The sequence below is a fragment of the Pecten maximus genome, chromosome 10, assembly GCF_902652985.1.
Source record: "Pecten maximus chromosome 10, xPecMax1.1, whole genome shotgun sequence".
Lineage (NCBI taxonomy): Eukaryota > Metazoa > Mollusca > Bivalvia > Pectinida > Pectinidae > Pecten > Pecten maximus.
Genome location: NC_047024.1, coordinates 22,770,628 through 23,058,985, shown reverse-complemented (window position 1 = coordinate 23,058,985; position 288,358 = coordinate 22,770,628). Strand labels below are relative to the sequence as shown.

Genomic DNA, 288,358 nt, shown 5'->3' with positions numbered 1-288,358 from the left:
CTATTGCCCGAGTGCCACCGCACATAGTCAGATAGCCTTAGTCCAAATACCATGTTCCAAACCAGTGTCCGCCCAAGTCGGAGCCGGTCAGACTATCAGGCAGTCAGTTCAGTCACAAATCCTCGGGTCACCAGCTGACCAGTATGCCAAGTTATATCTTGTCTCCTCCAGTCAGTCTGGCCGACTAATGCCATCCATGTCCGACTGATCAAATGTCCACCCCGGCACCTCTTGACTCCGTCAGTCTGGTCCATTCCAGGGTGTTACAACAGTATGTTACTAAGTAGTCAACATTTCTGTCTTCTCATGCGGTTTGTCAATGGTAATGTAGAGATAAGTTTGTTGACAAGTTGTGACAAGTCTTGTGGCTGTAAACAAATTTGAACAGGAATTTGATTGTTCATCATGTTTGCTCTAAATAATTCATCCTACAATGTATGTATTAAAGTAGTAGTTTGATTATATAAATATAACTTTGGATGCATGTGGCTTTAATGGGAAAAAGATATAGGGTAATCTTTTAAAAGTATTACCAAAAACATATTGATGTTTAGATCTCTCTCTCTGACTCTAATTATCCAGGATGCTATTAAGTATGAGAATGGACGGGATATCTTGGGTTCCAGTATCATTGTAGAACAGGCAAAGGGAAACTCCAGACGACCCATGATGAACAGGGTAAGTTCCAAGGTAAGATATCGTTTTTATTTCTTTTAAATTTAGATGTGCTTTTGGTGTTGGGTTAGATTGATTTTTGTGTAAAGGCAGATGCAATATTTATTTACTTCAGATTGTATAGTTTTTCCAAATCTGCACTCTACAATATTGAATATGAAAGTATGATGGTCTGTTCTGCAGGGTTACGATGAGTGTTATCGCTGTCACCGTTCGGGACATTGGGCCAGGGATTGTCCTGATGACCGGTACAGTGGTGGTTTCCGACGAGGGGGCAGAGGAGGAGGAGGAGGTGGAGGCGGAGGAAGGTACAGATCACCCTCTCCAAGGAGGAGACGAAGGTTTGTAATACGTACATATTGGTTAATTAAATTAATAAAACATTAGAATTATGACAGGCTTGATAATATAAGTAAAGAACATGGTAGGCACACATGGGGATGTCATATTGAATTTATTGTTCAAATGCAAACAAATTGTATATTAATTCTTTGGTCTGTAAGATTCTTTTTACGAAATCTTTCATAATTGTAAAAATAAACGGCAAATAGCCATATAATAATTTCCCTATAAATAGGCAATTTTTAATGTCAGGATGCCTTTGGCACCTGCCGTTATAGTCGTGGGTAAATGTTGTTAATCACACTTTTGTTTCCGGCTAACAACTTCTCTTTTCTGTAATACAAATGATATTCATCCGCAGCCACATATAGTTCCTATTTTAACACAGTAATTATTGACACGATTTAACTGATGGTTCCCGTGTTTACTGCAATTACTTAAAATGAAATATGAATTTTCGGTGTTCTAAACTATTTTAGACTATAAATATAAACATTTTCCTCATCAGTATATGCAATTTTGTTGGTGTAGGATTACATAGTTCTGTCTCAATCCTGCCTTGAAAACGAAAGTAAAAAAAATCAGTTTGATCGTCGTGGAAATTTACATGCGTCCACAGAGAAGCTGTCCACATGTCTTAGACTCATATGTTCATCCTGAGATCATATGCAGGAACATTTCATATAAGCCTAAAACCAACCGTGTTTACGTAGTCAAATGTTTACAAATCTATAAATAATTCTGCAGCGAAACAGGGATAACTTCAGCTGTCATGTGACTAATCACGTGATGATCAGCCAAAATGGCGGTTATGTCTAACGTAACTAAACCAGCGACCGTTCGCAGTTTCATATTTATTTGTCTGTCGCTAGAATACGCAAGAAATGTCAACAGGAATTGAAGGCAAGTTGTAACAAACTACAATGTCGTTTTTCATGAGGATTTTGTTAAATAAGATTATTATTTGTTTATTTGAAAAGAATCTAACGATTATGATCTGTGACTGATGTACCACAGTACTAGCATCTTGTTTGTCAAAACTGTAGGCCTATATATGTCTCGCCGGACAGCGCGACGGTAGTTTTATATCAGAGGTGAAATATTTGAATTTTCGATGTTACTAGGGGTAATAAAATAGGTGTTTGCTAGGCCTAATTAACATCTTATGGTATAGATAAAAAAACTTAAGGTGTGTACATCTTGGATTATATCTCTGGTTGTACAGTACATGTAACTGGTAATAAACCGATTTGTCCTTCAGTAATTTGTTTTCAAAGTTTACAAGCAGCTTTACTGATTCAGAAGTATATCAATAATCTTCCACAAACATTAAATAATTAGGTCAGAGAAAGAACTATACTCGGCTATTGGAAAGTTTTCAGCAGATAAATTTGTTAATCATACATGTTTTGTTGAATATATATACACTGTATAATAGGAATAACCAGATAAGACATTTCATCTGATACAAATGTAGCTGTCTGACTATAAATTCAATTTTAAATTTCTTATTTTATGACCTCAGACCCTGACGTTTCTCAGGGCCTTTGGCCCTTTGATTTATTTTAAATTCACACCATAAATTCACAATTTTACAAGGCTGTATTGCATAGCAGAAAAAGGGATATCGTTCTGCATACATATATGTAAATAGTAAGCAGTTTGAAATGGATATAAAGGAGGTACTACTGCAGTAAAATTCGTTAATGTGGTAACAACATACAGTAAAATTCTTGGCACTGATACAAAAAGAAATTATTTGTCGGAAAATATCTCGGAGCCTATATTGGTCATAACCTAATGATATATTGTCTGTCTCAGGTCAAGGAGTGGATCCAGGGACAGGCGGAGGAGGAGATCTAGGTCAAGGTCACGATCCAGGAGCAGGAGTCACAGCAGGGACAGGAGGAGGAGGTCAAGGTCATACAGCAACGAAAGAAAACGAAGCAGCAGAAGGAGAAGTCATTCCAACAGCAGATCCAAGTCTCGAAGTCCCTCAAAGAGCAAGAGTAGGTCTCCAGCATCAAAGTCCAGAAGTCGGTCAAAGAGTGGAAGCCCTGTCGCAGCAAATGGTCGAAACAGATCTAAGTCGATGTCTCGTTCAAGGTCAAGGTCGAAGAGTGCTTCAGACTGAACCTTGAATGAATTTTACCTGGAAACTGGTCGTACTTGGCATAGTAATATGGTGATATAAGTGATGGTTTTTGCTCCCAAAACATCTCTCATCTTTTACTGAAACCTAGTGTTTTAATTGCCAGTTTTGACAAAAGATTTTAAAAACTATTCAGATTCACTTTGAATGCATGGTCATTTCATTTTTTTCGTTGTCATTGTAAATTGTGTCATGAACATAATAATTAAAATACAATTAATCATGTCTATATGTATTCTTTTGTGTTTTGTTTAATATTACAGAGAAAATCCTTTATAATTGGTAAAAAAAATCATTGAAAATGCTGTACACAGTATAACGGAAAAACCAATTCAATGGTTGAGTTATTCTTCATTTCATAATTTTCATTTGTGCTAGGTGCCAGAATTTTAGTTGTTTTTTTCTGTCAAACCTTATTGTACACACCATCTTCATAACAGATTAAGAGAATCTTGGTATAGACTCAGCATCAGTTATTTCTTATTCTGATCACATCTTCCTTGTTCATCACATCTACATACTTTGGTACAAATCCATCTGCCGAGAAGAAAATTGCACACTAGAATTACCAGAGTTGTTGCCCTTTGTTCATCCTCTGGAACAAAAGGCGTTGTGTTCTGAAATTCAGTTCCAATCTATATGACTGAATAACACTATCGTTGACGCATTATTGCAGCTAAACACTATTGATGAAAAAGACGTAAAAGAGTTCCGAAGCAAACCTTTCCTGGCACTGTAGATCTTTGTTCGGTATGCCGGTGTGTCAAATTTCAAGGAAAGGGATCTCCAGTATAACCTTTACACATTTCACAACAAGTTATCGAATAAAGATTATCCTCGCAAAAAGTTAACATATTGCCATTAAATTCGTCCTGGGCAAAGTCCCTGCAGAAAGCTTCACTCAAATGGTTCTGACAAATGGAGGGGCTCTGGTAGTTACCTACAATAAATTATATGTTTATGCTACCAATGTATAATAATTGCAAATCGGTGTTTTTCTTAACCTCATATATGACAGTCAAGCCTATTGTTTTACAATATTAACCGTTGACAATGTATCTGACAGTTTGATAATTTCTTGACCGACCCTGTATTGGGCTTTTTTCTGACTGGCAGACCAATGTACACAGGGATTTGACACATTCTCAACCCAGTTTATATAGGTTGAGAATTGGTGCCAAGTCCCTGTAATACTGCCGATCAATAATGTTTGTCAAAACAATGAATTAATGTAGTATCCATTCTTTTAAACTAACCATTATCGAAGAGTATGAAATTTATAAAATGGTCGGGTCAATATATTATTCCAAAGGTTCATAAGATTATCAGATTTTTAAAAGGTGGATAAAACATCAGGAATCTCCGAATTAGGTCAAGATTAGTCCCATACTCTTAAATTTGTTGAAAAAGTCGATTGAGATTTGCTAGATTTTCAAACAAATCCTAGAAGAGCGAAGCAGCTGCTTGAGTTTTAAATGTTTTAAATCAGTATTCGTCATATACTGTAGTATATAAACGATTAATTAAATATGTCTCTAGAAGACACCATCCATTGCCACACTTCAGACAACCACTTACCCCTGCTTTCGGTATCGGTGACGAGGACGGACAAAGCGAGTAGGGTATACATAGTTCTCATAACGTCACTATCGCGTGGGTTTCTGTACTGTCCGTGGGTTTGTCGCTAAGTACTGGGACTGTTTCCGGGAGTTACATAGACGAAGTTTCCGGGAATGCATGGAAAAGCTACTGAGGCATACGAGTGGTTTATATAGGTTATTTGGCATTTGAGTGCGAGTCAATTGTGATAGCATTTGTAACGTGAAGAGGCTGGTGTCTGTCATGGATATTACACCGTGGATTTCCTGTAGGCTACAATCGATTTTATATGGTATCGACGGCTTTAATCTACCCAATACCTAATGTAGACTGTCTTTTGTAGGAATGAGAATATAGAAATTTGACACTTAGGTATACATACAGTTCGACCAATGGGAGCTCTATGTATGTACATGTATCGGAGAAACGCTGAAAACCATAATTTCACAGCGAGTCTGTTTTAGAATATTTCTGTGAATCGATATCAATGTTCATACATTAGGCTATACTGTAAAAATGAATCTATTTCATACGACTAGCTTTTTATATACTGCCCTGATCAGTATTATGACTATTTCAAACTGCTACCGATATAATGATCAACATGTTCTCAGCAGGCTGTTAACCCCTATAGGGCATCACGGGTAACACGCTTTGGCAACAATAAATGACGTCACGTCGACAATTCAATCACGTCACGTCAACATTTTATTGTAATATTTTTAGGTGCTGTGCCACATATAGCGGTCATCGGCGAAAACGAAACCATTCGAAACTCGTGGGGAAATCAATGTTGTTTATTTTTACGATAAATATCCGAGTTCAGGATTGGGCCGAATATAATTTCCTTTCACACGCACAATAAATAAATTAATAAATAAACAGACAGCACATTGTATCTCCTTCCGCGAAGCATTTGTTTGTTATATGGTTGGACACGCCTGTATGAGATAAATGAATTGTAGAAAAATGTTAAAATCATAGCCAATGATCTGCAATTCCTAACTACTTTCAACAATGTACAAAGGGAGTATACTCGTCAACTCTCGTTGATGCGTTTGTTGCGATATTGGAAAGTCACCTCGACCGTGGGTTGATAAAATTAATGGCCCTCGCCCGCCGAATACTATTTCTAGATTTGCATTTTTCAATTAGCAATAGATAAGTGAAATGTCCTATTGTATCTGTATTTGATACATAAAATGGAAGTAGAATACCTCTGATTGGTTCTGCCGTCATTTCCAAGAAATACAAAAATGGCCCTGCTGGTTGAGCGTGACAAATTGATTATAAGGTAAAACCTAGCTCGTTTCCGCAACGGAGATTCCGATAGCAATAAAGAGGGGACATGGTTTAAAGAAATCGCTATGGAAAAGCTTGTGAAGTTATGTTACATGAATGTGCTTGTCAAATCACCGAAACGGATAAGGTAGGTCCATTCGTCGGTAACAAACACTTTTCTGAGACGAGTTTCTTCATGTAACCATGATCCGGATCTATCAATATAGGCAGAAAATGATGCAGTCAATTCATTGAGCGACTTTATAAACGTAGCAACAATAATATATGATATAGTAATTTACAAAAAATATTGCAGGGAATTGTGTGATGTGGTTTATAAAGAAACGTGACAGACGTAGATCGTAAATACCAAGATCAAACTATCCAAGAAGTAAACTTAATCACAGTATGCAAATCCACGTGAGCTTTAAAAAGGTTATCTGCATCTTTCAGCAAAACTTTTCATCATCCTACCTGTATGATACATACTTATAATAATTAGATATATTTCATATATTATAATTAAATGTATTAATTAAATTTGTATAATGCCATCATCAGTTAAACATCCAGGAATGCATATGCCATTTTGTATCTATAAACGACTTGCTTTTATCCTGCGAGTGGCCATGTTTGTATATATATAAAATGGTATGATGGGAGAATGATAGCCACTGTCTACCTTGAGGATGTGACGGAAATCTGGGCATTCAGGGTAATATTCTTGATTGTCTTACCCTCGGCAGTTTATTCGGGTAAGACAACCAAGGCTATCACCCCTTGCGTTGGTGACTTCCGTCACACCCTCGATGTAGACGAAGATTTTATTAATCCTGCATATGATGCCATATTTGCATTTGAAAATGTAAATGTTAAAGCATAGGGATGTGTTGCTATGGGAACGCTGACGGAACATATACCAAAGGGTGGTAAACCAGTAAATAACCTAAAACCTATAAAATTGCTATGGTATTTGTAGTTGTTATGAATGTCGGAGCTTAATTATACACAAGCATCATATATCATTGCGATGCATTTCAAAGCTTCCCTAAATGTTTGCTGTCTTGTATAGATCCCAGTTATTACTGACAGCGTGGTCCTCTAGTCTAAATAGCCAATTTGACGCTGTCAGTGTCTACAGTTCTGGCATGATGTGGATGTACACTCTAATGAGTTTGCAGTCAAATTTCTTTCTTTTCTGTTGATTTATATCCAGGCGTTGTCATGGAAACGGAAATATCAATGAAACAGGAATTCATTAAACACAACTTTTTTATTTTCAACTATATCAAATATTTTTGGGTCAGTTATATGAATCTGATAAAAGTCAGACTAAATACGTATTACTAAGGACAAACTCATGTATAAAGTTCCATCAAATTGTGCAATATTAAAACCATCAAAATGATTTTTATTAAACCTTCTTACTAAAATCGTTATCAAAGATATATCCTTCTACAGACTGATATTCAGTTGTCTAATACTCGTTTTTCCAACAGACATTTGAAAGAAAAAAAATTGAACGACTATGTTATGTCGTAAAACTAGTCACTTTCCGTTTACACATTACCGTTATCCTTAATAACTCGGATCCTCGTTTTGTGCGAACCACAAATTGACTGCACCTCCATGGGGATAGGCCTTTTGTCGACGGGAGGAGAATAAGGCACAAGATTCAGTGGTGCTGGAATATCAGCCGCTAGCGTTTCAAGTGTTGACGTTTTGCTTGTTTTCTTGTCTCCCTGTCCTTTAAACCTGCAGTCCTCAGATACCACGTCGTTTTTCTTCTGAGCGGGCCTGCTAATTGTGCCATGTTTGGGATCTCTCGTCTGCGTTTGAATGGTTGGCACACCTCTTTGTGGTTTCAAGCGATCTTGAACATGGCCTTTCGTCACATTCTGATTTGACTTTCCGTCTGTACGTGGCTTTTTCCCTTTAACGACTACCGGCGAATGCTGTTGGGATTGTTTATCCAAAACTGGAGACAGCGTAGGAAGTGTTTGCTTGTGTGTGTTGTTGTGTAAAGGTTGGACAGACTTCACAGTTGAAACCTTGGTTTGAGTCGCATGTCGTCCACATTTGCTTTGCGGCGTTTTTTGTAAAGTGCGAACTGATTGAACCGAAGGTCGCCTGTTGATAGGAGTTGAAACTTGGCCGCTTTCTTTCTTTGTCGGATCTAATGATTGGTATCCCGTCACTTTTCTTGAAAAGCTTGTAGGTTCTGTCTGTTTGGGATTCTGTTTTGTTCTTTCAGTTTTAGATTGGTTTTTACATACAGTGCGTTTATCCTTCTGAGGGCGGTGTTCTTGTGGCATGTTCGCAACCTTTACTTCCTTTTCTAACACTGACGCGGTCGGTTGGCCAACTTCCGTGAAACGTTCCATCTTTGTTGGGATGATGTGCGAGCTACTGGATCCTTTGTTGATTCTCGGAAGAACTGCATTTGGGTTGATATTTTGTTTACTTATACTTCCGGTTCCTGAATGCTGTGTTTCAACCGATTCACTTTTTTCAATTTCTTCGGCAAATGCGCCTCCCACAGGATTACCATTCATTACGTCCATCTGGGAGAGACTGCTTGCAATATTCAGCAAAATATTGTGAACAAAATCAGCAATTTTTTCTGATGAAACGGAAGAAACGCTTCCACTCCTTTCTGCCACATCCTTGTCCTTTACTTGTATTCCAAGTAAGCGATCTGTAGCATTTGCGATACTTATCGAGTCCAACCCATTCTCTTCTATTTCGCGTTTCTTTTCTTCTAGCATCACGACGATGAAATCTTCTATTGACGCGTCAACTGAAGCAGTTGAGAGGACGTTCTCAGCCCCGCCATCTAACATGGTCTGAGAGAGAGCCGTGGCCAGAGTTACGATTTCATTGTCGGATAGTTTGCCTTCTTTCACATTTTCGATTGTCGTATGAATCGAGTGGCTAAGAGCGCTCGCAATATTCAGGAGAGCATGACTTCTATGAATAACAGACAAATCAGCACTGAGAAATAAAGTACCGTGGTTTCTTTGTGTTTCCTCTTCGTGGAATTTAAGCATCTTGTTTGTCACATCGATCATCTTTTGAAGACTAACGGATGGTCGGTCTAAGCCTCCACTCCTTTCTTCACAAGAACTAGGAGAATATGCGCCTACTGTAGATGGGACGACGATATTACCTTTGTCACCTGCCTCTTCTAGTGGTTCTAATTGGTATAAATCTGACGCCTTTATGTTGTCAACTTCAATGTTGCTGATAATTGAATTTATTGTATTTTCAACGAAGTCGGTTTCTGGTTCATTTGGACCAGGTTTCACCGAAGATTTTATGATACGCAACACTTCTTCCTTCAAAACGGTGTCCTGGCCTTCCACCACATCTCGTTTTATCTGCACCAAAGTATCCAATGTTTTCCTTTTTGTAATCTCTTGTTTTATTTTCTGTGAGAACTCTCGTTCGGTATCGGTGAAGTCATCAACAATATCTTGAAGTGTTGCTACAACAATATTTTCCACCTCCAAAGTCAAGGTTGATGTTTGTGCATCGACAATGCCGTCCTTACTGTATTGACGTGGGGCAGCTGAAACTTCTGAAGACATATCGTGTACGACGTCTTGCAAGATCTCAGCTACAAAACAGGTAGCTTGTTTGTCATTCATATCCAGGAAAGATGCAACTTTCGACTTGGAATCCTGCGTCCCCAGCTCCCCTGATCCATTGTATTGCCATTGCTGGCCCAGTGTCATCTGATCTTGCATGCCTTCAACAATGCCTTGGAGTTTTTCCAAAACAAAATCGTGCAAAATGTCAGACGATACCTTTTCGACTGACGGTGACATTGACCTTTCGAGACGAAAGTTGGAAACAATATTATTGAGTGTATCAAGGATCAGTCCTCCGATCTCATTCGGGGAGTAAGATACGCACGTGTCTGGTTCGTTTTCGTAAAGGCTGTATATGTAGTCATAATCGTTCGAGTTAAGCGTGACTGGTAGAAGCTCGTCATCCGACGATAACTTTCCTTGCACTACAAGCGTGTGATCGATCCTGGCCATCAAGTTTCTTACCACGTTGTGAGCTATAAGTGACGTCACAGACTGCAGGTGTGCATCCGATCTGACACACATCTGTTGTTGAGGTTTACCGTTTCTGTCTGTGCTACCAATGTCTGACAAAACTCTCTGGAGAGTGACACGAATGAAATTTGTCAAAATGTTGGAATCAATTACCTGTAGTAGACCTTGTAAGACAGCCACTGGTCCCGTATTTGAATCTTTTTTGCTGGTGGCGATACATTTGAGGACGTCTTTTATATAAACACTTCTTCCTCCATATCGAGCAATATCCCTTGTGGCTTCTTGGCACTTACTCTTTGCTATTTCCATCGTTAGGTCTTCTGGTTTTGTTTGCTTCTGTGATTTGAAGAGAGACAGGAAGTTTGACAGAGCCTCGAGCGATATTGTTTCTGATTCTATAGATTGTCGTATTTCTTGGATAGTAGCAGATATCAGGTTGACAATATCATCAGCAGCTGCAGGGTCTTCATCGTCGCATATGCTCCCCATTAATGACAGTAGTTCGGCGTCAGTATATGCTCCACTCCGTATATCTCGTTTGATTTTTTTCAGCGTTGCACGAATTATAGATTCTGCTATTTGAGATGAAGATGACATGACTGACACATCTTGGACCTGTGGCATTGTGCTCCAGTTAGTTTTGTACTGATCCAGTATCGTGATAAACATTCTCTTTGCTTCTTCTCTGTCAATGGTGTCTTCACGGAGACAGTCCAATATTTTGTTCATTGTATGATCCAGTCTGTCCAAATCTTCAGCTTTAACAAATCCAATAGCCATGGATGATATTACCGACGAAGCTAATGACGTTATTCTGTCGGGATACAGTTTGCCTTCATTCAAGTCATTGACAATGCTGTCAATCGTTGCAAAGACGACATCTTCTGCCAGTCTGGACTCACAGGGGGACGGATGAGTATGACTGGAGCGCACTGCCTTTACTAAGCATTCATCACTGTCTATATCCAGCTTGTCCTTGGACGTTCTCGTCCTGAGTATGCACACTGCGAGCTCTTTAAGGGATTCCGTGTTCATCACGTCTCTATCAATGTCATTTTGAATGGAAGACAATACATGGGAGACAACATTCTCTGCCACAGCAGTACTAGTAAAGGAAGCCACACGACTCGTCTTTTCTCCGATAGGTGACGAACCTAAGAGTCGCTCTCCGCAAGATCTGAGATGATTTCCTAGTTCTTGCATTTCCTCCGCACTCAATCGGCCCTTCTCCACGTCATCAAGTATAGAAGCCAATGTATTGACAAGAAGAACTTTCTTGTCCGGTTCTGGCGTAGGGGCTAATGAATTGCCTCGACTTACGTGTTGAAGAAGCTCCGTCATTTCCTGTATATCAGTCTCGGTAAAGTTGCCTCTATCAATACTTCTTGATACCAACTTCAGGATGTCGACTACAAAGTTGGTAACGTCCTCCAGGAAAACTTGTTTGTTTTCCCCTTCTATTTTCTCTTCCTCTGCTTCCACTGTATCAACGATACTTTGACACGAATCTAAAATGACGCGAGCTATTCTTAAAAGACTACCAACACCGGCTCTGCGTATAAGACCTCTCGACAGCTGTATAATGTTATCTACATCCACGTTCTGCCCATTGGTCTGAATCTGAAGAATGTTTGCGATGCTAGTTGCCAACTCGCAAACTTGTTGTGAGGATAATGCCGTTGGACATATTTTGATTGCAATGCCACATAATGTTTCGAAGTTGATATCTGAATCATTGGCCTCTCCTGTATTCAGATAAATAGAGATACGTCCGCATGTGTCAGCCACCAACTCCGAAAGCGCTTGTGTTGATGATTCTCTGTATGTGTGATATGACGTAATGATGACGTTAACGACTTTATATAGCGTGTCGCTGCATTCAGACAAGACATCTTCAGTCACCCGTACCAACAAACGCCTGAACATATCAGGTTTGTCGTCGGCGTCACCAACAGGAATATCGTCCACCACCTCCGACATCTGCTCAAGAATCTGTGATATCACACCCATTGGCAAATTTCCAGACTGGAGATCGTTGCTCACTTCATTCAGCGTCTTCACAATAAACTCATCTAGCATGAAGTCGTGGACGGAGGAAATCCTGTCGAAACTCTTGTCAGATATGATTTGTTGTATAGTGTCATCTATAAGCGTGTCCACGACCCCGTCCTCTGTAGAAGACGGGTAACACATATCCCAAGCCGACAGTGCCAATCCCGTCAACTCCTCGCTACTCACCTGACCTGATTTCACTTCGTCTGCGATCTTGCTGATTGTAAAATGTACCAGATCGTCGGCAACAGCGCTTTCGTACAATTCTCCAGTCTCTAGTTCAGCTAGATCATCATTTGGCGAAGATTGATCTGTCGAGCTGAGTATTTGCAACGAGTACGATGTCAATTTAACAAGCTCCTCTTTGGAAAGCTTTTTGTCGTTTAGGTCGACAAGAAGGCGATTTAAGATTTTTGCTACGATCACGTGGTCCGAATCTTCGTTGCCTCCGAGTGATGGCGAAATCAAATTCGTGGAGGGCACAGGTGTCAGAACATGTTCCTCGACAGGACGAAGATTATCTGCGTCGACGGATGGACGTGGGTAGGTGGTTATAATTCGCTCACATCCAAACTTGACGGCTTTTCCCTGTGATTTCCCACCTGCGTTTACACAAATCGAGATGATATTGTTTATTTTTCATTTATTTTTATTGCAATTACGTTAATATAAAATTCTAGTACATAAAAAATATTTATTCAGAAACAATCAAAATATATTCAAAAATGTATAAGATGAAGAATTCACGTTTCTATGAAATACAATAAGATGTGACCTGCTCATTTCATTCAAGGGGGTACATGTGGCACAAAAGTATAACTAAGGAGGGGGGGGGGGGGGGGGGCTCTCAAAGTAAAAGACTCTAAATGGAATGTCATTATGAATTTATTTTTCATCAATGACAGATAATTCAGCTTTACAAGTGTATGACAAATGATGTAACTATGCATTAATTACCTCCCTGTGTTTCTTGTTCCATTGAGCGCAGATATTCGGGATAAAGCTCCTAAAATACATAAAGTAGTTCATTAAATTAAGTCCTTTGCAAAGACAAGTTCTGTGTCAATGATTCTAGTTGTTGAAATAACTGTGACATCTTTTTTTTCGAGATGTCAATGTTTCTGTGACCCAAGAATGTTACCAAAAGAAAATGATACCTGATGGCTTTTCCAGATAGTTAAGTGCCTGTTTTGAAAAGACAATGAAGAGAGGCAACACATTCCAATGGAACTAACAATAGTTTACAACAGATTACGCCCTCAAACCAACAAAGGTTGACAACAGATTACACCCTCAAACCAACAAAAGTTGACAACAGATTACACCCTCAAACCAACAAAAGTTTACAACAAATTACACCCTCAAACAAACAATAGTTTACAACAGATTACGCCCTCAAACCAACAATAGTTTACAACAGATTACGCCCTCAATCCAAAAAAGGTGACAACAGATTACACCCTCAAACTAACAATAGTTTTCAACAGATTACACCCTCAGACCAACAATAGTTTACAACAGATTACACCCTCAAACCAACAATAGTTTACAACAGATTACGCCCTCAAACAAACATGGTTTACAACATATTACGCCCTCAAACTAATAATAGTTTACAACAGATTACGCACCAAACAAACATGATTTACAGCAGATTACGCCCTCAAAGTATGGATTTCTATTGCAATGTCATCCTTACCGTGGTAACTTTGGTGATGACCGAATCCACTATTTGCCTCGCCTGTTCCCTGATGAGGAAATCGTCCTCTTCCCTGGCTCCTTTCGATTCTTTTCCGAATAACTGATTTTATCAGTTAAGGACAATACAAATCAAGTGTTCAGAATTATGATAATATAATAAGAATGATTTTAGGGGTTAGTCATTTGTTTATTTGGTCTGCACTGATTTGAATTTTAACGTAGATAGTGGCGATGTCAACATAATAACCACATACACTCTATAGGTGATGCATGCATTTTTGTCCTTTTCAAAATAAATGTTCCTTCAACGATTTAAATTTTACGGTCCACATTTGCTGGAAAAGTTGCAGTGATCCCTAGGTCAAAGTTCAGTGATCCCTAGATTAAAGTTACAGTAATTCCTTAGTCAAAATCATGGTAACCCTACGTCATTGTCACGATGATCCCCAGGTCAACGTCACAGTGACTCCTGGGTAAAAGTTACGGTTTCCCATAGGTAAACGTAACGGTGAATCCTAGGTCAACGTAACGGTAACTCTTACGTCAAAGTCACGGTGACCCCTAGGTCACAGTCATTGTAAATCTTACGTCAAAGTCACGGTTGTCCTTAGGTCAACGTCACGCTGAATCCTTAGGTCAAAAATACGGTGATCCTTAGGTCAACGTCACGCTGAATCCTTAGGTCAAAAATACGGTGATCCTTAGGTCAACGTCACAGTGACTCCTAGGTCAAAGTCACGATGATCCTTCGGTCAAAGTAATGGTGAATCTGAGGTCAAAGTGACGGTGAATCCCATGTCAAAATTATGGTGACCTCAATAGAGTACCACGAAATCACGTAACATTACGTCACTATCTATAGTAACAAAATGTAGGAAAATGTAATAAAAATAAACTATTTAGATCTCAATGTATATTATCAAACAACAAAGACTTATTTTTTCATATTTTTTTTCAGATAATTTAGCTCACTGACGGGTTCTTAAATTATTGATCGTGCAGTGTATCAAAATAAGTTTGAGCTTAAAAAAGCTTCCGAAATGTAAAAGGAAGTGTGATTATCAGCCCACTCACCTCTTCCGGAGATTCGTGCAGATCGTCCACAGCCTCGTTGAGCATCTGCAGGAAACTAGAGGCGGATGTTCTATCTACAATCATCACACAACAACTTATCGGATCTGGACAGGTCCTGATATGATGTATAGTATTACATACACGACAGAAAAATATTGCAGCAACTACACTATACGCGAGGTTATTGTACAGAAAAATCCCACAATACGTTTCGATTGCTACACACATTGTGAATCGTACGGTAAGGATCAGACAGTGAAATAAACTGTTTTGACAAGGCCGAAGCCTCGCGACCATCCTCGCTCAAGAAACAAACACGTTCCGTTGCTGAGATGGGCTCACTTGAATCAAGTAGTACAGATTAGAATGCCTTGTATCATCTCTCTCTTTACTGAACATGGTCCAGTGCTTAAAGATCACATTATGATTAATTTCCACTGGGATATTTCGTTAATTACAGTTAAGTTTCCACGCGTAAGATTAAGATAAGACGATACCTTGGAGAAGGTCGTTATCATCATCACCTAAGATAAGTCTGTTCATGGTATCTCCCAAGTTCCACATACTTCTGAATCTGGTTCGTCGTGCTCGCCTTCTCTTGCCTAGAACGGCAAAACATAATCGTACCTAGAAGCTTACAATTGTCATTGGAATGTTAATATAAGTATAACGTCGCATTGATATTGAATGAGATTGGTAAAGGCTTAAATTCAAAACATGCAAAATGAATGCCTTGTCACGCAATTTGTAATAACGACGCAATTTGTAATAAAAAAATTCAGTCTTTTTTAACGGATAAATTTGTCATCAGATGGAAAGATAATCTTCACTGGGTACATGTTTCGACCTAATTATATTGGAAAAAACACTTATTTATTACTTATAATGACATTTGAAAAGTTATTACAAATTGCGTCGTGTTGCATGTGCACATCAACGCAATTTGTAATAAAAAATTCAAAGTCTTTTTTACCGGATAATTGTCATCAGATGGAAAGATAACCTACATTTGGTACATGTTTCGACCTTATTATATTGGGAAAATACTTATTTATTACTTATAATGACATTGGAAAAGTTATTACAAATTGCGTCGTGTTGCATTTCCACATCAACGCAATTTGTAATAAAAAAATTCAGTCTTTTTTACCGGATAAATTGTCATCAGATGGAAAGATAATCTTCACTTGGTACATGTTTCGACCTAATTCTATTCTTACGAACGGTACTCAGACGTAAGTCAGACCGTCGATTGGAAATCTTTTGATGAGTGTTTTAGATCCCATTAAACAAACTGTTCTCCAACAAATTGTGGTACACTTAAAACAATTTTTAGAGATCATATTAACATGTGTAGGTCAATATGTATACATGTTAAGCTCAGTATTAACGGAGCAACATAGATTCGGATTCACTACATTTCTAATGTGTGTTGAACAGACATATGTACATCGTCCTTTTTGTGAGGCCTTGAAAGGGTGACATATAGGTATTACTACATGTATGTCGTCGTCGGCGTCGTCCGCACAATGGTTTCCGTCCAATAACTTGAGTTCCCTTTGGCCAATCAAACTCAAACTTCATACAGTGCTTCCTTACCAAAAGTGCTTGCGTGGGATTGCTTTTCATGTTCAAAGGTTTAAGGTCAAGGTCACTGTTTCTATCAATAGAAAATTGGTTTCCATGCAATAACTCGAGTTACCTCGGCCAATCAAACTCACACTTCACACTGTGCTTCCTTACCAAAAGTGTTTGCTTGGGATTGCTTTTCAGGTTCAAAGGTCAAAGTCACTGTTATTATTAATAGAAAATTGGTTTCCATGCAATAACTCAAGTTCCCTTCAGCCAATCAAACTCAAACTTCACGGTCACAGTATACTTCCAACGTATCATACGTATTAAGGGGAACAAAGATATATCATATGTATTAAGGAGAACAAATATATATCATACGTATTAAGGGGAACAAAGATATATCATACGTATTAAGGAGAACAAATATATATCATACGTATTAAGGGGAACAAATGTAAATCATATGGATTAAGGAGACCAAATATATACCATACGTATTAAGTGGAACAAATGTAAATCATATGGATTAAGGAGACCAAATCATATATAATATCAAGGGGAATAATAATATTTTATAGGAACCAGTTAATAGCTATTATTAACGATGTTTTCTTGTGATAGCTGCCAAGTGTGAATTAGGTTCCTAAGCCTAATCCGTGTCAGGGAATGTCCTTTCATTGAATCGAAATGACGTAAACTTTTATCGGAAATTTGGAAATGTATTTTCATATATGAAAGGTTTACAATAAAACATAATAAAGCTTACATTTATAATGACTAGTCATAATAATCACTATTATTTCAGCGAAGTTTGTTTCGTTTACGACATACCGTATGTTAGTACACACTATAAATAAATTGCGCCGTCAAAGGGAAGTTGTTGGCAAATCTTTACTTGAACGGCTTCGTCATAGACTGGCCACCAGACCCTAAGTTTTTTTGCCCAGCTAAATTCTAACACTGGATCATCTGCCCCTAGTTTGAAACTAAGGGTCTGGTCAAATCTGGAAAAACACTCCCCGGAATATTGTTGAGTACAGAAAGGTCAAGCTAATATACATTACCGTAACTCTATTGTTTTGATCCAGTGTGGTTAGAGTGTGCGGTTAGATTGGGACCTGGAACAACTTTTATTACCCTGGACTCCCAGCTGGAGTGGAGGGAGAGGGACAGGGGGTTCTGTTTTCATGTGTACACGGAGCTTTTGACTAGACACCTTCAACATTAGTTATGTTATATCTGAATTTAACATGGATGAAGCTATCACCAATTCTCTGTGAAGGCTGAAACCTAATGAAGGAAAAGTTGTTAAAGCATACATGTGTGTAAAAGATGTTTTATTTTGTTCACCCGCTGGGAGTGGCAAAAGTGAAATACCAAGCCGAGAGTATTTCTAAGAAGAACATTAAAGCAGTTGATAACAAGATATATCTGATGGTGTAACGGTGCAAGATATTCACGACAGAAAGTGTTTCCAGGGTCACTCCTTGAATTCATCGGTCATTATAAACAGACGAGCTGTGTAGACGAGGCACATTGCATTCACAAAAATCCCAATTGTCCGCCTGTCGGCCATTTTGTTTATCCGATCAGACCTCCACAAAATTGAATGGGCGTAACTAGAGACCACAAGGAGCCAACATATGAAGTTTGAGAATTATCCTTGGAGCCCTTTTCAAGAAATAGCGACAACAAATTCCAATTGTCAAAATCCTAGATGGTTGTCTGTCAGCCATTTTCTTTTTCCAAGCAGACTACCACAAAATTGAATGAGCACATTGAAATACACATATCCAAGGGACCAAAATCAGAAAGCTAAATTTTATTTATAGTTTTAATATTCTAGAGACAAGAGGTCAGTCTAGGCTTCGCCAATGCACCTGCGTTAATGTGTCTGTAACATGACACACGAATGAAGATGCAATGGGATATATTTACAGCAGTGTTAAGCTTGGATAGAAGAAACGATAGCAAAATTGTCTTGAAATTTTGTCAGGAAGAGTGATTGAGTGAGTACAGTAACGTTACCACGTGATCCGTGTTACTGTAGCGGAACTGGACTGGGTCGTCACGGCGACCAGGTAGCTCAGCGGTAGAGTGTCCGTCTAGAGTTCGAACCCCGGTCTCTCCGACCTAGTCCAGATCTGCAGTAACAGGAGAAAATGTAGCAGCCAGATGATGTAGATGATCTGGCTGCTATATTTTCTCCTTCTCCTGTTACATAATTGGAGAGCTCACCTACATTTGTTTAAAGCATTAGGAGTATGCTTAGCAAGGTGATATCCGCACTTGTGGTCTTCGGAGGTGAAGACTTGAAAAAGGAGGGATGAATGTAGCGGAACTAGACTAGTTCGATCATTGGCGACCAGGTAGCTCAGTGGTAGAGTGTCCGTTTAACGTTGGGAGGGTCCCGGGTTCGAATCCCGGTCTAGCTGCTATATTTTCTCCTTCTCCTGTTACATAATTGGAGGTCTCACCTACATTTGTTTAAAGCATTAGGAGTATGCTTAGCAAGGGGATATCCAAACTTGTGGTCTTTGGGGGTGAAGAATTGAAAAAGGAGGGATGAATGTAGCGGAACTAGACAAGGTCGATCATTGGCGACCAGGTAGCTCAGTGGTAGAATGTCCGTTTAGAGTTCTGCGCCACCCAAGGTGTACGGCATGATGAATAAACCTCACATTGAAAGTAAAATAATTGTGATATATATATATACATTTTTGATCAATATTGCTGGTAGATTCGAGAGGTTCAATATTTGGACGACGGCAGGTGTTTGGCAGTCTGCTGTTACCTGTGTATACATGTACAAGCAAAATCTCCCTAATGTCAGTGTCATATTTGGAGAATGGAGATATCAACACATTCGCCTTTTTAGCAATAATTCAGGTAACATGATAAATCAGCTTTTCTACTCCCCCAACCCATCACTTAAGTTCTTTTTGTTAGGGTTTACAGCACATCAGCATGTCTTGCACGTATATTCAAAGGAACATTATGTTGGACAGGAACATGTAACTGATCTCTTAGTTTGAAACATCAAAATCATATCACGAGCTTCACCTGTAGTGTTACTTCTATATCATAAAGTAACTTAGTTCTATACATATTCGAGTGTAAATCTAAGTATGTGTCAATTCAATTCTTTTATTACCTTAGGCCTTTCGGTCCATCGGTTTTTAACAAACATATATATACATATACATGATACAGTCACACAAAATCTCACACTCTACAGTGTACATGTTACATAATACTAAAGCGGTACACATTTTCCACCTAGAGTAATGATATGAAATTTCATACATATAATCCTTAGATAATACTTTGAATTAATATGTAGTTATACGTACTAAGGTATATCGAAATTGAACGGTTAATCCTTACACCTGTACAGGTATCAAAATAATGGAACAGGCGGACGAACGGACAGATTGAAGAACATACAAATATCGGACAGAGAGCAGCACTTTGAAAAATACATTGCAGTAATAATGTAGTTACACAATTCTACGTTTATAGGCTTCTGAAATAAATCTTCCTAACAAATTCAATTTAATTTGAATTTAGTTACTATAGATTAGTTATATAAACAGGGTTTCTGTAGTACACGTGTAATATTCCCATGCTGGCTGGACTAAATGTCGTTAAAACTTACATGTAAAATCTAATCAATATACTATATTATATGTCATAGAATCTTGATACTGATAGAAGTCACTCAAACTGTTTGCACTACCATGTATTATGGTATAATATCGGATCTTAGAAGATATATCAAAACAATATCCTGCACGATACAACTGTAGGCTTACTTTATCCGATTATACCGTTTATTTTAAATGTTTGCTGGTGTGTTGTTTTTTTTACAAAATCATGAAAGGAGTAAAGGACTTAAATATGATAATCTCCAATAATAAGGTTATTCCCACCTGTAGAAAGAAATTTGATAATGGGGACAACAAATGAGATGCCTATCATTGCAGGACAAAACTATGGAACGCCGACAGGGTCAAAATTCTAACTGCTTATTTTCTTATTCTTATTTGCTATTCTTCATTCCCAATGCTTTATTTCAATTCAATTTCTAATTTCCTATTTTTACTTGCTATTCCTAATTCCTAATGCTTATATTTAATTCTAATTTATAATTATTCTAGCATGATATTTGTTGTAAGCGATACTGTTTCATTTTATGTATCTACTTTGTATTTCAGTTTGCCCTAGTCAATATACTTGCCTAAGATACAACGTTTCTTTCTTTGTTGCAATCTGAATATTCTAACTTGCAGTCGGCAAGAAATCGCTGTTGTCATGACAACATGAATGAAACATAGCACTGGGCCAAAGGAAAGTTTCAATATGTAGTTACTTATTATGACAAAACGAGTCGCTGTACAGCCAGCAAACTTGTAACTTTTATTACAAATTGCGTTGATGTGCACATGCAACACGACGCAATTTGTAATAACTTTTCCAATGTCATTATAAGTAATAAATAAGTATTTTTTTCCAATATCATTAGGTCGAAACATGTACCAAATGAAGATTGTCTTTCCATCTGATGACAATTTATCCGGTAAAAAAGACTTTGAAATTTTTATTACAAATTGCGTCGTTATAACAAATTGCGTGGTGACAAAAGCCTTCTCTAGAGGTTAACTTACAGTTAAAATTGTGTTAATGAACATATTAATAACACTCGTCCTCGTATGTCCATGATATTTGCGAGGATGTTAAACTCCGTGAAAACAGACAAACACATTTAACTATACTGCTGTCATTCAACAGCGTACTAAAACCAATGTATATTGTACCAACCCTGGTGCCGCGCCCAAGCTCTGAGCTCAGCCAGAGCAAGTTTCTTTTCAAGGCGGCGGGCACACCGTTCCTCGCGTTCCGCCTTTTGTCTCCGCATTGTATCCTTCATGGAATTTAGTTGTGCTGCAATGTACATAAAAGTCAAAGTCAACCAACAATTATGCATGTATACGTCTATAGGTTCAAGTTTCCTGATTAATTGAATTAAAAGTCCATTCCCTTGTCACATTTTCTTCATTCGGAGGCTTTCTGGAAAATGTTTACGGGGACTCCTGTGACACGATACAAGCTATTGAAGCAGACGACAACATTGGCGCGAATCATTCTGAATCAGCATAGTAAAATGCTTAACGGTAAAATGCAAAAATAATTTGTGTTCTCCTACAATAAAGGCAATGCCTGCAATTTGAGTACTTTTAGCTAGTATTCATATACATTTTGTATATCTATGTACATGTCTATCTATGATACATTGCAATATAAAATATCGGATTTAACTATTTTTAAAGAAACACGAATCCTATAATGTCATAACCCAACAGGATACATTGATTTAATTTTTTTTTACAATTTTAGATTTACAGACTCATCACCTGCAATTCGATTACGTTGTTCCGCGAGCAGACGTTCCCTCAAAGAAATATTTCTATCCCGACGTTCATTCTCACGTCGAAGGATTTCTGCCTCTCGCTCAATACGTTCCCTCTGTATTTGTTTGCGGGTTTCCCACATTTCGAAGCTCTGGAATAAAAAAAACATACACTTGAGTAGATAATAGTCTTGGCAATATACATATCAGCATCACAGCAGCCATTTGTTGACATTCAAAAGTTAAAATAGATGAATGAATGAATGAATGAATGAATGAATGAATGAATGAATGAAAACCTGTCATTTCGAAACCACTTTCTATGACGTTGTGGTGGATTAAAACAATTCGTATGGAACAACCTCATTACCTTCTTTTTCTGGTCGAACACTCGTTGCTTCTTCTTTTCGTCCATGCGTGTTGTATGTTGTCGCTCACGTAGTTTCCATCGCTGCATTAGTCTTCGAGTGCGTTTCTTCTCCTTGAAAAAAAATGTACCCCACTTTAAATATTCAGAACTGCTTCTGTGATGATTTAATATATTCACATTTGATCCGCATTTTCCCATTCACACAATGTTGTGGGGGAGTTGCATCCATACGCCTATAACACCCAGTGTCTCAGGCTTTTAAAAATCTGTGGGTCATGTGACATTAAAAAAGGCGCATTTTTTTGTTGGTTCAGTTTTTGAAGTTGACGAAAATGGTAAGACAATGTAAATTTTTTTAATAAGTATTGAACAATGGCTTTAATGTTGTTATAGTCGATATGACAGCAATATGTGTGTCGGGCAAATGCCATTGGAACCCTAACGGTTTCCATGGCATTTGTCCACCATATACAGAAATGTAACTTGCTTTCATATCGACTTAACAACATTGAAACCAATACTCATTGCTTATTCGGTGAAGATCTACATCTTATTATAACAGGTTTCCCATAGCTTTCTGTTGTTTACAATATGTTTTTAATAAACAAAACTTTCCACAGAAATCACTGATGTCATACCTCTAAGTGATGTTCTGCGATGGCTGCCTGACGTTTGCTCTCGTCCTGTTGACGCATTAGATCTCGCCTCGTGTTCGCTTCTTGCATTTCTCCCAGGCGGCGCTGCAATCGGTTTGCCTTATCTTGTAACAACTGCTCGATCCTTTAGGTACGAAAACATGACAGTTAGAACATTTAGACATGATATTGGATGTTGAACGTTTATTTAATGTATTGGAGAATAGTATATTCGGTCAGGTCTGATGGGAGTTTAAAGCAAGCGATATGAATCAGCAAACACAGTCCTTTGACCTAGCGGTGAAGGTCTACGTGGCCGTTGCGTGTTGAACACTTTCTTTGTGGGATCAGTTTACCATTCTAAAATATTCTTACATTTATTTGGCATGGTCAACAAGATGAATGACACCGATATTTCTTTTAATACAGTACAGTTTGCAGTTTCTGTGGTTGATTCAAGTAGTTAAGATTCTTCTGTATATGTATTTAATTGTTTAAAATGCATATTTCATATTTCAATGAGCATTTTGACCTCTGACCTAGATGTGACGGCCACAGTGACCTAGTTAGTTATAAAACCTTGCCTCTGTCTTGTCATTGTTCTTTGCTTTTCTAGATTCTCCTGAACCTGCCGGACACGTATGTCGGTCGGCGTCTCCTCGGTGCTATCGGTGGTGTCCTTTTGAGAGTTTAGATAGTTTTCATTCTGTCAAGAAGAAATTCGAATCGTTAACAGATTACTGAATGGTTCCAAACGTAAAAGTTATCTTTAGGCTCGTGATAATCACTTCATAAATCAATTTTCTGTTACCGTTTTTGAAAGGTTCCAACACTAGTCAAGATGACACTCCAGAACCCAGTGTCAACAATACTCTCCTATTTAATTAACGGAAATTCCTTTGCTTAAAATTTCCAAAGAAAATCGTTACTGGAAATAACGAAAGCTATTGGATAAGATGTTTTCCTCAAATCGAATAATGTTTTCTCTGGAAATTTTACAGTTTAGAATTTAAGGAATTCTCTTGAGTTGAGAAACGTTGATAAGTGGTCAGTTAAAATTGTCATGAGTGAAACTTTGATTGGAAGTTCGAAATAGCCCGATATCCATGTCATGAGTTGCCATGGTATTAATTGTTTTTGTTTTTTTGTTTTTTGTTTGTTTTTTTTCAATTTGGAAATCAGAACAAAATGGGTCAAATAGTACAAACTCGTGACTTCTCTTTCGACTTCCGGTATACTAAGTTACATATCGCCACTTTAAATCTTCTTAACATTTCTTCCTAAGTGATTAGTTCAAAAAATATTGATAGAGGCAATGGTAACGATATTGGGTCGGCGCCTACAATGAAGATATCACAATCGGAGATATCACTGCGGTTTTATTTACTGTCCACTCGAGCACTAATCCTCCCCAAACCACACTGACAGTTTCATTCGGGAATGGATAATCTTACAACATTCGTATATTGTGAAGGTTGATATTTTTTTATGAATTTTACTTCTTGCAATTTTCGAGATAAGAATACCACGAGAGCCAAGCAAAAAACTTCACAGAAAATTAATGTCTGTTTTATAATGTCCGCGAAAGATATATAATCCTTTTAGTTCCTTTTTAAAAGGAATGTATTTAAAATTGAATAATTGAAAAAATTATCTTTACATTTAGTAATACTATCAAAACCAAATGGAATACCTCTATTTTCTGCTCCCTGGCCAGTTCCATGAGACAGACCCTCCGGAGGTATTGTCGGTACCTGTTGAATTCCTTTAGGGTACACACGACCTTGTTGTCATCCGTTAGGAAATCGTTCTTCAGCAAATGACGCCGCATCTGGGGCTGGCTGAAGTGGTTCCGGAGGTGGCGATCATGAAGTGGATGGTAGTCGTTAGAGAACACGTGACAGTAGGGGTCACTGAGGTCAAAGTCATAGTGGCGCGAGGATTTGTGTTTCTGTGACAATGAAGAAAACAAATCAAGTGACATTTATGTACCATAGATCATCCACGATACTTCATAATTCCAATTTGATTACATTTTTACCTCTTTTTAATATTTTTTATTTGATTTTCTACTTCGTTTTACAAGTGAATTCAAATTTTGATAGGGTAAATTTCGGTAGGGTGGTCGAATGGCGCAGTACAATGTGAGTGCCTATGGCAATTTATTACTAATGAGTACTTGTCCAATAGTTTGAATGTTGGGTAAAATCAATTGTCACATACACTTGTGGCGCTGTAGAAATTGCATTCGCCCTTCATCAAGATCAAGGCGACTAGACCTCAATTCCTCGATAGGACAAGCTGATTCGGGTCAAAAGTCTTTCCGCACAACCTATTTCTGCTATAATTTCTTTGTATATTCAATCACTGGTCCTGCTTTCATACATGATCGTATTTTATTGAAATCTTATGCATTGAAAAAGAAAAAAGCTAGACATTCTTCATGTAAAATTTGTATGCGTAATACCTCCTATGTACGTAGAAATTCAAAGTAACGACACAACTAAATTTCCCGTGGCACCGTCGTCATTCATAAGCCTAACTAACCAAAGTATCATCAAAATGGCGTTGCAAAAATTCATATTGTAAAATAAATTTGAATTTCTTAAATAATAATGAAAATATTATCAAATGAAATGTAAATAAATAATTAAATAATATTATTATATTTCCTTTGTATTTTTGACTTTTTTCAATCATTCGCCCTGACTTCTTTCATGGTTGTATATATATTGATGTTTGGCATGTGGATAAAGTTCCTCCTGTAAAATACCAAAGCGCAATACCCCGTATCTTAGATGAAATAAAATTAGTAACAAAATTAAATTACCCGTGGCACCGTCATCATTCATACACTTACTAAAATACCATCAAAAATGATGTTGCGAAAATCCGTGCAGTTAAGAACTTTTGAATTTATGTAAACGGCAACGGAAATAAATTTTGATTATAATGAAAATGAACTTGACACCAATATTTTCATCGTGCAAACATTTGCTAAAATCGGCCAATCAACAAATTCAGGGAATTTCTTTGAAAAAACACGTTTAAATAGCAGAATTATATTGTGCGGAAAGCTTTTGACCCAGCAGTTTATTTAAAACGCCTTTTTACTGTCGAACAGATGGCATCTTCGGTGTCTACTGTGTTAAAACGTCAATTTTTGGTATTTCGCTCTTTCCTAGCGACAAAGCGACAGACGAGCGGTACCCAGTATCGCTACAACTCATAATCTATCTTTGTAAAAGGAAGTGACTTGAGTTAATATGTTCGTCGGCAATAAATACTATAGTCGTCGACTATCCATGCCTAGCTAATCCCTTATGCCTATCTAACAATACAGTATAGGTCGGTCTAGGGAAAATTGTAGATCTCAAAACAAATACGGCACCCAACCAAAACTTCCAACACAGCTCATATAGTTTGTTATAAATTTCCCCGTCATTGAACGAACAACAAACTTCACAGATTCCTTACCGTTTCACATAGATTGGTGGAGCAAAACACCATCGACCCTTTTGGATTTGGGACCATCGGAAACTTGGCATCGAGCGGTAGAGTTGTCCATGATGGTAGTCCATCCCCTGCCGGTAGACATTTCTCCTTCTCTGCTATTTTTGGACGTCTTGATAACGACAATCGGTCCATGGCGAATTCTGATCTTTACGTAAGGTCCATAATCATTTCAGATGAAAAGATTTCATTGACCAAACAGCAATCCATTTGGCTCTCTTGAGATACCGTTGAATTATGACGTCATAATTACAATGACGTCACGATGAAGGAAGAGGGGCGAGTTAGCACGGTGAAAAAAGAACGTAACCTTTGATTATCTGGATAATTCGTCTACTCATGTTTATAAAGTTGATACTTTGAATTATCAAATAGCATTAAAATTCCGACTTTCGTCGAACCTGATGTATAGGGGAGATAGTCAACTCGTACCCATTCCAAGTCGTACCCACCAACCCGTACCCAAATATTGGCGAAGTCGTACCCACATAAACTGGCGAACTCGTACCCAAGTATGGCTAACTCGTACCCTTCTTTTTCCATTAAAATAAATATTAAAAATAATAAAGAATATTAAAGATTTTCAACAATCAAAATGTTTTTATTGTTATCTTTTTAGCATGTATCACGTCAACTTTGGGTACGAGTTCGCCAATTTTGGGTACGAGTTGGTTTGGGTACGAGTTGGTTTGGGTACGAGTTAGCCATAATTCATGTATAGTATGTCTGGAAGATTATTGGTTTATTTTGGTTTATTATTGTTTGACGTCTTATCGACAGCTAGGGTCATTTAAGGACGGTATCCCGTGCATGCGACATGCATGCGTGTGTTAAATTTGTTTGTGTGTTTTGGGAGGCTGCGGTATGTTCGTGTTAGGTCTCCTTGTGATAGTCCGGAACTTTTGCCTATTTTATAGTGCTACCTCACTGAAGCATACCGTCGAAGACAATCAGCAGGACATCTCACCCGATCACATTATAATGGCAATGGGCGAACCATACAAGGGCTTATATAATATATAACATATCTCATACAATATATAAGATATCTTATATATTTTATGGGATATCTTAAATATTATATAAGATATCTTATAAAGAAAAGTATATAAGATATATCATTTATTATAAAAGATATCTTTGAAGTTTATACGATATCTTATATAATTATATATCATATAAGATATCTTCTATGATTATGTAAAATCCTGGATCAACGTTGCTCCGTGAATAAAGCTTGCCATACAGCAGGGGCAGATGATTACAATAACATCGCAATCCCTGCAAACATTGTGTCTTATTTATCTCGCTACTTCTGTATTCCCGTCTCATTTCTTTTCCTTGATCTCATTTCCATCGCTCATCGTCTCTTACAATCATTCTCGTGGTGGCTGATATTTGCCATTTCGTTACTTCGTTATTACTCCCCGAAAAATAAGTATGTTGTAATTATCGTCTTTTCGTCCCGGTCTTTTCGCAGCACCGAACCGATATCACCATGTAACATATGCTCTCACCAAAACCCGTCCACGAACCCTGGCAGGGGCTGGGTACGAATTCCAAACTCAACAGTCTAGAACTCTATGCACAAACCGTACTCACAATTGGGAATTTGTGTCAGTTTCCTGTGATTCCGAGTCGTCAATCAGCACTGATATAAAATAATTTAACGACTATGGCGTACAGTCACGTTTAAATATATGCGATTTATAATAAGCTGTTCAAATAAGCTTAATGAGTTATTCTTCAAAGTTGAAATACATTGAACGACCGTATATTGGAGTATAGTGATGCGATTTACCTATAATGTGATTATCTATTGTAATAACCGTAATCATGCAAAAATAAGCTGATGAATATTTTATCATCTTAATGACGTATTCTTTAAAGCTGAAGCACATCAAACGGCTATATGTTGGAGTATTTAGCTATAATGTGACTACGAAATGTAATAATGTGTGTGGGGTATATGAGTTAACACTATTCTTATGTATGTTTTGAAGCATTTTAGTGTCTCCTTAATTTATATTTGGATATTTATCCCATTTTATGCTTATTCCAAACGTGCTACATGTATATGAATACAATTATTTTCATTATATTGTCATCGATACGCAGCCTATCAAAATCAAAAGTGAAATTATGTTTTAGTTGCACAGTAAAAACACCTTGTAATAATGCCTATCATCTTTGTTTGTGTTAGGAAAATATACATTCGATATTTTTACTTGTGGTCCCAAGAGCGAATGATAAAGCCAATATCTTGTAAATCAGACGAAATCCTCCAGTCTAGAGCATAGCGTCTAATTTTGAAATACATATAATAATTCATATTTCTTCATTTCAGCCAAAATTATACATATCAGTATTTTTGTTCAGTAGATCGGTTTCTATCCGGTTGACAGCTCAGCCTCAATACAATGTAAGAGTTATCTCCCTTCGTCCAATTATTCCGGATATGTGAATAACGTGCGGCAGCTGTGTGCTGACAGTTATTGAAAAACAAGATGGCGACTGTGTAATGGAATCGGGAAGCCACGAAGCGATTTCCCGGTACTTAGTGCGATGTCTCGCTTGGCCGACTACTTTGTCGTGGTAGGATATGACCATGAGAAAGAAAGTAAGTTAATTGTTCATAAATTGCATTTATTGATACATTTATAAATATGCATGCATATAATTTGACGAGGGAGGAAACGGGGGGGATGACGAACTCTGATCACATTGATTGATGTCGATTACAAATGAAGTATATATGTCATGAGTCTACCTATATAAGACATACAGTCATTTATATGTCTATTGCTTTTTGTAGTTTTTATGTGCAGTATCTAAGCATAGATAAATAACAATGTTTGGTCGAACTTTGGTATATGCTATCGTTATCCTAACCAGACGAGCTTCATCTTCAAACTATGTAAACAAACTTCAGACTCAAGACAGCGGTCGGTGAATTTTCGGATTATTTACATAACCTAAAGGAGTCTACCCATATCAGATGGCAAAGAGTCTGGACTGATATAAAGTTGAACTGCAGCTTTTGCATTACAATGTGTTTCAATGACCTTAGATTCACATATTAATATTTGTGACCCATCCCCAAAAGTGGATTTCATTTAAAGTGACGCCAACGGAAAGACATATCTTTTTTTTTCATGTATGCATACCACATTATTTCTTTCCATTATTTGCATCAATTATATTAAGAACATTCACTAATTACATACACTTAAATGTTGATGGCACAACCAGGAAAGGAGGCTAATATACATGTACCACTACCAGAAGTTGAAAACTTAATCAGTTTTAATATCATTTAACAAATTAATATAACAGAAAAGGGAACCAGCTGTTCCTGATCAGGATTCAGACCTGAGACCTCCATACACTATCATATATAGATATTTGGACACTGAATTATGCCACATGCACCTGGTGACCTGCGACCAATTGTGGCAATGAAAATCAATATGATTTATTTCATTAAGAAAGTTTATTTATATTTTCCATTACTGACTACCAAATTTCCAAGAATGTTTTTATTATCAACTTAATTCCAAGGCATGTAAGCCCATCTAAGATTTTAAAAAGATATATTTAATGAAATTTAAATGTGTCCTGGTAGTGGTAGTTTTATCCCACTTATTAGCTGTCAGAGTACAGTATGTATGCACAAACCATTTCAAAATTTCATAAATGATGTCAAATGATTGGCAGCTGCCAAAAGATATATATGAATTAATTGTTGATTTTATGTAGAAACTTTTTAAACTCATCTCCTTTAAATGTGGTATGCCTTCTTGTTAAATTTCATATAAAAAAATTCTCTGGAGTCAGACTCCAGAGGGGGTGTGTGTATGTGTGAAAAGAACAGTTCGCAGTCCGTGCTGGTGTGGTTTTATCCTTGGGCAAAATACGCTACCCTAATTGCTCTGAATGGCATGCAGCAGGTGTCCTGTATTTTATTCAGTGAGGTAGTCACCAACTACTACAATGAGACACTGCCTCAAAATGACCTTGGCTGTTCACAGGGTGATAAACCCAGCAAACAAAAAAAAACTAATTATTGATCAAATTACAGGAAATCACCCATGAGGTAATCAATCCGTGTAAGTTATTTTGTGATGTTATGTTTTTAGTAACTTACTAGAGAACAGTTATAGCACTATACAAGTATAATGTATTACTAATTGAATATAATGTTTCCATTATAATGGGGAAAATTTAGCCGTTTAAATAATTGTGAAATTTGCCAGTTTCTGAAAATTGATATCACTGGCTACTGGCAAATTTATATAATCAAGGACTAAGATACATTGTAGCTACCAATATCCAAAATACTGGTCAGTTTGAGTTTTCTTGGGAAAGCTTGTGATAAATTTAAACTTAACCTGCACTGGAAATATATAGCAGCATCGGAGCCAGAGACCATATTATGATAACACAAAATTTCATTGCAACCAAGAAATATGTAGATGCATCATAAATCAAGTGTTCACAGGAAAAATTGTTTTGTTCGTAATTGAATTTAACACAAACATGTTTTCATGTGTATTAGAGAAGCCTGAAGGCTATACTTGTGCAAAATACAAGTTACTATATCAGTGAATGATTACTGGCTCATAATTAAGATTTAAAAGCAGATAATTCATCTGATTAATAGTCCTAGAGTTACAGTTTAGAGAATTTTAATATATATATGCAAAAAAATCAGATATTTACTGAATCCAGTTGACCCTTGATTTTCAGGCATTTCAGAAGTTACATTCTATCATAGGTCAAATACACGTGTACAGTCCCTTCAAACCCAACTTCATATCACATTTGAGAGTCAAAAACACACTCTCAATTCAAGGCTCTACATTCTAGAAGACCAGGTACAAATGTACATGTATCAATATGTTAAATGTAAAAGAAATCTTCAATTTATGCTAATGATTGAGGTTTTGTTGGAAAACTGCTGATACATTGACATGGTTGATGAGCAAATTGTAAAATTTTATTTCCTTTTATTTTACGCTTCAGTAGGTCACAGCAACAAATCATATTCAAAATGTTCAATTATTTGATTAAGCAAAGGATTTCCGGGTTATTGTGTATTTAATTTCTGTGAAAACTGTTATTGTTAATAAAGGTTCAACTGTTTAAAAATAGTACAGATTGAACTTGGTATTGACATTTTGTCGTTATTTTAAAAGGAAATAGTAATTTCTGTACATGTTTTCATGTAGTTTGTACCTGTACAGGACTAAGACTGCCTCAGAAACCAAGCTATCACAATTGCACCGATTCGCGCGATTCGCGCGATAAGCCCAATTAGTCGAGGCGTGTTATCATGCATAGTGGCACTGCGACATAATTAAGTCATTGCAATTGAAGTACATGTATCCCAAGTTCCCGACCAACAACCATGAAACAATTAGCCACAGCTTGCCAGTACAATGTACAAGTACATTTCATGTATTAATCCGACACTCTGTGAGAATATAATATCGCCCGCCCTGTATGTATACAGACTGCATTGTTTCATTTATAATCGAGCAAATTATTTACTTTATTGTCATTGTATATATGCTATAAAAAATATCAATAGAAGTGATGGAGTTTAATGAATTGCTCATAAATTGTCGGTAAAATCCTTTATACTAAATATATAGAGATACACCTTATTGGCAGTCTGTGTGGAGCAAAAAACTATAGTTATACATGTTTTTTATATGGAGTCATAACATGTATACTAAGGAAAGTTTAGATATCTTTTGATGTCATGTAGATTTAACAGAGGAAAAAAAATCAAAATGACATATTACGTCATTAATTATTACAAATTGAGTTGTAGCGATTCAGTCTTGCATGACACAGCACATGCTAACAGGTTTAAGAATTTCCAGATAAAAGTCTGATTTCAGACTTTCTTCTCATGTTGGCTGTATTGTTAATTTTAATATTTCATCACAGAAAACACACAAGTTGGGATTTCAGACTTTTTTACATTCATCTGCTCTCATCCCTGTGTTAAGTTATATAGCGCTACATATACCTGTTTTAGAAAATAAGTATACATTGCATTTGCCCTTTATCTGTAAATTACAATGATTGTGAAATAAGTCATAGCAACTAGTATCAATCACTGGTGTTGGTCCTGATGGAAGCATGAGAGGGGTCTTATATAATTACTGTGGGAGGAAACTGGAGAACACGCGAGAGGTGACCCAATACCTTTTAACGTCCAATCGGGGCATCAAACCCTGGCCACCTAGGTGAAAGGCAAGTGTGTTACCACTGTGCCACCCAACCACCTGCAAATTACACCAGGAGTCAAAACCGATTAAAAATAATCAATTTGTAAAAAGTATAAAGCAACTTTCATCATATCCCGAGACTTATGTACAATTTAAAGTTATCATAAATAACTCAAAATATTTCAAATGTTGAAGAAATTTGACACATTTTTCATTCAATCTTTTTTATGATCCAGACAGATCTTAACATTTATGTATCATCCTGCACCTCTCTTTTTGTCAAGTTTTTCAGAGCCTCTAGATCTGGTGCTAATTGTAGAAAATACAGTAAGAGGTTTCAACAAGTACCGGTACATGTTTTTGATTTGAAGCCTATACAACTGTTGGTCAAATCTGTTGGGTGTCCACATACATGTATACATGGGAATTCGAATAACTACCAGTTTAGGAAGCATGTTATATTAACTAATTTAGACTGAATTTGGAATGTAAGAGACATAGACATTTTAAGGAGGTGTTTTTATAAAGAAATATCTGGTTACATCAGTGAAGGGTTAGACATACCAGTGTGTGGTAATATCATGATCTTTGGTACCCCCGGTCCTTCCGGCTGTTAAACATCAAATCTGGCACACAGGTATTAGATTTATGTATAAACAACTTGGGGTAGTTAAAACCATCATGTCAGTATTGTATAAAACATTACACCGGGTCTGGTTTGTTTGTATTGTTTAACATCCTATCAACAAATATATAAGGTCATTTAAGGACAGTCTTCCCAACATGTGTACAAGGTGCATGTGTGTCTTTTGGGAGACTGCAGTATATTGGATCGGTATATTTGTGTTTGTCGCCTTGTGATAGTGTGGAACTAGTGCAGACTTTATAGTGATACCAGTACCTCGATGAAGCGTATCTATATATACAGTCTTTAAAGACACCCAACAGGACACACACCTGGTCACATTACATGTATATTGGCAACAGACAAACCAGTCCTCCCACCCCCAAAAATATGCTATGAGCGATATGCAGGCATATATATATATAGCAACTACCGTTTTTTGGAGACTCTGGTATATATGTCGCAGAATAGTTGGTTTGTTTGCTGTATCTATCGCCCCATGAACAGCAAGGGTCATTTTGAGGTGGGGGTTTTCCTTGTATTGTAGTAGTTGGTGGCTACCTAACTGAACAACATACAGGAGACCTGTCAAATGCCGTCAAGAGCAATTGCCCAATGACATACCATGGCGGCACAGACCAGCCCGTTTCTCAGCTTCCTGGGATGGGAAACACAAACTAACACAGGCAGGGAATGCTTGTGACCCATGATGCCCATTTGTTCGTAAAAACAATCAATAATTTTTGGGAATCGCTTCAAAAATCATGTACCGGTATATGGTCAATCAACATTCTCAGAAAATGATAAAAGTTTGATCCTCATCAATTGAAAGGCAAGTATATTGATTATAAATAGACACATTACCAAAATAAATAAAATGTTCAAATGTAATATATTTTTGATACCTAGCTAGATTTATAGAAAAAGGTATAGCTTCATTGAGTGAAGTCTGCTCCAAATCTAAGTATCAAAATCAGAAAAGATTTCTTCAAAGTCAAGTCATGAATGATTATAGAAAATCAAGATTGCATGACTAGATAACTAAACATCAATCTAAATAAATAATAAGGATATTTATTTGGAACAACATTATCTGCAATGCACTGCAGAATTTAAAGAAAATGAAATAAGTCGAGGAGGAGGAGGGGGGGGGGGGGGGGGGGGGGGGGACCCAAAGACCACAAACCATATGGCAACTATCTGCTTCCTGAATACTGAGCATAATTAAAGACTTGTTTTAGTAGATTACAGAGGAATTTGTACATGTAAGATACCAGTAAACTGCAGTTAAAGTTCATCTCTACAAGAAATAAAACCCTAGACCTTCTGACATGTCACAATTATAGCCCCTAAAAATAGCCCTCAAGTCAGACTAGTGGATGGAGGTTGTGTTCCAGGAGGCTGTTAATTGAGGGATGGCTGTACTTCTAGAAGGAGAGGCATTGATTTGGGATAATTGTGCTCCAGCATGTCTCAAGCCTCCTCTCAGACCAGGGGGCGGTTTACATGGTGCATCTGGGGATGTACATGTCTATAAGCCCAGCGTTTGCAACTTTTAACAAAAGTCGGATCAGTTCTGGGTATATATTGTTGGCAGCTGTATATGTGTGGATTCAAATAACATCTTTATGTGTTTCAATTAAACGGGGCGTTGATTCTTAAATAAAGGGTGTATGACTTGATTAGACTTTATTTAAAGGCAACTAAATGTGTTTAATATATGGTCCTGTCAGTTGTACAAACTTTCCTTTTCTCCAGGAATTAACAGAAATCTAAATTAAGAATTTCTGTGGAAGTGTGTGTTATTGGAGTCTAGGGAAAGTAGGCCTATTATAGGATCGGAGAATTTTACCTTACATTAAAATGCTTATGGTTTACTCTATAGGAATTCGAACTCCCATATCTCATATTTCATTGAAAAAAGATGTGCCATCTTATATATGATTAGTAGATTTAGCTCCATGGAATGCATACATTCATTGGGATGTACTTATAACTATGTGAAGGAAGATCATGACAGTATATATTACACACTAACTATGGGTCTGTATTGTGTTGAATGTCAAGGTCACATTAAGGTTTATGTAAAGGTTAAATTCACTGTTTGGGGTTATGTAAAGGTCAAATTCAATGCCTGTGTGAAAACTTACTGCTTATTGAAGAAAGGTGGATGAATGAAATTTTATATGAATATGATATGTTTTACGGCGATCTACAGCAATGTCTTGCGAGTTTCGGATCTATACGCCCAAAGGTCAAAGTTGCAGGTTAAAGGTCAAATTTATTGTTCAGGCCGTGTATACGTACTATCTTATTAACTTAAGGTAGCTAGGTCATTGAAATTCTGTGTTAAAATATATTTAGGATGGCAAAGTATTGTATCCCTCGCAAACCACATAATGTATTGTATCCCTCGCAAACCACATAATGTATTGTATCCCTCACAAACCACATATATGTATTGTATCCCTCGCAAACCACATAATGTATTGTATCCCTCATAAACCACATAATGTATTGTATTCCTCGCAAACCATATAATGTATTGTATCCCTCGCAAACCACATAATCTTGTAACCTATATATATGTGTAAGGTGAAGTGTTGACGATACCTGTACCTGTGTGTAAGGTGAAGTGTTGACGATACCTGTACCTATGTGTAAGGTGAAGTGTTGACGATACCTGTACCTGTGTGTAAGGTGAAGTGTTGACGATACCTGTACCTATGTGTAAGGTGAAGTGTTGACGATACCTGTACCTATGTGTAAGGTGAAGTGTTGACGATACCTGTACCTATGTGTAAGGTGAAGTGTTGAGAATACCTGTACCTATGTGTAAGGTGAAGTGTTGCCGATACCTGTACTTATGTGTAAGGTGAAGTGTTGCCGATACCTGTACCTATGTGTAAGGTGAAGTGTTGCCGATACCTGTACCTGTGTGTAAGGTGAAGTGTTGACCTGTGTAAGGTGAAGTGTTGACGATACCTGTACCTATGTGTAAGGTGAAGTGTTGACGATACCTGTACCTGTGTGTAAGGTGAAGTGTTGACGATACCTGTACTTATGTGTAAGGTGAAGTGTTGACGATACCTGTACTTATGTGTAAGGTGAAGTGTTGACGATACCAAATGTCATAGCTAGTATGTGGCAGGGTTTGAGAAAAACCTCAAACCACAAAATTATGATCTTCAGTGGAGCAGAACTTTCAGACTTTCAGACTAATAATTGTAGTTTCATGACATGTCAAGTCTGTCGGGGGTCGACGTAATTGACATTAGTTGACAAACAGCTTCCTTACTTTTTGTATGAATGAAGTAAATGCTATATGCAATGCAAAATTTTCACCAGATAGAGATATTTGAGATCGGTTGATGATACTTAAATGAAATTAGATTTAAAAAAAATAATAAACATGTTAAAAGCCATTTGATGGATAATTTTAAACAGAAAATAAAGTATAAATTAAACCAAAGAAAATAAACCATGTTATAAGCCCTTTAATAGATCATTTTAAACAGAGAATACATTGTTTGGGATAAAACTTTTATAAGGTCACCTGGTGACCTATTCCAATCGCCTTTAGTCCATTGTGATGTGACATGTATATTGCGAGTCTATAAACAATTTACATTTTCAACTTCTTCTCAGAAACTCTGGAACCAATTTCAACAAAATATTGCAAAAACCTCCCATGGCCAAATGTTAACCAATAGTTTAAATATTAATATGGTGCAGCCCCCAGGGGCAGGGGCAGGCCAAAAAGGGATCAAATTAGCTGAAAGTTCAAAAAACTTCTTCTAAAGATCCAAATAAGGTAAGAATGAAATACTCTTCATAGATCTATGGAAATGTCTTAAGGTGCTATACCAAAATTGTGAATTTCATGACCCTTGGGTCTCACATTTGTCAATGGAGAGAGGATAAACTTGTAAACTATAGTTATTATTGGGAAATCACATTTTTGATTACAAGTATCATTTGGTATAATTTCTGTTGGTATTCATTCTAATTTGGTTAACATTATCAGCATGGGATGACAGTTTGATAGTATACACATGTTGGATCTGACTGACCCCCAGGGGCTGAATGGTGCGGCCATAAAGGGTCAAATTGGCTGAAATATTTCAGAACTCCTGTTACTGTAATTAAGGCCCATATAGGCCTCTTGTTATTTAAGAGCTGAGCAAGGCCTATGTTCATTTTGATGACTTTGCATTGTGGATGAAAGATGACCTAATTCTGATAAATTGCTGGTCGTGTGTAACTGATTTTTTAAGCTACAAAAGGTCAAAAAGGTATTAAATTTACTTTATGTTTATATAATTAGGTCATGTTTTACCTATAAGCTCCAGGTCAATTTTCACCGCCTGTGCACACGAACTTTTGTTAGACATTGCTACAGAAGATACAGGGTATTTGAATACAGTTTTTTTTTTTCATTACAAGGGATTTTTTATATCTTTTCCAGTGTGTTTAAGTATGATAACCATGGATGGATTTGTATAGAAATGGGAATATAAGAATGGGCTTAAAATCAAATACCCCAAAAAATTGAAACGTCAGGAAGATAAATGATGGCAGAAATACCTGTTTGTACAGTAGCTACAGCTGTAACTCAAAATACCCATTTAATGGATTATAACTGAATCATTGAGAACCACTATGAGATATGGGGGGTAGATCGTACAGACAGGCATTAATATTTTGGTTCCTCTTCTCAGGGTCTAAAAACAGAGTTCCCCCAGTAGGTCTCCTGGCTTCCTCCACCAGGTGTGAGACTCCCACATGTGTGCAACATACACAAACTACATGCTTACCATTAATCTGTGTATTTGTTAAGATGTAGCCCAAAAAGTGAAGAAGATGCAGGACCACAATATAGGATTATCTTGCATCTGATCACAAGAGAAATTACGGAGCATCAATTAGCTGCTATTAACAAGCTAATTATTTCATGTTTTTGATTCTAAGGAAAGAGATGTTTATCAACCCACTTTGGTCAAACTAGGTCAGGAACCATAGTAAGGCAGCCTCCAGAATGTCAAGAATGTAGAGAATGTGTAATCTGATTTCCAGAACTCTTACCACTGTATGGGACATGGTACTGATGAAGGATTAGATTATGAAGATATTGAGTAGTTATAAGAGAGATGAGAGTACCATGATTATCACTGCATGGAATATGGTACTGATGTAGAGTTAGATTATAAATGTAGGTGTAGATGGAAAGAAATAAGTATTAGGATGACCACTGTATGGGACATGGTACTGATGTAGTTAGATTATAAATGTAGGTGTAGATGGAAAGAAATAAGTATTAGGATGACCACTCTATGGGACATGGTACTGATGAAGAGGTAGATTATGAAGATATTGAGTAGTTATAAGAGAGACGAGAGTACAATGATTATCACTGCATGGAATATGGTACTGATGTAGAGTTAGATTAGAAAAATATCAGTATTAGGATTAATTACCACTGTATGGGACATGGTACTGATGAAGAGGTAGATTATCAATTTAGGAGTAGATATAAAGAAATCAGTATTAGGATGACCACTGTATGGGACATGGTACTGATGAAGGGTTATACAATTGAGCTTACTTGATTTTTATACCACTCCTGAGAATTCTATAGCTAGATTGTTGGCCTGTATATATGATTATAGGAATATTGGACAATTACTACTTTGTTAGGCATGTAATGTATATGATTATCCTTGATACAGCTAATCTTATGCATAAATTATACCAGTATTGGCAAAATCAGTCATACATGTATGTAAAGGGCCATTATTGGCACAAAAAATAATGTTATATTGGCACATCGCATTTCAGAGGACTTGGTAAAATATCTAGATATCATTTGTTATCTACTAAAATGTTTATATTATGTAACTCGAACCCATTTCGAAACAAACAAAAATGATTGAAATTAAAGTAGAAAGTTTGAGTTCTCTGAAATTCTGAAGGAAAAGTCTCGACCAATCAGATGCTGGTAAGGTGGCAATATATTAAACATATATGATAAGTGGATAAATCTCCTATCTTAATGTACATGTTGGATCATCAGAAATTCTTCATGCGTGACGTGTTACGACATGTATATATATGATGTCATTCTTCACAAAACAACCACTGATTTTGTCACCTAAAAGCTGATGAACTCAATATCTTATCTGGCAATTAAATATTATTTGGTGCAAAATATTAAATTGGCAACTGCTGGCAAGAACCCTGTGATAGGCATATGTATCATATCTAGAGAATTTCATTATCGGTAATGTCTTCTTGTTAAACATGTTTTCCCTGAGTGCAGCAGCAGCAGCAGATTTTCATATTTAAATATTTTAATATATATTTCAATAAGTACATTGGCAAGAGAATGAAAATGTTGGAGTACTCTGCCACCAGATCAAATTAAAGTAATTTTCATTGGAAAATTGAATTTCTCAGGGTATTTTGTTTAGAAAACCGTTCAAAATGGACGGAATAATCCTTCGATAGCAAGCTTAATATGATATGAAACTACCTCCTGAGAAAAAGGTTTTCCAATCGAATGTCAGACCTATGTTTGAGTACACTTCGTTAGAGTTATCCCCCCGTGAATAGTGATGCATATATATATGTCAATGTAGTCATGATCAGCAGCCATGTTAGTCTGTGACACCAGGAAACATGACAGAATAAGAAGATGGAAAAAAAAGGGGAGATAACTTTTCTTTAGGTCTCACACAACTAAGTATTTCACTATATATTATAACCAATGACTGGTAATAGTGTAAAGTATGTAACTTTTGGAGGGTGGTAATAGTGTAAAGTATGTAACTTTTTGAGGGTGGTAATAGTTAACAAATATTGCATGGCACTGAGGGCAATATGGGAGTTTATGGACTGGTCAGTCACCCAAATATATGTATATGGACCGAAGCGAAGCTGAGGTCCATATACATATATTTGGGTGACTGACCAGTCCATAAACTCCCATATTGCCCGAAGTGACATGCAATATTTGTTATATTATACCGAATATGACCAACAAATCTATCACTGCCAGACGCCATTTCGCTCAGTGTCTGAAATGATGACGTCATAATATGACGATGTCAACTTGGTATTATGACGTCATTTTCATATAGCGTCGGCCCGGAGTCAAGGACTTCGGCCCTTGACTCCGGGCCATATACTATATATGGACCGGAGCAACTACTAGACTCAAATAGGCACTTAAATGAATGAGGTATAATATTGTAAAGTATGTAACTTTTGGAGGGTGGTAATGGTGTAAAGTTAAGTATGTAACTTTTGGAGGGTGGTAATGGTGTAAAGTATGTAACTTTTGGAGGGCAGTAATGGTGTAAAGTATGTAACTTTTTGAGGGCGGTAATGGTGTTAAGTATGTAACTTTTTGAGGGCGGTAATGGTGTAAAGTATGTAATGTTTGGAGGGCGGTAATGGTGTAAAGTATATGTAACTTTTGGAGGGCGGTAATGGTGTAAAGTATGTAATGTTTGGAGGGCGGTAATGGTGTAAAGTATGTAATGTTTGGAGGGCGGTAATGGTGTAAAGTATGTAATGTTTGGAGGGCGGTAATGGTGTAAAGTATGTAATGTTTGGAGGGCGGTAATGGTGTAAAGTATATGTAACTTTTGGACGGCGGTAAAGTGTAAAGTATATAACTTTTGTTATTGTATAAACAGCCAAATCTTGTACATGGTATTCCCACAATAATTACTCTTATTGACTATGTATATATGTAGTGTCTTTAAATTCTGATACGTTAAGATATATCTTAAAAAAATGTAGATGATTTTCCTGAAGTTGAAGACTGGGGGGTAGATGTATGTATGTACAAGTGTATACAGGTATAAGTATCTACTGTAACTGGTTTTCCTTTGTTCCCCTTACCTATGTATATCACCTCCTTTATACTTTTCTAACATATTGACATGGAGCTGGAGTCTATTGTCCTGCTACAATGTCTATAGTTGTAAATTGTTTGTATTTCTGGAGTACAACAGCATTTGTTACAAACCAGATGTTTACAACTAAAGGAAACGGGATATGCCTTTACAAATGGGTCAGTTATTCTGGAACTAAAGACTCCATACTTAAAAGCATACCATTACAGTTATTTCTCAAGAGCCGTTCTAGAGCTCGAAGCTGTTGTCCTGGCACTGCCATGCAGCTTTAGTCCTGAAATATGAAATACATTACATTCCATATGACTGCAACACAATGTATCTGTCGGTATTGTTCAGGACATAGAGTTCGAGGTGTCACATCAACCCGAATGTCAGTTTAATGAAGTACTCAACTGATAGCCCAAGAGGATGTTCTTTGTATTTAACGAGCACCCTCTTATGATTGTCGTCTTGTAACCCATACTTGAATATGTCAACGACTTATATTATCACTTAACATTGTCCGTGACAAGTCTTTTAGTGCTTTTTTGACGTACAATGTAAATTGTATTTACAATGCCATAAATGTATACATACTGTATCAGAGATTTCATTGAAGCAATCCCTATGAATATACTTATTTCAAGAAAGTCCATTCAAACTATAGCTACTATATATAGAAAGATACCATTTAATTAGAAAAAGGAGTCCGAGCCTTATTAATGAATCAAAATATATTGTCTATGCTTTTCCATGGATGTCCATGGTATATAATATACATATTATGTAAAATACCATATATGTACATCATACACATAATAATATAATGGTATAACGATATATGTCCCCGGGGAGTTTCAAGGCCCAATAATGAAGATGGTATTTTGTGAACCGGGGTGAGACGTCTACCGACATGTTGTGGTGATATAATGGTACATTTGTATATAAAACTCGAGTCTCCAAATTATTATTATTTATTATTTTCATATCTCTAGATCTTCGTATTTTAATTCTGGTTTTACTATTTCAGGAGGCGGCACCAGCTGTGGAAAAATAATCCAGAGATTTCCGGACACAGACTGGGAACACTGTCCATTTACACAAGGGATAGAACTGGTGAGTACAGGATTTCCTGTAACCTCAGACACAGTCTGGGAAAACTGTCCTGTAATACAGGGGAGAGAACTGGTGAGTACAGGATTTCCTGTAACCTCAGACACAGTCTGGGAAAACTGTCCTGTAATACAGGGGAGAGAACTGGTGAGTACAGGATTTCCTGTAACCTCAGACACAGTCTGGGAAAACTGTCCTATAACACAAGGGATAGAACTGGTGAGTACAGGTTTTCCTGTAACCTCAGACACAGTCTTGGAAAACTGTCCTGTAATACAGGGCAGAGAACTGGTTAGTACAGGACTTCCTGTATCCTCAGACACAGTCTGGAAAAACTGTCCTGTAACCTCAGACACAGTAACTGGTGAGTACAGGATTTCCTGTAACCTCAGACACAGACTGGAAAAAATGTCCTGTAATACAGGGCAGAGAACTGGTGAGTACAGGATTTCCTGTAACCTCAGACACAGTCTGGGAAAACTGTCCTGTAATACAGGGGAGAGAACTGGTAAGTACAGGATTTCCTGTAACCTCAGACACAGTCTGGGAAAACTGTCCTATAATACAAGGGATAAAACTGGTGAGTACAGGATTTCCTGTAACCTCAGACACAGACTGGGAAAACTGTCCTGTAATACAGGGGATAGAACTGGTGAGTACAGGATTTCCTGTAACCTCAGACACAGTCTGGGAAAACTGTCCTGTAATACAGGGGATAGAACTGGTGAGTACAGGATTTCCTGTAACCTCAGACACAGACTGGGAAAACTGTCCTGTAATACAGGGGAGAGAACTGGTGAGTACAGGATTTCCTGTAACCTGATCAGACACCGACTGGGAAAACTGTCCTGTAATACAGGGGAGAGAACTGGTGATTACAGGATTTCCTGTAACCTCAGACACAGTCTGGGAAAACTGTCCTGTAATACAGGGGATAGAACTGGTGAGTACAGGATTTCCTGTAACCTCAGACACAGTCTGGGAAACCTGTCCTGTAATACAGGGGATAGAACTGGTGAGTACAGGATTTCCTGTAACCTCAGACACAGACTGGGAAAACTGTCCTGTAATACAGGGGATAGAACTGGTGAGTACAGGATTTCCTGTAACCTGATCAGACACCGACTGGGAAAACTGTCCTGTAATACAGGGGAGAGAAACTGGTGAGTACAGGATTTCCTGTAACCTCAGACACAGTCTGGGAAAACTGTCCTGTAACACAACGGATAGAACTGGTGAGTACAGGATTTCCTGTAACCTCAGACACAGACTGGGAAAACTGTCCTGTAACACAATGGATAGAACTGGTGAGTACAGGATTTCCTGTAACCTCAGACACAGTCTGGGAAAACTGTCCTGTAATACAGGGGATAGAACTGGTGAGTACAGGATTTCCTGTAACCTCAGACACAGACTGGTAAAACTGTCCTATAACACAGGGGATAGAACTGGTAAGTACAGGATTTCCTGTAACCTGATCAGACACAGTCTGGGAAAACTGTCCTGTAATACAGGGGAGAGAACTGGTGAGTACAGGATTTCCTGTAACCTGATCAGACACCGACTGGGAAAACTGTCCTGTAATACAGGGGAGAGAACTGGTTAGTACAGGGTTTCCTGTAACCTCAGACACAGTCTAGGAAAACTGTCAATTTACACAAGGGATAGAACTGGTGAGTACAGGATTTCCTGTAACCTGATCAGACACCGACTTGGAAAACTGTCCTGTAATACAGGGGAGAGAACTGGTTAGTACAGGATTTCCTGTAACCTAAGACACAGACTGGGAAAACTGTCCTATAATACAGGGGATAGAACTGGTGAGTACAGAATTTCCTGTAAATTCAGACACAGATTGGAAGTGGTTTCCTCATGTTTAACTTGACACACAGGAGTATTTGTTGCATGTGAAACAAACAGAGAATATATTAGTTTTGCATAAGGCTTGTTGAGTTTAAAACGAGACATCATTTGACAATTTTTACATAATTATGATAAACCGTACACATTTTGTGCAGCATTTGATGTACTAGAATAGCTGTAATTTGGAAATAAGTAAACTCTGACTAAGCTGCAGTTGTTTATTGATTAATATTACATGTAATTTATTGTCTCATTTATTATAGTCAAACATAATATACACACTGAAAACAAAATCAGACAATATTGTTTTTATGCAAAATTGTTGAAGCTTTTGTTCAAGGAATTGGAAATAATTTTGATAACTCACCATTAGATATATATATAACATTCATGGAAGCTTGGCAGAAAATACGAACAATATAATATTCATGGAAGCTTGGCAGAAAATACGAACAATATAATATTCATGGAAGCATGGCAGAAAATACGAACAATATAATATTCATGGAAGCTTGGCAGAAAATACGAACAATATAATATTCATGGAAGCATGGCAGAAAATATGAACAATATAATATTCATGGAAGCTTGGCAGAAAATACAAACAATGTAGTGTTGTATTCCATGTAAAATATAAAAAGTCAGAACACTGTTTCATTAATCAGGAATCAACATAATCAATTACATTTGTCCTCAGTTTTGTCGGCCAGTAGGATGGACGCTGTCAAGCCGCCGGGAGCCGCCAGAATTTTTCGTGGCAGTGTTGACGGACATCGATGCAGATCGGCACTACTGCACATGTCTCACATTCAGCGAGACCATTGCTATCACCAGCACCAAGGGAGATGACCCTGATGGAGACGAGCCTTCGGGAATCCATAGCTCTCTCATGTTCTCCCCGAAGTCCCTCGTCCTTGTCTCGCGGCTCGACTACTTTGATGTGTTCAGGGTGAGTTTATCCTTATTTTCGGCTGTTTTATACAGTAAAGTGTTTGATTCCGGTAATCCTCACTTCCCAAGGGTGATATCATAGGCCCTTAAGCTACTTGTAAGTGGTCATCCATCTGATAAAGATCAGGTTTAGCTAGCTTTGTATTTGAAACTATAGTACTGGCAACCTATACATTTTGGTGTGCTCAAATTTTGGAGCACTGCTGAATTTAAAGAGATGAACATGATGATGAATTGACACACCTACAATACTTGCTGCTTAAACAATATACATAAACTACAATCAGCATGGTCATAATTTAGTAGGTGATTTACGATGCGAAAACCACTAAAATAAGATTACCACTAAAATTTCTATGTTTACAGTATTTACATATCTAGTTTGTGTTGTTCTTTCCATGTAGTAGTTTTGCTCTTTTGTAAATTTTGTAAAACTAGAAAGTGAAACACCAAAAAATCTGGCAGCATTTAATACTGTTAACATACATATTTAAGTGGTATCTTCTTTTAGCGGTAACTTATTTTAGCTTTTTTTTTTTACGCTGGAAGCATTCTGATAAATTATGATTGCACTAATTGTAGCTTATCTACATTGTTTTCATTCCGCTTATAAATTTTAATTTGGTTTTGTACTAAAATTGGAATGTGCCAAGGTAAGTATGTTTACAGTTAAGTAAACCATTTTACGTTTATGGTTAGGATACCTAAATGTATTTCATTAGAAATATAACATATGCACCAGGCAATTGTTTCATTTCCTATAGCAGCTCACTAAATTTTTACTTCTTTTATAGAACTGCCTAGGAATCATATACTCCACGTATGTTGACAAACTTGACTACCAGTTGGAGTCTCTGGTGGGCAATATACTAGGCTGTATTCAAGTACCTCCTATAGGTAGGTATCCTCTGTAGGTACAAGTCTCTACTACACTTCGCTGGTATACATGTATTCCTGTTTTAGTAAAGAAAAGATAAATCTGCCTTTATTTCAATACTGATACTACCGAAACTACAACTTTATTCTGAAAAAATCATGAAGCAGGAAAGGATCACATCGTCACTTTATGCTTCATAACCATATCATAATAGAAAAATGTCATCACTTTATTTGCACTGGTATATATGGACAGTGGTCGATACATATTTGGTTCGCCACTTTATCTTCCTGTATTAAGTATCCTGAAAGGAAGTGTAGTGAAAAATTGTGTGAAATAGACAAAGCCTGATGTTAAACTTTTTAAACTTTTATCGTCAGGTTGAGTTATTTCTGTCTACATCACACAGGAGTGATACATTCTAAATATCTGGGTATTTCCTATAATTAGATATTAATTATAGGATTTGGTGCAATAATATGTAAATATAACGGACTCCTAGAGATGGGATAAGTTTATAATCAGTAATTATTGGTAAGTGGAAAAAAAAACAATGTTAATATTGATTTGATAATCTAGAAAGCCGGCTGTGTTGATGATATTACTGTGACCATGTGTTGGTCTCTCTAGATCTGTGGTTACGTTTAATGGAAGTAACCATTTTGTTTTAGGTTTCTATGTAGGCTTTTGTTTTGATATGTGGATGAAATCAGACTGAGCACTGGTACATGGTAGATGTGTTTTATTTGTAGGTGGGCCCCAGGTACGGTTCTCAATTGGCGCTGGTGATCGCCAAGCACTACAACCCCCACTCAGCTCCAGCCTCCCTGTTTCTGGTTACACTGTGGCCCTCCTCTTCAAACAGCTAGGTAAGTGTTGTCACATATTAAATAGTAAATATTAACCCCTTTGTGAGCAACATAATACTCAATGACAATTATTCTCCTCTCCATAAACAATACTGCTCAAGAGACCAAAATTATTAAGAGACCACCTGTGCTGACAGACCACCAGTATTAATGTGATTACCTGTGTATGAAGACCGCTTGTATTAAGTAACTACCTGTTAACTGTCACCCTTGTATTGACACCACCCAAGAATCTACCTGTATCTAGAGACCACCTGTATTAATTTGACTACCTGTATAAGAAGACCGCTTGTATTAAGTAACTACCTGTTAGCTGTCACCCTTGTATTGACACCACCCAAGAATCTACCTGTATCTAGAAACCACCTGTATTAAAAGACCACAATATAGACTTCTGAAGGAGGTCTGAATACATGTTTGAGGACTGTTTTGCAATTAATCTAATTCCATGTGGTTTTGTCTTCCAGGTATTCAGAATACCTTGGTGCTTTTCTGTGCAGCATTGACGGACCACAAGATTTTGTTTCACTCACAAAGTAACTCTCGTCTGACAGATGCCTGTCGGGGCCTCACTGTTCTGTTTTATCCCTTCAAGTACAGGTACAGTAACTTAAAATAACTTCATCTTTAGAAAATAGAATATAAAATCAATATGTTTATAAGGGCAGGACTTTTCTGGGGACTTTCTGGGAGATAATCGATATATAGCTGGATCGATTTACAGTTTAAATTCGGTAATATTCATGCATGATTTTCAAAATATAAAAAGATCCCTGATGGAGAATTTCTAGTTATATCGATAAGTGATTTCACACAAGTGGCTTGATCAGGACATTGCATCAGAAATGATGAACATTTGAAATGACTGAAATCTCATCAGAAATAATGAACATTTGAACTGGCTGAAATCTCATCAGAAATGTTGAACATTTGAACTGACTGAAATCTCATCAGAAATGTTGAACATTTGAACTGACTGAAATCTTATCAGAAATAGTGAACAGTTGAACTGGCTGAAATCTCATCAGAAATGTTGAACAGTTGAACCTGACTGAAATCCATTGATAAGTTAGGATATTGGTCAGTTTGAAGTTGTTGTATTGACCGAATACCTTTTTTTTCTGTTATAGCTATGTATATATTCCTATCCTACCTGCACCATTGATAGAAGTGCTCAACACTCCAACCCCATTCCTGGCTGGTATCCATTCCTCACTTATGGATGAGGCCTCTGATCTCGTAAGTATTGTATAGATACTCACGTCTAAAAAGACGGTAAATGATTATTAGTGAAGGAGTTGTCCTGCTACCCAGTAGAAATTGTATAGATATTCTAATTAATTAGAAAATGATAAAGTTTTCAATTCAAATCGTATATGAACACTTATTTATTATTTAGCAAATTTTTCAATGAAAATAAATTAAAATCTTTAGTTTGTGAAATGTGACTGATTAAAAAAATATGTTCTGTGATGTCATATGAACATTTTAAAAACTTTTTCATAATTAAAACTTTGGTAAAAGATATTCAAAAATTGCCCTTAGTTTAGACATGATTTTTAGTTAAAAATCTTCACTTTCAGACTCTATCTCTTGTAACAGTGACAGAGTTGTCTGCCCTTAGCATTCTGGAATGGTGTCTGTATATCATCTGATGTTTTTTTCTTCATCTGTCTCTAACAAAGCTTTTCATTGGTTTTCAGTTAGATGTTATCGTTGTTGACTTAGACGGAGGAAGTATATTTATTCCTGAATGTGTAAACCTTCCCATGATTCCTGAACCAATTCTCACACGGACAAAGACATGCCTGAAGATGGTAAACAATAAACAATATATATTTGTAATAATGTGCTGTAAAAGTTGTTTGCTTCTGATTCAGTGTTTTATATTTCAAGTTTTGCCAGAATGTACAAAAAAAAATCTTCAAATTATTAGTTAAATAAGTACATTTTCCCCCCCAATATCCTTGGTTATGGAAAAAAAATTCATCTTCTTGAAAATAATAACCTTTACCGATTTTGTATTGCTTATGAAGTGTTGATACATAATAAAGTAATTCATGTTTAAGGCTGTGGGCACAAAATGTTTCAAACAAGATTTTATCAATATTTATCGGTGAAATGACTGGTCTTGTTATGTATTAAGGTACTGATGGTGTTTTATGTTGAATTTCTGTTTTGTGGGATCTAGTAAGACAAGTGGAAAGAGACATACTAGAAATGTTTTATGGAAAAGAGGTGGAGTTTCATCCAAATGTATTTTAGCTATAGCTATATTCTGCTGAATATTTCAAACTCCATTAACAAGATACATACATAATCATTGTAACCAATTATCATACGGAGTTTTTGTTTACATTTGTAAACAATAAGTATTGTTCAATAACTATTTCGTATCTATGAACAACAGGTATTGAACCCTGACCTCATCATTGCTGACCATGCATTTCCCGCCCCGTCTCCTAAGAAACCAGCCTCATTGGAACAGAAGGTGAGTTAACGCCATCTCTCTACCAAATATCATTGTCCATGTTGTTACAAATTGGAATTAGAGATTGCTTAAATATTCATCCGATTCTTTGTAATAATTAATGCTTTGTATCGTATCCCAATTTTAAAAAGAATATTTGTGTGATTGGGTTTGTGTTGTACCTTTCGGTTGCCCGTCATGTAATAATAATCAATCTACTCGAGTCAACCTCTCAGAAACTGCTCTACTGATTTCAGTAATTATAGGAACCATCTGTGGTCAATTTATATATTTCATGTTATATAATTCACAAGTTGTCATGTTCTGTAATTTTAGACAATTCCAGGTGTTTTCTGTGCCCATGATTTACACCATATGTTAATCAATTAAATATCTAAGACTAGATGATGGCATTGTTTTAAGTTGAAGTAGGATGCCGATAGCTCCAACCATGATATAAAATGTTTGAATATAACGTATATGGTCTGCTGTTAAGATATAAATTTGAAATTAAGAGAATTCATTTATTTTCAGGACAAAGAAATCCGTGCCATATTTATTCGTATGTTTGCTGAAGTTTTTGCTGGATACAGAACATGTCTCACGCTGATTCGTATTCATCCTGAACCCTTCATCACTTTTCATAAGGTACATTATTCTGTCAGAAAACATTCAGTAAACATTCAGTATACAGCCAGTATACATTCAGTATACATTCTGTATATGTTCAGTACACAGCCAGTATACAGTCAGTATACATTCAGTATACAGTCAGTTTACTTTAGTTTTAACATCTGATATTTTTTTTTTATTCCTAATGCATACTAAAAAGCTTGTTTGGTTAAGTTTTTTTTTCAATGATTCAAATCCATGCCAATTTATCGAAGATTGGGGCAAAAAGTAAGCTTTTTCCGAAATCATGAAATGGATAATTACTGGGGGTATTTCTTCATTTAAATCTATTTTCAACTATTATTTTTTGCAATTTCATAAACATTTTCAACTTTAATAAAAAGCAAGAGAAGAACCCGTATAAACAACAACGGCTTTCTGAAAAATTTCTTTGAACAATCATTATCTTAAAATTTTGTGTAAACCAATAATTCAGTTATAAACTTGAATTTCTTCTTTCAGGCAAACTTCCTTGGTCACAAAGGAATGGTAGAAGATGATTTCCTCATACGTGTGCTGGATGCAATGGCCTTCGGAGGATTTGTGGCAGAACGCGGACCACCGTATCGAGTCTGTGACATATTTGATGAGGTCAGTCATGACTAATTTCTTCGAGATATGCTTTCTTTTTTTTGTGGACTTATTTTTTTGGTAATATTCATTAAGGGTTATTATATTACATAGGTTCAGGACACCCTTGGTTGTGATTTTGTAATACAATGATGTATATAAATTTGAGTTGCTAGTGACATCAGAATCGTAGAGCCATGCAGCCTCAATATTGGTGAGACATGAGTGATATTTTTCTGTCAATTTCGTCAGATTGGTTCTTGTTGATAATCGGAAACAAAAAATTGATAAGCACAAGTTTACATTTCTGTCTGTTTAATATTACTCATGTTTGTTTTTCTAGTAATGTTATTCTTACTTTGACAAATTATGTCTTTATTACTAAAAATAAACTGTCTGCTTGACAGATGTACATGTATGCCGAAACTTCAATAAAATGCATGAGTAGAAGTAAAATAGGTTCGGGATTAGTTGAATCTTTATTTGGAAATGTAAACCCAGTTTTGCGGTAGAGAAGCCCACACTGTTCAGGTGAAGCCGGTAGGAGTTTCCAAGTAAAGAAGTTAAAAATGAGCCTGTTGTGATTATTTCCTACTGTTAGTTTCGCCCCCTTCTGTAATCGTCCTGGATTCTGAGAGGTTATAGGCAAGAGTATAGAGAGCCAACCTAACTCCAATCCAAGTAAAAACTCTACTCCTGAATCACAACGATTAAAAACTGACAAGAGTATGTGATTATTCAGCTAAGAGTTGACCGTATATTGAGGTGTCTTTTCTGTCTTGTAGGTGTATGCCGTTCTGCAGGAACAGCTGAAGGACGAGGTAAACAACCCTGAAAAAACCATGAGTAACATCAAGGAGATCGCCAAACAGCTACATACAATTGTAAGAACCAGTGGTTAGGGGAAACAAATTCTCTCTTTTTGACAAACGTTAGACACATTTAAGAATTTAACTAGATAATAAATTGACCTGTTGATATGTTGATAGAAAACTGAAGTGCACTCTAGATATATAGCAATGTTTATAAGGTCACAAATTATCGTCTTTATAGTAAATATGGATGTTTATTGGCCGTAAGGTTAAAGCATTAAGCTCTGCTTCACAATCGGTTAATATCACAATATTTGGGTTAATAAATATCCATATCCACCTCGGCTAAATACATGATTATATGCTATTGACCAGAAAGAAATATTCTATCATTGAGTATTGATCATCATATAAATAGAAATCTAATAATGTAAGAAATGAAAAAAACAAAAAACAAAAAAGAACAATGACCTTGCAATTTACAGTGTTATTGTAACAAGATGATCTTGTGTTACAGGAATGTCCCAATCCACAGCCTTATGTACAGAAGGTACCCAAACCAACAGAGGGGGCATACTCACGTATTCATCAGCCTCCCTTCCCCTACCTCGACTGGCAACATGTACAGAAGATAATAGACGAGGGGGTGCACAAACAACCAGTCAAGACCAAGTATGTGTCTGCTTAGATATATATCCATATCCGATGTTATAGACGGTCAGGCTCTCCTCTCGCTCAGTTGATCATATAGTATTATCAATATTCTGGCTATTGATAGAAAGTTTTTTATCTGTTGATTGAAAAGATAATGATTTATTTGATAAAAAGTCATTGCAATATCTATCTAACATTGGATAGCTAAACATTTTTTTTATCTGATTCTATGAAAATCTGGAATGAAATTTTTATGTGTACTTGGTTTGATAACACCCCCTACCCACCCTTACTCTTATTCCCAAACAAACCTCATCCCATCCCATCCAGCTATAGTTAATGTTTTTCCAAATTTCGCAGGTTCAATAACCTTCGACCCCCACAGCTGAGAATTGTGCCAATTGGTCCAACCATAACACTCATCACAGACAGATTAAGAATTGTCGACAACAACGCTCGTCGTCTGGAAGTTCTACGCAATTGTGTCACCTTCATCTTTGAGAACAAAATCACAGATGCAAGAATTGTAAGTTGGTCAAATAAGAAAAAAAATCTTTTTCATGCCGTATAGGTTCAGCATTTTGTTCTGTAAATTACTGTACTTCTTGAGAAGGATGAAAGGAGCCATGATGGCTCGGTCAGTAGAGTGTATGACTGTTAAGGCCTCGGTGGCCGAGTGGTTAAAGTGTCCAGACATTTTATCACTAGCCCTCCACCTCTGGGTCGCAAGTTCGGAACCCATGTGGGGCAGTTGCCTGGTACTGACCATAGGTCGGTGGTTTTTCTCCGGGTTATTCGGCTTTCCTCCACCTCTAAAACCTGACACATCCTTAAATAACCCTGGCTGTTAATAGGACATTAAACAAAGTAAACCAAATTGTACGACTGATGTCACATCAAGTGAAGATATGTTATGTGTGGTTTGATCCCCCACCTGGATTGGTTTACGTTTCCACCAGGAAACTTTAGTCACGAACAATCTTTTGTTTTTGTTGTTGTGTCTTGGAATAAGATCCTTATCTCCAATTTTTTTCCCTGGATAGCATAGACAGGCCTCCCTAGATATTGTCTACTGAGGTAGCCATCAGCTACTACAAGGTGGCCCACCTCAAATGACCCTTGCTGTTGACTGAGCAATAAACCTAGTAAAAACAATATTGAAATGTCAATCAAATCACACTAATGGGACTCAAGTTTATATTTTTGCAGAGAATGTAATAAAAGGGATCATCATCACTAATGATTTGGCCGTTAGGTACTTTAGCTGGTTGATGTAGATATCAGTAAAATTCGTCTCTAAAATTTAACTTGTTTATTCTAAATACTGGAAGTTGAAATTAAAGACAAAGAAGACTATTAACCATTTTGATATGTTTGTAGATTTTCCCGGCAGTACTGCGAGCCCTGAAGAGTCGGGTGGCACGTCTTAGTTTAACACAGGAACTGAGTTATCATATACGCAGCAACAGGGCCATGCTGGAACATCAACAGTTTGACCTAGTCGTAAAACTCCTCAACTGTGCACTACAGGTATAGTATACATAGTTGTCACTAAAACTGTTAACCTGTAAGGTATGTATCTTAATAATGGAACAGTCATATTTCAGCAGAAAAAAAAAAAGAAAAAAATGATGAACATGTTAAAAACTGATTAACATGTTATTGTGGTAAAATATAACCTTGTTTGCCAACATAGGAAACTTTTATTATAAGGAATGTTCTATATATGCATTAAGATTACGCCTATTGATATCTTAATTACTTTTTGGTCACCAGAATGACTCCAGTATGGACGAGAACGGAATAGCAGCAGCCATCCTTCCACTGGCCACATCCTTTTGTCGAGTAGGTACCCCCCACCGACACCCTCACCCCCCCCCACCCCCCACCCCTACCCCATCCGTTAATTACAGCTGTTCAACTTGTTTTGTCTGTCTTTAGATTATGTTAAGATTGATCTTTAGTTGTAAATTCATTATACTTACAAAACCTGTACAATCCAACACCTGAAGATTCTGACATCCTGTATAATCCAACATACTGCCTTATCTGACAGTAAATTGTAATCCACAAGTTGCTGGATTTCACTGAAGTAATACTTAAATTCCATAGATTTTTAATGAAACCAATCATAAAACTGAAGAAGTAAGAATTTGAAAAAATAGATGATTTTGTTGAAAATTAGGAGACCAGTTGCTGTTCATTTGTTAAATTGTTATCAATGCTCAGTCTTTAATCAAAATTGCTCCTACTTTATCAAATATTTACAGTTAACTATTTCAACCATCCTAAAGATTTGTTAATCAAATTTTCTCAACAAGGTCCAACATTACATTATGTTAATGAAATGGTATATTTAAACAAATTTTTGTGCCTATATTAGTATAGTTATAAGAAGTGTACCCATGTTGTAACACACATTCCCTTTCCTCTACAGAAACTGTGTACTGGAGTGATCCAGTTTGCCTACACCCTGGTACAGGAACACCCAGTGTGGTCCAATCAGCAGTTCTGGGAAGCCTCCTTCTACCAGGACGTCCAGAAACAGATCAAACAGCTATACCTACCGCAGTATGAGGAGCACATGATAATGGAGAAAAAACGGGACAGCTCCTACAGTCCTCCGCAGTACAGGAATGTATGTATACACTTAAGTAATAAACCTATGTCTGGTATAAAACCCATGTCTGGTAATAAACCCATGTCTGGTAATAAGTCCATATCTGGTAATAAGTCCATATCTGGTAATAAGTCCATGTCTGGTAATAAGTCCATGTCTGGTGATAAGTCCATGTCTGGTGATAAGTCCATGTCTGGTAATAAGTCCATGTCTGGTGATAAGTCCATGTCTGGTGATAAGTCCATGTCTGGTAATAAGTCCATATCTGGTGATAAGTCCATGTCTGGTGATAAGTCCATGTCTGGTAATTAGCCCATGTCTGGTAATAAACCCATGTCTGGTAATAAACCCATGTATGGTAATTAGCCCACGTATGGTAATAAGCCCATGTCTAGTAATAAACCCATGTATGGTAATTAGCCCACGTATGGTAATTAGCCCACGTATGGTAATAAGCCCATGTCTAGTAATAAACCCATGTCTGGTAATAAACCCATGTATGGTAATTAGCCCACGTATGGTAATAAGCCCATGTCTAGTAATAAGCCCATGTCTAGTAATAAGCCCATGTCTAGTAATAAGCCCATGTCTAGTAATAAGCCCTTGTCTAGTAATAAGCCCTTGTCTGGTAATTAACCCATGTCTGGTAGGCCATGTGGTAATATGCCCACCCTTTTATAAAGCAGTTCAGTAGAAATGTGAACTAGTTATATTTCCTTGTCCTGCAATAAGCCTACCCCATACTTTTATTGAATGATTCTGTATTGCCCCTTGGCCTATTACAAGATACGTAACCCTTGACAAAGTATGTACAATTAGAATAAAACCGATGTCATTATTAAGTCGTAGAAGTCTTTCAAGGGAATTAGTCACACATTCCATTGGACGATAATATACGCCTCATATTTACACTGAAGACAAAAGGATACTGTATACAATACTAAATGTTTTTCATTTAATTTTCAGGAAGATGAGCTGCATGTGCCCTCATATCGTGGCTCCTCTACGACACCAGATGCACAGCGACGGCTGTCAGGCTTCAAACCCAGACAGATTGGGGCACTGGAAATAGCTGCTGAACAGGTGAATTAACCAGATATTACACATTATTTATATGTGTGAACTTTTGAAATGGGATCGAGTTGGCTTCAATAACTTCAAACACCTTTAAATCTGATACCAGACCAAACGTTACATTAGTTGATGAGTAAAGCCGTGTTGTTATACAGTAAGGCCACATAAAATCAGTTTTTAATTTCTCTAGCAGTACCAAATTAATTCAGAATTGAATGTCAGCTTTAATCATTGGATTGTGAAAATATCTGAAAAAAATGTGATCAAATATATTTCCAGAGTTGTTTTTAATTTTGGATTTCAAAGTCTTAGGGTTCTTTTGTTTTGTAAGCTTCCACTAAGTAGACGAAAACAAAACATTACAATTGGTATGTGCTGATCCAAAATCAAAGTAATCTCTGAAACAACTTAATAATTTAATAGCTTATTCTACTTCAGACTGGGTTTAAATCTGTCTCTGTGGAAAACAGCCAAAATGGGATTTATGCAACTTTAACAAAATCAGGAAGAAATTTGAAAGAATTAGCAGTATTTTTTCACAGAATAAATAAAAATGAAAAAAAATTATTTGTTAGTGCATTTCATACTCTAAAAAGTGAAAATCTAAACATTAATTTTTTTTTGGTATATTTAACGAGATAAACAGTTTGAGATTTCCTTGAGTGGATAGGAACAAAAGTTTGACAGTAGTTGCGTGTGAGATGCAGACAATCTTGAGTAAATGTCACAATACATGTTAGGGTAAAGGGTCGGCCTAAGTCTGTGCTGTGTATGTTACAGTTGGTGGTTTGCCTAAATCTTGTACATTGTTTAAGGTAGGTAGACAATGTAATCCTATCAACATGTGTGTTTTTACATTGAAATTGTTTATTTGTGTTTCTGCTGAGATAGTGACCTAACAGATATAGAGTTGGATTGTTACGATTCTTTTGAGAAAATTAACTGAATTTAAGATTTTTCTAACCACTGGTGTTATGTTGATGCTGAGGAAGTGCTCTAACTACAGGAATTACCACTCATTTGTACCAGTCTTTTCCATCTTTGTGATTGGTTGAATTTAATTTTCAGAGAGTTATTCTGTGCATTCTTAATAAGTCTCTGTACATGATGATTTATTGTTTATTCAGAATATTTTTGTAATAACTAAAGGTTAGCTCATGTATAACTGTTATGAAAATATCGAAAAATTAGTGGATTCTGTAACAAAGAATCTGTGTCAGTTTTGTCATCTACAATTTAAAAGTAATAAATGAGCTATAAATTGAAGACAAACCCATTTCTCGTGCGTATATAAAAGCTAAGAGCGAGGCCGACCCTGAGTCTCAAGCTGACTCCTTATGTTGTATATTTCAGTTAAGAGCTTGGCCGACCCTGACCCTCGAGCTGACTCCTTATGTTGTATATTTCAGTTAAGAGCTTGGCCAACCCTGACCCTCGAGCTGACTCCTTATGTTGTATATTTCAGTTAAGAGTATGGCCAACCCTGAGTCTGGAGCTGACTCCTTATGTTGTGTATTACAGTTAAGAGTATGGCTGACCCTGAGCCTGGAACTGACTCCTTATGTTGTATATTACAGTTAAGAGTATGGCCGACCCTGAGCCAGGAGCAGCAGCTGGAGATGATGAATAACGAGGAATCCACTGTGTACAGTCAGGCCATCCACTACAGTAACAGGATGGTGTATATGAGGGTTCCCCTGGAGACGACCAAACCTATCAAAACCATCTCACCTCACGACTGGGAGAGCAATAGTAACAGTAACATTACTGCCAGGTTAGTACAGCTAGGGGTCCTTCTACACAGGTGGTCACACTTCACAGGTGGTCGCACTACACAGGTGGTGACAATACACAGATGGTCACATTACACAGGTGGTCATACTACACAGGTGGTCATACTACACAGGTGGTATATATTGACAGCAATTCACACTACACATGTCATACTGCACAGGTGTCACACTACACAGGTGGTCACACTACACAGTATCACACTACACAGGTGTCACACTACACAGGTGGTATCTATTGGCAGCTATTCACAATAGACAGGCTGTTGCACTACACAGGTGACCATTCTACAGACTATACAGGTGGTCTTTGTCTTTGTGCTATTTCACTGCAACAGGTCTCCCATATATTGTTTGGTGAGGTAGCTACCAGCTACTACAAGAACTTGAAAAAGACCCCATCTCAGAATAACCCTGGCTGTTCACGGGGTGATAAACCAAACAAACAAACTTTTATTCTCAGTGTCCTGTTATAAATAATGATTTTTTTTTACATATGAAAGGGTTTAATCCAAACCGTACACTGAGTCAAGCACCAGCTTTGAATTATGAGAATATAATTAATTCTAACTTTCAGTCTGGCTGAGAGCGATAGTATTGATGCGGAGAGTGGATTTGATGAGACGGAGATCTCTGACGTTGGAGCCACAGTGGTGCGGTTTGTGACGAGGTTCGTGGACAAAGTGTGCAACGACAGTGGAGTAACGCAAGACCACATCAAGGCTCTACATCAAATGGTTCCAGGTATGTATTGTATTAAAATGATTCCAGGTATGTATTGTATTAAAATGATTCCAGGTATGTATTGTATGAAAATGATTCCAGGTATGTATTGTATTAAAATTATTCCAGGTATGTATTGTATTAAAATGGTTCCAGGTGTGTATTGTATTAAAATGGTTCCAGGTATGTATTGTATGAAAATGATTCCAGGTATGTATTGTATTAAAATGATTCCAGGTATGTATTGTATTAAAATGGTTCCAGGTATGTATTGTATTAAAATGGTTCCAGGTATGTATTGTATTAAAATGGTTCCAGGTATGTATTGTATTAAAATGATTCCAGGTATGTATTGTATTCAAATGATTCCAGGTATGTATTGTATTCAAATGATTCCAGGTACGTATTGTATCAAAACGATAGTCTTAATATATTGTTCGAAATGTCTAACAGTTCTGGAATTAGACATAACCATTTTACCTGGGTTGTGATTGGTCCATAATCACTTCCAGTGGACTTTGCCACTTAAGGTGAAAACAGCTAGAAGACAAATATACGACATAATTACAGTTCTTTTTAAGATTTCCTAAACCAAAAATATTTGTTCTTCCTTCCAGGTGTGGTTGCCATGCATATAGAAACACTGGAGGCCGTCCACAGGGAGAGCAAGAGGCTACCGCCAATACAGAAGGTAGGCAGGGAATTGTGGGATACATTTAATAGCTCAGGGCAGATACAGAAGGTAGGCAGGGAATTGTGGGATACATTTAATAGCTCAGGGCAGATACAGAAGGTAGGCAGAGAACTGTGGGATACATTTAATAGCTCAGGGCAGATACAGAAGGTAGGCAGAGAACTGTGGGATACATTTAATAGCTCAGGGCAGATACAGAAGGTAGGCAGGGAATTGTGGGATACATTTAATAGCTCAGGGCAGATACAGAAGTTAGGCAGGGAATTGTGGGATACATTTAATAGCTCAGGGCAGATACAGAAGGTAGGCAGAGAACTGTGGGATACATTTAATAGCTCAGGGCAGATACAGAAGGTAGGCAGGGAATTGTGGGATACATTTAATAGCTCAGGGCAGATACAGAAGGTAGGCAGGGAATTGTGGGATACATTTAATAGCTCAGGGCAGATACAGAAGGTAGGCAGAGAACTGTGGGATACATTTAATAGCTCAGGGCAGATACAGAAGTTAGGCAGGGAATTGTGGGATACATTTAATAGCTCAGGGCAGATACAGAAGGTAGGCAGGGAATTGTGGGATACATTTAATAGCTCAGGGCAGATACAGAAGGTAGGCAGAGAACTGTGGGATACATTTAATAGCTCAGGGCAGATACAGAAGGTAGGCAGGGAATTGTGGGATCGTTTAATAGCTCAGGGCAGATACAGAAGGTAGGCAGGGAACTGTGGGATACATTTAATAGCTCAGGGCAGATACAGGATGTAGGCAGGGAAATGTGGGATACATTTTATAGCTCAGGGCAGATACAGAATGTAGGCAGGGAACTGTGGGATACATTTAATAGCTCAGGGCAGATACAGAATGTAGGCAGGGAATTGTGGGATACATTTAATAGCTCAGGGCAGATACAGAAGGTAGGCAGGGAACTGTGGGATACATTTAATAGCTCAGGGCAGATACAGAAGGTAGGCAGGGAATTGTGGGATACATTTGATAGCTCAGGGCAGATACAGAAGGTAGGCAGGGAACTGTGGGATACATTTAATAGCTCAGGGCAGATACAGAAGGTAGGCAGGGAACTGTGGGATACATTTAATAGCTCAGGGCAGATACAGAAGGTAGGCAGGGAACTGTGGGATACATTTAATAGCTCAGGGCAGATACAGAAGGTAGGCAGGGAATTGTGGGGTACATTTGACAGCTAACAGTCAATATGACTGGCCAGATTAAGCCGTGGGATACCTTGATAGGTTACATGGTCCATATGACTGATAAGACTAATCCATGGTGTATAGTGTACTTTGTTTTGATACTATTTGGTCCGGAGCGTCTTTGTGTGAAATTATTTGTAAACTTAAACTCAGTGTCAAATTAAGCATTTAACTTCCTGCTTTGTCCTGAGACAATAATTTTCCTAAACAGGCACTTTGATACTTATATGTCTGTCTGAAATTGGTTCTTTCTAAAATTCCAATGTCAGATTTCTCCCTGTCAATGGGTCCTGATCTTGTGATGTCATGACCACAGCATACATGCCATACCTCCCGGCGTGAGACAAAATCTCCCTTATTTTCAAGTCATTTATTTCCTCCCAGCAGGAGAGCCAAAATTCCCGTATTTTGTAATTCCCTCCGGTATTTTTGCCGACGCCATTTTTGTTTACAATTCAGTGTTTTTCTCGCGAGATTTGGCTAAATTTAGCGATCACGTGATCCATCTGTTCACGTGATCACTCAATCAAAATGGCGCCCATGGACACGGCTTTCACACGAAGCTCTGGCTAGTGTAATGTTTGCGCTAGAATATCTATCACCATGAAATAAAGGCAAGTCGCTTACAAACAATTTTAACCCCCTTAGCTAACAGACTTGAATTATGGTTTGTTTTCTTTTAGGACCATACTTTGATGATGGTAATTGATACAGAGTCTGGTCAGACGCAAAATCACACGTGTTTTTCATTTACCATGTGTATCGTTGATCAGTGATAGCAAGATGAAATCCGATAATTTCTTTTAGAAAACTATCAAAATTAGCACATCTGTTGGTCGTTACAAAGTGGTCAATCATGGTGTTTACATTGACTGTACAGTCCATGACAGAGACAATATACAAAATCTAGAATGATCGTGATAAGATTTACTGCAGTCTCCTAACATTAACATCTTCCGTTCTCATACTTTGATGTATACACTTGCACACTTGGAATATTTTTTTATCTAAATGGTCCAACATAAGGTATCCCACAGGACATTTCATGGTGATTTTTACAACTGATGTGTTCCCTCGGAGTGGATCAAGCTTTCTAATTTTAAGAAAATCCAAACTGATAAATGAATAACTTGCTTGTCTTAATCTTTAGCTACATGTAATAATTATAATATACCCTTTTCAAATGCTGTTATGTAATATGCATAAAGCTGTGAAACTTTTTGTGTTGCATAAAAAAAATCGGGAAAAAAATCATATCATCAGAATCTGAATGTATACTTATTGCATTTTTTACCTTATACAACTTTTTGTTGTTTGCATATACAATATGATTAATATCTAAAATAAATACAAATATTCTTTATCACTTTCAAAATTAGTTAATTGCTAAAAAATTGAGTAAAAATGTCGATATTTATGTCGCGCACAAATCTCCCTTATTTTAGGCAAAATTCCCTTAAAATAATCATCAATCTCCCTTATTGGTCTCCCAAAAATATGGCATGTATGCCACAGGCGACTATTGCAGACAGAAAGATAGCTCATGGAAATAAACATGGAAATAAATATGGAAATAAACTTTTCTATTCAATTTCAACATTTTGAATCAATACATTCCACTGTGAGGATATTCACCTTTTATACAACATAACTACATAAACTGTTGCAAGCTACATTGATCAATCCGGTTTTTTACTCCGATGGTACAAATTTTCATGACATCAAAAATACAGTTAATATAGTAACGTCGTTTATGTTATGTTTGTAGCCCAAGATCCTGAAGCCGACCCTCCTGTCAGGAGAAGAGGTGGTGATGGACGGTCTGAGAGTTTACCTCCTCCCTGATGGTCGAGAGGAGGGTATGGGCAGCAACATGGGAGGTCCCAGTCTACTGCCAGCTGAGGGGGCCATCTTCCTCACCAATTACAGAATCATCTTCAAGGGAATCCCTTGTGATCCTCTAGGTATGTTTTCAGTCAGCATATTGTGGTTTTCATCTGAATATGAATTTTTATTTTTTATTTGATTTGTCTGTCGGTCTGTCATGCTTCCATGCAATGACTGCAACAAATGTGAAGACATTTTCAAACTTGATAACAAGTTTAAATACCAAGGTTAAATTCTTAAAGGGCTAGGTCTCGTTCAATTGCCACTTTTGCGAGATGGTATTTGGCAGGGTTATGGCTCCTCGATTAACAAGTCGTTTTCTGTTGTTTTCATGCAATACCTGTTTTATATAAACTACAACTTAGCTAATGGCTGATGAGAAGAGAAAATTTGTTTATTTTATCCTGTAATACAAGTTCAGTAGAACATCTAACTTCTGTATAAGGCTTTACTTTTTCCTTTGAGTTTCAAATAATACATTATGGCTCAACAGAATTTATCACATATTTATTTACATATGTATGAATATGTAAAGAATTTAGACATCTTATTCGCTTATAAAATTGTGTGTAGGAAAAAACAAAGTTATTGTAGTTTACAAACCGTAACCATTAATTAAAAAGAAAAACATTTCAAACCTTAAGACTTATATGTGAAAAATATGATACCCTGTCATTTTAATCACGAACTACTGAAAGGGTAATGTTAGAAAATAGTTACGAAATGCAAGCCTCCTCTTTACTTCTGTTGTCATGGGGTACGATTCACATTAGCGGAGCTCAGTGCATTCTGATATGAAGAGTTACTTCCCTTGTTACAGCGTGCGAACAGGTGGTGGTACGGTATTTCCCGGTGTCCACCCTCACCAAGGAGAAACAGATCAAGCTTCAGTATACTCCGCATATAGACCAACTCCCGAAGGACGGCATACAGCTGAGGTCGAATATATTCCAGGTATGAAATGTTGATTTTATCTCTAGAATAGTGACTCAGGCAGGTTTATCCTCAGTAGTGTTGGGAATCATTAAAATTCAAGATATATCATCACCGTTTACATAATCTCTAGAATAGTGACTCAGGCAGGTTTATCCTAAATTGTGTTGGAAATCATTAAAATTTGAGATCTATCATCACAGTTTCTCAAACAATTGATTATCAGTTGTTAAGCAGTTAGAACAGAAAGATGAATTATCTTACAAAAGCATTCATCAAAAAAGAAGAAAATGTGATGGATCAGTTTGAAGACATATAACTATATTTAGATATATTTTTCTGAATGCATTTAGATGTAAAATCACTTTTCAGAGTTGCTCTAAATCTCAATAAATCTTGAAAATTTTAATGTTATTGGTGAACTAGGTCAATTATTCAAAGTTAGAGTGAAAGCAATAGATCATTGATTAATCAGAACTTGAACAGCAGTAATACTCATTACAAAATAACACCAATATTGTCACTACAGAAAATATATCTATTTTCTTAATGCTAAGAGCCTACACTGACCTTTGAGATTTTGGCCTCTATAACAAGTTTCTTTGTTGATGTGTTACAGCTAATGAAGATCGCGTTTGACGAGGAGGTGAATCCGGAGGATGTTGATGCTTTCAGAAAGCTCTCCAACAAATACCGCAACCCAAACAATGTGTTCAACACTTTCGCCTTCTCTGGTCAGACATTACTTCAGCCTACACCTCTTCACAAACACAAAGAGAAAAATGCTTCTCTCAAGTAAGTAAACTTGTACAGGATACTAAATGATTTTCTCAAGTAAGTAAACTTGTACAAGATACTAAATGATTCTCAAGTAAGTAAACTTGTACAGCATACTAAATGATTCTCTCAAGTAAGTTAACTTGTACAGCATACTAAATGATTCTCAAGTAAGTTAACTTGTCCAGAATACTAAAGGACTCAGTGGGCAGTGAAATCACTTATTGGTCAGAATTATCCTGAACTTGTCATTAGTTTCATAATAACAAGGACAATTTTCCAAACTTTCCTTTTATTATGTTCATTTTACACAAAAATGTGTAAGATTGAAATTATTGTGATACTTTTCCCCACATATTGTTAATATATCTCTGTAAAAATATTTGAATATCCTGTGAAAAATGAGAAGTTGCTCCCAATGTTAGGTGATGTTGGTGAAAGTTATGATCTCGGGGACTTGCTATGTAAAGATCTGAGCCAAGTTAATGTAATTATTAATTATTTCAAAATAACAATATTACCGTTGTTCTTTTTAGATATCTGAAATAAAGGTCTTATTTCAAAAAAATATTTACTTTCAGACATTTCGCTAAAAAAACATTAATAAAAACGGCTCGGAAGGCTGGGATCAAAAGTAAACCATCAGGACGGAAACCGAACAAATATGTGCTTCCAACTCCTCCTCAGCAACGACGAAGCATAGCGTCACGGTCATCTACAGCGGGGTCGGACAGTGAATCTGACCGTCCAATCAGCGAGCTCTATGATGACCTCTCAAGTATGTATGGCATTTTGACCTTATTAGGATAAAGACTGTATTAGAAAGCTTTACCATTAAGTAAATGGGGGCTCCAGTATATAGTAGTTACTTTGTCTCTCTATCCTCTGTCCATCTGTGAAATGCTTGTGTACAAGACAGATTTAGTTTACAGCATCACTTCACATCATCAAGCTCTACACCTGATTAGATTTTGATGGTCATCGGTCAAGGTCAAAGGATGCACTTGACCACTTCAAGAATTAAAAGCTTGGGTACAAGCTACACCATGGACCACTGGACAGATTAATTTGATTGATAAGGGAGGTGGGGTATATGTATATAAGGAGCCCCTAGTCACGTTGCTTTTATTGTTAGAGTTCTGCCTGTGTCTCTAGTAAATCATTAATTCATTATGCTAATTTTGATTTGTTCAGTTTTTAGGTCACCTGAGATGAAGTCTCAAGTGACCAAATGTGATCACCTTTTGTTTGGCGTCATCGGTCATAAACAATTTACATTGTCGAAATCTTCTCAATAACTCAAGAGACCTAGGGTCATGATATTTGGCTAGTAGTATGCTGGCATGAAAGATAACAGAGTTTGTTCAAATGAATGACCTTGACTTACTTCCAATGAAAGTTCACGGAGGTCAGATGTACTAAAATCTTTTTAACAACTTCTTATCAATAAGTAAGAGGCCCAGATCCATGATATTGGGCAAGTAGTATGCTGGGATAAAGGGTAAGGAAGTTTGATCAAATGAATGACCTTGACCTACTTTCAAGGTCACCAGGCTGAGATGTGTTTAATGTTGGTTTGAAAATAAAACATATATCATTGTGCACATCAGAACTAAGGTGACTGTTAAGGGCCTTAGGCCTCTTGTTACTTATTCACAAAAAAGTAAAATTTATGTACCATATTTGTAAACAACACAGATTTTAATGTGATAAACAAAAATTTGATTTTCAGTAATAGACGAGGCAGATTTCCCCCAGAGTTTGACTGCTGACCCCAAATTTCTCGAAAAACTGATGACAAGACCTGGGTATAATGATTACAAACGTCTAGGCTTTGGGGACCTGATGGGTGGTACTCAGACGCTGAGAACGAGAACAGACTTGTTCAGAATCAGTACTGTCAATGCAAATTACTCAGTGTGTCGCAGGTAATGGAACAGAATCGTATATAAACTGTAGATACTCCGTATAATAGATGAAAATACCAAGAATTAAACTCTGTTATTTTGAAAGGCTGTCAGTTTGGGAGGGAAACTTTCTGTTCACACAATAGATTAACATTGGTGTGCTTTTTTTTTTTTTATCTTTTCTAGTAAATTTGATTTGCCTGAGTGTTTCTCTTTCAAGTATTGACTCTTTACTATTTAAGTAATAAGTTTTCCTCAGTAATACCAGAGGCCATTCACAGGGGCCATTTGCTATATCACCGTAAACATTTGTTAATTCTGATTAGAAAGCCCTGATGATAAATCAAATTTTCAGTTATCTCAAACTCTAATAATGAGGAATCCTAGAATTTAATTATCAAACAACTGTATGCCATCTATGTTACAGCTATCCCGCTCTCCTTGTTGTGCCAGCAGCAGTGACAGATAACAGTATACGCAAGTTTGCCCGCACCCACAGACAATCAAGGTAAAAACTGGGGCATGTCACCCACAGACAATCAAGGTAAAAACTGGGACATGTCACCCACAGACAATCAAGGTAAACACTGGGGTATGTCACCCACAGACAATCCAGGTAAAAACTGGGGCATGTCACCCAAAGACAATCAAGGTAAAAACTGGGGCATGTCACCCACAGACAATCCAGGTAAACACTGGGGTATGTCACCCACAGACAATCCAGGTAAAAACTAGGGAATGTCACCCACAGACAATCCAGGTAAAAACTGGGGCATGTCACCCACAGACAATCCAGGTAAAAACTGGGGCATGTCACCCACAGACAATCCAGGTAAAAACTGGGGCATGTCACCCACAGACAATCCAGGTAAACACTGGGGTATGTCACCCACAGACAATCCAGGTAAAAACTGGGGCATGTCACCCACAGACAATCCAGGTAAACACTGGGGTATGTCACCCACAGACAATCAAGGTAAAAACTGGGGCATGTCACCCACAGACAATCCAGGTATAAACTGGGGCATGTCACCCATGGACAATCCAGGTATAAACTGGGGCATGTCACCCACAGACAATCCAGGTAAAAACTGGGGCATGTCACCCACAGACAATCCAGGTAAAAACTGGGGCATGTCACTCACAGACAATCCAGGTAAAAACTGGGACATGTAAGATATAAAGTCAACTTTTAGCACCCTGATGATAGAGATGTACACAAGTTTTAATTCTCAATGTAATCCCCACAAACAAGACAAGAAATTGTTTATGTAACAAAAAAGAAATGTTACTCATGTTTGATATGTTGAACACACTGTAATACATATAGGTGTGATATATGTATATCTACATGATTAACACAAGTCCATTACATTATTGTATAAATTGTTATTTCATGACATATCAGTCTGTACATATTAAAGATATTTTTTTCATGTTGTGGAATTTTTTATTGCAGATTCCCTGTGATAACCTGGCGCCACCAGAGAACCAAGGCCCTGTTATTACGGGCGAGTGGTTTTCACAGCCGTGGACTGATGGGCATGCTCAAGCCAGAAAGTGGTTCAGGTTTGTAGTATCAAATAATATGTATGAGTGGATTAAAATTTATGATATTGAAAATGATATTAAGTTGAATTGTTCACAGTTACCGGTAAAAATTGTAAATATAGAGGTGTGTGCTTCCCTCTTTTATTGGAAGGTTAGTAAAGAAGAGTGTTATAAGAGGTATTTTGCTAGTTTGTTGGAGGTGGAGTCTCCTTGTAGTAGCTGGTGGCTAGATCAGTGAATATAAAGAGCCATTGGGGTGAAGTGTCATGTCTATGGACACAACCACAATAGCTAATGATGGAGATAGAAAGAGAGGTCAAATAGAAAAGTTAAAACAAAAATTTTAGTTTTTCCTTGTGGAGCTCTGTAACTATGAAAATCATTGAATATTCAACATTTAATCAACAGCTAATTGAACAAATTCTATGGCTTTGCAGTAAAATTGATTGAAAGAAAGTTCAACATTAGTAAAATTTGTTTTTAAAACTGAGGATGAAAAATTAGAGGAATGACATGAAAAGGGTTTTTAGGGGAACGTTTTTTTTTTTTTGTTTTTTTTTGAAGATTGAAGGTATGTTTATATAATGACAGGTGCATCTGGAGGAGAACCATCATCCAGTCTTCAGCAGGAACGATACTTCTCCGCCATTGTAGGGGCCACACCCAACAGTGGGCGTGTCTACCACCCCTCGTGTAGCGACTCCCTCACCAGTCTGGATTCTCTGATGATGGTGGAACAGCCAATCACATTGCCCGATACACCAGATATGCTGAGACGGGCCTACAAAACTGGCAGTGTCCGGAGTATGGTGAAACCAAAGACAACGTGTAAGTATTAGCAGATTAATTGAATACTGTGAACTTTTACTAAACTATGGAAAACTGTGTATTTATTATATAGGAATACTGTAAAGATAGAGTATTTTTATTTTTGTTTGTTTGTATGAGTGAGTGTGTGTGTATATATACATTTGGGGCACTGTATTATATGTGTGTTCATATGCCAGAGCCCAGATGTTCAAAAAAGTTATTAGGCTAATCGCAGTTTAACAACAAATTTAAAATCCTGATAAAATCATTTCTGGTAAAACTAGCTTGATAATTTTTGGTGAAACTCTAGAATACTTCTGTCTCTTCCTACTTGCCTATCTGAAGGAATACACACACTCAGGTTTTGAAGTAAAGCAGAAATGAGATTTTCACTAATCAAGTGATTAAGCTAATAACCTTTTGAACAACTGGCCTGAGGCTTCTTTCTTTATTTTCCGTTGGGGTACATTGCTTGTGGAAGTATTTACTGCAAATTAGTTCTTACCTGTGAATAGCTCTTCAAGAAGGAGGGTGAAATGAATTATAGACTTGTTCCCGAATTTGAACTTGTAATAGCCTTATATGTTACCTATTTTCATTGATATGTAGAGAACTTACATGTGTCTACCATATTTATTCAACAATAAGCCCATGCCTGGAAATACATTAATAATCTGACTAATACATGTTTGTATGCAGTCAGGTAAAATGGTAAAAAAAGATACTTTATGTCCTGTGATAAACAGGCCTCCATGCTTTGAGCTTAAGATTATGTTTTGGCCCACTGGGCTTATAGGAGAATAAATACGGTAAGAATATTTATAAATTCTGAGAGAGTATACATTGTAAACTATGTGTGGACTACTATACTTTATTTGTTTGCCTGTTAAGATTAATGAGCTTGTTCATGAATTTGTTGATTTTTTTTTTGCCAAGTACATATTTTTTTGGAAATTTTATTTTCAGTCAAGGAGCATATATGCTTTAAATGTAGAAGGTTTCAATTGAGCATTGGTTTATAGCTAAGAATTTTCTTTTCAGTTTTAAAGGACATAGGTAAAAATCCCATCCATGGTGCTTTCTCCATTCTGTTCTGAAGCTTATTATGATTATTTTTTTATTATTATCAATTATTTTCTCAGTCAATTTTGTTTTGTTCATATTTGCTGCAAAAATTTCTCCAGTTTTCCCCAAGCGACTCACTGGTGTTTGTTTTGCTGAAGCTGTTTGCTCTGCAATGGCCGGATATTTTTTTTTCCCAAACCAGCGTGGTACGAAACATAATCCAAACACAAAATTCAGTTAATGAATGGATATTTACAATTACATTCACTGTTTCAGTTCATATGAGGTTTTTTTCTATTACATTTTCTAAAACAAGTGCATGTGGAGTGTTTCTAAACCCAGAAGACAGTTTGTTGAAGGTTAACTATTATGTATTGACTAATTTTATCCAGATTTTTTATTTTTTTTTTTGCAGTAGTTAAGCATTCATTTGACACTCCCCCACAGAAATGTAAGGCTATGTACATAATAGAATCATTCACAGCCACTTCTCAACACGTATAAAATCTTTACGCTATATTTGGTGTCTGGCAATTTTGTGCAATATTTGGTGATTTTTTTTTTTTTATTTTTTTTGCAAGATTTGATGACTTTTTCTACAATATTCGATGACATTGACTCGTTTGTTACATTAAGAAAGTCATTGCATGTTTGGCGTTGCTCTTGGTGAGCATTTATCTTTTGTTGAGTGTTGTGTGTGTACCCACTGTTACATTACCCACTGTTACATTACCCACTGGTCCTGTCCTCAGAATTCTAGTTCTACAGAAGTGGTGACAAAAATTAAGTTACACTAAAATGATTTCTTAAAACAAATTAATTTTGTTTACAGTGAAGCATAATATTTTCACACTGTAATTTCTTAAAAAAAAAAATTAAAATAAGAAAAAAATAAATTCGGAGCTAATATGGATAATTTATTTCTAAGTAAAGCTTACAGTGTGAAATTTTCAGTATGGTATATGGGTATGTTTTCTTCCTCTTTGTAACTGATCACAGGAGCAGATAACAATTCAGTCTCCATTCAGAAACCCAGAAATGTATTTATATAACGAACCATTCCTCCCATAATGACCGATCAGTCTGTCCTTCAAGGCAACATCTACTGCGGCATTAAAAGTTTTGACTCTGCACTATGATCTCATTGATCTGTACATATGTAGGTGTCTCAGGTTTTGTGTGTATGATAGTGTCGGTACATTTTTACCTGGATGTTTAAATTGGTACATCTACCAATAGTTGAAATGTTTCTGTGGAGAATGAGGAGTAATTGAGGCTCTGTAGGAGTTTGTACAACTAGTTGAAAGTCCACCTGGGATTTTTTCTTTGTATAGCTAGTTGAGGGTCCCCATGGGAGTTAGCCTTTGTACAATATCTAGTTGAGGGTCCCTATGAGACTTTGTATAACTAGTTAAGGGTCCCTACGGGAGTTCGTGTTTGTACATGTGTACCGTAACTAGTTGAGGGACTTTGTCTTTGTATAACTAGTTGAGGGTCCCCATGGGAGTTAGCCTTTGTACAATAGCTAGTTGAGGGTCCTTACCTGAGTTTGTCTTTGTATACCATTACTAGTTGAGGGTCCCTATGAGACTTTGCTTTTGTATAACTAGTTGAGGGTCCTTGTGGGAGTTTGTATAACTAGTTGAGGGTCCTTGTGGGAGTTTGTATAGCTAGTTGAGGGTCCCTGTGGGAGTTTGTATAACTAGTTGAGGGTCCCTGTGGGAGTTTGTATAGCTAGTTGAGGGTCCCTGTGGGAGTTTGTATAGCTAGTTGAGGGTCCTTGTGGGAGTTTGTATAGCTAGTTGAGGGTCCCTGTGGGAGTTTGTATAACTAGTTGAGGGTCCCTGTGGGAGTTTGTATAACTAGTTGAGGGTCCTTGTGGGAGTTTGTATAACTAGTTGAGGGTTCCTGTGGGAGTTTGTATAGCTAGTTAAGGGGCCCTGTGGGAGTTTGTATAGCTAGTTGAGGGTCCTTGTGGGAGTTTGTATAGCTAGTTGAGGGTCCCTGTGGGAGTTTGTATAACTAGTTGAGGGTCCTTGTGGGAGTTTGTATAACTAGTTGAGGGTCCCTGTGGGAGTTTGTATAACTAGTTGAGGGTCCTTGTGGGAGTTTGTATAGCTAGTTGAGGGTCCCTGTGGGAGTTTGTATAGCTAGTTGAGGGTCCCTGTGGGAGTTTGTATAACTAGTTGAGGGTCCCTGTGGGAGTTTGTATAACTAGTTGAGGGTCCCCATGGGAGTTAGCCTTTGTACAATAGCTAGTTGAGGGTCCCTATGAGACTTTGTATAACTAGTTAAGGGTCCCTACGGGAGTTCGTGTTTGTACATGTGTACCGTAACTAGTTGAGGGACTTTGTCTTTGTATAACTAGTTGAGGGTCCCCATGGGAGTTAGCCTTTGTACAATAGCTAGTTGAGGGTCCCTATGAGACTTTGTATAACTAGTTAAGGGTCCCTACGGGAGTTCGTGTTTGTACATGTGTACCGTAACTAGTTGAGGGACTTTGTCTTTGTATAACTAGTTGAGGGTCCCCATGGGAGTTAGCCTTTGTACAATAGCTAGTTGAGGGTCCTTACCTGAGTTTGTCTTTGTATACCATTACTAGTTGAGGGTCCCTATGAGACTTTGCTTTTGTATAACTAGTTGAGGGTCCCTGTGGGAGTTTGTATAACTAGTTGAGGGTCCTTGTGGGAGTTTGTATAGCTAGTTGAGGGTCCCTGTGGGAGTTTGTATAACTAGTTGAGGGTCCTTGTGGGAGTTTGTATAGCTAGTTGAGGGTCCTTGTGGGAGTTTGTATAGCTAGTTGAGGGTCCTTGTGGGAGTTTGTATAACTAGTTGAGGGTCCCTGTGGGAGTTTGTATAGCTAGTTGAGGGTCCTTGTGGGAGTTTGTATAACTAGTTGAGGGTCCTTGTGGGAGTTTGTATAGCTAGTTGAGGGTTCCTGTGGGAGTGTGTATAGCTAGTTGAGGGTCCCTGTGGGAGTTTGTATAGCTAGTTGAGGGTCCTTGTGGGAGTTTGTATAGCTAGTTGAGGGTCCCTGTGGGAGTTTGTATAACTAGTTGAGGGTCCTTGTGGGAGTTTGTATAACTAGTTGAGGGTCCCTGTGGGAGTTTGTATAACTAGTTGAGGGTCCTTGTGGGAGTTTGTATAGCTAGTTGAGGGTCCCTGTGGGAGGGTCCCTGTGGGAGTTTGTATAACTAGTTGAGGGTCCTTGTGGGAGTTTGTATAGCTAGTTGAGGGTCCTTGTGGGAGTTTGTATAACTAGTTGAGGGTCCTTGTGGGAGTTTGTATAGCTAGTTGAGGGTCCCTGTGGGAGTTTGTATAGCTAGTTGAGGGTCCCTGTGGGAGTTTGTATAACTAGTTGAGGGTCCTTGTGGGAGTTTGTATAGCTAGTTGAGGGTCCTTGTGGGAGTTTGTATAGCTAGTTGAGGGTCCTTGTGGGAGTTTGTATAGCTAGTTGAGGGTCCCTGTGGGAGTTCGTATAACTAGTTGAGGGTCCCTGTGGGAGTTTGTATAACTAGTTGAGGGTCCTTGTGGGAGTTTGTATAGCTAGTTGAGGGTCCCTGTGGGAGTTTGTATAGCTAGTTGAGGGTCCCTGTGGGAGTTTGTATAACTAGTTGAGGGTCCTTGTGGGAGTTTGTATAGCTAGTTGAGGGTCCCTGTGGGAGTTTGTATAACTAGTTGAGGGTCCTTGTGGGAGTTTGTATAACTAGTTGAGGGTCCCTGTGGGAGTTTGTATAACTAGTTGAGGGTCCTTGTGGGAGTTTGTATAGCTAGTTGAGGGTCCCTATGGGAGTGTGTAGATAGTTGAGGGTCCCTGTGGGAGTTTGTATAGCTAGTTGAGGGTCCTTGCGGGAGTTTGTATAGCTAGTTGAGGGTCCTTGTGAGAATGTTGAAATGTGACCCGGTATAAGTTGGTTCAGTTTGCATGAATTTAAAAAGTCTTTAATTTCCTGTGAATGTTTATGTATTGGTACTGTCTTCTCTATTGCTGTGGATCAAGACACTTTCTGTATTTCCTTCCTACGTATTTGTGTGAATGTGTACATACAGATTTGAATTATTTCTGAGAATTTCTTTGGACGGATGTATGTTGTAACCCTATTGTCTTTTTGTGTGCCTTTCAAGCACTCGGAAATCCACTTTGGAATGCATGTAATTATCGTTTGGGGATTCCATACGGATTCTGGATAAGTGTTGTAACTCTGTTTTTCTTTGTGTCTGTCTATAGCTAGTCGAGAGTCCTTAACCTCTATCCTCTCAGACACCGCCAGACGCAGTATGTTTTCCCGGGCTGTCAACACACTCCGGGCCGGCAGTTCCCGAACTCGTGCCACTTGTAGGTTTATCTTTGTTTACGCCTGTATAACTTGGATATGCCGGGACAGCTTGCTCCCCTTCCCACAGATTCTCAGCAAGCCTGCAACACACAAAACTTACGATGAGTTTCAGGAAATATTTCAAATTTGATGTTATACTGAAATTTGGAAATTTCAAATTTGATGTAATACTGAAATTTGGAATTTTAGTTTTTTGTTAAGTGTAAACTTGACTCAGGAATTACTTGGAAATATTTGAAAATGCTGAAGTACTCAAGTTTGAGGTAATCCTGAAACTATTGTCTGACAGGGTAACTCTTTGAAGTGTCAAATGTATTTATTGAGAAGAAAGCATATTGCAGTGTTTTATGATATATAATAATTTGTCTATGATAACAATATATTGGTTATACAAATTTACATTTAATTTTTTTTTTTTGGAGAATAATTATGAAAAAGTTATTTATCATGAAAATTGGCATCATTTATTCCTCTGAAATGCACCAAATATCTGCCTATTCAGGAATGTTTATATACTGAAGTCGGTATTAGAACACTACAAGGCAGATCACTTATTCTGGAATAAAGAAAAAATGCTGTCATCAAGAGATATGTATCATAAAGAAGAAGAAAATACAACCATGAATAAGTTTATCTCATCAAAATTTAACAAATTTAGTCTACTATCAATATCCAGCATACTGATTGTTTCAAAGAGTTGCCTGACTTTGACTTGACTTGGAGCTTGTGTTCCATGGATTTCCACCAGAAAATACTGTATATTTCACGATAGGACACAACTGTTCTCAGGGACAGGAAGCATGACATTGTATTGGAAATGGGTAGCAGTCCAGTTCACTGTATATATACACTTAGAAATTATGTTCCTTAGCAACAGAAAAGGAATCCAAGGAGGAGAGATTTGATTTTGGGTCAGATGCAATTTGATGGTGTTCTATTATTGGACACTTCCACCTTTAGTTAAAAAATGAGAAATTGTGACAAGATTTCTATAATTTAGGAAATATCTAATTTTTAATAAGTTGCTAAATAAAAAAAATTATATCATAACTGATCTTATTTATGAATTTTTAAGTGAGTAAAAGTTTTGTAGGGTTTACAGCAAACCTGATGTCCTGAAAACTGTAGATTAAAAAAGATAGTTGAAATCTTATCAGAGAATTTTCAATTTTGAAAATTGTAAATTCAAAAAAAAAATAGTTGAAATCTAAGAAAATGTCGATACATGTGAGTCTGCACTGCTACCCAACATATTTTTGTATGGAAGTAATATGGAATGGCATGTTGGATAATTAACTTTATTTATTGTCCATCATACATTGAATGAATTGTACATTTGATGATTAACAGAGTTGTCAAACCTGACAACATCATGAGATACTTCGGTGAAGTGAAATCTTAATCTATTTTACCATATCTAGTTTTCAGCCAGCTTTTGAAAAAAAAACTCTAATCAAGATTTCTTAATATAATAACTGGTCTCAGAACTATACAACTTGTTAGTAATTCTCGTTTTATTATTTTCGTATAATCATGATTTTCATAATTTATACTCTTCTTTTACTGTTTATGATCTCGGCAATTCATTGTTTCTTTTCTTCTGCAAATTTGCCAATGCCTCATACTTAGTTCGTGATCCAACTGTAGCTATAGCTGTGATGGTTAGCCATTTTGTCATTAGTTCATATCAATGAGGTGATGTTGGGATGTGGTCAGATAATTTCTGGAAGAACATTTAAGGAAAAATTTGGAAGAAAATTGTCTAATTCGGAATGGAGTTTTCCAGAATTCATATTTTTCTTTTCAAAAATGAATTGAAAAGAAGATAAGCTTACCTTTAATGAAAGTTTATGGAGTGACTAGAGGATGCTACCTCTCTCTTAGACTTGATCTTAATCTGTAAGACTCTTGTTTTCTGTAGGACCAACTAGAGGATGCTGCCTCTCGTTTAGATTTGATCATAATCTGTCAAGCTCTTGTATTCTGTAGGGTCAATGCATGCAAATGGTAGAACTGGTCTGTAGACAATAAGGCCACCCAGAATGGTCTCCTGAGGCATGTGTATTATAAAGAAAGTCCAAGTATCTGTAGAATGTCATAAGGAGCTTATATCCTTCTTAAACAACTTAAGACGTTATGAGATGCTATGATGGCTGTATGAGTAGATTGAACAAACAAATTCATGTTGATACATAATTACAAATGTATGTTCTTTTCAGAAACATTTACTATCACTTTTGTACCTCAACTGGAATATCTGAATTTCTCACTTTACGTTGAAATTGAATTAAATCCCAGGGATGTTTATATGATACAGTGCATATACAGTGGAACTTCGTTAACTCGAAGTTGACGGGACCACGAGAAAACTTCGAGTTATCCGAGTGTTCGAATTAAGCGAGTTGTCATTTTTGGTGCAAAGTTTGGTCAATATTTGTCAACATTATATAATCATTATAACTCCGCTCTGTCACTCATCAGTTCAGTGTAAAGACTGGTCAATACATATAAATGTATATGTAATATTATTTCGTTCTGTCACTTGTAGTTTGGTGTAGTTTTGCCGATATACAGTCTCGATAAAGTTTCTTTCATTTAGTCACTTCAAGTTCAATAACGATATGGTGTTCATGTCATGTTTGCAAAAGGAATAACGATAAAATGGAATTCAACCGAATAACAATTTATTAATGTTATATCAAATAACCGTTTAAATTTAACACAGATTGTATGTAAAACGTAACAGAACCATTACCTTATATTGGACATATAAAATAGTGTTTGATAGTCCAACTTACGTTTTACCGACAACCACACCATTTCCATGTGTATTAGCACAGGAAGTTGGTACTGCGCATGTGCGTATAAAATGTTACTGTAACTGAGTTGTCGTTTTATCCGATTTAATAGACCGCACTGACCGTTACAGTCGTACTCTGAATACCTCGGCAGTAATTACGCTATTGTTTCAGCAGTTTACAGATTTAATAGGCACCGGTGACTGTTTCATTTCTACACCTGTAAAAACATCAGCCGAGTATATCTACCGTTGTGTCGGAGATTAGTTCCGCTTCAGCGAGCGGGTAGATGAGTTGTTGACTATCGTGTGTACTATTATCGGCGACCGCCTTATGAAATTACCTGATGTAAGTAAAACAGTACCGTTTATCACCGACAGTTGTTGTTATAAGATTCCACCGACAATTTCTTTCATGAATTTATGAAACACTTATAATCGCGTATTATAATCGGTAGAATTGTAGTGCCGATACAAACGGAATTTCGATGTTGAAAAAATTTCGGCGTTTACCACCGATCGTTGGGACACACAAATGATACTTCGAGTTATTCGATCATTTTAAGTAGGATTTTTTCGAGTTTTCCGAATTCAAGTTTTCCCAATTTTTTTTTACTATGATAAAGAGAGAATTTGGCAGGGACTGACGAAGTACTTCGAGTTAAGCGGGGTATTCGAGTTTTCCGAGTTCGAGTTAACGAAGTTCCACTGTATGTGTAATTGTGTATCACCTATCATCTGAACCCTGAATATATGAACTGCCAATTATTTGAACCTTGGAAGCAATCATTTAGTTCTTTTTATGTTCAGATAATTGGCCTTCTTCTGTAGTAATTCATGATCCGAATGGAAAATTTCAAATGTGCTTTGACTCAAACAGTCCATGTGCAATGAATATATATTTGTATCCCACCCTCTAAACCACTACTTTGTCATAGTGGCTTCAAAATTACAATAATCTTATTATCATTATCAGGAGTACTCTCAAACATCTCCATAATCACAATCAGGTCAGATCCCAACAGATACTGAAATCTGATGCTATGTAGTGATGCTCTACCCTCAAATCTCTAAACATACAATATGTCTCTAAATATACAATATGTATATGATAGTAATATATACACATCTCCAAATATAGACTTTCTATTTTTAACACCGACCATATGTGCTGTTTACTTTCTTTTTCAGTCGAAGTTGACAACATTAAAAATTTCAGAATATTTGTTTGTGATACTTTTATAATTTGTGACATGTTCTTCATTCTTTCATGTTAATTGTACTATTAATAAGATATAATCTATGTGTGGACAATCTATCAGATCTAAGTGTAAACCAAATCTGGAATGTGGCACCATACTTACATTACATCATTTTATTTCTTTGATTTTATTGACAGGTGTAGAAAAATTCATTTACTGTATCAAATATAGCTTAGCTAGTTCAGATACTTGTACAGAAGAGTTGTACAAGATGAGATGTGTATTGATGTTGATCATACTTCTGATTGGTCAGTTAATCATCAGCTTGTTTTTATTTCAACTTCATTGTTTTGACAGTGAGAGCTGAAATCAACACTCAAAGCAAAACACATCTTGTATATGTATAGGCAATGTATAGGGTAGATTATATTTCATAAAGAAAGCTAATTTTTGAGAGAGAGAGATTTTTTTTTTCTTAAAATAGGCTTCATCCAGATTTTTACTTACTTAACATATTTGTAGATGTGATTTCAGTCCAGCTTACAGGCTACAGGAGTTCATCATTTCTTACTACCCAACAACATCATCGATATCACGGTTCTTAACACCACCTGTCATTTGATTGGTTGAAATCTTCTGTGCATTGCATAACACCCATAGGTAGCTCTCATTTGATTGGTGTATTCCTATCTTGTATAAAATTCTATGTTAGCTTTCATTTGATTGGTTGATTACTACACTTATATAACACCCATAGTAGCTCTCATTGGATTGTTTGATTCCTAAATCATGATTATAACCATTACATTTAAGCTACCATTTGATTGGTTGGTTACTACTTTGTATAACAACTACAGTAGCTATCATTTGATTGGATGATTTCAAAGCAGTAGCTCTAATATGATTGGTGAATTACTTCATTGTACGACACCAACAATATATATAGCTCTCATTTGATTGATTGAATACTACATCATATAAAAAATACAGTAGTTGAAATTTGATCAACTAACACTATCCAAACAAAAATGCTCACTACAAAATTAACTTTAGAAGAGTCTAGAGTGTACATTAAAATTTAAAGGAGACCCGGCCTTTCTGTAAGTAAAATCTAGTGTAGTGAATGTTACCAGGATCTATCAGAGTAATTGGATGTCAACACATATAGGATGGATGTAGTTGTACATGATCTAGTATGTACTATAAGTACTATCTTAAACAGTTTGTTTTGATTACCAGCCAGACTGCAGTATGGATTGCATACACACTAGCTATTAACAATATAATGCCCGTAAACGTAGATTGAGAACCACCAGGAAGATTTATCATACTATATCATACTATATTGGTTGAGAGAACCAGAAACCACTTAATGTTTGAGGAGTCCCAGGGGTCAGGGACAATATATGGTTTGAGGAGTCCCAGGGATCAGGGACACTATATGGTATAGCGAGTTCCAGGGGTCAGAGACAATATATGGTATAAAGTGTCCCAGGGGTCAGGAAAATATATGGCATAAGGAATCCCAGGGATCAGGGACAATATATGGTATAAGGAATCCCAGGGGTCAGGGACAAAATATGGTATAGGGAGTCCCAGGGGTCAGGGATAATATATGGTATAAGGAGTCCCAGGAGTCAGGGACATCTGGTATAAGATGTCCCAGGGGTCAGGGACTATATATGGTATAAGGAGTCCCAGGGGTCAGAGACAATACATGGTATAAGATGTCCCAGGGGTCAGGGACAATATATGGTATAAGGAATCCCAGGGGTCAGGGACATTATATGGTATATGGAATCCCAGGGGTCAGGGATAATATATTAATATATGGTATAGGGAGTACCAGGGATCAGGGACAATATATGGTATAAGGAGTCCCAGGGGTCAGAGACAATATATGGTATAAGATGTCCCAGGGGTCAGGGACAATATATGGTATAAGGAGTCCCAGGGATCAGGGATAATATATGGTATAAGGAGTCCCAGGGGTCAGGGACAATATATGGTATAAGATGTCCCAGGGGTCAGGGACAATATATGGTATAAGGAGTCCCAGGAGTCAGGGACATCTGGTATAAGATGTCCCAGGGGTCAGGGACTATATATGGTATAAGGAGTCCCAGGGGTCAGAGACAATATATGGTATAAGATGTCCCAGGGGTCAGGGACAATATATGGTATAAGGAATCCCAGGGGTCAGGGACATTATATGGTATATGGAATCCCAGGGGTCAGGGATAATATATTAATATATGGTATAGGGAGTACCAGGGATCAGGGACAATATATGGTATAAGGAGTCCCAGGGGTCAGAGACAATATATGGTATAAGATGTCCCAGGGGTCAGGGACAATATATGGTATAAGAAGTCCCAGGGATCAGGGATAATATATGGTATAAGGAGTCCCAGGGGTCAGGGACAATATATGGTATAAGATGTCCCAGGGGTCAGGGACAATATATGGTATAAGTTGTCCCAGGGACTGGGGACAATTATATGGTATACGAAGTGTATGAGTACTAGACAATACATATAAGGAATGGTTGCATTGTGTCTCAACATTACGACCTGTATATGAGGTGTGGGTCACTGGAGTATGTATGTAGACACATGCTGCACACTTATATCTACCTACGTATGTGTGTTTCAGTCCTCACCTTGCCTCGGCGGTCACGGTCACGAGCTGGTTACTGGCAAAGTATACTGTTTATATATGTCAGGCACTGTGTCCAAGGGAATGAAGCATGTCTGACTTCTGTGGTCGTAAACACAAGTCTACCTCCATCACACAAAACCTGCCAAGGGAGATAATCTGTTTTGTCAGTGAAAAAATAAATTAAATTTTTTGTAACAAATCCTCATATGAAGGAAACTGTCATATTTACAATTGCCTGAAAATTTGGAAGTTTTCAAATTTTGAGAAATTTAAAGTTGAGCTGAATAAATTAAGTTCTTTTGATTTTCTCGGCCAGGGTTTGTGTGAGGGGATCAGGCTTGTTGTGTCAGTATCGGAGTCCTATACAGCAGTACTAACCAAATACATATGTTTTGATTGACAGTTAAGGTCATTGTCCATACCCAGAAACTGGATATCAGTATCCATTTAATTATTTTTACATTGATTGAACATCTTTAATGGATTGCCAGCTCGGAAACTTGTGATTGGATGTCGCAGTATCTATTCTACAAATATATATAAATTGCCTATTTTGCTCTGAGTTTTATCATTGAATGAGAGTTCTAAATGTATTTGATAAACATTTTAATTTTGCACATGTATTTTATGATATATAAAACATATAATAATTAAGCTTTGCATTAATTTTTACAAGCATTTTAATGCCAGTGTCTGCAAAATATAAATTGTAATGAATTACTAAATAGTGTTGAAACGCATGTATATCAACTAAAATTATCAAAAAATTGAAGATAGTGATTTCTATTAAAAAACTACAGTCAGAATTCAGGATATCCTTCACTAGAGGTGGTTAATCATTGTCGGGATGGTGAACTTGGCTGGAACAATAATATGGGGTATTGTCATTCTCCAGGCTTTCCTTTTAATTGCTCAGTTCTTTGAAATGACAATTCCTATTTTAGCAAAATACTCCAATGTCGGCTGACCCTTTAAAAATGTTGCAGTGTGAGAGTTTTGGCCTAGTACAAAGCTAACCGGTTAAAATCATGATAGTTTGTATGCTTGCATGCCAGTTGAGATGGATAATGATATATAATTATGTGTTAGAAGTGAAAAAAAAAATAGCAATTGTAGATGTATACGAGTGGGCATGGAAGCATGGCAGGAGTGAAGGAATGGTTGAATAGAGTGTTGTGTTAGTTACGTATCGGGGGAATCATCGACCACCCCCCAACCCCCGGGTAATACAAGGTTATAACTAACACATACATACACAACTCTGTAGTGGGAGTAGCTGGTTGATCTTTAATGGGTCATGTTTCCTGCTTCTTTGTTCTTAATTGTCATTTTGGTCTTTCACTCAATCTTTGACATTTGTCTTTTCTGTCTTTCACTCAATCTATGACATTCTAGCTGACATTTTGTCTTTTCTGTTTTTCACTCAATCTTTGACATTCTAGCTGACATTTTGTCTTTTCTGTTTTTCACTCAATCTGACATTCTAGCTGACAATTTGTCTTTTCTGTCTTTCACTCAATCTATGACATTCTAGCTGACATTTTGTCTTTTCTGTCTTTCACTCAATCTATGACATTCTAGCTGACATTTTGTCTTTTCTGTCTTTCACTCTATTTTTGACATTCTAGCTGACAATTTGTTCAAACAAAAATGTATCTAAATCTTTATTGTTTCTGTCTGTGACTTTTGTCATTGTTCTTGTTATTCCATTGTTTCATTCTGTCTTTTGGTTCTTTTTCCTTGGTGTTGTCCCTGATATATATCATTCTCTTTCTTTCACTCAGGCTTTCTCATTCATCTTTCAATGTTTTCTTTTATCTCTTTCCTCTATTTTTCTCTCTGTCTCATTACCCTAATTTTCTGTCCTTTCTTGGTGTCTCATTCAAATCTTTTTCCTTTTTGTCTTTCATTCATTTTTTTTCCTTTTGTCTTTTACTCATTTTTTCTTTAATCTTTTTTCTTTTTATCTTTCACTCAATCTGTTTTCTTTGTATCTTTTAATCAGACTTTTTATCTGTCATGATCAACATTCAATCTGTTGTACTTCCACTATACTATCTCTCTATCTTGCATGTCCTTTTTGTGCTGCCTTTGTCTTCTTTTCTTGTTACATCAACTTATCTCTTCTCTCCTGCATGCCCTCTTCCTCACATTGACAATTTTTTCTCCTCTTCCTTCCTTTATCACCCTGTCTATTTACCTGGCCCCACTCCTGTATTAACTGGTGTCTTTAGACTTGCTTTGGTTTCCCCACTGTTAACCTGTACCAGCACCTGTAGTGGTAAATTACTGTACAGTGATTCTACCACCTGGATTTGTACCATTAAAGTAAAATGTCACTATACACTGGTGGGGTCGCAAATACTTAGAAATATTAGATACACAATCACAGCCTGAAAAAAATATTGACAGAACTTCTGTCAGGGTTAAAGAGTTTAGGAAGAAGTTTCGCTGTTTTCCTGGTGAGTCTCTAACACAGCATTACTGACCAACATCTTGTATATCATACATATATCAGTGGTCTAGCATGGTCTGACACAGTTATCTGCCCTTCCCTGTAAGTATTACAACTGTCATATTTATGTCTGCTTCATTCATTGTACTAGTGATATACACACTAATGTTTCTGAAGGATGTCCTCAAACTAAAATATGGTAGACCCTTACATGCTGCATGGTCGGACAATGTGTAGCCGTGTGTGCTGATCATTTAGGCCAGGTCTGTTACCATGGCAACTATTCATCATGAAGCCTCACTTTCAAATATGATAGCATGATAATGAAGATAATCTTGACTACTAGCAAAAACTGAACATTTTAAAGTGTGCAGTAGTATAAAAACTTATCTTTGACATTTTTATTTTCACCATCATTGTCATTTTGATTCTATAATTAGTTGATTGGTATAGATATCGCTCTCTTTTGAAATGTTCTTTTACTTGTATTGCTCTGTATATGTAAACTGTGATCATACTCATGTATATGTTTGTACCCAATGATTATGCCTGATGTTACATGTTGTAGCCTGAAACACCATGATGTATTGGTCCTACATTTACCATATATGTATTTCAGCTTTCGGCAGAATCGGCAGCATTAAGGATAAGTCACGGATGAGCGGCACTGCGAGCCTCGACTCATCTGCCGCTCGTATTAACGGAGCACTCAGCGATGGTAACTATGGCGACCGCAGCCACGGAGATCTCATCAACAACTCTGTGCAGGGTCTTAAGCGGGTGGCTCTGTATGTCCTAGGGGAGAAGGCTCAAATGAAGGTACTACACCCAAAACTTTCAAAAAATAAACTTCCAATTTGTATGGAGACCATGTATATATATATATATATTTTAAACTTAAATATCAAAGATCAAATAAAAAAGTAACTTCAGATTCAACCAGGTCCTTCATATGTACATGTATTTTCATTTTGTCAAACTTAACACCTCTGCTTTTTATTCAGCTGAATTGTTCATAACGCTAAAGTGAGACCTGGGCAGCCCTTGATGTGATAATATATTTGTCCTATACCAGTAAAAGTCACAAGTTTGCCAATCAGGCAGAACCAGTCTTTCAGAATTCCGTTTAACCACAACTGTTTTACTTCATATGAAAGCTTGTTTTTCTGAAGACCATGAATGGATTAATTTTTTTAGGGTATAAAAATGGAATCTTTCCCGAAGTGTGACTTTATACCTGTGGATTTCTATGAAGTGCGTCACGTCAAGGCTAGCTTTAAAAAGTTGATGAGGGCTTGTGTACCTAGTGCCCCGCCAACACAGGAGAACACGTTTTATAAGGCAGTGGAGGAGTGCGAGTGGCTTTTACAGGTACACATACACTAGTATAAGTATGTTGTCAATGGTGGTAACACTTTGTTGTTAAACCAACATTTGCTAAATTCAGGAGAATTTGGTTGTTATAGATTAACTATGCTTCTAAGAAAATACATTTGTATTTAAAAAAAAAATTGATACACTGTAGCACATTGAAAAGCAATTATGAAAAAACAAATTTTTTAACTGATTCAGAAATTCTTTATAAAAATTCAAAGTTTTTGAAAATAGATTGTTGATAATTTACTGTTCATAATGTCATTAGGTAAACATTTTCAGTATTAACTTTGGATTCGGGGGAAATCCACAATAGACTTTTTTTTTTCTTTTTTTTTTTTTTGTAAAATAGCTATTTTAGTATTCTAAGAATCTGACATTTTCGCCGATCTGCTTGACACTTCTAGCCCCTAGAACATTTGACAGTGCAGACATAAGGTACATAATTATGTATATATAATCATTATTGTACATATTACGTGACCTTGCTGTTTTTGTCTCCAGATTCAGAACATCCTGCAGCTTGCTGGTGCCACGGTTGACCTATTAGATGTACAGGGGTCATCTGTGATGATGTGTTTGGAGGACGGCTGGGATTTTACAACGCAAGTAGTGTCTGTAGCACAAATTCTCCTTGACCCATACTACCGCACTATCGAAGGCTTCCGTGCCCTTGTGGAGAAAGAATGGTTGTCTTTTGGACACAGGTTCACGCATCGCAGTAACCAAACAGCAGCTAACCAAGCCAGCGGTTTCGCTCCACTCTTCTTGCAGTTCCTCGATGTAGTTCATCAGGTTTGTCTTACATTTGTATTATAAGCTTTCCTCGTCAGATAATAGGTTACAGCACAGAGGTTTGTGTGGCAACCTTGGTTTGGCCTCAGATTATGTGTTGAAATAATTACCAGGCAGTGTAGGTTTTTCCTGGTAAAATAACTATATTTTGAATAATCTTCAAATAGTAAGAATTGATACAAGTTCACATAAACTCCTAATGAAATTATTTTATATTTAAATCAGATTCCCAAAATTTGCAGTTTATTCCTGAAAAATTTCCTTTCTAATTCACCAATTTTCTTCACAATATAAGTCACAAAGGCCCCATCCCAAACCAGTGGACTTGTAGATTTTGTTTCAGCTCATGAAAATTTTATTTTCAGTATTTTCTATGAAAATATAGGAAAGCAAGACAAGTAGAATTTTTACAATCTGTTCAGCTTCAGTACTTTTAATATATATGCATGTTCTTTGTTACAATTTAAGACTGTTCATTTGTACAGGTTATGAACCAGTTCCCTCTGTCGTTTGAATATAATGAGTTTTACCTGCGTTTCCTGGCCTACCACTACGTAGCTAGTCGCTTCAGAAGCTTCATGTTGGATAACGAGTATGAGCGTATGGAGGCCGGCTGGCTGTGTGAGGAGAGGAAGACGCCCAAGATTGATGACACAGATGTAGAGGGTGAGCCAATCAATACTTATTGTGTAATTTGAAAAAAAAAAAGAGGGGAAGGGAAGCAAAATTATTTTAACACCTGAAAAAGACTTCACAAGAATCTTTTTAGAAAATTCTTGAAGGATTCAAAATTATCCTGAATGGTATCATTAAAATAATTAAATTTATCATGTAGAACTGTTTGGTTGTTAAAATTCATAGGGTAAAATAAATTTCACAGTTGTCATAACAACACTCTGTAAGTATTCTGTAGCAGCACTTTTATAATATTCGCTGGTCATTTATTTTTGGGCTATTTAAAATGACCCCAAATATAGCGAAAATAAATCCAAAAATATTGCAAACAAGGCAGGATTTGTATTGTTATTACATTTGTATGCTTATGGTAACAAACTACGAAAAAAATTACATCCAAGCATCATCAAATCAACTTTGCCACTTTACCCAGTGAACTTTGTGTGTCTCTGGTAAACAAGTTTGTTCAGTGTTAATGGCTGTTGAATTTTATTTTAGGAATCAATGATTCAGAAATATATAAGTAAGGATGAAGGCCACATAATTATTATTCAAATTTTTATGCCCCCACCATGAAAATGGGGTGGGGGCCATATAGTGTTACCCATTTCCGTCCCGTCCTGATGCAATGTAACTAGCTAATCTCAGGAACTGCCGATGGGATCCTCACCAAACTGTATTTTGGGACATTTTCTAGTTTATATATATATACAATTATTATACCCCCGCAACGAAGTTAGGGGGAGTATACTGGAATCGGGTTGTCCGTCCGTCCATCCGTCTGTCTGTAGACACATTGTCCGGACAACTCCTCCTAAACTAATGGGCCGATTCCAATGAAACTTTACACAAATATTAATGATCATGTGCAGATGTGCATGCCACTTTCTTTTTCCCAAAATTATGGTTGCTATGGCAACTGGTCTCTATAAACAGGTTTTCCGATAAGAACCATAACTTTAAGTTTGTCCGGACAACTCCTCCTAAACCGAAGGGCCGATTTCAATGAAACTTCACACAAATATAGAGGACCATGTGTAGATGTGCATGCCACTTTCTTTTTCTCAAAATTATGGTTGCTATGGCAACTGGTCTCTATAAACAGGTTTTCCGATAAGAACCATAACTTTAAGTTTGTCCGGACAACTCCTCCTAAACCGAAGGGCTGATTTCAATGAAACTTCACACAAATATAGAGGACCATGTGTAGATGTGCATGCCACTTTCTTTTTCTCAAAATTATGGTTGCTATGGCAACTTGTCACTATAAACAGGTTTTCCGATAAGAACCATAACTTTAAGATTGTCCGGACAACTCCTCCTAAACCGAAGGGCCGATTTCAATGAAACTTCACACAAATATAGAGGACCATGTTTAGATGTGCATGCCGCTTTCTTTTTCTCAAAATTATGGTTGCTATGGCAAGTGGTCACTAAATTACTGGTTAATCTTAGTTAGCCTCTAATTAACAGTTCGAATTCACCATTGTTGACGTTGATTTATTAACAGACTTATTTTTGTGACGTTGATTTATTAACAGACTTATTTTTGTGACGTTGATTTATTAACAGAAGTATTTTTGTGACGTTGATGTATTAACAGACATGTTTTTGTGACATTGATGTATTAACAGACTTATTTTTGTGCTTCAGGTGGGTTTGCCTATCGTCATCAACACCAGCCCAGTCTAGGAATGTCGGTCTGGGACTACATCGACAAACATCACCGCAAGTCGGCCATCTTCTGGAACTTCTACTACAGCCCACATGACCAGGAGGTGGTAAGTCTATGTTGCTCTGGGAAACCAACACCCATCAGGCTAGGGGCCGCGGTGGCCGAGTGGTTAAGGTGTCCCGACACTTTAACACTAGCCCTCCACCTCTGGGTTGCGAGTTCGAAACCTACGTGGGGCAGTTGCCAGGTACTGACCGTAGGCCGGTGGGTTTTCTCCGGGTACTCCGGCTTTCCTCCACCTCTAAAACATGGCACGTTCTTAAATGACCCTGGCTGTTAATAGGACGTTAAACAAAAACGAACCAAACCAATACCTATCGGGCTGGGGGTTGTTAGGTACTGCAGTGTTGACAAAGGAAATTTAGTCTATAATAAACAACAAATTAGTAGATTATGAGACCAACTGGTTATATTGTAGTCATAGAATTGTGTTGAGAAGGGAAATTCAGTCTTTTGACTACGGTAACAAAGAAATTAAAGTGGACTGTGAAATTAATTGAATATTCAATTTTAAAGAATAATGAAGTGAATAATAAGTTTTAAAGAATAATGATCAGAAATAGGAATACCAATCTCTAGCATTTTAAATCTAGAAAATGTCTAAAATATTTTATCTATTGTTGGCCTTTAAAAATTGTTTTATTGATAAGACTGCTGGAGGTGTCAGTGCTTTAGGCACTGATTTTTCCATTTAAAATTCAGTAAATAAGTTACATAAGGGCAATCATATATTCTTTCATTCAGCGAATCATTAATTTTGTGCACATATCTTTCTGCTAGGTACTGCGACCATACTCTAACATGTCAAACCTGCGTGTGTGGGAGTATTATCTCACTGAGGACTTGGCCCACGGGCCTCCGTACGAAGTCGAGGTTGCACAGCGAGAAATACAGCTGAACGAGGAGGAGGCTGCGGAGAGCTCGGGTCAGAGGTCACGTAAGGTTGTCAATGGTTGCTATGACAACATACGAATACAACAGCCTGATTGTTTTACATGGCAGCTACAGGTAGGTTGTAACAGGGTTTGTTTCTATATTACCATGGAAACAGGTTCTTAACTTATTCATTTAAGGATTGAATCTTCCTTTTATTGATTCCATAAGGTGGTGAATTGAGTTTGTCTGGAGACAAATTCCATTAACTGCAAATCAGTTTATGATCAAATTGTTTAAAAAAAAACAAATCCACGAGTGTTTTACATGATTACTTATTGCTAAAATGTTGAATGGTCATTTTCATAGACCTTGATACAAGTTTTTATTACACAGAAACCGTTTTTCAGATTTTCTTTTTAATTCTTTGATATATTCTAATTTAGATAATTACCACCAAGAATTTCAACTTCTGTGGCAGATAAGTTATAGTCAAATGGTGTAAAATTAGGATTTGCTTTCCCTGAAAGACGAAATGGATACAAATTTTCCGATATCCACTCAATAATTATTTGATGTTCTATTGCAGGAGATGTATAAGATAGAGAGTGATTTGGGCCTGCTACCACAGAAGTGGAAGACGATCTGGGACAAAATAGAACGTCCCAACCGAGAGACCATCCACAGGAACGCCTCATTCAACACTCAAATGGTGCGATCCCACGGCCGCTCAATCCACAAGCGATCCACTCTGGAGATCCTCGTCAAGGGCAAGATGCTTGGCGAGGCGGCCAAGATGTTCAGCCAGCCCCACAGATTTGAGAAGTACACCTACACAACACCTGTGTACTGTGACTATTGTTCTCAGGTCCTGTGGGGGCTTCTCAAGACAGGTAGTGTATTGCAGATGTTATCTCCTAAGTGTGTGTGTGTGAAAATGTGAAATCGGCACAAGGCATGTCATCATTGCAAAAATGAGAAACAAAACCTTGATTTTAACTCAAGACATAAAACAAGGGGACAATATGTAGAAGGGATTAATATCTCCTTAACTTAAGGAAATATCTAAACAGAATTTCCCATAGGAAAGTGTTACAGAATTCAAGGAAATATGCTTAACTAAGATTTTCCAGTTAAGTCCAATATTGCCTTCCTATGTGTGGAAAATTCTAAAATAAGGAACATTGATGAAGCTATGACCAGGATAAGCCTCCTCTGTTTCATTGAAGACACTTATAAGTCAAATCCTGGTAATTCTCAAACTAAGAACCAGAGTCATGAAAAGGGAATCTCCAGGCGTGTTTAAACTGCAGTGAAATAGATATTTCCCAATATGATGATGATGTTGACCTTTAAAGTGTCAAATTGTCAGGATCAATCCGTAAGTTAAGGTTATGCTTACACGATAGTCACTAAAGCAGATTCTCTAGATGTGATGTTGTGTTATAGGCATGCATTGCGCAGACTGTGGATACAACTGTCATGAGAAGTGTGTCAACAATGTACCAAAAAACTGTACGAAACTCAAGATCGTCGCCGATAGCAACAGCAGCTCGAATGTGTCTCGGGCAGGAGGCTCAGAGTCCGGGTCCGTCACAGGGGGTGAGTGTCTGACTGTTGTTCAACTTAGAAAGTTCTAAGGTACATATGATACCAGTGTCATTGACTGAGTATAAATTATGTGCTTATCTGCAGAAGTGTGTCGTAAAAACTTCACCCACAAATTTTTCGTTTTAATGAAGATCACCTGCAGGTAATACAGCAGATTACCATCTACAGCTGTGACAATCCATAAAGCATTATTGGCGTCGGTGATAATTAACTGTTGTGAATATGGTGTGTCAATTATTTGAATATAAATCAAAGAAATTAAATTGTGTAAAACTCTTACCGTAAATATCTGTAATTTGCGTAGGTACTTTTTGGGGCTGAAAATGCTGGGAAAAAACTTCTATCCGTATTTTTTGCACATGAAAAATTTTGACCAAAAATGATGTCCTTGGGGTCCCAAAAACGATGTATGAATATTACACTAACACAGATTAGCACAAAAATTTGGTTAAAATCATTCTACTAAATACTTGATGATTGAAATTCCATGCATTTAGTATTTGTGTATACACAAGGAAATAATAAAACCCAACACAAAGTCCACATGTGTACACATCTATGTAAATGAAAATGCAGATAGCCTGCGAAAGGCTTCTTCCGATGTATAAAATAGTATAATACATTGGGTATACTGAGGAAAGTAAGGTATATGTAATTTATGTACACCAGTGGCAACGGTAGCCAGCAGTTCCCCTGGATATGAACAGATGTCGTCAGGCAGTGGGGAACAACAGACGTTTGAAGGATACTTATTCAAACGAGGCGCGCTGCTTAAGGGGTGGAAACAGCGCTGGTTTGTCCTCGACTCGACCAAACATCAGGTTAGTCTTGGAGTTCTGCGATATTAAAAACTGTGAGGTTTTAGTCTAAAATTTCATAAAAAAGTTAATTCTAATCAAAATGCAATTGATGTTACATTTACGCATAATTAGTGTTGTAAATGCCACATCTTTCTGTTGATATCACAGATATTGTAGTATATCAGGTATTTTTGTGCATAACTGATTTTTGCGAAATTTAGTAACCTAATGAAAATTGCAAAATATTAATAAAACCGTAAAATTTGTCTGTATTGGCTGTCTGTACGGGGCTTAAATATTAATAAAACTGTAAAATTTGGGGCTCTCCATATGTTCTTGTATGGTTGTAACCTAGCTGTCTAGACATACTTACATAAACACTTATAGTCGTGAGCACTTCTCAAAATAAATATTATTATGTACGACTCTAATCTAGAAATGGTCTGTTGGACGTCTGTAGCAATCGTCAGTATTTATTATCGTGAAGCCCAGTGTGGGAGTAGAAATATTGTGTATTACTTAAATCTTCTGAAATGGAAAAATCTTTTTAGAAAAATTGTTGACAATACATTTTAATGGTTTTAGAAAAATTGTACCTTGCAAAAATAAACCGCTATACGGTACATAGCTATGGAAGTTTTGTAAATTTCACATCTTTGTGTTGACAGCTGAGGTACTATGACGCTATGGAAGATTCTAGTTGTAAAGGATTCATCGACTTGCTGGATATTGTGTCAATACAACCTATCAAAAACGTTCAGGGGGCACCGAAGAGATCTGACGAAAATGCTTTCTTTGAGGTGAACAACATTTCATTCTTGATATTATGAACTAAGATAATTTCCTTGATGAAAATTTGCTGCCTTTAGTTGGATTTTGGTCTGTTTTGATTTTGTTTTCATCAAAATTCAAGCTTAGTAATTATTGCTGTAGCAGAGGCTCAGAAATCTGTGTTCATTCTTTTTGCATAATCAATATATTTTCATCTCTGCATTGATACGGAAATGTTGTAGCAAAACTAGTTTCATCTGTTTTAGTTATAATGTTTGATTATTTAAATATTTAGATATCAATTTAAATCCTGGTATTTGGTCATGTTTCAGTTGAAGACAGTTCGCCGGGTGTACAACTTTCTGGCGTTCGACGCTAAGACTGCCCAGGAGTGGATCGACCGGATACATAGCTTTATATGAGGGCTTGCTTAGAATCCTGTCACATCATTGCCTATCAGTCCTGTTCACTTGAATCGATGGAAAAACAGTTCTGAACTAGTATTTACGAATACGTCATAATAAACTACTGAAAGTGTAACTTTATATGGCTTGTGAAAATGATCGGAGATCTTCAATCATGTGTTCAGATTTAAAGCTAGCATGTTTTTCGGTGTTGTGAAGGTCACAGGATGTACCACGACAGTCGGATAGTCAAGTATTTGGCGTAGTGTTGTGACGGTCTTGCGATGTACCACTGAGGTCAGACAGAATATGTGTTGCATAGTGTTGTGATGGACCTAGGGAATAACTGGTCACAAAACTTGGTTGTGAGGGATGATGAAAGTATAAATGACCTTGCTAGAGGTCAAACTGACCACAGACAGACTGACCACTACAACATGTAACCTCACAGCAGATACACATTACAAGCAATTTGTTGACATGTCAATAGAATATGACTACTCTTAAATGTTTTTCACGTAACTTTTTATCGTTGATGTCTCATGTATTTTCATTCATTGGAAAGGTTCTTTTGCAATTCTGAAATTACAGATTTAAGCAAATTTTAGATGATTTTAAAAATAAGTTTAAGATTTTATCTGGATTTCCATTAAATAAAAAAAAAACAATCATTCTGAAACTATAAATTCAAGCAAGTTTTAAATAGATTTTTTACTTTTATCTTGATTGGCATTGAAGAGAAACCATAAATTCAAGCAAATTTTAAATAAATTTTAAAATTCTACCTTGACTCACATTGAAGAGAAATTGCATGTGTTGCGCTGTGTATCTTGCAGTGGTTCGCTGATAATGACAATTGTAAAGATAGATGATTGATAAATCTCACCTCATATATTTTATGTAAAATGTATGTATGGGACATGGTCCTGCAGACTATTTGTGTGGGTGGGCGATGTAGTGCATGGAGGATGAGTGCGAAACTAGGGCTGATTATAATCTGTTTTTACAGGGGGATCAACTGTTTATAACTTGCACAACACCATACTATTTATTTTACTTCATACTTGAATACTATGACATTATTGTGTCAATTTTATGTAATTATAATCATAAGTAATTAATAACATTTTTTCGCCATGTAGTGTAATAAATTTATGTATAAAAATGCATAGGTTTGATATAGCAGTGTGATTTGTTTTAATCATTTGTAAAAGAAACCAGTTTTATTGTAGATATTGATGTAAATGTGTATCAATTAGGCCATGATTTTCTCACCTTTGTAAATAGTCATGGAGTTATTTCCCTTTGTGTAGAGTTATCTACCTTCCTCAGAGTTGTCTGTCCACTGTACATATATGTAATGTATATACTTCAACGTACTTGTACAGTCTTTAATGCTATGCTGCAGTATAACTGGCATTTTATGTTCAAGACTGATGCAACAATAGTTTAAAACTTCTCGATGTGTCTGTATTAAATTATTCTATTATTCTAATTTAATTATATGTTTTGTAAATCTTGAGGAGTCTATTTGAAATTATTATATTTTAGTATTTTAACTAAACACAAGTTTGTGAAGTTTAAAAAACAAAAGTTTCTAGGAAATACTTTGAGTTCATTGGAAAAATCTACCTATATTTGAATACCACTAATATAATGTAAATTTTAAAGGAGCATTATCTATCTTTGGCATAATTTTTTTTTTTTTTTTAATTTCTTTAATTTATTTTGTTGAACAATTTTTCTGGTCATGGATTTTCATCATTTAAAGGATAACTTTAACACTTACTGATAACTTGGATTGGTTCAACTTCCAACACCTTACACTAACCAAACTTTAACAATGTTTTCAATATAAGTATTGTTTTAAATAATATGTCTTTTGTTTGATACATTTTAATAACATGGAACATTTTACATGGATTTTATAAATGTCTTTAACAGGGTGTAAGGCACATTGACTACTATTGGTATATATAGAACTAGTACACAGTATTAACTTTCTTTTCTGTTGAGTTGTCAGTAACACATGTAGACATCAGAAACCCATAAAATTTACATCTCTAGTCATACATATCATAGATAGCTCAGATTTCTGTTTTATCATATAACAAGAATCTAAATGTACAGGAAAAAAATTTCCAGAATGAGGTGGATATTTCATCAAAGACACATTTGTATTAATAGACATTTGATTGAACAATATTTACAAAATAATAAATGATAGAAATATGGCTACTTTTTATAAGATAAAATATAATTTTTTATCTTGAATTGTCAATAGAAACACTTACAGGTTTCTTTACAAACAGGGTTGGATGCTAAAGGGACGATACATATGATTAAGTGCTAAACCCCTTGATGTAGGATATTATGGATTAATTGTACGGGTGTTAGCTAAACCTGTATTTATTTGACCTCTGAAGGGGTCGCGGTGGCCGAGTGGTTAAGGTGTCCCGACACTTTATCACTAGCCCTCCACCTCTGGGTTGCAAGTTCGAAACCTACATGGGGCAGTTGCCAGGTACTGACCGTAGGCTGGTGGTTTTTCTCCGGGTACTCCGGCTTTCCTCCACCTCTACAACCTGGCACGTCCTTAAATGACCCTGGCTGTTAATAGGACGTTAAACAAAAACAAACAAACAATTTGACCTCTGTAACAATAGGAAGCATTTTAAAAAGAGATATAGCAAATCTACTATATTTATGAGTGTAACAGAGACTGCAGCAGACATTTTTGTCACGTTAATGTTGCTTTGATATCCATGACATAATTTCAACCAAAGAATTCTCATTTTTGTTGACATGCAGATTATTTCATAAAATTTTCGTTTGTAATTTGTTTTGGTATTTTCTGGTGGTGTCATGTTTTTTCACTGACGATGACATTTTTATGAAATCTGTTTCAATTTTTTTGAAATTTGAAAACATGATCTTCCCAATCTGATTGCGTTGACAGCAAAAGTAACATATATGTTTTATGAATGCCATGAAAACCAAAGTCTGCTGATTTGTAAATATCAATTTGAATTGCTTGTAAAGGTGTAAAAATATGCTACATTGTTTGCTGAAAATATTTCAAGCAATATACTGTTCATGAATTGTTGCTGAGATAACAATATATTACAATCATTGTTGTTTGGGGAGGTCATGAAATAATGCTGGAGACATAAACAACACACATTTGAGATTGTAATGAACAATTGCTGAAAAAACAACATGTTGTTTGCAATGACAGTGAAATATAATGCTAGAGAAATTAGACAACATGTTGTTTGGGAGGTTATGAATTATTACTGAAGAAACAACACGTTGTTTGTGGTAAAGATTTGGCTTTGATAGAGAAGAAAACAACATATTTGGACAGTTGTAAATTATTATTGAAGAAACAACATGTTGTTTGTGGCAAACATTGCACTCTGCTAAGATATAAACAACATGTTGTTTGGGCAGTTGTAAATTATTACTGAAGAAACATGTTGTTTGTGACAAAGATTACAATTTGCTAGGTAAGTAAACAACATGTTGTTGGGGGCAATATTGATTTATTGCTAGTGAAATTTGATATAACTTGTTGATTAGATAAACTGTTGTTTAGGAGTGTAATCTTATATATTTTGTATATATAAATCTAGCAATGCCATAAGCATCACTCCCACACCATACAGCTGCATTGATAATTAGCATCCTACACTTAAATCATGAACTGTCGGACAGTTTCGGTACAATTGTAAACGAGTATAACAATGTGTTTCGTACAATGACAAAGCTTTACCTTTACAATGGGTAAGTCAACATGTACACATTTCGAAGGTAACAAAATTATCTACAGCATTTCGCTGTTACTGGGGGCTAAAGGGCGTTACACAGAACCCCACTTCACGTTTTGTATATGTATGTGAACTATTATGTTAAATCATATAGACCCGTGGGCTAGGTATCTGTGTCATGCCACTTGGCCTTGAAGCGAGTGTCCTAAATGGCATAGTTCTGATAAGTAGTGGATCAATCATTAAATTCTAGTATTACCTGTATATATTTCATTGAATATTTATGTGGTGTACACAAATTTGTATTTCATCTGTACAGTCAAAATAACCACATGACACTTAGCTTATTGTACATACATATATATCGCCATGACCGTGTCTTTTGTACAACATTAGCTGGCTCAAACCTCGCTACTTACGGGACAGCTGTTTTCTACTCGTCAGTAATGCTTATTTTGAAGTTTTAGTCTAAGAGCTATGCATTTATATATTAGTGTTGTTGTGATACATCCTGTTTTTTCTACTTTTATTTTGTCATATAGCCCATACCATGTCGTGTGTTTCTATGTTGAATCATCGCTGTTCTACACCATACGGAAACCTTGTCAGCCATACTCTGACCATACGGGGAGTCGCCATACTTACTCATTTCTAAATATACTACTTGTGCATGTTCGTGTTAAGGATTTCATCAGTTTGTGTGAAACTGACAGCATATAGTTTAATGTCCATGTGAGATTTTACCACATAATCAAGTCAGAGAAGTCGGGCTTAGCTCACTGTCGATTTCATGAAGTCGGGTTTTTATCATCATTTTGTCGTTATTTCATACATAAACTCTGTCAGGGTATGTGTTTAGGCCAGTAATGTCTTTGTTAACAAATCTGTTGGAAATAGAGAAAACTGAAGTACCAGTTGATCATCCCTCACACTTTACCAGTAAAATCAATTGTAACTAAAATTATAAAACTAACATTATTTTGATATCATCATCCCTTTCATGTGATACAAATTCAGAGTACATACGTTATGTTTTTCTGCTGAAATGTTGATGATTTTTCCTAAAATTTTGAAAATTTCGTACCAAAAGGCCCAAGAGGCTTGAAGCAAATTTCCTCTCTGTGTATTCAGATGATACAGTATTTCATGTACCTGTAAATATGTGCATGGTGTCGTAATGTGTTGACAGTTCAGAGGAAGCACTTTAAGCAGTTTCGTTGGTAGTTCTAATAACATCAAGGGCAATCTTTGAGGTCATTTAGAAGCATTTTATTTGCCAGGTGTATTTCAATTTTTCGTTTTTGTTTTATTTACATATAAATCACCAAGATATAATTATTATTGATGCTGCTAGATCAAACAATGCTTTATTAGATGTCTTCTGCAGTCTTTCAGTGAAGAAATGTTCCCAATAAGAGGATGTGTGTTTGTCTTATTACTGTATTCGGGGTGTTTACAGGGAGGGGCTGAGCTACAGGTAAAACTAGAGAGAGTTTAACATTACTTTAGATTTTCACTGATGGCTTCTTACTCAACTATTTTCTATGCATTTTGCCGTACAAGTTACGGCAGTGTACATACAAAAGTTTGTCTGTGTTACCTGCCTTCTGCTTAAGTACATGGATCCTCGTCTCCAATGTGGATATGGTGGATATGGAGTATGTGAAGAGTGGTTCAATGTAATATGTGCCTGTACTCGCATTAATTTGTACACAGATGTGTACCTCTACAATATACATGTACACATTTACATGAAACACATATTATATTAATACTCTGTACATGTTTATTGTACATCAAATACATATATGTGTGCATTTACACCTGTGTACTCTACATCTACACATGTGTACCTGTGTAATGTACATCTATAAATGTGTACCTGTGTAATGTACATCTACACATGTGTACCTGTGTAATGTACATCTATAAATGTGTACCTGTGTAATGTACATCTACACATGTGTACCTGTGTAATGTACATCTACACATGTGTACCTGTGTTATGTACATCTACACGTGTTGACCTGTGTAATGTACATCTACACATGTGTACCTGTGTAATGTACATCTATAAATGTGTACCTGTGTAATGTACATCTACACGTGTGTACCTGTGTAATGTACATCTACACGTGTGTACCTGTGTAATGTACATCTACACGTGTGTACCTGTGTAATGTACATCTACACGTGTGTACCTGTGTAATGTACACCTACACGTGTGTACCTGTGTACTGTACATCTACACGTGTGTACCTGTGTAATGTACATCTATAAATGTGTACTTGTTTAATGTACATCTATAAATGTGTACCTGTGTAATGTACATCTATAACTGTGTACCTGTGTAATGTACATCTACACGTGTGTACCTGTGTAATGTACATCTATAAATGTGTACATGTGTAATGTACACCTACACGTGTGTACATGTGTAATGTACACCTACACGTGTGTACCTGTGTAATATACATTTAGGTGTGTACCTGTGTACTGTACATCTACACGTGTGTACCTGTGTAATGTACATCTATAAATGTGTACTTGTTTAATGTACATCTATAAATGTGTACCTGTGTAATGTACATCTATAACTGTGTACCTGTGTAATGTACATCTACACGTGTGTACCTGTGTAATGTACATCTATAAATGTGTACATGTGTAATGTACACCTACACGTATGTATCTGTGTAATATACATTTAGGTGTGTACCTGTGTAATGTACATCTATAATTGTGTACCTGTGTAATGTACATCTACACGTGTACCTGCGTACTATACATCTACACATGTGTACCTGTGTAATATACATCTATAAATGTGTACCTGTGTAATGTACACCTACACGTGTGTACCTGTGTAATATACATCTAGGTGTGTACCTGTGTAATGTACATCTATAATTGTGTACCTGTGTAATGTACATCTACACATGTGTACCTGTGTAATATACATCTATAAATGTGTACCTGTGTAATGTACAGCTACACGTGTGTACTTGTGTAATGTACACCTACACGTGTGTACCTGTGTAATATACATCTAGGTGTGTACCTGTGTAATGTACATCTATAATTGTGTACCTGTGTAATGTACATCTATAAATGTGTACATGTGTAATGTACACCTACACGTGTGTACCTGTGTAATATACATCTAGGTGTGTACCTGTGTAATGTACATCTATAATTGTGTACCTGTGTTATGTACATCTACACGTGTTGACCTGTGTAATGTACATCTACACATGTGTACCTGTGTAATGTACATCTATAAATGTGTACCTGTGTAATGTACAACTACACATGTGTTCCTGTTTAATGTATATCTTCATGTGTGTACCTGTGTAGGGTACACATCTAATATGTCTAACATCCATATATGTACCTCACCTGTACTAAAGGTACCTGTATAATGTATGTACATGTGTAATTTACATGTGAATTGTGTTTCCTTCCCTTCATATAACATGTGTTGTGAAATGTTTGTGTTTATAATTAATTTCATATATGTTTTAGGTGTTCATTACCTTCTGCAAATGATTTTTGTTGACTCTGTGCAATAAAGACATGACTTTTGAGAAAAACTTGTTTGTTATGGTGAATCCAGATAACTTTAGAATGAATTGTTTAATGAAGTTCAAACCTTGAGTGTGGTTTCCACTAAGGGAGGGACAAGCCCTTGACTAGGGGAGGGGCAGGCCTCTATTGACTAGGGGAGGGGCAGGCCTCTATTGACAAGGGGAGGGGCATGGCACTATTGACAAGGGGAGGGGCAGGCCACTATTGACTAGGGGATGGGCAGGCCCTATTGACTAGGGGAGGGGCAGGCCTCTATTGACTAGGGGATGGGCAGGCCCTATTGACTAGGGGAGGGGCAGGCCACTATTGACAAAGGGAGGTGCAAGCCTCTATTGACAAGGGGAGGGGCAGGCCACTATTGACTAGGGGAGGGGCAGGCCACTATTGCCAAGGGGAGGGACAGGCCACTATTGACTAGAGGAGGGGCAAGCCACTATTGACAAGGGGAGGGGCAGGCCACTATTGACAAGGGGGGGGGGGGGGGGGGGGGGGGGGGGGGGGGAGGTAGGCCACTATTGACAAAGGGAGGGGCAGACCACTATTGAATAGGGGAGGAGCAGGCCACTATTGACAAGGGGAGGGACAGGCCACTATTCACTAGGGGAGGAGCAGGCCACTATTCACTAGGGGAGGGGCAGGCAACTATTCACTAGGGGAGGGGCAGGCCACTATTGACAAGGGGAGGGGCAGGCCACTATTGAATACGGGAGGAGCAGGTCACTATTGACAAGGGGAGGGACAGGCCACTATTCACTAGGGGAGGAGCAGGCCACTATTCACTAGGGGAGGGGCAGGCCACTATTCACTAGGTGAGGGGCATGGCCACTATTGACAAGGGGAGGGGCAGGCCACTATTGACCAGGCGAGGGGCAGGCCACTATTGTCATGGGGAGGGGCAGGCCTCTATTGACTTGTGTATGGCTGGCCTAAGATCAAGGGTAACTTTAAAATTGATCTTGGTTTGTGTCTGTCATGCTAAGTTGAGACCACATGCTCACATAAAATTCAAACTTGATCTTTCGTTTGCCTCAAGAAATATTTAGAACTCTATCGACTAATGGAAACCTTGGCCTAAGAATAGATGTAGCCCTTGAAAGTTGTCAATTTGTTTCATGTGTGTCCTTCATTGGATGACATCAAACTTTCTTTTATGATAAAAAAAAAGAACAGAAATGCATAAAATTTACTAGTGCCTTACCATATAATGGGAAACTCGATTGTTGCATTCCAACTGACAACAGATGACTATATAGGTCTCTAAAAACCACATCTTCTCTACCATGTACATGTATCTAAACTTATAATGATCAGAACAATATACTATAACACTTATTCCAATTTCATAAAATGTCAGTTTCTATTATATAAATAACAACAAATTAATTGTTTAAAATGTACATCATCCTGGAAATTCCAGGTCTTGTGTTCTTGTATGAAGATGAGACTAAATTTAAGAATTGGATTTCGAAGATGAGAATGTATTTGTTTTTTAAGTAACCTGCTATAAAGTTAAATCTTCTTCACTGACAAGTATGTATAGGAAATCATTCCAGACACACCACACAGAGGACCACTGCTATAGACAGACTTAATTTAATGGAACATTCAACAAATAAAATTATCAAGGCACCTCTGCCAAAAATACAAGATTATATATCAATACTTTTGAAAATAAATCTTTAATGTATAAATAGTAAATTTCATAAAGAACAAAAATCATGAATGTAAAGATGTATTATCCAGAAATGCTGAGATTCCAGAAATAACTTCCATACCTGTAAACATTACTGATGGACAATGCAAGGCCCGGGCTTGTCAACAAGAGGTATGAAGCTGAAAAATTACAATTCACAAAATATTGATATTTCTTTTACAATTTGATAATCATTTTATTGATCAGAAATGTTATTGTAATGAATAGAAATGAAATGAAAAGTAAAATATCTAAATAGATGTTTATAAAAATTTTGATCAGTAGCTATTGGTGTTACAATATGGTAGATCCTTTGCAAATTCACAGAAAAAAATGTTCGGTAATCTGGGAAACTGAATGCAGGAAATATCTTGTTAATTTGAAAATCAATATATCAAACGTTAATTTCCTAGAACTAGGTGATATAAAGTTACACATGTGTAAACATACAGATGTGTGAACACTGAACATCCAGCAATGTGTCCATACAACTTTCAGCAATGTGTCCATACAACTTTCAGCAATGTGTCCATACAACTTTCAGCAATGTGTCCATACAACTTTCAGCAATGTGTCCATACAACTTTCAGCAATGTGTCCACACAAGTTACAATTTCTAGGAATGTGAATATTGAATATCCAGGAATGTGAATATTGAATATCCAGGAATGTGAATATTGAATATCCAGGAATGTGAATATTGAATATCCAGGAATGTGAATATTGAATATCCAGGAATGTGAATATTGAATATCCAGGAATGTGAATATTGAATATCCAGGAGTGTTCCCATGCAATTTCTAGGAATGCGAACACTGGATATCCAGAAATGTATCCATACAATTTCCAGGATTTTGATCATTGAATATCCAGGAATGTGTCCATAAAATTCCATACAATATCCAGGTAGGTGAATGTCCAGAGAAGTGACCATTATTTAGAGGACACTTTATGTTAAATAGAATATGCTAAAATAGATGGGTCGTGACCTTCACTGATAAATTCGGCCCGTTACAAAATAAAAAAAAAATGGCTCAAATGTCTGTCAAAAGGGTAATTTAGTTTAGATGAAGTATTGAATTGGTCAATATTGTAGTTAAAATTCAATGAATCAATTTGTAAAGTTGGAGTAGTTGCCCTTACTGAGGAGGCCTCCGGGTAGCAAATTGACTGGATGACGAATCTAGGTATATTGCTTTTTCACTGTAAGGAGCAACCAACATAGATTCTTGTCTATCAGAGTTTACAATGTAAATGGCAACTTACTATGAATTGTACAAAATTAGTCCGTTGGAGCAGAAACTACATCGACCAAATTTCGGATTACCAACGTTGCTACAAAGGACGCATGAAGAATGGTAAGGAAAGCCGGTACGACATCATATACACTAAAATGATCGAGTAGTTTTCAACTAAAATGGCAATATGTTTACCAGTGTTATCATGGAGCTCGACTATGGCAAGCCAAGTTGTTTTTTTATTCACGGAGCAATCTTCGATCGTTGATAGAATATCTCATTAAGTATCAAGATGTATAATAAAGTATATTAGATATCTTATATAATGTGGTTGATTAATGTAGCCAGAGTTTTCTCTGCCCTACACCAGACATGGTGACAGGACCAGAGAAAACTCGGGCTAGAATGAATGATAACTTGGCTTGTCATACTGTATGTTTTAATTTTCGATGAAATTTGTTTTTATAGAGTTTGAGCGACTCATAATGCTCTACAGTTAATGCTTTTAATCCAGAATAGGTCACCGGGACAGCTCCCTTCCCTGTTCTCATTGGGAGAGTGGAGGTTTCTCGAACCCTCAGCTTCTGTTCTCATTGGGAGAGTGGAGGTTTCTCGAACCCTCAGCTTCATTACGTCCGAGCCTCATCATCGATGAAGGTGATCTATATATATAAATCGTCTGAATTGCTGGAATGTTTCTGTGGACTCTGCAAAAATGCATACTATGTCCGGAATGACCAATGATTTTCCGCTCATCATGAAGGAGACAGGCCGAATTGGCTGGTTCTCTAATTTGAATACCTGTAAAAAATAATGTTATTCAAAGGCACACGTTTAAAGACGCTCTAAATTATTGTCGGTTTTACATAAATGAATGTGTGAACTAACGTGACATGGAGGCTACGTAAACATCCGCGTGGACGCGCGCGATTATGACCTTTAAATTCAATTAACAAGAAAATGGAGTACGGCGTTTTTGTGGTTACGAAGTCAAGTTAAAGTCCACTTTTCAAAGGTAGGAAAACATTTGCCTCATCAGAAACGATGTTTGTGTAGCTCCATGCAACGGAAGACCCCCTCCCATTCATCCACAATATTGCCCATATGTAGGAGAAAATTATCAAAGTATACAAGATTTGATTAATGTTTAGTATTGTTTAGCGACCTCTCAACAGCTAAGGTCATTTAAGGACGACCTGCCCTGTTCGCGAGAGGCTTGCGTGTGGTGTATGAGTGTTTTGGGATGCTGTGGTATGTTCTTATCTCCTAGTGATAGCGCGAAACATATGTCGACTTTATAGTGCTACCTCACTGAAGTATACTGCCGAAGACACCCGGCAGGACATCCCACCCGGTCACATTTTACCAACAACTGGCCAACCAGTCGTCCCACTCCTAAAATGCTGAACGTTTAGCAGGAGTAAAAAAATTCGGCCGGGGGTTAGAACCCAAAGCTTTCCTTATAGGGGCGAACGGTCAACTAAAGGCCAAAACGAGGCAGTGAGAAGGGAGACATTAGGATGTATAGATAGTTGTTTGATAGAAGAGAGGAGAAAAGATATTAGATCCCAAATTAAGTCGCCTTTTACATCTCACGCAATGGGGGCAGCAGGTACAATTCTTACGCCCTATCTGAAGTGGGATGATAGGTCTGAATTTCAAAATTTTGCTCCAGCCCCATTTCTTGTGGCTTTATGTGGATAGATGTCAGAAAGATGATTTCTCTTTGTAAAATATTGTAAACTTTATTCACACACAAGGGTTTGACAACCGAGGGGCGGTACAGGTTTTACGGCTACAAATGTACAAGATTTTCAGCTCCAGTCTGAATAAAGATCTTAGATGAACTACTGTTGATTGGGGAACATGAGTACCCTGAATAATTAAGTTCTAATATTGAAGAACTTCAGATTGTTGAAAATTTCGGTCAAAGCCCCGGCCCGGGGTGGGTCAGGGTCAATATGTCGATACCATGCCAGTGATTTCCCTAAATTAGAGTGTAAGGAGGTTGTGTCCTTGGGCAGGACACGTCACCTTGATTACTCTGGATGGCATTCGAGGGACTTTCCGTATGTTGTTCAGTGAGGTAGCCACCAACTACAACTAACGGAAAAGTACATTCATATCAAAGCAGTGATTATCTCACATTTCGAATTATACCGTTATATTTCATTCGTTTTTATTCGATTTAAATGATAATATTAATTTGTTTATCTATTTGATTATTATTTTGATATATATAATTAGGATTGAAAAACAACTAATTAACCTAAAACCATTTTAATTCTAAAACGCACTGGTTCGTGTATGTGATCTCACACAGGTGCTCGGTACAACATATCGGGTATCTTATGATGTGCAAGGTTTATATAGATATACATTAGTTGCCTCTAGATCTTAATTACAACAGCTTAATGCGTGGTATTGGAGTTTTCCCCCTATTTTCAGACTGGCTGTATTATGTTCTGAACTTTGACCGCGATATTTTTCCGCTTATCGCGGTGTATCAATTCCAATGTTAGTATTTTCTGACAAGTCAATCCAATGACTAATTCGTGTGGCCGTACTCGCTACGAACGCTATTGTCTGGTGTCGGGGATCCCCACATACTATAAAGGGGGGTTGTCACGCCACAGTACAACAGATGTTCGCCAGTGATTCAAAATTTCATATAAAAGAAAGAATGTAGATTTAAAGAAATTCTAACAGCTTCGAATAGTCCTTCCTTATATGATGTTTCTACGTAAGTGGCGTTAAGTCCTGTCATGTTTAAATATAGAATACATTTTGTATTATGCAAGTTGTTTACTACTTTTCTTCTCAACGTGCACTGAAAAGTACTGGTAGTCATTTTTTTTTGTTATTTTGAACCGTGTAAAGGAAAACAAATGTTCCAAGTTGAGGGTGTTATTTTTTTTATTCACATTGTCATGTTGCAGAAATAAAAGCTCCCTGCTCTACATGCAAGAGGTCCTTTTCTCGACTGCTCACGGAATAAATTTTTGTTCTTAAAACATAATAAATATTGTTCTTTTTTATTCTGTTTTTGTAATGATATAAATGCACTGCAACTCATGGCAAATATAGAATCTCTATACTAGAAACATACGCAAGAGCTATAGCTGGGAAAATTGGTCTCAAATTTTAGAGAACAGTTTGGCGGACAATAATTAATTTTCGTATTGAATAAAGGAAAGAACTGTTTCTTTTAAAAAAATACGTATGATAACATTTCCAACACTGATTTTTACAGTTACAGACGCTCTAATATTGATTTGACCAAAGTTAATTGTAGTGGACGCAAGTTGCACTCGATGACCCATAGCAGTTCGCGTACATAACACTTTGACCTGGGAATAGCGATAATGTCATATATCGTCATATGACACTTAGCTGTGATGTGGACGCTATCGTCATATGACACTTAGCTGTGATGTGGACGCTATCGTCATATGACGCTTGGCTGTGACGAGGACGCTATCGTCATATGACGCTTATTTTATTTGTACATGTACGTTATCTTCAACGTCCTTTGACGTTTGCCTGTGATATGGACGCTATCACCATATGACGCTTGATTTATGTGTAAATGGACGCTATCGTCATATGACGCTTAACTTATATGTGGGAACGCTAGTGTCATATGACGTTTAGCTGTGGTGTGGACGCTATCGTCATATGACGCTTAGCTGTGATGTGGACGCTATCGTCATATGACGCTTAGCCGTTGTTTCATATGGAGCTTAAGCTGTTGCGTCTAGACGTTGCCATCATAACGACGCATATCTTCTTTGCGGACGTTGTTATCATACAACATGAAAACAAATATATAAAAAGTAATGTACACTGATCATTTCGTCGGCTTCAAATTAACATGTGTCACACAGCCTTTGGCCGTTAGTCAGTCGCCGAATCGTAAAGAAGCTGGAATACCCAGTTAATTTACAAGGTACTCCCTAAAATGTGTAAATGTGACCTATAACTGACACACAGGTATATGGTAATACTGTGTGAATTAGAGATCAGAGGGCAGGACGTGTTGTATATGGGGCCGTATATTATGGCTGGTCAGTCAGATTGGGTAGGGGCATGTATAATCAGGAGTGAGTCATGCTACCACATCGCGGGGACTCTTTTTATCGTGAAGTCAGACAACGCTTTTATCGTGAAGTCAGACAACGCTTTTATCGTGAAGTCAGACAACGCTTTTTATCGTGAACTCCGACAAATATGATTTTATCGTTTGAGATGTGTTGAGATACAATACAGTAAAATATACTAATGTTTCCCTGACCGTCAAATCTGCTGAAAAGTATACTGTTTTAACACTCCCATTCTAATATAGAATATCTTACTATAAAACCTGTCTATAAAGGTCATTTAAGGAGACACGTGACAGGCGACATTAGTATTACATGGAGAATTGAAACAGGTCGCCAGTATTGACATATACATGTGACATGTTTGACTCCATGTTTAGTGAAATGAAGTCCTTATAAACCGTCCTTCGATATAATGCCTCTCCTTTATACTAAAGACACATCAATATTATGTTCCTTGATTACGGTGAAACCTCGATACAATGACCCTCTTTATATATATACAGTAAAACCTCGATACAATGGCCCTCTTTATATATATACAGTAAAACCTCGATACAATGGCACTCTTTATATATACATATGTATACAGTAAAACCTCGATACAACGGCCCTCTTTATATATATACAGTAAAACCTCGATACAATGACCCTCTTTATATATATACAGTAAAACCTCGATACAATGGCCCTCTTTATATATATACAGTAAAACCTCGATACAATGGCACTCTTTATATATATACAGTAAAACCTCGATACAATGGCCCTCTTTATATATATACAGTTAAACCTCGGTACATTGGTTTGTTTTGTTTAACGTCCTATTAACAGCCAGGGTCATTTAAGGACGTGCCAGGTTTTAGAGGTGGAGGTAGCCGGAGTACCCGGAGAAAAACCACTGGCCTACGGTCAGTACCTGGCAAGTGCCCCACCTAGGTTTCGAACTCGCAACCCAGAGGTGGAGAGCTAGTGATAAAGTTTCGGGACACCTTAACCACTCGGCCACCGCGGCCCCTAAAACCTCGGTACAATGGTCCTCCTTATATATATACAGTAAAACCTCGATACAACGGCCCTCTTTATATATACACAGTAAAACCTCGATACAATAACCCTCTTTATATATATACAGTAAAACCTCGATACAATGACCCTCTTTATATATATACAGTAAAACCTCGATACAATGACCCTCTTTATATATATACAGTAAAAGCTCGATACAACGGCCCTCTTTATATATGTACAGTAAAACCTCGATACAATGGCCCTCTTTATATATATACAGTAAAACCTCGATACAATGACCCTCTTTATATATATACAGTAAAACCTCGATACATTGACCCTCTTTATATATATACAGTAAAACATCGATGCAATGACCCTCTTTATATATTTACAGTAAAACATCGATGCAGTGACCCTCTTTATATATATACAGTAAAACCTCGATACAATGACCCTCTTTATATATATACAGTAAAACCTCGACACAATGACCCTCTTTATATATATACAGTAAAACCTCGATACAATGACCCTCTTTATATATATATATACAGTAAAACCTCGATACAACGGCCCTCTTTATATATATACAGTAAAACCTCGATACAATGGCCCTCTTTATATATATATACAGTAAAACCTCGATACAATGGCCCTCTTTATATATATATACAGTAAAACCTCGGTACAATGGTCCTCTTTATACATATACAAGAAAACCTCGATACAATTACCCTCTTTATATATATACAGTTAAACCTCGGTACAATGACCCTCTTTATATATATACAGTAAAACCTCGGTACAATGGCCCTCTTTATATATATACAGTAAAACCTCGACACAATGACCCTCTTTATATATATACAGTAAAACCTCGATACAATGACCCTCTTTATATATATACAGTAAAACCTCGATACAATGACCCTCTTTATATATATACAGTAAAACCTCGATACAATGGCCCTCTTTATATATATACAGTAAAACCTCGATACAATGACCCTCTTTATATATATACAGTTAAACCTCGGTACAATGGCCCTCTTTATATATATACAGTAAAACCTTGATACAATGGCCCTCTTTATATATATACAGTAAAACCTCGATACAATGGCCCTCTTTATATGTATACAGTAAAACCTCGATACAACGGCCCTCTTTATATATATACAGTAAAACCTCGATACAATGACCCTCTTTATATATATACAGTAAAACCTCGGTACAATGACCCTCTTTATATATATACAGTAAAACCTCGATACAACGGCACTCTTTATATATATATACAGTAAAACCTCGGTACAATGGTCCTCTTTATACATATACAAGAAAACCTCGATACAATTACCCTCTTTATATATATACAGTTAAACCTCGGTACAATGACCCTCTTTATATATATACAGTAAAACCTCGGTACAATGGCCCTCTTTATATATATACAGTAAAACCTCGACACAATGACCCTCTTTATATATATACAGTAAAACCTCGATACAATGGCACTCTTTATATATATACAGTAAAACCTCGATACAACGGCCCTCTTTATATATATACAGTAAAACCTCGATAAAATGACCCTCTTTATATATATACAGTAAAACCTCGATACAACGGCACTCTTTATATATATACAGTAAAACCTTGATACAATGACCCTCTTTATATATATACAGTAAAACCTCGATACAATGACCCTCTTTATATATATACAGTAAAACCTCGATACAACGGCACTCTTTATATATATACAGTAAAACCTTGATACAATGACCCTCTTTATATATATACAGTAAAACCTCGATACAACGGCCCTCTTTATATATATACAGTAAAACCTCGGTACAATGGCCCTCTTTATATATATACAGTAAAACCTCGGTACAATGGCCCTCTTTATATGTATACAGTAAAACCTCGGTACAATGGCCCTCTTTATATGTATACAGTAAAACCTCGATACAACGGCCCTCTTTATATATATATACAGTAAAACCTCGATACAATGGCACTCTTTATATATATACAGTTAAACCTCGGTACATTGGTTTGTTTTGTTTAACGTCCTATTAACAGCCAGGGTCATTTAAGGACGTGCCAGGTTTTAGAGGTGGAGGTAGCCGGAGTACCCGGAGAAAAACCACTGGCCTACGGTCAGTACCTGGCAAGTGCCCCACCTAGGTTTCGAACTCGCAACCCAGAGGTGGAGAGCTAGTGATAAAGTTTCGGGACACCTTAACCACTCAGCCACCGCGGCCCCTAAAACCTCGGTACAATGGTCCTCCTTATATATATACAGTAAAACCTCGATACAACGGCCCTCTTTATATATACACAGTAAAACCTCGATACAATAACCCTCTTTATATATATACAGTAAAACCTCGATACAATGACCCTCTTTATATATATACAGTAAAACCTCGATACAATGACCCTCTTTATATATATACAGTAAAAGCTCGATACAACGGCCCTCTTTATATATGTACAGTAAAACCTCGATACAATGGCCCTCTTTATATATATACAGTAAAACCTCGATACAATGACCCTCTTTATATATATACAGTAAAACCTCGATACAATGACCCTCTTTATATATATACAGTAAAACATCGATGCAATGACCCTCTTTATATATTTACAGTAAAACATCGATGCAGTGACCCTCTTTATATATATACAGTAAAACCTCGATACAATGACCCTCTTTATATATATACAGTAAAACCTCGACACAATGACCCTCTTTATATATATACAGTAAAACCTCGATACAATGACCCTCTTTATATATATATACAGTAAAACCTCGATACAACGGCCCTCTTTATATATATACAGTAAAACCTCGATACAATGGCCCTCTTTATATATATATACAGTAAAACCTCGATACAATGGCCCTCTTTATATATATATACAGTAAAACCTCGGTACAATGGTCCTCTTTATACATATACAAGAAAACCTCGATACAATTACCCTCTTTATATATGTACAGTAAAACCTCGATACAATGGCGCTCTTTATATATATACAGTAAAACCTCGATACAACGGCCCTCTTTATATATATACAGTTAAACCTCGGTACAATGACCCTCTTTATATATATACAGTAAAACCTCGGTACAATGACCCTCTTTATATATATACAGTAAAACCTCGGTACAATGACCCTCTTTATATATATACTGTAAAACCTCGATACAATGGCCCTCTTTATATATATACAGTAAAACCTCGACACAATGACCCTCTTTATATATATACAGTAAAACCTCGATACAATGACCCTCTTTATATATATACAGTTAAACCTCGGTACAATGGCCCTCTTTATATATATACAGTAAAACCTCGATGCAATGGCCCTCTTTATATATATACAGTAAAACCTCGATACAATGACCCTCTTTATATATATACAGTTAAACCTCGGTACAATGGCCCTCTTTATATATATACAGTAAAACCTTGATACAATGACCCTCTTTATATATATACAGTAAAACCTCGATACAATGGCACTCTTTATATATATACAGTAAAACCTTGATACAATGGCCCTCTTTATATATATACAGTAAAACCTCGATACAACGGCCCTCTTTATATATATACAGTAAAACCTCGATACAACGGCCCTCTTTATATATATACAGTTAAACCTCGGTACAATGGCCCTCTTTATATATATACAGTAAAACCTCGGTACAATGGCCCTCTTTATATATATACAGTAAAACCTCGATACAACGGCCCTCTTTATATATATACAGTTAAACCTCGGTACAATGACCCTCTTTATATATGTACAGTAAAACCTCGATACAATGGCGCTCTTTATATATATACAGTAAAACCTTGATACAATGGCCCTCTTTATATATATACAGTAAAACCTCGATACAACGGCCCTCTTTATATATATACAGTAAAACCTCGATACAATGACCCTCTTTATATATATACAGTAAAACCTCGATACAATGGCCCTCTTTATATATATACAGTAAAACCTCGATACAACGGCCCTCTTTATATATATACAGTTAAACCTCGGTACAATGGCCCTCTTTATATATATACAGTAAAACCTCGGTACAATGGCCCTCTTTATATATATACAGTAAAACCTCGGTACAATGGCCCTCTTTATATATATACAGTAAAACCTCGGTACAATGACCCTCATATAGAAACTGGTATGCCATACGGTTATATAGGTTAAGTATATACATAACCTTGATATATTGCCAATCTAGAATACCTTCGTTTATCTTTGTCGTATATAGCACTTGTGTAATATACGGAAACATTCATCTCATATGAGATTTATGAAACCTCATTCAAGATCTTATACAGTTGTGTATATACAATGTACATGTATATATAATCTATTACGTTACATATTCAGTCACTTTATAAAGCCCGAATTCTACTCTAAACATTGGCACTATCACGAAGGTCTATTCTATCGTGAACATGGATTTTTTATCGTTAAAATGGTGCTGAATCTTTTTTTTTTTTGTCAATTAGGGATATATACCTGGCAAAAGCAGAAGAATGTTTATACTCGGACACGATGTAAATGCAAATTATGCGGTTACATCTCAATTTAGACAACCACAAACATATACATTTTAACTAGTTCCCCAACATTTTTGTCATATTTTCGTGAGGCTAACATCATGCCTATAAACAATATATGCCTTAGCTACATGTGTTTGGTGTTCGGATGTACTACATGTCCCCACCCGGTCGTCTGTCGTGGGGATTTGTGTTGCTATGTCAATGATTTCATTCTCGTAAGCGTATACATACAACGTAGAGAATCACATACAAGACATATACCTATGTATTTATATATTGTTATGCAAGGGTAGTAAAAGACTTAAATTTGTCACTTATAAGTTTAGTATTTAACGTCCCATCCCATATGGTTCGAGGTATAATAGTAGTGCATGGTTCTGCATGTAAGGCATAAGCCTCCATTGCACGATCTAGAGAGGCGACTAAATTTGGGATATCATATTTTCTCTTTTTCTTCTTCCTAATCAATCGGAACACCTCTCCGTCTGAGTTTCGTAGAAAATGTCGAGGAGTTCCGATTGCTTCCTTATGTCTTCCTTGGCAATGCCTCACTTTTGTCCTTTAGTTGAGCGTTCGCCCCTATGCGGAAGGCTTTGGGTTCTGTCCCCTGGTCGAAACATGCTACTTTCGCTTAGTGCTCGACATTAAGCGGAAGTATCATGCTTCGCCAGTTGTCAATATAACGTGACTGGGTGGGGTGCCCTGCTGGGTGTCTTCGGCATTATGTTTCAGTGATGTAGCACTACAAAGTCGGCATCAGTTCCGTGCTATCATAAGGAGACAAATAAAAATCGCAGCCTCCTAACACACACGCATGCAACTCCGCCATATCCGGTCCCAAAGGAGGAGGGTAACACCCACTGATACCAGCTAACAGTCACCTCGAACTAATGTTCTAGCCTAGAGTCGCGAGTAGAGGTTGCAACCTAAATCGAGACTTTAAACCAGCAACATTAACATCATCAACACGTACACGCATGCATCTTTCTCACAGGGAAGACCGTCCTTAAATAAACTTCGATGTTGATAGGACGTTAAACAATGCAAACGCAAAAAAAAGCTCTGTGCGCGAGATACACTTCGTGTGTATTTTAGGAGGCTGCGGTATGTTCTTGTTGATGTCAGCTGTATAGTGCTATCTCACTGAAGCATACTGCCGAAAAGCGTTATATTGACAACTGGCGAACCAGTCGCCCCACTTCCTAAATGCTGATACTAATTCACAATTAACTACAAAATTAGATAGAGTATTGAAATTAAAAGTATTAGGTCTTTCAAAATAGTGCCTGGATAACATTTTTTTCCTATTTAATAATATCTGACGGTAATTACAGTTAAACAAATGATGAAGTGAGTCGTCTCAAAGTTCATTTTGATAACAACTGTTGCAAGTTTCTTTTCTCTGTGGACATTGTTCCACTTGCAATATTCAATCGTGCGAGAACACGTCAATATTTGAAGTAATGTTTCAGGAATTAGTCATCATGCAGTAACTACAGTTTATCTTTATCAGGGCAAGAATCAAAATACAACTAAAATATCCCATTCTGAAGATGACACATTATCATTTTTTACGGTTGAGCTGATTATCTTTGAAGCGATATTGCTGTTCTTTTTTTACGCAAGATTCCAAAGCCATACACTGGAGTGTCCGTGACGCAATCTATAGGTCTATTAAAATATGTGTGGGTTCAAGTCAACGAACTTTCACTGTATGTGTATTTTGCTTTCAAATAAAACGTGCAAGAATATTTACCTGGAATTACAAGTTTTCATAATAACACACATCATTCACGCAAAGACGGAAAAAACTCAGGCTGAAACTTTCTTGCTGTTGCATGATCTAAACAGATCATATGATTAAATAGAATATCATTACATACATATTCCCATACCCCCATCACCGTCACCCCATCCCACTCAACTCTCAGCGGCGAACCCAAGCTATATCCCATCCCTCCAAAACCACACAGATCGACCCTCAGCGGCGAACCCAAGCTACCACCTTCTTCCCATCCCTCCAAAACCACACAGATTGATCCTCAGTGGAAGGACTCCGTCCCACCCTTGACCGCCGTAACCATCATAAATATCATTTTTAAAACATGCCAGAGATTTTCAGGTGAAGTGGTTTCTTACTTCCCGTTTGATGTGCCACGGTAGTTTGTGATATATGACTACTTTGATAAGAAGATATTAAGGAGTATATTATCATGTTCTCTCCCATGGCCTTTTGTCGCAGATATTTCGTTTCGTGACGCCTTACCCACAATGCATATATCAGTGCTTTTGTTTATAAGCTTAAACAGCGATTAGGACTTTTTGTTTACGTCCAATGGATGTGATATAATAAAATCTGGCCAATGGCTAATTTTAGATAGGCAGCGTCCCTCCGTCGGGTCACCAGGTACATTTATACATACCCTATATGGGTGTCGGCTGTGGTCACTAAGTGCCGTGGGTAGTGGCCTTACCGAATGACCACTAATGATAGAATAGGTCAATATTGGAACAATACACTGACCACCAACTGACGTCAAACCACCTTCCATTGTTTACTTTGACCGTTGAGTAATATTAGCTAATTTGCTGCAGTCCTGCCGCCGCAATACACTCTACCGCGAGCGTGGATTCTGGGTCAAGGGTGGTGCATTGAACGAAGGCGTCTTACGTGGGGGGCCACTGTAGTGTCGAGAGGTTTCCGCTTTTGTCGTCTTTTTTTTTTTCGTTGCCACACTTAGGGCATCTTTTCTACCCGTCATACTTGAAGTTTTTGTGAACTATAGGCCGTTGACAGAATAGTGTGATCGGGGATAATATGATGGTGTGCAAAGTTTAAACAGAGCTATGCAAGATATTATTGATAGTTCAACATATACAATGGTAACCAATCCATCCAAGTTTTAAAGGAATCGGTAAAAACAGACTAAGAAAAGTCTAACGAAAGACTAATAAATTCTGAAATAAACGGTTGTTGGTGGGGGTAACGTTTCCAAGAACGCTCAAATCAAAATGGCACCCAAGAAAAGAAAAATACATGTATAAGCATTGCGCAGTTTTAAAGAGAAATAGTCAAAAAACGAAATTTGTTTTATCTCGGGACAAGATTGAAATACTGAAACACACAAAACTCAATAACGTTTCGAATAAAATTGTCCAATCAAATCGCCGCTCAGGAAACCTCATCACGCTTCAAATTCGGACGAACTAAAAGTTTATGCTGAACGGACGGACGAACGGACACCGCACAATGACTTTTGACGGATGTATCATATATAAATCCTTTATTTATACAAATTGAAGATCTTCAAGAATATAATGGTTTCAAATGATATAACTAAGTAATAATAATTACAAAACATAAATATTTAATCAAATAAGCATATTAAGCTGACATCAAGATGACTATCTTACTACTGTTACTGTTTAATTCCATATGGACAAGTCAGTGCAAAGACCGATTTAATCTCTATAAGGAGAAAAATACCCGCAAAGAGTACAGGACAAAGAGTGTAAAACCCTCAAAAGTCGTACCATTTTTATCTTGATTAGATTTTCAGTGAAGTTAACGCATTTGTAAAAAAAAAAATACAACTTGAATGAGCAAAAATCTTCGTCGTTCAAATTATTTTAATGTATCATTTATTCTCTCCAATTATGCTTGTAGATAGCGAAAACATATGGTGGCTCATGTGTGCAATGTCGTCCTTTCGTCTTTTCGGGGTTAAAAGACGAAAATTAACAAACCTTAATTTTCGTCTTTTCGGGCGAAATGTCGGAAAGTTTTGTTAGTTTTCGTCTTTTCCCCCAGTGCAATGTCGTCCTTTCGTCTTTTCGGGGTTAAAAGACGAAAATTAACAAACCTTAATTTTCGTCTTTTCGGGCGAAATGTCGGAAAGTTTTGTTAGTTTTCGTCTTTTCCCCCAATTTCGTCTTTTCGGGGCGAAAAGACGAAAGGACGAAATGGCAGCGTAACAAATACGCCAAGGAAGTAGACATCTGCTTGTTCGTGTTTTCGCTTTGGACCGTTCGTTTTTTGTTATTACACTTGGCATATTTTCAAAAATACAAGATATTGACATCTGTATCAAGCTGTTGTGGGGATGATAAACAAAATATATCAGGTGATCTGGTATGATGAAATTTTACGTTAAATGCCATCTCACACTGACAGTATCAGTTTCGTGTTTTTAAATATTTGCGGTATCCGTAACAATGTATACCTTGATTACCTTCAGTACACACGGGGAAAGTACACTTAATACATGTATATATATAAACATTACTTACATACTTGTGATGTTACCCGATGCTGAAAGGGTGTTGGAATGTACACATACGACAAAAATGTAGCATCAGTTGTCAATAACTGTAATTATAGCGTGTAACTAACATATTTTCAATGTTACACGATAAAAATATAATTATCAAATTTCCATAAGTTGAGGAAATTTACATTTCTACGAAGTTCTTTTAAAAATGAAGTAAATCTAAATTTAAACTACACTTGCAAAGGGTCATTGTAGAATTACTTTAGATATTAATATCATTCGTAGTCATTCTTGAAATCAAAGAATTGGGGAAGTTATAAGTTCTGTGTAGTTCTGTTAATTGTACTTTTGAATATCAATATTGTAAGAGGTCATTTATGAAATCGATTTCGACATGTCTTTGATGATATTGACACGGAAGAGTCGAGATGTTTTCTCTTTTTGTATAACTGACCACATATCTAATACCAATATGTGTCTTTCCGTTTCGAAACCACAGAACGAGCTTGCTGTTAAACTACTACATCTTGATTGCGGTCTTCGAGCGGTTTGTAAACGGTAAGAGACTCAATCGGACTTTGTTTTCACTCGTAGCAACAACTGCGATCAAAACGCCCCACCCTCGGGGTACTGGCAGCATATGTTGTCAACTCTTCACCGCATCCTGCGTCATTGAAACCACACTATTGGCTTGAGGTTTATAAATGGGTCAAGTACCCGAGGTCGGCTGGTTATCTCTGCTGGGGCAGAAATCCTCCTTTTAAGATTTGTACATTTAACAATTTGTTCAAGATAAATAATTTAAAGAACACCGTTTATAGTATTTGATCTTACAAGTCAAAACGGTTGCGAAATTAGAGCTGAAAATAGCCGGAAATTCCAAGTTTTCTGTTCACGCCATACCTTGTAAAACAGATCTATCCGTCTATCTTATAGACTGATTAAATTGTCGATTAAATCGCAGAGAACTTAATCAAAAACGGAAATGACGTCATGCATACTCTTTTACTCATTCGGTCACAGGGCCTCGTTATTCAATTGTGTTGTTTTTTCGTGTTTACAAACAATAAGCTCTTTACAACTATTGAAGCAATAGACCGTCAACTTCCAGTCTCTGTAATTTTTCTTGCCACTTATTGTCTTAAATTATGTCAATGGTGTCTTTACTTCGATAGAAATCAAATACTCATTGTACAAACATTTCTGTTTCCTTGACGGAATAAAAGTTCTTTGTCGGTCTAAGACGTCGACAGGCTCTTTAAAAAAGTTTAAACCAAACTAGAAATCTTCTTTTATGAGTAAACGACTACAATATCTTCATGAAATGTTTATCCATAGAACAAGCGATATTGCCCTTTCAGAAATTATAAAAATCGGCGTTATCTATGAGGCTTCTTTTTACTATTTATCCACTATTTTTAGATATCAAGAATTATTTCTTTGATATCAAAAATTATCTTTAGATGTAAAAAGTAGGTAATGTTTACTATTCTTTTCTATATCATAAATTGTTTAGGCGCCTCTCCATTATGTGTTCAGTATTTTTCTAATAAGAAAATTGCGTATGATTTTTTTTCTATTCGAATTCTTGATATCAAAAAATCAAAACGGTTCCTGATGTAAGAATAATGAATAGATATAGTCAATGACGTCATGTTAGCATCATTTTTTTATACGAAGAAATTATTTTTTATATCAAGAATTGAACAAACAAATGAAATTAAACAGTAAAATCGGGCTGAATAAACACGAAGATAGTTCAACTCTGTACATGATATGTACTGCAAATTGTCTGTTTTTGGCTGTACATATTATACAGCCGATACGGATATACGTGTAATTTACAGAGCTTGAATGGGTACACCTGGCTTACTGATGCGAGTGTTATTATCACACGATACAAAAGTACCGTCTGTATTTAATTGTCCGATTTAGGTGTATATGTTTCCGAAATATATATTGAAAAAAAATCACTTTAATGCTATACATGTGTAAAGAAGATACAATTGTATATAGCAAAATGTGGTGCCTCATGTTGTGTATTTCATATGCTTCTTTTGAGAATAATAAAATTGAATGAAATTATTGCGACGCATGATTTTTATATCGGTGAAGATTTACAAAGCAAGATACATAAAGTTTAGTGTTTACGTGGGATTTGTGGTTGGAGTTTTTATTGACTTAAACTATTTTATGGTGTCAAATTATCTTCGGTCAGGTGCGAACTGGTCAGAGTAGGTATGTAGAGTCAGTTCCTAACAGGTAGGGATTTTACCTGTACCCAAACACACTCGGCGGTCCGAAAAGTGCCCGTATGAACATGAGTCAATTGGAATTACCCGCATCTCATGACGTCATAACACACCACGAGACCCGTGAATATAGTCTATTTCGATAACTAATTTGCATATGATAATAACCCTCGGGTATTTAATCAAATGTCCGACACCAAAACATTAAAGTTGTGAAAAGAAATAGACGTTAAGGCTGTGGACAAAACACTGAGTGATTTTAAATCGTGTCACAGAAAACTGGTAAGTTAATGAATTTTTAAAAGTGGTTTAGATTTAAAATCAATGCATCATATATTGCGCCATTTATAAACACCAAGTAATATTATCTTTCTTCAATAACCTTTTTATCAATTTACTTCCAATATAAAATATTTTTTAGTATAGTAAACATAATATCATTCACTTGATATTAAAAATATAACATACATTCTCATGTCACTGTTGTCGTGTATTTGTTATAAGATAAAATGTATGTCTTGTAAGCTGGTCTATAACTTAAAATTCGAATTCTGGTAAAACATTGCTTTAAATCGAATCCGTATTTAAAACGTCGTGTTTAAAAAATGAAATAGCACCCGTAAGATGCATAATATGAGGAGCAGTACAAGAACACAATGTGCTATATATTTTTCTTTAATGAAAACTAACCAGCGTATTAAACAGAAATGCCGGTTTCTTGGGTATGAAATGCTACCTATCCGGGGCGGTGATTGTTTTTAGTGATACTAGTATACTGTATGGGTGGACTAGCTTAGCTGTCGGTTTAAAACCTAATAATTATCCAGCAATTTTTATAGGGGTGATGTACAGTGAGTTTTTGTATGGTAATTTGAAATAATGAGATTTTCTTTTTTACAATAAACATTGCGATTTTTGCCAAAACGTTTGATTTATAAATATTTTAGAAAGGGTTTTACGAAAGCTATGACAACGTGTGCTTTAACAACCTGATTGCTTTAAATCATGTAGATGGAAATTCAAATTGGTAACCGGTAAAATAACGTAAAATATATGTCAAAACAATAGTCCTCGCCGTTAACGACAGCACTGGCTGGGGAGGCTGAATAGTATCCCAGGTTGACTATGATGTGTAACTACGTACCACAAGTATCAATATATAGACATTATTTCATTTAAAACACAAATACAGTGACAGTATGTTAAGACAGAACGAGACTGGGTACATATTAGCTATGGGGAATCCCAAACTGGTACTCCCAGGGAATCATAATTGTATACAGGTCACACTAACTGAAGCGTGACTGTAAAAACCTAGTATGCGATGAGCAAACATAGGAAATGGAGTACGTGACCGATTAGGAGGTCAGGGATCGGATATTGTGTCAATTACGACAATGAAAATACACATTTTCAATTTTCTACCTGTTGATTTTATTTGTTTACTGTCTTGTGAGTATATATGTACAAGTGGATCTATATATGGTAATGTAGGTAATGTGGTTACACAAAAGACGGGAAGTATTATACTCGTCGCATCACCATCTCATTGAAATCAGCTGTAACATATGGCTACGTTTACTAGTAGATTTTAATCAGATTGGTCGCATCACAGAATACATGAAGTTTGTTGAAATTTTGAATGTTGAAATTCCTTATTTTCTTTATTTTGTTGTTGTTGTTTTTTTATTGTTTGTTTTTGTTTTTAAATGTTTTTTGTTTGTTTGTTGTTATTGTTGATTTTTATTCTTCCTTTCATATATTTTTACTTCATTTAATATCGTTCATCCTATAAAGTTAGATAAGGTAAGACTCCTAAATTGAAACATGGTTTATTCTATTTCCAGGTCCACGTAACCATGGAGTTTTTCCTCAATGCCTTGCGATCCAGATGGTACCACCGTTACAGCGTACAGGACCCTTCCCCACCGGAACCTGTCCAGACCGTGTCTTGTATATCTCTCACTGATCTATCGGACAAGAAAGTCCGTCCAGTGTCCGTCCTATCTGAACCTGGATCGTCCGTCTTCAAACAGAAAACTAGGGGATCAAAACGCCCCATTTCGTCTGCCTCTCAACTTTCATGGAACTATGAGTCGGAGCTAAAAGTGGGAAACAGCTCACTCAGTTTATCCGATGGCGGTTATTCGTCCATGAATGACAGTTTGGAGTCTCTGACACATGCCGACAGTATACAGAACAGGTCTTTGCGCATATGGAGAAAGCGTCGTCCGTGGCTCGCAAACAAACATCGGATGACCGGACATAACAGCGACAACTCGACATTAATGGACAAAGGTTCGTCAGAAAGTATTCTGGAAAGTGTCGAGGAGAAATTGAATGAGAACGTCCCAGAAGAGCCCCGCTTGCCCCAAATCCGACCCCGATCTGTTCATTTCGATTCGTCACTGTCCGATTTTAGTGAAGATGACGACAAAGAAAACAGAAATTCAGACGAACTGAAGGGATCTATCATTAGCCTATCGCGACAGAGTAGTATCCATTTGAAGTCGTGGCAGATGAGACGACAGAGGCGCGCATTGAAAAATATGAGCAAGCGGACGAATCGACGTTCGAACCTCGATCTCCGCTTACACACACAGGAACGACAACCGTGATCTGAGATTTGATCCGCAAACTGCCCAGGTCAACGTCAACGACTTACACAAGATCCACAGACAGACTTTGTATTTACTGTATCGACTAACACAGATATACAAATCTTATATATGCCAGTTAATTGACCGATTTGGATTTCCAATTACGAAAATCCATGACTTCGAAAAACAGATTTAGTTGAAGTAGAATATCGGTCTAGAGAAATCTGTCTAGATCTACTTCTGGATACAAACTGATGTACAGAGATGAAAATTTGACGTATACATATACATGTATACATTTATATTAATTAAACGTTTCATTTTCCCACACATAAATAAGTTAAATAGTTGCTTTCATATATTGTAATGCATTGCGTTTTACTGTATTAATCTTTGAAATGGTGATATGTGTAGTCAATCTAATAAACATGAATATCCGCTCATCTACAACACATTCAACTCCCACTCCAATATTGGAACGCGGGGGTAGAGGGTAGGATATAGTTTGAATTACATGATAAAACATGTTAATCCTTGCTCATTTCGTGAACACCCTTTGGTGTATATTTCGCAAGGACTGGTTGGTCTATGAAGTTGGTTCTGAACTGAAGTTGAAAATGAAATGGTATTTTTGCGTGCACAAGTTAGAATGTCATATCTTCATGAATTTATTTTCGACTTTCACCATGAAGAATATCCTTGTTTGCTTGCTGTAAATACAATCAATGTACATATTTACCATTCCTTCTAGTGGTCACTGGGATCATACAGATATGTATTGCATAAAATATTGTACAATTGTGTTAACTGTGCGCCATGTATCATTGATATCATATACATGCATATGTATATGTGTGACCTCTTGTTACACACGCTAGTGTGTCAGGGGGATTTGAATTAGAACGTGAACATTGAGTTAACGTGCGCTGAACGAGACAAAGACACTAGTTACGTGACTTTGTGATGTGTATATATTATTTCATGTGTTTTTATTGTTTTATACTGGTATTGTGCATTGTTTAAATTAATGAGAGAGAGAGAGAGAGAGAGAGAGAGAGAGAGAGAGAGAGAGAGAGAGAGAGAGAGAGAGAGAGAGAGGGGGGGGGGGTATATTGTTAAAAAAATAAAACAATTTGTTGTTAAAATATTTGTTTCTGTTTTTTCTTAATCATTAAGCATTCAGGACGCCTGACACAGACAAACAAACAAACAAACAAACAAACAAACAAACGAAGAAGAAGAAAATATTTTGTATGGCGCTTCAATATGGGCCAACAAGCGGTGATTAATGTAAGATGATATAGATCTAGCTTGTTTCGAAACTGTAATTGTGAAACAGATAAAGTTTATAATTAAAAATGCAAAAACGAGCCCGTGTTTCCCCTGAATTACCATCATATAAGTTGTAATAACTTGTGCCCAATCCTGTTGTAAATTTATTACAATAAAATACGTTTAAACTAAAATAAAATTACCATCAAAGTACATCGCTATAAGTAAATGTTGGGCACACAAAGGACATATAGTAAACCATTATTATATATGTATACACAGAATATATAATGGACGTAGACATCTAGAATGCCTCTACCATATCCATGATCTCATTAATTCATTTCACTAAATATGTATTTTAATGATTACTTTCACTTCTAGTTTGTGACTAGCTAAATGATCATAACTGTGGTCCAAGTTTTTCTGTCATCTATTTGATTTCAAAACCCCTGATTTTTTTTTATATATTACCTATGTGTCCAATTAAAATTAGACAAGATGTTGCTCCTGAAATGAACCTACCAAGACACCCGAATTCGATTTATAATGACTAATGAAAATATCAGTAAGGTAGTGAAAGGAATATAATAAATTTCAAACTTAAATATTCCTTTCACTATCTTCTGTGCATCCAAATTAAAGTTTAATTTATAAATTAAACGAGTTTTATTGATAAGACGATGTTTGATTATAGTTTTCTCAAATCAACTTATTGCGTCTCTCCTGATGGTGAAAACAAGGTTCGCTTCATGATCTCTTAATTTCCTGAGTGCAGTAACATCCATTTGAAATTATAACTTCCGGTAACAATCGAACCGACCTGAATATCTTTCGTTTGTCAGCTGATAAGATCCAAATGACGATTTTATCTCGCTGACAACCCGATAGGAGCTGACTGCGCTAATACTTTATTTGTGTTGACCATTATAGACATGAAATGTCTTACAGAAACTTAATCAAACTCTTACCCACGTTTGGAACAGACCGAACTCTGATTCGTTGCCAGCCATCGTTGACGATGAGCCAGTCTAGAGCTGGTGTATCGAGCACTGTTGACAGTCCTCAATCCTCAGGAACGGCGGATCCATCGGTCTCAGAAAAGAAGGACGACGACATGCCTTTCATTGTAGGACACGACAAAAAGAAAAAGTGCTTCTACATTAATATAGAGCTTGGTAATAATCAGACTGTTATCTTGTTATAGATTCTGGTTTATAACTATTTATATAGTACGGTACCATTTAGCCCGAGTTTCCTCTGGCCCTGACACCAGACATGGTGTAAAGGCCAGAGGAAACTCGGGCTAGGTACCATTTTATCAAACAGAAATCATGGGGACATGTCTAGTCTTATATTGATAAAATTAACCAGATATACATGTAGGCCTCTGTGCTGAACGGTATGTTCACTTCATCATGGTGTTTGAAGGCCCATATATATGTAACACAGGGGGAAGGCACAGACCTACGTCACAAAACAATAATTGTCAGATAAAAAAAAATAGCCTCTCCCGAGTATGACCCGTCCCATATGTAGTCGTGGGATGGGTCATACTCGGGAGAGGCTATTTTTTTTATCTGACAATTATTTTTTGTGACGAAGATCCGCACCTTCCCCTGTGATATGTAAGTACTGGTAGTGATCCTATGCATTGGCTGGCTTCTCTATATAGACTATATAACATATCTATCTAACAGCTTAATCCGAAGGTTTCGGGTCTTTTTATCAGCATTAAAAAAATAATTCACAAATAAAAATGTCTGTTAAAACTGAATGCTTCGGACTGTCTAGCCACCAGCCCAAAGAACAATAAGTTGTGACACATACCACAAGTGCCTAACTCATTTTATAAAATAATAACATGTAAGAGTACATCTAATTAATTTATATGTACTCTTATGATAAAACGAGTCGGGCACCTGTGCACATACAAAATGTACTATGAACAGCTTTATTGATGTCATCTTTGACAGCCATTAAAGAAGACCTACATACAATGTACTTTATAATCGATATCTGACCGGTAATAATTAGGCCTACCACAAGTTAGATAGCTTTAAAATGCTCAGTGACACAAAATGAGGATATTAGTGAAATATATCCCTGTTTTGTGTACTGTATTTGAGTATATTTGAGTAAAAGTAAAGTGAGAAAAAATTGTAGAGATATTTACACCAGTTATTATTATGGCTGCTACAGGGAGAAAAGAGCCTCCTGTTAGCCTAAAGCTATGATGCTACAGCAAAGAATAAATATATATCAAATTATACTCGGCAGTAAATTTCTTTGGAGAATGACTGTTACTGAAACTTAAAGATGTCATAAAAATGGACATGGCTTAATGAAGACCAAAATAAATTCTGATCCATATATAATTCAAAAAAAGAAATATAGAAACAGGTCAGGTGACTGTACAGATAAAAAAAAATCTGGATATTTTACAAACAGATGGAAAGAGAAGAAAGGATACTGCTGTTTTGGAGTATGATTGGATCCGGCCTGGTTTTGTAGACCTGTATCATACTGGGGTACCCCCAGCCTATAGAGGACAGGGTATAGCAAAGATATTGGCTAAGGTAAGATACTTTACATGTGTTATAAACATTCTGGTCAAATACAAGGTACTGCCCTGTTACTTTTGGCTGTGATTTGTCTGATTTTGTTTGAACATTTAGGTTGTAGTGAATATGGTTATCAATGTAATTAGACTCTGGTGTTTTGTCTTGATGCAGTGATTTATTTTCTACACAACTTTGTATGCCTAGTATTTGGTCAGGTGGTGTAGTGGTAATGCCTTTCAACTAGGTATTTCCCCTGATTGGACATGAAAAGATCAGGGGGTCAGACACTGTTATATTCTGAATGCACTCTAGTCCGAAGGCCCAATAGTCTGAAGCCCTGATAGTATGAAGGCCTGATATTTCGAAAATGGGTATTAAGACATTATTACATGTTTGATAGTAGTTTTGATAAATATATTTATATCAGCATTACTAGAAATTTTTTTCACATTGTTTTTTTTTAAAATCTTATTTTTAAAAATCATTAATTAGTTTATTACAGATTCAATGTAACATGCTTCAAAGGAAACATTCATGGATAAAGACTTGGGTAAAATAAGAATCAACAGAAATGGCGTGAATAAAAAGAGAGAAAAAAGTCATGCATGGCATGTGTAGAAAGTGTTTTTATGAAATGTTCACTTTAAAACAGGTGTCATTTATCAGAAAACACTTAAACTGTCTTGTGAAGTGTAACATTTCAAGGACACAATATCAAAGATTATACTACTGATCCCCACGCTTTTTGATATAAAGATGTTTTCTTTCGTTTTTCAATTTTATTTTTTCATATCATAATATATTCTGTAATACTCATTATTCACATGTTATATTCAATTGGAAACCATTCATACATGCATATAACAATTTATTCACGCTACAATATTACCTGACTATCAGGTCTTAAGACTATTGGACCTTAGGACAATAGGGCATTCAGAATATGAGGCAGTCACCGGGTCACTTGCCTGACCATGTGGGTTTTTTTTCTGTGGGTACTCTGGTTTTCTCCCTCATTAAGACTCATTACATGCTTATATCTGGGCAAATAGGAATGATTACAGTTGACATAACTTGTTTTCATGGTGTTTCAAAATATAGTAAAAATCCAGACTCCTTAATAAAATCGTCAAAATTATATTATGCAAATACTCTACACCAAAAGCGGCATTCTAAATCTTTATCCATTTTCTCATACAGGCAGCACTGGAACACTTTGCAGCAGAAAATGCCAAAATGAAGCTTAGCTGTTCCTATCTTCACAAATATGTCCAGGAAACTCGCCTACCTCGTGTGTGGGACCTTGTGTGTTGGGATGAGTGACAGCTACAAATTGATGTGTTCTTCCTCATGTATTCAACAACATCAATACCCAATCACAGATTACCCAACATGTCTCACCGATACCTTATCACAAATTACCCACTATACCTCACTGAGACACCCTCACACATTATCAAACATGTCCGACACCCCCCCCCCCCCCCCCCCCCCCCCCCCCCCCCCCACACAAATTACTCACTTTATCTCATCCAACATGTCCGACTGACACACCCCCACAAATTACCCAACATGTCTGACTGATACACCCTCTTAGATTACCCACTATATCTCACTGACACACCCTCACATATTACCCAACATATCTCAGACACACCCTCACAGATTACCTAACATATCTCAGACACACCCTCACATATTACCCAACATATCTCAGACACACCCTCACAGATTACCTAACAAGCCTCATTGAAATACCCTCACATATCCTCAGTAATGCACTCTCACCAATTACCCAACATGCCTCACAAAAACACCCTAAAAATTGACCAAGATATACACTAACTGTTTGAAATTCCCTATACCACAGCTCAATATTGTTTGTCCCAAAATGACCTTGGTCATCGACAGGCTGTTGAAACAATTGATTAATTTCACATTACTCAGCATGCATCATGTACATGTACGCCCTCACAGATTACCCAACGAGCTCTTAGTAACACCCTCTCATACCAGGTAAATTACCCAGCATGCCTCACTGGCACACCCTCAGTCACTAACACCCATACATTACCCAACATGGTGCTTGTATTGGTGGTGTGATGTATATATATGTAGATCTGTTGAAAATGCGAGAAAGTGAGATATAACTGAAATGGTATCCTGGTATGGCGGTATATCTATCATCAAATCTGGACCTGGTTCTTGACAACAGTACCAATTAACCTACTTTGTAATTAATTGATGTTTACACGATGCAGTGTGTATATATATGTCTCTGTTAAGATGGGTATGATTGAATGGATGCTTACAATATAAACATATTTCTTGTTTATGCTTAGCAATGTGGATTTTGTTAAATAATGAGACTTTTAAGAATAATAGCATTTTGATGTCGCTATTAGTATTAAAGCAATCCAATGTAAAACTTATTTTGTATAGCAAAGGGACATAACTCGCACAGGACTGATCAGGGATGTGAACAACAATTTTTATTTGAATTATAAATGTTTAGAATCAATTGTTCTATTATGTAATAAATGATTGTTGAATTGTTCTTACAATTGTTCATTTTGATTGGATTTCTAATTATTAATAAATGCAGTACATTTAACAGATATTCAAAAAATTCAGTAAAAACGACACCCTGGTGTTCATTATAAGTTCATGACCAACACTGAGGGTGTCATTTTTTTTACCTAATTTTAATCTGGCCTCCCCTATCTGATTATGAATTCATAATAAGTCAGTTCATCATTTCCAAATAACAGTATACTAATTATATTTAGTACACGGAGTTGTGAAAGAAGACGACAAAAAAAATGTTAAACTGTCCATGAGATTTCTACTGCGGAACTTCAGGTAGTCGCACTCCATTGAGAATCGGTAAAAAGATGTCAGATAGCAGTTTTGTTAAGTCTGGATATTGAAGAGCCACATTTTATCAAGTCGGTGAGTTCCAGAGGCTAATTACAAAAGGCAAAACGATTTCTTATGTAAACTTATATAAATGGTGTAAGAGGTCTATAGAGACTAGAGGCAAACATCCACCTTCAGCGAATAAGAGAGCATGGGCAATACCAGAAAAAAAAAATGCAGTTTGAGTCACAAGACATACAAAGAGGCACACTTTAGCCAAGTTTTTTTTAACTTTTTTATCGTGTCTCAAATACCTTCATGAAATTGTACTTCTGTTCTCTTTGTAATCTATCCTTGTCCACATTTGATTCAAGCTTATGTTTTCCATGCGCCTTTTAGTTAATTGTAACGGGAGTCTCAATCGTACAGCCAACAATATGATTCGATACAAGAAGCTTTATATCACGTCGACCTTATGGCAATGGGTAACATAAGTTCTCAAGAGCTTGTACTTCGACAAAACCCAATATGCCGAAATTCGTTTGAAATTAGATACTGTTCATCCAAACGGGCATAAACGTCTAGTCTTATATTAAAAAGATATCCAGAAATACTAGTATACATGTATATCGACTTTATATATAAATAGTTCTGGCTATTTTTTAATATAAGACTAGACATGCCCCTGTGGTTCATCGTGTTATAAAGCCACCTCACTTCTGAGAAATATTAGTTGAATAGTCGTTTTAAAATTGGAGAATTTTGTTTGTATCGAAATTCACAATAACATTACCTCTTCCTTTGTATGCCACCATTTTCCTGTCGTCAGGAGGTTGTTTGGTTATTCACTGAGCCATTTTGTCAATCCTCTCGTTCAACATTCTCGTTTTACGAAAGCCTGTTGGGACCATTTTCGTAGAAGAAAATAATAATTTTTTTCGCGTTATTACGCGAAACTAACGCGTTATATCGCGAAACTTTCGCGTTATTACGCGAAAGTGACACGCTATATTACGAGTATATATTTTACAATTATCGACCTGTTTTCAGGTGAATATGATGATTTATAAACTCGAGAAAATGATATTTCCCGAGGTCGAAGGTCATCGTATTCCCCCTGAAAACAGGTCGATAACTGCTTTATTATATGACAAAACTGCAACATTTTCATATTACAGAATGAATATCATTACCTGTCATAGGATTGAATAAATAATAGTGATCGACTGGAGAAAAGTTCAAAATGACAATTGATAAGTCAAAGTCAGCAATGAATTTAGACTTCATTATTTATTATTGCTTAAAATTCAACAAAATATGTTGTTACGTAATAACGCGAAAATAATATTATTTTCTTCTACGAAAATTGTCCCAACCGGCTTTCGTATCGTTTAAACTCTGTGACAGTTGAAACTTTCAAATATGTTTGCCGTTTTATGCAGACGACACTAGGCCTAACTTCACGATTTCACGCACGCGCACATTCCTCTGACGATTTGCTACAATACACTGGCAGGTCAAAAGTCTTTCCGCACATTTCAATTTTTCTATATAATCTTACCATTTAAGGTTATTTTTCAAAGATTTTTCCAGGAATAATTAAGGGGCTGCTTTTAGCAAATGTTTTTTTTATGCTGAAAGAGTTTTTAGTTTAAACATATTTATTGTCAAAACATAGACACGGGATTAGGCACAAGTTACAACAACTTATCAACGCCTTCTCCCAACATATATACATTGTATTACAAGGCATAGTTACATTTACATGCATAAAAAATGATATGACATACGGTTTACCAAATAAACTGATTCAATTACAAAATTCAAAGTCTATTACTGGATTTGATAAAACATTGCACATATCTAACGATATTTCTATTAAGGTCAACGGAAAGTTGTGAGTTTCCATTTAACATAACTTCTAAACTTATTGTAACATTAAGATTATTTAGGTTTTGTAACAAAATATGCCTTTCGTTAGTAAAACGGTGACATTCCATAAAAAAGTGAAAGGCATTCTCACAAGAGTTTTTATATCAGTTGATAATATTTTCACTGTTTCCCGTTGTCATTTATTTGAGAAATTCAAATTCATTTTATGATATGAATTTTCGTAACGTCATTTTGATGATAATTTGGTAAGTTAAGGAATGATGAAGGTGCCATGGGAAATTTGGTTTTGTTGTTACTTTGAATTTCTACATTCAAAGGATTATGTATAGAAATTTTACATTCCTTCACATCAAATCAACAAAATACAATCATGTATGAAAGCAGGGCAAGTGATTGAAAAAAAAAGAAGTTGAAAATACAAAGAAATTAAAGCAGAAATAGGTTGTGCGAAAAGACTTTTGACCCGAAACTGTAATATGATATAATATATAAACAATTTGTAGCTCTCCTAAAACATTTACCGGGACATATACAATCGCATTATCAACTATTGTCAAGGTCGGAAAAAGGAGACAGCTGGATACGTAAGAAGGGTCAAAGGTCAACCAAATATATGGCCCCCTCTGGCCCGAGGGTCTGGTTGAAATAGATTAAATTTCATGAAATTTCAAAAAAAAATCTTCTTAAGACTCAAATAAATGTTTATAAATATTTGTCATCGCTGGACAGGTATTGATCCAGGTGCGTTATGAAAATTGTTGGTGACAGATCTCAGCTTGGTGACCGTTGGATATCTTGTTTACAAATTACTCCAAACAAAATGATCCGCCTGATTAATCCTTAATTGATCTTGTGACAGTTGAACTCATTTGCTTGATATGAAAGAGTAACTTAAAAGCTCAGCATTAATCCACTGTTTATATGTATGATGGGAAATGTCGCAAATATACGCATGAGTGACATTTAAATTAACGATATCAAGAATCCATAATCATCGATCTTTGTTTAATTGCCGATAAAGATTGGATTAAATTAACAATGTTAAATGAAAATACAACAAAAAGATGCTATACTAAATCATTTAGTTCAATACGTCCTTATAACTGGTCCCAGTTTGGGTAATTAATATATTTTTTCACCTTTCTTTAGAAAGTCAAAATTATTCAAGGGGCTCGATCAAAATTGGGGTTTATGGGTCATTCTAGGTTATTAATAACATTGATACAAATAATATATTATAGATTAAAATGAAATATTCTTGTGTCGATCATGCAGTGTTTATATTGATAACTCTTTATTATGCTATTTTTCATATCTCGTGCACTGTGATAATTTACTAATATTGATAATAATTCTAAATATGGATTCCGATGGTGATCTAATTGTGACACTATTTTAATATCATAACTTGATTTTACCAGAATTAATATTGTTTGACGTCAATCCCTTATCAAGATATTATATTTTAACGAGAACGCGACATTTATGGTATGCTACACGTGTGCATCAGCTCATATGATTACTAAATTTAGTTTTGACGCAAGCCCCGGAAGTCTGATTTGAGCCAATCAGATTTTGGCTTTCATCGCCGCTACAATCTTAGCGCGCAATTTGACCGCCATTGCTGTTTGTTTACCAATATATTCGCTCAGTATTTTTTCCACGTCTGAATATTCTAAGTCGTTAGATATGAAAATACAGCCATAGTTTTGTTATGGAAGTACCGATGAATTGTGTTTTTGGCGATCGGTATGTCTAATCTGCCGGAAGACCGGTAAGTAGCAATATTTATACATTGTCTTTGTATTTGCAGCGTTGTATTGCATGGCCATTGGCCATTTCGGAAGACCCATCTGTTGTTTGTGGTAAAGCAAACCAAAGTAATATGAAAAAAACTCGCATGTCCTGTTTAAAACAAAGAAACATGCATTTGAGTTACAGGTTTCACTGGTAAAATAGCTGTTAGATTGTCTTGAGAAAAAAATCTGCAAGGGCGAAACATGAAAATTTATCATTGTCATCTCTTTGGTAATCGGCAAGCTGTTAAACATCTCGAGTAGCAATGCAGGATATCTATCTGGCACAATAAAAAGTCAGACTAAAAATAATAAGTTTATTTATAGATAGATCATAGTGTTCACGTTGGATAGTTCAATTTGGCTCTTTTCTGCACGTGCACATATTCTAGACGTCAAAAATCACCAATGGCAATGACGTTTCACGTGCGCGTGCGGAGCACCACGTCAAGAAAATGACTGTCAACATTGCTTTACCTGTTAATTGCGTTCGTACAGGACTTATACTTGGAGGAATATCTTTAATTATTTGGGAGATTTGATTCTACAAAAATGACGTTTGTTTACAGCTACCGAGATAACACCTATCATAGGATTATAAATGAAAGGTAAACATGTCTTCCAAAAATAATCTGGCATATTAGGCCTAGACTAGCCTAATTTGACATTTATTATTGGTCTAAATACGCCTTCTAGTTCTGAGTCTTTTTCTGGTTACATTGATCTCAGCCATGCAGGCTATTTTAAACAACAATTAAGGAAGTTGATGCTATCGATCCCATCTCTATTATAATGTGCATACCACACCCTTTCAAACATTTCATGTATATTAAGATTTTGCTCACTTTCAGTTTCATAATTTTGTACATTGTCACTGAATTAATTAGGACCTATATGATGTATCACGTTCTTCAGAACTGCAGCTTTCAGCAGACAGTCTTTCAGTAGTGACGAGGATTCGGATGAAGGAGAGCATATTGACCACGATTACAATGCTTCTCAAACCTTTGGATACCGGTTCATTAATAAAGGACGGTGGACAAAAGAGGAGGTGATAAATTGAGTCTTTATTTTATGAAAAAATGGGAGCTTAGCTGCTATATTGTAAATTTCCATTGTTCTCATTAAAAGCCAGTTTCTGGCAATAACAGCCTGTTATTTCTCAATTTCATTTAAATACATGTAAATCTTTGACAGATTATGATTTCATCAATGAATCATCTGAAATGTTTTACGTTGCAGGATGAAAAATTAAAAAAGGTTCTGGAATACTGTGGTACACAAGACTGGAAACTTGTGGCAAAGTACTTTGTTGATCGTACTGATATACAGTGTCAGCACCGCTGGCACAAAGTTTTGAACCCAGCCCTAATAAAAGGCCCCTGGACAAAGGAGGCAAGTGTTTTGAATATTAATTTTGATATTTATGACTGCAGACTTTGGTTACATCAACAAATTGCTACCAATTGTTGATAGCAATTTCTTTCTTTTCCAATCTGCTTTTCATGACAAAAACCTTAATGTCAATTAGAGAAAATCCTTAAATTGTTATAAAAGAATTCAACGTTATTTTTTTCTGGTTTTCTGTCTTTCCGATATATAAGACTTAATATTTATGAGAAAAGAGAAAAATTCCATTATGATTGTTTTGTGTGATGTTAAGGTGTTAATCAGTTTTTTTTTTTTTTTACATTAGGAGGACGACAAAGTTTTGGAGCTTGTCCAGAAATTTGGTCCAAAAAGGTGGACACTTATTTCCAAACTTCTGAATGGTAGAACTGGCAAGCAGTGTCGAGAAAGGTATACACATTTGATACTATAGAATTGTTTTAGTTTGATTCTCAATGTATTTAGAAATTATTCAATTATTTCATTGACATAAAGATGTTATCAGTCGCGTACTGGTGAAACTTAGGTGGGTGGGTACTATAGTTTTATTTGTCCATCTACATGATACATACTTATTTAAGTAGCACCAATGTTGTCAGTGCTGATGGCTTCATTTCTTGAATAATTTTGATAAAATTTCACACTATCATAAAGGACTATAATATCTTGGACAAGTTTGAGTTTCAGCAGTGTATGAAAGTATACATGAAAATTCCTTAGACAATTTGTCTTCAGAAAATTGAAATCTCATAGCCCAAGTCATTTATCCATAGACCCATTTTGTAAACATATTGTTGGAAAGTAGCATAACTGCATCATACAAACACTTGCATCATCCAGTTCATACTCACTCAGATGTTTGGAGCAAATAACACGCTGTTCTTGGTAAAATCCCCTCGATTGTAAGCTCTAATTTCATATGATCATTTGTCAGAAAATATTGGAATGTTGCTGGATTTAAACTTTTCATAGCCAGTCGGGCTAAAACTTTGAAATTTTACATAGACCGACCAGGTTTTCTATAGCCGCAGGCCATCGGACCACCTTTACTTTCGAACACTGTTTCAGGGTTGTTAGGCAGGGGTTGTCATTAACATAATCACCTTGACAGACCGCCAGGCTGCCAGGTTTTGGAAAGAGGCAGCCCGGGCTGCCAAAGGTGATGTCCCTCTTGGGGGATTTGGGGGCATTACCCCTTACCCCAACAGTGAGGAAAAATTCGAAAATTTTAGATACAGTTTCCTGCATTCTAGTTCATTCTGAGCATAAAAATATTAGATCTTACACCAACAGGTTTCATGTAAAAAGTTTTGAAAATAGAATTACTGAAGTAAATGAAGAAAACTTCACCTGGACATTAGTCATTACACATTTGAAAGTGTTAGGTCAAAGTCACCAGGGGTCGACATTAACTTTTTTCTGCACTTGTCCCTTCGGACAAGTGATAAGATATATTCACTTGTCCGAATGAAATAATCACTTGTCCTACATGTGTTTCTTCTTTCCATCTGTTATGTGTAAACAGCGAGATGATTTATTATAAAGTAGAGGTAAGCACTGCAAGCCATAATTTTGACTAATAATAATTACTAACAACAATAAAACAGCTAGAAAGCATTATTACAAGTTATTAAGTTTTACTAAACCATCCTTTTTTTACCTAAAAGCAGATGAATGAAGTACTTTAAAATAATTAACTTTCATGAAGAACTGTTCGACTAAACTATAAACAAACTTACTGCTGTAAAAACATTAAAACATGTCACCGTTTTCTAGGGCATGGTAGTCTGCTTCATCTGTAGCCTCCTTAATTATATCAAAACTGATTCATTTTTATTACGATTCCAGCAGACGGTATCTGTCATAGTATCAATGCTCTCACATGTACAGCATTCGCATGCGTTTCAAACATACTAGTGATACCGATTGCATGTTTTCGAGAGCCCTCGGAAGTCTGCCATCATTTCTATGTAGTTCCGAATGAAGCTTTAATAAGCATGCAACTCACTTCCGTTCGATGGTTAACACAATTTAAAGGAGTTTTTACTCATTTTACAGTGAGTATTGAATCAGTTTTGACTTCAGAATATAACATAAATAAAACACAATGACAGATTTGTTACTTGTCCCGTCGGACAAGTACTTTAATGATTTCACTTGTCCGACATCAATTTCGTCTGGTACCGGACAATCGGACAAGCGTTAATGTCGACCCCTGGTCACCATTAGTGGCATTACTATTTTTAGAAAATCATTGTCAGCAATTGAGGGGCTTCATTCCATAAGGGATTTGGACCAAACTTCACATTCTTGTAAAGGATCATACAACATGTAGCTAGCAGGGACCTGTAGGGGACATTTATTCGTTTGAGTAATACTCAGTATGGTTATTTGGTGTAGATCTCTACAGACCTTCTGACTATAACTTTCTTTGTTTCTTGGTAAAGGTGGCACAACCATCTGAACCCAGACATTAAAAAGTGTGCGTGGACAGAGGAGGAGGATCGTCTTATCTACTCTCTCCACAGACAGCTTGGAAACAGATGGGCTGAAATAGCAAAGTTCTTACCTGGAAGGTAATTCAAAAATTTGTTAGAATTAATACTTGAAATATGGAAATTTTCTGATTGATAAGGGGCTGCCTGGATGTATTATAGATATTAACCAGTAATGGTGTAGGAGTTTTTACTGCGAGTCCAGAATACCATGTCTAAAACTTTGCTTAGTCCCATTACTATAAATAGTTCATAGTGGCGAGTGCCACAGGAAAAGTACGAGTCCGGGACTCAAATATCTGTCAAAAAAACCAATCTAATAACATATGAAGCATATATTACATTTCAACTTAAAAATGCCTTAAATTCCAGATCTACACTACTGCATTTGTGTGTGTTTTGCCAACCTATTGTGTAATACTTTAAACTTTATCATGATCAAAACCTTGTCTGTGAAGTTCCTGATCCCCAGTGTACTTAAAGTGAAACTCTAGTGTCAAACACACTTAGTTGAAGATGTGTGACTTGAATATTTAGCTCGATCTTGATCGCCTCCCTTTGTTTATGTTAAAATATATTCTTTCCTTGGCTGAGTCGAGCATTGTTCCAATTTTTAATTACCGTAATCTTTATTAATTTTTCTCACCCTGTCAAGTGGTGAGATCCCAATCAGGGAGTTGAAAAAAAATCTTGTTTTGTACACTTTTTCTCCAGCCCATGTTCTTTATTTACACAGTTTCACATTTCAATACCACACATTTATCTTGTTTACTTATTGAGTTGTCCTGAAATCCCATCTGTGCTTATCTTTTCAGGGTTTTTTCTCACTGGTTTGGGATGGGGCCTTTTTGTGTCATTTTGGAAAGAAAATTAGTGAATTGGGGAAAGATTTTTTCAGGAGTAACCTGCAAATTTTGGGAATTTGGCTTTTAAATGAAATAATTCCAGTTGGGAATGGGGCCCATTAACGGCCCCAAAAAGCTCTCAGAAAAAAACCCTGCTTTTCATCTGCCACTAGTGCCAACAGGCGATCCCACTTCATAGAGATGACAGAAATGCTTTTCTAAATTTAAAGAAAATCAGAAATGTCAGTCTTGAAATGAAAAATGACTAATACAAATTTCTCTTGACAGAACTGATAATGCAATCAAAAATCACTGGAATTCAACAATGAAGCGCAAATATGAAGACGAAAATTGCACGGACCAGCAAGTTGGTATATATACCCAGGCCTTTACACCCAGTACCTCAACAAACTACCAGTCAGTGCAGCCCGTACAGCTTTTCCCAAATGTCCGTGTTTCCTCTGACAATACTGGCAACTCCAGTAGTACTCCAGTAAAGTAAGTTTGCTTCGGTGAAAGGTGATATTCAACACTTCTTTTTTTTTTTTTTTTAAAGTTACTCAATTATTGTTTAGGTTTAGAATGTAATATAATAATCTTGAATGGTTTTCAGTTTGTCAACTCTAATTTTTCAAGTCTTAATATTAGTTACTGTATAGTTTCTCATTGAATGATAGAAACACTTTGTCTGATTTTTTTTTAGATTTCAGTGCATTGGTTTTATGCCTTTCAAATTCCTTCTCTGTAGGAAGTTAAATTATAATGCAGTAATTTTGCACATGGGAAGAGTATAGACACATTTGCTGGAAAGCATGACAATCATCCCCAGCCTTGCCCAGGCACAAGTTCTAAAAGACAACATGGTTATAATTTATGTCCATAATGTATTTTCAGGAGTGAAGACGGAAAGGTGCCTGAATTGGGGTCTGGTTTTAGTGGTCTTTCCTCTCTGGACCTCATCAGTGGAACTGGATCAATAACAGGTGTAACTCCCATCAAGTTTACAGCTTTAAATAGCAAAGGTACGATTAATCACAGCACACGTACCACCATTTGAACCCCAAATAGAGATATTTAGTGAAACAGGTGGATCTGAAGGTTTTGTTTCTTAGACATAGGCCCAACCTTTAAAGATTTCGATATAAATTTTTGTTTTAAGACTACAAAGTTAACTTGTAACAGTAACAATGAACCCAGAATGAACAATTGATTATTTAGTAATATTGACAAGGTTGTACCAACCAGACAAAACTACAGGTAACTAAAACAAACCTAGCCAGAAAATCAAACATAAGGGTGAAATGTCACTTGACCATTATGGAAATAATATTCTACCACAATACCCTGTGTTATTCAACTCTCAGACCATCAGTTAATCATTACAGCTGTTGATTAACAATCTGTTTATACCACACGTGGTATAAACTCTGTACGCATTTTGATTGGCTAACACGGTGAACTTTGACCCAAGCTGCAATTGTTATTGACGTCATCAATAATCTAATGACGTCACATCACCGGGTCCCGGACGTCACCGGTACACTTTATTTGCATACGCGAAATTATACTTGGCCACGTTTCCCTTTGATTCAAGCCGATATTATTGTGGTAGAAACAGGTCACACGACTCGAAATTGTTGGATATGGTATTTATTTCACACTCGTAAGTTATTTTTTAAAAGTTGCAAAAAACACTCGCTAAAGCTCGTGTCTTTTGTAACTTTTAAAAAATAACTTACTCGTGTGAAATAAATTCCATATCCAACAACCACTCATTGTGTAACCTCTATATACACATCATATACAATGTTTCTGTTTTCTATATGGGTTGCTTTTATTTTTCACAGGTTACAGATTTGATGGGAAAGCTATCCAACGCCTGAAAAGTCCTGGACGTCTTATTCCCATTACATCTCCAGTTACCTCCAAATTCTCCAAGCCTGCCATCCTAAGGAAGGGCAAGAGGAAGGTACAATTTACCTTTGAGTTTACTTAGTATTTTCTTTAGAGTCATCTAGATCATAATTGATCTGGCCTCAGCCCTGCATATATCTAATATTATTTTCTTAATTCTGATATTGGATGAAAGTCTTATTGCCTCCTTCTGGTTTATTTGATAACTGCATTTATTGATTAGGGCAGTAAAACATCTATGCCACCCCAGGACTTGAGGTTTGGTTAAGGGATACCACCTATAGAATTTACTTGATAAATTACATAGAACTGATAGAAGTAATGGGAAGGAAATCCATCCATGTATAGAAGTGATTTATTGTGGGTGTCCTGGGGTCAGGTAGATATTTCAATGGAATAGCCCTTACATTACTCAGATTTGATGCATTTTTAGCTCATCTCTTGAAGAGAGAGGGAGCTAATGTTGTTGCCCTGTTGGTTTCCAAATGTTATGTTTTTGGTGCAAGCGTTGAAAGGCATCAGTAACTCCTTTATAATTGTACTAAGTTCTAATATTTGGTTTCAGGGTGGATATTGGGGTTAACTATGACTATCCAGAGTCTTTGAAGCATATTTAGCTTTGCTCTCAAAGAGAGGGGGGGTTATGTTGTCACATCGACATGGTTTACTTCCTTTCATGTTTGCTATGAGAATCTTATGTTAAGTTCTTGTGCATGTGTTGAAAGGCATCAGATATTGCAATATTTTTTGTTAAAGTATCAGTATACACATATTGCAATATAGATTCCAGTTGATGAACTCACCCCCTCCCCTCATCCTAATTCTAGTGTGAGGTATTTTAATATACAGTATGAGGTAATAAGTGGTGTTCCGATTAATCGAGTTCGTCGAGTATCACTTGTTTGAGACGTTTGATCAATTAATCGAGTAAGAAATCTGTAATCGAGTTTCGTCGGAAGTGCCCTACATCAGGTTTTATGAAAATATATTAGCCGGATTTCAGATAAACATACGCAAATTCAGCTTGACAATGTCTACAACACAGTCGCTTGCGGGAAATGGTTATGCTTGTATCATACAAAATCAAGCGTCACATTAACCGGTATCATGTAGTAATACTAGGGGGAATGCAAACGTACCGATGACTAAGATTTCGTTTGTGAGAACATAAGCGACTAGCTATGGAAGCAACGTTAACGTATACAATCTTTCTTCCCGGTAAACGCACAGGGTCTGTTTTATGGAAACATTTTGGTTTTTAATGAAAACAAGAAGCAGAAGGTCCGTTAAGTACAGATACTTTAAATATGACGAAAACTATTTGTAAAATGTGCAGAAAGTCGTATTCCTTCAATGGTAAGTCACAGTTCTACTTTCGTTTTCAAAGTATATTAGACTTTCGATAACGGATGGATTAAAGCATTTTACAGCCTGTGCAAAAAAAATCCAATTAGCTAAATACTCCAATAAACAATCCTTTTGTTGTTTTTTTATGTGTTGAATAAAATTATTAAAAAAAAAAACAATTTTGGTTCAAACACACAGGAAGATAGTATACATGTAGGTATAAAGATAGTATACATGTAGGTATAACAGTTTATTAGTTACTGAAATTGTTGTTGAAAGCATTTCACAAAATATTGAGACATGAATACAAAAAATACACTTGGAAATTAATCAATTTTAATCGGATCATCGATTGGTTACACACAAGTGATGATCGATCACAAAAATTCAACCGATTCCCAACACTAGAGGTAATCTTTGTACCGATGGTGGTGATATTGTTTGTTTTGGACCCTCTATACATGTATCTTGTTATAATATGTGTGTAGATAGCATAACATTGTGTTATTGCTAGAAGTATATTACAGATGGTTCTTTGGTTCTCGTTTGCTGGTTTCTGGAAAGTATTCTTCAGAATAATTCAGGGCGAGAAAAAACCCAAGTCCAATGGCCTGGGGCCAGTAGATTTGGTCTGTGGGCTAGTAAACATTGCTGACTACTTGCCCGATTGGCAAGTGCAAAATTTCTCATTTTTTTTTTACCTTTCCCCTGGAGTAATTGAGGATATTATTAATTCAGTTTAATTGAACCACTATGCTTCACCTTTGGGCAAGTACTTTTGAATCCTAATTTGTCCAAAGGACCAGTTATGCTGATTTTTTTCTTCCTGCCCTGAATTTATGGAAGAATTTTCTTTAATCTGTTTAAAAACTAGAGAATTTCATTGCATTAAGTCATATATATGTATATTTCCAGATCTGTTTGCCAAGCAAAAGTGAAAAGGAAAGTGCTAAGACGCCACGGACAAACTGGACGGACATGTCCAGAAGGGCTCCCGTGATGGACGAATCTGTTTTCCAAAATGCCTATAAAGAGAACATAAATATTTATTCACTGGACAACAAACCTCCTCATGGAAACCATTTATCACCGTATTCATCGGATGATAAAGAAGAACATTTGACTCCAAAAGGAACGCCGATAAAGAATTTGCCATTTTCTCCTTCACAAGTGTGTATTTGGACAGAATTTGTTGTTTTTTGATAAAATGGATTTTTTTTGTATATATATATAACTACACATGTTTTGGTAGGGAGTGTTCATATCTGTCTGTTCATCCATTCACATTTATAGGTTTCCTCAAGTTATAGCAAAAGAATTCTAAGTCATCATCTGTAAAACAAGTGCAAAATATAAACAGAGGAAAAACAAAAGTTATATAAAAAGATCAAAACTCATTTTTGATGAAAACTTTTGATTTTTAAATTTAGGTAGGTCATCACAATACTAAAGGCAAAAGAAAAGAAAATGAGTGCATAATTATTATGCATTACTGCACAGTAATATACCTAAATGAGACTAAGCTGATGAATTTGTCTCAACATTTATAGATATTATATAATTCAATGTAAAAGAATATAACAAATTTGAGCACAATTTTTTATAGCTGTACATGACAACTGTTTTGCCAGACTATGACACAAAAATTGGAATTTTTTGTATTTGTTACAGTTTTTGAATAGTCCTGAAATTCCTTTTGGTAAAGTGACATCAACACCCGTATGCAGCCAGCTTCATATGGCCACACCAACCAATAATAGTGTTCTGGACACTCCAGAGATCAAACGGGATTCAAAGTAAGATATATACCTTGTTTTGAAGATGTATTCATGCAACGTATTAACCTTGTCCAAGAATTTGGTTGGATCACATAGGGTGTTGTATCAGAAAGTTTTTGTAACTAGTATTTTATATTGATGTTAGCTAAGTGTTGGTCCTGTCTGTTGGAACATCATAGTGACCATGATGAACATTTGTGTTTTATAGCTGCAAATAATTGAGTTGTCAGTTAAGGGGAAATAATTCTTGTTGATCATTACAGACTAAATAAATGATGTATAGCCTCATGCCTGGGGCAAGTAGCGTGAGATAGGATAATAAGCACAAGTTTTCTTCATAAAAATTATTGGGACCACTCGGATAAATGAAAGAAGATGTTAGAATCAGGGAAAATGAGTATTAAAAGAATTCTGATACACGGGGAATCGCTTTATAACATACAATGCTTTAAGTTTCAAGAACTTGTCATTTATATGTGTCATTAAATTATATTCAGAAAAATAAAAAAACAAATGCTTGAAATTTTGTTTAGCACACCAAGGGATTTTTACTGCACACCAAGGATCCGACGATCTATACTTAATGCCACTCCTAGGACTCCTACTCCATTCAAGACAGCTCTGGCCGAGATGGAAAAGAAAGCAAGAACATTTAAGGACATTGTGAGTAGTCCTTCGCTGTCGCAATTAATATTTACTTGTAGCGAGATACTAAAATGTTTTTACTGATTTTTCACTATAAATTATATGTAAATTGGTGGGATAACGATGTTGAAAATTTCATTGATTTTCTCAGAAATATACCAGTATATTGATATTTTACCATTGATATTTTTTTTAATTTGTTGATGTACATATCCAGTCCTGTAAAATATACTTATTAATTAATACATTATCATGTAGTCTCGAGGTATATTCCGGCTAGTCTATAATGAAACTTTATATTGAAGTATATATATTGATTATAGAGCCCAGGACAGCTGGATGACCTGAACGAGATGATCAAGGAGGACACTGGCTATGAGGGAGATCTGTCAACCATGGACTTCAACTTAACCCCTAGGGAGAACAAGCAAAACAAACAGGTCCGTAAAAAATAGAATGTTCTTCCCTTTTAGCCTGGTTATTCTCTAAAATCATCTCAAAATTCATTTTGTCTCCAAAAATGAAAGAGTTTTTATGTTAGGTGTAGAGTGAAGGTACAATGGTAGCGAGTATGACTAGATTTTCTTATTGTAGCCAGTGTATTGGAATGTCGCAATGTAGAATTTCTTGGTGGCATTTTCACAGAACTTGTTCATTATGTTGCTTTTTATTAGCTTTAATGAGTCAACTTTATTTTCGTGATAAAATCTGTTGAAAATTGCTAATATATCAAGTAATGTTTACTTACTCAGTTTTTTTTTATGCTGAGTCAAAAATGAACTATCTAATAATTATTAATTTTAACACAACATGGTGACAGCCACAATAAATATATACCAATTTCTGTTGAATGCAGACAAGAAAATGACATTTTACTATCACATTGATTTTAAAGTATGCTGATTTGTTATATGATACATAGTTTGTAATAATCTGCTGTCTGTTACCAATACAGGAAGATAAAACTAACAAGGCAAGACAGTCCCTGAAGTGGCCAGTGTCTGAAGGGTCCATCTTCACCAGTACCGAGTCCCTCCTTATGTCACCAGAAACTCCGGTATGTCATATAGATCTTTTATCTTTTGGAAACTTTATTGTAGTACTAGAAGATTTTATGTCCGGGGTTTGTGAAACATATTTACCTTCTCTTTTGAAGATAGGAAGAGCTTATGTTGCCATGTCAAGTGTCATGGGTCACTTGGTTTCTAAATGTTACAGTTTTGGGACAATTGTTGAAAGTCATCAGTAAACCCTTTACAAATGTACTAGGGTACTGGTCTTCAGGTTTCTGGTGAGGGTTAGCTGTTATTCTTCATAATTGGGAGTAAAGGATTTTTGGGTGAAAGAAACAATAGTATTAATTTTTATGCCCACTGTTATGTTAAATACACTATGTATTGCATTTTTTTTGTTAGAATTGTAAATATGTAGCAAAACTTATCTTAGTTGGCAAACCCACCCCCTAATGCTAGTGAGAGGTATAGTGAGAGTTGGTGGTAATTTTGTAATGTTTACTATGAAATATACATGTACAACTACTTCTTCACTCTAAATATAAATTTGTACATAACAAGGTCACCTCCTACAAGTACATCTGCTGGGATTTAAACCCAGAACCACAGAATACCAGAGCAGTGCTCTATAACTATTGAGTTAGGAGGAAAGTATCTCTAGCCAAGTCAGTATCAGTAAGGGAATACGTAGCTCATTAATTTAATATTGATGTTTTCATATCCGAGTACTTGATGTATGAACTTACAGACAGCAGGATGTCTTACAATTCTTTCAGAACCATGTCATGGTTCAGAAGTAAGATTTACCATGTACGACTTATAAAAGTATTCAATATTTCACATGAAAACATTGAATTGAAATTTTGTTTGGAATTAGTTGTGTCTTATTGTGATTCATGAATAATCATTGTTTTGATATCAGAGCAAATCGCTGATTGGAGACACCAGTATCCTGTTTTCTCCGCCCTCGATTATTAAAGAGACGCTGGCCGAGGAAATTATGGAAGATGTGTTTGCTGTCCCAAAACCATCTCAGCAGGAAAAAGCAAAAGAGGTGAGGTGAATTAAGATGTTTGTGAGAGTTCTGTGAGAGTTCTGGGACTGAATCTATCCACTATGTAGTGGGGAGTATTTGACAATATCATTGAGCATGTGTCTGTCTACCTATAGCTTATAGATTATCTCTCATTAACCCCTCAACAGATTTAGTTTATATTTACACCATTAGTTTGCTGTCCTTGAACGATCATAGGACATTAAACAATACAAAACATAACACCATAACGTCATAAACTTTATATTTGTTAGCTCACCGATTCGAGTAACGGGGAACTAATGCTGTACCGTCGGCTTCCCACCTCTAGACTTTAGTTTAAGTTTTTGGAAAGCTTGTAAGTCCAAAAGTACACACCTCACGCCCTTCTAATTTGGTTTATACATTCATTAGAGGTCTAGTAGTGATGTTCTAGTAAAATCATGCAGAACAAAAATTGTGATTTTTTGCATATTACCATTTTGTGGACTTAAGTTTTTTGGCACCAAAACCCACTTTTAAAGTTTTTGGGTTAAGTTTTTGAAAAGTTTGTAAGTCCAAAAGTATACACTTCACACCCTTCTGACTTGGATTATACATTTATTAGAGGTCTAGAAGTGATGTTATGTGATGTGCAATTTCAAAATGACATGCTTATACATACATACAAAATGAGTGCATAGTGTGATTGCTGCTGCCAGTTAGCTTCATAATCATTGATTGCACTTGTTAACTTTCAAGTTAAAACGCTCTCACATACCCATTAAATAATATTCAAGGAGTGCTTGCACACTCACTTATTACATCTGTAAAAATGATTTAATGTTACATTTGTAAAAATTATTAAAATTTTGAATTCCTAGAATTAAATGCTTTTCTTTCTCCTTTCTAGATGCGCATTGGGAAGAAGTCCATAAAACGAATAAAATTCTCAGATAGTGCTTGTATAAAATCTATTGTAAAGGTGAGATTTGTTTAATGTTTGAACAATGATTTAATCTTGAACATTTTCTCAGTATTATTTAATTACAGGAATTCCTCATTTATCTGTAGCTTTGGAAAGCAGTTTCATTAATATTTATAGTTTGGTATAGAAACCTTATTTACTAGTCCCCTACCAGTGAAAGTAGGAGAACTATATATAGGTTTCCTCTTCGTTTGTCTTGAACACATATACGTAACGCTTAAGTTTGTCAGCACTCAATTGCAAGCAGCTTCATTCCTTGAATGAATTTCATCAAATTCAACACAATGATGAAGGACCATAATATCTAAAACAAGTTCTAGATTGAGGGCTTTTGGGTCAAGGTCAAACTCACTGTTACTATATTTAGTGGGGGCTGGTAGAGGAAATGTATTGCTTCAGCAATGCCTGGTATGTTTATTTAATTAATACTCAAAATGGTACCACTGAGTCAACCATAGGCCTGTTATTTGTCTGTCTGTCTGTGCGTCACTTTTTCATAGACATCTTTATTTGGCGACATACACATTATACATTGTGAAAATTCAAATAATATACTATTTTTACGTTTTCTTTCAGCTGGATTCTGCTTTTGAGCGAGTTGCATGTGGAAAGTCTGATGATCAAGTGACAATGACCGATCTTGCTCGTCGTTTTCTTACCCAGAAAGGAGGCATGCTTTTAACATAGAGGTTTTTGTTGGAGCCTGTATGACGATGGGTGTTGTATTTCTGTGATAGACCGAATTGTATGGAGGCGTGTATATGTGGAAAAGACTACAGACATATATATGTGTCTTATTTGGGATTCCTGCAATTTTGCATTTATATATGTTAAAAGACTTGCAAAAATGGCTTCTTTATGTATTTAAAAACACAAAAAAATTATTACTTTGTAGAGTATTCCAGTCTTAATTGTTCTATGAGAATATGACGAATCATTAATGCTGCTTTAATTTGTTGATACCATTGATAAGTTTTTTGTATATCAGCTATGACTTTTGTTACTTTTCTTGAAAAGTAAATAATTAAGCCCTGTAAGGCAACTAGTTACTTTCTATCCTCCTTGTAGTGAACATTAGATTCCACTACAGGGTACTCTGAAGGAGCGTCATATTATAGGCCATTTTAGAAGTTCATAACAATGTTGATCTTTTTGTGTTGTGTGTGTATATCTTTTCTAGTGCTACAGTGTGTTTTTGCGGAAAGTTCATTTTCAGTGTCAAAGTAGTACTATTTCTTTCATTCTCTTGTTTTCTTTTTGTTGTGATATGTTGCTTCCTTAATAGAACGGTCTCTTTGGAAAGTAATTCAATGGAGCTGTATTTTGTTTTGGGATAGAAATGATATGGTACATTCAAATTGTTTCAAAGTCAGATGCAAGATCTTTTAGGAGAAAGATACATGAAGGACTTTTATCATTTTAAAGAGGAACTGTTATAAAACTGTCCAGGTAAAGATCTTTGTAACATACTCCTTTTTGAATATTGTCATCATTTTTTTAAACTACCATATGTAAGCAGAAATAAACATGGATTTTGATATTTAAGCCTACCTATATTACAGTTCTAGAAATGCCAACTAAAGCTATTTCATTTACCTGTGTATATCAGTCAACCTTTTCAGTCAATGTTATTTGCTTGCCCTGGGCATATTGCAGGACATGTATGTAATATGAAAGAAACATTTCAGCAGAAACCTTTTTAAAAAAAAAAGTTAATTCGGTGGGTTTTTTTTGGTTTTTTTTTACCAAAATGACCATCCCACAATAGAATTTTGAATTGGAGGAAACATGTTAATAACTGTCATTCTTGAAGATTTCTTTTTGGCATTTATTCTTGAAGTGTCGCCCCTCTTTATAGAAGTTTAGATGAGTTTTGAAAATAATTTTTCGTATTTTAGAGTGCTGGTGAATATATTGTTTTCTAGTGAAAAGTTTTAATAATGTTATTGGGTTGTTGTGCATGCATATATAGATATATATATAAATACTTAAAAGAATATAATATAAAAAATATGTTTGTGGAATCTGAAATCAATAATTAGAGTTGCATCTTTTTTTCTTTCTTTTTTTTAGTATGAGTCCTTCCTCATAAAACATGAATAAGATGTCCCTCATAAAAACATGAATATGATGTTGCATGAAAAATGCAATGACCTGATATTGATCATTCTCCGTCAGTTATCATTCAATCCAACAAACCATGCCACAATGGTTTAACATTGTCATCCTGTACACTCACTATTACATCAAATTCCTTTCAGAGTGGTGATGTTATGCGCCATTTCTCCATAAGGTGTTTGACAAAATGAACCTTGTCACATGTTTCTGCTTTGTGACAGGTAGTCGGACTGATAGTGGGGCCTTTCAAACTTGTCCATTTTCTAGCATAGCACTTTTAGTCTATAAATGATTCTGTATATATATGTATTAATATCTCTATAAAGACATTAACTAACTTTGTATGATTATAAAATCATCTATATGTCCACACCTTGACAACAATGTACAACGAATTTTGGTTTTATTTTATAGCTCAAAACATATTTTACAAATATTTTTGATGTATTCCTCAACTTTGTGACATAAGTCACTTTTAAAAGATAATTTTATGGAAAGAGAAAGTCAATTTTTGAGATAAACTATACATAATTTTTAACATCTATAGCAAAACTTTTTTTTTTGATGTGCATGTAAAGATGTATTATATCTGTGTGTGGTTCCATTAACATTTAATATGAAAAGTAGGTTTTGCAATGGAAAGTTTTGTAATTTTGAAATTACTGAAAGAAGAAAAACCTTTTTAGCATTAACATGTCTTTGAGAGATTTTGAAAAGTTTTATTTTGGAGGAGTGCTGTGTTTTATATACCTCTGTAACTTTATTAAATGAAAAGAGGCAGAGTTTTTCTGATGATGATACTGACAATGTTATGGACAAGCTGGCCTTTCCTTTGCCTAACTTGTGGTATTTGTATATGCACTTCGAATCAATAACAAGATTCACACCACCAAAAAATACATGCAGAAGTATGTTGTATATCTGAAAATAAATGTTTAATTTGGTTAGAAAAGGTATTGGAATTCAGATAGAAAGGTTATTAAAATGTAAACAACCACTCTAGTGCTAGTTTTATAGAAAATGCTTAAATAAAGCCATACATTCTTTTTTTAATGATTCCTTTAATTATATATATATATAAAGACAAACTAAACATCTATTTTGTTCATTTCTAAACACCTCAGGATGGTAACAGCAAGTGTGACTCTCCATAAGATTTCCGTCAGTCATTAGTAGAGATGGAATGGTTAGTGTTCAGACTTGACCACTTGGGGTGGGGTAGGGCTTGGTTGGGGAAGTATATCTACGGGAGTCTCCGACTTACTTTGTTTTTATTTATTTTAAAATTGAAAGATTTATTAAGTAGTTATTTATTTCTAGTATCAGAATGTTATCTTTGATATAGGCTAAGAGTTATCTCACCAAATCGATAGATTAGCCAAGTTTTATAGCATAGATTTGTAGCATCACACCTAGCATGAACTATTGTCATGACAACAGGATTGAAGGTGGTGCTTGTATAATAAGAGTGTGTGATGGAAAGAGGTATTCATTCTTGCATGCTGTAATGTTTCATTAGTGAATGAATGAAAGAAGGTTGTATTCACTTGCTAAACAGAGTTTCCTTAGTTAATATGGGATAACAGCATTCAAATGAATTGAATATGGTACCGTTTAATTCTGTGTAGAGTACAAGGGAAGGTGGTTTTGTTGATCGCTGTACTGTGTTTTGTTAGTAGATGTACAAGAGGTCACCGGGTATGTATTGCAGAATAAAGTAAAATTTTTGTTAGTGAATGTATGTGGGAAGGTTGAATGTGTATTCATTGTCACTTGTACTGTGTTCTTTTAGTGAATATATTCAATGCTGAATAATGTACAGTTTTTGTTAATGGATGTATGAGGGAAGGATGTATACATGTTTGTTTTTGTCATGCACAAGAGTGAAATGGTGTCAGTACCTTGTTATTGTGGAGTGCTGTAGATTTGGCTGTGTATCAATGGTATAAATCTCCTTCCCATCTATACTTTTCAACAGTAACAATAGAAATTTATTGATGTATGCTGATGATTTGTGTGCATGGTAAGTTTTATTGTTGTCTTTGTATTGCATTTTTTCCTCATTGTTAACTTGACTATGACTGCAACTCACTGGAATATTATAGAAATAATTAAAAAAAAAAAAATGAACACACATAAACTTTGGTAAAGATATGTGAATATATGTGTACAATAAAAATTCCATGGATTCATTATATTTGTTTCTTTACCACCCTCGTGTCCTTTTGGAGTACATTTAAAGTTTCATCTACAACTGCTAAATTTTGTATTTGAATCCCTCCTCGAATGGTAGCATCCACCACTAAAATCTAATTTTGTTTACACATACATGTATAGAGTTATGGCCCTTTTAACCAGTGTGTTTCATATTCTTTGTAACTTTATGATTTGAAAATTTTGAAATAACATGCAAGGATCTTTTGGAATAGCATTACATGCTTGAATCTTCACAGATGCTCATTTGATACCATTTTGAGTTTAGGGGTAAGATTCTTTGCTATGAGTGCTTTTATTTGTATTATCCAGAAGAGGGAAAATAAATACGATTTTTAAGTCCATTCTTAATTTACTAACTAGAATAATATTTTGAAATTTCGACCAATCTTTTCATTTCATACATAAGCCATGTAATAATATGTACAAAAAAAAAGTTTAACTAGAAATTTTTGATTGTATGTTGATGCTGAAGTTGCATATGATTTTCCTTGTGTAAACTATATAATTACACAATGTGCATGATGTATTTTTTATTTCAACACAAATTATTCATGATTATAACTTATTTTCAAGGTATCATATTTTAGCTTTTGTAAGATGTTTTTGTTCCTAGTTGTATTGTATATATTTATTTTCCATATAGGAATGCAGATTGTTAATTGATACAGATGTATGTTAATTTCATACTCCTTTTGTTGGATTTGATCATTGATCTTTTGTTTGTATTTATGTTGAATTTTTGCTTCAAAATCACTGCAATAGTATTAAAATATAATTCCTCTACTATCACATTAACCATATACTGTACCTGTTGGAACAAACTTATCAATTCAAGCAAATTGATTTCATTTTGATAGAAAATTGTCTGTGTCTAATGAATGGTTAACGCTATAGTTGAAAAATGAATTTGAATTTGAATTTCTTGTTGGATGTTTTGTAATGAATGTCTGTTGGACATATTTTGTTGTTTTCTTTACTTGAAATAAACATTTTATTGTGTGATAGTCTTAAGTGTTTCATACACGTGAAAATAAATTGTGTAGTTTTTTTGTGACTTTTAATGTTACAAATATTGGATAAAGGATAAGATGCATTGGAAAAAATCTTCTATTCTCTTTTGTGACAAAAAGCTTTATTTTCAATTACCTAGTACAAGGTATTAATACTGGACATATACAGATGGTTGGTCCTGAAACGATTAAAATTTGTAATTGGAACATTGGGGGTAGTTCATGGTAAGAGATGCATCTTTGTGTCTCTTTCATACACTCACTTTTGCAAGTTTGTCGTTTAGATTTAAGAAATTAAGGAACTTTATTCTTTCTTGGATTTGTAATCTACTGTTTGTTGATGGAAATGTATTTTGGCTGAGATTTCTGCCAAGTTGTTGATGTAGTAGGATCTTACTGATGTTGTGTAGACTTAGTGAATAAAAATAATGATAAAAAAACATGTATTGACAGTCTCTGTTGTCATTAATTGAAATTATATCTTCATTCCAGTGTGCTGGGTTAAAGATATTTAACAATCATTATCTCACATTTTCCAAAAGACCAAGATACGCTAAATGCCATGTTGTGGCATGTCGTCCTTACGGCAACAATTGCTTTGACTTATTCTCAAATACCATTTAATTTGACTGAAAACATTCCTAGATCATCAGTGACCAGGTTGCTGAATGTTCATAGGTACAGGTTCAAACTTTAGTCTAGCCGTGCATTTTTCCACTCCTCTTACATTTGGTGCCTGTGACCAAACCTTGTTTCAACAGAGGTAAATACTTGACAAGGGGATACACGAACCTGGGTTGTGAGTTGTTAGGTCCCCGGGGCCAAAGACTTTAAAAGGGAGGGAAGAGTGTAGCAGAACTGGACCAGGTCCATCATTGGCGACCAGGTACCCGTAGCTGAATTGGTAGAGCATCTGGCTAGTGTTCAGAGGTCCCAGGTTCAAACCTCGATCTTGCAGCACATTTCTCCACTTCTCTTACAAAACAAAGGGAAGCATTTCTGACAAATCAGAATACCCTAGATGGAAGGGATTCAAAATTGTACAAATGATGGGAACATGGTGCACTGGATATGACTCCTACATAGATACAGGGGCCGAGTGGTTAATGTGTCTTGACGCTTTATCACGTTCTAGTCCTCCACCTCTGGGTTGCGAGTTTGAAACCCATGTGGTGCAGTTGCCTGGTACTGACCATAGGTCGGTGGTTTTTCTCCTGGGTACTCCGACTTTCCTCAACCTCCAAAACCAGGCATGTCCTTAAATGACCCTGGCTGTTAATAGGACAAACAAAATAAACCAAATGATTCGTACCGTACATACAAATGTATATGTATTTGTCTGGAAGCATCCATCATGGTAAGGATGCAAAATTGTACAAGTGGGGAGACATAAGACTGAAATTGTTGTTTCAATATAAAGTTGTTGTCACAGGACCAAAACAAACATTTTATAAAAATAAAAATAAAATTCGTCCCTGCTGAGCCTCGAATCATAACTTTGCGGATGATATTTGGATCTCGCCGGACTTTATCATATACGTTTGTGGGTGTTCCGAATGGTAGGCAATGGCGGCAAATTTAGGGAAACTGGCAAGCGGAAATCGATGGTGTTTTACAGAAAGCACGAGGACAAGTCTTATGTGATTTTCAGGAAGCGTCAACAGATGAAGAAAGAATACATTTTATTCTGTCTAGGGATTTGATAAAGTAAGTGTCACTGTCAATGACGACACTTGCCATATGACATAAATATTGTACTAGAGTAAATCATCAGCAATGATGATGGCATTGATACCCCTGTCAGAGCACAGGTGCCTGACTCGTTTTATAAAATAATAACATATAAGAGTACATGTCTCATTTATATGTACTCTTATATGTTATTATTTTATAAAACGAGTCAGGCACCTGTGGTCACAGACACTTGAACGCATCCCCCTGTGCTGGTATCTGGTAATTCACACCCAGAGTTGAAATCCATTATCCCGATATGTACCATACTCAAGTACATTTTAACTGGGTGTTAATTACCAGATACAAGTACCTGTGCTACAGCAGAACCAAGAACTAGACATTCACACTTCTTCTCCTAGACATATATCTGCTACAAAGGACACATTACAAATACTCTTTCTTCCCACGTGCAACCATACAATGGAACCTCCTCTCTGTAGCAGCAGTACAATACACCACACTAGGGGACTCCAACGCACATATCCCCTATATAGCCCTTGGAAGTCTTGCGTATAACTTCAGCTTTTACAATTTATCCTATACCTGCACAGAATAATAATAATGAATCAATGTAATAACAACCCCCTTCACAGAAAGAACAAAATCATCAACATTGATGGAGTTTCTCTCTTACAAAGAAGAATACAATTGATGTACAGGTACTGTACTCAAATAATGTTAGAGGCTCAACACCTTGGAAAACTTTTGACAGGTGGCGTGATGCCATCAGCACAATAATACAAGATAATAGATCATTCAATCTATTATGTGATAGGAGTAAGTCTACAGGTAATTTTAAATGTTAAAAATCACAATATGAACCAGGTTCATATTGTGATTCAACCTTAGAACTCATATTGGTACATGCATGTAATTATATTATAGGACTTAGATCTGTAGGGACATGGGATTTGGCACTTATTAATATTCTTAGCCAACAGTTTTAAAAACTCGGGCAGATGTGATACATTGATTACAGGTAGGACCTGCTAGGGCACTGATAAATCTAGATCTGACTGTACCTGTGCATTGGCAGATATCTGATCTGGTTTTGTCAAGTGTATAGCATGGAATGAGATGCCAGCATTGTGGTCTAAGATTTCATCCATGGACCTCCTGGCCACCAACAGTCTTTAGATCAAGGATTGGAAGAAAGACCTGTAGAGGGAAGCTGTAAATTATAAATACATGTATATAGATTAGGCACCATGCATGCAGTTGTATAAGATAGGATGTCACCCAACTCTTGGATTCTTGATCATCACTCTTACAACACATACATTTTACTCGGATACACATAATAAAACGCCAAAGTTAGTGAAGATACTTATTGCCAAAATATTATTTTTGATGAAGTAGATGGTGCAAATTTAGCTAATCTTTGTGGAGATTTTGGCATAGAATGTCGAGCCCTGGGCCCAGTTGTTCAAAGGGTGATTAGGCTAATCACAGTTTAACAACAATACTAAAAGCCTGACATACTAAATCTAGTAAAACAAACTTGACAACATTTAATGAAAATAAAACACTTGTCAGTCTCTTTCTATCTGCTTATTTTGAAGAATGTAAACACATAGGATTTGAAGTAAAGGATAAATGAGATTTTCACTAATCACATGATTAAGCTAATCATCTTTTGAACAACTGGGCCCTGATAGCACTTTGTTAATAAGTATATTTCCGACATTAACTTCATTTTTTCTTCGCTGACTATGATGATCAACAGAAGCAACATGACTCCTATATATACTGCTGTGTAATGATGTGAAATGTATTTTATATCTTGTGTTTCAGAGGTTATAGTTTGAGTTTAGCTTTGATGCTGTTTATAAGTATAGGAATTCATTTTATGTCTTATCTTTTTAACAGAAATATCCCATGGCTGAACTTCTTTATCCAAAATTGTAAGAAAATTCATTGCAAGTCTGTGGAAAAGTCAAAATGTCACAGGGATGAAGGCAACAAATTTTTCCAACTGAAAAACTATGAGGAGTCATTGCAGTGCTACTCAAAGGTAACATATATATTACTTTAAAACATTAGTTTCCATGTTTCGAAGTGTTCAAGCATCTATATCTTTCTTGAAGTACTTGAAATGACTGATCAGAAGAAAAATATGTACATGCACATGTTGATAGAATAATGAGTCATTAAGAGGAAAGAGAAGAAAAGTTCAAACTTACAAAGAACCTTGATTCTTCTTGGATCTCCTGTTTACTATATGTAATTATCAGTCCTCCCATCGGGAACTGGGGGTGGAATATAGTTTTGCATTGTATCCGTCCTTCTGCACTTGTCACTGGAACTTCATACTTGGTATGTGTTCACCTGCATGAGGCGGTGTGTCATGAATCAAAATTAGGTCACTCTGACCTATACTTTGACCTTTGACCTACATCAAATAAAATGTCTTGGTTGTATCTCCTACACTACTTGTCACTGGACCTTCATATTTGTGGCAGGGTGTACATTTTATACCACCAAATGCATTTTTTTAATCATTCACTGCCAAGAATTAGTTCCTATGCAAACAATCAGCTCTGCAATCTTGCCATGATTTCACATTTGGTGGGTGACTGTAATTTGCCAAATTGTCTTGTTATACAAAAGAATGATTTATTGCTTTGCAGGCGGTTGTGCATGCTCCAGGTGCTGAAGCCAAAACAGAGGACTTGGCCTTGGCCTATGCCAACACGTCCGCTTCATTATTCCACCTACAGAGGTACCAGGTTAGTTTAACGAGTCTGTATCAATATCTCAGCTTCTTGTCTTACACTAGCCCTCCACCTCTGGGTTGCGAGTTCGAAACCTACGTGGGGCAGTTGCCAGGTACTGACCGTATGCCGATGGGTTTTCTCCGGGTACTCCGGCTTTCCTCCACCTCCAAAACCTGGCACGTCCTTAAATGACCCTGGCTGTTAATAGGACGTTAAACAAAAACAAACCAAACCAGCTTCTTGTCTTACACAGCTGGAAGGACTACATTAAACATTTCTAAGGAGTATGTTTCGATTATGCTGCAGCAAAATTTTGTTTGTCCAATCAAAACAGGTGTTACACAATATTAGACATCGGATTTGAATTAATTTTTTATGAGAAAGTAACTTTTTTAAAGGTACTGGCATATATCAATTTTAGGTCAACTTAAAAGTAAGTCTCTATGATTGGCGGCCTATTCTGTATGATTAGTAGTGTCTTAGTGAATTTTGAAATTTGACTGTGATCACAAATGTGAAATGTGTTTGTGATGACTTATACATGCTCATTTGGCCTCTTGTTTTTTTGTTTTTAAATTATGCGTAAATTTGATCTTTATGATACTATCTAGTGATCTGACATTGTTTACCACGTAGGCCTGTCTTGTCAACATCACAGCAGCCAAGGAGAATGGCTACCCTGACCGTCTGCTCCACAAACTCCTCCTTCGACAGGCCCAGTGTCAGCTATATTTAGAACGGGTCAGAGATGCACACACAAGTAGGTAGTGTTAACAGTCTATCTACTGTTGAGATAACTTCAAAAATTACTAGATCTGGTAGAAATATTGTCGATGGATCGAAAATACATTTATTAATTCACTCAGTCTTTCCCAAAATTAAATAAATAGAACTTTTCCAAACCAGCCATACTTGACACAGGAACATTTTACTGGTTTTGGATGATTTAGTTTGCAGAATTGAACGAGGAGGACAGCTTAGTTACCTGTAGTCAGGATGCGGATACAATTTTTTTTAATATTTATTTTATTTTTGCAAGAATTTGTTTACATATTACATAATAATGACATGACACCCAATTTCATCCATACATTATGTGGATACAATTACGCCGCTGCCATTTTGGACATTAGATGAGTTCACATAAGATGCTTTGATTATGTGAGATACATTGTTTATATATACAAGCTATCGAATGCAGAAACTTAACGAAACTTAAAGACTTTTTAAAATCAAGTGATAAAACTGACTGTGTACAGGAATACATGACTTCACTAGGGAATAAATCCATGTTTTTTGACCGGTGTTTAAATAGCACTGACCTATATATGGCCTGTTACTATACATTTGTACACTCAACTGTGCTGATAGTTGACTCTTTGTTTTTATTTGAATTTTTTTTTTTATCAATTCATGATTGAATTATTCATAGGTATTGTATTGTTCTGATAATATGCCCACTGTGGAATTTGGATATAAAGATACAATTTTTTTTATTGTTTATTGTGTTAAAAATGAAAGTATTGTAAAAAAAAACCCAAAAAAACAAAACAAAAAAAACAAAAAAAAACTGATGACTAATATGAGTGATGTCAGCTAATAAGTCCTCACATCAAATCCTTTTGCTACGGGAGAGGGGGCTTATTTGACGATAAATTCAGTAAGAAATGATAATATTCCTGTATTACATCTTCTGTATAGGTCTGCAAGCAACAAAGCAGCATGTCAAGAGCTTGGAGGACTTAGATCAGAAGAAGGCAGGTAAGAATATTTGAAAGTACAGTAGTTTTGTTTCAACATATAGGTTGATAACTTGTATTCAAGATAGAAATCTTCTTTTACATAGCAACATAGCAGTGCAGTTATTTTGTACTTTTCAAAAGACTACTGGCTGTATTAATGACTGTGATTACATGTTTATCAATTTGCTTTTCATTTCAGAAATATTTCTTCGTGAAGTTTCAAATTTTGAAAGAAAACTTCAGAATGCTGTTGTTAAGTAAGTTGAAAGGAATTTTTTTCTCACTTAATCCTGACCTCTTTGGTGTTTGGTGCATAAAAATTGAAAAAAGGACCTCTTCTTCTCAGGAAATGTAACAAAACTAAACAGAGGGACTCCAATTAATATGAAGAAGACGACACTTACAAAATACCCCATACTCTGTGTTATAAATTGTAGCAACTTAACCATGTACTACCAAGTTTTTGTTTGAATTCAATCAAGGTAGTTGTCTTGGTTAATAAATATTTTATTGAAGGCAAGAAAAAATCATTTGTCAAAAAAGTTGATTAATCAGAATTACACAAGAGATTTTTATGAAAGTTTGGGGGAGGGGGGATAAAAGTAGTGATTTATGATGAAGGTTTGAGATAGCTGGACTTTTAAGCTTAGAACGGAGTAGAAAAGGGTCTAGTAAGCGAAATATGACAAAATATTGATTTTCATTTTTAGCTCACCTGCCCAAAGGGCAAGTGAGCTTATGCCATGGTGCGGCGTCCGGCGTCCGGCCGTCCAGCCGTCCGTCCGGCGTCAACTTTTTCATTTGAACAACTTCTTCTCAATAACCAAGAGGCCCAGGAACTTCATATTGGGCCTGTAGTATGCTTGGGTGAAGGGCTACCAAGTTCGTTAAAATAAATTACTTTGACCTTCATTCAAGGTCACAGGGGTCAAATACGCTATAATCTTCAAACGACTTCTTCTCAATAACCAAAAGGTCCAGGGACTTGATATTGGGCCTGTAGCATGCTGGGGTGAAGGGCTACCAAGTTTGTTAAAATAAATGACCTTGACCTTCACTCAAGGTCACATGGGTCAAATAGGTTATAATCTTCAAACGACTTCTTCTCAATAACCAAGAGGTCCAGGGACTTGATATTTGGCCTGTAGCATGCTGGGGTGAAGGGCTACCAAGTTTGTTCAAATAAATGACCTTGACTTTCATTCAAGGTCACACGGGTCAAATAGACTATAATCTTCAAACGACTTCTTCTCAATAACCAAGAGGTCCAGGGAATTGATATTGGGCCTGTAGCATGCTGGGGTGAATGGCTACCAAGGTTGTTCAAATAAATGACCTTGACCTTCATTCAAGGTCACATGGGTTAAATAGGCTATAATCTTCAAACGACTTCTTCTCAATAACCAAGAGGCCCAGGGAATTGATATTGAGCCTGTAGCATGCTGGGGTGAAGGGCTACCAAGTTTGTTGAAATAAATGACCTTGACCTTCATTCAAGGTCACATGGGTTAAATAGGCTATAATCTTCAAACGACTTCTTCTCAATAACCAAGAGGCCCAGGGAATTGATATTGAGCCTGTAGCATGCTGGGGTGAAGGGCTACCAAGTTTGTTGAAATAAATGTCCTTGACCTTCATTCAAGGTCACATGGGTCAAATAGGCTATAATCTTCAAATGACTTCTTCTCAATAACCAAGAGGCCCAGGGAATTGATATTGAGCCTGTAGCATGCTGGGGTGAAGGGCTACCAAGTTTGTCAAAATAAATGACCTTGACCTTAATTCAAGGTCACATGGGTCAAATAGGCTATAATCTTCAAACAACTTCTTCTCAATTACCAAGAGGCCCAGGGAATTGATATTGGGCCTGTAGCATGCTGGGGTGAAGGGCTACCAAGTTTGTTAAAATAAATGACCTTGACCTTCATTCAAGGTCACATGGGTTAAATAGGCTATAATATTCAAATGACTTCTCAATAACCAAGAGGCCCAGGGACTTGATATTGGGCCTGTAGCATGCTTGGGTGAAGGGCTACCAAGTTTGTTCAAATAGATGACCTTGACCTTTATTCAAGGTCACATGGGTCAAATAGGTTAAAATCTTTAAAAGACTTCTTCTCAATAACCAAGAGGCCCAGGGACTTGATATTGGGCCTGTCTGTAGCATGCTTAGAGCCATGAGCCAAGACCCGATCTTAGGCCAATAGTATGCTGGAATGAAGGACTAAAAAATATATTTACATGAATAAACCTAGCTTACTCTGATATTTGAATAAAGTTGTTATCAGCATAGTATCTGTAGAAATGACCTCAATCAACTGCAAATTTGCTCTAGAGCCAGGTGAGCGATACAGGCCCATTGGGCCTCTTGTTTTTTTTACAACACTGACCACCTTTTTCCATAGAGAGGTTGGGGCATAAATTGTGCTTATAAATCCCTCCATTCATCACAAAATTAGGGTGAGAAGTATTTAAGGGTTTGTTGTGCATTTTCTACTAATTGATAATGATGCTGGTACTTTGCATGAAAGTTTTTTTTTTGGCCAAACATTGATGCTGTGCACTAAAATCTGTTTTAACTTTGGATGAATTTTCCCATCAACACTGGATTGGAGTGCATAAACATACCAGTACTTTCAGTTTCTTTCCTTGCCTGTCTTTTTAACAAAAACTATTCTGAATTACAGCACTTCAGATTTATATCTTTGATTTCTCTTTCACAGCAAAAATAATGAAGATTCCTTAAAGGAGAAAACCAAACTTCCAGATCTTAGTTATGGAAGAAATCAGGTGGTAACCCAGGCAACCAGTGGTCTTAAGATGGAGCAGACTGGAGAAAAGGGACGCCATCTAGTGGTAAGTTAAGTTTCTTTATTTATCTGGCAGTAAGCCCATGTCTGGTACATTTGTAATAAGCTCCCGTCTGGTAATAAGCCCATGCCAGGTATTGAGTCAATGTCTGGTAATAAGCAGCTCATGCCCAGTCGTAAGTCCATGCCCGGTAATTAGCCCATGGTTAGTAATAAACCCATGTCTGGTAATAAGCCCACATCGGTAATAAACTCATGCCCTGTAATAAACCCATGCCCTGTAATGAGTCCATGCCTGGTAATAAGCCATGGCTGGTATTAGGTCCATATCTGGTAACAAGCCCATGCCCAGTAATAAGCCCATGCCCGGTATTCAGTCTATGTCTGGTAACAAGCCCATGCCCTGTATTAAGTCCATGTCTGGTAACAAGCCGTTGTTTAGTAATAAGCCAATGCCTGGTAATAAGCCCATGGCCGGGAATAAATCCATATCTGGTTTTAAGCCCATGCCCGGTAGTAAACCCATGCTTGGTAATAAGTCCATGCCCAGTAATAATGCCCAGTGAGGCATGGTATTTTGAAACATGGTAAAAACAAGCCCATGCCCAGTAATTAGCCCATGCATGTCTTTTGCAGTTCGTTAAAATTGATCACTAATGTGATTTCATTGTCCATGTTGTGTGCCCACCTGCTTCTTGGTGTAAGATTTTATGTGTTAGTCCCTTTGGCATATTACAGGATTTAACTGGATATTGCAATATGCCTCATTTCCTATCTATATGATTCAGTTACTCTTTGTTTAAAAACTTACCTTAGATGTGCAAGGCCTACTACAGCGTATCCAGATGAAAACCCTGCTCTCTCTGTAACCCACTTTGGAACTGTCATGTCCAAAGATATGATTTGTTTAGCCCACCATCATCAGATGCTACGGTTTTTCATGGTCCGTTCATTGCTCATCCATCCATAAGCAATCCTTGTTATCACTATTTCTTGAAAAGTACTTGAGGGATATTCTTTAAACTTCATGTGTAGGTTACCTTTGGTACTAAGTTGTGCCAATTCAATTTTGATTTTTCATCTGGAAAATAAAATGGCTGACAGGTGGCCATCTTGAATTTTGAGAATTGATGTTTGTTATCGCTATTTCTTGAAAAGAACTGGAGGGATGTTTCTCAAACTTCACATGTAGGTTTCACTTGTTCTTGTTATTAGATTATTAAAAATAAAAGAAGAAATAAGAGAAAAGTAGAGAGAAGATCAGTCTGACATAGAACCAGTAAAGATCATTCAATGGTGGGCGCTAAGATCTCTCTCGGATCAAGCATTGTCTGTAATTGCTGATTAATCAAATTGTTTTCATTTCGATCTTGAAGTTGAAGTTTTCTGCCTCCCTGGTTTTCCAGGATCATCTAAGATCAGATCTAAGACAATGTGTAGCCAAACAGACCTGTTGATCTCATTACAATCTTGTTCACTTCACACCTCTGACCTCATTTTACATACACTACCATCCATAAAAAAACTATACACTCTTTTTGACTTGAAAATTACTCATTGTCAGTGCCAATGACAAATTTTCATGAAAATAACTTAATATTGATGAAGTTTAAGGGGGTCAAGGGAGGGACTAGTTTTCCAAATTATTCCGAAGATGCATGAAAACAGCTGAAAGGGATGCTGTGGTGTGGTGTTCGTTGCTAACCAAGAGTTCTTGAGACCTGATATTAAGCGTGTGGCATGCTGGGATGAAGTACTACCAAGTTTGCCCATTTGAATGACCTTGATCGATATTCAAGGTCATCTGGGTCTCATAAGCTAAACTCTTTAAACAACATCTCAATAATTAAGAAGCCAAGATATATTAAATTCGGGCCTGTAGCATGCTGGCTTGAAGGACTACCAAGTTTATTTAAACAAATGACATTGACCTACATTCAAAGTCACAGGGATCAGATAGGCTGACCTACATTCAAAGTCACAGGGGTCAGATAGGCTAATTCTGAATAATCAAAAGACCCAGAGACCTGATATTTGACCTGTGGCATGCTGAGGGGGTGAATAGCTAAAAGTTTGCTCAAAAGAATGACCTTGACCTACATTCAAGGTCAAATATACTAATATATTGAACCAATTTCATCTCAATAGCAAAGAGGCCCAAAGACCTGTAGCATGCTTGGGTGAAAGGCAACCAATTTTGATCAAACGAATGACCTGGACCTACATCCAAGGTCACAGGGGTCAAATAGACTAAAATCTTTTAATGACTTCTTAAAAACCAAGAGGTCCAGAGACCTGAGATTTTTGACCTGTAGCATGCTTGGGTGAAGGCTACACAGTCTGTTCGAGTCAATAACCTACTTTCGTGGTCACAGGGGTCAAATAAACTTAAATCTTTAAATGACAACTTATGGATATGCTTATAATTGAATAATGTGGTAATCAGATTAGCATCTGCACTAGAGCAAATTCAAAGTTTCATTAGGAGCAGGTGAGTGATACAGGCCCATTGGGCATCTTGTTTGGATATTTAGGATGTTTGTCACTGGTTTGTTATCTTGTTAATAAAACTTTTGCTGCAAACATTGTGGAACCAAATTATGAAGCAATATTGTAGGATATGGCTCCCAACTTTCCATCGATGCAGACCAGTGTCTTTGAGGTAAAATTATTCATTGCTGCCCACTAAAACACTCTTGATTGGGACAACATTAACATAATTAAACAGGTCCATAATAAGGAAAACAAATTACTCTTCTTTGATTGATGTGGCCTGAGACAACTGATGCCAAGATCCCTCATGTAACTGGTCGAGAACAGTGTCCTAGATTAGGATACCAAGATTGTCATGTTACTATTCCTGAACTATGTGGTAGATTTGGACTAAAAATTTTTCTGAAGCATCCTTTGGCCATAACTTCTAAACTGTTGGAGATATATTAATGAATCTTGGAGGGAACTTGCATCACTTAAATCTGATGTCAGTGCACTGCAGTTACATTACTGTGACCTTGACCTCTAGGTAAAACAAAAGCAAATTTTTCAGCAATTTCTTGTCCAGACCAAACTTTGTATGCTTTATCTGAAGATGACATGCAGTGCACTGCTGTGGGTCATTGTGACTTTGAACTGAAGATCTAAGGTCAAATAATTTGATTAGGTGCTAATTTTTCCAGATGGTAAGTTTTTAACCTTTAAAGACATCTAAATGAAAATTGCAGTATACCTTAATCATCGACTAATGAAGTGCAGTGCACTGTCCTTGGATCATTGTGACCTTTACCTCAAGGTCAACTGTCAAGAAAATGTGAGTTTTCTCCAGGCCATGACTACTTAAATGTCGAAGATATCTTGCTGAAACTTGCAGTATACTTGCATTACCTGAAGTTGATGTGCAGTGCATTGCTATACAGTCACTTTGACCTGAATCTCAGGTCAAAGGTCAAAGTGCATATTTTTCTAATAATTTCTGATCCAGCAATAACATTTAAGTCTTTTAAGATATTCCAATGAAAGTTGCTATATACCTTTATCACCCTACTGACAAAGTTCAGTAAAACCTTGAACTACAGGTCAAAGGTCAATGGAGTTAAAAAAAAATCAATGCATAGTAAGGGAGAAGGGGAGACATGATTTTGTTCACAAAACCAATCTCTAGTTTTGTCATTATTTCTTACTGGCCCTCTGAGCCATTCTGGTCCTCTGTGCCTCTTGTATATGAAGGGAGTATGTGGCCCATCTGTGGGGTAGAGGGGTGAGATATGTATATATTATAGGAAATGGTGGTAAATCTTTTAAATCTTCTCCTTCCATGAAGAATTTGGCCAAATGTGTACAAAATTTGATGGTGTAGAGGATTCAATGTTGTATCTCACAAGAGGGTACTGGAAAATAAGTGGTGAATTAGATCTTTATATCCTCCTTCCATGTGGATAGTGGAACTAAGGGTATCGGTCCGGAGTGAAATGAGTGAAAGTGACTCGGTGTTTTATGAAAGAAGGGTATATTCCTCTTGAGAGTCCAGAAGTAGCTAGGGCTAAATAGGGGATAGAAATATTAGCTATTAAATTTAAGCATTTCTCAACTGAATTTGCTATTAATTATCTTTTGACCATTAAGGTCATGTTATATGATTAGTATTCTTTTCCAACATGTTAAAGAATACCGGGAAGAATTTGCCCCGTATACACTGAGTATATGTTGGCAGTTGTGTCAGATTGAAGCACATACGTGTTATGGTTACGTAAATGTTCATTCTATTGGTCGAGTAGCTATTTGTTATTGTTGTGTTGGTTGACTTTACATGTTAAGAGTATATAGAGGATGAATGGTACCCTATGGTATTTAGAATCAGATTCTGAAATATGGAAATACAGGTATTTGTAATACATGTATAACTCATATGTGAATATTTTGTTATGGTTGGCAAAATGTCTATGTGAGAAATGCAGTGCAAAAGTACCTCAGCTGTGGATTTTGTTAAAAGTTTAAATACAGGAAATGTAGCTGACCTTTTGTATATCACTAAGTTGTGGAGCCATTTTCTTGTATGAAAAAGTTAAGGTAGAACTTGTAAAATCAACTCTAGTGCAGAAAAAACATCAACCCTCCTGCCAAAAAACTGTATACATGTACATTTACTTGTAAGGTCACCATAGGTAGGCTGCGAGAAGGATGATATATAGCATTTCAGTGGTAAATCCTAACTTACTAATTCTTTGGTCACTTTGAAATTGCCTAGACGAGAAAAGTCTTTCAATGTACCCTAATCCCCGGCAAGAGTGTTGCTATCTTTTCTATTTGCTAAACATACACACAGAATATTGGTCTATCAACACGCAGCCACTTCCCACGAATATTTCGTATTGAAATCGTTGACAATTCGTTGTAAGACCTATACTGGTATTATCATGAACTTCGTCCATATATCTTTGTTGTATATCTGCCTGTGTCAATGTTGATGCGGCGATCAATGGGAGACTGTAGTTATATGTGGACACAGGCAAGGTTTATTGAAATGTCACTAAAAGTATTAGATTTATCACGAGATCGCGATTTAAAACAAACATTTAGGCACCTGTTCCTGGTATTGATGTAGTGAACTGTATTTGAGTTACAAACTTACGGTAAATACTTGATCTGTCCGCTGTAATTTTTCTAGATAATTAATGTGTTTCTAAACTCCAATTACACGTGGAAATTGCATGTATATTGTACTTAATTTCGGACATGTTCTTTGAAGATTTGTAGCACCTGTACACGGTATTTTTTCTGTGTTGCTTTCACAAACAAATTTTGTTTACATAGTGCTGAAGTTGATGCATTAAATTTCTTTATGTCCATGTTTTGTGTATTTCTGATCCAGTGGAGTATTCTAACATTATTGAATTTCTTCTGTTAAATTAAATAAAGTATGTATATATATAGATATATATGCGACACTGAAGCACCTTTTGAAAGTAAACACATGGAGACCGTCAAGTAGACACTTTACAAGGTTTAATTCTGGGGTTTAACAAACATTACACAATGCTAAGCTGAAAGATTTTTATAATGGTGGCCATGTTTGACGTCATCTGGTTGTATTAAATATATAATATAGCTCCTAACTAGCTTTACAAGTGAAAGTTTGCTTTTTTTTATCTTTGACTTTCCTGTTAATAACAACAAATATTTATTTATGTCACAAATCAAAGTATTACTGATCCATTCTTATTTAAAGTATGGGTATACAATATAACACTCAACAACTTAGTTTTAAGAACTACAAAGCAATTTCATGATATATACGAACATTTCCTATTTTGTCTTCTCAGTGGATAGAAAAATGTGTACAGAGAACAGTGTTTGTAAAAAGATGAAAAAAAATGAAAGAATCTCTTTGGTTTTTCAAAAACTGGAGATCTGAAATTATGAGTGACAAATATTTTTGTGTGGCCTGAAGAAAACTAAGCAGGGTGATATGAGGAGTTTAAATCATTGCTTCTGTTTCAGCTAATTTTATATCTTCGTAGGTAAACAGAATTCAGGGTATACATCACTTTTAATCACTGTTAGCCATACACTGTCAGACAGGTAACCAACCCTGGCCTACAGCCAGGTGAGAAAAGGTGCAAAGTGATTTTATTGGACCTGAATTTTTACCATTAGCTGCAATCGATTACGTTCAGTCGGTAAACGTTGAACAGGTTCTGCTGTGCTGGGCTAATCCGCGAGTAGACAGATTTAATTTTCCAGCGGGATGAAGAATAGAGACCTTCAGTATGGATTTTAATAGTTACAAAAGGATTTAAACGCCTCTCCTATTTCACAGTGTTCAATTTCACTGACATCCTAGTATTGAGAGGTGTTTTATATAAACAGTTTGTCTCATTGATGCTACCTTGGCTATATGTCCCGAGCTCTGCGTCATTGGAAAATCATATTCGTATGGATCATTGAACAAAAATTGGTTTATTTTATAAAATGCTTTGTGAAAAAAAATCAACACTTTCTGAATGTGTATCTGGTCAGGCCAGACTATAAACAGTTTCTATTTTACAAACTAAATAATGGCTATGGCTTATTGAACGGGAAAAAACTGCAGAATTATACAGTGAAATTTTGAGCGTTTAACAGGTTTAATAGTTCATGGAGAACTAAAAAAATTCTGTGTGTCAGGAATTGTTCTGGGTTTACTTGGAATAGACACATATTTCTGAATCGGTAAAAGGCAGTTATAAATGAAGTCTGGAATATTTGGACCTATCATACTTACTCAAGACTTTCGTGAGGAATGTTACTATATAGTGTTATAATATAACCAGAGTCTTCAGGATGAAAGCAAAGTGGGAGGTTAAAAGCATCGAACATCATCCAGCGATTCGAACAAAAAAGCAGAATAATGTTGCTGCTAGACAGATGGAAAATCAAATTTCTTTCATGGAGAACAAGTGTCTTTCTCAGACCACAAGGCTTGAACAGTCGATGAGAAATCTGAGACGACAACTGGATGAAATGTCGCAGGAAAAGGAGCGTACTGGAGAGGAACGCGCACGACACCGAATTACTTCAAGTTATATAATGCGTCAGTACTCTGTAACTCCAGATTTGAATAAACTAAGACAAAATTCTAAATCGTGTGAATTTCTTGCGCCACAAGGTAAACATCAATGTCTGCACTTCCCTTGTACGGCCCCAACATCCTATCATACCATTGGTTTCAGGATCGATCCCGACAACACGTCTTGGGTGCCATGGAAACAGTTACGACACAACCTTAGTGATACAGCATTAGCTGCGATGGGGAAGTCGGCCATATTGAACACCGGGATTTCACGTTTAACAGCACAAAAAAGATCAGAATTGTTAAAATTAGAAATGGAGAGTCGACGAAAGAGATCGGAAAAGGAGAAGCCACCATCTTGGCAAGTGAATTATGGGAAGCCAACTCCATACAAAAGGCTAAAATACCCAGTAAGACTGGATCCAATAGATATGACTTTGTGATGGCCCAGGAACTCTTGATGTTTGCTCAAAAATTACTAAGACAAAAATTTGAGAATCATTGAAATTTACCTGGAGGACTTTGTTACCATGGCAACAAGTAACTTTTGCTTGGTTGAAATATTTTTGTTTGCTATTTTAACTTATACAGACAGATTTTTTTGTTTACAGACTTATTTCATAGCTGATCAAATCAATATAACATAGCTATTTAAAGTTTATTTTTATGTATTTATTTTATTTAAGCTAGCTGTGATTGATAACTTTTATCTGTTTAAGTTGAACATGTTGATAAATGTAAAAGTTGACGAAATAAATGTTCCGTTTTATATTTTTTGTTCAGTCATTTTTGATAAAAAAGCGAAGTACATCTGTCTTAATTCGTAAGTAACCCTGACAGTTGCAAGGATGTTAAAACCAAAAAAAAAAAAGGATAAATACTGTGTACTAACATTTTTTTAAATTTGACAGCTTGAAATGTGGATATCTACAGTCGTATGCCAAATGTGGGTTGACAAAATTAAATTTTACTATATAATCATAAATTATCAACTTTTTCAATGAATTTTCCCGAATTTGTTGATATGCCAATTTTAACAAAACACTGAACACTGAAAGATATTGATTACTGGTAAAAGTCCTTTTCGTAACATTTTAATGAATTTCTGTTGCAAATAACAAGAGAAATCAAAAGTTACTTACACCATGAAAGTTTTACAATGTCATTTTGATGATACTTTGCTAAAGGCAATCAGGAACACAGATCCGACAGGAAAATTTGATTTTGTTGTTAATTTCAGTTCCTTTCAGCATACGCACAATATGCGAATGATGTGAGGAAACTCTAGATATTTCTTTTTCAGCACAAAATTTGTATTGGTTTATTAGGCAGAATTGGTGTGGAAATTATTTTTTCTGGTCATATCAATTCAAATGCAAATTACAGTGAAATTCTATGTAATGTAAATACTAATTTAGCTAAAACATCGGTCGACAAAGGCTTTATCAGGAAATTGATCATACATGGGTTTATTATTGATTGTTTAAATGAAGCTAGCAAATAAAAAATTGTTGACAAAGCTCACTAATTGGAACACCACTATAATTTATTTATCAATATAGATACAAACATGTATAATTTCAGTGAAACCATGAACAGGGATATATCGACAGACAGAATGTAAAATATAAATGATCATATCTGTTTTATAGTTTGTTTGTTGGGTTTATCACCCCATGAACAGCCAGGGTCATTTTTGATGTCGGTCTCCTTGTAGTAGCTGGTGGCTACCTCACTGACCAATATATGGAGGCCTGTTGCATGCCATCCAGGGCCATTACGGTAAAGTGTCTTGCCCAAAAGACACAATCCACATCTGCACAGACCGGTCCATTTCTAATCTTCCCGAGAAACACAAACTGACACGGGTAATGTGCATTGAACCACGCACCTCGGATCGTCACCAGAGGTTACTTGACTGGCGCTCTAACTGACTGAGCTATATATAGATCACGGCCCCGAAGTTATCTCTTGTCCCTTTTTGTATCAGCAGTAATTACAATATAAGCTTTCCAGTTTTGTTATATTCAATTATTAACGAAGAGTGTCTAATTCTTTTCATTATTCAATGCCTTCAGATTTACTGATCGCAGAGTTTTCTTTATTCTTAAAGACAATTTATAAACAATAACAACACAGATAATGAGATTAAAATGATGTATTAACAAAAGACAGGATATCAACATCATACGACAATAATACTCTAACTCTACAATACACAGGTAAAACATATAGTAATATATCGAAAACACTATAATAAAACAAACAAATTGCATTTAGGGCTGTCTTGGCTGCTGCATATGCTAACACAATTACCCGCATGAAATTCCTACTAGGAGTAAGGCCTTATCCAGTAACAGGAAAGAGCCGTCCTAGTATAGGGAAACAGGGTAAGTATATAGAATTTAGCTGGTACGTTTTTGTACGAGATAATATAGAATAGGAAGAGCAGGTTGTTGCCAGGCGACATCCCGAGTCCTATTGGAGAACCAGGCGAAGGTCCTGTACAACAAAGACTGCTATCATACGTAGTTGGGTTACAATGACAGGCGAGTCCTGAGCCCTACTGAAGAGCCAGGCGAAATGGTCCTGTACAATGTTAACTATGTATGACGTGACATGAAATCATTATAAAATGAATGAAACCCCGATGACTTTGGGGCTAATGGACCGCAAGACTAATTTCGATAAGGTGTAACCATGCAGCAACCAAAACTACCAATAATTCGGAGCGCGGAAGGGGATGGTGGTGGCCAATTAAGAAAACGAATAACACAGGGAGATGCGGACAGGTCAGCTCAGCATCTCAAAGTGAAGATAAAAATAGTGCAACCTAATTGATATGCATAAGCACAGATAAGATAGAGGTCATAGGTCGAGTAGTAATCTTAACACAAAATGGACACATAAATTATACACATATATAAAATATATACACGACTAGACGATTGAGACTATAACTGAAGTGTAAGTTATTATGTTTATAAACAAAGTTTAAATATACTTTAAACAATAAATAATTTATGGACTTAAAAGATTTACATGTACATGATCTAAGAATCTTCTGAAATCTAAAAGTCCATAATACTAGCATTACCTAAAGGCATAGAGAGGTTGGACACTCAGTATGGAAAAATCTGATAGGATGTATTTATAAGTCTGACTGAAATCAGCTGTAATATATATGTATATATATATATATTATGTATTTATAAGTCTGACCGAAATCAGCTGTGATATATATGTTTATACAGTATATATATATAGGGCTTTGCTTACAGTGCATTATGCCTGAACTTATTAAATCAGTATAACCAAGTATAGCAGCACATTTTAATCAGATCAGCTCATTGATTAGGGTTTACAGAACTTACTACTCCAACGAAATTATAAAGAACATATCAGATTATTACACAATGATTACATAACCATTTGTCGTTAAGGCTGGTGAATATTGAGTACTTATAGAGCTGGCCTTAGGAATGATTGATGATTGTGTCGTATCAATCGACGGTTCGTCTAGGAATTATTGAAAATCGTGCCATAACTATGTTAGGTTAGACAGTAGGTGGTTGAAATTCATGTTGTATCATTGCTGGAACCTTTACATAATGATGTGACTCAGGTGCAGTATTTGTTTGGTATTAAATCCATGCCTGGCCTGAAATCCACCCATATCTATTGAGGCTATAGAGAAATACTAACAAGCGGTATTACATTGTCCTGTAAAAAGCCCTCCTAACTTCCTTTCTGGATTAAAAAAAAAATGGGCTCCTAACCTCTCTCACTCTCACAAGTTGTAGAAGGACGAGATATTTTGAATGTCTGTTACTTGGCATAGACTGTCCATATTACTGGTACTTATTTCATGTTTGAGGATGCTATGTACATCGTTGAAAGCATATATACTGCTTGGCACAAAAATTCATAAAATGACACCCACAGTATAGAAATGTAATTATCTAAGTAATACCAGAAAATGTGGAAAAAATAATGTCCAAAAATATTCACTTAGAAGATAGAAAGACAAAGATATATAACAAATAAAGAAGCAAAGCAGTTAAGATAGGATTTCTTTGGGATTGAACTTTTACAGATAAAATATTCAGGGGTCGCGGTGGCCGAGTGGTTAAGGTGTCCTGACACTTTATCACTAGCCCTCCACCTCTGGGTTACGAGTTCGAAACCTACGTGGGGCAGTTGCCAGGTACTGACTGTAGGCCGGTGGTTTTTCTCTGGGTACTGCGGCTTTCCTCCACCTCCAAAACCTGGCACGTCCTTAAATGATCCTGGCTGTTAATAGGACGTTAATAAAAAAACAAACCAAACCAAACAGATAAAATAAGAACCTTAAAATTTTGGAGCCGAGAGCAGTAAAAGCATAATACTTTAAGTATTTCATAAAAAATATGCAACAGCCTATTCTGGTTTTCAATTGATCATAATTACTCTTCTGTTGGATTGCCATATAACCTCAGGTGAAGATCCAGAGGTACGTGGTTCAGTGCTCCCTACCCATGTCTATTTGTGATTCTATGAAAGCTGAGAAACGGACTGGGCTCTGCTGTTGTGGTTGTGTCATTGGGCAAGACACTTTACCCTAATTGCTCTGGATGCCATGTTACATGCCTCCTATATGATATTCATTGAGGTAGTCACCAGCTACTACAAGGAGACCCCACCTCGAAATGACACTGGCTGTTCATGGGATGATAAACACAGCAAACAAACAAACAATCTTATGTTTGATATATGTAGTACCTGTAAAGGTGCTATTCACTTGTGGTGACCAATATAGTCCTTTGAGTCAGAGATTATATTTGGCATCATGTGCTGGTAATTAAATCCATTTGAAGACTAGAAAAAATATTTCCACAGGCTACACAAGACTTAGGGGCAGGAGACACACTTATCGTTGAGAAACCATTTGCTGCGGTCCTGCTTCCGGACCACTATGACTGCCATTGTCACCATTGTTTTGGACAGCTGGACATGCTGGTCATTCCGTAAGCTTTTCTTTCACCTGATCACTGTTATCAACATTACAAAAAAAAAACTGTGATCAATTTGATGGTCATTATCTTATCTGCCTGCTTTTATTGAAAGTATCGATCACTATACCTTCCACATACTAAAGGGCTACATAGAGAAATCAGGAGTGCTGGCATGAGTCCGCCCATCCAGGCAAAGCTTTTACAAGATACACACCATGATATTACCCCATCAAGTTCTACAGTGATTATTTTTTGATGATCATCAGTCAAGGTCAAAGTTCAAAGGTCATATAAAATACTGGATGAATACAAAATTTTGAGGAAGCAAAACATTTCTCGGAATAAAATGTCTAAAGTGAAATTTGTATCAAGCCTGGAAGTTTTACTGTACATAATATTCTCCTTATATTAGCTAGGGAAAAACTTGAAAATTATAGAAATGAAGTATGGTACACAAACATGTATTCAGGAATATGGGAATATACAAGATATCATGAATGTCATTCAGTTGGCTCAAAAGTCACCAAATCTGTAGTCAAGGTCAAATAAGTTTTTTTTAATGAATTATGAAACTATATAACAACTTTTCATTTACAAATAGCATTCAGAATTACACAATGAAACAAAAAATTCTCCATTAAAATTTAGTATTGAAATTAAACTTATCAGCTACATCAATGCAATCTTATTAAATCATTTTGTCTAATTGCAAGCTAGCCCTAATATCATAAAACATTTGTCATGATAATCATGATCTTCTGAATGTTTGGGATTACAGTATGATTACTTTTTGCTGTAATCATCGACAAAACTAACTGAGGTGTTTCTGTGACAGGTGTGATCGATGTACACAGGTGCGTTACTGTAGTCAAGAGTGTCGGAACCTTTCTTGGACCTCCTACCACAATGTAGAGTGTCCATACTTGGACCTGCTCCATTCTGTAAGTATACGTTAGAATTTGTTATGTTGCTATTCTCAGTATTGGTTTAGGAGAATTGAATCATTTGTAATACTGCATGAAATATTAACTGAGAATGATGTGCCATTTGTAATACTGCATGAAATATTAACTGAGAATGATGCGCAAAAAAGTTTTTTTTTGTTACACGCAAGATTGATGTGGGGTTACCATGGAGATGTTTGGGTGCTGGGTGGGTAGGGCCAAAAAAAAAAAAAAAAAATTAAAAATTAAAAAAAAAATCTAGGAAAGGGATTAAGAATGCCTGTTTACCATACAATATTACAGATCTAAAAGATATATGTCTGAAATAACTCATGAATCTTACAAATGAATATAGGTAAGGTTAATAAGAATAGAACTTATGACAAATATTTAACATTTAACTTCACAGAGTTATGTCCCTTGATTTGGTTATGTTCAGATTCCAGTTCAAGTCAATATTTTCCTTAAAAAGTTTCATAAATATGTCTTTAAAGTGAAACATTACTTTTACAGGTAGGGATAGCACATCTTAGTGTTAGAATTGTCCTGGTCGCTGGTCTTCAATTTCTTCTTGGTAAGTAGATATGCTAGCATAATGAATTAAATGGTACTTCATTATAAAGACATAAATACAGAGTACAAGGCTCTGCAGTATTTATGACGCGCTGGAACTTGTTTCATATATTCAGTTGAAGTTTATTATGATGTCATTGTTGTTAACACAGGGTTCAAAGAGAAGTTACAGAACCTTTCAGACCAGGAGAGACAGAGTGGGAAAGTAAGGGTCGGAGGTGTGAGTGAGGATGGTATCTACGGACGAGGATACCTTACTGTCTACGATCTGATGCCCCACAGTCAACACCTCGTCTTAGAGGACCTGTTTCAATACTCTCTGGTAATATAAACACCACCAGAGTCCAGATTTAGTTAGCATCATGTACATGTAGGGTGGTCGGGTGGCATAAGTTTATATACCTTGTTTTCACAATTGTTGTAAAATAAAGTTTATATGTAGAAAAGTTTTGAGAAAATCACATGAGTTCTAAGATAAGAGACAGGATTTTGTCCTTTATCCCAGCTTTCTTATATAATATGAATACATGTAGGTATGTTAAAAAAACAGTACAGTAAGTTTGATTTAGATATATATACCATGGAATTATATTGTTTTAACTTATTGTGGGGATTGTTCTCAGTGTTTGCATCATTTGGTTGATTTACTAATTCCAGGAAATAAACAAAATTAATTCCCCAACATTTGTGTCCACAGTATTCTTGTTGTCTTTTCCAGACTGCCTGTCTGCTGTTAAATATCTTACAAGTCTCTGGTTGGTTCAGATCAAATTCTGATGGATCTTCTGCCTGTGATGCCACACTGTCCAGGAATGCTGACGTTGTGCACGGCACGGAACGTTTGTCAAATGATGCTGGAAATGTGTTGGACAAGGAACAGTTGTCCAATGGTACTGGCGATCTGTTGGATACAGAACGCTATGTGGGGGGTCTTCTGCTGCGGCACATACAACAGTTAGTGTGCAACGCACATGCCATCACAGAGTTACAAGTGACGCAGGCAACTGACTTGTCGCTAGTCGAGACCAAAAGTCAGGTCCGGGTTGCCACGGCGATATACCCCACCGCCAGCCTTATGAACCATTCCTGTGATCCTACAATCATATCCAGGTAAAAACCTCTATTGAAGATTTAACTGAAACATCTTGATGGCTGGTCTGTCCTTCAATGGATTTCATTTCTAAATAATGGTTTTAAGTCATTAAATTTGATACAAAGAGTAAGTTTCTTGTTGTTCAATAACATCTTTGATTCTTCAGATTCAATGGAATCAAAATTTCATACAGACTTTCCTTATTTATGACACATATATGAAATGCTTATTTTGTCCAAAGAATTTCAATAATCATTCTTTATATCATCTGGATACTTTGTATCATTTGTAGGTACTACATATGTATAATATTTTCATAAATTTCAGTTTTGACAGGGATTCCTTGGTTGTAAGAACTGTCCGAGATGTGAAGAAGGGTACAGAGATCTACAACTGTTACGGTATGGAGAATTTCCAGTTATATGTCGCTTTTCCTCTTTACAGGGCCGCGGTGGTCGAGTGGTTATGGTGTCCGGCACTTTATCACTAGCCCTCCACCTCTGGGTTGCGAGTTCGAAACCTACGTGGGGAAGTTGCAAGGTACTGACTATAGGCCGGTGGTTTTTCTCCGGGTACTCCAGCTTTCTTCCACCTCCAAAACCTGGCACGTCCTTAAATGACCCTGGCTGTTAATAGGATGTTAAACAAAACCAACCAAACCAAACCAAACCATCCTCTTTACAGATGAAACCTTGTCAAAATAGAAATGTCAAATCTGAAAAAAAGAACATGAGGTCGTCTAATACAAAATTTCTATCAGATTGTTCTATATTGATCATGCTTCATCAATTTTGCAGAAAACAGTTTCGTAATTTTTAAGTGAAGACATTAATAAGTTGTCTCTCTAATTCATGGTTATGATGTCACGATTGTAATGATGTCATCATCACCATGAGAAATTACGGTCTCGTAAATCACATTTACCAGTGGTTGGATTAACACACAGTATAACGTAGAGCAGAGATAAATACCGTTTCCTCCACTAGGTCCTCACCACAAGCGTATGTCGGGTCCAGAAAGACGACAGATCCTCAGGGAGCAGTACTTCTTTGACTGTCAGTGTAATGCCTGTCAGCTGGATGAGGACCAGAATGCGATGTACATGGTGAGTTTTACTTGTCAGTGGAAGGTTAGTTTAACCCTTTTAACCCTAAGAAACTTTAGTGGACTCTGCCTTTCTTTCATAATTTGAAGTCCAATACGGTCAGTAGGGGTGAAAGGGTTAAAAATCGAAAGGAGTATGACTTGGCAGAACAATATGCCTGTCAGATGACAATGTGATATAGATTCTTTTGATCAAAACGCAAAAATTAGGAAGTTTAACAAGATCAAATATTTCTTAAGGAACTACAGATATATGTTAATAGTAACAAATCTTACCAGGTGTAAATCATAGATTTTAGTTTTAAAAAAGTTAAAAGATTTCCAGACGATATTTCAATATTGAAATAAACAAAGGGCAATAACTCTTTCACAAGTACACAATCTGTATTGATCCTATCATTTGCAAAAATTCTCAAATCAAAATGTGGATCAGGAAAGCACTTCAATATCATGATCATAAATTCTCCGAGGTCTTTGTGAGATTGGTTGGTAGAAAAATAGAAAAATTTTGGTGATCAACATTGATTTTTAATTTTCGGAAATGTCCGGATCCCGCTGTAGGGTTGTTTATTAGAAGCACAGTCATTTGAATGCTTTACTTACACAACGGAAATTTGAGGCTGTGTTCAACATGTAAAATCTCTGATTTTAAAGAGTCGCAGTAAAGACCTTGAATGAAGATATCTCAAAGGTTTAATATGTAATGTGATTAAACAGACATTCATGTCAAACTACTGTACCTTGGGAGATTAATGTGTAAGGTCAAGGTCATGTCTATGTGTATGGCTTGTCCTCAATCCTGGCCTAATTTAGTCTTTCTGATGATACAGGTGTTCCGATGTCCTAAGTGTGAAAATGGATTCAATGAGGAACAGACAGATTTTGTGTGCTCAGGATGTGGTTACCATGACAACAGTTTAGCATATAAGGAAAAAGCTGGTCTAGCAAAAGATCTATTTCTACAGGGCATTCAAAGACTAGAGGCTCACAACATCACAGGTATGTTTATAGAGACTAGAGGATAACAACATGACAGGTAGATTTATAGAGACTAGAGGCTTACAACATGACAGGTAGGTTTATAGAGACTGGAGGCTCACAACATCACAGGTATGTTTATAGAGACTAGAGGCTCACAACATCACAGGTACGTTTATAGAGACTGGAGGCTCACAACATCACAGGTAGATTTATAGAGACTAGAGGCTTACAACATGACAGGTAGGTTTATAGAGACTGGAGGCTCACAACATCACAGGTAGGTTTAAAGAGACTAGAGGATCACAACATCACAGGTAGGTTTATAGAGACTAGAGGATCACAACATCACAGGTAGGTTTATAGAGACTAGAGGATCACAACATCACAGGTAGGTTTATAGAGACTAGAGGATCACAACATCACAGGTAGGTTTATAGAGACTAGAGGCTTACAACATTACAGGTAGGTTTATACAGACTAGAGGTTTATAACATCACAGGTAGGTTTATACAGACTAGAGGCTCACGACATCATAGGTAGGTTTATAGAGACTAGAGGCTCACAACATCGCAGGTAGGTTTATAGAGACTAGAGGATAACAACATGACAGGTAGGTTTATAGAGACTAGAGGATCACAACATCACAGGTAGGTTTATAGAGACTAGAGGCTCACAACATCACAGGTATGTTTATAGAGACTAGAGGCTCACAACATCACAGATAGGTTTATAGAGACTAGAGGCTTACAACATCAGGGGTAGGTTTATAGAGACTAGAGGATCACAACATCACAGGTAGGTTTATAGAGACTAGAGGCTCACAACATCACATGTAGGTTTATAGAGACTAGAGGCTCACAACATCACAGATAGATTTATAGAGACTGGAGGCTCACAACATCACAGGTAGGTTTATAGAGACTACAGGCTCACAACATCACAGGTAGGTTTATAGAGATAAGAGGATCACAACATCACAGGTAGGTTTATAGCGACTAGAGGCTCACAACATCACAGGTAGGTTTATAGAGACTAGAGGATCACAACATCACAGGTAGGTTTATAGAGACTAGAGGATCACAACATCACAGGTAGGTTTATAGCGACTAGAGGCTCACAACATCACAGGTAGGTTTATAGAGACTAGAGGCTTACAACATCACAGGTAGGTTTATAGAGACTACAGGCTTACAACATCACAGGTAGGTTTATACAGACTAGAGGCTCACGACATCATAGGTAGGTTTATAGAGACTAGAGGCTCACAACATCACAGGTAGGTTTATAGAGACTAGAGGCTCACGACATCAAAGGAAGGTTTATAGAGACTAGAGGCTCACAACATCAAAGGAAGGTTTATAGAGACTAGAGGCTCACAACATCACAGGTAGGTTTATAGAGACTGGAGGATCACAACATCACAGGTAGGTTTATAGAGACTAGAGGCTCACAACATCAAAGGAAGGTTTATAGAGACTAGAGGCTCACAACATCACAGGTAGGTTTATAGAGACTACAGGCTTACAACATCACAGGTAGGTTTATAGAGATTAGAGGCTCACAACATCAAAGGAAGGTTTATAGAGACTAGAGGCTCACAACATCACAGGTAGGTTTATAGAGACTAGAGGCTCACAACATTACAGGAAGGTTTATAGAGACTAGAGGCTCACAACATCACAGGTAGGTTTATAGAGACTAGAGGCTCACAACATCACAGGTAGGTTTATAGAGACTAGAGGCTCACAACATTACAGGAAGGTTTATAGAGACTAGAGGATCACAACATCACAGGTAGGTTTATAGAGACTAGAGGCTCACAACATTACAGGAAGGTTTATAGAGACTAGAGGCTCACAACATCAGGGGTAGGTTTATAGAGACTAGAGGCTCACAACATCAAAGGAAGGTTTATAGAGACTAGAGGATCACAACATCACAGGTAGGTTTATAGAGACTAGAGGCTCACAACATCAAAGGAAGGTTTATAGAGACTAGAGGATCACAACATCACAGGTAGGTTTATAGAGACTAGAGGCTCACAACATCAAAGGAAGGTTTATAGAGACTAGAGGATCACAACATCACAGGTAGGTTTATAGAGACTAGAGGATCACAACATCACAGGTAGGTTTATAGAGACTAGAGGCTCACAACATCACAGGTAGGTTTATAGAGACTAGAGGCTCACAACATCACAGGTAGGTTTATAGAGACTAGAGGCTCACAACATCACAGGTAGGTTTATAGAGACTAGAGGCTCACAACATCACAGGTAGGTTTATAGAGACTAGAGGCTCACAACATCACAGGTAGGTTTATAGAGACTAGAGGCTCACAACATCACAGGTAGGTTTATAGAGACTAGAGGCTCACAACATCACAGGTAGGTTTATAGAGACTAGAGGCTCACAACATCACAGGTAGGTTTATAGAGACTAGAGGCTCACAACATCACAGGTAGGTTTATAGAGACTAGAGGCTTACAACATCAGGGGTAGGTTTATAGAGACTAGAGGATCACAACATGACAGGTAGGTTTATAGAGACTAGAGGATAACAACATCACAGGTAGGTTTATAGAGACTAGAGGCTCACAACATCACAGGAAGGTTTATAGAGACTAGAGGATCACAACATCACAGGTAGGTTTATAGAGACTAGAGGCTCACAACATCACAGGTAGGTTTATAGAGACTAGAGGCTCACAACATCACAGGTAGGTTTATAGAGACTAGAGGCTTACAACATCAGGGGTAGGTTTATAGAGACTAGAGGATCACAACATGACAGGTAGGTTTATAGAGACTAGAGGCTCACAACATCACAGGTAGGTTTATAGAGACTAGAGGCTCACAACATCACAGGTAGGTTTATAGAGACTAGAGGCTCACGACATCAAAGGAAGGTTTATAGAGACTAGAGGCTCACAACATCAAAGGAAGGTTTATAGAGACTAGAGGCTCACAACATCACAGGTAGGTTTATAGAGACTGGAGGATCACAACATCACAGGTAGGTTTATAGAGACTAGAGGCTCACAACATCACAGGAAGGTTTATAGAGACTAGAAGCTCACAACATCACAGGTAGGTTTATAGAGACTACAGGCTTACAACATCACAGGTAGGTTTATAGAGACTAGAGGCTCACAACATCAAAGGAAGGTTTATAGAGACTAGAGGCTCACAACATCACAGGTAGGTTTATAGAGACTAGAGGCTCACAACATTACAGGAAGGTTTATAGAGACTAGAGGCTCACAACATCACAGGTAGGTTTATAGAGACTAGAGGCTCACAACATCACAGGTAGGTTTATAGAGACTAGAGGCTCACAACATTACAGGAAGGTTTATAGAGACTAGAGGCTCACAACATCACAGGTAGGTTTATAGAGACTAGAGGCTCACAACATTACAGGAAGGTTTATAGAGACTAGAGGCTCACAACATCAGGGGTAGGTTTATAGAGACTAGAGGCTCACAACATCAAAGGAAGGTTTATAGAGACTAGAGGATCACAACATCACAGGTAGGTTTATAGAGACTAGAGGCTCACAACATCAAAGGAAGGTTTATAGAGACTAGAGGATCACAACATCACAGGTAGGTTTATAGAGACTAGAGGCTCACAACATCAAAGGAAGGTTTATAGAGACTAGAGGATCACAACATCACAGGTAGGTTTATAGAGACTAGAGGATCACAACATCAAAGGTAGGTTTATAGAGACTAGAGGCTCACAACATCACAGGTAGGTTTATAGAGACTAGAGGCTCACAACATCACAGGTAGGTTTATAGAGACTAGAGGCTCACAACATCACAGGTAGGTTTATAGAGACTAGAGGCTCACAACATCACAGGTAGGTTTATAGAGACTAGAGGCTCACAACATCACAGGTAGGTTTATAGAGACTAGAGGCTCACAACATCACATGTAGGTTTATAGAGACTAGAGGCTCACAACATCACAGGTAGGTTTATAGAGACTAGAGGCTCACAACATCACAGGTAGGTTTATAGAGACTAGAGGCTCACAACATCACAGGTAGGTTTATAGAGACTAGAGGCTTACAACATCAGGGGTAGGTTTATAGAGACTAGAGGATCACAACATGACAGGTAGGTTTATAGAGACTAGAGGCTCACAACATCACAGGAAGGTTTATAGAGACTAGAGGATCACAACATCACAGGTAGGTTTATAGAGACTAGAGGCTCACAACATCACAGGTAGGTTTATAGAGACTAGAGGCTCACAACATCACAGGTAGGTTTATAGAGACTAGAGGCTTACAACATCAGGGGTAGGTTTATAGAGACTAGAGGATCACAACATGACAGGTAGGTTTATAGAGACTAGAGGATAACAACATCACAGGTAGGTTTATAGAGACTAGAGGCTCACAACATCACAGGAAGGTTTATAGAGACTAGAGGATCACAACATCACAGGTAGGTTTATAGAGACTAGAGGCTTACAACATCAGGGGTAGGTTTATAGAGACTAGAGGATCACAACATCACAGGTAGGTTTATAGAGACTAGAGGCTCACAACATCACAGGTAGGTTTATAGAGACTAGAGGATCACAACATCACAGGTAGGTTTATAGAGACTAGAGGCTCACAACATCACAGGTAGGTTTATAGAGACTAGAGGCTCACAACATCACAGGTAGGTTTATAGAGACTAGAGGCTTACAACATCAGGGGTAGGTTTATAGAGACTAGAGGATCACAACATGACAGGTAGGTTTATAGAGACTAGAGGATAACAACATCACAGGTAGGTTTATAGAGACTAGAGGCTCACAACATCACAGGAAGGTTTATAGAGACTAGAGGATCACAACATCACAGGTAGGTTTATAGAGACTAGAGGCTCACAACATCACAGGTAGGTTTATAGAGACTAGAGGCTCACAACATCACAGGTAGGTTTATAGAGACTAGAGGATCACAACATCACAGGTAGGTTTATAGAGACTAGAGGCTCACAACATCACAGGTAGGTTTATAGAGACTAGAGGCTTACAACATCACAGGTAGGTTTATAGAGACTAGAGGCTCACAACATCACAGGTAGGTTTATAGAGACTAGAGGCTCACAACATCACAGGAAGGTTTATAGAGACTAGAGGATCACAACATCACAGGAAGGTTTATAGAGACTAGAGGCTCACAACATCACAGGTAGGTTTATAGAGACTAGAGGCTCACAACATTACAGGTAGGTTTATAGAGACTAGAGGCTCACAACATCACAGGTAGGTTTATAGAGACTAGAGGCTCACAACATTACAGGTAGGTTTATAGAGACAAGAGGCTCACAACATTACAGGAAGGTTTATAGAGACTAGAGGCTCACAACATCACAGGTAGGTTTATAGAGACTAGAGGCTTACAACATCAGGGGTAGGTTTATAGAGACTAGAGGATCACAACATCACAGGTAGGTTTATAGAGACTAGAGGCTCACAACATCACAGGAAGGTTTATAGAGACTAGAGGATCACAACATCACAGGTAGGTTTATAGAGACTAGAGGCTCACAACATCACAGGTAGGTTTATAGAGACTAGAGGCTCACAACATCACAGGTAGGTTTATAGAGACTAGAGGCTTACAACATCAGGGGTAGGTTTATAGAGACTAGAGGATCACAACATGACAGGTAGGTTTATAGAGACTAGAGGATAACAACATCACAGGTAGGTTTATAGAGACTAGAGGCTCACAACATCACAGGTAGGTTTATAGAGACTAGAGGATCACAACATCACAGGTAGGTTTATAGAGACTAGAGGCTCACAACATCACAGGTAGGTTTATAGAGACTAGAGGCTCACAACATCACAGGAAGGTTTATAGAGACTAGAGGATCACAACATCACAGGTAGGTTTATAGAGACTAGAGGCTCACAACATCACAGGTAGGTTTATAGAGACTAGAGGCTTACAACATCACAGGTAGGTTTATAGAGACTAGAGGCTCACAACATCACAGGTAGGTTTATAGAGACTAGAGGCTCACAACATCACAGGAAGGTTTATAGAGACTAGAGGATCACAACATCACAGGAAGGTTTATAGAGACTAGAGGCTCACAACATCACAGGTAGGTTTATAGAGACTAGAGGCTCACAACATTACAGGTAGGTTTATAGAGACTAGAGGCTCACAACATCACAGGTAGGTTTATAGAGACTAGAGGCTCACAACATTACAGGTAGGTTTATAGAGACAAGAGGCTCACAACATTACAGGAAGGTTTATAGAGACTAGAGGATCACAACATCACAGGTAGGTTTATAGAGACTAGAGGCTTACAACATCACAGGAAGGTTTATAGAGACTAGAGGCTCACAACATCAGGGGTAGGTTTATAGAGACTAGAGGCTCACAACATCACAGGTAGGTTTATAGAGACTAGAGGCTTACAACATCAGGGGTAGGTTTATAGAGACTAGAGGCTCACAACATCACAGGTAGGTTTATAGAGACTAGAGGCTTACAACATCAGGGGTAGGTTTATAGAGACTAGAGGCTTACAACATCAGGGGTAGGTTTATAGAGACTAGAGGATCACAACATCAGGGGTAGGTTTATAGAGACTAGAGGCTCACAACATCAGGGGTAGGTTTATAGAGACTAGAGGCTCACAACATCACAGGAAGGTTTATAGAGACTAGAGGATCACAACATCACAGGTAGGTTTATAGAGACTAGAGGCTTACAACATCACAGGTAGGTTTATAGAGACTAGAGGCTCACAACATCACAGGTAGGTTTATAGAGACTAGAGGCTCACAACATCACAGGTAGGTTTATAGAGACTAGAGGCTTACAACATCACAGGTAGGTTTATAGAGACTAGAGGCTCACAACATTACAGGTAGGTTTATAGAGACTAGAGGCTCACAACATTACAGGAAGGTTTATAGAGACTAGAGGATCACAACATCACAGGTAGGTTTATAGAGACTAGAGGCTTACAACATCACAGGAAGGTTTATAGAGACTAGAGGCTCACAACATCAGGGGTAGGTTTATAGAGACTAGAGGCTCACAACATCACAGGTAGGTTTATAGAGACTAGAGGCTTACAACATGACAGGTAGGTTTATAGCGACTAGAGGCTCACAACATCACAGGTAGGTTTATAGAGACTAGAGACTCACAACATCACAGGTAGGTTTATAGAGACTAGAGGCTCACAACATTACAGGTAGGTTTATAGAGACTAGAGGCTTACAACATTACAGGTAGGTTTATACAGACTAGAGGTTTACAACATCAAAGGAAGGTTTATAGAGACTAGAGGATCACAACATCACAGGTAGATTTATAGAGACTAGAGGCTCACAACATCACAGGTAGGTTTATAGAGACTAGAGGCAATAACATACATATTGATGCATAATTAATGAGGGGTCTTGAGGTCCCCAGCCTTAATCTAAGTCCTTGTTTTCTTTCTTGCAAAAGCCATGTTGTTGACCACCCACACCTTATTCACTTTTCTTGTTGACACCAGGAGCTATCGATGTGATGAGGAGATGTCACAAGATCAGGAATGCCATCCTCCATAGGTATCACCGTGACCTTACCGAGACCAAGGACTTTCTGGCCAGGTGTTACGCCATCATAGGTGAGGAGCTCAAGGTCACTTTGAACAATGGGTCAAGGTCACATCTCACATAATTTTTTATGGGAGGCGTGCCTCACATTATAGCATCAGCTATAGGATTTCATTGCGGAACCAATAGTTTGGTACCTCAAGCGGCTATCTCCGTAATCACGGGAGATAACTCGTACATACCGACACAATACACAACCAATTTATCTCGATAGTAGATCTATATTTTGAATGTTGTAATTGTTTATTATAATTCTCATAAAATCCCCCAAAAGAGATATATTTCGTCTTACATCGACTGCCACCAGAGCCTATTTATTATAACAAAAACGTCATATCTACACATAGTCCGAATTTTCTGACGATCTTACTACGTAGATACAAGGCAGCTTGAAAGGCGATATTAACATCAGAACCCTTCGGATTAATCTACACATAGTAGGCACACAAGTACTCGGGTCAGTTAGTAGGCCAGCTAGTACGCAGGTCGAATATTTTATGCGTATCTGATTGTAAGTAAAAACCAACGACCTGCATGAATGAGAAAATAAATAGATAAAGATGGATTTATATTGAAGAGATAATATTTCAACCGCCACATAATGTGTTTATATTTTTATAGGGACGTTTACGCCTGCCATGTTACAACAGAGACATATATGTATATGTCTCTGGTTACAATCACCTACGAGTTGTGACGTCAAAACCTCTCGCTTTCATTATATTACACAGTTTTTAGGTCACCTGAGACGAAGTCTCAGTTGACCTATTGCAATCGCCTTTTGTCCGGCGTCGTGCGTCGTGCGGTGTGCGTCGTGCGTCGTCCGTCGTGCGTCGTAAACAATTTACATTTTCAACTTCTTCTTAAAAACTGCTCAACTAAATTCAATGAAATTTTACAGGAAGCTTCCATGGCTGAGGGTGAACCAAAATTGTGAATTATATGGTCCCCACCCCCCAGGGGCCTGAGGGGCGGGGCCAAAAAGGGTCAAATTGACTAAAACTTCAAAAATCTTCTTCTCTACTCTCAGATATGGTAGAATCAAATACTCTTCATAGATGGAAGGGTCTTAAGGTGCTTTACCAAAATTGTGAATTTCATGACCCTGGGGTCTCATGTTTGCCCCTGGGGAGGGAGTAAACTTTACTATAGTTTATATCGGGAAATCACATTTTTGACTATTATTTGTTGGATTTGTATTGGAATTCATTCTAACTTGTATCAAATTATCAGCATGGGATGACAGTTTGATGGTATGTACATGTTGGCCCTAGTTGACCCCCAGGGGCTGGTGGGCGTGGCCAAAAAGGGTCAAATTGACAAAAATTTCAAAAATCTTCTTCTCTACTCTCAGATATGGTAGAATCAAATACTCTTCATAGATGGAAGGGTCTTAAGGTGCTTTACCAAAATTGTGAATTTCATGACCCTGGGGTCTCATGTTTGCCCCTGGGGAGGGAGTAAACTTTACTATAGTTTATATAGGGAAATCACATTTTTGACTATTATTTGTTGGATTTGTATTGGAATTCATTCTAACTTGTATCAAATTATCAGCATGGGATGACAGTTTGATGGTATGTACATGTTGGCCCAAGTTGACCCCCAGGGGCTGGTGGGCGGGGCCAAAAAGGGTCAAATTGACAAAAATTTCAAAAATCTTCTTCTCTACTCTCAGATATGGTAGAATCAAATACTCTTCATAGATGGAAGGATCTTAAGGTGCTTTACCAAAATTGTGAATTTCATGACCCTGGGGTCTCATGTTTGCCCCTGGGGAGGGGGTAAACTTTACTATAGTTTATATAGGGAAATCACATTTTTGACTATTATTTGTTGGATTTGTATTGGAATTCATTCTAACTTGTATCGAATTATCAGCATGGGATGACACTTTGATGGTATGTACAGGTTGGCCCAAGTTGACCCCCAGGGGCTGATGGTCGGGGCCAAAAAGGGTCAAATTGACAAAAATTTCAAAAATCTTCTTCTCTACTCTCAGATATGGTAAAATCAAATACTCTACATAGATGGAAGGATCTTAAGGTGCTTTACCAAAATTGTGAATTTCATGACCCTGGGGTCTCATGTTTGCCCCTGGGGAGGGGGTAAACTTTACTATAGTTTATATAGGGAAATCACATTTTTGACTATTATTTGTTGAATTTTTATTGGAATTCATTCTAACTTCGTTAACATTATCAGCTTGGGATGACAGTTTGATGGTATGTACATGTTGGCCCTGACTGACCCCCAGGGGCTGATGGGCGTGGCCAAAAAGGGTCAAATTTACAGAAATTTTAAAAATCTTCTTCTTACAGCCCAAATAAGGTAGAATTAAATACTCTTCACAGATCGAAGGGTCTTAAGGTGCTTTACCATAATTGTGAATTTCCTAGCCCTGGGGTCTTGCGTTTGCCCCATGGGAGGGGATAAACTTTACTATAGTTATAGGGAAATCACATTTTTGACTATCATTTGTTTTATTTGTTTTGAAATTCATTCTTTCATTCAAATTTACTGAAATATTTCAAAAATCAGGTGACCGTTAAGGCCCACGGGCCTCTTGTTTTTGTTTTTTTTTGCAGTTTCTTTTGGTTCATATATGATGAAATTAAACTATATATGCATTTATGAAAAATTTCAAGACTTCAAATAAAGTGCTATTACACGAAAAATGTATATAATTTGAGACGTCTGGTGGTAGCCTGTTATCAAGAATTCATCGCAGAGTTCCAAGTGCGAGAAGGGTTGGCAACCGGTATACTCGGTACAAGAACCGTACCTACATTCGTTTCACAAAATACCGATATTTGCAAGAATAAAAACATTAAAATATGACGTAAAATACTCGACAAAACAGTTATTTTGTTCCGTTGTTTCAATCACTTAATAAAATGATGTCCCAACTTTACCGCTATTTTCTATGTAAACATCTATCCTAGCTTTACTGGTAGTTTTGTATCCATGTCTCATTTTTGTTGTGTGTGTTGAAAAGTCGAAATCAGAAATCAATAACTTACAAAAGATTTAATTGTCTCTTTAGATGTCATATTTCATATTTTTGTATCAAAATATGTAATTAAATCAACGATCACGTGATCCGTGTGTTCACGTCTGATCACATGATCAATCGGTCAAAATGGGAGCGCCTTTTGGATACGGGCTTCATCCGAAACTCTGTAGTGTGATGTTTGTCACTAGAGTATATATCAACACGAATTAAAGGCAAGTTGCTTACAAATTGTTAATCTGTTTGTTCACATGTCTACCTTATTTTTTCTTTAATTACTTAGGACTAAACTTTGTTTACGATTAACGTTAGTGATTAGAACAAAGTCATACCCTTCCTACACTGCTCTGAGACAGAGATATTGTCGTCCAGATCTACGTTATCGCAGCTAATATTTCATAAAAAAAACCATGTATCATGGGTCAGTGATAGTATGCTGAAATCCGATCGTTTATCTTATAAAGCTAACAAAACTATCGTATCTGTTTGTCGTAGTGGTCATTCCGACATTCGTGATGTTTACTGCACTCTTCCCTCACAAAGAATATACAGAATTTGGAATTTTTGGAATAATATTAACTGCAGTTGGTTATAGTATTAATAATAAAGACTCATACCATAGAAATCTACATTCAGTTCTCATAACTAATTACAATTGGAATATTTTCAGATCTAAATGGTCCATCATTAGGGAGTACCCCAACTGGAAAGGCATATTTTCATGACAATTTTTACAACTGATGATTCAACCAGCTTGTCTTAATCTTCAGCTATAAATGTAACCTTTTCAAATTATTTTATGTAATGTACACAAAGCTGTGAAACTTTTGTGTTATATTGATAAATAGCCCGAGTTTTCTCTGGCCCTGTCACCATGTCTGGTGTAGGGCCGGAGTGCGCTACTATATGAAAACGTGGAATTATATCCGACACCGTTTAGTGTCGCTAAGAATTTGGTGCAAATACAATAAAATCAGATGTGACATAACACCTACCTTACATATATGGATAAATCATATATTTATTTACCAAAGAACACCCATTTAGTCCCATCTAGGTGTTTTATTTCGTCCGTATCAATTGATAAATAATGAATTTTTGATTTTAATATAATTCACACAGGTTTTGGGAAATGATCAGCTCAGTTTTCTTAATTTAAACTATGCAAGAAGAAAACACAATAAAGCATATGTGGTCTTTTCGGTCCATTGCGTTCCGAACCCGGTGGTGACAGGGCCAGAGTAAAATTGGACTAATTAATAAAATGAAAAAATAATTTTAGATAATCAAATTAAATGTTTATCAATTGCATACCTTATACTACTTTTTGAAGTATATATATATATATATCATTAATATCTTCAATAGATGTTAATATTGCTGTGAAATTGTTTATATTGTAACCCTGGTATTAATACTAGCCGCAATTATTATACCGCTCAGCTAGAGAGATCTTCTCTTTAGCTAAATTGGTTCAGTGTAAGACTAGTAAGCTAGAGGCCCCGGCTTCGATCCCTAGCGGAGGCAGTGATTTAAATTTAATTAAGCATGCGCTCTGTTTACAATATTTATCACAGGGGGCAGGGGAGGACCAACGTCACAAAAAAATGATTGTTAGATAAATAATGTAATGATGGTTGGCTAATAAATGGACAAAAACGTTTTAGCCAACTCTCGAAAACGTTTGAGAACATTTGAATTTATGTCGGAAGCTAACTCCTGTAACGTATGCAGACATTCAGCGTACAATGTGTCTGTCAAAGGTAATGTTCAAAACTGTAAAACTTCTTACATTGTAGAGATGAAACATATTATATATAAACACACACACATTTATGCTGACAATTTTATTATAATACAGTATGTACAGGATTAAAAAATATGACCCTTTGACAGGCGGCTCATAATACAAAAAACACAATATAAATCATCATAATTATAATTGTATAGCTCTGTTTTTTCGTTGAAAGAACATTGTTTGTGTTTGGTATTTCCATTGTTCATTTAATTCATACTCAAAAGTTGTAACTATGACTAGGTGCTGTCATGTATTCAACATATCAACAATTATTTTGTTCTTGTTATTTCTGTTTCAAATTGAATTACATGTATACTTAAGTGCACAGATTAATTCTTAAATGTAACAAGAAATATCTTTAAAAAAGATAAACAGCATAGTTTTAATGCTGGTGGTTATAATGTAATATAGTGCTGGTGAAATAAATCCACGAACTAATGCGTTTCAGCACGGATAACAAAATTAGATCAGTTTGAATCATTTTTGGTAATAATAAGACTGCATTTGAATCAGGAATATGATTTTATTAATGTGTCATTTGAAAAGATACATCCACTTATTTAGCTTGCATTCAATCTTAACTTTGTTTCGTTTTTAACTGCATATCTGCATTTTGCATTGACCGCTACATTGACCAATCATATACTTCATCTTGACCTGTAACGCCACCTGTCGCGTCATATCCGGGGCCAAAACAAAACTGGACGGCTATGCCGAAAAATACATTGTACATGTTTAATAAAAATTTAACCTGTCATGTTAAACAATATTACTGGAACCTTTTGAATAACAATACTATTCTAATACACAACAGTATAATTGACAGTTGTTTGTAGATCAGTATAATAATTAGTCTTTGATAATGCAATTCAATAGTTTCTGTGAACTGGACAAGTGGAAGTTTGAAACTTAATTGGACAGTTGGACAGTTTAAACACTTAAGTATGAATGTTAACTACTAAAACAGAAATTTGTTTGAAACACTTAAGTAGAAATATTTAACTATTTAAGTGGAAGCTTGTTTAAACAATAAGTAGAAATGTTAAACAACCTAACTAAAAGTGTTGACTTTAAACACTTAAGTGAATATGTTTTAATACTCTAGTAGAAGTTTGTTTGAAACTTCAATATGGTTAAAACCATTGTGTACATCAAGACAGTTAAACCATTACACTGTGTGTCCATCAGGATTGAAAACCATTTCATCTAATTGGCTTTAAACTCTTGAGAAGACACGTTTAACTACTCAAAATCTCACTCTTGAATGTATCTATCAACAATCATGATTATATCAGTTTAATCATTCTTCTTGCTTTATTTCAAATATCACCTTTTCATCTGATTAACGCCTCCCTCAGTACTTTCAGTACTTTGATTTAACTGTGAAGTTCATTTACGATATAAGTCCAGGAAAAAAATTTAACAAATTAAATCTTGAGGTCAGTCTCAGTACAAAGATATGTATATTTGTCAGTGCTGTAGTTATGAATGAACTTCACATGGACTGAGAGATTTGAATATTGATCTCGGATGAGAACATCTCATGTGTGATCAGTAATATATGATCTTCCATTTACAGGTGACTTTAAGAAATCCGTTCGGTATTTAAAGGAAAGCGTAAGCAGTATACAAACTGTGTATGGAGATTCCAGTATCGAGTATGCTAATGAGCTTCAGAAATATGCGGAAGTTCTCGTCAGTGCCGGTCACATGGAGACGGCCTTAACTGCCACCAATGACGCTTTACCTATATTCAAAGTGCATTATGGGACCTCTCACAAAAGTGTAACGGAACTTGATGAACTGAGATGTAATTTACAAAGAAATTTGAATTTGACATGATAATAAAGTGTACTTTTAGCATTATTTGTTTGTTTTGTGCTTACATCAACTGTAAATATCGACATTTACTAAAACGTATTTCTCTGCAGTTTTCTCGTATATCATTAGACAATTGTGAGTATTCAACACTGGCATTGATGGAATGAATAAAATGGCTACCAGGAAATTTTGGAAAGTATCAGAAGACAGATATGACAGACAGATGTCAGAATTCTCTTGTTCTTTTTTATATGCCACCCAAGAAGGAAATATTTAAGGATGATTATATGCTGTGGAGTGGAATGCTTTGTCTGTCCATCAAGTATTAACATTTTCCTTTAAATAACATCTAAAAAAAATATCTAGAACAGGGTATTTTGCTGGTGAGTCTAGACTAGAATTTACTAGACTCGTATTCAAGGTTTATTTGTTTGTTGAGTTTATTGCCCCGTGAACAGCCAGGGTCTCCTTGTAGTAGTTGGTGACTACCTCACTGAACAACATATGGAGGCCTGTCACTTGACATCCATAGCAATTAGGGTAAAGTGTCTTGCCCAACGACACAACTACAACAACACAGACCAGCCTGTTTCTCAGTTTTTTGAGTACCTCAAACCGACATTGATATGGAACGTCGAACCACACACCTCGGATCTTCGCCTGAAGTTATGTTGCCTGCGCTCTAACGGACTGATTTATTACGGCCCCATATGCAAGGTAATGAAGGTCAAAATTTATAAAATCATTAAAATAACTTGTGATAAAATAATACGGCTAGATATTTGGCTGGTAGATTATAGGTCCCTGGGATGAAACACTAATAAGTTTGCAAAGAGATTTGACCTTGACCCATATTCAAGGCTACAAGTGTCAAATTTCAAAAGCTTGCAAAAGTTTTCTTCAGTTTGACCAAAACACCTGGAAGGTAGTTGGTTGGTAGGTTCCTAGGTTAACACTTGACAAAGTTCTCAAAAATAGAACTGACCTTGACCCATACAAGGTGACGGGGGTCAACTATGTTAAAAAACATTAAAAAGGACTTATTTTGATTAACTGAAAGTAGAGTGGTGCTCTCTCAGATATTGACAGAACTCAATTTTTGTGATGTGTAGTTGATGGTACTTTCAACATCACAGGGGTCACATGTTTTAAATTCTTTAAAAAAAATCTTACTACTGTCATGGTATTTAGTCAGTAGCATACCAGGATGAAGAGCTGACAAGTTTGTTCAAATGCATGGCCTTGACACACTTTCAAGGTTTGGTTTGTTTTTGTTTAACGTCCTATTAACAGCCAGGGTTATTTAAGAACGTGCCAGGTTTTAGAGGTGGAGGAAAGCCGAAGTACTCGGAGAAAAACCACCGGCCTACGGTCAGTACCTAGCAACTGCCCCACGTAGGTTTCGAACTCGCAACCCAGAGGTGGAGGGCTAGTGTTAAAGTGTCGGTACACCTTAACCACTCGGCCACCGCGGCCCCACTTTCAAGGTCACAGGGTTCTAAAATGTCACAAGATTTTAAAACTTCTCAGAAAAAAAAAAAATATGAAAGAAATATTTTTTCAAGATAAGAGGTTCATCATTAAAACAACTACATATACTAATGTTCGTAAGATCAGATTACTTGAATGTTAAAGTTTGTTACACAGTTCGCATATCTACATCAAAAAAATTCCTTAGTCATCTGTAACTTTTGCAAATTATTTAATGTGTATTCCATCATCATGCTTTATTTTTTGTGATTTTACTTTCTGTTCTGAACCAATCAAAGATGTTACAACGTCACCTACATATGCGCTGCTTGTCGCAAAAATGCATAAAAATGGCATCCATGGTATGGAATATATCTAATTAACACAACAAATAAGAAAAATAATAGTAACGTCTTATGTAATTGTTAAGACCCACTGTTACATAACAAATACACAGAGCATGACAGAATATCTTCAGTATGCAATTTATTATTTATGAGCTCTGTCTCTTGGAGGGTGATAATAGCATGAAGTATGTAAATTTTGGTAATTATAAAAATAAGTCACAGTTAGTATTGTTTTCAATTGATCATAAATTTTTTTGTCAGAAATGAAGCAATTGTTTTTAGCCGAAAAATTTCTAATATGGCCACCATTGGTTTCAATCATCAAAAACACTGTTAAGACAGCCAAAAATAATAATAATAATAAAAAAAACTTCTATTGAAATCAATGGGAAACATTTTTATCTATAAGTTAACAAATATTTTCTGTTCAAGGCAAAGATTTCCTGTCAGTTGACAAAAAAAAAAGCCTTGATAGGAGTTCAAAATGACCTGAAAAGTTTGATCATTTTACCATGTCAGGAAAACAGGCCTATCATGCCTTTTGTTAAGGATTCAAAATGACCTTAAAACTAGTTAAAAATTTGATCATTATACCATCTCAGGAAAACAGGCCTATTATACCTTTTGTTAGGGATTCGAAATAACATTAAAATTTTGGTCATAATGCCATGTCAGCAACACAGGCCTAATATGCCTCTTGTTTAGAGTTCAAAATGACCTTAAAAATCTGGTGATTATGCCATTGATCACACATTGTCGAATCCTTCTAAACCATGAACACATCCCTGATGCAGTATATGACGGATGAGAAAATCATAAATACCTGTAATAGGCTTAGTGACCTATAGCAAGTAACAATCTGATTAAATGTTATCAGGTAGAATAACAAACATTGATATAGGTATCTTATCTATTGTGATGGAGAGGACAGACCGTCACAATATAGATAACAATGGCCCATCTCTAATATAGGCTTCATATCAAACAAAACCAAAACGGGATTTATTCACAGAGAAGAGGTATACTTGTGATATTTGATATAAACATATTCTAGGTAAGTAACTTTTACATTGAAAACAATATCAGTTGATTTCTGTATAATTTGTTATATAAACCAGATTACTGTTCTGTTTATTCAAACCTATTATCTTAAAAAGGTGTTGGACCACTCGTATAAATTATGTAAATATTTTACTGCCAAATTTAGCTACAGGTAAAAACTTTTTATGAAGTTTTCATGTAGTGTTGAATTTGTGATTTCTTCATACTAATATTGATCATTTGCATTTTGGTTACCCAACCTCATTCACACGAGTCCACTCTGCATGTGTATAAATACATTTTGTACATCTATATATGTATAATACCCTATACAGCCAATGTACCATTATACTTGTAGTGTATACATTGAAACATCAGAACGTAAAATTCTCACAGAAATTTCAAAGATGAAAATTCTTTTTCACCTCACACATTCTATTGTTTCTAAAAATAGAACAATCAAAATTAATATAGATTTCATCTGGTAGATTAAATTCAGGCATTTCACTGTAGGTTTCTCAATCAATGACACCTTTATATCCCTACCATTAACTACCCCTGGATACTACTTTATACCCCTACCATTAACTACCCCTGGATACTGCTTTATACCCCTATCATTAACTACCCCTGGATACTACTTTATACCCCTACCATTAACTACCCCTGGATACTACTTTATACCCCTACCATTAACTACCGTTAGATACTGCTTTATAACCCTACCATTAACTATCTCTGGATACTACTTTATACCTCTACCATTAACTACCTCTGGATACTGCTTTATACCCCTACCATTAACTACCCCTGAATACTGCTTTATACCCATGCCATTAACTACCCCTAGATACTACTTTATACGCCTACCATTAACTACCCCTGGATACTGCTTTATACCCCTACCATTAACTACCCCTGGATACTGATTTATACCCCTACCATTAACTACCCCTGGATACTACTTTATACCCCTACCATTAACTACCCCTGGATACTGCTTTATACCCCTACCATTAACTACCCCTGGATACTGCTTTATACCCCTACCATTAACTACCCCTGGATACTACTTTATACCCCTACCATTAACTACCCCTGGATACTGCTTTATACCCCTACCATTAACTACCCCTGGATACTGCTTTATACCCCTACCATTAACTACCCCTGGATACTGCTTTATACCCCTACCATTAACTACCCCTGGATACTGATTTATACCCCTACCATTAACTACCCCTGGATACTACTTTATACCTCTACCATTAACTACCTTTGGATACTGCTTTATACCCCTACCATTAACTACCCCTGGATACTGCTTTATACCCCTACCATTAACTACCCCTGGATACTGCTTTATACCCCTACCATTAACTACCCCTGGATACTGCTTTATACCCCTACCATTAACTACCCCTGGATACTACTTTATACCCCTACCATTAACTACCCCTGGATACTACTTTATACCCCTACCATTAACTACCGTTAGATACTGCTTTATAACCCTACCATTAACTATCTCTGGATACTACTTTATACCTCTACCATTAACTACCTCTGGATACTGCTTTATACCCCTACCATTAACTACCCCTGAATACTGCTTTATACCCATGCCATTAACTACCCCTAGATACTACTTTATACGCCTACCATTAACTACCCCTGGATACTGCTTTATACCCCTACCATTAACTACCCCTGGATACTGATTTATACCCCTACCATTAACTACCCCTGGATACTACTTTATACCCCTACCATTAACTACCCCTGGATACTGCTTTATACCCCTACCATTAACTACCCCTGGATACTGCTTTATACCCCTACCATTAACTACCCCTGGATACTACTTTATACCCCTACCATTAACTACCCCTGGATACTGCTTTATACCCCTACCATTAACTACCCCTGGATACTGCTTTATACCCCTACCATTAACTACCCCTGGATACTGCTTTATACCCCTACCATTAACTACCCCTGGATACTGCTTTATACCCCTACCATTAACTACCCCTGGATACTACTTTATACCTCTACCATTAACTACCTTTGGATACTGCTTTATACCCCTACCATTAACTACCCCTGGATACTGCTTTATACCCCTACCATTAACTACCCCTGGATACTGCTTTATACCCCTACCATTAACTACCCCTGGATACTGATTTATACCCCTACCATTAACTACCCCTGGATACTACTTTATACCTCTACCATTAACTACCCCTGGATACTGATTTATACCCCTACCATTAACTACCCTTAGATACTACTTTATACCCCTACCATTAACTACCTTTGGATACTGCTTTATACCCCTACCATTAACTACCCTTAGATACTACTTTATACCCCTACCATTAACTACCCCTGGATACTACTTTATACCTCTACCATTAACAAACCCTGGATACTGCTTATACCCCTACCATTAACTACCCCTGGATACTGCTTTATACCCCTACCATTAACTACCCCTGTATACTGCTTATACCCCTACCATTAACTACCCCTGTATACTGCTTTATACCTCTAACATTAACTACCCCTGAATACTGCTTTATACCCATGCCATTAACTACCCCTAGATACTACTTTATACGCCTACCATTAACTACCCCTGGATACTGCTTAATACCCCTTCCATTAACTACCCTTAGATACTACTTTATACCCCTACCATTAACTACCCATGGATACTGCTTTATACCCCTACCATTAACTACCCTTATATACTGCTTTATACCTCTACCTTTAACTACCCCTGGATACTGCTTTATACCCCTACCATTAACTACCCCTGGATACTACTTTATACCCCTACCATTAACTAATCCTGGATACTGCTTTATACCTCTACCATTAACTACCCCTGGATACTACTTTATACCCCTACCATTAACTACCCCTGGATACTGCTTTATACCTCTACCATTAACTACCCTTAGATACTACTTTATACCTCTACCATTAACTACCCCTGGATACTGCTTTATACCCCTACCATTAACTACCCCTGGATACTGCTTTATACCCCTACCATTAAATACCTCTGGATACTGCTTGATACCCCCACCATTAAATCCCTCTGGATACTACTTTATACCCCTACCATTAACTACCCCTGGATACTGCTTTATACCCCTACCATTAACTACCCTTAGATACTGCTTTATACCCCTACCATTAACTACCCCTGGATACTGCTTTATACCCCTACCATTAACTACCCCTGTATACTACTTTATACCCCTACCATTAACTACCCCTGCATACTACTTTATACCCCTACCATTAACTACCCCTGGATACTATTTTATATCCCTACCATTAACTACCCCTGGATACTGCTTTATACCCCTACCATTAAATACCTCTGGATACTGCTTTATACCCCTACCATTAACTACCCCTGGATACTTCTTTATACCCCTACCATTAACTACCCCTGTATACTGCTTTATACCCCTACCATTAACTACCCCTGGATACTATTTTATATCCCTACCATTAACTACCCCTGGATACTGCTTTATACCCCTACCATTAAATACCTCTGGATACTGCTTGATACCCCTACCATTAACTACCCCTGGATACTACTTTATACCCCTACCATTAACTACCCCTGGATACTTCTTTATACCCCTACCATTAACTACCCCTGTATACTGCTTTATACCCCTACCATTAACTACCCATGGATACTGCTTTATACCCCTACCATTAAATAACCCTGGATACTGCTTTATACCCCTACCATTAACTACCCCTGGATACTGCTTTATACCCCTACCATTAACTACCCTTAGATACTGCTTTATACCCCTACCATTAACTACCCCTGGATACTACTTTATACCCCCACCATTAACTACCCATGGATACTACTTTATACCCCTACCATTAACTACCCCTGGATATTACTTTATACCCCTACCATTAACTACCCCTGGATACTACTTTATACCTCTACCATTAACTACCCCTGGATATTACTTTATACCCCTTCCATTAACTACCCCTGGATACTACTTTATACCTCTACCATTAACTACCCCTGGATACTGCTTTATACCCCTACTGTTAACTACCCCTGGATACTGCTTTATACCCCTACCATTAACTACCCCTGGATACTGCTTTATATCCCTACCATTAACTACCCCTGGATACTACTTTATATCCCTACCATTAACTACCCTTAGATACTGCTTCATAGCAGTTGTGGTACACATGATAGAATTACTTTAATAATAGATATTTACAAATTCTTAAAGATGAATGATCATGAAAGAAAAGTGAATAATAGTAAAACGAGAATGATTTTTCTGTTTGTGTAAATTAAATTTAAATCTTATATTTATAATGATAATCATTATCATCTTTTTCTTTTAAATGTTCAGAAATCTCAATTCTACCCTGGATTTTTGTTTTTACAGAATGAATAAGTTGTTGGTGGGAGTTTGTGTGTTCCTGATTGTGTTTGGGAGTATATGTTGTTCTGACCCTGGTAAAATCAACATTCCTGGCCTGGACTATAGTGTGTGTGATGTCACCTACAATGACTGTGAGTTAAACTTGATATTGATTAGACACCTTAAGGGTAACAATTCGGATGAAACAGGAACATTACAGTACAAACACTCCAATGACCTACAGACAATGTCTTAGAAAATTTATGTTCAAGATATTTCTACAAAATTTCCTAAATTCTTGTTTGAAAAAAAAAGTTTCTACAAATATTTCCATAATGGTTAGTCTATGTCTTATTACACATATTTAATAAAATATTTGAAACCCGACTCTGTGAAAATAGCATCCATGGCTATGAATTATTATGAAAGAATTCATTGCAAATGTAGTTTCAGGTTGTCTATGTGAAGAATAAATAGACTGGTGTGAGATCCAGGAAGTGGCCTTCGTACGAGGGCTGATTGATATGTTGTGAGCCTCATATTGAAAGATTTGAATTTTGCCGGACATATTGTATTATTTTTTAACATATCCCCTTCAGTATCTATACATTTTTGCCAGCGGTGTTTAAGGGCTTCAATGCCACTTTTATTGAACTTCTTTTCTTGGCTGTTCAGAAAGTCATCCACTGCATGTATAACGTCATAAACGTCATAATGTATAACGGTATACGATGAACGAGGCGGATGCTCAATCAATTTTAAGCTACAATCGTTAATGGCAGTCATGACAATGACAGACTTGTGAACAAGATTATTGTCCTGATTGAATAACACGCCTTAAGTTTTTTTGCAGCACTTAAGTTTACATTTGTAATATTTTCCCGTAACTCCATCAGAAGTGAAGCGTAGTATGCGCCATTGGTTGTTTGTTCCTTTTGGAGATAATCTATCAGCAAAATACTATCTGCATCCCAGAAAACCGACGCCATAGCCTTCCCAGCTTTTGACCAAATTTGGTCAAATTCCGATCTGTGGTTATGAAGAAACTAAGCAATGGATATCGCTCATATTTGCCTGGTAGCACCCATTTGGGTTAGGAATTCAAAATTGTACAAATGACAGGGCTAACCCCCGGGGGTCTGAGGAGTGGGGTCAAAAGTGGTCAATTTGGCTAAATTGATAAAAACGATTATCTCTGAAACTAAGCAATCTATATTGCTCATATTTGACTGTGAGCATCCCTTTGGGGACGGATTCAAAATTAAATTGACATTTTTAGAATTACAATAAAACCCATGTACATGTGCCCATATAAAATGATTATGATATATTGACATAGCAATACCAGCAACAAATATGCTTAAGCATCATTCTTGTTTCATATCTCATGAAACCAGGTCAGCGATACAGGCCCTCTGGGCCTCTTGTCTCATTTGGCTAGTCTATAGCAACGATGTAGCACTCTAAAGTAAACAAGACAAGCGGCTTTTGAAAATGGGCACAATCGATTAAAGAGCAGTAATCCAATATTTGCATAAAAAAGGTTTAACACTTAAGGATATCCATTATGATATAGTAGCAACACTAGGGAAAGATGCCCATTCCTATGCTACAGTAAAAAGTTGGGTGGCGGAATTTAAGTGCGGCCGACAGAGCCTTCAGAAGATGACCCCGTCCTGGAAGGCCTGTCAATTTTGCAACCCCAATAAAGTTCATAATATTGTTATGACTGACAGTCGAGTCACAGAAAGATATATAGCCAGTTGAGTTGGCATTTCACAGGAAAATTTACATTCCATTCTGACAGAGGATCTTGCAATGATAAAGCTTTCGGCCCGATGAGTACCAAGACTTCTGACAGTTGATCAGAAGCACACCTGGCGCACATCATCGCGTGCTAATCTTAACCTTTTTGAGGATGATCCTGCCAACTTTCTTCAGAGATTTGTCACTATGGATGAAACATTGGTCCATCATTTTACCCCAGAGGCCAAACAACAATCAAAACAATGGAAGCACCCTGGCTGTCCCCCGTCAAAGATAGCAAAGATGGTTCCATCAGCTGGAAAGGTTATGGCCTCGGTTTTCTTGGGATGCAGATGGTATTCTGCTGATAGATTATCTCCAAAAGGGACAAACAATCAATGGCACATACTATGCTTCACTTCTGTCTGTGGCAGTTACGGAAAAATATTAAACTTAAGCACCGCGGAAAGCTCACAAACGGTGTGTTATTCCACCAGGACAATGCTCCTGTTCACAAGTCTGTCATGGCCGTGGCTGCCATTCACGATTGTGGCTTAAAATTGATTGTTCACCTGATCTCGCTCAATCAGACTTTCATCTATTTACAAAACTGAAAACAGCTATTTCAGGCACACACTTTCAGTCCGATGATGATGTCATACATGCAGTGAATGACTTTCTGAACAGCCAAGAAAAGGAGTTCAATAAAAGTGGCACTAAGGCCCTTAAGTAATATATATACTGTTGTAACAGTGTATAGATACTGAAGGAGATTATGTTGAAAAATAATACAATATGTCCGGCAAAATTCAAATCCTTGAGTATGTGGCTCACAACATATCAATCAGCCCACGTATGGTAATAAACAGTTTCCAAAGATAAATTGTACAATGATTGTCAAATTACTTGTTTGAGAGAAATAGAAATAATTAAGATAACATTTTATAATGTTTCCTTCACTTCACGGAGATGCATTTATTCCAGGATGTTGGACAATTTCAGCTGATAAAATATTTAAATTTGTTTTCAAACTTAATGAAATTTTGTAATTAACATATTATGGTGCTATTCCACATTCTATATCAGTATTAGCTGACATCAGTATTGTTCCTACTGTAGCTCTTTCCCCGTTACCGGGTCTGGCTGTGGACTTCTCCACGGTACTGGAGTGGAAGATTGCCAACCAGAACCTTACAGTCAGCGTTCATGAATTTCAGTCGAAGATTGAAATGAAGAGCGCAATTATCGTGACAGAGGAAGGTGTCACCACGCGTGTTTTGTACGACAACTTCATGGAGCAGTATGCTATAATTAGGCAAGGTAAGTAGTCATGATCAAAATGAAGGGCTCCTAAATAGTTATGGAGGATCTAGGACACAATTTTACCATTAATGACACAATGATGTAATTGTCTAGGAATAGTATCATTGATGTGCCCTGATTCTTATTCTGAGAACATGGCATTGCATAGATTTGAATTCCTTTAACTTGTTCAAGTCCTGAAATAGTAGTTTAAATGAAAAAACTTAAGCATTGAAAATAATATTTCATTGGTAGTCTTTCCAAAATTACACTCAAATAATTGAAAACAAATATTAGTTCAGATATCGGATTTATCACCGAACTTAATTGGGTCCGTACACAAAATCTGTATTTGAGCATGAGTTTGGTTTCATTGATATGGGCACATGCAGGTCTAATTTTCTTTGTACGTTTTCAAGAACTTCCATATAAATCTATGTTTGGTGCATATTTTGTCTTCATTTTATCAATTTTCAGTTAGAAATACAAATTACAAAGCATAGCCAAATCGTACACACTTATTGTTACCATCTCTTACACACTTATTGTTACCATCTCGTACACACTTACTGTTACCATCTCGTACACACTTATTGTTACCATCTCATACACACTTATTGTTACCATCTCGTACACACTTATTGTTACCATCTCGTACACACTTATTGTTACCATCTCGTACACACTTATTGTTACCATCTCGTACACACTTATTGTTACCATCTCGTACACACTTATTGTTACCATCTCGTACACACTTATTGTGACCATCTCATACACACTTATTGTTACCATCTCGTACACACTTATTGTTACCATTTCGTACACACTTATTGTTACCATCTCGTACACACTTATTGTTACCATCTCGTGTACACTTATTGTTACCATCTCGTACACACTTATTGTTACCATCTCGTACACACTTATTGTTACCATCTCGTACACACTTATTGTTACCATCTCGTACACACTTATTGTAACCATTTCGTATACACTTATTAATACCATCTCGTACACACTTATTGCTACCATCTTGTAAACACTTTTTGTTACCATATCATACACACGAATCGTTGAATCGTTACTAGCAATAACCTGAAGAATATGTTTCACAGTTCAAAGAATTACAGTTTCTAGTACAGGTCCGTTTTCCGTTAATGTTTTTTGAAATCCCTGACAATATCACATCATATCGGCGGACCATGATTATAACTCATGTTCTTGCTTGGTTACAGATTTGAGTGGTGCCTACAGCTGTGTCAGTCACCAAAGAAACAATGAGTTAACTCTCATAGACAATAAGATCTGGTACGTCACAACTACCCAACTGTTTCAAATCATAGAGACTTCACATGTGGTAAGAATATCAGTCATTATTATTGGCTTACAGAGGCCGCTTATAATTGTATATAAAATTCATGCTGAAACTTTAAGGCAACATATACCTCTACACTGTTTGTAGTATTACAAAGAAGAGTTCCGCTTCAAAATTATATTGGATGGAGTAATCTCCCCTTTACATAAATTATGCAGGATAAGGATGTTTCCTGGTTTACAGTTAATTCCCTTGTCAAGATATTCATCCTTCATTTTGATGCAGTGCGTTTACAATACCACAATATAGATGCATTGGTAGAGTATTTCACTATTAAAGGACAGAATAAATTTGCATGAATAGTGACTGTCCCCTGGGCAGGGTACAATAGGGGAAATCGAAGCAAGTCTTTTAAATTTGAACAAGTCATAAAGGTATAATATATTTTGACCATATTTCATCAAGGGCTTGAGGGGAGGGGCCCAATTAGGGGAAATAGAGGTATTGAGTCTAAATCACTACTTGTCATAATGGACTGAATGTATTTTGACCAAATTTGGTCAAAAGCACCATTGGTTGAAGGGGAACACATTTTGCACTCTGGCCCCCAAGGAGTTCTCAAATAACTGTAATTCTGTGAAATGTATCAAAATTTTATTTTCATGTGAGTGTAACATATTTTAATAGTTATTGATTGCACAGTCATGATCATTTTTCTAATATATAGGCTCACACACTCAATGTCTGTTGCAGTTTGCCAAATATTTTTCCAAGATAAATTTCACCACACCGGTGCTTGTTGCAGTTTGCCAAATATTTTCTTCCAAGATAAATTTTAACATTGGTGCTTGTTGCAGTTTGCCAAATACTTTCTTCCAAGATACATTTTAACATTGGTGCTTGTTGCAGTTTGCCAAATACTTTCTTCCAAGATACATTTTAACATTGGTGCTTGTTGCAGTTTGCCAAATTTCTTCCAAGATACATTTTTACACCGGTGCTGGTTGTAGTTTGTCAAACCTTTTCTACCAAGATGAAACTTAACTCTGTTTCCAGCATTTTGTAGAGGACACGGTGATACGAGGGATTGACGTGAGTCACTACAACAGCTGTATGTTTTTATATTCCTACAATATGACCATCAAAGTTGACTTATTTTTCGCAGGTAAGTTTTTTGTGTTTCTTAATTGATTAATGAAAAAATCTTATCACATAACAGCCTAATGATCGAATTGGTTCACAGAGACCTTGAAATACCTGATACAATGTACTGTATACTAATCACAGGTATATGATACTGTACATGTATAACTTATCAATTGATTAGCCTTGTGGATGTTTGGTAACTGAATTCTGCAGCCAAATAAATATCTGATTTAAAACTTTTGTCATTTGAAGATAAAGGTTTGTTTTCTTGATTTATTGCCCCATGAGCAACCACGGTCATTTTGAGGCCAAGTCTCCTTGTAGTAGCTGGTGGCTACTTCACTGAAGAACATATGGAAGGATGTTGCTTACTATTCCGTACAGTCAGCAAACATCTTGCCCATGGTCACAGCAATAGCTGCAATGATGTTTGTTTTATTTTTTGTTCCAGCCAGCGGGTGGAAGTCCCCATTGGCAGCCCCAGATGCCCTAATACCAGTGAGAATAGAGATTAGGGGAACACAAAACAACCAGAATCCCTTCCACGTAATTGGAGACTACATCGACTTTAAACCTTCCCCGTCATTTGATCAAACAAATTTACAGGTTTGTATAAGCTATGTCATCTCGTTCATTTTAATTTACATTCATATCCAGTTTATTTTTTCTACAAAAAGTGTCAAGCTCAATTTCAAATGGAAAATTTATATAAGACTGCCATTAGTAAAGAAGCAGAGTGCCTTTTTTTCTCATTAAAGCCTGATCTTAACTTACACTTGCGTCAGTTAACATTACGATTTATTTCGCTTTGTTGCATTGTCGGATACCCATGGTCAAATGAACTACGCTACATTACATTTATAAGTGTAGCACAGAATAGTTCAATCGACTATGGATATCCAATGAACACTTTGTAGGCCAACATTTTGAATCAAATGCCAAATCGAGAGAAGGGACAAGTAATTTAATTATAGTAATCACTGTGTCCATTCATCCATCCGTCTGTCCTTCTGTCTGACCGTCCATCAGCACTTTTATTTCTGTGCAATAACTTGAGTTTCCTTAAACTGATTGAACTCAAACTTCATACAGTATTTCCTTATTGGAAGTGCTTGCTTGGAATCGCTTTTCAGTGTCAAATGTCAAAGGTCAAGGTCCCTGTTTCTGTATACATGTATAGAAAATCAGTTTCCAAGCACTGACTTTAGTTTCCTTAGGCCAATTGAACTCAAAATTCATACAACGCTTCTTTATTGAAAGTGATTGCTTAGAATTACTTTTCAGCATCAAAATTCAAAGGTCAAGGTTACTGTTACTAAATACAAATCAACAAATAACCTTCTATGCAAAATCTAGAGTTTGCTTTGGCAAATCTAACTCAAACTTTTTAGCACTTCTATGCTTAAAGTGTTTGCTTAGAAATAATAAACAGTTTGAAAGGTCAAAGTTCAAGGCCACTGTAACTATAAATAGAAAATCGGTTTCCATGCAATAACTTGAGTTTGCTTTTGCCAATCAGACTGATAATTCATACAATGATTCTTTCTTAAAGTGCTTGTTTACAGTTGCTTTTAGCTTTGAACGTTAAAGGTCAAGGTCACACTTACTTCAGATAGAAATCAAGTGTTCACAAGCATTAGCTCCATATTCAACTGTCAAAAATGTATCAGCTATTATGTGTTTTGTTGGCTTTTATGGCAGAGGGTAATAAAGGTTAAATATTTTTCATGCTGTTTTTCATTGAAACTCAACATGGTGCTATACTGTGATGTGCAGGTGTGCAATAGAGGTTTAAAAAACCTGAGGTCAAGATTACTAAAAAAAGGAACCCAAAATATACAGTCAAAAAGTATCATCTAAGGCCCTGTACAGAAGTTCAAACTTTCTGGAATTTTACATGATAATACCATGTGAAATGCTTATGCACATTATGGGTTTAAAACATACTTAAGGTCAAGATCAAGGCTACTGTTACTAAAAATATAACTAGGAATATACTTTAAAGTACATCATATAAATTTCTTACAGAAGACAAAATGATTTCAGTTATCACATACATGATGGTACTCTGATATACAGATGTGTAATAGGAATTTAAAAAGTTGCTAATGTTAAGGTCAAGGTCATAGTATAATTTGTATATTTGCAGCATATAAGTAGTAATTCTATGTCAGTGTATGACTCAGGGAAAGTTCAGGTACAGACACAGACACATTGTGGGGTCCTCACTGACATGTCAGTTATCTAGTTTGTATGAAATTTGGGAACGAAAATCATTTCTTCGTAATCAAGGTGTTTTGGAATTTGTTAAATTTTAACTTCTTTTCAATCAAGGCAGGAGTGAGGGGCAACCTTTTTACAAAATTTCTCTAGCAGCATGTATCTATACAGAACTTATTAAGTTTTGTTAGTGATTGAACCCTGCGGAATATGTACACTCATAACTGTGTTTCTTGTATATTTCATTCTTACAGCAACCGCCGGGAGTGTATTGCGATGGCTATGGAGCCCCAACAGACAATAGAAAGATGTCAGCAAGCTTTTCAGCAGTATTTGAGAAAGTTGACTTGGATTTTAAAAAAATCACATATGAAACTGTAAGAAATTAATATTTTGTTTTTAATGATATACGTAGGGTGGTAAAAGATTTGTCTTAGTAAAAACAGCCAAGAGATACAATGTTTATCTTATAATATTGTCTCTTAAAGTGAAAATCTGGCCCTAGTAAATGAAAAAAACAACAAACAAACAAACAAAACAAAACAATAACAACCCCCCCCCCCCCCCCCAAAAAAAAAAAACAACAACAAAAAACAAAAACAACAACAACAACAACAACAAAATAAAAAATAAAAAAAAAAAAAAAAAAAAACTTAAATTTTCAGTGAAAATGATATGTTCAAAAAAATTTGCACAGGAGGCTGACAAACTCCAAAAATGGAGACCTGTCAATGATGTTTGTGAACATTTTGATGTGTGGCAATAAAAAGGAGACGTTTTTTTTACCTCTCTTACAGATATACTTTGATTCCGAAAGACAAAGAATTCGCAGAGACTATAAATCAGCTGATGGGACAGATCCGGACACGTTTTCTGAATATTACGACTTTAAAACTGGTCAGTAAAATAAAGGGAGTTGATATATTATCGTGGTAAGTTATAAGTAAAGGGACTTAATTCATTACCTTGGTCACTTATAAGTAAAGGGAGTTGATTCATTATCTTGGTCAGTTATAAGTAAAGGGAGTTCATTCATTTTCCTGCTCAGTTATAAGTTATTAAAAGGAATTAATTCATTTTCCTGCTCAGTTATAAATAAAGGGAAGTAATTCATTGTCGTGGTCAGTTATAAATAAAGGGAAGTAATTCATTGTCGTGGTCAGTTATAAGTAAAGGGAGTAAATTCATTATCAGTTATGAAATAAAGTGAAGTGATTTATTATATTTTTAAAAAAGCATATTTTATTCTTTGGCTTTTTGACTTCTAAGCTAGAAAGTGATATAAATGAATGAGATAGGAATTTAAGTTTGTTTCAGGATGCTAAGGTAGTAGTTGGTGCTAAAACCAACGTCTCAATTCATGGAAAATCCAATTGTTATATACACATTAACTGGTGTCTATCTGATGGAGATGTGATGATAGTTTCTCTGTGTTATAGGTATCCTGTATACCGTGGACACATACATTGGAGTATGTACACCAACCACACTTCAGAAGGGCGTCCGTTTTGTGTCTGAAAAGACCAACAGTGCTATTCCTAATAGCCTCAGTATGGTCTCCGCTGAAAATGTTTTCCATCTTGACACCAACATTATACAGTATGTTGGCAAGGTAATCATCTCTTCATTCACATTGCTTTTAATGTACATTGTCTATTCTTGAGTATGTGTTTTGAAAAAATAAAGAAAAGAAATATTTTGCCTCAAAGAGTTTCTTGTCACCGAGAGCTCTTTGTCACAGTTCGTTCATTTGTTTGCTGGATGTTTCTCACCCTGAACAGCCAGGGTCATCTTGAGGCAGGGTCTCCTTGTAGTAGTTGGTGACTACCTCCAGAACATTACGATAAAGTGTCTTGCTCAGGAACAATACCTTGACAGCCCAGATCGACCTGTTTCTTAGCTTTCCGAGAAACACAAAACCATTATGGATAGGGAGCATCGATCCACGCAACTACTACCTTTACCTGAGGTTATGTGGCTGATACTCTAACCAACTAAGCCGTTGCGGCCCACAGAGAGTTTTATGTCATAGAGTTTTCAGGTAGATTTATGTCACAAAGAATTTTATGTCACAGAGAGTTTCATGATGTCAGTTTTATGTCACAGACAGTTTTATGATGAAGGAAGTTTTTCAATTACAGATTATGAATTTATATTGTAGAGAGTCACCCGTGGGGTATATTGTCAGGTGTGGTGCGGACTGTATCTGGATCCAAATACAGGAAGTAACAACACAGTAGAGTGGTACTTTACTGAGGTAGGTATACAACACAGTAGAGTGGTACTTTACTGAGGTAGGTATACAACACAGTAGAGTGGTACTTTACTGAGGTAGGTATATAACACAGTAGAGTGGTACTTTACTGAGGTAGGTACAACACAGTAGAGTGGTACTTTACTGAGGTAGGTATACAACACAGTAGAGTGGTACTTTACTGAGGTAGGTATACAACACAGTAGAGTGGTACTTTACTGAGGTAGGTATACAACATAGTAGAGTGGTACTTTACTGAGGTAGGTATACAACACAGTAGAGTGGTACTTTACTGAGGTAGGTACAACACAGTAGAGTGGTACTTTACTGAGGTAGGTACAACACAGTAGAGTGGTACTTTACTGAGGTAGGTATACAACACAGTAGAGTGGTACTTTACTGAGGTAGGTATACAACACAGTAGAGTGGTACTTTACTGAGGTAGGTATACAACACAGTAGAGTGGTACTTTACTGAGGTAGGTATACAACACAGTAGAGTGGTACTTTACTGAGGTAGGTATACAACACAGTAGAGTGGTACTTTACTGAGGTAGGTACAACACAGTAGAGTGGTACTTTACTGAGGTAGGTATAACACAGTAGAGTGGTACTTTACTGAGGTAGGTATATAACACAGTAGAGTGGTACTTTACTGAGGTAGGTATACAACACAGTAGAGTGGTACTTTACTGAGGTAGGTATACAACACAGTAGAGTGGTACTTTACTGAGGTAGGTATATAACACAGTAGAGTGGTACTTTACTGAGGTAGGTACAACACAGAAGAGTGGTACTTTACTGAGGTAGGTACAACACAGTAGAGTGGTACTTTACTGAGGTAGGTATACAACACAGTAGAGTGGTACTTTACTGAGGTAGGTACACCACAGTAGAGTGATACTTTACTGAGGTAGGTATACAACAGTAGAGTGGTACTTTACTGAGGTAGGTACACCACAGTAGAGTGGTACTTTACTGAGGTAGGTATACAACACAGTAGAGTGGTACTTTACTGAGGTAGGTATATAACACAGTAGAGTGGTACTTTACTGAGGTAGGTACAACACAGTAGAGTGGTACTTTACTGAGGTAGGTACAACACAGTAGAGTGGTACTTTACTGAGGTAGGTATACAACACAGTAGAGTGGTACTTTACTGAGGTAGGTACACCACAGTAGAGTGATACTTTACTGAGGTAGGTATACAACAGTAGAGTGGTACTTTACTGAGGTAGGTACACCACAGTAGAGTGGTACTTTACTGAGGTAGGTATACAACACAGTAGAGTGGTACTTTACTGAGGTAGGTATATAACATAGTAGAGTGGTACTTTACTGAGGTAGGTATACAACACAGTAGAGTGGTACTTTACTGAGGTAGGTATACAACACAGTAGAGTGGTACTTTACTGAGGTAGGTATACAACACAGTAGAGTGGTACTTTACTGAGGTAGGTATACAACACAGTAGAGTGGTACTTTACTGAGGTAGGTATACAACACAGTAGAGTGGTACTTTACTGAGGTAGGTACAACACAGTAGAGTGGTACTTTACTGAGGTAGGTATACAACACAGTAGAGTGGTACTTTACTGAGGTAGGTATACAACACAGTAGAGTGGTACTTTACTGAGGTAGGTACAACACAGTAGAGTGGTACTTTACTGAGGTAGGTATACAACACAGTAGAGTGGTACTTTACTGAGGTAGGTATACAACACAGTAGAGTGGTACTTTACTGAGGTAGGTATACAACACAGTAGAGTGGTACTTTACTGAGGTAGGTATACAACACAGTAGAGTGGTACTTTACTGAGGTAGGTACAACACAGTAGAGTGGTACTTTACTGAGGTAGGTATACAACACAGTAGAGTGGTACTTTACTGAGGTAGGTATACAACACAGTAGAGTGGTACTTTACTGAGGTAGGTATACAACACAGTAGAGTGGTACTTTACTGAGGTAGGTACAACACAGTAGAGTGGTACTTTACTGAGGTAGGTATACAACACAGTAGAGTGGTACTTTACTGAGGTAGGTATACAACACAGTAGAGTGGTACTTTACTGAGGTAGGTACACCACAGTAGAGTGGTACTTTACTGAGGTAGGTATACAACACAGTAGAGTGGTACTTTACTGAGGTAGGTACAACACAGTAGAGTGGTACTTTACTGAGGTAGGTACAACACAGTAGAGTGGTACTTTACTGAGGTAGGTATACAACACAGTAGAGTGGTACTTTACTGAGGTAGGTACAACACAGAAGAGTGGTACTTTACTGAGGTAGGTATATAACACAGTAGAGTGGTACTTTACTGAGGTAGGTACAACACAGTAGAGTGGTACTTTACTGAGGTAGGTACAACACAGTAGAGTGGTACTTTACTGAGGTAGGTACAACACAGTAGAGTGGTACTTTACTGAGGTAGGTACAACACAGTAGAGTGGTACTTTACTGAGGTAGGTAACAACACAGTAGAGTGGTACTTTACTGAGGTAGGTATATAACACAGTAGAGTGGTACTTTACTGAGGTAGGTATATAACACAGTAGAGTGGTACTTTACTGAGGTAGGTACAACACAGTAGAGTGGTACTTTACTGAGGTAGGTAACAACACAGTAGAGTGGTACTTTACTGAGGTAGGTATATAACACAGTAGAGTGGTACTTTACTGAGGTAGGTATACAACACAGTAGAGTGGTACTTTACTGAGGTAGGTATACAACACAGTAGAGTGGTACTTTACTGAGGTAGGTACAACACAGTAGAGTGGTACTTTACTGAGGTAGGTACAACACAGTAGAGTGGTACTTTACTGAGGTAGGTACAACACAGTAGAGTGGTACTTTACTGAGGTAGGTAACAACACAGTAGAGTGGTACTTTACTGAGGTAGGTATATAACACAGTAGAGTGGTACTTTACTGAGGTAGGTATACAACACAGTAGAGTGGTACTTTACTGAGGTAGGTATACAACACAGTAGAGTGGTACTTTACTGAGGTAGGTACAACACAGTAGAGTGGTACTTTACTGAGGTAGGTACAACACAGTAGAGTGGTACTTTACTGAGGTAGGTATACAACACAGTAGAGTGGTACATTACTGAGGTAGGTATACAACACAGTAGAGTGGTACTTTACTGAGGTAGGTACAACACAGTAGAGTGGTACTTTACTGAGGTAGGTACAACACAGTAGAGTGGTACTTTACTGAGGTAGGTACAACACAGTAGAGTGGTACTTTACTGAGGTAGGTACAACACAGTAGAGTGGTACTTTACTGAGGTAGGTATACAACACAGTAGAGTGGTACTTTACTGAGGTAGGTATACAACACAGTAGAGTGGTACTTTACTGAGGTAGGTACACCACAGTAGAGTGATACTTTACTGAGGTAGGTATACAACAGTAGAGTGGTACTTTACTGAGGTAGGTATACAACACAGTAGAGTGGTACTTTACTGAGGTAGGTATACAACACAGTAGAGTGGTACTTTACTGAGGTAGGTATATAACACAGTAGAGTGGTACTTTACTGAGGTAGGTACAACACAGAAGAGTGGTACTTTACTGAGGTAGGTACAACACAGTAGAGTGGTACTTTACTGAGGTAGGTACAACACAGTAGAGTGGTACTTTACTGAGGTAGGTACAACACAGTAGAGTGGTACTTTACTGAGGTAGGTACAACACAGTAGAGTGGTACTTTACTGAGGTAGGTATATAACACAGTAGAGTGGTACTTTACTGAGGTAGGTATACAACACAGTAGAGTGGTACTTTACTGAGGTAGGTATACAACACAGTAGAGTGGTACTTTACTGAGGTAGGTACAACACAGTAGAGTGGTACTTTACTGAGGTAGGTAACAACACAGTAGAGTGGTACTTTACTGAGGTAGGTACATTTTCTATACAACACAGTAGAGTGGTACTTTACTGAGGTAGGTATACAACACAGTAGAGTGGTACTTTACTGAGGTAGGTATACAACACAGTAGAGTGGTACTTTACTGAGGTAGGTACATTTTCTATACAACACAGTAGAGTGGTACTTTACTGAGGTAGGTATACAACACAGTAGAGTGGTACTTTACTGAGGTAGGTATATAACACAGTAGAGTGGTACTTTACTGAGGTAGGTATACAACACAGTAGAGTGGTACTTTACTGAGGTAGGTATACAACACAGTAGAGTGGTACTTTACTGAGGTAGGTACAACACAGTAGAGTGGTACTTTACTGAGGTAGGTATACAACACAGTAGAGTGGTACTTTACTGAGGTAGGTATACAACACAGTAGAGTGGTACTTTACTGAGGTAGGTATACAACACAGTAGAGTGGTACTTTACTGAGGTAGGTATACAACAGTAGAGTGGTACTTTACTGAGGTAGGTATACAACAGTAGAGTGGTACTTTACTGAGGTAGGTATACAACACAGTAGAGTGGTACTTTACTGAGGTAGGTATACAACACAGTAGAGTGGTACTTTACTGAGGTAGGTATACAACACAGTAGAGTGGTACTTTACTGAGGTAGGTATATAACACAGTAGAGTGGTACTTTACTGAGGTAGGTATACAACACAGTAGAGTGGTACTTTACTGAGGTAGGTACAACACAGTAGAGTGGTACTTTACTGAGGTAGGTATACAACACAGTAGAGTGGTACTTTACTGAGGTAGGTATACAACACAGTAGAGTGGTACTTTACTGAGGTAGGTATACAACACAGTAGAGTGGTACTTTACTGAGGTAGGTATACAACACAGTAGAGTGGTACTTTACTGAGGTAGGTACACCACAGTAGAGTGGTACTTTACTGAGGTAGGTATACAACACAGTAGAGTGGTACTTTACTGAGGTAGGTAACAACACAGTAGAGTGGTACTTTACTGAGGTAGGTATACAACACAGTAGAGTGGTACTTTACTGAGGTAGGTATACAACACAGTAGAGTGGTACTTTACTGAGGTAGGTACAACACAGTAGAGTGGTACTTTACTGAGGTAGGTATACAACACAGTAGAGTGGTACTTTACTGAGGTAGGTATACAACACAGTAGAGTGGTACTTTACTGAGGTAGGTATACAACACAGTAGAGTGGTACTTTACTGAGGTAGGTATACAACACAGTAGAGTGGTACTTTACTGAGGTAGGTACACCACAGTAGAGTGGTACTTTACTGAGGTAGGTATACAACACAGTAGAGTGGTACTTTACTGAGGTAGGTATACAACACAGTAGAGTGGTACTTTACTGAGGTAGGTACACCACAGTAGAGTGGTACTTTACTGAGGTAGGTATACAACACAGTAGAGTGGTACTTTACTGAGGTAGGTAACAACACAGTAGAGTGGTACTTTACTGAGGTAGGTATACAACACAGTAGAGTGGTACTTTACTGAGGTAGGTATACAACACAGTAGAGTGGTACTTTACTGAGGTAGGTACAACACAGTAGAGTGGTACTTTACTGAGGTAGGTATACAACACAGTAGAGTGGTACTTTACTGAGGTAGGTATACAACACAGTAGAGTGGTACTTTACTGAGTAGGTATACAACACAGTAGAGTGGTACTTTACTGAGGTAGGTACAACACAGTAGAGTGGTACTTTACTGAGGTAGGTACAACACAGTAGAGTGGTACTTTACTGAGGTAGGTACAACACAGTAGAGTGGTACTTTACTGAGGTAGGTACAACACAGTAGAGTGGTACTTTACTGAGGTAGGTACAACACAGTAGAGTGGTACTTTACTGAGGTAGGTACAACACAGTAGAGTGGTACTTTACTGAGGTAGGTATACAACACAGTAGAGTGGTACTTTACTGAGGTAGGTATACAACACAGTAGAGTGGTACTTTACTGAGGTAGGTACATTTTCTATACAACACAGTAGAGTGGTACTTTACTGAGGTAGGTATACAACACAGTAGAGTGGTACTTTACTGAGGTAGGTATATAACACAGTAGAGTGGTACTTTACTGAGGTAGGTATATAACACAGTAGAGTGGTACTTTACTGAGGTAGGTATACAACACAGTAGAGTGGTACTTTACTGAGGTAAGTATACAACACAGTAGAGTGGTACTTTACTGAGGTAGGTATACAACACAGTAGAGTGGTACTTTACTGAGGTAGGTACATTTTCTATACAACACAGTAGAGTGGTACTTTACTGAGGTAGGTATACAACACAGTAGAGTGTTCAGTTCGTTAGAGTTATTCCCTCTTTGAGTGCTGATACGTATGCTAATGAAGATACGTACCAGGAAGGTAATGAACTGTAAAGGGGAGGTAACTCATGTTAATGTGATAAAAAGAAAAATGACAATAATGTGTGTATTATCTTTATTTTCATCAAAAAAAAAGGTTTTTATTCTACCATAATTTGATATTTATCATAACTCATCACTGCAAGAACGGTTACGTGATTTCATTCAGGACAAAGAAAAATTGTATGTTTTCTCAAAAAAGTCTAGATATCTGAAAAAAATTGGCATGAAAACGCGTAATAATCTTTTGCAACTAGGCAAATGGTAGCACAAAGATCACTCATGTCGATTTCCATGACAACAGTTAGGTTCATTATTTCCTGACCGTGTCATATTTCCTTAAAGAGGTATTGACTTGATGATAGTTTTCTGCCAACTTAATATTATTGTATCAATGATAATTATTTAATTCTTTTCAACATATTGTTTGTTTATGTTGAACACAAGTGTTTGCCTTTCTTGGATTGTAATTTGCTGCAGCATTCAAAAAGCGACAAAATATAAAAATTTGACACAAAAATATGTGTTTTACCAACAATTAATCATCTTTAACAAAATTTAATTTCAGTGATCTAAGGATGTATAAAAAAATTAATTTCATCAACAATATTAAAGTATTCTTGAGGAAATTAATCAAGTTACAATCTTTCTAATAGAGTTTTATTTCAGCCTTTGGATGAGATAATATTGATGAGATGTTAATATGTTGGTAGGGGGACTGGGTGGAGGCCTCGGGAAACTCTGTCATATCTGGGGCGCTGATTCGCATGGATGTTTGGAAGGTAAGAAAAAAAGAAGAAGAAAACACAAGCAAAACAATTTGCTGATTTCACACAAGAAACCAGCTCTTTAAAATGGTTTTATAATAAGTGCACCCTATGTAAGCTTATTATGTTGAACTCAGTATATGATGCGGTTCTTTGTCTAGAACCTAAAATTTTCCATAACATGTTTGTATAAGTTATTTAAATATCACTTTTGAATGAATTACTGTCAATTGAAAAAAAACATTTTTTTTACAATTAAACTGTTCAGGTACAGATTCAAAGCACTCTTTGTGGTAGATAAATAGTTTTCGAATATGGCATTAATTTTTTATTTATTTTTTTTTCGTTACAGGGAAGTGACAACAAACCAACATCCTACCATATACACAATCTGGACAGCACTATTCCACCCTTATCTACCTTTGACCTCGCTGCTTGTTTTCCTGCGCAACGAAAGACACATTTTATAATTAACTTCGAAAGTAAGTCCTATTTGAATAATTTACAATTTCATCAGTTAATTTATTTTCTTTGGATAGTTATATTTTTCCGTGGATATGTAATTGAATTTTTATTTGTGAAGATCTTTGAAAATTTGAATTAAATAAATCAATTTTCTTGATCAGAAAGTTGACATTGAGTTGAACATTTTCACAAAATTATATAACTAAAGATAAAGCAATTTCTTAATGATATTAAGATATTTTTTATGTGTTTTTTCTGTATAATATTTAAGGAATAATATTCTGATATAGATATTTCTTTATAAAATATCAATTTTTTTTCATTTATATGTATACATGTATTTGTTTTGCAGTTTTAGGGAATAAACGCTATAAGGATATCAGCATGTCCTTTCTACAGGATACCATACATCAGCAACTATCTGTCGATTCCTTCATAGATCCTGTCCGCATCACAAATATACAGGTAAGATTGACAGCCTGAGGTACATAGTATATATAGGTAAAACTGACAGTCTGATGTATAGAGTATATACAGGTAACACTGACAGTCTGATGTATATAGTATATACAGGTAACACTGACAGTCTGATGTATATAGTATATACAGGTAACACTGACAGTCTGATGTATATAGTATATACAGGTATATACAGGTAACACTGACAGTCTGATGTATATAGTATATACAGGTAACACTGATGGTCTGATGTATATAGTATATACAGGTAACACTGACAGTCTGATGTATATAGTATATACAGGTATATACAGGTAACACTGACAGTCTGATGTATATAGTATATACAGGTAACACTGACAGTCTGATGTATATAGTATATACAGGTAACACTGACAGTCTGATGTATATAGTATATATAGGTAACACTGACAGTCTGATGTATATAGTATATACAGGTATATAGAGGTAACACTGACAGTCTGATGTATATAGTATCCCTTAGCAAAATGCAATGGCATTAAAATACCATTGAAATAGCATTACTTCAAAACCATTGATAAGCCATTGAAATACCATTTATTTAGGTTGATCAATGCTTCTCATGAAGAACCATTGAAACACCATTTGAACACCATTGAAACGCCATTGAAATGAGCCGAAATATTTAAATTAGTTTGCTAAATAAGGTATCATGAAACAATGGTATTTCAATGGTTTTTCAATGGTATTTAAATGGTATTTTAATGGTATTTTAATGGCATTTCAATGGTCTTGGAAATAAATTTCAATGGTATATCAATGGTTTTAAGAAAAAAACAATGGTAATTCAATGGCATTCCAAGACTCCGTCTATCTACATGTATCTGAACCCAGGAACCTAGAATAATCAAATCACTTCTATATTCATGGTGTGGTTTTCTAGTGTTCAATTTACGGTGTTCATCAAAATTATTAATAAAACTCGAAGGGTGGTAACTCTAAATATGACCTGGGTGTCCTAGGGTGGTGGTAGATTTTTTTACTGGACTATCCCTCAGACATTGTTTGATCTCCATCAGTCACTCCATTCATTAAGCAGTCAAGCAGATCTTTTCCCTTGAATCTTCTTGGTTTTGTTACATTATGCTGTATTGTGACTAACATTGATAGGTGAATTGAATAATAGCCCACAATGAATCTGATGATGGGCTAATAATTGAGAAAACATATCCAACTTTAAATAAAGATAACCTCAGAATATTGCTTCTTTTTCATTTGCATGTGTTTATTTTATTAATTTCTGGTATCCAAAAAGAAGTACATAGAGAAACATCACTGGTGACAATATGTGTTTCTTTCAAAATAGCTTTCACCTTTTTGGGCATACTCAAGTATTTGAGATACTCTACAGAAATGCCTAGCTTAAATTTCAGTTTAAAAAAAAAAGAGAAATCAATACGAAAGCATGGCACATATTTTTTAGATTTTCATATTTGGTAATTATCTTAGACCAATATCATAAGTCAGGACAACTGAAAAAAAAGTCACATTTTTGTTACCATTGCAACAGTTTCTGGCCATGGTACAACATGCATGTCCGTCCTAGGCCTGTTACAGACATTCTATTTTGTCAAAAATTTAATTTTACATGATATGAAACATTTCTGCATGGATAAATATCATAATGTTTTGTATTTTAATCTTTGAATAAATTTTTAAAATTTGGATTTCCGGAGTTGCGTTTTTCTTCTTATATGAATTTGAACAAAGAAACAATTTATACAAAGGAATATGCCATTTCTACAGGTAAGAACAATCCAAAGACATAATGTTTATAACAGAAAAAAAGGTTTCCTTAAATGCATAGTGGTCCTAAACCAGTATTAAATGTTAATTACAAGAGTGACAATTACATAACAGGAACCGATTTAACAAGATGGACATTTTTGCAACATGGTTTAACAGTGTTGTTCCGATGATCGATCATATTTGATATCTAATCGAAAGGCAACCAATTCTTATTAATTGATTATGAGGTTCACTTTCACTTCATGTACTACCTAGAAGAGAACGACAGTTCTGTATTAGATTAAATTACTACCAATCATGTTATTTAATATAACAAGTACTAATTGTAAGGACAACCGTTAAATTAATGTCCCCCAAACTACCCCAACGGTCGTAAATAATGATAATGGAAGAGTTTTCACCGAAATCAAACAATATCTAAATTTGGGGGAAAAAAAAACCAGAAACCTCAGACAATTTTGTAAGTAGTACCATTCTGATCAGCTTCCCTCAATCCCATATACCAATCTGTACCAAAATCAAACAATATCTAAATTTCGACCAATCAGAGGCCACGAAATGGCAGCCATTTTTGAGTTTTGTTCCAAGACATGCACGTTGCACACCTTCTGCCCCCCAAGCAATACTCATGTGAAGTTTCATAAGGATCTGTCCAATAGTTTAGGAGGAAACTGCCGGACAAGTTCACCATGAAAAGATAGAAGAAAGCTAAAGAAGAATTTAATAAGAAATGAAACAAACACAATATGGCCCCCCAACTTTGTTAGGGGGACATAATTAATTATAAAATATTAATGATAACTGTTCATCGGTGAAGACTGTAACTCTGAAATGGTATGAATGAAAGATAAGAAACTGCGAGTGAGCGGCAGCTAGACATAAGACAAAATGTCCAAAGAAAAATCCCATTTGTTAAGCATTATGTACGTACTAGTATGCCAACCGATTAATCCTTAAATTCATTGTAGAAACTGCTAGAAGGAATGAAATAAATGCAAATTATCAAAATATTTATAAATGTTTGTCCATCAATGTTGAAATATCAACTGATTCCCAACACTACTTCTTCAACATCTGGGGACACAAAGCGATACATTTCTGTCGAATTTCTCAAATACTTATAGTTTGTCGTCACCCTCAGACTTCTTTCTTCCTTTCTGCTCTGCTCCCCTTACTTGCAACTCTTTCGTTTTGATAACCTATGGTTCCCAATCTTGTTCTGGATAGCAGTGATGTACTTCTTCTGGGATAGTTCTTGAAAGTTTAATGCACTGCATCTTGTATGGAGATATTCTGAAAGAATAGTACAATTATTAAGGCATTAATGTCCATTCTTTTAAAGTCGGTATCAAACTACAAAGTATTAAAGCTGTAATTCACATCCCTCGCTTTCGCCTCAAATTGCGTTAATCAATGGACCATGAGTCACTGCGGCAAAAAATGTCTCTTTTCGTTAATCAAGGGGTCATAACTCCTGCAAATAATGTCCCAACAAAACCTGCGACCTAGCCCTTTAGGCATTTGACCATGTCACCAACTTCCTTTTAAGCAAAAGCGGGGGATAAAAATTGAATGCCTTCCTGTTGAACATAACATATATTTCACTCGTATGACAGAACTTTGCGATATTCTGTCATACTCGTGAAATTACTGAATTACGTAGCTGCTTCTTGCAATTAACAAAAAAGATCTGTCATATTTTAAGTTAATTTCTTTTATAAAAAGCTATATACTGTTTTTTCTTTTACTCCTGACATTACTCATACCTTGTATAGCCTCTCTCTTGTTGATAGGGAGGGAACTAACACCTTTGCTGGCGGCCATTTCTTCAAATGAAAATACTAAGTCCAGAACTTTATTCAACAGGTACAATGCTGGATTTTTCATGGATCCAGCCTTGTTCTCTATGCCCCTTAACTGTGATGGATTCACAAGAATTTCAGCAAAGTGATCTTTGTCATCTGGATCTATGATCAAGGGAACGAGTCTCTGGGAAATATAATAAAGTAAATAGGTTAGGGTACACATTAAAACTTAATACACAATGTATTTATATAGCTATATTTTGGATACTTTGCAACAAAAAGATTTTTTTTGTATTTCAAGTTTCTTGAAACAAAGTCATTTTATCAGTTGTGTTGATAATTTGCAAGCAAATAAAAACATTTGTTATAATAATTACATAGAATATGAAAGCCATTAATACAGAAATTTAATGTGTACATTTTACTTAACCTGGGATTGATACTAGTGGTGGTCAATAATTCTTACTAATTTAAGTTGTTCTAAAGCATGGCAAAGTTGTAAATTAAACAATAACATATTTTTCTAAGAAAGAAATTCTCTTTCATTTTTAAATCTTTTTCTTTCAAACTGAGAAAATATGTACATGCAAGTAAAAAGACTTGACTTTTAATTGGCAAATTATTCAAATCCACACGTCTTTGTTGTTACCACTTTAACAAAATTGTCTGATGTCTTGGAAGGACTACTAGAAATTGTTAAGGATCGACTGAAAACTGTATCTGGTATATGTGGTCTTGCTGGCCACCTGATAAAACAAGTTGTAGTATTTAACACTGTTAACGAAGATTTTATGTGAAAGATAAATATTTCTAGGTACTGCATGAGTATGAGGCATATGTACATACCATTTCACTTTTCTGTGCAGATTTGACAGATGATCTTGGATTCCTGTCAAAAACCTGAGTATTTGGCGAGTTCATGGAGTGCTGGTTGTTCCCAAATATTTCTCTTCCATTAGATTCCCCCTGTTGACGTAATTGCAATGTCAGTAGCTCCAGAAACCCAAGCAAGGTCACTCTTTGGTTGTTGTCCAACTCTCTAAAGTAATCTATTAAAGGATGAAGAGAAAAAAAAGGAAATTTTCAACAAGAATTAATATGTTAAATCCCTATTTACAAGTATCGATCACTGTGTGATCTAAATAGTATTCTCAAATTGAATAGTATCATGATCAAGAATATAAGACAATGTCAAGAAGGATTTGTATACAATATGTATAATATACAACCCCTTTTAAGTTATCAGACAGAGTTTAGAGTTATTATCAAATAGCTGAAAATCCAACTAGTAATTATATGAACAAAGAAAAAATACCAGGCCTCACCGGACAAGCAAAATCAAATTTCAAATATTTACCTTAATTTGAATTTTAAAATGATATCCAATATATATGACTAGGGCAACAATCCACCAAGGTTACATATTGTAAAATTGGATGAATTTATTCAGTCTTCCAAGCCATTGTACTGTACAGACAGATGGATAAAAAAAACATACAATAAAAAGCATGAATTAGATTTTAAGATATATATCGAAACACTTTTTATAAATATTTTTTTAACACATACCTGTGATCGGATTACAATGCTGGGACATGGGCATGTGCACTGGATACACTGGGGTACTTGATATTTCATGCTGTACATCCTCTTGTGATTCCTTCGGGTTATCCCATGAATAATTGGCGTTGTAGCCATAGTACTGGTTTTCACTTCCAGAAGCCGATTGAACTGATGGCATTTCTGAATAAGAGAAACCATTGTGGTCCTGGTCATTCAAAACACTAAGGCCAGAAAACACAGCTTGTGATGTTTCCTGTTGACTATCCAAAACCAATTCTATCTTTTTTGTTGAGTACGCTTTCTTGGAGGGAGTCTTGGAATTTGTAATTGTTACAGAAGTAACTTCTGATGTGCATGTTTCTGATCTTGGCCTAATGCAAGTGTCAAATAGTCTAGTTTTTGTATGGCTTGTTTTTATGGATGGTGTCTTTTGGGTATCGCGGATAGGTGTGGCTTTGGAAGGAGTCTTTTTGGTCCCGCGGACAGGTGTGGCTTTGGAAGGAGTCTTTTCAGTCCTGCCGACAGGTGTAGCTTTGGGAGGTGTAAATGTCTTTTTGGTCCCACCTACAGGAGTGACTTTGGACGGTGTCTTTTTGGTCCCACCTACAGGAGTGGCTTTGGACGGTGTCTTTTTGGTCCCACCTACAGGAGTGGCTTTGGACGGTGTCTTTTTGGTCCCACCTACAGGAGTGGCTTTGGACGGTGTCTTTTTGGTCCCACCTACAGGAGTGGCTTTGGACGGTGTCTTTTTCGTCCCGCCGACAGGTGTTGCTTTTGAAGGTGTCCTTTCCGTCCTGCTGACAGTTGTGGCTTTGGGTGGTGTCTTTGATTTTTCAGATTCTGACTCGGGCTCACTAGCTACATTGGCAAATGCAGACATTTCATTAAGTTTTATGATGTCTAGTAATTTTGGTTCTTTCGATTTAACAGGTAGGGGTGTACACGTTTTCCTCTTTTTTTTAGCACTTTTCTTTTCATATTCATGGTCACCTGCTATAGAATCACTTCTGTCCTTTTTTTGTTCTGGCTGTGATGTATGGTGCTGTATTTCATCACTTGCCTGCAGTAGTCTTTTAAGCTTGGTCGCGGCTCCTCTTTTTCCTGATTGCTTTCTCTCCTTTGCCAGGGACAAAAGTGTCTCAACAACTCCTTCATCTGTCAGGTTTATGCCTTCGCTCTTGGTGAAATTCATAAATGCCCGAGCAGATGTTGCACCTGATGAAAAGAAATCAAAACATTTATAAATAATTCGAAGTCTTAAAAAAAGGAAATGGATACGAATACATTAAATGGTTTAAACATTCACAATAACTCGCACAGTATATAAAAAATATGGCTCGAGCTCGATATATATAACAGCAGTCGTGCATCCATAGGCAATTAGTTTATATACTCTACATATACAAATTTACATGAAGCCAAAAATTCAAGGGAAAAAATATGAAAATGCGTGAAATACAGAAAGTCAAAAGTTGCATCAATTTTGGCTCGTCAATCATCAATGTAGATTATCTCGATCGCGACCTATACAGGTGCCCGATCGCGATCGTACATGTATCAATACACGGCGCCTAATATTAATGTTCAGTATTGAAACCAAAAAATATTGATTAACGTAATAACATTGTCTAAAATAAAATTTAAACAAAGAGAAATGAACCTTACTTAATCGTAAAATACTGCATGGATTTTATTTTAAACTTACTTCCAGAGAAAACAGTTGAGCCTTCATACGGTTCGTCCCTTATCGATACTGTTCCGTCTTCATTAATTTCCTCCGTTGGATAATCTACGGAGACTGTACTTGTTGCTTCGTCTATGCATCTTACAGTTTGTTTTTTGCGGTTGACAATTTGCAGAGCTCTATCTGCCGTAAAGTATACAACAAGGTAATCTTCTTGTGTCGCCATCTTGCTCAAATTTGGTTTTGGCGCAATCGCAGCATCAGTGCAGCAGATATGCTTGAGTACAGTACCGGACACGATCGTGGTCAATTTTGTGAAATTATTTTTTTCCTTAATGCTTTAATAGCACCGCAATTTATATTTCTTTATCATTTTTTAAATAGGTTTAATTTATTTTGAAAGAAAATTTATACATTGTAATATTTCCCTCCCAAAAGAAACTACAGAGTCACGGAAACCTGTTTTTATGCTATGCACATCAAGCGCTGAGGCGATCAAGATTGAGTCAGGATACATGTGGTTGCATTGTCAACTAAGTAATTCCCATTGCCAATATAATGGAATGGTAAAACCAAGCCAAACTACGACGGTAGGAAGAGTGTATGCAGGGAGAAAATGGATCAACCGTACGCGTCAACTAGTAAGAAACGCAAGAGAGGACCTTATGGTTCTAAAAAGGTAAGATCGCCCCCATGTTCACTGCGCTAGAATCTAACTCAGAACATCAAATGTTTTTGAGATTGTCATATTTTCCTATCCGTCATTTAACTTACCCCTGATCAAGCATTTTCTTCATGTAGTTTGATTTTCTAACCAATTTTTTCGTCGTATGTTAGACGTAATGCGTACATACTCGCTCGTGCCGAAATGCATCGTTAGGCGTAGGAATTCTTAGACTTTTTTATAGTATGAAAAGCATAAGCTTACACACGCGGTTAATTAATTAATTATTAGCGGTACATAGTGCCATGCTGAGTCTTTAACGTTTTAGGGGTTTGTTTTTTGCTATATTTCTTTGTATTTCCTACTTTATTTTCAAAATTGTTTCCTGAATTCGGTACTAGATTTTAGAAGGATTTTGACAATCGTAGACAATTTGGTACATAAATATCCCAAGTTATATTCTTTTCATAATAGGCCTATTAATTAAATTATTATGCACCTGGTCAAACTGGAAAAGCTGTAAGAAACTGTCCATAAAAAAGTTGGGGAAATTCATAAAGTTTGAAACACAAAGAAAATAAAGCAAAATAAGAAAGAATTATGTGTGACAAAAAATTGGCAATTAAATCACTGTATTGGTAAAATTAATAACAAGAAAGGGAATGGAACAACTTTGTATTAGACAGTCTTATCATTTTTGTTTCATAATCATTTCAGGGGTCTGATGAGGACAAGGATTTTCAGTGCATGAACTTGGTTGTAAAAGAGGACCACAGACTTCAGTCAACTATCAACATTGTTTCCCCAATTGCATCACATCTGTCAGCTGAACAAACAGTACAGGATGATAATCAGGGATGTGTTACAACCGTTGATGACAAACAATTAACACAAACAGATGATGATGATGATGATGATGATGAAATATCATCAGCTGATGATCATGATGAACGATGTCGTGTTACGGATGAGAATATATTTGTTGAACATGAAAATGTCCTCAAGAACACACCTCAGAAACCAGCAGGAGCTAACAGTGATGTACAAGACTCTCTGACACATGAGGCTATGGATACTTTTTTCTCCAAGATGGAGGACAAAGATTTGGATGATGATATTGATGATTTGATAGACCAAATGTTACATGATAATCAGCTGCGAAACCAAGAAAATCTTGTGAATGATGAACAGACGGCTGTAATTCTTGAGGAAAGGGTTGAGGTCCTGCGGCAAATTACAGAAATATTTACAGACAGTGAAGAATCTAAAAACCCTGCAAATGATGAATCAACTGGATCAAGCAAGTTATTTCCAGACTCCCCGTACAGTCTCGGGCTATTGGTACTTCTAATATGTTGTTTCTTGATTCGTTTCCGGTTACCTGATGAAGCAGCAGCATACATGTTGAAAATATTCGCTGCTGTGCTTCCACAAGGACACAGTTTATTCCGTAGCTTGTATCACTTGAGAAAATTCATAAAGAAATTCACAGAAGACATGTTTCCCACCTTGCATTATTATTGTAGTAGCTGTTACTCAAAGGTTGAGAAAAATGACAAAGTGTGTATATCGTGCAGAAAGGATCTCACAAAGTCCGGAGGAGTTGCATATTTTGTACATTTAAAGCTTATATCACAACTGAGGGCTCTATGGAAAACTCAAGACTTTGTGAATGACGTTAGAAATCACAGATTCCAACACATTAAGAACAATAAAAATGGTAATCTTAAAGATGTGTATGATGGACAATTATACAAAAATCTTTTCGAAAACGGCATTCTGCAAGAAGAAAATAATTTGTCATTTTCACTAAATACGGATGGTGCCCCTCTGTTCAAATCTTCAAATGTAAGCATGTGGCCTGTGTACATGCTTATTAATGAACTTCCCATCGCAAAACGGAAACATCGACAGAATTCAGTGTTCTATGGTGTTTGGATTTCATCCAAAAAGCCTCAGATGTGGTCTTTTCTTCAACCCCTTTATTCAGAATTGAAACATTTGGAAACTGAAGGGGAAACATTTGAAGACTGTGATGGAAATTCATTCTTGTGTAAATGCTTCTTGCTTACGTGTACATGTGACTTGCCTGCCCGAGCTATGGTATACAATGTAAATCAGTACAATGGGGATTTCAGTTGCTGGTTTTGTTTACATAAAGGTGAAACACTTAAACTTGATACTGGTGGAATAGTTCATATTTTTCCATACAATAGTAGCAATCCAAAAGGAATTCCAAGAACAAAGGAAAGTATTCTTGAAGATTTGACAAAGGTTCAAACCAATGTGGAAAATGGTGTGAAAAAGTTCACAGTTCACGGACATAAAGGACCTTTCTGGTTTCTGTATCTGACATATTTCAATGCAGTATATAGTTGTGTGATTGACTACATGCATGGTATTTGCCTTGGAACTACCAAGCAACTCATGAACTTGTGGTTTGGTGCCTCGAATAAGAGTAAACCGTACTCTGTATATCATGCGAAACAAACTGTTAACAAATTCTTGTCAGAAATTCGTCCGACACTATTTGTAACCAGGGTCCCACGGCTGATAGATGACATCGCTCACTGGAAATCATCAGAATTTCGTAACTTTTTACTTTATTGGGGTATACCAGTGATGAGCAAAATCTTGAGAAAGGAATACTTTGTACACTTTTGTTTACTTGCTCGGGCAATCTTTTTGTTGTCCATGGAAAACATATCCCCGGTAGACATTGCAACTGCTGAGGGAGCTCTTCTTCTTTTTGTAGAGAATTTTGAAAGGTTGTATGAAGCAAGGTATACGACTCTGAATCTTCATCAATTGATTCATTTGGTTGATTGTGTTAGGCACACAGGACCTCTGTTTGTGAACAATTGTTTTATTTTTGAGGACCTTAATGGGTACATAATCAAACATGTACACGGTACACAAGGTGTTGAAAACCAGCTCGTAAATATTATTGGACTTGTAAAGGCCATTCCTATAATGTATGACAGATACTTTAAGGGAATAGATGATTGTGATTATGTTTTTGAGCTGTATCATGAGTTATCTGACAGTATAGCTTCAAGAAGAATTCATAAACATGAAATTGAAGATGGTATAGTCAGAGTAGGGAATTTATTCAATGGGGAACTAAGTGATGATGAATTTGCTGCCATTTCTAATTATGGAGTACAGTGTACTAGGAATGTTTCAAAGTATTATAATATCAATATGTATAAGAAGGGGTTTTATGTATATGGGAAATTGTACAAAAACCTTGTAAAAAGACAGCAGCATGTTATAACATTTTTTCATGAGAATGACTACAAATTTGGATCTGTGGTGTATTTCATGGAGTCAAATGATAAGACCGGTAATAAAATCAACCTCGCACTTGTTGAACCGATGAAAAAAGTCAAGTCTGTTGGCAGTGTTTGGAAAATAGAATTTAGGAAAAGTTGCATTGCCATCCCATTGAAGTGCATAACTAATATCAACAATTTTGTGGGAATAACTGGTGATTTCTTTGTATGTCCTCCTCCAAATAGGTATGACCGTGACTAGAATCAAGTTCATATAATTCCAGTTTACATGTAATGTTGTATAGGGGTATAACTTCTACAGAATTTGAAGTTGAAACTTCAAAAATATAGTACTTTACTTCTATACATTTATTTTATTGTGTAAAGACAATTGACATGCATGTATTTGCATTGCATATTGTTTACATTAATTATGCAAATGTACTTTTATACTATAATAATAAAAGGTAGTATCATTCTGTAGAACTCAGAATTTATATATCCAAAATATATACTGGTAGTAATTCTCCAGTGCAGGTGAATATGAAAGTCTAGATCTGTGGCCATTATTTTTCATTTCTCAAAAAAATGGTCAGAAATGGTTGAGCCAAAGCTTTTCTTTCTAGAGCATGGATGAAAATAATGGTCAAACAAAGTCAATGGTATTTCAATGGCATTTAAATGGTTCACCTGTGAGTAAACCATTTTTTTGTACCATTGAAAGACCATTGATCTGAAAAATGGTATTTTAATGGTCATATAACCATTGAAATCTAATGAATTAAATGGCGTTTCAATGGATTTCTGAACAAAAATGGTCTTTCAATGGCATTATAATGGTGTTTCAATGATTTTTGGACCATTTCTTTTTGCTAAGGGATATACAGGTAACAATAACAGACTGATGTATATAGTATATACAGGTAACACTGACAGTCTAATGTATATAGTATATACAGGTATATACAGGTAGCACTGACAGTCTGATGTATATAGTATATACAGGTAACACTGACAGTCTGATGTATATAGTATATACAGGTATATACAGGTAGCACTGACAGTCTGATGTATATAGTATATACAGGTAACACTGACAGTCTAATGTATATAGTATATACAGGTAACACTGACAGTCTGATTATATTAGTATATACAGGGTATATAACAGGTATACACTGACAGTCTGATGTATATTAGTATATACAGGTATATACAGGTAACACTGACAGTGAGTATATAGTATTTAACAGGTATATATAGTTTAACATAACAGTCTGATGTATATAGTATATACAGGTATATACATGTAACAATGAAAGTCTATGTATATAGTATATACAGTAACACTGACAGTTCTGATGTATCTAGTATATACAGGTAATACAGGTAAACCACTGACAGTCTGATGTATTGTATATACAGGTAACACTGGACAGTATGATGTATATAGATATACAGGTATATTATAGTAACACTAACAGTCTGATGTGTATAGTATATACAGGGTATATACAGGTAACACGGACAGTCTGATGTATATGTATATACAGGTAAACACTAACAGTCTGATGTATAACGTATATACAGGTAACACTGACAGTCTGATGTATATAGTATATATAGGTAACACTGACAGTCTGATGTATATAGTATATACAGGTATATACAGGTAACACTGACAGTCTGATGTATATAGTATATACAGGTATATACAAGTAACACTGACAGTCTGATGTATATAGTATATACAGGTAACACTAACAGTCTGATGTATATAGTATATACAGGTAACACTAACAGTTTTGGTTTGGTTTGGTTTGATTTATTTTAATGTCCTATTAACAGCTAAGGTCATTTAAGGACGGCCTCCCGTGCGTGTGACATGCATGCATGTGGCGAATGCATATGTGTGTTTTTGGAGGCTGCGGTATGTTCGTGTTAAGTCTCCTTGTGATAGGCCGGAACTTTTGCCTATTTATAGTGCTACCTCACTGAAGCATACTGCCGAAGACACCCAGCAGCACACCCCACCAAGTCACATTATACTGACAACGGGCGAACCAGTCGTCCCACTCCTAATATGCTGAGCGCTTAGCAGGAGTAGCAACTACCATTTTTATAAGACCCTGGTATGTCTCGGCTAGGGGACAGAACCCAAAGCCTTCCTCACAGGGGCGAACGCTCAACTAAATGCCAAAAGTGAGGCATTGTCAAGGGAGACATTAGGAAGAAGAAAGTTGTTCAGAAAGAAGAGAAAAGATAAGATCCCAAATTTAGTCGCCTCTTGCGATCATGCAATGGGGGCAGCAGGTACAATTCTTACGCCCTACCTGCAGGGCTATATATGTAAATAGTATGTACAGGTAACACTAACAGTTTGATGGAGTATTGCTGTGACACTTCATAGATACATTCCCATTTTTGGTAGAGAAATATATCAGATTTTTACGCTATTTTACAGCCAAACACAGGTTTACTTTAACAGAAAATGTGTTATTTTCCCAAAATGAAGAGAAAAAACAGGAATATCTTCCCAATGTTAAAAATTGCTATTTTTACAATTAAAGCAGACAAAGGCTGATGTAAATTTATATTTAAAACAGATTAATTTACCTACCAAAGGAACGACAACTTTTACACACACCTACAATGTCAGGACTAATGCAATATTTGATGATCAAGTAATGTCATCATTTTCGTCACACATTTCAGTTGCAAGCGATGAAGGTACCTCAGTGTGATATAGACAGAGAAATATATACAGGCATGAGAGATTCTATATAGGATGTGTATCACATACAACATGCTTTCGATCAATAACTATTACAACTTTAATTTTAAGATTTGTTTCTTTTTATTTCAGATTGAACCCATAAGCAACACAGCTTTTGTGTTTGTAGGAACCCTTTTAGATATGGCCCCGATCATCAACCCCTATATCATACCTCCTGTGTACAATCGCATCACTCTGGAGGCATCACTAGATTTTCTCCATGGCATGATTGATGGAACTTGGAAGAAAAATATAACTGGAAAAACAGGGGAGGTAATTCTTGTATATTCTGTATTTAGTTTCAGTGTCTTAATATCAACCAATAGATTTGGGCAGTTTTCCAGACCTGGGTGGGTATATACTGTTATCCATTTGCATCCGTCTATCTGTCTGTCCGTACTCACACAGATATACTATTGTTGGGTGAATTCATTCCGTGAAAAAATCTTCATTGCCTATAGACGACAAAATTTAATGCAAATTTGTGTTTTTTCCCCATAATTCATCATTAAACCTCAATGTGCATGTTCTTATTTTAGCGATGGAATGAACGGAAATAAAACTGAAATCCATATAAAAATCAATTAGGTGTTGTACCCCACAAGTCATTGGACAAAAGTATGAAACCTCTCTGTCCATCCATCTTGTTTTGGAACAGTGTCATAAACTGAGTCCCTTCAACAGGTTTGGTTCATCTCTCTACACCTGATCACATTCTGGTGGTCATTGGTCAAGGTTAAAGGTCAAAGGTGATGAAGATCAAAAGTCACCTTTGTCATAAGATTTTAAGGTTGTTATTCTTAAAGTTTCCATTTTATTCTGTTTCTAAGGATTGAATAATATCATGAAAAATAAATAATTTCAAAAGTGAAAGTTAAATCAATGAAAAAACTTAGCTAGTCGTTGTAAACATATTTAAATTGTTATTTTTATGGTCTTTGTATTTAGCAGTTTTTGCTGAATCGTTATTTTGCTAATTGTGTATATTGATTTCAATGACAAGCACTGTTGGTGCCCCAATTCATCATTGAGCTAATCTGTTTAAATTCACTTATCCCCTAAAATCTGAGTACACCTAAATAGATAAGTTCACAGTATAGTCCAATTTGTTGGTGTCCATCTAGAAGTCCTGGATTCGAATCCTAGTCTGACCTTGTTCCGTTTCCCTCCTGTTACAAATACTGTCTAGCGCTGGCTTGGATGTTTGTTATTGGTTATTTTTTGTTTTTATTGTGACATCATACAGTATTTGTGACAATTTACCCTGAATTAAACAGGATTTATCATATGAGTAGCATTTTTGGTATGATAAATAACATATATAACTTCTTGTTTATGTAGGCAATAGTTATTGTTGGTAATGAAATTGTGGAAATAAGCTACAGAGGAGAGTTAGCTACCACGACGACGAGAAGTACCCCAAAACCAACATTTTTAGTTCCAACACTTCCCCATTCTGGTGGTTCCCCCGGGGCTCCCCCGAACCCTGGCTCGGTTAAACCTTCACCACCAACTCCAGCACCGCCTTTCACGGGTCTTACAAATTCTTCTCATGCCAAGCCAACGCCAAAACCGACACCAAAACCAACGCCAAAACCAACGCCGAGACCTCCGGCCAGACCAGTGACCAAACCTCATAGTAAGTTAATCTAAAAATGAATATAAGAATTAGGATTACTTCACTGTTGTATTTGCTTTGGATTGTCTCTGGGTAAAGTTAATTACCGTATTTACTTTGGGATTCCCTCTATGTAAAGTTAATTACCGTATTTGCTTTGGGATTCCCTCTATGTAAACTATCTATGTATCACTATCGCGTACTTACATCAGAATCAGGGCGAGAATAAGCGCGTGACGCTAACAACGAATCGAGCCGCCTTCATAAGGAAGCGATTCCTGCAAATATCATCATCAAATGGAATGTTCTTACTAGCGCCTAGTAGGACTTGAACAAATGATGCGTTGTTCTCGCATGTCACGATGTTGAAAACACGTGGGCCAAAATCGTTCAGAATATCTTGTAGGAAACGTTCACGTGATTCCCTGAAGTAGGGGCAGATGGAGCTGCTATGCACGATGACATCGCTGAAGGGCTGGTTGCACAAGACACACACTGCACTAACATGGCTTGAGGTCAATGTTGCACATAACGATTGAATTATCTGGGTGTCTGGTAGAGATTCCGCGACTTGCCACATAACGTAAGGTCCATATGAGCAGTGGCACGCACGAAACAACTCAAAATCGCGATCAGATGCCATGCGATCCTGTAAGGCTTTGTTTTCGGTACTGGATATAGCCGCCTTTACTAGACGTTTCCATTGCCGTTTCGGAGGAAAGACGTAGGTTTGAGTATATGTAACAAGGTACGGAAATAGTTTATATCTCTGGAGCACAATGGTTATATCTGGGAAGTACCCGTTGGCGCGAGGACATCCAGGTTTGAAGGCATGCGCACTCAGAAACGAATATAGTCCTTTTAACCAGAAAAGAGCAGTCAAGGGAGATAACTTTCTGTAAGAAGCACAGCTTTCTCCTGTCAATTTCCGCAGATATTCTAAATAAACCAAGCATTGGTTCTACCATATCCGATCTGGCCCGCCGATGAACACAGAGAATAAGTTTGGCAGCGTAGTGCTGGAAGCGTGTTAGCTTGGTAATATCACTTACGGTAAGGTTTAACCAATGTTCACATCCGTAAAGAATAGACGGCAAAACGACTTTCTTATATAAGCTGGCCTTGATAAGAGGATTAATGGCGGTAGATGGGCAAATGCCAATTATCGAGTGGAGTGTTCTTCTTCCTTTGTCACACACAGTTTGTACTCTTTCCATGTTGGACATCGTAGATGAGATTATTGTCCCAAGGTGAACCTTTGATACAGCGGTCTCTATGCTGTCAGAACCAAGCCTCCAGGCAAAGTTCGGGCGGCTCGGAATAAAGTTGCCAACTACAACAATTTTACATTTCGAGTTATTAAATTCGAATTTCCACTTTTCACTATAAGTCTGGCATATATCCAGGAGTCTTTGAAGAGCTAGAGGTGACGTACTTATCAACGTAATGTCGTCGGCAAGAGTCGGATTACCAGTATTGAGAATCGCAACATTCGCACCGTTTTGACTATTTTCTAGAAGATCAAGAAGATTGTCTATGAATGACTGGTATAAAAACGTAGATAATACACCGCCTTGCCTAACACCAGAGCCAACATAAAACCACTGTGACGTCATGCCATGCCACGTCACAGCACTCATCATGTCCGTGTAGGAGTCTCGAATGGTGTTAAAGAGATTACCAGTGATTCCGAGAACGTGAATTTTGTGGAGAAGTCCAGCGTGCCAAACAGTGTCAAAAGCCTTTTTGATATCCAAAAATGCTATAAAAACTTTACTATTCAGTTCAAGATTATGATGGATAGTTTCTTGCAGGGCATATGTGGCAGATGAACATCCTAGGGATTTTCTGAAGCCGTTTTGTTGTGCGTTCGGAAATACGGTATCTGAAGTGACTAATGAATCCTGTATGCGAACACTGATGACTTTTTCAAATAGCTTATAGATGCAACAAAGAAGGGAAATGGGCCTATAACTTGCCGGATCACCACGGGACTTAGTACCACCTTTAAATATTGGAAGAATAATGGCCTTTTTCCAGATAGTTGGGACGTGTTCTAACTCCATGCACTTGGTGAAAAGCTTCAGTATACACAGTATTAGAGTTCGGCCTCCATACCTTAAATGTTCATTCTGTATACTGTCTACACCCGGGGCTTTTCCTAGCTTTAGACTTCTAATTGTCCGTTCGATTTCAGAAAACACTGGTTCTTCTGTATCAAGAACATCAGTAGGACCGTCTGATATTTCAACCTCAATCGGAACCGCTCGTTTTGAATTAGCCATGTAAATTGTTTGAAAATATTTACCGAAAGCCTCCGTTATCTCAACTGGAGACCTTAAAGTTTCATTACCCACTTTTAACGGTGAATAATTACAACGAGTGGGGCCTTTAAATTGCTTCAGAGCCCGCCAGAATATTTTACTGTCACAATCCGCAGCATCATTCAAATTTTGCTGCAGGGAACGTAAATATTCGTCATACGCAGAGCACTGGACATTCTTGAAAGCGCGTTTTGCGTTTTTGTACAGTCGGTAAGATGGATGTTGAAACCCACGCGGTTTCCCGTCAACGATCCACCCATTTCGCCTGTCACGAGCAGTCTTATGAGCTGCCTTCACATCATTATTCCAATAAGGTTTCAAACGAGGGTTATATCGCGATACTGGGATACAAGACTGTGCACAGGTAATTAGAGTATCCGTATTTGCTTTGGGATTCCCTCTATGTAAAGTTAATTATCATATTTGGTTTGGGATACTCTCTATATTAAGTTAATTATCGTATTTGCTTTGGGATACTCTCTATATAAAGTTAATTATTGTCTTTGCTTTGGGATACTCTCTATATTAAGTTAATTATCGTATTTGCTTTGGGATTCCTCTATGTAAAGTAAATTATTGTCTTTGCTTTGGGATACTCTCTATATAAAGTTAATTATCGTATTTGCTTTGGGATACTCTCTATGTAAAGTTAATTATCATATTTACTTTGGGATACTCTATATGTAAAGTTAATTATCGTATTTGCTTGGTTGGATACTCTCCATGTAAAGTTAATTACCGTATTTGCTTTGGGATTCCCTCTATGTAAAGTTAATTATCGTATTTGCTTTGGGATTCCCTCTATGTAAAGTTAATTATCGTATTTGCTTTGGGATTCCCTCTATGTAAAGTTAATTATCGTATTTGCTTTGGGATTCCCTCTATGTAAAGTTAATTATCGTATTTGCTTTGGGATTCCCTCTATGTAAAGTTAATTATCGTATTTGCTTTGGGATTCCCTCTATGTAAAGTTAATTATCGTATTTGCTTTGGGATACTCTCTAAGTAAAGTTAATTACCGTATTTGCTTTGGGATTCCCTCTATGTAAAGTTAATTATCATATTTACTTTGGGATGCTCTCCATGTAATGCTGATTATTGTAAAAGGAAATTAAGTCATGTCGCAGTGGTCAAACTATTAAAGTTTGACCACTAAATTTCAGTGTGCGTTGATACTTGCGCTGTGTATCATGTGTAATAATTGTACAAGTCCCTGTGTCAGGTAATGTCGTCGTACCTGTGTATTTGGTTGTTATTGTGAGGTATGAGAGAGCAGTACATGTATTGGTTGCGAACAACACTTTGACCTAGCATGGCCCTGCCCCTGCACGTGGGAATCTTTACCTGGGTCCTGCACAGTGAGTCAATCACTGCACCACAGCTATTTTATAGGAGAGATCACTGTGTTCAAATATGTCTGCTTTACCGCCAAAGAGATAGGTTAGTTACTTAGTTAATTAAATATAAAACAAACAAATTAATTCAGTCAAACAAGTTATTGAAAAGAATACTTTGATTTTATATAATTATATATTTTGAATATCTTTGCCCGTAATATATCAAGCGGCCAAAATTAAATCAGACGAACACGTGGTCAGGTTGTATAACATCATGTCATGTGATCAGTTAGAATGAAAGTAAATGTTATGTTCAGTTTCTAAAATAAAATATAATTAATTACAAAATACCTTTAGATATTTAATACTTATGATATAAATATATGGAAATAGAGATATATATCTACATGTATCTGTATGTACTCCCTTAGGGTGACCCTTGTCAGGTATTGCTCTTTTATTTCAGGTAACTTTCTCCGTATATATATTTGTACGAAATATACTTTGTGTCATTTTGAGCATTGTTTGTTACATAATCTGGCATGAACCCACATAGATAAACTCGTGTGACAGTCATGTGACCCCCAGTAAAAACAATATTAATAATAAAAAAGACTAATTAACTGGGCATTTCCAACAATAGATTCTGAATCATTTCCCCTTGACATGAAATGTCTCTGAAATTTTGACAGTGATTATGTTATTTATGAAAATAATCATGAAATGTTAGTTAATGTCTAGTTTTACTGTTTGGATTGTGTGTTTAAATGTTGAAGTGCCCAATACTGAGGGATATACGAGTTGCATTCATTCCCCGTTGGTGCTATGTAAACCCTTCCCTAGGTAACTTGGTGAAATTACTCGGGTCAGATGATAACTTAATATTGAGAAATGTTGCAATCTTTATTAAGAAGGCAAATGATGTAAAATATGAAATATTAACCATGACATAATAGTCCTCAGACATTATGCCAGTAAAATAACTAATTCTGGAATTACTCATGATCAATTAAAACAAACATTTAACTTAATATGACATTTTAAGAGACAGAAGTCAATATCCATTTGTGAAACCAGAATAGTCTATAGATAGCATGAATTAACTGAAGTACAGTGTAATTCCAAGATGAAATGAAATATTGAGCATTGGAAAATGTAATTATATCATATTACAATTGTATATATATTTTAGGTGATGTCAAAAATGTATTGTATATTGAAATGGTACTGTGGGCTGGAGGCCTGTAATGTGCAAATAAAACCATTATTATTATTATTATTATTATTATTATTAAAAGGTATAACAAAGTAGTTTCATGTTGTAGCTTTATTCACATGGAATCACTTTTTTTTATTTCCATTTTTAATTCATCCTCGGTTAATATTTTTTCTCAGGTTAATAAAACCATGTATCAACATCATCAAAAGGCTATATATGTTGCTATAAAGTACATTGTATGTATTTGATGCATATATGGAATATATATGTTCACAGCATTTTCTGGTCCTGAATAAAATATGATAAAAGTTTGACCAAACTATATATTTTAGTCCTGTCAACTTGTCAACTTTCTTACTGTAACCATGGCAACTTGTTGTATATTTCAGCCCCGTGTACGTGTCCTGCCGTAACATGCCCCACAGTAACACCAGCTTCGACACCTGCTCCAGTAAAATGTCCCACAGTGAACTGTCCCAGCATTCCAAAGGCCCAGACTGTTAGTCCAGTCAAATGTCCTAAAGTCACTTGCCCTACACCTCAGAAACCAAGGACATCTCCTACAATACAATCATCATCTCTGCCAACATCCACATTGAAACAGCCAGGACAACAGTCTGCGCAACAAAGTCCCCAGAGTTCTGGAGGTGTGTCCGGAGGTAAGTCGACACACAGGGCCGTACATAGACAAAATGTCATTCAGACATATGTATGCCATACACTGATGCAATGTCATTCATAGACATATATATGCCATACACTGATAAAATGTCATTCATAGACATATACATTGTATATGCCATACACTGATAAAATGTCATTCATAGACATATATATGCCATACACTGACAAAATGTCATTCATAGACACATGTATGTCATACACTGACAAAATGTCATTCATAGACACATGCATGCTATACAAAATGTCATTTGAATGATTTTTTGCGTGCTGTACAAAATGTCGTTCATGTACATTGTATGCAAATATTACCATACATTGTAAGAATATAATTCATATGTCCATGTATGCCATACATCATCAGAATGTCATTCATATTTCCAAGTATAGACAAATAGATGTTGTAGATAGATAAAGGTATATTATACACAGACATACAGACATATGAACATAGAGTCTGAGTTGAACTGTTATTGTCAAATTGAATCTTGATGTACTTTTATGTATAACCTATTGGGGTTTTTTTTCATTTGAAATATACAAAAAGGAAAATTTAAAAAAAAATGTTAAAGGCCACATTTGAAAGGCAATGTTGCATTCACCCTTAAAAATTCAGGGATTTTATTCACTTCCGATCTCTGAAAATGACATGAAAATCATTTGTTTTTTAGACACCATCATCAGATGGTGGACTTTTCAAATCGCCCTGCGTCCACGGTCTGTCTGCGAACAATCCTACCTATCACTTTTTCTTGAGAAACATTGGAGGGATATTTCTCAAACTTCACATTCCCCTTGGAATTTGACAGTTGAAATTTATCACTATTTCTTGAAAAGCGCTGGAGGGATATTTTATAAACTTCATATGTATGCTCATGTGCCCATTCAGTTTTGAGTCGGATCTAAAAATCCAAATTGGTGATCAGCACCCATGACAGGGGAAAATTTGGAATGAATATGTTTCAGAAAGTTCTTCTTCTCAGATCTTTCTTAGACATACTATGTTGGCTCCCCATGTTATCAAATGTTTAAGAGGAAGACTGGTAAAAGTAGGGAAAGTCGTAAAAAGATCAGTCCTTTATAGGACGGATAAAGATAATTCGATTGTGGGCACTCCTTTACAAAATCAATGGAATACTCCTAAAAGCATGTTTTGTCTTTCCTCAGGTGCGGCTGCAGGTATAGCTATCATTATGCTGATTGTCGGATTAGCAATCGGGTTCGTCATCACGAGAGTTTACCATGTGAGAGGCATAAGGGGCCTGTTACAGCGACAACCAAATGGTTATGATGATGATACAAACTATTGAGACTCTACAAGATATTGATTCAGTTTTTCTGTTGATCAGAAAACTGAGACATGATCAATGGTGTTATTATATGTTCTGTGATGAGTGACACGTTAAGTTGATGTCTCCTCATTTTCCGTATCAATGTCTATAAATAGTCACTAATGTGTATGTTCACAGTGTAGTTATGTACTGGGTGGTATGACACTGATAACAGGGTAGTTATATAATGGGTGGTATGACACTGATAATAGGGTAGTTATGTAATGGGTGGTATGACACTGATAACAGGGTAGTTATATAATGGGTGGTATGACACTGATAATAGGGTAGTTATGTAATGGGTGGTATGACACTGATAACAGGGTAGTTATATAATGGGTGGTATGACACTGATAATAGGGTAGTTATGTAATGGGTGGTATGACACTGATAACAGGGTAGTTATATAATGGGTGGTATGACACTGATAACAGGGTAGTTATGTAATGGGTGGTATGATACTGATAACAGGGTAGTTATATAATGGGTGGTATGATACTGATAACAGGGTAGTTATGTAATGGGTGTTATGACACTGATAACAGGGTAGTTATGTAATGGGTGTTATGACACTGATAATAGGGTAGTTATATAATGGGTGTTATGACACTGATAATAGGGTAGTTATGTAATGGGTGGTATGACACTGATAACAGGGTAGTTATGTAATGGGTGTTATGACACTGATAATAGGGTAGTTATATAATGGGTGTTATGACACTGATAACAGGGTAGTTATATAATGGGTGGTATGACACTGATAACAGGGTAGTTATGTAACGGGTGGTATGACACTGATAACAGGGTAGTTATATAATGGGTGGTATGACACTGATAATAGGGTAGTTATGTAATGGGTGGTATGACACTGATAATAGGGTAGTTATGTAATGGGTGTTATGACACTGATAATAGGGTAGTTATGTAATGGGTGTTATGACACTGATAACAGGGTAGTTATGTAATGGGTGTTATGACACTGATAATAGGGTAGTTATATAATGGGTGGTATGACACTGATAATAGGGTAGTTATGTAATGGGTGGTATGACACTGATAACAGGGTAGTTATGTAATGGGTGTTATGAAACTGATAATAGGGTAGTTATATAATGGGTGTTATGACACTGATAACAGGGTAGTTATGTAATGTGTGTTATGACACTGATAACAGGGTAGTTATGTAATGGGTGTTATGACACTGATAACAGGGTAGTTATGTAATGGGTGGTATAACACTGATAACAGTGTAGGGGTTTTATGACACTTATAACATGGTCATTATACAATGGTGTTGTGACACTAATTAGATTGATCAAGTTTAGGTTGATCATGAGGATCTCACACACGTAGTTTGGAACAAGGTCAACATTTAACAGTTGATGAACATTACATCAAATTATCTATTCTATAAAACATTGACAAGAGTGTTATATTCTATTTCTCACATTACATATAAATTCATGAGAAAATTAACAAAAAAATGATTTTTCTTATAAAGTATGTGTCAGGCAAAACAATTGTACTTGAGCGATATGTTATTCACTACAAAGACAATTTCGGGACATCATTGATCTATGATGTCACGGCAGTGTTATGAGATGTGGGTGTTGTGATACTTATGATATATATGGTAGAACAGGCCAGTTATGTGATAAAAGTTTTTCTGTAAAAAGATATATATCACATACATATATATGTTTATCTATTAACAAAAAAAGCACAAAAAATATACACAATATAAGACAAGTAATGCAATATTGCCATTTTATTACAGTTATAGCGGAATGAGGCTGGATAGATCTGAATTATGTTTTTCCCTGCAAGTTAATAGTGTCAGCTGTATTCCATATCCAGGGGCTTCATTCCGCATATCACATGACTTCTGATTATTTTCCGAGATAATTACTGTTTGTAGCTTTTATTATTTGGGTTCATTCCTAATATAAAAAAATAACTGATCATTTTCTGAAATAATTACAGTGTGTAGATACCATGTTTTGGATGATTCGCATTGATTTGTCTTTGCATGCACGATGTTTCTGCATATGCTTTGATTAAAGATAAAACAAATCACCTGCATTAATAATTCTTAATACGAATGTGAATTTGAGATCCTTTTACCACTTCTGGCTCCATTAAGTGTAGTTGTAGGCTGTTCGCCTACATATTAAGTGGGCTCTTTGGTTTCAGCTCAAGGCAAAATATTTTTCATTACTTTTCCCTTTTACATGCAGGGATCATTTTGGAGGGGGCCATAGGGTCATGGGCCCACAATTTTCCTGAATGACCCACATGATTCAGAAAAATCCTTTAAATTTCTATAAATGGCCCATAAACTATATTAAACATAGTTCTTTTTCTTAAAATGACCCATCCATTTGGTAACCCAAAATAATCTCTGTGCATGTAGGCAAACCTCAGTCTTCCAGTATTGGGTAGACAGATTTTGATAACGTGAATCGGACAATTAGCTACAGGTAAGACGTCATTTCCGTTCCAAAAGTACAGAAAATACAGGTAAAGCAAACCCTTGGATTCCGAAGATGAGTTTGACAAGAAATAAATTAATGCCGGTTAACTTCGTTCGGCTTCTCAACTGGAAAAAAATATATTACTTGGTATGAAATCTTAAAACCTATTTTACATACCAAAACCAGCTTGATGGATTTGGATTTTTAGTGTGCAATATTACTAAAAAAATCAATTTCGATTCTAACATTCAAGGCAATTTTAGGAAAATTTAGTTGATTGTCAAAGTTTCATTTTTAAGATTTTTTTGACAAGTGACACTAATTTCTCATTAAACAAATTTAAACAGGGAATTGAATTTAAAAAAAAAAAAGATTTTAAATAGAGATTTGAATTCAAAAGTACTAGACCTTTCAAAATAGTATATCAATGATAATTTTTCCAGTCTACTAATATATGTGGTCCTTTTACATATATATAAAACAAATGATAAAGTTCTCCAATTTCATTTTGATTACCATGTCTGTGAATTGAATTTTCTCAGGAACTATTGCTCGACCAGTCAGAGGTTGCTAATTTTAGCCACAGTGTGGGCAGGATGATTTTCATTTCTCTTTATTATTACAAATATACATCAGCTTTCTATAGTGAGGGAAACCGGATTTGTTTTGAGTAATATTGACAATATGAGAAGCGAGTGTTATGTTTCTTTTCATGAAATAGTGTAATATGTTTATTATGAGCATACCTATATTGAGTTGAAAAATCTAGGACTTTGATTAGAAATGAGAGACTGCTTGTGTAAGAGGTATCCTGTTACGAACACAGGGACTTGGTATAAATTCCAAACCCACCGTCAATATATATACATGTATATATATATGAAGTATAGAATTATGGACCATGGGCTGTGAATTTACTCATTTGACCGAGAATATGTCCGAAAAAATTACCACAAAAATGGACCATTATATTTTTATTCTCAGGAGTTGATTAAGCTTGTGTGTGATTTAATTGTAACCAACAAATGGTTTTGAATATAGTATTATTATTTTTTGATTACATGATCAAAATAAAACTGTGAACTGATAAAAATATCAACATCCCGTAATTAATAATAAAGTTTGAGAATTTTTACAGAACATACTTGTTTATTTGTTAATATAATGGGAGAGAAACATACACGAAAATCCAAACCTTCTCAAGACAACAGAGGCTGGTTGTAAGTTTTTATATCAGATAATGCTACAGGATATAAACTACAGATTATAAAACCTGGTATGTTTGGCAAAATTGGTTGAAAATCGCTGGACTGACGGACAACGCCAAATTGACAGATCCCTGAAAAGCAGTTTGCGTCGGACGGACTGACATTTAGATTCACAGATCCAAGGACAAATACAGTTTGCGTCGGACAGGTGGAAATTGTCAGATTCACAGATCCCAGGAAAACACAGTTGGCGTCGGACAGACGGACATTGCCAGATTCACAGATCCCAGGAAAACACAGTTTGCGTCGGACAGACGGACATTGCCAGATTCACAGATACCAGGACAAACACAGTTTGCGTCGGACAGACGGAGATCACCAAATTGACAGATCCCAGACACCTATAGAGTAACCTAGGTGAAATTGTAAGTCAATTAATGACCTTGACTTATTCTAAAGGTCACAGCTAGGATCCATTGTATAAAAATACTTAAACAACTTTATTTTAATACCAAGCTTACGTCAAAGGTCAAAGGTAAATTTTCATATATTTCGCAGATTCTGGTGACGAAGTCGGGGAGGGGATATTACGTACGCGTACTAGTATATCGTATTAGCGTGAAAATTTGAAACCACGAACGAGTTCGTGTTTCAGGCTACTTGTCCAGCATATATATGCTCGATATCGACCCAACAGCCCAATGATATTCCATCAATGCTGTTGCACCTTGTGTATGTTGGGCAGACATCAGCCCGATGTTCATCCGACAACGAGATTATATTCAACCAATACTGGTACAGCCTGTGTATATTGGAAGACATCGGCCCGATGTCCGATGTCAACCCGGCAACCAATTGACATTCCAACTATGCTGTACAGTATCTGTATGTTGGGTAGACCTCGGCCCGATGTCCACCAATCAACCAAATGACATTCCACCAATGCTGTTGCAGCCTGTGTATGTTTGACAGACATCGGCCCGAAGTCAACCCAATATCCAAATTAAAGTCCTCCAATGATGTGTAGCTTTTGGGCAGACATCCTCCCGATGTCCACCCAACAGCCAAATGATAGTTCATCAACGCAGCTTGCGTACGTTGGTAAGTATTGAGACTGGGAAAATCAGCAGAGTATATGCTGACATAAAACAAACTGTAAATAAAAATGCAAACATAATGTAAAACAACAAGAGCACCGCAAACGGAGGCATAATTTGCCTATCAGACCCTATAAGACGTGCACTGATATTAAAAGGCAATGTCAAATTTAATTTTAAAACAAATGAAAATACAATTCTAAATTTTAGGTTGTCTAGCTGTGCACGTAAAAACAAGCAAAAGTAAACACATGAAGCTGTACATTTCTTTTTATTTTACCCAACGTGGTCTATCCTTGTCAAAGTCGTTAATCCGGGTGTCTTCGGCAGTATGCTTCAGTGAGGTAGCACTATAAATCGGCAAAAGTTCCGGCCTATCACAAGGAGACTTAACACGAACATACCGCAGCCTCCCAAAACACACATACGCACTCACCACCCGCATGCATGTCGCACGCACGGGAGGCCGTCCTTAAATGACCTTAGCTGTTAATAGGACGTTAAACAAAATAAACCAAACCAAACCAAACCGGAAAGTTTAAGCGTAAATAATCAAGATGATTAGTAAACACAGTTTATTGTTGACAAATACACGGGTGAATGAAAGGTCAGCACAGCATCAGCATCTCGTTATCATCTCAAGTTATATTTAGTTTTCTCCTGCGCGATTCAGATACTGACGAACATCAAGTACCCTTAATAAATGTTTCTCCTGATATGTTTGAGCATCCCCATTCCCGAGTACGAAATTTCGGAGGCGGTAAAGTTGATTATAATTCTGCTTTATATAGAAATAGTATTAATAAATACTACAACAAAATATAGGAATATTTCGTACCCCTTCCCAAATTTGAACTAATTGTACCCTTTCTGTTAACAAACACTCACACGACACACTATCTGCATGCTTGTTCCGGCGTCCATAACAAGTGTTAGTTTAGTTTAAACATATTTTATTGCCTTCTGTGCAATCGGGATTGGGCACAAGTTATACAACTTATCTAAATCCCTCTCCCTTAAATATTACAATCATAAATTACACAAATAACAAGATGGCATAAAATATCGCAATCACACAATTACATGAGAAAGAAATCGATATATAGGCTTACATATGTATATTGAGAGAGAGAGAGAGAGAGAGAGAGAGATTTAACATAAGTATTTATTTATTCTATGCGTGCTTGCGACGATCCTTACCAATACCGGCGGCAAAAGGTGAAGCTTTCCACTGTTCAAAACTCACTGCTTATACTAATGTCCATATAATCCAATCCATGGTGAGCGTTCTCCTGGTCATTCCTTTCTTTCTTTGAAAAAACGTTTCTCTTATGCCGTCGGTATTGGAAAAGATATAACCATACACTTGAAATATGAAATAAGTAATTTGTACAAAAGTCCTAATTTAAAAGGGATATAAGGAAGATCAAAAGGAGGGGGGAGGGTGGGGTTAGAATCTATTTGAATCCTGAATGAATTGCTGAGTGTGCATGAAAATGAGTTCGTTTTCTCGATCAGACAAGTTAGAATCTCCAAAGAGCAATAGATTTACGGTAAGGGGAATATTTGTATTGAGATTACGAAATAGTGTTATTCTTTGTTCAATATAGGAATTACAAGAAAAAAAGAAATGATAGGTGTCTTCAATAGGAAATCCACAGTGACAGTGTTGGTCTACAACTAAATTGGCCCTAAATAAGTGATTTCTTAATGTACTGGCACGGTTCCTTAAACGAGTGTGTAAAATGTTCTGTTTCCTTTCGCCATAAAAAAAATAGTTCTGTAATTTATGTATATCTGTGTTGCGAATGGCATGTTTAAAGGCTGAAATTGAAACAGTATGTCTTATGTTAAGGGGGAGCTGATTCCATTGTCTGATTGTAGAAGGAAAGAAGGATTGATTGGAAGATTCTAGTCTGTTGTTTGGCAAAACATAGTTTTCGGAATTTCGGAGATTGTGTGTGGAGTTATCAGAAACAAGACTAGGGAGTAGAGTGTTAAGGTAGCTAGGAGTAAAGAGATTATGTATTTTGTAAAACAGTAGTAGTTTTCTACGAGAACGACGCTGGGATAAAGGTTCCCAACCCGTTTCAGTATAAAGAGACTGCCTACTGGCATAAGAGGGTAGACCAGTGACGATGCGGCCAGCTTCCAGTTGTAATTTTTCTAATCTATCAGCGTCGGCTAAAGAACAGCCATCCCAAAACTCACAACAGTATTCAAGGACAGGAAGAACGAAAGATCTATATATTCTATTCAGTGTTGTTCTATTTAGAGTATATTTTAGTTTACGGAGGACACCTAATTGTTTAACTACAGTTTTACTTATATTTTCAATATGAGAGCTCCATTTACAATTAGAATCGATGTTTACTCCCAGATGCTTATGACAGTTTACAAAATCAATATGGACACCATTGAATCTAATATCAATTACATAATCTAATTCAGTATTAGAGAAAAGTAACGCCTCAGTTTTAGCCGGATTAAACTTGACCAGCCACTTATCAGCCCAAGATTGTATTTTTATCAGGTCGTTATTAATATTTTGTTCAATACGATGAGGGGATTTATCCGAGTATAAAAGAGATGTGTCATCCGCAAATAGTTTTGATAGACTGACTAGATCGTCACTTATATCATTAATATAAATAATAAAAAGAAGAGGACCAAGGACCGAACCTTGAGGTACCCCAGCATTAGTAGATTTCACAGAAGATTTGCTATTACCGAAAAAAACCTGTTGTTTTCTATTTGACACATAATCCATAAGCCAATCCAACAACTTGCCTGATATACCATAACTCTGGAGTTTCGCTCCCAGTCCCCTGTGCCACACTCGGTCAAATGCCTTGGAGATATCACAGAAAACGATACCGGTATGTTGCTTTTTTTTCTAAACTTTCACAAATATTATGATAAATTTCTATAAGTTGGTGAACAGTAGAATGACCTGGTTGGAAACCCGATTGATACTTATATATAAGAGAATTTTCTAACAGATAATTGTGTATATACTTGGCCACTACTCGTTCAAAAACTTTACCAATTGTACATAGTAATGCAATAGGTCTGTAATTTGAGGGATCCTGCTTATCACCTTTTTTAAAAATTGGCATTACTAGTGCATGTTTCCATTGTGTGGGAAAAGACCCAGTCTCCAAAGAAGCGCGAAAAATTAAAGATAGAGGGTAAGCTACCACATTAGCAGTATTTTTTAGCATAATGTGACTTATTGTATCAATACCTACAGCTTACCACTCTTTAATGTCTTGAGAACGTCAGTAATGTCATTAATATTGAATGGAATGTCAGTTAATCTAGTGTCCGTTCTAAGATCTACAGTAGGTACGTCAGTGTTAGTATTGTCAATAGTGGATATAGATACAAAATAGTTATTTAGTATATCAGTCTTGATGTCGTCGTCCATTTCTATAGATCCTGCCGCACTCCTTAGAGGTGGAATACAAGTTGATGTATCAGATGTTTTGATAAGTTTGCGAACAAGTTTCCAAAAATGTCTAGGGTTCGTATTATTGTAATTATCCAAAAGTCCATTTATGTCCGCATAAAATAGTTCTTTCTTGCGTTTTTTGAGATTATTTACTTTATTACGTTGTTTTCTAAAATTACTCAAATTTAGGGGAGTGCGACTGGATTTAAGTTTATGTAAAAGTCTTTCCCGTTTCCTAATTTCACGTCTTAACTCAGTGTCAAACCATGGTTTGTCGTTAGGTCTAATTGTCACTAGTTTTGAAGGAATACATTCGCTGGCTATTTCTAAATATTTATTAGTAAATAAAGTACACATGTCATCCGGTAAAGGTGTAGTAGAGAAAAAATCAGTCCAATCCGTTTCGTTAAGTTTGTTATTAAAAAAAACAAAATTGGCATCATTATAACATAAAATCTTGCGTTTATAGTTTCTAATAATATTCGATTCTATTGTTAGTTCAACAGTTGTCGCTTGGTGGTCTGAAATGTCCCTGTCTATGTCGATAGTGTCAGCGAAAGAGTGAATACACGTGTCCGATAAAAGAACTGGGTCGAGGAGCGTGCTACCCGTGCGCCCAAGTCTCGTCGGTCTGTCTATTACATTTGTGAAATGGAAGTGGTTAGTAACTTCATTTAGTGGATGATTAGTGTCTGCTGTCAGGAGGTCGACGTTTATATCGCCAACTATTACAACATATGAAGTTTCATCTAAGGCTGTTTCTACAGAGAAGCGAAAAAGATTCCAGAAAGCAACAGTACAATTTGGAGGTCTATATACAGTGCATAATAAATATTTCTTGTTTGGAAACTGGATCTCCGTCCACACAACTTCACCTATATGAAATTCTAAGTCAAGTCGACGTCGTGTGCTGAGGAGACTGGAAGTGAAAACAGTTATCCCCTCACCCGGAGTACCACGGTCTTTACGATACAGGTTACAACCATCTAGGAGTATATCATCATCTGGTATGAATAAATCAAGGTGAGTCTCGGTAATGCAAACCACATCAAAGTCAGCAGCTACATGTTCTAGATACGACAACTTATTTAGCAGACTACGAATGTTTAAGTGAAAAATAGAAATATCTTTAGGATGGTCATCGGGGCCAGGATTCGGATGGACGTCATTACACGATATAAGAAGTAATTGTAAAGTAAGGAAAAAACTCGAGTTGTCTATAAGGCAAGATAAAAATAATTGGACAGTATCAGCTAGCTTCACAGCTATATACATTATTTGAGACAGAAACCTACATAGAAGTTTGATAAGATTTACGTAAAATATATACTGTTTTCGAGAAAGGACACTATGCGTGCACAGGTAAAAACAGCCGATCGCCGCTCTATGAGACACTATATCGTTACCCATAGTCATCGAAACAAGACACAAATACACTATGCACACTCAGCAACCAGGGGTATATAGAGGTCGTAGGGGTCAGGAGAGGACGAAAATAGGTAATGTCCTAACGTAAAGGAAAGAAAAGTTAGGAGGAAATCAGAATGTAGAGGGGGAGTAGTTAAAAGTTGAATGAGGATAGATATGGTAGAAATGAAGGAAGGGTTTGCTGAACATAACTACTATCATATTACACACAAATCAAACCCTTGGTGGTGAGCCGCTCACATTCCTGCTAGTGGCAAAGCCGCCATCTTGTAATTTGTAATAACAAGTGTTTGCCCCTTCCACAAAGCTTCATGGTTGAAATAAACGTCGATATTGGTGTGTAAACCTGTTGTTGATAAGCATCTATAAATAAATGTATATCAAAGTAAGAAAGCAGACGAAAACTTTATTTAATCACGTGACATGCCGTACTTTCGTAAAGACTAATAGGCTTGAGTTGAACTTGTGACGTCACAGGTCTAGGACGTGGACGTCATCGTTGTAGGCCCCAATAGATATCGCGATTTCTCTGAACGAAAGTCGCAATGGCGTTTGCACTTTCTCAACTTCCTGTTTTATGAAGTGATGTATTTTCAAACTAAATATTGCAAATCATTCCGTGTACCTTTGGTATATACCGAATAAGACAATCATTCCGCTAGCCCGAGTTTCCTCTGACCTTGACAGCAGATTTTGACAACTAGATGTCTATGGTGTAAAGGCCAGGAAATTCGAACTTGGAGTAAGAGGCATAACGGGCCCTACTTACGGATTTTCACAACTTTAGTACGTACAGCGAGATGTACATGAATCCGTCTGTCGAGTTTCTACATACAATGCATTTGTAGCAAATGTCAATGTCAGATAGCCAATAGTCTGGTAGGTGGTAGACTAGTTGACGTTTATCCAATCATTTCATAACCCGTAACCAAGTTACTTGGGAACGTTTACACCAATCTGTTAACTTGTATATGGATTTTGTATATTAAGTTAAAACGATGTTTTTTTATTTGTCGATTTCCATTTAACAATATATACATGTATACAAAATATATATTAAAAAAAAAGAATCAGAAACAAGTGTCAAGACACTTATATAAATCTGACACCTATATATATAGATTGACGTCACAGAACAGCACAGACATGATTAAACACAACATCGTATCATAATGACAATAGAGTCTAATGTGAAAACATCAGTTGGAATTTGATCAAATAATTAGATATATTGTAGTTAATTAAAGGGGAGAAAAACGTGACAGTGAAATCTGCTGCTTCTATCTGGTTATAGACATATGTTTAATGTGAAATTAATCTAAAATGATAACGTACAAAATATGAACATGCTACTTATATACATGGACATGGACAATGTGAGTAATTAATACACTACACGTGCTAGTTAATTAACCACCAGAGCCGTCGAAGTCCTCAGGTCACGTGGCAAAAATGATACATTCCACCCAGTAACTTTTCCGAAAAAATAACAAATCAATATTTCAAAATGTCTATATGATAATACAAAGTAATGCCAAATATCATTAAATAACAGTTTCTCTTTATATAGATAGTTCAGGGGGATTCGTTCGTGTAGTAAGATTCGGGAAATTCAATTAGTGTGAAATGCGCACATTGAATATATAGAGGATATCTAACAGTGTCTTCAGTAATACCAAATATATTTCACGAGTGGGGCTAATATTTTGATATTTTTCACGAGTGCGCAGGTGCTGACATATATGTCGGGCTTTCTGATTGGTCAATTATTTTGGTATTTTCCAATCATTAATTTGATTGGTCAAATCAGCAAAAGTGATATTTTTCACTATGATGAAAAATATCACTTTTATAGAATGAATAATTTTTGATATTTCACTGGTAAAAATGTAATAAATTTTCGTTTCTGTTTTGAATAAAATACCAATCATTGGACATTGTGTCGTCGTTATGACTTACTCGACATTATATGTATGCATTGGGCAACTTCTGGTGATTTAGGCTGCTATTCCGTGCGTACAGGCGAATATTATTGTAATTGACAGGTGATGTCTATTTCGGCACGTGGTCCAACATTGACGTGAATACTGTTGATTTCGTAGGCTAATCTGTGTTGGCGATGTTGCGTATCGCACGATATCATTCATTTAATTTAGGTGTTTTTTAAAACGTTAACAACATCTTGAAGATACAGATTTATTTATTTGGAAAACGATGCATACAATTTGCAAGAATTAACTGTTGGTACCGACATTATTTATTTTGGTAGGTTGAATTAAATATTTTAAAGACACATTAAGCAAAATCATTTTCCCCTAATATCCAATTTACCATTCTGTACTTAAGGTTTGTTCGCTTGATTGCTGGGTTTATTGCCTCGTGAACAGTCAGTGTCATTTTGGGGCGGGGTATCCTTGTAGTAGTTGGTGACTACTTCACTGAATAACATGCGGGGGGCTTGTCGCATGCCATCCAGAGCATTTAGGATGAAGTGTCTTGCCCAGGGACACAACCACGACAGCACAATCAGCCTGTTTCTCAGCTTTCCCGGAAACACATCCTACACAGGTAGAGAGCGTTGAGCCACGCACCTCGAATCTTTACCTGAGTTTGCTTGTTTGTTTCTTTGTTTTTGTTTAACGTCCTATTAACAGCCAGGGTCATTTAAGGACGTGCCAGGTTTTGGAGGTGGAGGAAAGCCGGAGTACCCGAAGAAAAAACCACCGGCCTATGGTCAGTACCTGGCAACTGCCCCACGTAGGTTTCGAACTCGCAACCCAGAGGTGGAGGGCTAGTGATAAAGTGTCGGGACACCTAAACCACTCAGCCACCGCGGCCCCCTTTACCCGAGTACGTGGCCGACTCTCTAGTTATCGCGGTAACCTTGTACTTAAGGAAATAACTTTAAAATGTCCATAGTAAGGCATTGATTGGACTTAAAGGGAAATCTTGGCTAAGGAACTTTCCTTAAATTGTTCAATGCTTTATATGGATAATTCTATAAGTTAGGGAATATTGATGACATCAGGGCATGAAAGTAGCTTATTCATATCGCCCTACGTCGGTGGCCATCTTGGATTTTGATAGATGAAGTGTCTGGAAAAGTACTGCGGTGATGCAGTTTATATCTCAAACTTCACATGTAGGTTCCCTGGTCCCTAATTGTGCTCTCTTAAACGTTCCGCTTTATCAAATTATTAAGGGGAAGAAGGAAAAGTAGAGAAGACAAGTCTAACAAAGAACCAATAAAGATCATTTCAACGGTGGGTGCCAAATCCCTTTTAGGTTAATATTTTCTTCGCCAATTTGCCTGCCGATGTTCGTCGATTTACATTTGTTGGGATGAAATTTCAACAACCATTTTTCTATGGTGTTCCGTTAGGGCCAAATTTCCAATATCGCTCCTTCGCCATCGTATTTTCGCTCCTTCGCTCCTTCGCCATCGTGTTTTCGCTCCTTCGCCATCGTGTTTTCGCTCCTTCGCCATCGTGTTTTCGCTCCTTTGCTCCTTCGCGTTTAAGTCGAAGGAGCGATGAAGCGATATTGGAAATTTGGCCCCAACGGAACACCATATTTTTCACTGAGTTCATTTTGGAGTATATTAACATTGGAACTACTCTAAATACAGTAATGATTTTGTGTCGTCTGCAAAAAAAAAATTTTTTTACTGCATTATCTGGCTAGGATTTTAACCTTAGATGATCGTTTAGATTTAACTTACTTACGGAGGGACAGGTAAAATGTCAAAATTATTTTATAAATATTTCAATTTTTTCAATTATTCGTGTGAAATAAATTCCATATCAAACAATCACGAGTCGTGTGACCTGTTTCTACCACAATGATATCGGCTTGAATCAAAGGGAAACGTGGCCAAGTATAATTTCGCGTATGCAAATAAAGTGTACCGGTGACGTCCGGGACCCGGTGATGTGACGTCTTTCAATTATTTATGACGTCAATAACAATTGCGGCTTGGGTCAAAGTTCGAATTCTTGACCAATCAAAACACCGGAAGGTCATATACCACCAGTGGTATATAACATATATTTATCCAACAGTCGGCACATTTATACAATGGCTTGAAAGTGGAATAACACAGGGTATTGTGGTAGAAATAGAGGTTACACAACGAGTGGTTGTTGGATATGGAATTTATTTCACACGAGTAAGTTATTTTTTAAAAGTTTCAAAAGACACGAGCTTTAGCGAGTGTTTTTTGCAACTTTTAAAAAATAACTTACGAGTGTGAAATAAATTCCATATCCAACAATTTCGAGTCGTGTGACCTGTTTCTACCACAATAATATCGGCTTGAATCAAAGGGAAACGTGGCCAAGTATAATTTCGCGTATGCAAATAAAGTGTACCGGTGACGTCCGGGACCCGGTGATGTGACGTCATTAGATTATTGATGACGTCAATAACAATTGCGGCTTGGGTCAAAGTTCACCGTGTTAGCCAATCAAAATGCGTACAGAGTTTATACCACGTGTGGTATAAACAGATTGTTAATCAACAGCTGTAATGATTAACTGATGGTCTGAGAGTTGAATAACACAGGGTATTGTGGTAGAAAGTAAATTATATACTGTACAAAGAAAAAGGGTCTTTCATGAAGGGAGGTTCCTAATACAAGTATACCGGTCTCTCTCCGTGAGTGTCAGGACCGTGAATTTAACGTGAAGATAATTCACGGTAATTCGTGAATTTGATGGATTTTATTAGGAATACATGGGACCACCACACGAGATGAATCTACAGTAGCGTAGATATTTGACCGACTGATACTAAGCGACATGTTGCTATGATTTCTTGCCATATTAATAATATTTTGTCCCGTCCTCGAATTCGAGATCACATTACCCTTTTCTCCAGGCTAGAACAATCTATATATAGAATTGTAGATAGCTCTCGACCACAATAGACGGGATTAATCGATATAGCGATCTCCAGTGTAAGTGTCAAATGTAGTTTCGTAATTTGGTTATTACAATTAAACAAGAAATATCTTTAAAAACGATAAACGGCATAGTTTTAATGCTGGTGGTTTATATAATGTAAAACTATTGGTGAAATAAATAAACGAACTAGAATCTAATGCTTTTCAGCACGGATAACACAATTATATCAGTTTGAACCATTTTTGGTGATAATAAGACTACATTTGAATCAGGAATATAATTTTATTAATGTGTCATTTGAAAAGATACATACACTTATTCAGCTTGCATTCAATCTATCTACCGCTACATTGACCAATCACGTACTTCATCTTGACCAGTAACGCCACCTGTCGCGTCATATCCGGGCCAAAAGATTATTATACGGCTATGCCGACAAAACAAGTGGTCATTTTTATTTATTCATATATAAATATTCTTACCGGAATGACAAGGACGTCTTCATCCTCGCGTTTTACTGTCATCCATCCATTATAATTACATTTGATACATGTTGTATTTAATGATGTTGTGTAGGTATATTTAAAGTGTAGGACATGCACAGCTCAGAAGCCCCTACTTTCCTGGACTAATATAGCTAGATGTATTATTGTAATCAAGCTAAACAAATGATGCCATATACATATATATACATTGTATCCTTCAAGTTATCTGGAAATGAGAAATAGTCCCAGTGACCAAATCAAAGTAGGTTATACAACGTCTATAGGTGATGCATAAATGTTTCTTATTCCACAAGATATTAAGTTATGTTAAGTTATAACCCGGACATGATGATTGTATTTGAACAATAACACCAACAATAATGGGACCAGTACTAACACAGCCTATCTCACTTTAATTAAGAGTGCAGTACTTATACTCCAACTGATGGGATTTAATGGGATGGAGCATTTTATTATCCGTTGAAGGCTTATTTTGTTTCAAAAACCGCATGTTCCCCATCATCATCGGCCCCTACCACGGAGACTTTGCTATACGTTTCACTCGTTTGACCCGTGTGAGCACTGGTTTGAAAATTAAACCTTTCGGTATAAATATAAATACTCATATTTTTATCGACCAATCAAAATTCTTTTTATTAATGAAACTCTTCTTTGCCTTGAAAATAGAAATAAAACGGTATATCAAGATGGCTGCGACCATGAATTGAATTGAATTGAATTGAATATCTTTATTTCCTCCAACGTGTGAAGATCAATTCGACAATATTGAAAATATGAAAATGAGAACGTATGTACATTGATTAAATAGACATTAATTTGATATTATGTATGTATTAAATTAATATTGAAACTCAGTACATGGACTGAAATTCGCCTAAGTCATATGAGCTGATTATTGTTCAACACAGTTCGTCAATCTTATGATAGAACACTACAGGCGGGATAACCAATGTACAAGAGCTGATTTCATTAGAAAGAATGTCTTTGCGGACTCGATCATCAACAGTTTCCAATTCTCAGGACTGATATCAAGCGTATCATTATCTCCTCCAAGAAGAAAATTTGCAAGTTTTTCATCATCATTTAAAATACTGACACTCTGAATAACCGGAAGTACATTCACTATTGAAGTTTGTAGGATGTCTCTCTCCTCAAAATATACACGGCAGTCTATTAATAAATGTTTAACAATGTCGTCGACATTTTGTTTACACGAGTCACAAATACAGTTTGTTAAAGGTAGACTTCCAAGTTTGACGAGGAATCCAAATTCCCGACACATGTTGCTTATATCGAGGCACAAGAACCACAGTCTGTGTGGAGCGATACGTGGGTGAATATTTCTGAATCGCGTCAGTTCTGATCGTCTTGCTACGCGTTCTTTCCATTTAAGCTCAGACGTCTCTAAAATCGCTTTATTTACTGTATATTTCCAGGCGGTTTTTGTAGGGAAGCATCCGTATCTTATGAAACTATCCAAGAAGTCTTCAAGACCATATTCGTAGATAGTGGAGATTAATGTCCGAAAAATATCGGTACATTCTGATAATCCGAACATGAGGTATATTCCTATGTTAAAATTAAATAAATGCTTGTGTATTTTTTTTAGTTGAGTCAAGCACAGTCTTCCAAAGAACAATAGTCTATACTTATCGATGTAGTATGAGAGACGACAAATCCCGAGAGTTTCGATGGTACTATCTGAGGATGAATTTCTATCAAACCCCTGCAGGATTCTGCAGCTCTTTCTTTGCGTTACCTCGAGTTTGTCTAAACTCCTCCCCGGCACTTTTCCCCATATTTCACACGCATACATTCCGGTAGGTACTATGACGCGTTTCCAAATAACAGATGACGCTATAGGAGTAATTTCTCCAAACCGGAGACCTACATCTCGAAGAGAGTGAAACGATCTCTGAAGCTTCCGACAAGCTCTGTCAATGGCTTTATTTACCATATTTTTATTTGCGATAATTGTTCCTGCATATACTACACTGTCATTTGACACTATTTTATTTTCCCCCATATAGAATTCATGCTTTCCAGATTGGTTTCTACTATTAAAAGCAACAATAGCACTTTTGTCGGCGTTATATTTTAATTGCCATTTGAAGGCATATATCCTTGACGCGTCTATTAGAGTTTGTAGGCCACTTTTAGTAGATGATATCAGACAAGTGTCGTCCGCAAGAAGAATACCGGGAATATGTCTGTCCATTAGATTTATGCCACAGTTTGTTTCAACTAGGGTATTTAGCAATCCATCAATATACAATTTAAACATAAACGCGCTGAGAACTTTTCCTTGGCCGACCCCGCGCGTCACCTGTACATAGTTACTTAGTTCTCCCTTAATTCGGACGCATACTTTTGTATCCATATAAGAGTTGTAGATGACTTTCCAAAATTGACCGCGTATACCGAGCTCGTACAGCTTATAAAAAAGCCCATTCAGCCATATTCTGTCGAAGGCTTTTTCATTATCTAGAAAAGCTACGTATAGCGATGATTGCCTTTCAGTGAAATACGATATTATTTCTTTAAGCGTAAATATAGCTGGGATTGAACCCATGTCTTTCCTAAAACCAAACTGTAAAGCGTGTGGAAAATCTACATTGTCTTGTGTAATCCAATTCTCCATCCTTTCCAATAATATTTTTTCAAATAATTTTCCTATGGAAGAAGTCAGTGTAATCCCGCGAAAACTTGCTGGATCCGAAGGGTTTTTATCTTTACCTTTGAACATTGGTATCACTATCCCTTCCTTAAATGTGTGTGGCACATGTGTTGTCGATATAATACGATTGAAAATGATGCACAACGATTTGACCAAAGTGTTCCCGCCATATTTCAAATGTTCATTGCATATTCCATCAATTCCTGGTGATTTCCCAGTTTTTAACACTCTTATTTGAGATTGGAGTTCCTTTTCAGATATTTCTCCTTCGAGGGCGTGTTCCGAACGGGAGGAAGATGACATATGTATAAGTTTTTGAACAGATTCATCAACCTCAACTTTAAATTGTGTGTCAAATAGATCCTTTTCATCTGGAGATAATAAATCACCATAGTTATCGACCGCTGGCTAAGGTGGACGGTGGATATTAGCTCTGAAGAATTTGCAGTATATATAGGCCCAAAAGGGTGCAGGTTTGTTAAAAACTGGTACAGGCGTTCAATAAGGTAATTTTGAATATTTATTGTAGCGGTATTGCCCAACTTGAAAGCTTAATAATATGAATTCCGGCGAGGAAAATCCAACAGGTATGAACAGTATAGGCAGCATAATGGCTGCGCTTACAGATGTGTTATCGAGAACAGGTAATCTCGGCAATACAGGTAAGGCACAGGTAGGTCACCAGGTGCAACAGGCTACCTATGCGGATGTATTGTCCAGTACACATGAGTATCGTGACACAAACGGCGCGTGTATAAACAAAAACACCGATGAGCAAAATTCATATCCAGCTGGATATGGTACAGCAAAACCAGTATTTTTGAAAGAAAATGAAGTTTTTGGACAAAACACCATTGATAAGCAATATTTGAATCACACGGAAATTTATTTAAGTCTGGGAAATGTCATTCCCGCAGAACATCTTAGCGGTATACAAAGAACCGGTAATGTGTGGAGAATATATGCCGACAACGTTACAGACCGATTAACACTTTTAACCAGAGGGATAAACATAAGGGGAAAACAAGTTTTCCTTGTACCTGAAAACCCTAGAAAACCGAAATATGACCCTGAAATTACAACAAGGTTAAAAATATCAAACATACCGCTGTCAGCGGATGACGGAGTGATAACGAGAGCATTGGAACAGGAAGGATGTGACGTACTAGAAATGTACAGGGAGAAATTGAGGGTGAACAATAAGTTAACCAACTGCGACAATGGAGATAGGATTGTATTTGTAAAAAAATTGAAAAAAGATCTCCCAAAATCCATGCAAATGGGAAAATATTATGGCAACGTATGGTACTACGGACAGCCAAGATATGGTACTCGAAAATGTACAAAATGTTTAGAAGAAGGCCACACATACACACAATGCGAAAATGATTGGAAATGCCTGGCTTGTAACGAAAGCGGGCACAGGAAAACAGAGTGTCAAATGAAAGAAGAAAATGATGTAGACATCGAGAAAACCAACGTAGAAAACACAGAAGACGAGGAGAGAGAAACAACGACAGAAAAGAACACAAACCAAGAAAGAAAAAAGAATCCAACAACGAAAGATGACAAAGGAGAGGCGGCACGAACACAAAGGACAATGGAAATGTTTGTGAATAAGCCTCGGCAAGAATTTGGAACACCAGTTGAGAGGAAAAAAAGAAGCGATTCAAAGAGTCGTACTCCGCCTTCGCCAGTGGAGACCGAATCTAAGAAAAAGAAAAAAGAACAAAAAATTAAATCGAAATGAAAGTGTTACATTTAACTTCTCTGAATGCCCAAGGGCTAAGAGACAAATGTAAAAGACTAAGATTATATGAATGGATAAAACAACAAAAAGCAGATATTTGTTTATTGAACGAAACACATATAACAGATGAAATGATAGATATTATAAACGAGGAAGTAAAAGACTTTGGTACATTTGATCATAGCTATGGTACAAATCTGAGTAGAGGGGTATCGATATTAGTTAAAACAAATGTTGACATAAATATAAAAGACACATATAAATTTGATGATGGAAGACAGATAGTAATGAATGTAGAAATATGTAACGACAAGTTAACGTTGGTTGCTTTATATGCGCCTAATATTCAAACGGAGAGAAACGCATTCTTTAAAAGGTGTCTAAAAAGAATACAAAACCATGCAACGGGTAAAATAATACTAGGGGGAGACTTCAACGAAACACTTAAAAACCATGATAGAAAACCAATTCGAAAAACAAAAAACTCAAATATATCTTTCGGGTTAAAGCAATTGATACATTCGCTGGGCCTAGTAGATATATGGAGACTTAAAAATAAAGAAAAAATACAATACACATGGCGTAGAAATAGAAATGATGAAGCCAGTAGAATTGACTACTTTTTAATAAATAAAGATTTAACTAATTTAATGAGGTCGGCTGATATCAGACCGGCAAAAATTAGAAGTACCGATCATCAAGCAATATCAATAAAAATGTATCAAAATGACAATAAAGGTCCTGGTATATGGAAAATAAATAATTCGATGATGGATGACAAGCAATACATAGATATAATTAAAACATGCATAAATGATACAGTGATATATGGTAATGAACACCACTTAAACAAAAGGGAAATATGGGATTGTTGTAAATTGACAATCAAACACGTAACAATAAAATACTGTAAAGAAAAAGTAAAATTAAAGAAATCGGAATTACAATTATCTGAAAAAAAGTTACGTGCATTAAATGAAAAGAGTACGATAAGTGAAAGGGAAAAGGCTGAAGCTGAAAGATTAGAAAGACAGGTAGAAGATTGGTACGATGAAAAGTCAAAGGGAGCACAAATCAGGGCGCGAATAAACTGGATAGAAAAAGGAGAAAAAAGCAGCAAATATTTTTTTGCGTTGGAAAAAAATAGGCAATCAAAAAAGATTATCAATGAAGTTGAAAATGAGAAAGGAAAAATCGTTAGAGAAAATGAGCAAATCTTATCTGTGATAAGGGACTTTTATAAAAATTTATATACTACTACAAATCCGGATAAAAAACATATTCAAGATTATTTAGAAAACTTAGAAGTAACAACTTTAAACCAAAATGATAGTAATAGTTGCGAAGGCTTATTTACACTAAAAGAATGTACAGAGGCATTAAAAAAGATGAAGAAAAACAAAAGTCCGGGTACAGATGGCCTTTCAGTAGAATTTTATGATAAATTATGGCCAGAGATAGGAAACATAGTTGTGGAATCATTAAATGAGGCATATCAATATGGGGAGCTCAGTGAAACACAAAAAAATGGATTGGTATCGTTAATTTATAAGAAAAATGAAATACACAAATTAGAAAATTGGAGACCGATAACGCTTTTGAACATAGACTACAAAATATCAGCGCAGGTATTAGCAAATAGATTAAAAAAGGTTATGCATAAAATAATACACACTGACCAAAACGGTTATATTAAAAACAGATTTATAGGATTTAATATTAGACAAATACAAGATATTATTGATTATTCAGAAAAATTTAATATAGATACATGTATTTTATTTCTTGACTTCAAAAAAGCTTTTGATTCGATAGAATGGGAATTTATGTACGCATGTTTAGAGAAGTTTGGATTTGGGGAATCATTTATTCATTGGGTAAAAACACTTTATAAAAATATTAGGGGAATGGTTAAAAATAACAATTGGTTGACAGGGGACTATGGAATTTCAAGGGGAATAAGACAAGGATGTCCACTTTCTTGCTTAATTTTTGTTATTGCGGTCGAGGTGTTAGCTATAAAAATAAGGATTGAGCCAAATATTTCGGGATTTAAACTTAAAAGAAGGCACGTGAAGATAGCACAATTAGCGGACGACACAACATTATTTTTAAAATATGGTGACATTGAAAACGCAATAAAAGTTGTAAAAGAATTCGGGAAGTTATCAGGACTAGAACTAAATGAGGGTAAAACAGAGGGTCTATTATTAGGACCCAACAAGCGGAGAAATAACTTGCATACTGGTATTAATTGGCGAGCAGAAGTAAAATCGCTTGGGATATATTTTGGAACTAATAAGAAAGTATGTAGTAACTTGAATTGGCAAGACAAAAAAACAACGGTAGATGAAATGTTAAAAAACTGGAAGAAAAGAAAACTCACAATGATTGGGAAAATATTAGTGGTGAATTCTTTGATCATTCCAAAAGTTACTTACCTAGCTAATGTACAAACGATTGAAAACAATAATATTAAGGAACTAGAAAAGAGCATACATGAGTTCGTATGGGATGGTAAACGGGAAAAAGTTAAAAGAAAAACTCTAATAGGAACATATGAAAAGGGAGGACTGAATATTAGAGATATTGAGTCCCATATCAAAATGATGAATATAACTTGGATAAAAAGGCTAGTAGACAAAACTGATTCAAACTGGAAAACAATTCCCATTGATCTTCTTAACAAATTTGGTCAAAATCTTCTTATTTTTAAGATGAACATTGATAAGATAGATAATCTCATTACTAGAAATGAGTTTTTACCACCCTTTTATAGAGGTATTTTAGATTCATGGATTAGCATTAATGGGGGGTATAGAAAAAAAAGTTCTAACTTTGCAAATATTCGTCAGGAGGTTATATGGGGAAATAGAAATATTAAAATTAAAGGGAAATGTCTATTGATAGATAATTTCATTGCGAGCGGGCTGATATTTATAGATGATATCCTAAATGAAAATAATGAAATAGATGAAATAAATATACTACATAAACTGAAAAATAAACGAAACTGGATTAGTGAAATAACGCAATTGAAAAAAGCTATACCATTCGAATGGAAGCGGACAATAAAGTCACAGATATCAAAACATACAAAAGTTAAAACAACAGCGCGGATTCAGATTTATGATAAAAGAAACTCAAAATATGTTGCAGTTGAACAACTTACAAATAAGAGTGTATATGACATACTTGTTTCTCACAAACTTGAGCAAACACATTGTAGGCAATTGTGGAGAAATACATTTGATATAGCACATCAAACTTACATTGATCTTATGATTTTTATATTTAAATGTTTAGCAGACAACAAACAAAAAATATTCAGATGGAAACTATTTCATAATATTATCCCGGCAAAATGGCATCTTTATAGATGGAAAATAGAAGAAGACGAAATGTGTCATGTATGTAAAATACAAGAAAATTATTTACACTATTTCATAGAATGCAAATACTTGAATGAATTTTGGCAGCAAATTGAACATTTATTCCAAGGTTATGGATATACAATAAATCCTAGAAAATTACATTACCTTATCATGGGGTACAAAAATCAGCATACTAACTGTAAAGAATTGAATATAACTTTTACACTAATAGGCTATACAATATTCAAAACTTATCATCGAAGTGATCAAAAAAAGAAATCAATCAATATTTTAAGAATTTTCAAAGAAGAATTATTATTAGTTGGACAGACAACAATTATAAAAAAGAAGGGAATAATTAAATATTTTATTGACAATATAAAGGTCAATTAAATTAATTAACATATTTGACGATTAAGAGTCAAACATTGAACAAGACTGGTCAATGATATCGATTGCTCGGAGGATGTGGTAAGAGTTGATATGACCAACACGGAGACTGAGCGATTGATATGATTGACCAGTCTATTATAGAGGTATATATGTATATACATATATATATAACCTTTGTTTGTTTTAAAAGAGACACAATGTTGATGTAACCAAAGGTTATCCATGCTGGTAGGGGGCTCCCCAACCGCTGGAAAAAACTTTGTTCGCCTTTCTTCTTTTTGTTTGTTTCTAGATTTCAATATTATAAAAATTATTACTAACAAAACTATCAAAATTAACAACACGTAAATTTAACCGAGTGAGTGTGAAAGAGAACGCATGAAGATGTCCTGAAAGAGAGAAAAGAAAGTGACACTTTACCGTTGTTTATATATATAAAACATGTGTGTATGAAAGAGAGCGGCAGAGTATACTAGTTAAGAGTGTAAATTAAATCAAGAAATATTAAAAGAAAAAGAATATGATGAATGAAAAAAAAAGAAGAAGAAATATTAATAATAATATTAATAATTATTGTACGATGATGAAATGGCTCGGTGCTCTAAATAGCACCAGATACTTCGATGTCAGATGAAAAAATATAGCACGTATGCAGTTAAAGACATTTTAGACAATTAACGTCACGAACTAATAAATACTAACACGCACCTCGCAAGGTTTATCTATTTAAAAAAAAAAAAAATTATTATTTATTATTTGTATTGATGGAGTTACCAAAGATGTGACTATATGAGCCAACTCTGAGTACGAAAAAAAAAAAAAAAAAAAAAAAATAAATCACCATAGTACTGAGCCCATAGGTCACATTTGGATTTATCATCTATAGCCACAGTACCTTTGTAGATAAGAGGTTTATCGGTAGGCGTCTTACCTCGTTGTTTCCTCACAGTTTTATAAAATTCCTGTATATCGATTTCGGCAGATTTAAGCAACTCGTTCTTTTTGTCAGTTTTCCATTTCTTTTTCGCATAACGATTTTGTTTCCTAAACTCTCGTTTCGTGTCTTTATATATGCGATACGACATCATGTCGGATTCCGCCCTCGGTTTCCCATTTGCTATCCAAGAGCGCCTGGCTTGTCTCATATCAAAATGGTAAAGGTTCAGTTCATGTCTTTTCCAGTATGGATTTAAATATATTTTAAACGTTCCACTTGGGATATTGTCTTCAGATGCCGTCTTCATAACATTTATCACATTTTCAAGAAGTTTTTCCAGCGATGACGGACTACATTTAGGTGAAGGGCCATCTAAATGTAAGTGTTTTAACGATTCTTCAAGTTGACTTGAATACAAACTAAGTTGCAAGTAGGATGCTTTATTCCACTTGGGAAATCCACGTATATTCTTTTTTCTATTTTTGGGAAATGCAGATTCGTCTATCGATACAAGTATCGGGAGATGGTCAGAAATTTCATATGAACATGCACTGTCTATTTTGCACGATGTAATGAATCTTTCTAGATATGCCGGGACAGCGATAAAATCTATCAACGTCTTTGATGAACGACACTTGTTTGACCATGTATATGTTGGACCAGTCCGTATCGGAAGACTCGCGACATTGACCAGGTTTCTTTCAGCCAGGTGTTCTAATAAAATTCCTGATCTATAGCTGTTAGATGAAGTGTCTGCATTGAGATCGCCGCACACGAACGTTGTCCCTTGCTCGCAACATTGATCATATAGAGCAAATAACTCATATACACTATTACAATACTGCTTATATGTTCTGTTGCTGGAAGGCAGCAGCGCGCCGATCACAAATATCCGTTCTATGTTTTGGTTACTTAAGCAAACCGCTGCAATGTTATCTATGTTATCAGTGTCTAGTTGACGTATTGTACTGAACATTGACTTTCGCGACAAGATCGCTACACCTCCAGACCCCCGTAGTGATACATTATTCTGGTTTATAGTTCCAGTGGCATGAAATTTTTCATCGATGTTTTCCAAGAACCCAAAAGTTGTCTTGTTTAGCCAATGTTCACATACGACGCATATATCTGTGTTGTTTAAATGTTTCGTTAAAAATGATGTCCCATACATCACACCTCTTGCATTCCATGTACAAAAATTAATCATGATCGGAAGCAGTGTAAGTATGATGACAAATTTAAACGTTGGTTTTGCATCAAGAATCATTGGAGAAGACTCCTGTGTTCATTTACTCCGCGAGAAATCCATTCGCGACAAGTTACTCCGTCTGGCCAAAAGTTTGGGTCTAGTACCATCGATATGTTCCTCGCAGCAACATTCACTTTAACAGTAAATGATGGTATACGGAACCTTGTTTCCTCTTTCATTCTGAGTAATTTCACAAATGTGACAACTACGCCATTTTCACTGCAATGTTGCCGGATTCCTTGCTCAACCACTTCGAATGGCCTATCCGCCGTTACATTGGCCAGCACTAAACGCGTCACTCGACGTCGCATTATACCAGTGAATGAACTTGTCTTCGGAACAAGTCTGTGTTGGTTGTAGTCGTTGTCCCCATAGCATTGTGAACCCAAATGCCTGTCTGTATTTGAATCGCGAGACTTTGTCTGGTTGCTGCATTGTTCACTTCCTTTCTCGGGAAACATATTACCCTTATCAAATCGTTTATGTCTACGTTTGACCACTGTTGACCAATCATCAGTTGGCACATTGCGTAATTGGTTACTGTTGAAAGTGTCACTTGTAGTAACATTCTGTTTATCACTTGTACAACCTTCCCCACTGACAACGCCACCTTTATTACCGTCATGGTTACGCGTGCTAGGGTTCATAGTCTTCATTATATGTCATATGACTCAAAGGAGTTTCATGCACCTGACGTTGCTTAGTTTCATTATTACCGCGATTCCCGGAAATTACAGAAATTGCTTGCGGGCTGGCTTGACCTCCATTGATTTGGGTGATTCCGTCGTCATTGTCCACGTGTGGGGTCTCGGAATTGCTCTCGGACAATTCATCGTTATTTCGTTTATCTGGAGTAACAGTTTTAACGCTAGTGCCAGATTTGTCACTATTAAGATTGTTCCTTCTCGATTCCTTGAATTGGTCTATTTGTGTTTTCAATTGACCGATTTCAATATTTTTTTCTTCTAGTATCCGTTTCATATTTTTCAGATCAGAGTTCACGGTTTTCTCTATATTAGTCAGTCTGTTCATTATACTGTCAGTGTTTTGCTGCATTAATTGTTTTAATTCTAACACATTTGTAATTATTATACGGTTAGGATCTTCCGCGCTATGCTGGGTTCCGTCTCTAAGTCTGCTGGATGTATTGTCATTTGAATTACTTGCCGCTTGGCTAGAATCCATTTCACTAGAATCGTCCCTGCACCGATATTGTACATGGTTGGGCTTAGGACTGTTCACGATCGAGTTGTCCAGCTCACCTCTCACATTGGCAGATGCACTGCGTAGAGCGTGTCTACTCATAACACTTTTCTGTAACGTTGCTTCGTTAATGTTACCTTGGATATACTCATATAAAATGTAAATGTCACTTGCATACTTTTGACATACGGACTGATTGTCAGATCTACACACACGTCTAGAGAGAACACCCTCGGGGAACGCTTCATTGTTATACTTTGCAAAGTCATATAAACTCTGTCTAATGCTTACAAGCGTATTTTCGTCGTTCTTGAAATAGGTAACAAGTTTGTTTTCAAACGTAGGTTTGTCATGACCGCCGAATTGTTCCTTTATTTCATCTAAAATGCTACTGTCAACCACACTTGGGACCTGTGTACTATAAATACCATCTGTATTGTTGTTGGTGTCTCCCATACTGACAGTGAACACTATTGTTCGCTACGCACGGGTGGGCAAGTATAGCTACTATGAGCGCTCTTGTTTACACGTAAACTACATTACGAGATAAACAATATATTCGATAAAAGTCAAAACATCCATATTATCCATTACAATATTCACTGTATAATTATTCAATGTCCTTATGATGTTATGGGAGTTGTAAAACCACCGTACAGTGAACGAACTGGTAAATTACAGGTGAGCGCTATTTACACTGACAAACGTGACGGAAACACATCGAATATCATCGAAACACATAATTCTATCAAGGTTCAGAGTCTGAAAAAACTTTAGATGTTACCAATGCACATTCCATATTACACATGCGAACTTACATGGTCTTTAGTAGTCTGTAAACTTCATTGAAGGCTATCAGATCGCAGAGCACCGTCAACACCGTCCGGTCACCTCGACGGACAGCATATACTCGACATGAACTATTTTTAACAGTATCAAATCAGAGTACTGGATTTGGTTCATGAATAATTCATGAAAACGAGACTTTTTGTAAAAATCCCCCAAGATATCGATCAGTCGGAGCGAAGGTTTTCCAGTGGCTTCTGTTAACAGAAAGTAATGAACACTAAAATGAAGTCTGGGGTAAACACAACTAATTATTCAAGGAATTATGGTCCTTTCTGAAATAGAATTGATTAGTAATGCGTGTTTATTTCAATATGCTATTTATAACTTTGACGCTAGAGTACCGGTATTGACACATCACCACAGGTGATTTGACACGTTACTGCTGCTGTTTCCTTAGTTAGTAATTAATTCTGAACAGCCATCAACACTTTAAAGTGTCCCCGGAATGAGAGTTGATAAATATTTAGATTTATTCCGTTTGTTCCCCCCAAAAAGAAGTCGAAAACATTATAAAAATCGGTCGATATCACGATTTTCACCCGTCGATATACTGCTAATCAGAGCTTTTCAGGCCGTGACGTCAAAGATTCAACCAGCGACAGCCAGTATTGTAGAGAGTGATAGCGGTACGGAGTCATTTTGCGGATTGAAAACCGATTTTTTTTAGGAATTTGATTACGATGAAGATGATTGAAACGAAAGTCACAGAAATAATTACAATTGTATCTTAAATTCATATAGAATGTCACAAATACTTCACTTTTGTTAATATTAATAGATAAACGTTTCAAATACGCGAGTCAGCTGCCGTAACGTAGCACTGGGTGACGGACGGACAGACAAACGATTTCTGAGAGATGGTCGTCGTTATATCAACGATTCCCTCCATTGACGGTATTGTTGTTAAACAATGAACCCTGAATATGCTACAATAGGCGGATGTCGTGTAATACTATTTGGTATGATAAAACATTTCTAATGCAAATTATTGCAACTTATTAGCCTACCATCACATCTGAAAACCTTTAATTCGCACATTCCAATACTATACTACTCGGAGTTGTCTCCGTAATCCCCCATGATGCTTCTTCCAAATATAGTATTCGTGACCATATACGCATAAAGCTACTCGGATAAGAAATATTTTATCAGAGATCTTTTAAACAGTTTTTTGTAAGTCACGAAGCAATTACATTTTACCTTCGTGTAATGATTCCATTTCAGAATGTTTGACTTTGCTCACCAGATATACATCTGTTAATAGATATACATCTGTTGAAACTTCCCTGCAGGTAGGGCGTAAGAATTGTACCTGCTGCCCCCATTGCATGATCGTAAGAGGTGACTAAATTTGGGATCTTATCTTCTCTCTTCTTTCTTAACAGCTTTCTTCTTCCTAATGTCTCCCTTGACAGTGCCTCACTTTTGGCCTTTGGTTGAGCGTTCGCCCCTGTGAGGAAGGCTTTGGGTTCTGTCCCCTGGCCGAGACATACCAGAGTCTTTAAAAATGGTAGTTACTACTCCTGCTTAGCGCTCGGCATATTTGGAGTGGTGTAACCTGGACGAGCACGACTAGCAGCGCTGATGTAATGAATGGAACAAATACCCCATATACACTATATACATGAGTTTATTACAATAATGTACATATTTAACAGTCACATATGCAATAATAGCAATATATACAACTTTCTCACAACTAACATACACATACATACACTGAATCAGGTGGTCTGCAATCCACAAATACTTCCAATGACGGCTGACGTATAGTGTCTGACGTACAGTGTCCACATAGAAAGTTGTTACACTCCAGACAAAGATTGTCAAGACAAGTTTATGTATCTGTCCACAAAGGACTGCTCAACGTTGCCACATAAATGTAGATATAATATGCCCACACAGGACATATGGGAATAGAGTTGTCCACAAAGGTCTGTATACAGTTATATCCGCCCACACAGGACATATGGGAATAGAGTTGTCCACAAAGGTCTGTATACAGTTATATCCGTCCACACAGGACATATGGAAATATGGTTGACCACAAAGGTCTGTATACAGTTATATCCGCCCACACAGGACATATGGAAATATGGTTGACCACAAAGGTCTGTATAAAGTTACTTCCGCCCACACAGGACATATGGAAATATGGAGATATGGTTGCCCACAAAGGACATAACATTAAAATCTGCCCACACAGGACTTCTTACGATGCATATAGCTGCCCACACAGGATAGCTCACCAATAGTTGTCACACTTCACATCTCACCAACAGCTACCCACACAGGACTGCAATCAGTTAGTGATAATGGTGTTTGTGTTGCCCACATAGGACTGGAAACTATGGTTACTGGATACCATGTCAGTCTCAAATGACATCTGCCCTCACACCATCATAGGTTAAAACTGTAACGACATATATATGAATGTCTAACTAAAGGTTTTACTACACTATGCAAATACCATAATGATATAGTATTTATCTACATCATAGTTCTATCAACATGCACTTATTTATGTAAACGACATATTATTTGACACTAATTCCATTGTACTCTTATAAAACACCGATATAAAGAAAGTAAACTAGCGATATACCCGCTATATATATAGTTATACATATTATATAAGAGCTAATACGATAACTAAACACATACACGTTTAATACTCGTAAGACTTGCTAATTCTACCAAATAAGTTATGAATTACCGCAAATGCAACAATTCTAAACATATATTATACTTTACATCAAAAATCATAGCTCAGTTACTTCAAATATTAGCCTCATAAACATTACATTCACAGACCTATGAACTGTACTCATCGGTACGCATTACGATTAGAAAATAACATGTTATACTTCGGATATAAACGCAACAGATTTCGGGGTTTAAAAACCAACACATTGGTGTATAAGAAATATAATATAACTTACCGCAAACTGTATTTTGCGCTTGTTTAACCCATGTATACCTTCCAAGGTCACACAACCGGTTCGCCCGTTTACCCGTGCGAATATCTCTCTCACACTAATTTACTCGCTATGAACCCGGGTCCGGAGAATCCGTATTTATAGCAAATAACAAATAATTACCAAAACTAAATATAAGTTACACAATAAAATAAATAGAAATTCTACCGTATTATAATTGTACAAGCAACATAGAAAATGTCCACTTCCTGGAATATAATGGATATGTATATAGCAAAATATGGTTGACGACTGGTTCGCCCGTTGTCAGTATAATGTGACCGGGTGAGGTGTCCTGCTGGATGTCTTCGGCGGTATGCTTCAGTGAGGTAGCACTATAAATCGGCAAAAGTTCCGGCCTATCACAAGGAGACTTAACACGAACATACCGCAGCCTCCCAAAACACAGATACGCACTCACCACACGCGTGCATGTCGCACGCACGGGAGGCCGTCCTTAAATGACCTTAGCTGTTAATAGGACGTTAAACAAAATAAACCAAACCAAACCCAACATCTGTTGAAATCTCGCGGGAAATCTCATTAGCGCCAATTTATTTCGATTTCCTTATAAGGAAATTGATATTTATCTTTTTATCAAATATGGCGGTATATTCAAGCGGATTTTCCTGTCTATCGTGCTCGTTTTTGGTTTGTATTGCCGACAAAATGACTTAGTGGGTAGGTTTGTGAATTGAATATTGATAATAAATATCAGAATCATCAATTTACACTTGTTTTTTTTTTTATCCGAGAAATTTAAAATCATGGATATATATTACCGTGCCGGTTTCATACTCTGTCGGAACGTAGTTTAGGTAGGGTAGGAATGTTTTGGTTTATTTGTAATCGTTTAACAATAACAAATATACATGTATATATCATAGGTTTTTGACGGACAATTATCCTGCTATTGCGAGTTTTAAAATTTCTTATTTTGTCTGTATTGTAAGGAGTAGTAAAACGCACTGCGTAATATACAATTGTATTATCAGGATGCAATTTATGAATATTCATATAATGAATAATTTTGTTTCATAAATACATTAAACTTATTACTTGACAGTTTATATAACCATGGACACATTTTGTCTTGATGTAACTTGCTACATTAGTCAGAACGGATGATATCTACCCTATTGTAGACATTTTGACACCTGTAAAGTAAAATATCGCTAATTGGGACACCTGTCGATAAACAAGATGGCTGGTCTAGAAAACATGACAGGGAGTTCAAGTTAAAGGACACGCGTGTTCCGACATCCATACATAACACATGGTTTATTCGACCTTGACACGAGTTCCTAACGTCCATGGATGTGTGAACTTGTTAATAAACATCTATAAATATATCACAATAGAATGAAGACGAAATAAATCACATGACAGGTAAATCTAATAGGGTCGAGCTGTCGAGCCGCAGGCGAGATTTCAAGAAATATCGTGATTTCTCTGAAACGAAAATCGCTATGGCGTTGCACTTTTTCCGCTTTCTGTTTTATGAAGTGGTTTATTTCCAAACCTAATATTACAAATTATTCCGGGTACCTTTTAATAACAGTCGGTAAAGAAAACCCGTGAATCTTCAGGGAGCCGACTTTTAGTCGTCTCTTCCTATACATGCAGCGGATTACGGCATATTCTTCCTCCGTTCCTGCACGGGAAGTCTGATGGTAAATTAAGCTATTATTCTAAATAACTGATTTAATGTTTAAAAAATAAACGAATTCATTCTTTTGTTGCATGTTCTGTTTAACTTGATCCAGGTTTTCAGTGTAATTAAACCAGTCATTGGATTGAGAGCTAACCTATGAATGAATGTCCAAGAGATATGAAAGTTAAGCGAAATAAATAAATGCCATTTACACGTGATATATACTGTATGCCTCTTATATCTGTCAATCAAAATTGTCTAACGCACGCGCAGATACAATAATCTATGTGACAGGGACTCGGCTATAAAGCAGGAAAAGGATATGACACAATAAAATATTTTTTACGGAATTATCACATTAAGATGATTGTTTTTCTGTAAGAAGTTCAAAGTAAGAGATCAAATTATCATCAATATGATTTAGAATATGTAAGTTTGGATATAAGAGTAACAATATGGTACTACTGCAAAATACTTTTCAATAACCTTTTGGTCGAATTTCATAATTCCGAGTTCCGAACAAAATTGAAGGAATTTCAGTCAGAAGCGGGACAATTTCTGGTCTAATGCGTGGGTGACGTTGTACACAAAAGTCTGAAACGCTGAAAATCATCTTTTAGAAACTGAAAGTTACTTATAGAGAATATACCGGAACTAACAGATACTTATCGTTGATATACCGGAACTAACGGTTAATTATCGGTGATATACCGGAACTGACAGTTAATTGTCGGTGATATACCGGAACTAACAGTCAATTATCGATGATATACCGGAACTAACGGTCAATTATCAATGATATACCGGAACTGACAGTTAATCATCAGTGATATACCGGAACTGATAGTCAATTATCAATAATATACCGGAACTAACGGTTATCGATCGTTGATATACCGGAACTAGCAGTCAATTATCGGTGATATACCGGAACTAACAGTCAATTATCAGTGATATACCGGAACTAACAGTCAATTATCAATGATATACCGGAACGAACAGTCAATTATCGATGATATACCGGAACTAACAGTCAATTATCGGTGATATACTGGAACTAACAGTCAATTATCGGTGATATACCGAAACTAACAGTCAATTATCGGTGATATACCGGAACTAACAGTCAATTATCAATGATATACCGGAACGAACAGTCAATTATCGATCATATACCGGAACTAACAGTCAATTATCGGTGATATACCGGAACTAACAGTCAATTATCGGTGATATACCGGAACTTACAGTCAATTATCAATGATATACCGGAACTAACAGTCAATTATCGGTGATATACCTGAACTAACGGTTAATTATCGGTGATATACCGGAACTAACAGTCAATTATCGGTGATATACCGGAACTAACAGTCAATTATCGGTGATATACCGGAACTAACAGTCAATTATCAATGATATACCGGAACTAACAGTCAATTATCGGTGATATACCTGAACTAACAGTCAATTATCGGTGATATACCGGAACTAACAGTCAATTATCGGTGATATACCGGAACTAACAGTCAATTATCGATGATATACCGGAACTAACGGTCAATTATATGTGATATACCGGAACTGACAGTTAATCATCAGTGATATACCGGAACTGATAGTCAATTATCAATGATATACCGGAACTAACGGTTATCGATCGTTGATATACCTGAACTGATAGTCAATTATCGGTGAAAAAATGAAACTATGTCCGTTTTACAGAACAAAATATTTCATTTGGTTGTTATGGCTGCAAATTAGGGGTAACGGTGATATTAATTAACCATTTGCGTACAGCTTTGGTTCCTCTGCAATTAATCTCCACAGTATGAAAATTATGTTTTCTTAAGGGGAAAATCATTGATTAAGTATTTAAGAAGTAATCTGAAGCGTGTCCTTTTTGTACTCCGCGATTGTTGTCTTTGATGAAGGAATCTGAGTTGATGAGAAATATTAGGCGTATTTGTCCGAATTTAATGTCGTGTTACTTAACTGATGCCTCAGGAAAAAAGGGAAATATGATGCCATATAGCGTAATATACTATTTTGCATTGAAGTATGATCACCTTACACTGTATGAGTGGTTAGGTGGGATATATAATGTAGCCCTCGTCTTTCACTACAAAGTCGATGTTTCATAGAAATCCGTAGGACACTGTGGTAGAAAATCTCGAACAAGATCCAAGTTCTGGAAATAAACAAATGGCAATAAATCGTGCAAAAATAGTCGAATCAAAATGCCGTTCAGACAAACACAAACATATATCATGGTCATATAGCCTACCAAGTTTCAAAGAAATCGATTGAAAAATATAAAAGGAAACAAGAAATATCTTTAAAAAAGATAAGCGACATAGTTTTAATGCTAGTGGTTATAATGTAAAACTGCTGGTGAAATAAATTAACGATCTAATGCGTTTCAGCACGGATAACAAAATTACATCAGTTTGAATCATTTTTGAATCAGGAATGTAATTTTATTGATATGTCATTTGAAAAGATTCATCCACTTATTCAGCTTGCATTCAATCTTAACTTTGTTTCGTTTTTAACTGCATAATTGCATTTTGCATTTACCGCTACTTTGACCAATCACATACTTCATCTTGACCAGTAACGCCACCTTTCGCGTCATATCCGGGGCAAAAAGAAAATTATACGGCTATGCCGAAAAATCAGAAACAACAATACTGAATTCTTAATGTTTATTTTTATGAAGACAGCCACTTTTTTTTGCGCCGTATTGGAAATGCCCGCAGCCGTATGGTTAATTTCACGGGGCTAACATTTCGCAGATGTCAGTGGCGAAACTCCAGTTAGATTGCGAGAATTGAATTAAATATCAAAATTAGACCGTTGGATAGAAATAAAATGAACCTTTATTTGACCTAGTTTATTACAAGGTGAGACAATGCCATTGTTTTAATATTGATCGACAGGATATATTGCACTGATGGATACAAAGTCAGAGTACATAATTGCTCCTTAGCTGTGTCCAAGAACTAATTACAATGAAATAAATGATACACAATATACGATATCTATTTTGGACTGAGCGACGGATTTATATGTCAATTATACATTATATATGACCATTAGGGACACCAGTAGATGCGGTTTCCGAATTCGGGTATTACTTCTAGTCTTTCAAAGACAATTTAAAACTAACCTTAATCACCAAATTTCGTGTTATATCTAGGGCACAATATATTTAATGAAAAAAAAAAAAAAGTAAAAAAAAAAAAAAAAAAACCTAAATAAATTAAAATATAAATAAATAAATAAATAAATAAATATCCCTATCCATTCATGAATTGCATCAAACTGCTTTGAAATACCACGTGTCACAACAATGTATAAAAATACATTCTTTATCATCCTGAAAATAGTTAAATGATTTGAATATATACTCAGGCTAACTTGTAAAAAAGAGTTGAACTTTCCAGGCCGATTATCTATAGTTATCAGTGTCACCCGGGATGGACAATTTCAGCCTAAATTAAGGTATTTTTTTTTATTGCTATGACTGAAGAAGAGCAGATGTATCTCTGCATTGAAAGATCCATCTTTGGTCTGCAAACTTAACAGTTGTTATCATTACATCTCTTTCTTACATATATTTGATTTCGACACTGGTTGGACAAATGTTGGATTTTTTTATTTTCATATAGAACAGCAAGATTATATTCCCTCGTGACCATTCGGCAAGGTATAAAGGAATTCTGTATAACATTATACGTAACCCCATTTGGCTAACCCCAGCTGATTGGGAGCCTGAAGTTGGTTCCGAGTTCCGAGTTCTGTTTAAGTAAGACGGAACTCGGAACTCGGAACCAACTTCAGGCTCCCTGCTGATTCCGATACTCTTCTATGGCAAGTCAAATTGTCATTTATTCACGGAACAACGTTGATTCAGGATTTTACTAAATTACATAAGGTATCTTATATTATAATATAAGATATCTTATAAAGTTGATAAGATATCTTATATACTTTATAAGATATCTTATAAAATAAATGAGATATCTTATATACTTTTCTTTATAAGATATCTTATATAATATATATGATATCTCATAAAAGATATAAGATATCTTATAAAGAAAATTAAATAAGATATCTTATATATTTCATAAGATACCTTATATATTTCATAAGATATCTTCTATATTTTATAAGATATCTTCTATATTATATGAGATATCTTATAAATGAAATATATAAGATATCTTATATAATTTGGTAAAATACTGGATCAACATTGCTCCGCGAATAAATGACAACTTGGCTTGCCATAATGAAGACTATTTCAATTTTCAAATATCCATTCATTCGTCGCTGAAAAGCGCATGCACAATGAAGTCCAATGATGAATTGTGGTAAAAAACAAAATTTACGTTAAACTTCGTCTCCAACAGGCGACGAACATATTTGGACGGAATCATATGAGTGAGTACAGACGGGTCATCAACCTCGTAAGTAAGGCAATTTGTATAGCATACCAGCTTCCTGACCGTTTGATGATGTTGTGATGGAAATATGAGTGCTTTGCTTAAAAATGATACATTCAAGAGTCATTGCTCACTGTTTGCCGGCAATATTTAATTAACACCTGACGCCAAACTCGGTGTGTGCTTGTTACGGGTTTAATTAACGTCCTAAAATAGAGTGACGGGTTTTTAGAGACATTAACGGAAAAACAAGGGACTCCAGAGGGATCTCAGTGCCAAACATACAACTGAAATTTTCTCTTTTTTTCTCTCTCTCTCTCTTTCCTCTCATTCCTTTCATTTGAAAACAAGGGGAGTCTACATGATAGATCTAAAAACAGATCCATCAAGATTTCTCTTACGAAGTAACGAAAAATAACTTCAACTAACTCAAGAAAATACTGAGTTTTTTTTAGAAAGATTGATGATGATTTATCTGACAATTAGCTTAAAGAAAGTTAACTTGTCGGCCATTTTGATTTCCAAGAACTGAAGAAGCTGTTTGTATAAAGCTAGGGATGAAGAGGAATATACATAAGAAATGTGAGAAAGCTTTACGGAGGGAAAATAGCGATAATGAACTTCAACTGTCAACAATTCAAAATCCAGATCACCATTTTGTTAGCCAATCAGTCTTAAATTTGAATGGGAAAACTAGATAGCACGTGGAGCCTACACTGTACATCAGAAGCTTGAGCAATATCAATTAAGAACTTTATGAGAAAAAGCGACAACCTACTCCAACCGTCAAATTTCATAACGGTCGCTTGTCGGCCATTTTGTTTTTCGATCAATCTAGATATTGGTAATAACACGACTAGGAACCAAGGGAAACCTATAAATGAAATTCGAAAAAGATCTTTCTGTGTATTTCCCAAGAATTACCAATAACGATGGATTGTTTACCGACGGTCGATGGAAGGACGGACCAGGGACGAGGGGCGATCTTCTGTGAAGTTTGAGGAATACAATTCTAGTTATTTGTTTATGGTAAAGAAGGATCACCGATCGTGGACGAAGGGCGCCTTGAACAGCCCACCATCTAGTGAACTACCTCTGTGGCGCTGCGTCACTAAACTAAACAGATAAATGTTTGTTATATAGTTTTGCTCCTCGTCCTAAATAGTATCACCGGAACGTTTCATTTTATTTCTCTGCTGGTTTGTACTCGGACACGATGTCTAGGATGTCCACGACTTCCATGATTCATGGCAGGAAATAAAACAATGACAGTCAAATAATTGTCACATTGCTACGATTTTACCACGTTCGCTCAAGATCACCATAATTCCACCATACGTCCCCAATGTTAACCACGTTTTAGCGAAATCATGGGGATGACAGACATCGTGACCAAGCGTATGGCTAGCATGATATATTGTTTGGTAAGGTCAGGGATTGTTTAACGTCTTATCAACAGCTATGGTCTCGCCTTTGTGCGAGATGCGTGCGTTGTAGTGTATGTGTGTGTTTTGGGAGGCTGCGGTATATTAGTGTTTGTCTCTTTGTTATAGCGCAAATCTAATGTCGAGTTTATAGTGCAACCTCACTGAAATGTACCTCCGAAATAACCCAGCAGGACATCACATCCGGTAATATTGTACAGACAACGGTTGAACGAGCGCTAAGCAGGAGTATCAGCTATCGTTGTATAGACTCTTGTATGTCTCGGTCAAGGGACAGAACCCAAAGCCTTCCTCACGCGGGCGAATGCTCAACTAAAGGCCAAAAGCGAGGCAGTGTCAAAGGAGACGTTAGGAAGAAGAGAGTTGTTTCGAAAGAAAAGAAGTCGCGTTTTACGGGGCAGCAGGTACATTTCTTACGCCCTACTGGCGGGGCATGTATAATGTATAATAGATGTATAATTAATATACTACTAGCTCGCAACAGTACCTAGTACTGGTCCGGACACTACACGTTTACATTATTCAGTAGATTTTCCTCTTGTGTGTCAAGATTCTATAGGAAAACTTCACGCATAATGAATCCATAAATTTATGGTTCTTTAGGAGAAGATGTACGAAATGGTATAGGCCAAATGTATACTAAATAATTTATATAACATATACGTCAACCAAAAGAACTCAAAATAGATAGATATATAAATATATATAATTTAACAGGCACGAAACAATAGCAGACAACATATAAGGGAGAAACTTGAAAGTCCTTTCCTTTAAATGATCTGGGCTACAAATAGAGTTAGAAGTATTGCTTTTGGTGTTAACTTCACTGTAACAAGGTAAGAATAGCTTTTGATTATATAGCTGGTACAGGTTCAAATGTTTACGATACAAACTTTTTAAAACTATTTGATTAATGTAATTTGTTTACGAAGTTGTTCATTCTTAAACGAGAAAATCTTTTCTGTATACTTTAACGAGGTAAATGACATCGTAACGCCCCGCGTTGTTTCAGTTTGGCCGTCAAGGGAACAGAAAAAACGATAGCAAAGAGCACACAGCATTAAATCATTAGACAACAAAGAAAATATAGGGGGAAGGGGAGGATACTTATTAGGGGAAGTATAATCAATAGGGGGATAGAATAAACAATAGGATGAGAGGATAAACTTTAGGGGGAGAAAATAAACAATGGGGAAGAGAATAAACTTGAGGGGGAGATAATAAACCATAGGGGGAGAATAAATAATAGGGGAGAGAGAATGAACCATAGGGGGATAAAATAAACAATAGGGGGAGAATAAATAATAGGGGAGAGAGAATAAACAATAGGGGGAGAATAAATAATAGGGGAGAGAGAATAAACAATAGGGGGAGACTAAATAATAGGGGAGAGAGAATAAACAATAGGGGGAGAATAAATAATAGGGGAGAGAGAATAAACAATAAGGGGAGAGAATAAACAATGGGGAAGAGAATAAACTTGAGGGGGAGAGAATAAACAATAGGGGGAGAGAATAAATATTAGGGGAGAGAGAATAAACAATAGGGGGAGAGAATAAATAATAGAGAGAGAGATAATAAACAATAGGGGAGAGAGAATAAACAATAGGGAGAGAATAAACAATAGGGTTAGAGAATAAATATTAGGAAAGAGACAATAAACAATAGGGAGAGAATAAACAATAGGGGGAGAGAATAAACAATAGGGGGAGAGAATAAACAATAGGGAGAGAATAAACAATAGAATAGGGGAGGAAAGTATAAACAATAGGGGGAGAGAATAAATAATAGAGAGAGAGAATAAACAATAGGAGAGAGAGAATAAACAATAGGGAGAGAATAAACAACAGGGGGAGAGAATAAATAATAGAGAGAGAAATAAATATTAGGGGAGAGAGAATAAACAATAGGGAGAGAATAAAAAATAGGGGGGAGAATAAACAATAGGGAGAGAGAATAAACCATAGGGGAGAGAATAAACAATAGGGAGAGAGAATAGATATTAGAATAGGGGAGGAAAGTATAAACAATAGGGGGAGAGAACAAACAATAGGGAGAGAATAAACAATAGGGAGAGAGAATAAACAATAGGGGAGAGAATAAACAATAGGAGGAGAGAATAAACAATGGGGAGGGAATAAACAATAGGGGAGAGAATAAACAATAGGGGAGGGGAATAAACAATAGGGGAGAGAATAAATAATAGGGGAGAGAATAAACAATAGGGGGGAATAAACAATAGGGGGAGAGAATAAACAATAGGGGAGAGAATAAACAATAGGGGGAGAGAATAAACAATAGGGGGAGGGAATAAACAATAAGGGGGGGGGGGAGAATAAACAATAGGGGGAGAGAATAAACAATAGGGGAGAGAATAAACAATAGGGGAGAGAATAAACAATAGGGGGAGAGGATAAACAATAGGGAGAGAATAAACAATAGGAGGTGGACAGTGTGAACAAAAGGGGGAGAGGATAAACAACAGGGGGAGAAAATAAACAATATGGGGAGGGAATAAACAATAGGGGGAGGTAATAAACAATAGGGGATGGGATAAATAATAGGGGAGAGAATAAACAATAGAGGGAGAGAATAAACCATAGGGGAGAGAATAAACAATAGGGGGAGAGAATAAACAATAGAGGGAGAGAATAAACCATAGAGGGAGATAATAAACAGTAGAGGGAGAGAATAAACCATAGGGGGAGAGAATAAACAATAGGGGGAGAGGATAAACAATAGGGGGAGAGAATAAACAAAAGGGGAGAGAATAAACCATAGGGGAGAGAATAAACAATAGGGGGAGAATAAATAATAGGGGAGAGAGAATAAACCATAGGGGAGAGAATAAACAATAGAGGGAGAGAATAAACAATAGAGGGAGAGAATAAACAATAGGGAGAGAGAATAAACAATAGAGGGAGAGAATAAACCATAGGGGGAGAGAATAAACAAAAGGGGGAGAGAATAAACAATAGGGGAAGTTTAAACGATAGGGGGAGGGAAGTGGAAACAAGAGAGGGGAGGAAAGTATAATTGAAAGAGGGAGGGAATTTTAAACAATAGGGGAGGGAAATATAAACGATAGTCTTTCCAATATATCCTTTAATGAAACAAAATTTTCTGCAGACTTTCATAATTATTTCCTTTTCAGTCGGAATACCTCTCTTATCAGGGAGTTTGTTTGAGAGTAGAGATAAGCTGACATGGGAAAACGCAAAAGATTACTGCAAGAAATATGATAGACGTCTTGTCAAACTGGATAGTGAGGAAACATGGGATTTGCTTATTGAGTTCGCCATTCTCCAGCACATTGACATGTAAGTTATTGTTTTCAGAATCTACTATAATGACTTGATGGGTACGTCTGTGTTAGGATCTTGTCCACAAACTGTCCTGCATATACATGTAGGACGGTAAACATTGGCAAATGGTAAATAAATAGGTTTCCCAACAAGTGACGGTTGTTTACCATATTCAAATTAAAAAAAGGCACTAGCTTTGATGATTCAGTAAATCAAAAGAAATAACTCGAATTGTGTTGTTGTTGTTGTTGTTGTTGTTGTTGTTGTTGTTGTTGTTGTTGTTGTTGTTGTTGTTGTTGTTGTCTGGGGGGGACTTGTGTAACATATCCGTCACAATCAACACTTGTTGTTTTTATTTTATTTTTATTTAAAGTGTCAAAGAGACGTTCTGGATAGACATGAGATTCAATGACACATTTATGTGCTATACGACTGGAGCCAAAAGTCTGTGGAACTATAATGGATGAGGCATGTGGTCGGTCCACGAGCCGAACGGATGTCCTCTTCATAAATGTGTCAGACTAGAGAACACGTATATGATGTCCACCAAGTGTGATGCACTTCAGAAAGCATTATGCGAGAGAGGTAATTGTGTTTTCCCATTTTTATCCTCGGTCGGTGCGACTGCACCAAGCAGTGGGCCGAGTCGTGTAGGTGGATAATCATTAACTAGTTAAGTTACCACTAACTCGTTAAGTAACCACTAACTAGTTAAGTAACCACTAACTCGTTAAGAAACCACCAACTCGTTAAGTAACCACTAACTCGTTAAGAAACCACCAACTCGTTAAGTAACCACTAACTCGTTGAACTAAACTAAAGAAATAACATCACAGTAACTAATTAATTAACAGCATATTTCCAACACTATCGTCATTACGCTTTCACCTGTCAGTAGCCTTTTTGTGTGTGCTTTTGTTCATGTTCGTATTTATGGTATTGGTTTGTTTAAGAATGAGTCAAAGTACAATGTGGTTTTACGTTTTTGCAGCAGGCCAGGTCATTTGAATACTGCATCCATGAATGATGCTTATTGTTTTGGAGTAATATAAATATATATATATATATAGAGGATATCTAACAGTGTCTTCAGTAATACCAAATATATTTCACGAGTGCTACGCACTCGTGAAAAATATCAAAATATTAGCCCCACGAGTGAAATATATTTGGTATTACTGAAGACACTGTTAGATATTCTGTTTATTACATTTTTTATCAACGAAAAACCTACCCCGTATGCTAACTAGGCCTAATATAAACAAAAACAGTAGTTCCCCCTGTCCAGGTGCTGACATATATGTCGGGCTTTCTGATTGGTCAATTATTTTGGTATTTTCTAATCATTAATTTGATTGGTCAAATCAGCAAAAGTGATATTTTTCACTAGTGAAAAATATCACTTTTATAAAATGAATAATTTTTGATATTTCACTGGTAAAAATGTAATAAATAAGCATATACACAGTTGTACACAGCTTACACATATAAAGTACATCGAAGTCATGCAATTGCTGAAAAAGACATTTTTGTCTTTATTTACACTTGTTAATGGAATTACACAAGCAGCAGCTTCTACGGCCTACTGCTTAATACTTCTGACTAGTTTCCCTTCTACGGCCTACTGCTTAATACTTCTGACTAGTTTCCCTTCTACGGCCTACTGCTTAATACTTCTGACTAGTTTCCCTTCTACGGCCTACTGCTTAATACTTCTGACTAGTTTCCCTTCTACGGCCTACTGCTTAATACTTCTGACTAGTTTCCCTTCTACGGCCTACTGCTTAATACTTCTGACTAGTTTTCCTTCTACGGCCTACTGCTTAATACTTCTGACTAGTTTTCCTTCTACGGCCTACTGCTTAATAACTTCTGACTAGTTTCCCTTCTACGGCCTACTGCTTAATACTTCTGACTAGTTTCCCTTCTACGGCCTACTGCTTAATACTTCTGACTAGTTTCCCTTCTACGGCCTACTGCTTAATACTTCTGACTAGTTTCCCTTCTACGGCCTACTGCTTAATAACTTCTGACTAGTTTCCCTTCTACGGCCTACTGCTTAATTCTTTTGAGGACTATTTCCTTCTACTGACTGCTGCTTACTTCCATTGCCAACTGCTTCCTTCTACTCCCTACTGCTCCTTCTACTGCCTACTGTTTAATTCTACTGATAACTGCTTAACTCTACTGCATAATGCTTACTACTAGCGGCTGCTTCCTTCTACTGCCTACTGCTTAATTCTACCACCTACTGCTTAATTCTACCACCTACTGCTTAATTATACCACCTACTGCTTAATTCTACCACCTACTGCTTAACTCCATTGCCTACTGCTTAATTATACCACCTACTGCTTAATTCTACCACCTACTGCTTAATTCTACCACCTACTGCTTAATTATACTGCCTACTGCTTAATTATACCACCTACTGCTTAATTCTACCACCTATTGCTTAACTCCATTGCCTACTGCTTAATTATACCACCTACTGCTTAATTATACTGCCTACTGCTTAATTCTACCACCTACTGCTTAATTCTACCACCTACTGCTTAATTATACCACCTACTGCTTAATTCTACCACCTACTGCTTAATTCTACCACCTACTGCTTAATTATACCACCTACTGCTTAATTCTACCACCTACTGCTTAATTCTACCACCTACTGCTTAATTCAATTGCCTATTGTTTAATTCTACCACCTACTGCTTAATTCTACCACCTACTGCTTAATTCCATTGCCTATTGTTTAATTCTACTGCCTACTGCTTAATTATACCACCTACTGCTTAATTCTACCACCTACTGCTTAATTCCATGGATGACTGCTCCTTCTACGGCCTACTGCTTAGTTATACTGACGACTGCTTAATTCTACTGCATAATGCGTCCTTCTACTACCTACTGCTTCAGTCCACTGGCTTCTGCTTAATTCTATTGACGACTGCCTCCTTCTACTGCCTACTGCTTACTATTACTGCCTACTGATTTCTTCTACTAAAAGTAAGGCAGTGTGCCATACGGTATGTATTGTTGATTCAATCTGGACATTTTCAGTTATATAGGGCAAGCAACACCAAATGCGGACAGTCACAGAAAGAAAACACATAAGTAGGCTAAATGATAGCGAACACACATTATCATAGTAGGATATGTATTTGTTATAACAATTAGGTATCATTCAAATATTTGTTGACTTCCATTACAGGACCGAGCATAATCCCTTCTGATCTGGCAACCACGACAAAAGATGTCATGACCTTCATTTCATCTACTACTGCGCAACTGTCTACCAATCCGACTTCAACAGAAGAAACCGCTTCAACAGAGGGTACCACTTCAACAGAGGGTTCCACTTCAACAGAGGGTACCACTTCAGCAGAAGATACCACTTCAACAGAGGGAACCACTTCAACAGAGGGTACCACTTCAACAGAAGATATCACTTCAACAGAGGGTACCACTTCAACAGAAGATACCACTTCAACAGAAGATATCACTTCAACAGAGGGTACCACTTCAACAGAAGATACCACTTCAACAGAAGATACCACTTCAACAGAAGATACCACTTCAACAGAAGATACCACGACTGCAATTTCCTTTACCACTACGACGATGTCTACTTATCCTACTTCAACAGAATATACCACTACTACCATTACATCTACAAATACGGCACTGTCTGCAAGTCCTACTTCAACAGAATCAGCAGATGTCAAATCAACAGTTTCGTCTTCGACCTCCGACGTAGGAGTTGATGAGTCGACCTCAATGGCAACCACTACTGCTCTCGTTCATGGTGTAAGTCATAACGTATGTGATCAATGGTGCTTTCAGAAAAACCAGACACGACATCTAGACCAAAACGAACTTGATGAGATCAAGCGCGTACTATCGGTTCAGTTGGCGGTAAACAAAACCAACCTGTCCACTCATAAGCGAAAGCTTATCAGTGTGTATGACGCGCAGCCCAGCAGTGTAGCCATGGGCGGTGTGGCTTGTGCCATTTTGGCCTTAGTTGTCGGAGTGATCGTCGTGCCCGACATACTCACCCTTCGAAGGTTTGTGCACAAACGCAAAGAATTGGTCGTATAACAAACGCATGAAACCATTGGCCTTATGCTTTCAATGAGTCTGCATCACTCGCTTGTTCTACAGCTTATGAAGAGTAGACTTTAGTAGAAGACGTAACTCACGTGACATTTAAGGTGTAGTCATTGACAAGAATACCAAATGAATGTCTCTATTTCATGAAATTGACAGCCAGCTCTTCACTCATGCATGCTGAATTATTAACAAATGCCTAATTTTCAAAATAGGCCACGGTCATGCATTTGAGCAAAGTTTGGTAGCCTTTCGTCAATCGCCTTTCTAATCATTGAGCAAGAAAATGATGTACGTGATCATTGTGTGTCGTACGTAAGAACACGTCTTATGCAGAATATAGGGTTGCTTTGCCGAACTTTTATAGTCAGTGTCATTGAAGTTACAAGGAAAGGTGAGATTTAAACTTCAGCTCATCGTGTATATTGAGGAGACCACTATGTAATCCTCTAACATTGTTTGAGTACCGTTCTCGTATGACAGAACACTACATTTATTACATTTTTACCAGTGAAATATCAAAAATTATTCATTCTATAAAAGTGATATTTTTCACTTGTGAAAAATATCATATTTTTCACTAGTGAAAAATATCATATTTTTCACTAGTGAAAAATATCCCTTTTGCTGATTTGACCAATCAAATTAATGATTAGAAAATACCAAAATAATTGACCAATCAGAAAGCCCGACATATATGTCAGCACCTGGACAGGGGAAACTACTTTTTTGTTTACAAATTATCGCTGTAGGCCTAGTTAGCATACGGGGTAGGTTTTTCGTTGATAAAAAATGTAATAAACAGAATATCTAACAGTGTCTTCAGTAATACCAAATATATTTCACTAGTGGGGCTAATATTTTGATATTTTTCACGAGTGCGTAGCACTAGTGAAAAATATCAAAATATTAGCCACACGAGTGAAATATATTTGGTATTACTGAAGACACTGTTAGATATCCTCTATTTCATCAAACAGATGAATAAATTAGTTTAGTTCGCAATTCTTTGAAAGTTCAAGCCCGTAAAATGAAAACTGAAAGGACGAAATTCCTCAGCATATACTTAGTTGCTACTCGTATGGACTAAGCAAGTTAACGTAACCCAGACATTTTGTTCTTTCCTTTCCTATAATATTTTGGACACAATTTGTTCTGTTTACAGTTTCGTTTACATGTGCCTATTCTGTGTTGGTTTTTGTATCGTCGAGCAGATCCATCCATTAACTAGATTTGATCAAGATCTAAGATCAAAACATGTGATTTCCACCCAGGAAATGATCTTCGACATGTTATGGTTCTGACGGTCACTTTTTTTATGTTTCACCTACGTTTTCTCTTCGTTTCAACCTATCATGAACTTGAACTTCGAAGGTCATGGTCAACGATTTGCATATATTTTGTAGCCAGCTATTCATGTTGTAGATATGCTAATTATCAAGTCTGCATGTGTAAGATATTGGAAGGAAATCATTTAAAGAGAAATTTAAGGATGATTTAGAATTTGGCTTGAAAACAGCGCTTTTTTAAAGTGCCATTTCTGCGTTATGTTTGATGAATAGGCCTTGAAACGTTGCAACCAGTTCATAAGAGCATTGTTTTAGATATATGCTCAAAATAAACCGTTTTAAAAAGAACTTGAAATTTTCGATTTTTGATCATTTGACCTCTGTAACCTAAACGGAAGTCAAGGTCAATGAAAAGCAATAACTTTCGTAGGCACTCGTACATGCTATCATATGCCAAATATAAAATCTGTATTTAAAAAGATAAAGGATTAGAGCTGTTAAATTTTGGCGTTTATTTTTCAAAGTGCCATATCTACGTGATTTTTTATCCACTGACAAAATAACTTGTACATTGCGCCTCAGTGGATCAAGCTCCCATATTCGGTGACAATATTACTCAATAACAGACTTTTGTTATTGATCCGACTTTTGACATATTAGCAAGGTCTTGACCTTGACACGTTCTCTGGTTATTATGGTATGGATAAAAGTTAGCCCAGACCATGAACTGTATATCACATTGAGCGTTCAAAGAACGTTTTTAAAAATATACATTTGTGACCTTGACCTTTGAACCTATGATCTCAAAAATGTTAGAGGAATGATCAGCTCGATGCTCTTATTAATTACTATAATAAAAGCGTTTTATCTGTTTTCGATTTCGATTGAAAGTGCTCACAAGAAGTGTTCAGAATAATGAAAGGAATAAAAGAATAAGAAAATCATAACGAAAACAATAGGGATTTTCAGAAATAAAACAGAAAATGAATAATTTGAAGTAAAAATGCTTTATCACAGCAATATAGCCTCCCAAAGTGGTTCAAATTAATATTTTTAGTTAATTGGGTCTTCAGCAACCATCAAATGTGTTTCTCGCTCCCCCGGGGAGCATACTGTCGGAGCTGCCATTTCGCCGCCTACAGCTTACACACGATTCTTGAGCTGCCCTATCACGTATTTACAAATGAGTCGAATGAAATACAGCATGTTAAGTATATATCTAGGATACAACACTGTGCGCGTGCCTGGACTACTTGAACTAACGACCCTTCGTCACCTAGCTCTCCGTCCTGTCACTAGACCACCGCGCTTTAAGCGAGATGCATGCGTTTGGTAGGCGTGTGTGTTTTGTGAGGCTGCGGTATGTTAGTGTTGGTCTCCATTTGATAGGGCGGAAATGACGTCGACTTTCTCGCACACTTGGAAGGCCGTCCTTGAATGATCTTAACTGTTAAACATTGTAAAACCAATCTTGCAGTCACACCAGTTATACATATTTGGTTTCTCTTCAACCAATAATGCTTTAGACCAAATTTGTCATGATCCATTCAGTGGTTCATGACAAAAATAGAAACTTAATGTAATATAAGTGAGTGCTATGTTGAGAATGTTGACTTCAGTGATAGACATTTTTGCAGTATCCTTTTTTTATTATAAACATTGTGTATTGTTGATTATGTATAACATGATTATAATGAGAATATTAATTTAGTTTAATATGTTATTAATACTTTGAGTGGTGGGCAATTCTATCTGCATAAAATTACAAGGGAGTCTAGATCTCATTACACCAGTAACCAGATTCCCTCACTAGTAGGGGTCCAGCTTGCTTTTACATTAACTGCTACAGTTGTGTAAATAAAGGGTCAGCTGGCATCTGGGACACCAACTGTAAACAGGGCCACATACATTACATAAAGCAGGCCTCACCAAGATCAAATAGCAGATGACTAATTTTGGTTATATGTAATCTGTTTGACCAATGGGATGGACACTTCCCTGCTAGAGTGAACCCCCATAGGGGAAACAGTCAGCAGACTGTTCCCCTCCTACATGCTGGTCACTTCAGAATTTTCTGGCAAAGCTTCAGCAGCAGGATTTCTCTAACCTGAGATTTCCCACCCGCCCACCCTCAAATCATCATTCACCATTAAATCTATTTATGTGTAGTTTTAGTATTTGTTAACTAGTAGTGTATAGTGATTAGTGTAGTAGGAGGACCATAGTTTAAGTTTTAACTACAAAAAATAATGATATTGCTTATTGTTATTTTACTCTATTATAATTAAGTATTATGCAAATAAATCATGGTCTGAAGTTCACCCAAACCAATTTGTATGTTATTTATGTTTAGTATATTGTAATATGTTTTCTATCTCTTAAGCCAGCATTTCTACCAGAAAATTGGATTAATAATAATAATATATTTACCACTTTATGGCATTGCCACAATATGACCTTACCAACTGAAAGTGGGCTTTACCAGCTTATAACTACCAACTGGCGTATAACAGTTACACACCTGTGGTCACGGCCAAATAAAATATTGGAAAACAAACCTTCTGGTGTAGAAAATTAAATATAACAAGTGCAATATGTATTATCATCATGTTTATATGTATTGATATTAGTATTTCATTTATTATACTAATGTGGTTTTCTATTATCGTACGCACTATTCTTTTTACGCGGAACAACATGGTAGAGCTGTTAACAGGCTCACAGCCGGGAAAGGGCGGGGAGATTTGAATTCCATTTATTAAAGTGATTTGATTTTTTTCAAAATCGCAAGTGATAGATATAGGCATTGAACTACTTTCAGCTATGGCAGCTATGGGCTGATAATGTCAACTGGATAAAGGCAAAATTAATGAAGTACACTGGCGCTTCATGTTAAATTTGCCTTACAAATACATATGTATGCTTTACAACAAAAGTTTAGGGTCTCATATAACACGTAAAAAAAAGTTGGTTCCTTCAGCTCAAATTGTTTCCAGGGTAGCCATTTTGAAAATGGATGAATTTCGCAGTAAAAATTACAGAAATCTGAAATGTTTACCTGTTAATTATTATTACTTGAACTTTTGGGAAAAAATTCAATCTGACTTACAAAATTTATATCAACATTTCTATAGATAGTAACCTATCAGGCTACATATGTATTTTGTTACTTCATTACATACTGGCCAATCAGTGGCTGCCAGACATTTTATCCCTGGCTCAACTTTCTATACACAGGGGATGTTTCAATAATAGAAATAGGATATAACTTTTACACAAAATCCATAAAACGATATCAAACCATGAACAAATAAAATCAACAGGAAGTTCACTAGTTAGTTTTATTTCATTTTTACCAGAGAAATATCGAGAAATATTCATTCCATAAAACTGTTATTTTGTCAGTGAACACAATTTCAGATTTTCTTTACTAGTGAAAAGTATCAATTTTTCTTATTTGACAATTCAAAACACTGCTTAAAACGACGATGGAGAAAATCAAAAGCTCAACCGATATTTTTGCTGAAAAACTGTAATTAACAGAATATCTAACAATATCCTCAGTAAAACCAAATATTCGTATGACTGATATTTCGATATTTTTTACTCGTGCTGAGCACTCGTGAAATATAATGAAATATTAGCCCTCCTTGTGAATATATTTGGTGCTGAACACACTGTTAGATATTTTCTATATATTTTTTAAACGGCCAATCAACACTATCAAGTTAAAAATGACCAGAAAATGGTGAGTAAAAATGTCCAAATCAAAACAACATCAAACAAACGAAATATGTTAACAATACAAAAAATATATTGGTACACTCACGTAAAATTTAAAATGATAATGTGGATATGATTACTCAAACCAACAGCTTTCAAATAGTTAAACAATTTTGCAAATGCTAACAGTTTTGAAAAGGAGATTAACATGAACATTATTGAAATTGTACCCGGAGCATATAGGACCAGGTGTTCCGGAGGAATAAGGCCTTGTTCGTTGCGCTTGATCTTTTGCATCTAGATAGAAAGACAAGACAGCCGAAAGACAAATAATACGGCAATTTTATATAAGGGATAATGTAAATATCAATTTCTCTTAGTCCTTAGTTTCGTTTATCTAACTTAACAAGAGTTGTGCGGAGTTGAATGACGTGCATGCGTCCGGTGGCAAAATGAAACGCCTCATGTAAATACAAATACAAATATTGAAATGCAAGATTAATTGTATGATCAAAATACCACTGATTTGAAAGTACAATTTCATGTAATAGCAAAGTCTACAGTTTGAAAGAAATTGGTTGAAAACGGAATGTATATATATATATATATCAAAATGTCACAAAGGAAAACACTACTCTCTGTCAATG

General features: G+C 36.5%; 12 protein-coding genes and 4 long non-coding RNA genes across 22 annotated transcripts in view; 11 read left to right on the top strand and 5 right to left on the bottom strand.

The window, feature by feature from the left end:
* Positions 1-3,400, top strand: part of LOC117335737 (probable splicing factor, arginine/serine-rich 6) — a 5,688-nt gene extending 2,288 nt beyond the window's left edge. The window contains exons 4-6 of one of the 2 annotated variants that reach the window (XM_033895914.1): positions 583-678; positions 859-1,016; positions 2,839-3,400. In XM_033895914.1, coding sequence (XP_033751805.1) covers positions 583-678; positions 859-1,016; positions 2,839-3,151 — 567 coding nt within the window. In that variant the 3' untranslated portion in view covers positions 3,152-3,400. Of the gene's footprint in view, positions 1-582; positions 691-858; positions 1,017-2,838 lie in introns of both variants that reach the window. The other variant, XM_033895913.1, reaches the window with a different exon arrangement.
* LOC117335738 lies at positions 3,225-4,893 on the bottom strand. Its single transcript, XR_004534484.1, has 2 exons — positions 4,748-4,893; positions 3,225-4,109 (listed from the first exon to the last, which is right to left on the bottom strand). It is a non-coding gene; the product is annotated as an uncharacterized LOC117335738 (long non-coding RNA).
* A 2,410-nt stretch (positions 4,894-7,303) lies between these two features.
* Positions 7,304-26,685, bottom strand: LOC117336092. 2 transcript variants are annotated; one of them, XM_033896469.1, is made up of 12 exons: positions 26,411-26,685; positions 24,627-24,884; positions 23,518-23,639; positions 22,937-23,078; positions 22,299-22,409; positions 21,933-22,080; positions 21,340-21,462; positions 15,441-15,545; positions 14,944-15,017; positions 13,868-13,969; positions 13,126-13,174; positions 7,304-12,770 (listed from the first exon to the last, which is right to left on the bottom strand). In XM_033896469.1, the coding sequence occupies exons 1-12, from the start codon at positions 26,579-26,581 to the stop codon at positions 7,609-7,611; spliced, it is 6,567 nt and encodes a 2,188-aa protein (XP_033752360.1). In that variant the 5' UTR covers positions 26,582-26,685; the 3' UTR covers positions 7,304-7,608. The 2 variants fall into 2 exon arrangements, with proteins under 2 accessions (XP_033752360.1, XP_033752361.1); XM_033896470.1 differs by having other exon boundaries at positions 15,468-15,545.
* Positions 26,686-28,960: 2,275 nt separating this feature from the next.
* LOC117336845 (myotubularin-related protein 13-like) lies at positions 28,961-94,109 on the top strand. 2 transcript variants are annotated; one of them, XM_033897502.1, is made up of 41 exons: positions 28,961-29,066; positions 42,248-42,333; positions 44,891-45,142; positions 45,939-46,041; positions 46,774-46,890; positions 47,358-47,490; positions 48,021-48,129; positions 48,594-48,707; positions 49,301-49,381; positions 49,895-50,008; positions 50,495-50,623; positions 51,388-51,486; positions 51,932-52,086; positions 52,429-52,594; positions 53,449-53,598; positions 53,845-53,913; positions 54,506-54,706; positions 55,655-55,771; positions 57,340-57,536; positions 58,130-58,296; positions 58,893-58,966; positions 61,949-62,144; positions 62,888-63,021; positions 63,620-63,795; positions 64,359-64,555; positions 65,510-65,705; positions 66,112-66,192; positions 67,144-67,253; positions 67,827-68,063; positions 80,102-80,149; positions 83,182-83,381; positions 83,760-83,933; positions 84,441-84,731; positions 85,217-85,397; positions 87,060-87,187; positions 87,922-88,149; positions 88,604-88,907; positions 89,464-89,616; positions 90,295-90,446; positions 91,094-91,225; positions 91,529-94,109. In XM_033897502.1, the coding sequence occupies exons 1-41, from the start codon at positions 29,012-29,014 to the stop codon at positions 91,616-91,618; spliced, it is 6,096 nt and encodes a 2,031-aa protein (XP_033753393.1). In that variant the 5' UTR covers positions 28,961-29,011; the 3' UTR covers positions 91,619-94,109. The 2 variants fall into 2 exon arrangements, with proteins under 2 accessions (XP_033753393.1, XP_033753394.1); XM_033897503.1 differs by lacking the exon at positions 80,102-80,149.
* Positions 94,110-94,334: 225 nt separating this feature from the next.
* Positions 94,335-97,854, bottom strand: LOC117336844. The gene is made up of 2 exons (XR_004534667.1): positions 97,630-97,854; positions 94,335-97,223 (listed from the first exon to the last, which is right to left on the bottom strand). It is a non-coding gene; the product is annotated as an uncharacterized LOC117336844 (long non-coding RNA).
* Positions 97,575-98,963, top strand: LOC117336843. 2 transcript variants are annotated; one of them, XR_004534665.1, is made up of 2 exons: positions 97,575-97,592; positions 97,852-98,963. It is a non-coding gene; the product is annotated as an uncharacterized LOC117336843 (long non-coding RNA). The 2 variants fall into 2 exon arrangements; XR_004534666.1 differs by lacking the exon at positions 97,575-97,592 and adding an exon at positions 97,779-97,795.
* Positions 98,964-118,295: 19,332 nt separating this feature from the next.
* Positions 118,296-121,864, top strand: LOC117336321. 2 transcript variants are annotated; one of them, XM_033896812.1, is made up of 2 exons: positions 118,296-118,424; positions 119,990-121,864. In XM_033896812.1, exon 2 carries the CDS (start codon positions 120,002-120,004, stop codon positions 120,758-120,760), a length of 759 nt encoding a protein of 252 aa, XP_033752703.1. In that variant the 5' UTR covers positions 118,296-118,424; positions 119,990-120,001; the 3' UTR covers positions 120,761-121,864. The 2 variants fall into 2 exon arrangements, with proteins under 2 accessions (XP_033752703.1, XP_033752704.1); XM_033896813.1 differs by lacking the exon at positions 118,296-118,424 and adding an exon at positions 119,517-119,594.
* Positions 121,865-122,818: 954 nt separating this feature from the next.
* LOC117336252 (protein NATD1-like) lies at positions 122,819-126,070 on the top strand. Its single transcript, XM_033896726.1, has 3 exons — positions 122,819-123,192; positions 124,466-124,593; positions 125,779-126,070. Exons 1-3 carry the CDS (start codon positions 122,955-122,957, stop codon positions 125,899-125,901), a joined length of 489 nt encoding a protein of 162 aa, XP_033752617.1. The 5' UTR covers positions 122,819-122,954; the 3' UTR covers positions 125,902-126,070.
* A 4,538-nt stretch (positions 126,071-130,608) lies between these two features.
* On the top strand, positions 130,609-150,343 carry LOC117335649 (myb-related protein B-like). 2 transcript variants are annotated; one of them, XM_033895792.1, is made up of 16 exons: positions 130,609-131,104; positions 132,042-132,177; positions 132,369-132,521; positions 132,823-132,926; positions 134,963-135,091; positions 136,144-136,353; positions 136,750-136,877; positions 137,703-137,824; positions 140,032-140,286; positions 140,788-140,912; positions 141,428-141,557; positions 141,863-141,979; positions 142,495-142,596; positions 143,475-143,606; positions 144,478-144,549; positions 145,129-150,343. In XM_033895792.1, the coding sequence occupies exons 1-16, from the start codon at positions 131,082-131,084 to the stop codon at positions 145,237-145,239; spliced, it is 2,049 nt and encodes a 682-aa protein (XP_033751683.1). In that variant the 5' UTR covers positions 130,609-131,081; the 3' UTR covers positions 145,240-150,343. The 2 variants fall into 2 exon arrangements, with proteins under 2 accessions (XP_033751683.1, XP_033751682.1); XM_033895791.1 differs by lacking the exon at positions 130,609-131,104 and adding an exon at positions 131,118-131,734.
* Positions 147,796-189,953, top strand: LOC117336597 (SET and MYND domain-containing protein 4-like). The gene is made up of 18 exons (XM_033897209.1): positions 147,796-147,831; positions 151,480-151,604; positions 153,501-153,645; positions 154,262-154,360; positions 154,985-155,108; positions 156,050-156,109; positions 156,290-156,347; positions 158,814-158,946; positions 170,824-170,951; positions 171,775-171,880; positions 172,397-172,457; positions 172,609-172,778; positions 173,175-173,566; positions 173,877-173,950; positions 174,536-174,654; positions 175,484-175,652; positions 183,174-183,287; positions 189,667-189,953. The coding sequence occupies exons 1-18, from the start codon at positions 147,796-147,798 to the stop codon at positions 189,927-189,929; spliced, it is 2,376 nt and encodes a 791-aa protein (XP_033753100.1). The 3' UTR covers positions 189,930-189,953.
* LOC117336081 lies at positions 164,753-166,714 on the top strand. The gene has a single exon (XM_033896450.1). The coding sequence runs from the start codon at positions 165,717-165,719 to the stop codon at positions 166,386-166,388; it is 672 nt and encodes a 223-aa protein (XP_033752341.1). The 5' UTR covers positions 164,753-165,716; the 3' UTR covers positions 166,389-166,714.
* Positions 189,954-197,233: 7,280 nt separating the features above from the next.
* LOC117336596 lies at positions 197,234-237,709 on the top strand. Its single transcript, XM_033897207.1, has 16 exons — positions 197,234-197,360; positions 200,074-200,274; positions 201,495-201,616; positions 202,631-202,739; positions 203,172-203,326; positions 205,195-205,317; positions 205,738-205,837; positions 206,380-206,552; positions 207,102-207,197; positions 214,202-214,270; positions 214,608-214,737; positions 215,073-215,185; positions 228,828-229,010; positions 230,079-230,376; positions 235,625-235,894; positions 237,084-237,709. The coding sequence occupies exons 1-16, from the start codon at positions 197,234-197,236 to the stop codon at positions 237,224-237,226; spliced, it is 2,412 nt and encodes an 803-aa protein (XP_033753098.1). The 3' UTR covers positions 237,227-237,709.
* LOC117335470 lies at positions 216,221-222,393 on the bottom strand. The gene is made up of 5 exons (XM_033895482.1): positions 222,044-222,393; positions 220,345-221,553; positions 219,622-219,824; positions 218,737-218,959; positions 216,221-218,263 (listed from the first exon to the last, which is right to left on the bottom strand). Exons 1-5 carry the CDS (start codon positions 222,246-222,248, stop codon positions 218,142-218,144), a joined length of 1,962 nt encoding a protein of 653 aa, XP_033751373.1. The 5' UTR covers positions 222,249-222,393; the 3' UTR covers positions 216,221-218,141.
* LOC117335469 lies at positions 222,446-226,440 on the top strand. The gene is made up of 2 exons (XM_033895481.1): positions 222,446-222,701; positions 223,404-226,440. The coding sequence occupies exons 1-2, from the start codon at positions 222,639-222,641 to the stop codon at positions 226,221-226,223; spliced, it is 2,883 nt and encodes a 960-aa protein (XP_033751372.1). The 5' UTR covers positions 222,446-222,638; the 3' UTR covers positions 226,224-226,440.
* A 28,653-nt stretch (positions 237,710-266,362) lies between the features above and the next one.
* On the bottom strand, positions 266,363-268,019 carry LOC117335383. Its single transcript, XR_004534389.1, has 2 exons — positions 267,693-268,019; positions 266,363-267,163 (listed from the first exon to the last, which is right to left on the bottom strand). It is a non-coding gene; the product is annotated as an uncharacterized LOC117335383 (long non-coding RNA).
* An 11,037-nt stretch (positions 268,020-279,056) lies between these two features.
* On the top strand, positions 279,057-282,690 carry LOC117336595 (cell wall protein IFF6-like). The gene is made up of 2 exons (XM_033897206.1): positions 279,057-279,171; positions 281,801-282,690. Exons 1-2 carry the CDS (start codon positions 279,057-279,059, stop codon positions 282,688-282,690), a joined length of 1,005 nt encoding a protein of 334 aa, XP_033753097.1.
* Positions 282,691-288,358: the final 5,668 nt, after the last annotated feature.

Excerpts from the sequence above, each read along its gene's own strand:
- LOC117335469 (XM_033895481.1), top strand. The coding sequence starts at position 222,639 with ATGGATCAACCGTACGCGTCAACTAGTAAGAAACGCAAGAGAGGACCT. Across the intron at positions 222,702-223,403 it reads GACCTTATGGTTCTAAAAAG|GGGTCTGATGAGGACAAGGA; the intron begins GTAAGATCGCCC and ends TAATCATTTCAG.
- LOC117336595 (XM_033897206.1), top strand. The coding sequence starts at position 279,057 with ATGTGGTCGGTCCACGAGCCGAACGGATGTCCTCTTCATAAATGTGTC. Across the intron at positions 279,172-281,800 it reads GAAAGCATTATGCGAGAGAG|GACCGAGCATAATCCCTTCT; the intron begins GTAATTGTGTTT and ends CTTCCATTACAG.
- LOC117336596 (XM_033897207.1), top strand. The coding sequence starts at position 197,234 with ATGAATAAGTTGTTGGTGGGAGTTTGTGTGTTCCTGATTGTGTTTGGG. Across the intron at positions 200,275-201,494 it reads GTATGCTATAATTAGGCAAG|ATTTGAGTGGTGCCTACAGC; the intron begins GTAAGTAGTCAT and ends GCTTGGTTACAG. Across the intron at positions 205,838-206,379 it reads ATATTACGACTTTAAAACTG|GTATCCTGTATACCGTGGAC; the intron begins GTCAGTAAAATA and ends TCTGTGTTATAG.
- LOC117336845 (XM_033897502.1), top strand. The coding sequence starts at position 29,012 with ATGTCTCGCTTGGCCGACTACTTTGTCGTGGTAGGATATGACCATGAG. Across the intron at positions 47,491-48,020 it reads TTTTATCCCTTCAAGTACAG|CTATGTATATATTCCTATCC; the intron begins GTACAGTAACTT and ends TTTCTGTTATAG. Across the intron at positions 83,934-84,440 it reads AGTGCGAGTGGCTTTTACAG|ATTCAGAACATCCTGCAGCT; the intron begins GTACACATACAC and ends TTTTGTCTCCAG.
- LOC117335649 (XM_033895791.1), top strand. The coding sequence starts at position 131,679 with ATGACGTTTGTTTACAGCTACCGAGATAACACCTATCATAGGATTATA. Across the intron at positions 132,178-132,368 it reads GACGGTGGACAAAAGAGGAG|GATGAAAAATTAAAAAAGGT; the intron begins GTGATAAATTGA and ends TTTACGTTGCAG. Across the intron at positions 141,558-141,862 it reads CAAGAACATTTAAGGACATT|AGCCCAGGACAGCTGGATGA; the intron begins GTGAGTAGTCCT and ends TATTGATTATAG.
- LOC117336597 (XM_033897209.1), top strand. The coding sequence starts at position 147,796 with ATGGTAACAGCAAGTGTGACTCTCCATAAGATTTCC. Across the intron at positions 156,110-156,289 it reads CTTAGATCAGAAGAAGGCAG|AAATATTTCTTCGTGAAGTT; the intron begins GTAAGAATATTT and ends TTTTCATTTCAG. Across the intron at positions 170,952-171,774 it reads CTGGACATGCTGGTCATTCC|GTGTGATCGATGTACACAGG; the intron begins GTAAGCTTTTCT and ends TTTCTGTGACAG.
- LOC117336252 (XM_033896726.1), top strand. The coding sequence starts at position 122,955 with ATGTCTTACAGAAACTTAATCAAACTCTTACCCACGTTTGGAACAGAC. Across the intron at positions 123,193-124,465 it reads CTACATTAATATAGAGCTTG|ATGGAAAGAGAAGAAAGGAT; the intron begins GTAATAATCAGA and ends TTTTACAAACAG. Across the intron at positions 124,594-125,778 it reads TAGCAAAGATATTGGCTAAG|GCAGCACTGGAACACTTTGC; the intron begins GTAAGATACTTT and ends TTTCTCATACAG.
- LOC117336081 (XM_033896450.1), top strand. The coding sequence starts at position 165,717 with ATGAAAGCAAAGTGGGAGGTTAAAAGCATCGAACATCATCCAGCGATT.
- LOC117336321 (XM_033896812.1), top strand. The coding sequence starts at position 120,002 with ATGGAGTTTTTCCTCAATGCCTTGCGATCCAGATGGTACCACCGTTAC.
- LOC117336092 (XM_033896469.1), bottom strand. The coding sequence starts at position 26,581 with ATGGACCGATTGTCGTTATCAAGACGTCCAAAAATAGCAGAGAAGGAG. Across the intron at positions 23,079-23,517 it reads AGAACAATGACAAGACAGAG|GATCGAGCAGTTGTTACAAG; the intron begins GCAAGGTTTTAT and ends TCGTACCTAAAG. Across the intron at positions 15,546-21,339 it reads AGCTTGGGCGCGGCACCAGG|GCAAGAGAAGGCGAGCACGA; the intron begins GTTGGTACAATA and ends TTGCCGTTCTAG.
- LOC117335470 (XM_033895482.1), bottom strand. The coding sequence starts at position 222,248 with ATGGCGACACAAGAAGATTACCTTGTTGTATACTTTACGGCAGATAGA. Across the intron at positions 219,825-220,344 it reads GCATTGTAATCCGATCACAG|ATTACTTTAGAGAGTTGGAC; the intron begins GTATGTGTTAAA and ends ATCCTTTAATAG. Across the intron at positions 218,264-218,736 it reads CAAGAGAGAGGCTATACAAG|AATATCTCCATACAAGATGC; the intron begins GTATGAGTAATG and ends CTATTCTTTCAG.